The sequence below is a fragment of the Indicator indicator genome, chromosome 9 (genome assembly GCF_027791375.1).
Source record: "Indicator indicator isolate 239-I01 chromosome 9, UM_Iind_1.1, whole genome shotgun sequence".
In the NCBI taxonomy this organism is placed as follows: domain Eukaryota; kingdom Metazoa; phylum Chordata; class Aves; order Piciformes; family Indicatoridae; genus Indicator; species Indicator indicator.
This window is the reverse complement of record NC_072018.1, coordinates 26,238,527-26,526,884: the sequence shown is the minus strand read 5'-3', so window position 1 is coordinate 26,526,884 and position 288,358 is coordinate 26,238,527. Positions and strand designations below refer to the sequence as shown.

The following is a 288,358-nucleotide window of genomic DNA, read 5'->3' as shown; positions in this document are numbered from 1 at the left end:
ATACTAAAGACTATAAATAGCAAACAATGCTAGACTCTCACATTCAGTTCTGTCACAGCTTTAGGAACCTGCAACTAATTGCAAACGATCAAGTTTCTGCCTCTGCCCCTCTCAAAATGACAGCCGTTGTTGATTTCCTTGCTGGAGCATCAAAATCCTGCAAAGCACAACTACAGAGATCTGTGAAGTCTTTCATAAAGACAGCAAACTTCAGGCAACTGATTTATCACATCGTTTCCACATCTAGGCCTGCATTTCTCTCACTTGCAGTGCTGCGCTATGACCTCACTTCTCTGTAATTTTGCAAGACCAGAGCATGACATTTCCCTCACTATGAGCAAGAAATCTGAGAGGTTCATCTGTGTGCCTGGGAACCGCTGAAAAAGGGTAAGAGAACTAACAGTAAACCAAAAGATGACTTTGGAAGGGATCAGTTTGTTTGAACTAGAAAATTTTCTGAACATCAGGAAAATTTAGAGAAAATACTACAGAAATCATATGTGCCTGCTAAAAGAAGTACAGCTTCAAGAGCTGAGCAGCTCAGATATTTTAATTTCTTTTTTTTTATAAAAGTCTTCTCATTTACTTAAAGTGAAGTAATTATTCCTATAGCTTGTCTTTCAGGGACCAGAGAGAAAATTCTTTGCCAACATATCTCTATCATCTGCAGTACTGAATATTCAAAGGAGGTATCCTTCACACATCTGCCTTTCTAGCAGACTTAAGTGCCTTTCTCAATTTATAGAAGCTCCAAGAAACTGTCAGTAGTTTCCTACAAATTCCCTGTATTTTAGTCCACCCTGAGGCACTTTGTAGCTCTCTTTCTGGATGACAGTCCTCTTCCTCAGAAACGTGCCTGCCAGTTTATAGCAGTGTTGATGGTTCACTTTTCCCCCTGTTTCTTCTATATTTTGCCCGTATTTCCCAACTTAGTGTGTCCAGTCAGGAAGGCACAGTTTCCTGCTTCCTCCATATGGCTTTCTCTGGCCCTGCTCAGAGTAGTCAATACAGGAAAACCAACAGCATTCCTCCCTGTAGTGTGAAATATGCAGTATAGGGTATCTCTAGTGATACAGTTTTAATTGCATCAGTTTTATTTAAGTCTGGGGTGTGTGTGTGTGTCTCTGTGTGTGTGTGTGTTCAGATTCTATTTGGTTGTTTTCCACTGTAATTTGCACAGTCACCTGTGAAATCAAATTATGGGGTTCAACCATTCACTGCAGTTTGCCAAAGGCAGGAGAGAGTCACAAAGCCAAAAGTCTTGTATAAAGTGTCAATAATGATAACTAGGAAGGACAGCTTCTGTCAAAGGACATTCTGTGTCACAATACATCATTCAGAACATGCATGGTCATCCTGCAGGAACAGAGTTGTAGCATCAGTATGGTGCAAAACAACCAAGCAGATTCTGACTTCATGTGGGCCACACTTAATTAAAACTTATGCAATCAAAACTCTATCACTGCAGGTACCTTAAACATTAGGACACTGATATCATTGACTCTCCCTCAGATTTCTTGACTCCCCATCTCAATCCTTCTGAATAATTCTTGTCCATCCTTTTTTAGGTTGTAAATCATCTGTGGCATTGAGTGCACCCTCAGCAAGTTTGCTGACACCAAGCTGTGTGGTGCAGCAGACACGCTGGAGGGAAGGGATCCATCCAGAGGGACCTTGACAGGCTGGAGAAGTGGGCACAAGACAATCTCATGAGGTTCAACAAGACCAAGTGCAAGGTCCTGCATCGGGGTCGAGGCAATCCCAAGCACAAATAAAGGCTGGGCAGTGACTGGCTGGAAAGCAGCCCTGAGGAGAGGGACTTGGGGGCGCTGGTGCACAAGAAGCTCAACAGGAGCTGTCAATGTGCACTTGCAGCCCAGAAAGCCAACCAGATCCTGGGCTGCATCAAGAGAAGTGTGGTCAGCAGGTCAAGGCATTCAGGCTGGAAGTGAGGAAGAAGTTCTTCACCATGAGAGTGGTGAGAGCCTGGAACGGGTTGTCCAGGGAGGTGGTTGAGGCCCCATCCCTGGAGGTGCTTAAGGCCAGGCTGGATGAGGCTCTGGCCAGTCTGATCTAGTGTGAGGTGTCCCTGCCCATGGCAGGGGGATTGGAACTAGATGATGCTTGTGGTCCCTTCCAACCCCGACTGATTCTATGATTCTATCTCAATTTCACGTCTGCTGGAAGCTTGGATATGGTCATCAAGCCCACATATGCCTCATCAAAACCACATTTTTACAGCATCTCAAATTTGTAAGCTTTCCCCGAGCTGAAAAATGCCTAAAAAGATTTTTCTTTTTTTCCTGGAGTATTGACTATTCTGTAACTTGAGGGAGATGCACTAGAAGAAAAATGAGACTCAATGAAGAATCTCAAAAGGTAAGGAAACAGGAAAATGTGGAAGTTGAGGCATTTCTGTAATCATTGGATATGTTCATTTCAGGTAGACTATTGTGTGAGCCAGCTTTTCTGTTAGCTACCTTTGTAAGAACTGCCTTTTAAACAAGATAAATGGTGCTCAATAAACACAACAGCCTCGTCTAAGCCTTCTCGAAATTTATCTCTAAGAACCTTATTCTTTTTCAGTTAAGGGCAGATATCTATTACTTCCTAACTGAAATTTATTTTGTCAATAAATTTCTACCACCAGTTTTTAATTGACACTGAATATATAATATTCTCAAGTTGGCAGTCCTCATCAGTGGGGAATATGTCATACAGACTAAACCAAATTTAAATGACATAATGCTTTTCATTTAATTTCAATTATTATTAAGTGTTGCTTAGTTAATCCACCTGCTATATTCTTTCTAAACTGTATTCAATTAATTCACTCAGAAATAGCTGTATGAAGTGTTCTAAGATGACAAATCAGAAAAGAAATCTTGTCCTATGCTTGCAAGTCCCAAACTGTCAAAGCATGTAAGGCAAGTATTTAATCATTAGCTGTAAATGGATCCTATATTCCTGCTACCATATGTTTGGGTAGAATTAATAGACACTTAACAAATTGTCCTCTCTAACCTTTGCAACAAATAAATTTTGTTAAGGAATCTTATTTTTTCCCAAGGAAATAGTCTATAAGTACTCTAGGATTGAATTGCTCCGTCCCCAGTGTTTAAATTTCTTGTAAGTATAACTTGGATGCAGAGAAAATTTAAAACAAAAAAAGAAAGTCTTATTTTTAATCCCTCTAACAAAGAGATGTATTTTAGCAGATCCCATAATCAATGGGGCATTAATATCCCCTGCCAACATTAAAAACAGGCCCATTAAATTCACAATGGTCCAGCAGCAGAACACATTTAGTACCATCAAGTAGTATCCTGCTGAAGATTATTCTCACATAGTGAATTCTTCACTCCCCTGAAAGGATGTAAATCCAATGTACAGTGTAATGCATTCACTTAATGAAAGCAAATTTTTCCACCAATGCTGTCATTCTCTTCATTTTCCAGATCTGAGCTAGAGGTCATGCAGGTGGTTTGAGCTACTCTCAATTTTCATTCCATGGATTAAAAAAAAAAAAACAACAAAACAACAAAAAATAAACAAACATAAAACAAAACAAAAATAATAACAAATGAAACATGCATTATGATTGCAAAATTATTCCCTGGTAATGGTCTCAGTATGAATCCTATTCCACCTGTTTATTTGGATCTAACTCTATCAGTTCTATAGGATGAAAATTCACATTCCTACATATAAATGTCAATTTGTAATCAGCTTCTTGGTATTTTATTTCACTGCTTAGTAACACTCAGTATTTTTTAGGCTACTTACATTTTAACTAGATAATCAATCCATGCTATCACTCTGTTCTATTAGAATGACATATTTTTAAATTCCCCTAGGACAGAAACTTTTCATTACTCCACAGTGATTATTGAATGCTACCAGAGTATGCTAATAGACTAAAACTAATTCACAAAGAATGTGGGTTAGTTTCTGCCCCAGGCCATGCAAGTCAGGTTTGCAGCATGATTTTTTAAAGATCTCCAGTATCAAAAAAGGACCATCCCAATCTGTTGTTCAGAAAATGCAAATTTCCAAGACATGGGCCAGCACTTTATTACCTTTCTGGTCTTTGTGTAATACTGATGACTGGGGATTTGCCCTAACATTCATATTCATTGTTGGATCTCCTGCAGTGCTCAGTCATGGTGGAGATAGAATAAGTATGTACTGTGGGAAACTGGACAGAAATACTGACACCTCTGTAGGCAGAAATTTAAAAACTTTGGAAGCTGCTGCAACAATCAGGTCATAAGCTTGAAAGGTAGCAGGAAACTATTTAAATGTATTCCCCAGCATAAAATGATCACTGCTATGACACACCTGAGTATATGACGCATTATGGATAAAAATACTTGTATCAGTAGCAGGTGAGAAAACACAGAACACTGCTATATACATGATTTAAAAAAAAAAAAAGTCAGGAGAAACTTAGTTTTTCAAAGCTGAAAGAGAGAGATTACTCAAATACTAAGTTCACTATATAAACTAAACATTTATTATGACATTATTAATTTTTAGTTACTAATTGTGATGGTAATTTCCAAATGATATAAAAAGTATGACTCTGTTATGAAGTACTGGGGTAATATAGAGCCACTGTCTGTCTCAGATCTTTTCTGGTCCAAGACTCTGGAAAACAAAGTACAAAGGAGTGAAATAGCAGAAAATCAACATAATAGTAGAAACAGTACTTCTGAGTTTTAAAATATTGATCTTTGATGTGGTGTTGATAAACTCAGGTATCCTGACGTCTAAATGGTTTTAGGGGAAACAAGCTAATGTTCATTTATTATAAATAAATACTTTTTATTATAAATAAATAATTTTTTCTTATAAACAAATAAGATAGCATTCATCTTTGAACACTGAAGTCTAAAAGACATAATACTGCATATTAAACCAGCTAGTCAGTAGCCAAAGACCATGTCTGGATGGCCTTTCAGTAATTCCAAGGATGGAAACTCTACCAACTCCCTGGGCAACCTGTGTTGATGCTGAGTCACCAGCTTTGTGAAATCATTTTCCAGACAGAATCTCCCATTTTTCAGTTTCTCCCCATTGCCTCTGGTCTTGTCACTAAGCACCACTGAGAAAAACCTGCCTCAGAAAGGCAGGATATTCTTAAAGCTGAAATAATGCAAATAGCCTCCAGTGAAACGTGCTTAAAACCAAATCTTTCTAGCCAGAACAGAGCTTTTCACAAATGCTTCATATATGTATCATCTGAAAAGAAAATCTGTACCATGCCAGTGGTGCTGAAGGCTGTACCAAAGTAGAGCTGGAGGAGGAGCCTTTCTTCTATTAGCTATAGAATGGAGTGGCTATTATCAAGAGTCATGAAGATTTTGGTCTTTGTTAAATGAGCACGAAATTTATGTAAAGTGAACAAGAACATAAAAGGATTTTTTTTGTTATTACAGAATAAAATACAACACTACAGTTGTGACAGTATAGTTATATATTCACCAAGATGACTCATTCTAATATTGAAGACATTTATTTTAGTACCTAAAATGTTTTTCAGTTTGTATGCCTGTGCAGCTCTAACTTAGATTATTCATTACTTGTTATTGTAACTTCTGAGAACCTTGCTGTTAAATATGCCAGAAGAATTGCAACATGATGTTCTGAACACCTGCACTCATGACATGGCCAAAACCCTATTTTGTTCTCAGGGACCAAGAGCAAAACAGTCTCTTGATCATACCTCACAGTCTTGAGAAGTGGATACAACAGAATTATTTTTAAATGCAAAGCCACTGAAATAGTACAGGTAGGATTAAAAAATATTTTTTTGAAAAGCTAACATTTCTCACCACTCAGGAAAAAAAAATTAGTTAACAAATTACAGAGCACTAAAATAGTATTCATTATGAATTGTGGTTAAATATGTTTTGATGACAAAATAAGTGTGACTGTTTGTTGCTTACACAGCCTATATCCACTAATTTCACAGACTTTCAGACAGCAAGTGTGATGTTACAGATAAATATGATTCATAACAACTTTTTTTCTAATGAAGCCCTAATTCTGTTGTTAGTCAAGAGAATAAATTATACACCCTAAATAGCATTGTCCAGACTTTTTAATCATGCAAGCGTCTTCTTTTTTTCTGCTGTATATCATTGAATCTGTTAACTTTTTAGGCTTGAATGCCTTGGTAATGGTAAATGCAAACTGCATTCACATTAAGAAACCCAGGGGATAATAAATCTGCTAAAGACTGCAACACATCCTATATGAAAACTCAGTATTCACACTTACTGTGTAAGTGTCAATATGATACAACAGAAAATCACACTACGCTGAATTTTTAGAATCATAGTATCATAGAATTATTTAGGTGGGAGAAGACCCTTAAGATCATCAAGTCCAACCATCAGTCTAGCACTGTCAAATCCCCTACTAGATTGTGTCCCTCGGAACCATGTCTGCATGTCTTTTAATTACCACCAGGGATGATGACTGAACCACTTCCCTTCGCAGCCTGTTCCAATGCTTGACAAATCCTTCCGTGAAGAAATATTTTCTAATATCCAATCTAAACCTCCTCTGGTGCAACTTGAGGCCATTTCCTCTCATCCAATCACTTGTTGCGTGGGAGAGGAGACTGACACCCACCTCCATACAACCTCCTTTCAAGTAGTTTTAGAGACCAAGAAGGTCACCCCTCAGCCTTCCTTTCTTCAGGCTAAGCAACCTCAGTCCTCTCAGTCAGTTCTCATATGAATCATAGAATCATAGAATCAAGAAGGCTGGAAGAGACCTCAAAGATCATCAAGTCCAACCTGTCAACCTAAACCTCATGACTATCTAAACCATGGCACCAAGTGCCACGTCCAATCCCCTCTTGAACACCTCCAGGGATGGTGACTCCACCACCTCCCTGGGCAGCACATTCCAATGGCCAACCACTCTCTCTGTGAAGAACTTTCTCCTCACCTCCAGCCTAAACCTCCCCTGGCACAGCTTGAGACTGTGTCCTCTTGTTCTGGTGCTGGTTGCCTGGGAGAAGAGACCAACCCCCTCCTGGCTACAACCTCCCTTCAGGTAGTTGTAGACAGCAATGAGGTCTCCCCTGAGCCTCCTCTTCTCCAGGCTAAACAGTCCCAGCTCCCTCAGCCTCTCCTCACAGGGCTTGTGCTCAAGGCCTCTCACCAGCCTCGTTGCCCTTCTCTGGACATGCTCCAGCAATTCAACATCTTTCCTAAACTGAGGGGCCCGGAACTGGACACAGTACCCAAGGTGTGGCCTAACCAGTGCTGTGTACAGGGGTACAACGACCTCCCTGCTCCTGCTGGCCACACTATTCCTGATGCAGGCCAGGATGCCATTGGCTCTCTTGGCCACCTGGACACACTGCTGGCTCATGTTCAGGTGGCTGTCAACCAGTATCACAATTGCTCTTTATGTCCTTCACTAGCTTTGTTGCTCTTCTTTGGACATGCTCCAGCACCTTGATCTCTTTTTTGTGAGGAGCCCAAAAGTGAATACCGTATTCAAATTGCAGTCTCATCAGTGTTAAGTACATGGGGACAATCACTTCCCTAGTCCTGCTGGCTGCAGTATTTCTGATACAAGACAGGAAGCTCTTGGCTTTCTTGTCCATATGGATATACTGTTGCCTCAGATTAAACCAGCTGTTGACCAAGACCCCCAGGTCCTCTTCCATTGGGCAGTTTTTCCAACCACTCTTTCCCAATGTCTGTGGTGTTGCATGGGGTTGTTGTGACACAAGTGCAGGATATGGAACTTGGCCATGTTGAACCTCATACAACTGGCATTAGCCCATTGATCCAGCCTATTCAGGTCTCTCTGCACTCTTCCTACCCTCAACCAGATCAGCACTCCCACCCAGCTTGATGTCATCTACAAAATTCCTACATGAGCATCCTCAGGCTCTTCCATGGTTTCTAACACATCAGTAACCCTCGTGTCTTTGTTGCTGGATGGATCTCCATCCCCTGCCTCCACTGAGACTGCAGACTGAAGGACCTTGCTAGCACACTATTCCACAATCATTGGTGTGCCACACCTGGGTTTATCTCCAGCAAGCTTTGTTTTATCTCTTTTCCTCTTCAAACCTAATATAAAGCTCTTTATATGAGCCATGATAACTCCAGTATGAAGATTATTTTCCCTCTTTGAGATGGATATATCCTATTGCCAGCAGGTCTAGTGTCATGTAAACCAACCTATGATCAAAAGCCCAAAATTCTGCAGGTGTCGCCAAGCTTGGTGCCAGGTGCTGATCTGCTTGTTCTTCCTATTTCTTCTCTCATCATTCCCTGGAACTGGAAGGATACAGGAGAACACTACCTGTATTCTTGATCACTTAACCAATATTCCCAAGACCTTAAAATATGTCTTGGACTTCTTCTTGCAATTTCATTGCTGCCCATCTGAAAAATCAGTAATAGATAATAATCTGAGAATCATATCAGGGTTGGAAGCTTCCTCTTCACATGTTTAACTCTAGTGGGAGAAAAAGAAAGGAGACTCCAAACCCCATTTTTAACACCTTTCACATCTCTTCTCTGAATTCTGTTATGCTAAAACCTGAAGATATCACAGGAAAATGCTCTTGCAAACAAACTTTAATGCATTAAAATGGGTACTGAAAAAAAAAAAAAAAACAACAACAACCAAGTCAGTGTCCAAGCAGAAGAGCACTAGCTGCTCTATGATAACTTTATGCAGGGACAACAGAATATTGTACCTACAATCTTCCAAAAAAAGTCTTTGGGTTTTATATGTAAATGATCATTTTACTGTCAATTTTCTTATAGATAGGAACTGTATGAATAAACTACTTTTCATTTCTAACAGGTCATAAGTGGAAATCCATACAGAGGAACAAAGGCAATAATTAGAGAGAGTTCAAATTTGCTGGCTTGTTTAGAAGCTTAGTATGTGTTAGTAATAACTACCATAGCAAGACAGCACAAATCCATCAAAATACAACACTTCCAACTGAGCCAGCCACAGAGAAATGGGACTCTTGCAGACATTCATCTCTTCAAAGTCCTTAATGGTATATGTAGAAGATATCATTCAGTGCCAAATAATTTTCACATATACTGGAATCAAAGGAAGCTGAACTCATTATCTTTGCATATTAAAATGTACGTTAAAACATCAATTAGGTAATACAGTGCCAAAAATAGGTAGCTAAGATATCTTTAAAAATATAAGCTCTGTGTGATTTCAAAAACTTAACCCCACATCTAATTAGCTGGATGTAATCAAAGTTCAGATTCAAATCTCATTGCTTCTTCCTTTTTTTTTTCTTTTAGCAACAGTAAAATAACTGCTTCAGAATTTATCATCATTAAGAATTGCTACTGACTGTCAAAGGAGGTAACAATATGTAATTCCCAGGAAAGAGTTATGCTTTCCACATCTTGGCTCTCTGAAGAGTCAGATCTGGGTTGTATAAATAATTAGGAACACAGACACGATAGAATCATAACAAAGCATAGGAGCATTTGTTTCCTAGCGATTGATGAGTGGAGGTATACTACAGAGTACTACTTTGCCAGGATGAATCACCTTTTCTTTCATAAGCATTTATTTTTTTCTAATCTATTGTGATATTAAAATGTAATATCATTCATCTGAATAGCCCCATTTGAAATAAGGGGCATGTAATCTATCCTGGAAATAAACAAGCTAAATTTAGGTTGAAAGACCAGGGAGATATGAACACAGATAATGGGAAAGTGTGTTCTGCTCAGCTGACAATTTTTTTTCTAATTCTGTTTTTTTATTGCTATCAACAACAAAAATAAAATTAAAGGGCCTTCTTTGCTTCACTACTAAGTTTTGTTAAATAGGGCTTAAGGCTATTTCTGAAATTTTGCTAAAAATCCAGTATGTGTCATCCTGAAAAACAGTTTTGACATCTTTAAAGAAAGAGTAGTTGGATGTTTAAATGATCTGCTCAATCATAGTGTTGAAGCTGTACCAATAAAAGTACAGAAATGTAAAAGTAACAGGAAATGGATTTAATAACTCTCTTGTTAAATTGTATGACCCATGTTATTCAGCTCAGAATACATGCTTTCAAAAGTGCACAAAATTAAAGTTAGAAACAAGGACATCTGAATTTTGTTATATTCTGGATAATGCAGAAAGTTTATGCTCTTCACAGCAGCTAAGAAAAATAAAACTTAAGAAATATTCTTGACCAAAAAAGAGTCATTCTTTGAGGTTCCACTTTGCTTGCCAGAAATAAAATATTTAAAACTCAGAGACTGAAGTAGCAACTGTCTGTTGTAACTGGCTGTCGTAAATACATACAAATACAATACTAAGCAGAGCCATATGTGCTGATTCAAAACAACAGTACTTAGAAGTACTTTAAATTCCACAAAGCCTCACTTTCACTCTTGAACATTCCCATAGAAAGAGAGAAAATGCAAAACATACCCCATCAAAGCTTCATTAGGGTCCATATACAAAAATAACCACCAAGATATTTCTAAATACTTAGAAATCAAGAAATTATTGTGCAACTCAAATGACACAAGTCTGGTTGAATATATTCTATAAATAATCAGACTATATTCTAAACTATCTGATTTAAGCATCTAAAATATAAATTCCTCATCTGAGCAAAATGTGTTCAGTGGAGGTTGTCTTCCTAAGGCACAGACTGAAAGTCAGCATGCAGCAAACGTAGAGGAGAACATGCCTGGGGCAATTTCTTGTGTACTTGTGTACAACGATTTCCACTACTCTGGCCTGAACTGAAAGACCATGAGAAAACACCTGATGTATTCAGAAACCTGGATGCATTCTGGTGTAACAGTGAGAGCCTTCATGCTAGCTTTAGGGTATTGAAATTTTCTAAATTAATAATCTAGCACTAGCAGGAGGAAAATAAAAAGAGGAAAATAAAAGAAAGGAAAAAGGAGAAAAAACCCAAACCAAACAAAACAAAAAAGCCCCAGATCACCAGAATAAAAACCTCTTCTCAAGAAATACAAGGCTAAATGATTTTTTTTTGCTAGACCTTAGTATAATCAGGGACAAAGGAAGAAAAAGTCACTTGTGTATTTACATAAAGGTTCTGTACAGTGTAACAGAGCTCCCAGTTTTCACCTAGGCAATCCAGTGACTCACAGCCATGCTGGCTGAAGCAAAAGATCGAATCCAAAGCTGTAAGGGTTAAACATTAAGGTTGACCCAACCATGCCTAAAGATGAGTAAAGGGACTTGATCAGCACTCTGTCTCAAAGGCTTCTGAAACAATCAAACACTCATGCGTGGGGACTGCTGTGCTTCTGACAAGCATGGGATGAGAATGCATCCCTGTACCTAGAGAAAAAGAGACAGGGAAAGAAAGAGCTGGTATCTCTTGATAATCCTGTGTTTGGTGAGATTTACAAGTGAATGACTTCCTGAAAACTCCTTCTTTGAACCAAAAGCATCCAACTACCTACCATCTCCCACTCAGCCTGGGATTAACAGCAATCTGTTATTCAGTGTCAGCATTGCCCCAGATTTGGGGGTTTATTACATTTAAGAGCCCTTTTTTTGTTTAACAGCCCCAGATATAAACCTAAAAATACTTCATAAGAATTTAACGCAATTTTTTTCCAGATAAATACAAGTTCTGCACATAGCAAAGGAGGAGTAAGGGGAAAAAAAAGAAAAGAAGAAAGGGAGAAAAGCACACAGATCCAAACCCAACACTAGAGACCTCGACTCTGCTCACTACAAAATTTAAGGACAGGTATAAGAGACCTCACTTTATTCATACAAATGAAGTGCTTCCCCTGCCATCTGCACTCCCTCGCACTCTTCCTTTTGCTTTTCCTAATGCTCTTAGTGACTTCTATCTTTAGTCGGTGATCCTTGTTGTAAATTTCTTAAACTGACACTGAATAATCTTCCATATCTTGAGAGGTGTCTTTGTCAGTGAAATGACTGTGACATATTTCCTGTTTAATGAAATTCAGAGTTTCTAAATGAAGAAGGACTGACTAAAGATATGATACTTTGTTCACAGTAGAAATCCTGTTATACCAGCAGCTATTTTTAGGATCCCTTATAACCAAATATGTATGACAGTAAATCCCCTTAGAGATGGAACATCTCTCCTGTGACGGAAGGCTGAAAGTGTTTGGGTTATTCAGACTAGAGAAAAGAAGGCTCCAGGGAGACCTTATTGTGGCCTTTCAATACTTAAATAGGGCTTATAAGAAAGATGGGTGCAAACTTTTTAGCTAAGTCTATTGCAATAGGGCAAGTGATACTCATTTTAAACTAAAAGAAGACATATTTAGGCTACATAGAAGGAAGAAAGGTTTTACAATGAGGGTGGTGAAACACTGGCATAGATTGCCCAGGGAGGTAGTAGCTGCCTCATCCTTGGAAACACTAGAGGCCAAGTTGGATGGGGTCCTGAGCAACCTAATCTAGTTGAAGATGTCCCTGATATTTGCAGGAAGGGTTGGTCTAGATGAACTTCCAAGGTCCCTTCCAACCCAAACTACTTTATGATTTTATGGTTCCTGAGTCTGTATTTTATTTTCTGTCAAATAAGATTCAGAATCCATTACAACTGTTTTTGTGTGTGTGAGTGTTTGGCAGGTAATATAGACTTCAGAGATCCTGAGTGCATTGGCACTAATGCATTCAACTAATTTCCCCAAATCAGTTTAATTCTTTGCATATGAGACTCTTAGTCACTTGTAAAAGCCCTACACGTAACAGCCTAGCTTCAGTTACCGTACAGTGTTTTAAAAGCCAGTTTTAGGGGAGAGTGTATTTCTGTGTAGAGCACCTTTGAAATACTCTGAAATTTTGGGAGCTGAATGAAAGTAGGAAAAATCTTCTGTGCTTGCACCCATGGCAGGGTTTGGTAGTAGAGGCTTCAGGGTGCCCTGTGTGGGACAAGACCATGAACTGGCAGGTACCTGCCATAGTCAGTTGCAGACAGCTCTGAAATGGAGGAAAACTGCCCAACACCCATATGGAGGCATATGGATAGGGACATTATGGGAGGCAGAGCTAGAGTTGTGCTCTTGGAAAAAGGGGCTTCGAGAAACAGCAAGGACACCCTCAGAGACTATACATGGGTGACATACACTAGGACAGGGACATTTCTGAGAGCCTGTGGGCTGTGGGTGACACATGGCAAGGCAGGGACACTCTTGAACTATAGCTGCCATGGGTGACCTGTGCCAGGGCAGGGGCACTATCCAGAGTGTCTTTGGAAAAAGATTGTGGAAAAGCATTGACATTGTAGCATAACAACAACTAATATCAATATAAGCGAGAGTGTCTCTTTCACATCCATTTGGTTATTCTCATGGTAAAGATTTCTCAGACATCATCAGGCTTTCAAACATCTTCTGGGTATTAAACTTGCCACACACAAAAGAAAGAATCTCATGCCCCTGAAGAAATGATACAGTTCAATCCAATTTACTCCCTCTGGTAGGTGTCATCAACATCTATACTAGTAAACTAGATAAAGTCCAATTTTCAGGCACTGAGGCCATCTGACATGAGTGATTACATATCTGTTATTAAAATCTCACAGCTTCCAAGAAGGTGTTGGCAATGAACCTTCACCCAGCCTGACTTCAGAACCACAACAAGATTTGATTGACAAAACCCAGGAGTAAGTCATTTTAGCCATTTAAGAAAGCAGATGATCAAGTTCCAAGAACCTTTGATCATGGCATCATTTGTATGTATCAGTATAGTGACAGCCCTTGAGCTTCTCCCCCAGTCACCATTGTGCTTTTGAGATGGAAGAAGGGTTACTGCATAAAGCACCACAGGAAGTGTAAACATTTGGACAACATGAGGCAAAGACAAAGGAATTTTATCCTTCTGTAAGACCTGTGCAATCCTTCTTTTTTTTTCTCTTGGAATGTCTTCTGGGATAATTTCTGCTCCACATTTCATTCAGTGACTGAACATGCAATTGATAAGCTTGATAGCTAAAATTCTCTTATCTGGCAAAAAATAAACAGACCTGAAAAAAGAAATATTACAAGATGAATATTCCTGAAGAAAGCAGAAAAATCTGTGAAGTAAAATTAAGGTCCAAATTCCTGTTAGAAGTTTTAAAGTCATCTTTGCTGAGTTGACAAGTTTAGGTAATTTACTTTTCCATAATATGTAATTAATATTAATTCTGAGTAGTATTAATTCTGAGTTCTTCAGTTAAATGTAAAATAAAGTATTTTAAATGGATTAAATTTGGGGAAAGTGAGTGGAACATTCTAGCCTAAGTATCTAATTCATTTTACACCTGTGCATTTATAGATATATTGGCAAAATGAGGCTAATATAACTGTGGAATATGATCAGATCATATTGTGTTGAAGTATGATTTGTAGGTGAAACAACTTGGGATTAGAAATGATAATAGGAATTCATGGAGGTGTCATATTCATCACAGGCTTAAAACGGCTGGTATTAGAATATTGCAGATTTCTGATATGCAGTGTATCTAATTTCCAAGAATCCTCTCAATTGCATACCAACTTCTTTATCTCACCACTTAAAAGCTCTTCTTTTGATTATACAAGAAGGCATTTTCAATTTATTCAGAATGTCATTTTATTTATCTTTGCCTGACTTTTGTGAGAAAGCATAATATAGTTCCAAATTATTTGCTGAAAAGTGTATGACTCTCCACTGCCTGTGAGTTTGGAGGAAAGAGGGAAGACAGGTTAATAGCTGTGTCTTTCTGTCTAAGAGACATCTTTCATTATAGAAAAGGAGGTAGAAATTGTTTACTTATGCACGGCCTTTGAGAAACCTAATTTCAAGGCAGGGACGAAACAAGAAAGCAAATGAACTTTTAAGATTTCGAGTAATTGACTCGAAATGTGAAAGAATCAATATTGTGACAAGAGTTTTTATACAAAAGCTATTTAAAGAATGTGTGAAGGAGACAAAAGGGTTATAAACAACACAGAAAACAATATTTAACAACATAACTCAGATTTATCTAAACTGGTTGTTATCCCTTTTAAGTGATCATCTAGGACAGAAAGACACTTGCAAGAGTCATTTCATTCAACATACATTAAGTACCTATGTTAGAATTATAAATTTGATGTGTGTCTATCTCTTCACAGTGCTAAATGGAGACCAGAGACAGTGTGTCAGGTGTATTTGGTCAATTCTGTTATCTAAAACACACTAAGATTGGTGAGATGATTACCCAAAACCTTGGCAATCAAGTGAAAATGTGCAATATTCTCAACATCAGCTGTTAAGGATGAATGAGAACTCAAATATAGGGGATAAGGAATGTTTTCAACTATTTAATTATTTTATTTAGAAATTTACACTCAAGGTCAAGTATGCTTTTGTTCTGACACTGCTGCTATATACTGAAAATTGTTTCTAAAGAAGTGTATCACTTTATACCAAAGAACACAATGATTTCCATATCAGGCATGTAGCAGTTAACAACCAAGTCTTTTATATCTTAATCACTATCCCTTTATATGAGATACAATGTCTGAAAGCTAAAGGATTTAGTAGGTCTAACAGACCGCTATAAAGAGAGGATTCAGCAACTCAAATTTACTGTTTTTTATTCTGTTCATATAGGAGGCTAGAAAAAAGTTTTCTATCACATACTTTATTCCATCTATAAATGGAATAAGTAAGCAAATTTGTGAGTGCATGCTTTGTCAGTCCAAACACAACAACAAAAAGTAATAAATTTCAATACCTGTTTCAGTTTTAGCTACATATTTGTGCTGTACTAGGACATTCCCAAAAGTTTTACCAATACACTTCTAAATTTTATTTCAGAAGTATAGAAAGGAGAAAACACAGGGAAAGAAGTTCTCCAGAGCTTATATCTGAAGTCTGCTGGTCTTACCTTCTGGAACTGTTTAACTTGTAACCACTGGGACTGCTGAATAGCAAACAGAGGCTAGAACTCCTAGCTAGTCACTCACTAGGTACTTCACAGCAGGTAATAATCTGTGATACAGCTTCATTTTAATAGAAAGAAAACACACTCAGTATTCATAGAATAAATCAGTTTCTTGAAGGTCATCCTCTCATAGCTGTCCCAGCTGCACAAATCAAAATTAAATTGTGAGTTTAATAGTGTGTTACATAGACACAGTATTTTTTGTCTTTAAAAAAAAAAATCCTCAAACCTCAAAGCCGTATTTTGTTCAGATCATGTACAAAGGCCTCCTTCTTTGGCATGCAGAATTTCCTTGGAGGGCTAACAGATCATTTTGTAGGTGCAGCCACCGCTCCCCACAATGTAACCATTTCCATTATGCAATCTTGTAGATCACATTTTTAAACAATAATTCTGGTCAGAATTTAGATTTACATCCATATAGATGTGTCAGCAACTCCTTCCAGTTTTGTGTCATTATTACACTTGCTGAAGGTACACTATGTGCCTCAATCCAGGTTGTCGATGTAGATGTTGAACAAGACTGGACCCAGGACTCTTCCCTCGGCAACACTCGCTACAGGCCTCTATGTAGAACCCGCATGGATGATCACAATCCTCTGAGCTCTGACATTTAGCCAGTTCTCAATCCACCTCACTGTCCATTCATATAACCCACCCTTTCTAAACTTCCCTATAAGGATGTTGGGGGAGACAGAGTCAAAAGCCTTTTTGAGGTTGAGATAGACATCATCCACTGCTCTCCTTTCACCTACCCAGCTAGTCCCACCATCATATCAGATTAGTCAAGCATTATTTTCCCTTCATGAATCTGTGCTGACTACTCCTGACAATCTTCTTTTCCTGTGCATACTTAGAGGTGACCTCCAGAATGAGCACTTCCATCCATTTCTGGGGATGGCAGCGAGGCTGACTGGCCTCCTGAGTCCTTCTTATCCTTTTTGAAGACTGAAGTCACATTGGCTTTCCTCCAGCCCTCAGCACCTCTCTGTTCTCCATGACTTTTCAAAAATTATAGAGGATGGCTTAGGAAGAACATCAGCCAGATTCTTAAGTACTCATGTGTGCATCCCATCAGAGCCTATGGGTTTCTGGGTGTCCAACATGACTAGATGATCTCTAACCCTGTCCTCTTTGACTAAGGTAGAGTCTTCCTTCTCTGTCTGTCTTTCACAGTAAAGCCCTGTTACAATGTTTTAAAATTGTAAACATATTGCAATTGAGTATAGTTTTCATTTAAATTCACCCTAGCCTATAGTTTACCCTTTATTCTACAGGTACAACCACTAAAATATTCATATCCCAAGTTTAGCCTCAAGAATGTGCACGAGAAATGTGCACCAAGCTCACATATCATAACTTGAGACTGCTGGTGTGGTTCAACTTCTTAAATGGCTTCAGGCCAAAGAAATTTCCAGCCAAATCTTGAAAAGTTAGGCCACCTGCTTTTCAGCAATGGCTTGTGAATCTACTATCATTCTTGAGATCATTTTGTCACTTTCTTTTATGTCTGTGGGAAATGTTAGTTGTTGGATGTTACCCCAATCTCACTTTGAGCAAACTGTTTAACTCAGCTGACCTTTCTGAGAGGCAGTAGAGCAGGGAAAGACTGGGAATACTTGTAAAGATCTTTTCTTCTTGCTGCAGTGCTCTGTTTTTCTTGCATCTCTACTGAGCTGAGGGGGGGAGGGGAATGAAAGTCTGTTGTTCATTCTGCAGCTATGGAAGAGGTTTGAAAACTGTAAAGTTAATTTTCTGATCACCAATTTAGTTCTGCTAACATTGTAATTTAACTGTCAAATTAAACAGTGGAGAAGCAAGAAGGGTGATTTCTGTACAATGAAAACTTTCTTAGGAAAAGAATATCTCCTGTCACACATACTTTTTTTTTATAATAAAAAATAATATTTTGCAGTTTAGAGAATAATATTTTGCAGTTTAGAGTGCAAAAGTCATAGGGAATAATGAATTATACACAAGACTATAAAAATTAAGACCTAGGAGGGACTGCAGGAGATAATGTACCCTGGTTATCTGCATCAAAGCAGGATTGTATATAGGAAGAATTTCCAGTGAAAGTACTACATATTCTCCTTGATCTGCTGTAATGTTTCACTGCCTGTGTAATGAGAAAGCTTTTCACATTATTCAGACCAGATCTTCTCTGAGGCAAACTAAATGTCTTTCATTAATTTCCCAGATTAAGCAATAAAAGTTCTTCACTACTTCTACATGCAGTCATATGTTCTAAAACTTCTTGTCATTTTTGCCTTTGTAGTCTTTTCAGTCATTTCACTTTGCAAATGCACTTTGCATATCACATGATATGTGAAAATGGATATGTGACTTATGCTGAGACGCTTGAAAAACAATTTTCATGGATGCTAATTCGACCAGATTGATAATGAGAAAGATTGAGAGGTGAACTATTATTCTTGACATCATTTTGAGATCTTGCAATTGATAGCTAAGGTCGAAAGTTGGGTTTGATTATGGTTTTTAGCTTAAATCTTTGTTAAGGAGGTTAGGGGGAAAAAATTATTATCTAATCGAGCTAGTACTTGTTCAAAACTATTATTTCAATAAGTGGATCAAATGTTAAAAGCACAAAAGTATGATGGGGGGAAAGAGAATGGTGGTGCTATATTCATTTTTTTTCTTTTTCTTTTTTAATCAACCAGTTGTTGACATCTAATAAGAAAGCATGGGAAACACTCAAATTTCTCTGACATCTCCCAAATTTCTTCTATACCAGATTAAAAATGAGGTGCATGTAACTCAAAGTACAAATTAGATCATGCAAGTCTGAGACCTGTGCATGGTCAGTGGAGGGAGTTAGGTGTCTCTGAAAACTCCTGAAGGCCTAGGGCTCTCTGATAACATTTTTTGGGGAATAAACAAATTACCATGCCTGGATATTGACAGAAGAACATCCCAGATTCACTCCATATGTGGGCACCAGACTATGTCTGGATCAATCCTTCACAATAATCATTTCCTTCCACCTAAGATTCAAAATATTGAATGTTCATTTGGGTTTTGCTCCTCACTCCCCTTTTGACTGCAGTATTTACATGTGCTTTGGCAGGGGGGTTGGACTAGATGATCTCTCGATGTGCCTTCCAGCCTCTAACGTTCTGTGATTCTGTGTGTTCAGACATCCTATTCATCATTAGCTACCAAAGACGACACTTTGCAATAAACCCTCCTGGACTCTGCTCTGTCATGGGTGGAACTTGGAAATCACAAAGATATGTTAGCTCTTTCTCTCTTTGCAGGTGCCTTGAGAACAGGTCATCTGAACCACTTGAGTTTACGTACCTGAAAGTTCAATTTTGGCCACCTGAGTTTTCCCATACAAGTCTCATTTTAATGATTTTGGAATTCTAGTGCAGGTCATGATTGTAATAATGCATTTTTTTCAGATTAGATAGTCCAGAATAAACAAAGTCAGATGTTGACCTAGGTTTGGGGGGTTTTGTGGGTTGGTTTGTTTGTTTCTTTGTTTTTTGTTGGTTGGGGTTTTTGTGTATGCATTTTGTTTACTTTGTTTTCTGAATTCACAAGAAATGGTAAATAGTTTTCAATAGCTTCTTACTGCTTCAGGCAGTATGTGCAAAACCAGTGGTAGGAAAGAAAAGAGAGGTTCTCTGGGGCACATAAGTACAGTCTCTAGAAAGAGACAGAGCCTGAGAACAAAAAAATGTTATCAGCATCTATTTATTTCACTTTGAACTCGGTGATTATCCTTCTCCCAAAGGCCTTGTTTTATGACTTTCTCCACAAATCCTGGACAGAATTTTAAAAAATAAGAATATATTCATCTGTTTCAAACTATGGAGAAAAATTACATTTGCTCAAGAGTGTGTGCCTGCATGCACATGTATAATGTCTTAGTAACTGGCATTATACCCTGATTCTGTTTTAATTTTATCCTAGAAGCAGGATGATGTTGAATAGACATCCAAATAAGCATTCAAATACTTGCAAACATTCAGCCTGTATAAATGCCTTGCTGGAGAAAGACAAACACATATTTTTAAAACAAAATAGTGCAGAAAAACTCTTCTCTCCAGGTGCATAAATAGCTCAGTGTTTGAGGAAGCTGGAGGGCATACCTCCAATTCCCTTACTTCTGTGATCCAAGCTGCAAATGTAAATCTCATAGGAGATTAGTCAGAGAAAGGCTGTCTGTTCCTCTATCTTCCTCCTTTTCCTCGGGTTTCATGCTGCTGCTGAGAGGTACAGATCCATGAAGAAAGTTTCAAGGGAACTGGCTAGTTCCACAGAAAGCTTCATGGTTTTTTGATAAATCACCAAAGTCTTTCCATCAAAAAGAAGGTCTTAACCAAGACTCTAGAGAGGGCACTACAAGCCTTTCTTTCATTATGTCATTTCACACATATTAAAAACTTCTGTGCTCCTGTAAGTGCAGTCAGGTCTCAGAAATTTGTTTGGTGTTTTAGGGGTTTTTTTTTGGGGGGGGGGGGGGTTGTTGTCTTTTGTTTTATTCTTTGGGTTTTTTGGGGCATGATTTTTGTTTGGTGGATTTGGTTTTTTATATGGTTTTGTTGTTTGTTTGGGTTGGGGTTTTTTTTTGGGGGGGGGAGAGGCATGATATTTTTGTTGTTTAAACACCATCAGTCCCAGTACTGACTCTTGAGAAACTCCAGTTGCCATTTCTCTCTACCTGGGCACTGAGCTGTTAACCACAACTTTTTGAGTGAGGTCGTCCAGCGAGTTTCTTATCCATTGAGTCGTCTATCTGTCAAATCCATGACTCTCTAAGGATGTCATGTGGGACAGTGTCAAATGCTTTGCCCAAGTCCAGGCAGATGACATCAGCTGCTCTTCACTTATCTGTCAGCTCTGCAACCCCATATGTTCCCCATCATAGAAGGCCACCAAATTTGTAAGGAATGATTTACCCTTAATGAAGCCATGCTGGCTGCCACCAATCACTTCCTTATTTGCCATGTGCCTTAGCATAGCCTCCAGGAGAATCCACTCCTTGATCTTGCTGAAAAGAGGTCAGAGTGATATCTATATTTTCCCAGGTCTGCCTTTTTTCCCTATTTAAAAATGGGGGTTGTGTTCCATCTTTTCTAGTCAGTGGGATCATCATGAGACTGCCACGACTTCTCAAATATGATGGACAGTGGCTTAGCCATTTTGTCTGCAGGTTCCCTCAGGCTCTGTAGAAACATCTTTTCAGGTACCATGGACTTGTACAACTTTAGGTCCCTTAGATAGTCCCTAACCTTATATTCTACAGTGGGTGGTTCTTCATTCTCCCAGTCCCTGTCCTTGCCTTCTGTGACTTGGGCAGTGTGACTGGAGCACTTCCTGGTAAAGATTGAAACAAAAACATTGTCAAGTATCTCAGCCTTCTCCACACTCCAGGTAACCAGCTCTCCTGTTTACTTCTGGAGAGGGCTCACATTCTCCCTAGTCTTCCTTTTATCACTGATGCACATATAGAAGCTTTTCTTGTTGTCCTTGATGTCCCTGGTCGGATTTAATTCTATGGTGGCTTTGACTTTCCTAATCTGATGTGTGGCTGCTTGGAGAATTCCTGTATATTCCTATCAGGCTACTAGTCCTTGCTTTCACCCTCTTTAGGGTTAATTTTTAGTGTTAGAGTTTGTCCAGCAGCTCTTCGTTGATACATGCTGGCCTTCTGGCATCTTTGTCTGACTTCTGTTTTGGGATGCTTCACTCAACTTGGATGAGGTGATCCTTGAATATTAACCAGCTTTCCTGAACCCATCTTCCCTCCAGGTACTCTATGAAGCAGATCCCTGAAGGGGTCAAAGTCTGCTCTCCTGAAATCCAGGATGGTGATTTTATTGCATTAAGGATCCTGATCTGCATGATTTCACTGAAGTCAGGGATGAACTTGAGCTTCATATTCTTCACCAGTACCTTCTTGTTGATGAGAACAAGATCCAGCATATCACTTCTTGTTGGCTTCTCTGTCACTTGAAGGAGGAAGTTATCATTAACTTGTCCCTCTAAGAGATACCAGGATGGTTGAAATCCTCATTAGGAACAGGGCTTGTGAATGTGAGGCTGTTCCTATCTGTCTACAGATTATCTCATCCACTTAGTCAGATCTTCTTCAACAGTTAAGCTCTTTTCTTCATTCCTAAGATTTTAGAGACCGCTGTTAAAAGGATAGAACTGTGCATGATGTAAAGCTTGCCAATCAGATATGGTGATAAACATTAAAGTGATAAACATTAAACTGATCCCAGTTAGCTGAAAATCATTTTTCATCTAGAAACAAAATGCTTTATAAAATTATTTTTTATTAAATCAAAACATGACTAAATTATTTTTTTAATAATCTATGACAATTTTCAATTAGATTGGAAGTGACAGTAAGCTAATAGATTGATTGGTAATGATTTGAACCAACAGTGTGAAATTTTAGCTAAGTGTTAAAAAAAGATCCTCTTGTTCAACAACTAAACATTTCTTGGTTTAAGAAAATTAATTGAACTGTCATGTGTAAATAAAGGGAAATTGAGTTTCCTATGTCATTTAGTGTTATGAATAGTTAGACATAAAACAGGGAATTAAAATTTAATTTATGGAAGTATTAATGAAAAGTTTGGACTGTGCAACTGACAATCTGCAGAATCTCTACTAGTGTCTATAAACTTATTAAGAATACTCTCTTAGCATAAAACTCCTTCAGCTTCAAGGCTATAGTTTCATGTGACAGGATGTTTTAAGACCAAAGGCAAAGTCAATGTTATGAGCTTTTTTCCATCACATTGAAAACAAAGACCAAAGGTTTGGCAGTTAAAAAACAAATTTGGGTTTGCCTTTTTTAAAATATTTTTTAAAGTTCTCCAGGAATGATAAAATTGCATGCATTTAAACATAAGATAAACTAGTAATATTTTGTTCAAATCACATAAACTAAACCTCCTTCTATGATGCTTAAACTATTCCTTTACTACTGGCTCCAGGATTTTTTTTTGATACAAGATTACCAACAGGTAATAGCATACGATAATAGTGCAACAGGCTGAGGACCTGTTATCATTTATGTAATTGATACATTTCTATGTGGATCCTTCTGGAAGTCCAAGATGAGGGAATTAGTGGAGTTATGCTTTTCCTTTCCCAGAAAAATAAACACAGCCAAAAAAAAAAAAAAAAAGAAAATACAGCCAACCCAGGCATGGGTTCTTGGAGAAGCTGATGTAGATTTTATTTGCTTGAATTTATTTTTTTTTAACTTGACTGTGTATGATAAGAAGTTGCTGTAAGTAAGGCAAGACTTTATTCATTATAATCTTCTGTATTTGTATTTTACTACAGATATTGATACAATGTTAAAGAAGGAGACTAAACACTCTATCTTTTATTCGGTTGGGTTTGTGTGGGAGAAGCCTGGCAGTGGAATATTTCAGTAAAGCTACACTACTCGAGAGAGTAATAAAATATGTTACAATCTTCCTACCATTTGACTGTGTAGACTAATTTTCTGAGGATGAGCTACAGGTAGAGAGGCTTGCTAACACTACGGCTGTCAAAGCTTTTCTTTCACTCTCTCTCCTTTTTTTTTTTTGTTTTTTGTTTTTTTGTTTACAAAACCTGTGGGAGTTTGTGTAAATGCAGCCATAAGATGGCAAAAAGGGCTTTTTATTAGAATTACAGCATTTAAAGAACTCTGCAGAGAGCTGACTGTGGCTTCACTCCTGTTGAAATTTGAGAAAAATGTGCACTGTGTTACTCAACTGGTACTATGTTATATTAAGCTGCCTCAAAATTTCACCAGGTCACTGAGGGATGGCCTGATACAATATAAAATGAGGATATTCTACAACTTCATCCACAGAGAAGCAGGGTGTTATAGGAGTAAGGAAAGCAAGTCTTAAGCACTGCAAAAATGCTCTACCATGCTTTCTGACTCACATTGGATTTTTCCAGTGTATGTCACAAGCCAGTTATACTCCCTATTTAACAGAAAGGGGGAAACTATGGTAAGGAATGGCACCTGTGACACCTATTCCATAGTCCCCTCTGGATGGATGGTGAGAGGATGTGTGCACCCAGCAAGCAAACAGCAGTATTTCTTCGGAATACACTCACAGACAGCAGGGAACTGGTAAACAATCACCTCTTGAATTAGAGGCAGACACTCCATTTCTAATTGCCTCTGATGGATTTTTCTTTTTCAGCATTCCTTTGGGCGTTAAAAAGTGTTTAAAAGGCTAGGCACTTTGAAAAACGTAAATAATTTAGATCTTTTGAAAGACTACTTTCTTTTTAACATGGATAATGCTTTGGCTTGCAACTCCTTTTAAATCTCCAGGAGGAAAATTCTCTAATGTATTCTTTCTTCTTAATTAATTCAAAAGTTTTTCAGTGTCTTTGATAAGTGTTTTTTATTTTTGCCTATTCCCTAGGGATTTTACTCCAAAAGAAACACCTTCCAGTTGAAGAAAGGGGAGAGGGAAATCAAAAAAGAAGAAAAATCATTTAAAAAAAAAAATCTTTTGGGCTTATTCATGAGTAGCTTTCATCAAACATAACAGGGAGTTATCCTCCCCATCCCAAAATCTCTGCATGAACTTTCACCATGAAAATCATATTCATTGTCATCAGTCAAACACATCACAGAGCACAGCAAAAATATGCAGATATTTTAGCTAGGGCAAAGAAATCAACCTAAGGCAGTCAGACTTCATTAACATATTGTTCACTCAAATGCACAACCAAAGACTGAACTAATAACTTATATTTTCTTCTCCTCAGGCTCACTCTGTTGCCAGATGGAATAAGAAATATTAAAGAATACTGGATACCCGATGCCAGCTTTCACTGTGCCACAAAAAGGCAATTGTGATAAAATAAGCTTTCTATTGTTAAAAGAGATATTCCAAATAGGCACCTTTATTTTTTTAACTTGGTACAACATTTCTGTATCCATGCATGTTGGAACTGTGCCACATATGTGTAGAGATTCCCTGTAATTTATTCAGGTTCATTAAGTTTAAGAGGAAAGGGATCAAATATTTTAAATCTTGATAAACAGCCTAAATAGTAGTGAATTGATGTGTGCTAGGAAGGATCTATTTTCCTAAGGTACACTGGTGTTTCAAATATCTCTGAAATTACAGAATGGGATGGAAAGAACAAGGACAAACAGGCTAATAAAAATCAGGCAAAACGGTACTAGATTAAATTTATTTTTCTGCCTTAGCCCTCAGATATTTTTACCATTGCAGAGCAAGTACATGAGCCTTAATGGTCAGCGAATTAAATGGCAGTTTAAATCCTGTGTCTGTGAGTGTGCATGTGATCACATCAATGATTTCTCTGCATAGCAGTGACTCATCTAATCTGCTTGAAATGCAACTGTGAGAACTGGCCCAGCATTGTGCTTCTTAGCCTTAGCACTATTTATCTTCATTCCTTGTACATAAGAGGGATTCTCTGGACTGCTCTCAAGGACTGAGTCCTTGTGGCTAATGAGGATTTCCCCCATATCTCTGAATGAAAGCCATAAATTTTTTCTTCATATTTTTCCCATAACATCTCTCCAAAAAACCCAGTCAAGATAACCATCTTCAATTGAAACATAAATAAAACCACGAGCTTTTTCTGAGGTTAAAAATAACTTCTTGCTAATGAAAGACTCCCTACTAGAATTTATCTGAGACATACAAATTAAATTTACATCTCAAGCATATTGTTTAAATGCAGGTGCTAGATTTTACCCCCCAGAAAGGACCAAGTGAGATGCCCTAAGCTACATAGTGAGTGGCAAAATTAAGAGCTGAGCCAAACAAATGAGACTTGGAGTAACAGTTGAATGTTGAATTCTTTTCTATAGCCTTTCTGTAAAGAAAGACAAACAGAGGCAAACCATCCTGCTTCTCAGAGATGCTAGTTGAATGCTGTATTCTTTTCTGTACCCTTTCTGTAAAGAAAGACAAACACAGGCAAATCATCCTGCTTCTCACAGATGCTAACCAACAGTACTGTTTGTCAGCTTCATGGGAAATGACTCTTGCAGAGAGACAAAAAAAAAAAAAAAGTTGATTTTTTACCTTCACAACAAAAAGGGAAAGCTTTTAATGCTATTAGCCAATTTCATTTCACAGCAGGTTTTAAGACACACCAAAAATGTGAAAAATGGATTTCCTGTGTAAAAATGGAAGTTTCCACTTCAACAAAAGAATAATTAAAGTATTCTCCACACTAATTTAAATTTAAAACAGAGATTTCAAAAAACTAGACAATTTGGCCTTTTCAGACTACTTCAGTACTAAAATATGTCTAGATTCATTTGCTCAACATGGTTTCTCTAATCCTTTAAATCCCATATTATAGTTGCATTACGCTGGAAATGTGGTCAAAATCCACCTCCTTGATTTATTTTCGTTTAACATTATTCAAGAGAGTAAAATATTTGATGTATGCTGTTAAAGAAAGAAACATCTCTCAAAAGATAATCATGTAAGAATTTCTACTAAATCTACTCTTAGACATCATTAGAAGTATAACACAAATTTTGGTAACAATTTTTACTCTTTAGGAAATTATACCTTGCTCTGTAAGAAATTATGCTCTATACTCTTTAAGAAATTATATCTGAAAATAAACATGACACATAATGTAGAATCAGAAGCATTATCTTTTCTCCTTTGTTTTTAAACACCTGGGGTGTTTTTTTTTTTTGGGGGGGGGGGGGTGGGGTTGGGTTTTTTCATTTGTTTGATTGTTTTGGGGTGGGTTTTTTTGGAGTTGTTGTTTTTTTTTTTTCTTTTTTGGTTGGTTGGTTGGTTGGTTGGTTTGGGGTTTTTTTGGGTTTTTTTTCTGATTTCAGTCTGAGTTAACTGCCTTGTAGAAGAAAGTAATAAGAACTCTCAGGTGTCTTAGCTATTAAATCTTAGCTAATCTGAATCCCAAGGAAGAAAGAAGAGAAAACGGTTCAGTGTGATGCATCTGCCATGGTCATAAGCATAGAATTACATACAGTATTGAAACAACTGCAAGTCATTTTGCTGTACATGTCTTGCCTTGTGATATTTCTCAAGGGCACATATGTTACTCCTCCATATAATGCTCACATGAAGGCTTCTAATCGAAAGTCCTGTGTTGCCATGATACATGTGGGAAGTGTAGTTCTGCAGTAAGGATGCCCTAGCTTGAATGCCAGAAGACTTCAGTAATTTGCTCACACAGACTTGGTCTGTGTTCTTCAATTCACCACAGAGCTATTTTCCTCCAGCTATGTCTCAGCATCCCAGTCTTGCTTTCAGGTGCAGCTGACGTCAACTGAGATTCCTCTCATCTATGTGAGGAATCCAAAACTAAAATTAGTACACTCAAAAGAAAAATCAAGTCCAAAGTAGCTGGGTTTTGAGTATCTTCAAGGAGACTCCACTCTCTCTGGGCAGCCTGGGGTTAGATTGCCCTAACAGTAAAAAAATCTTACTTGCCTTCTTGTATTACCTGCCTCTGAAATGAGTCACTTAAAGTCACTTTTTAGGCTCTTTAAGCAGAAGGATCTTAACAAAATTCACTTAGATTTTTTTGCCTAGGTGTTCAATGTCTAAAGCTGAATGAACCTACTGAAAATATTCATCTGTCATGGCCCATTTTTCTGAGTATTATAGACAAAAATGGCATCTTTCAGGGCTGATAACTTCATGGAGAGGTGCATAAGGAGTAAGCACAGCATTTTGGACCTTATTTCAATATCTACATGTGAACTGCATGCAGTGTTGTAACATTAAACATGCTCAAGGCTAGATTCAGCTGTGCTGTGGGCCACAGACAGTCTACATTACTGTGTACATCATGTCCATCACTTACATTTTTAATGCAAAGTGGGACAGCCTCAGCTCAGTTGTTTATTATGGTATGAAAGCAATGTTTCCAATATCTGCTGTGCATGGGTCTCTTCTCCCATGAGAACAAAATAGATGCACAATGTTTTCATTCAGTTTGTTTCTTGTTTGGTTCTGGGTTGGTTCTGGGTTTGGAGTTTTTTGGTTGTTTTTTTTTTTTTGTTTGTTTTTTGTTGTTGTTGTTGTGGTGGTGGTTTTTTTGTTGGTTTGTTTGGTTTTTTGTGGGTTTTTTTTTGGGGTGGGTGGGTGAGTTGGTTTGGGTTTTAGGTTTTTTGTGCCATCTGTGTAGATATTTCTGTATTAAGGTATTAGAAATTATAAGGTCAAATAAACATGCCACAAGCTGAAAGCAGTAAGTAGCAAGCTTTGAGGCTCTCCTCAGTTCCTGGGGGATTTAATTCTTTAATTCAGGTCTGAAGTCCCCTCAATGCAGTTCCCCACCTCCATTTCCCTTCACTCTTACTCAGTGGCATAGTGCCCAAAGGCAGTTACATAGTTAGAAGACTTTTCCACTGTTGTTAGTGTCCATGAGGCACCAGCCATTTTCTGACACAAGAAGCAAAATAACTGTTTAATCAGAGCCAAAGAGCCTTAGAGAACTATGTAGCTTTTTTGTATATGCAGTGGTGTAAACATAGAATCCCCCTTAGAGTTATTAGAATGGGCATGGTGTTTCTGCTCTGGACATTATTAGAGACGCTGTGAGCACAAGCAATTAATGTGATCCAGTTATAAAACACAGTGAACCTATTTCATTACTGTTGAGACCTCTGTTGAATGCTCTCTTAATTTTGCTATACAATGGTCAGTATTAAGAAGCCAATATGGGCTAAAATTTATTATGGAGAAATATTTGACTATAATACTGTTGTTCCCTGTGTTGAACACACCTCCAATTCAAGCAATGATTATTCATGTGCTAAACCTGAAAGCACATGATTAAACCAATAAAATTCCAGGCATTATTGAGGTTATTAATGTCAGGAGACTGGTTTTTTTTGCTAGACTGGCAGGGTCTTAAGTAATGGGAGGCTATCTCATGGAAACGCATATTCTGTGGGTATGTTTATTGGCAATTTTCTTATTTAACTGTTACTTGACATGGTGCTGTAACTTTTACCACAAACACTGTAGCAATTCATTACATTGGACATTACACACAAACAAAAGCAAAAAAAGATGCAAATTTAGTAAAACGTTTATTCATTTTCATTGCATAAAAAGAAACACAGCCAGCAGATCAAGGGAGGTAACTCTCCCTTTCTTCTGCTTCCAGTTTGAGGTTCCCAGTAAAAAAAAAAAAAAAAAAAAAACAAACAAACAAACAAAAAAAAAAAACCACAAAGACATGGATCTATTGGAGGCTGTCCAGAGGAGTGCCACAAAAAAAGATCGAAGAGATGGAATGTATTTCCTATGAGGAGAGTCTGAGAGATTGACATTGTTCATTTGTTCATCCAGGAAGGTTCTGGAGAGACCTTATTGGTCCTTTCAATATGTGAAGGAGGTTAACAAGAAAGATGGAGAGACATACTTTTCACCAGGATTTGTGCTGACAGGAAAAAAAGGGCAGTAGTTTTAAACTGAAAGAGGGCAGGCTTAGATTAGACTTAAGGAAGCAATCTTTTTACCATGAGGGTGGTGAGGCACTGGAACAGAGTGCTTAGAGAAGTTATGGGTATCCCATCATTGGAAATGTGATCTATGATTATGATGATTTAGATTTGCCCCTTCAGAAATACAAGGATTCATCGCCTTTTTGAAATTGCTGAGGTTCATTGCTCATTTTTTAAGGTTAACTTTCCCATTTTGGTTAAAAGGGTGTAGGAGATCAATTGTATTGAGAGCAAAAGATATATACAGCCAGTACTGGAGGAATCAAGAAAGATAATTTTTTGCTAACTGATAAAGGACAGCAGCATATACAATCTGTCCCACACCTGGGCATGTGCACACTCTAGACCACTCAGCAGCAGGGTCAAGCCTCAACTGCAAATTCATCAGTCTTTCATCACCTACCTTTCAAAATTATTTTCACAAAGCAAAACTAACAAAAAATTAACCATCTAACTAATCAATGTCTTTTGTACTGCTTTTCTGTAGACATATGTAACAGTAAATAAGATATAGTAGAACAATTGGGTATCATACAGTTCCAGCCTCTCCAACTTACTAGTTAAAAGCAGAGGAAAACAACTGTATTTAATGCCAGCACAACTGAGCTACTTTAGATAGAGAGGAATCCCCTCCAAACTCAAGGACTTTGCAGCAGAAAGCCTAAATTCCATTAAAGAGCTTCATTAAAGCACTAAAAAAGGGAAATAAAAAACTGAGGCTGCTAAATGAAAGGAAGCAGTCCATTTCCATAGTACTTAATCTTCCATGATTCTCTCCCCCTTATTAGGGAAAGAAAATAAAAATCACTCTTCTAGGGCTTGAAAAGAACCCAAATGAAATTTAAATAATACAATGAGGTTAAGTAGTAACAAGTCTGGATAGCTGACAGATCAATACCTTGGGGTAGGTAATTCATTGTCCTATACATGGAATTATTCTAGAAACATTTTTCACCCCCTTGTCATGTACTGCCTTTTTTTCCTTTATTTTCAGAAACTCTCCATGTAAGAAGACTTTATGTAAGTACTCAAAGGCTTGAAGCACTCCAATTAAAACAGAGAGAGTGTGTGTAGAACAAATGAAAAGTTTTCTAAGTAATTTTATCCCCAAATTGCTTGGTTTGGCCCAAGTTCTTGGCCATTTATTTTCATCCTGAAAGCATCTCATCTTCAATGCTAGTGGCAAAATTGTTACAAAGAGGGATTTGCTTAGTGTGCCTAATGTTGAGAGCACCTAATGTTCTGAAAAATGAATTTGGAAAACTTCCCAAATTGCACATCTGCCCCTAAACCTACAAATAATGGACTGAGTAGGAAAAGGGAGGATTAAATGAATACTTGCTCTCTTCTGTCTTTCCTCACCTAATCCTGTGTGGTACTTGTGGGTGACCTTTACCTTAAAAAACCCCTGACAGGAATCTGGCCACAGGCTTTCAAAAGCAAAACACTGCTCTAATATGTAGATGTATGGATGTGATACTGCAAATCAGCTGCTTATATGAGCACCATATGTCAGTGATTGCAAAGAAGGTGCCACTGGAAGAATACTAACACCATGATAAATTATCAACACAAGGAGGTGTTTTTTTTTTTTTTGCTGCTGCTCTTTTCTTTCTTTTGTGTTAGTGCTTCTTGTCTTGATAATGTAGAAACTTCTTCGTGAAACACTAAACATTCATTAAATTAAATAAAAGTGGATCACAGAATCACAGCATTTACAGGTGAACAGGATCCTCAGATCATCACCTCCTGTTCCTGCTTTATGAGGCTGTTTCACAGAATGCATTTTCTTGACCTTCATCTACTTAGCAGTATAATCCAAGAAGTTAAGTCTCAGCTATTTGCCTTTGGGAGCAATCCCAAAGCATAGTATACTTCACTGTCAGAAAACGTTTTCCTGATAATCAATCCAAACGTTCCAGGTTTTATATTTCTCAGTAGACATCAGGTGAGATTACTTATTTAATCTTTTGTGTTTAAATCTCAGCAAAACCAAATAAATAGTGAATTTAAAACAGATCTCTAGAGGACAAACATATCCAATACTCATTCTAGCTCTACCTAATTATCAAAGCTATAGAAACTATAGCTGGTTACCCCTCACTTCCAATTGTGAATCAATGTTTCCCCTTGTTGGCCTCCTTTGCTATCACTGCTTACAAGCAGTGAGGGTGAAAGACTGCATTCTCGATGTCTGCCTCAAGCAGGTATTTACTAATTTATTTTACATTTCAGTTAGAACAATTAGACTGAGGAATGAAGGAGGATTACTAGTTTTTGAACCTCACCTCCCCAGTTCACCTCTTATGAGAACTGGGGAAATGAAAATTTGTGAGTAGATTGAACCTGCTGTCCAAATTATTTAACTACCAAAAACTGCTCAAATTTTGGATCAAAAGAAAACTTCCTCGGAAATTTCAGGGCATCTGCTTTACAAAGAACAGTATTCATCAAAGTTGTTACCCTCCTCCAGCTATGCACTACCACTTTAGATAGTTACTGTTATGCTGGAAAAGGCAATGTTAAGTAATCAATTTCACACAGAAGCAGCCAGGTAAGTACAAACAGACAGCATGGCAAATTTGGAGAGTTCAAGCAGTCCTTCATCCAACAGATGCAAGGGGCCAGTCACTTCTAGCCAGTAAGCAATGCCCTAGGGCAAAAACCTGTTCAGCTATTATATTTAGATCTAGATGACTGACTTTGACCTTGAAATCTTCATGCTCTGTAGATGCTTCCTGAAGATTAGGCACTATTGTTCCATGCATTACGCAGTTCATAGTATCATGCCCTGAACCAGGCTTTCACTGTAACTATAGGAGCAATATTTGTAGGAACAGAATACCAAGCAGGATCAAAACCTTGGACTTCAGCAGGGCCAACTTTGCCCTTTTCAAGCAATTGCTAGGGGAAATCTCATGTGACAGGGTACTAGAAGGTAAAGGGGCCCAAGAAAGTTGGTTAGTATTCAGACCACTTCTTCCAAGCTCAAGATCAGAGCATTACAGTGAGTGGGAAATTGAGAAAGGGAGCTGGGAGACATGGATGTTTAAATAGGGAACTGCTGAAAAAAACTTGAGTTGAAGAAGAGAGTCTACAGATCATGGCAGGAGGGGCTGGCCACTTGGGAGGAGTATAAAACTGTTGTCAGAGGATGTAAGGAGACAACTAGGAAAGCTAAGGCCTCCTTGGAATTCAACCTTACAAGGGAGGTCAAGGACAACAGAAAGGGCTTCCTCAAATATATTGCACAAAAAACTAACACTAGAGGCAATGCCGACCCACTGCTGAATGAGGATACAAAGAAGGCAGATTTATTAAGGCCTTCTTTGCCTCCATCTATACTGCTGGAAAATGCCCTCAGGACACCCAGGCCCCTGAGGTCACAGAGGAAGTCATGACAAAGGAGGAGGTTTCCTTGGCTGATGAGGAGTGGGTTAAGAACAGGTAAGTAATTTGGTCATCCATAAATCCATGGGTCCTGATGGGATGCACCTGTGGGTGCTGAGGAAGCTGATGGATGCGTTCTAGTGTGATCTACTCTATGTGATCCTGCTCTGGCAGGGGAATTGGACTAAATGATCTCTAGAAGACCCCTCCAACCCCTAACATTCTGTGATTCTGTGACTGGTATGACAGTACATGACTTGAAAGGTTGAGACACAATGCATTGTAGGGGAGTACAGGCACAGGATGATAAAATGGGTTTATGAAGACCCTATAGCCATAAACAATTTCCCCATGATCAGTTAAGGAAATGCAGAGGGCAAAAGTGGTTTAGAAGTAATAGGCAGTGTCTAGGATGTGTAAAATACACAGTAGGCAGTAAACTTGGATGTGACATGAACTTTTATTAGAGCAGGGAGGAATAAAATTAGTTGGTTGAGATCTGCTAGAAAGATGAGTAAGTAGGAGAGAAGATAGAAACCCAAGGCAAGCATATGTAGAACAGGTAGATTTTGTGTGAATGGAGTCAGAAAGGACTGTACTTGCTAGAAATATTTCCCACTGAAATCTGCAAAGGAAATTAAGATATCTAGGTTGTTTTATGCAGCTTAGCATAACCTTATGCTGTCTTCCATTTACTGTGCTAAAGTAGTAGTGGTAAGAGAGTCTTTGATGTCATATATGAAAAAAAAGTTGATTTTTATTTCTACCCTGGACATAGGTGAATTCACAATTAAAAAAAAAAAAAAAAAAAGCCACATCATAGTATGATCAGAGAGCCTGGTTCCTAAGTGGATGTTGGTATTACCCTCTCTTATTCTTAAAATCAAAAAGTGATTCAAATATTCAACCAAATCTAAGAATATGCTCACATCTTTAAATATCTTCAGCATTTATAATTGTAGCAGTCGTGTTCTTCTCCTAGGCTACATGTTATGGTGTTTCCAGGTGAAGACAAGACAAGACTCTTATTGTGAAAGGCAAAAGCATTTATTGCCTAAGCAACTAAGCAAAGCACTAAGCACAAGCAAAAGCATAAGCAAAGCAGGAACTTAAGCATAAACCAAAGCCTACTACTCTGTTACATAGTCAACTTATATCATAGTCAACAGAGCTGTCACATCCCAATTGGCTACCCTGACATGGGTCCAAGCAAAGCATACAATAGCTTAATACTGATAAACAAGCTTCTCAACATATCCAGTCAACTTCTGCCTAGTCTTTCTCTTCAGTTACAAGATGTTTACGTTCTTTCCAACTCAAAACATAGCCTTCTCAAAAGTTGTTCAAAGATTTGCTATCTTCCTACAAGTATTAGTGCATCAAAAAGGAAAGAAAAAATTTTAAAAAGATGAAAAAAAGCTTAAAATATTTAAGTAAAATAACAAACACTTGTAGCTTGCAAAAATTCTCCCTGAACAGTTGATAGAGTGAAAGTGTTATTCTGCTTACCTAATCTGTCCAGTGCAAGTCAAGTAGCAGATGGATGCATTTTCATTTGCACATGCCAAAATGGGCGCCCTAGTATTGCTGAGCTTCATTCCTGGAAAAACAGTTAAATATTTCACCCAAACATAAAGTTCAACTGCCACTGTCATTACGTGTCATCTTGTTTTACTTGGAAGGTAAGTACAGCAAAAGTACCCCGTGCACTGAAGGAAGGGTTAAATGGATTTTGGATGCTTGTATCATCTCAGTTAAACTGTGTGCAATAACTGGCAGTCTCTAGCCTCTAGCCTATACCCATTCCTTTTTGAAAGTAAGAAATATTTTTGTTATCTGATATAAATTCTGATTTTTTTATAAGAGGAATCTCTATCCACAGCTCCAATGCTTTAAATGTTAACTGACAACAATTATTGGATGGGAGTAGTACATTTTCCTTTTGGCAAAAAATATGAATAAAGTACATAGAACAAAAATACATAGAACAGAATCATTTTTAAGCTAAGCACTAAGCAGACTTCATTTCTGAAATATTTCACTGCAAGCAAACCCAGTGGCAGAAAAAAAAATCAAGGTAAGATGAATAAATAAAGATGTTTTTCTCTTACCTTCTAATTTTCTCTCAGGCCAATTTGCTCTTAAGGGATATTTGATGAGGCTGTTCTTAGCAAAATCTATCATACCTGAAGGACAAAAGCAGAGCCAGATGTTTGCCCATAGACTTTCCAAATACTTGCAATTAGTTTAAAGCTTAAGTTTGTTCTAGTAGTTTGACTGTGCCTAACACTGAATTCTTCCTCTTATGTAACATCCCCAAAACTGTTCAATTTTCCTGTTTAAAGAAGAGGAAATGTTGACTTCTCTCAGATAATATATTAAAGGAGAATTCAGTTTAGATTTGCTAAACATAATGTTATCACAAGTGACTGGTATGCCCACTTGTACTTATAAAACAAAACAATTATAATAATTACAATAACTGCAGCTGCTTTGAATTCAGAGATATACATTAGCTAATGTGAGACAGAAGCTGTTATAGCTAACTACTCAGATGGTGATTATTGTGCACACAGTAGTTTTTACACATTGTAATCCAGAATTTTAAATAAACATTTTTTCATGTGGGACTTAAGGACTTAGGAATGTAAGTGATATCTGAAATGAGAAGCTTCTCCTTAAATGGAATCAATTGATCTATCTGTCTATCTAGATTTACACACACACAAATACGAATTTAAAAAGTGTTTCATGGTTGTGGATGTATTAGGATGTGAAATATTTTTAAAGCATTTCCCAGGAATCAGGCACTTTCACACAGCAAACTAAGATATGAGCCAAAACAGGATTGGAGCCATAACCAGAGTGCTTTATAGTGAACTACCCTGTTGTATGTTAGATGAATGCCTGTGGTGATATACATAAGAACATGCTCAAATGAGCCTTACACATATGACACCTGTGCATGAAGTCTAAGAGTTAAAAAATTAAGGCAGCATTTGCAGTGAGTTTTCACATAAGCCATTTGTGAACCAGAGGTAGTTCGTCAGCTACAGTCTCACCTTCTCTTAAATACATTATGAGTCTTATTTATATTTAGAAAGTTTATCTGTAAGTTTCCTCATAAATATTACAATGGAATGATTTTTAAGGCCAAGTTTAAAGGAAGTGACCATGGAAAAATGAACATTTGTGGTTAAAATTCAGGATATTGCACAGCCAATCCATACAAAGTAGTGTCCATGTGGTTGGCAGAGGATATCATCCTGCAGAGCATACTGTGATGGTAAAAAAGAAGCTAATCCATGGAGTTTGTCTCATCTCCTAGAGGGTCATCAGGGAAACCTCTCTACAGATTCCTTGAGACATCCTGAAGTTCTGTCCACGTTTTCTCCTTACACATCTGTAGTTATCAATAATACTCTTACCTTCAGCACCTTTCTCAACAGTCCTTCCCACTCATATTTACATAGTGTTGGAAATACAATTCTTTAGCTACTAAAATAATGCAAACATTATAATCTAAATAAACAAATATAAATATAAATAACTCATCCTCAAAACCCAGAATAAATAAGCAGAAGAAAAATATAGAAAGTATAATTTCTACCACTGAAGTACCAGGTCCTGTCTTACAGTAGTTGCAATAAAAGTGTCTGATGGCTCAGCTCTTTTGTAAAACTGTTGTTGCTGTTATTTGAATTTACCAAAATAGCTCCTCCACTGAAAAACTTTGTCAGTATTATCTATACCTTTTCATAAAGGTCTACATGAAAACATTATTTAAATTTATACGTTTGGTTCACTTTCTTCCTTCCCCTCAAAGCATCATTTTGATGCATTTAATTAATTCTTTTTACAAATCCTAAAGTGTTCCATAAAGAAGCATAAATATTCCCATTTAAATATAAACTACTTTTTCTAAAACTTTGAAGAAGTTTGTCTAACTGGAACACTTTTTTTTATAGATTTGTTCACCCTCTGCCTTTTCTTCACTTCTTTTTCATGATTTATTGGCATGCTCAGAGGTACTGTTCTCATTCTTGCACACTTCCAATCTCAAACATGCCAATGGCACTTAATCACTTGTTAATAGGCTTGTCTCCTAAAGTAACTGGTACTCAGTCCAACAGTGAAGCTATCACTCTGTCCCATCAATAGCAGACTTCCAATCAAACAGAAATAGTACAGAGTTGAGTTAATCACTATCTCTTATAATCAGCACTTTTCTCTACCAGAGCCCTTTTGTTTGACAGGAATTTCAAATATGTTGTACACCTGGTATCAAGACAAATTGTCTTAAGAAAGAGCTCTTGATTTTCTGTTGAGCCCATCACTGGCTCTTATTTATTTATCTTCAGAAACACTTATTCATTTGGATACCTGCTGTAAAAGCTTCACTGCACTTACATATTGTAACAAACATACATTCATGTAAACACTTACCGTGTTGTCTTGACATTATAATGAATTTACCCCTAATCCAGTACAAAGACAAGCAAGTCTCCAAGCCAGCTGTATGAATGTAGAAGAGCAAATTCTTTTTGCTGCTATAGTATCCCTCATATCTCCCTACAACCCAGATTCTCTCCCTTGGATAGGGAAATGTCTACTTCTAACAGCTGAGATATGGGACCATACAGATAGGTCCTCCACAGCTGATATGCAGACCCATGCAGAGGAAGACAGACCTCTCATATTACTGGAGTTGACCAGCTAATTCATCTGCTGCTTTGTCTCTGTCTGTCTTTCCAGGACACTACTACCAATGAATTGGCATATGATGGTGGTGTGTGTCCTAGGAACTTCTGCCACATGGGTGTGGTGCATTGGATTTCATCTGGATTTGAGGGTAACTGCTTGTCATTCTGATCATTATAAATCAGCTCCAGCGCAGCTAATTCCCTCAGGTACTGGATACCTCTTTTCATGGTGGTCCACTTCCCTGGGGGATGGGTAGCATCTTCCTTGAAGGGGTACCTTCACACTTGACAGAAGCCACCTCCAGAGGCTGAGGACTCTTGCGTGTTTTTCAACCACCTTGCATTGGAGCACACACGTGATAATGTGCTCACCTGGATGACAGTCAAAATACTTTCACATGTCTCACAGCTTGCTCAAGGATAGGGATCAGGTGATAACCCCTGGCTTTTCCTCCTGTACTCCGGATGGCCTTAGTTCATTTTCATCCCTCATGTCTCGAACTGATTTTCTCATGTACTCCTTTTTCTGTGTAGGGGTGACCCATACCAGCACAGGCTGGTTCTCTGGTGCAGCTGTAGCATCTGCTGCCACAGTTTTGGTACCCACAGTGCCTGCCAGTCTATGTTGAAATCCTGCAATATCTTCTTCCTGGAGTTTTCCCCTCTCCAGGCAGAACAACAGTCTTTCTTCACAGGGGAGGTGTTCCAAGTTAAGGCACTATTAGTCAGTAACAGTCAGTAATAGATGAGTTTGGGTGACATAACATCTATGCAATACTTGGAAAAAAAATTATTTGTAATAACCATAATGTTTCTTGTTCAGCAGCCAACACACCCAGAGCATTTTATGTTCAATTATGATGAAATAATGCACAAAAATTGGCCAATTGTTTGAAATATTGCTAGATTTACAATTGAAGTTAATTCATTAAAGATTTCTTCTAATAAGTTTATTTCTAAGCCATAGCTCTGTGATTAGCTTACAATTATTAATAGAAAATGTATTAGGACCAAATGTGTTTCTTAATTAATTTTTTTTAAATTCACATTTCCACTCTATGAAAATATTTATGTCCAATTTCCACTTCTGGAACCAATCCTGCTGTGAATTTGCAGCCTTCTGAAACATTTGGCAGCTCAGAAACCTAGCTATGAAATTTAGCTCATCATTACATTTTTCTCTTTTCCAATTTTACACTTAATTATAGACCATTAAATCAGCTCCCAGTAAATGTATAAGATTGTCAGTCTTATGCAGAGCAGTTTGTTATTTACCATCCTTGACAGAATGTTGGAACACTCGGAATGAATTCGTTTGTGCATTTATTTATCATACTGCTTAATGTAGAAAATGTAGAAATCCCTAAAATAACTTTACAGTCACAATGTTTGGCAGTAACACTTAATCCAAATTTCCCTGGTCACCCATATTTGATGCAGGATTTCTTCAGTCCCATACAAAACATTTCCTCCCCCTTGCTTTCTTTACCTCTTTACCCTCCATATTTTAAATCTAAATAGACTCATTTTAGTAAGATTCTTCTTTTCAGAAATCTGTCAGATCACTGAGCTTGGTGGCTACGGTTCACTGCAAGAACTGTGACCCTTCCTGTGGTTTTAGTCAAGATGAAAACAAAAAAATGGATGAGAAACAGAACCAAGTTCCATTTGTTGTGCCTATTAAAATACAGGCAAGAGACTTTAATATTGCTGTTCTCTCTAATGTTCTAATAATTCACAGGCAAACATTTTACACATGCACCTCTCTTCTAAACTTCATTATAACCCAGAGGCAACACAGAGCCTTAACCTGGCAAGCATAGCGGGAGCATACTAAATCACAAAGCCAGCACTGAATCCATCAAGAAACACAGCACCTTGCCATTACCATTTAGAAACAATATAGAGAAATGTCTATTTTTGTGGGTAATCCGTTCATCAGCGTGCGGGAATTCAAACCTATGTCTCCTGTATCCCAGGGGAATATGAGTCTATACCAGTGAGCCAGAGAGTACTCTGAACAGAAGTGCCTTTCCTCATACTATTTAAATGGTGCCAGGATGCCAATAATGCATGAACCATAACACCAGTACAGTCTTTTTAATTTAGTCATTATGTTATTCAACAACAGACCAGGGCAATACATTTGGACTTTTAGGCTTTGGAAATGAAACATGTATTGGATAAAAGAGAGAAATAATTGCTAAGGGACACAGGTTCTACAATAATGACTTCTGTTCGTTTTATTTCTTTATAAGAAAGACAAACTTACCCTATTGCAGTACCTCAGTCAAAATATATTTATCTTTACAGGAATACATTGGCAAGATCAAAGATTAGGACCCAAGTTCAAGAATGTTTCTAAATACATGTTTAATGTTGAGCAGAGCAGTACCCCTGAAGATTATAATGGTTAAAGTTCATGCATACTAACACATGCATGTGTTAGTATAAAGTGTGACCAACACAATATATATTTCTGTTCCTCTGGGAATCATATTATCTGATTTTAAAAAAAAAAGCAAAGCAAATCTTTATTTTATCTTATTGGCAATATTCCTCATTGTTAAAGAAAATTACTAGGCTAAGAATTCCTTTGTGTAATGAATTGTTTTCAGGACTGAAAGAATGTTTTGGGGAAATCTAGTCAAATAATAACAGTTAGAGGAGGGGATAACAAGGTTCTGTGTCAGCACCAATGCCACATTTCATACTTGACTGAAAACTGTAACTTCTGTCTGTCTTTCCTCTCAGATTTTAAATACTGATGGAATGCTGAACAATGATAAAGTTGGGTGCTTGTCGTTCTTTGAGGAAGAGCTTTTGCACATAAAACGATGGACTAATTTTAAGAGAAACAACAATTATTGAACCTTCACACAATTGATATCTTAGATTGTCTATAGATTTCCTTTATCTTCCTTAAGATGAGTAGATAACATCTAACCTTACTTCACAAATACTGGGTGAAATAAAAATAATTTTCTTTAACATGTTTTATTTTACTAGGCAAAAAGCTATGTCTCCTCCCTCATCTTCCCCTTTTCATCACCTTCCCACAAAAGAAGACATTTAAATATTGACAAGTATTTCTAATGTAAGAACAACTGGTCTGCAAAGTATAGAATAAAACATAGTATAGAAATAAAGTATAGAATAAAGCATTTAGTGAGTCATATAGTGTTTGGAGAGAAGAAAGTATTTAGTGAAACAAAAATCATAATTATTCCTAAATCTTTCAACCCAAGGGAGCATCTTTTTACAGAGGAACTGGTTAGCTATCAGCATATCATGCTATTTCAAAGCATTTTAAAGTTCAGTGATACATGCACTAGCTTTCTAACTGACCTAGTATAACCTGTGCTATTAAATAAATATTTCTTCTACATTACTTCTACTCAGTTTCTTGGTTTCTCCCAATGTTCTGCTTTCACAGAGGTCTCATGAAAAATCAGGTTTACAGGTGCCTGTGTCCTGAAGTGCAATGTTAAACTATTCTTACTACTTTTTCCTAATACATCAGACCAATACTATGACCCCAGGGAAGCTGCAGAGTAACATTCAATCCACGTGAGCAGTTGCTTGTGATGTGAGTTCCAGTAGCTAAACAATTTCATGATATATGTGGAAAAGAAGCAAAGCACAAAACCAAAATCTTGCAGTCAGAAAAACTCCAAACAAAACAAACCTGAAAACTCTGGAAAGAAAAAAAAAAAATAGGATGTGAAACAAAACTAGAAACCCTTTTCTGAACCAGTCTGATGGCACATGCAACTAGGAAGACTTAATGCCTCAAGAAGAAGTCTCTCTTAAAAGAAAAATTCTCCAGTTTCTGCCTAGTGTGACACAACTGTACATTGTGTTTTAGCTCAGAATTGAGGTTTTTCAAGGTAGTCTCCAAATTGTCCCAAATTATTTTTCAGGCAGTCTTCAGTCTTCTCAAATGAAAGCACAAGTGGAAGGTAGCACTTCAGGAATGTTGACTCTTCTCCTGTACCTCTGGTTTCCTTTCAGATGTTTCCAACTGTTTCTACCAAAGTATTTTGAACACAGTATTTATACCTCCTCTAGTACTGTAATTTGCAGTTTCTATACGTTCCTAATGGAAGCAGTTGATATATTTTACCATTTCAATATTTTTAAATTTTATATTTATTTTAATTTTAGTGCTATAGTAATCAGAGGCAGTTCCTGATGATCCCAGAGGGTATATCTTCACAATGGGCAAATTTGCCTGACTAATATAATGGGTTTCTCACAAAGTAGTTTTGGTGTGATCATCTATGGCATTTTTACAGACAACTTTGTGAGATATAGTTATGGCTTATGGACTGGAAAGTGGGCAGTCAGTGCATGTCATAGAATTCATATTCATAGAATGGAGTGGTTTGGAAGGGACCTCAAAGATCATGTAAGTTCCAACACCTTCCACTAGCCCAGGTTACTCAAGGCCTCATCTAAACTGGCCTTGAACACCTCCAGGGAGGGGGCATCCACACCATCCCAGGGCAACCTGTTCCAGTGTCTCACTACCCTGACTGTGAAGTACATGCATGTCAGCCCCTGAGCAAGACTACTCAACTGTTACCCAGCCTGGACTCCAGCTGCTAGTGCAGAGGGGTGACTGCATTTGTTTTTCAGTGTGCTGGGACATGCCATTCTTTCCTGGTGCCTTCAGTACAACCTCTCAAACTAGCAGGTGCAGACCAGCCTGCCCTGGAAGCAGGCTCTTACACTTTTCCAAAGCAACAAAATAATAAAACTGTAAAAACTCTGGTTTGCATCTTCTTAATCATCTTCTGCCACTCCTCCCTGGCTGTTCTCACTCAAAAGAAGCCTTTTCTTGTGTCAGATAAATTGGTTACTGTGTTGTCTTTTACTATTTATCCATTGGAAAGGGGACTATATTCTATGCCTCTGTGCTTGTAAACAAAAACATATACCCTCTCTTAATTGCTTCTCTCATGAAAGCTTGTGCATCACAGTACAATATAGTAAAGCAGGAGGCCATCCAGAAAATTCTGTTCTCCGGTTAAGAAACTGTTCTGTGACCTTACTAGCATCATTCCTTGCTTCTGCCTGCTTACTACAGCCTACTAAAGTTGAAAAAGTTCGTTTTGAGAGATATTTTTAGACTAACAAATCTGCCCTTTTTTTTTGCAAGCACACATATATGATGTCACAGAAATTGGAATTAGAAGTAAACACATTGTCTGCAATAACTTGCTCTTAGGAAAGATCTCCCAGAGGATTCAAGTCATGATTCCTTCATGGGCTAATCTTGCTGCTTTTATTATATACATAGCTTAACAGTCCTCATCACTATCCCCATCCTACTTTTTTGTTCAGACAGCTGACAGTCTTTCAAGATATTACACTGTTGCTGCCTGTCAAATGAATAAAAAATACAGTGACTTACTGTGATAACATCATCTTCGCATTCCAGATTTTTGTAAATGGTGAGAACTGAAGCTTTCCAAATATTGAAAGCTTAAAGGTGTAAGTGATGCATTCATTTTCTTAAAAAAACAAAACAACATTCTATTGTCTGTTTCAGATTGCTACCATCAGAACAATCAGAAACATTGTTAAGAGTGAGAATTTTTTTTGGACAAAGTTACCAAGGACTAAGTGTATATTCTGAAATTTCTGCCATTTTCTAAGACAGACTGAGATCAGGAAATGAGAAAGCTGAGATCTAAGCTAAGTTTGGTGCTTTCTTCAGTTTGATTAAGTTTCTACTGCCAGCAAAAATATTACTGGCAGCCAAAAAAAAAAAAAAAAAAGATAGTTTCCTTTAAACTGTGTGGACCAAATATAGATCAAACGTCTCTAATAAATTGAAAATTAAATGATTGATCCATTAAATACATTTGCCTTATGAGCAGAGTCTTGAACTAATTCTGAATTGGCATTTATAGAAATATATTAGTAAATTGATTTGCTTGAGAAGAAATCAGGAAGACAGGGTGTGAGGATAATATTATAACTATACATAAAATAATTCCTGGCAGCATCTAATGTGAAGAAAGGACAGAATTAGGAGGAACGGGGTTATCTAATTCATCCCCAGCATCTAAGTTCAAGATGATTGTATTTCAGATAAAATACAGGTCAATGAAAATGCAGGCAGGAAAAGGGTTTCTGGTCTGAAGCTCTTGGAAGAAACTTTACCCTAAAAAGCAGATGTGAAGGAGTACACCACTAAAGTCTGAATATCTGTCTGAAGAGGAAGTTGACTAGGTAGTTATTGCTGATTACATGGCTTGCAAAAATAAAGCAGCCTGGGAAAAAAAATAAAATACTTTAAAAGCCTGTACTTGAGAACTGGAAACCCAGCACATTGTGTGATGATAGGACATCAGCCACCAGTTCATGACTGGAATGAAGCCTGGAAAAAAACAATCACAAAGGCATCTTAGGGCAAAAAGCAGCAAGATTTGGGATTCATCTTCATCCTCAGCAAGCTGTCTGCTCAGTCTGCCACTTTTTGTGGAACTCATTCTGAAACAGAAATTTTCATCCCATCTGTTCTTCAGGAAACCAACCAGTTTCATCCAGGTGTGCATTAAAGCTCAGAGAGAAGCAACCTAAACATTAGCCACAGCAGTGCCTAAGTAAGATGTCAGAGTTTCACTGATGAAACTGTTGTGACAGCAGCACAGCCCAAAACTGTGAGTAGCAGACTATCACACAGAAAATACTCACTGTCGACCTTCTGGCTGAATCCTGAGTTAGACAAATGTCAAACCTCACAATACAGTTCTTCAGAAGAGAGGGGCAGATAAAGACATTTCAAGATTAGAAAACATCAGCATATAAACTGTTATACAGAGATTGGAGGTCGTAGTGAGAAAGACATATTCTGCCCTCTATTTGGTACTGGTGATGTCAGATCTGGAGTATTGTGTCCATTTATGGGCTCCCCAGTACAGGAGAGAAATGACATGGAACAACTCCAGTGAAGGGCTGTTGAGGTGATTAAGTGTCTAAAGCATCTCTTCTATGAGATTCCCAGCTGACAAAGCTGGGCCTGTTCAGACTAAAAAAGGGAAAGCTCAGGAGGACTTCAACAGTATATGAAATGCAAGGAAGATGAAGCATGTCTCTTTATAATGGTGCCCAGAAACTGGATCAATGTCAGTGGGCACAACCTGTGAAAAACCGAAGGATTCATCTGAGCATCAAGAAACACTTTTTTACTATGAGAGTGACGCATCACTGGCACAGGTTGTCCATGGAGGTGGTAGATTGTACCTCCTTGGATATATTCAAAAGCTGTCTGAGCACTGTCCTGCCCTGCTAGAGCAAGGAGGTTGGGCAAGACTAACTCCAGAAGTCCTTTCCAACATCAACCATTCTGTGCTTCAGTGATTTTCTCTCTTTTGTGGTTTGTACATTAAAGAGCTCATGGCTGTCTGGAGGTCTGAGCTGTGACCTCAGTTATATCTGCAGCAGTAAATAAAATGTCTAATGATCTGTGTGTTCATCCTGGGACTAAGCCATGCAGTTTAGTTCATTCTATACAGCTCAATTTCCTTCTTCCTAAAATAAAGTTTCTTCATCCATACTATGCTTTAGGAGCAGTCCCTGATTTATATTAACTCAAAAAAAAAAAACAACAGTCATTGCTTGGGTGAACTGGAATCAGCAAACCCCAGAAAGGTGCCAAGGAGCGCACTGATGATTAAACATTGGCAATCTCAAGCTAATGTTGGGACAACATCTTAGCATTGGTCAGGCTGATGGTATAGATGTAGCTTTTATATTTATAACAAAAGAAAGGAATACAGAAAGTACAGGTTTAATTCCAATATATTAATATTTAGTATTGATGTCCTTAACAACAGCATTTTAGTCTCTAAAGCTTTTAATGATACCCTATGTTTGGTGCCTAACCAATATTCCCATTTATTATGCAAGATTTCTGGCTTTCCACTCTGGCTTTGGTGTGAAAGGCCTCCAATACAATCAGGGAATACTGGAAAAGTACATATGGGTTTAGCAACTATATTCATCAGATTTGCATCTCTAAATGCACACAAGGCAGGAAATCTCTTGAGGTTTAAAGTAATTTATAGATTTTACAGTAATTTATTTATTTTTTTTAAATTAAGGATTTAAAAGATATCTGTTGTGATTTTAAGGCCCACTGTTAAAACATGAAAACAATATTAATAAAAGTATAACTATCTTTGCTTTAATTCTTTGTGCATTTATACCATCAAAGGATGAATAATTTGTTATCTAGGAAGATGCTTTTTATATATTTCAATAAACCTGCCTGAAAGTACATTTATGAGCACGATAAAATAAATTGTGCCTCACTGATTAAAAGGAAATACACATGATAATTATGTATGAGCAATATCAGAAACACAAGGCAAAGAACAAAGACAGAAAGCTCTGTTAGTTTAAGGCAGAGATTTGTAATTCTCACATTTGCCAAAGTAAATTAGTATGCTCGACTTTATATTTTAATCTGTAAATGTTTTACAATTCTTTGCTTCCTTCTGGCTGCAATGGTATGAAGTTTAAAGATCCACACTCTTACAATATTAGTCATGGCTCTGACAAATCTAGTCTCTTGTTTCTCAGTGTCAAGCAATGGTATAAGTGCTTCAAATACTCAACACATGGGTACTTATAACATCTAAAAATGTAATCTTATATGTACATTTCTTGTTTTCTAATGCAAACGATGTAGGATACAAAATTAGAATTCAAAAATATTTTGATGACACTTTCCATTTAGATAGTCTCTTAGAAAGACTCAATCTTTGGAGTGCCTCTGCTTTTTAGGAACTAATGCATGAGAGTGTTTCTCTGACATTAGTAAATTGTCCTTCAAGAAAATAATCATGCTAATCATAGAATCATAGAATCAGTCAGGGTTGGAAGGGACCACAAGGATCATCTAGTTCCAACCCCCCTGCCATGGGCAGGGACACCTCACACTAGATCAGGCTGGCCAGAGCCTCATCCAACCTGGCCTTAAACACCTCCAGGGATGGGGCCTCAACCACCTCCCTGGAAAAGCCACTGTGAATTCAGCTATAGAGTAGGTATCATTTCGTTATGAATTCTTTTGTTGCATCTTCATTAATTTAAATTTACGTTTTGCAACTTAAGTATGGTTTAGATTTTGTGTGAACAGGGATTTGTTTTGGAAATATATAGGATAGCTACAAATTGTTCTTTATAACTTCTTCCTCTACCTTCAGTTGTTTCAGTATGAATATTGACTTCGAAAGGAATATAAAATTTTATCCTATTTGTACAGTCTACATGTCTTTGAAAATAAGGCTCCATAGTCCAAGGTATAGATCACTGGAGTGGAAAGGTTCTCATCCTAACCTTGTCTTGACAGTTTGTGAAATCTGTATAGGATTCCCTGCAGCTTATTTTCTGCAGGTATGAAAGGACGAAAAATAACACCTATTATTTTCTTGAGTGCTTTGAGGATTTAGAAATGTGAAATGGAATGGTAGACTGTGACATGCACAAAAAATATTCTTGATATGTCTGTAATCTCTGCAGACACAATATGAAGTTACTTGTTAGAAAGAACTATCAACAGAACAGAAACATCTTACATTGTATGCAAATACCATAACACTTCATTCTGGTAAATATTGAAGCCATTTAAATATCAAAGTTATCCTTAAATTAGGACTCTTCCACTAACCAGATGGTTTGAAGTTTAGTCATTAGTTGAAATAAAAAAAAAAAAAAAGAAAAACCAAAACATTTTCTTTCTAGATTCTAGCTTGCTGTGATACTTTCTTTCAGGCATAGACTTTCTGTATACACTCCAGACAACTGCAGGGTGGTAGACATTGTAAGTCACCTCATTCATCTTACTGTGTTCATTACATAGATAATTATCTCAAACCCTCATGTTAAACTCCAGATGTCTTATTTTCTAAAATATAGGAAATGTAGTATGCCTGGAAGACACACACTCCAGTTTGGACTTTGTGTAGTTCAAACAGTCCTGATTCTTCTAAGCTATGGCACTGAACACTTATACAGATGATCTTTCCATAAGTTGTCAAAGTGGGAGATGATTTTTCTCCAAATTTTGAGAATTCTCAAGAAAACTCCATCCAACACTCACCTCTTCTTTTCAATGTCATATCTCTCTCACTAGATTAGTTCATTCACTGAAAATTCTTCACAACATAACTGCCTCAGGAAGAATCCATGCTTCACCTGAAGTCAGCAAGCACTGGGCAATGATGGGTGTAAGGACAAAAGCAGCTCTGATTAATCACCAGCTCCTCCATCTGCCCTCTTCCATGTTGAGAAGATAAGCCATCAGAAATGTCATCTCTCATTTTGTAGTGTAACCAGTCCATGCTCACTGCTTAGGAGAAAACAGTTCTGAGGCAAGACTGTAAGAGGCTGCAGGAGTTAGTGGAGTTGCTGGAAAGAGAGCTGCAGAGGAGGTGTACATAGGCAATGACTGGAGCAAAGTGTCCATCCTCTCCAAACCTGGAACAGACATGTTACAGAAGAAATTTGGATGGGAGAGAAGAAAAAAACCTAGTACAAAGAGATAGTGGAAGCCAGACCATGATATTTGTTAAAGGAGTGTACTGCCAGTGTCAGCTTTGCTAGAGCTCAGGCCCTGGTCAGTTCTACAAGGTAACAGGGAGCAGTAGGTGTCACTACATAGGAGGCTGAATGTAAACACAAGACTGCATGGACAAGGTGATAACATCCTTAAGAGCTAGTACTCTTTTTTTTTTTTTTTTTAATTATATTTTGGTTTTGAAATAAATAAAACCATAAAAGAAAGTATTGGTTTCATATTAATTCAAATGGTTTATGAATAGGTTTTCTAGTACTTCTTGTCCAAATTTTCTTAGGTACTGAGATGACACTTGCAAGATGTAAAACTTCCTCTCTGTCATACAATCTAAACTTCTCCTCCTCCTCCTTCTGGCTTGTTGTAGGAAGACATAGGCTCCTGATTATAACATCATATAGGCAGCTATATGACAAAAATTGCAACCACTAGTAATGATACTATTTTTAATGAAATTGTAAAACATTCAAGTGTATGTGGAATTAACTTTAATTAAATCTTGTCATAAGAATAAATTTTCAAAGTACAAATCCCACAGCATGCAGGACAATGCAGTTGTTCTTTTCTAAACAAAGGCAATTCATGTCAAATTAATTTCCACTTAAAGAGATTAGTGACTCTTCCTGCCCTACCTCGTTATATTTTCCAAGCCAATCTTAGGGAAAAAAAGGGAGGAAAAAAGAAAAAAAAAGAGAAAAAAAAAAAGAGAATGAGAGTAACTAAATACTCTCATAAAAATTAATGATTATAAAGCTGAACAAAACTCCCATTGTGCTAAAAGAAGGATATAATATCAGGAGATTAATGGGACATGAACTGAACACTTTCTCTCTGGAATCTGTTTCAGAGCTAGATTATTTCAAAAGCAACTAAAAAAAAAACTTTATTAAAAAATGTTTGATTACTTACATGAGTTTGGCAGAGGTCTAATTATAATCCCTAATGGACTTGCAATCCATGTAGAAAACATGTGTGAAAAATCAGGTGGAATTCTGTCTCTTCCCCAAAAGCACACCTCAAAACTTTCTAAACTTGTGCTTTTAAAACAGATCCTCTTTATCCTTCAGTAGTTCATTCAGTTTCATTCTTTTACATAGTTACAGGTGACATATGTGTTAAATCCAAAGCTAGACTGTTCATTAGACAAATATTTTCTACATATATCTCATATATTTAGATAAAATGTCCCAAATTTACATCTTTATTCTGTTCTTTTATACTGCACAAAAGATGGAAAAAGAATCAAGCCCCAGACCTACACAGCCTTGAAGGCAAAGAAATGTAAGATAAATATGGTGAAAACCTACTGCATCCCAGGTGTGCTATGCAGGTTTCTTGTCTGGAAACAGGGTAAATAAGCAAAGAAGCAGGAAAGAGAAATGTGTTTCACTTCAGGGAACACCTACACAAGAAGTCACAGAGAAGTCTACAACACCTGTCAAAGTTAAGCCATAAATCCCTTGTACATTAGTATGTCCCCAGTATGCTTTTACTGTACCTGGTTTCTTTTTTGTTTATGAGTATATTCTTGCATACATACCTAAAACTGTTGTTATTGAAAATGAATTGGTTTGGTAGTCAAGTGAGTAAAAGTCACTTTGTATTAGCCTGCATAACCTCAGCTCTTTCCTTTTGCATTTCTCTTCTTTTCATTGAGTATAGGCAAGCATTTTGTGGTGAAAACCCCTCATAAGTGTATATTTAGAGTCAGTATAACACTATACACACACAGAGCTTCTGACTTGAAACTTGGAAAAAGCAAGTTAGATGTGTTAATTGTCTAATTTTTAAATATTTCACAACTTGCAGGTCTTCAATCTATGTGTGGCAAACAGGTAATTAGCCTAAAGAAAGAGCATGATTCTCACTCCAGATATAATCAGCAGACCTGTTGCAGTTTAAAGGACTTCCTGCTACAATGAAGAACATCATTCTCATACAACCTCCAGAAGAGAAGCTGGAGCTCTATATGAAGTTCAGGAACAGATTCAAGTAGGCAAACCAGCCTGCCTGGTTTTCACATTATCACCTCCAAACCCAGCCTCATGCCACCTGTTCTGAGAAGTCTCATTTTTTGATTCTATGGCTTTTGAAGTTGTGTATTTCAGTCCTATAAATGTTCTCTTTCTTTACTGTTGTTTTGTTACTGCCAAACATTTCCTAGGAAATGAATTTGAGAATGGAAACACCAATTTCTAAAGATACACCATTAAAAGCAAAGCAATTAAAATATGTACAACGAAAGGTATAGAATAACACTTGAGAGCTTTCGCCCTTAAAAGTGTCAAAAGTTCAAATAATCACTTAACAGATAAAAAGTTCTAGAGAGCACCCAAAATATATATAGGAAAAATAAATAAAACTGCACAGAAGCATACTGTAAATTGTTAAATAAAAAGTAAATAGAGGTAAGTATTAAATGTCCTTGTTTCTGCTCTAAACAGATTACACTTCAAAACACAGTTCAATTTCATTATGATAATCAAGTTGTCTGCCTTCCTAAATGCCTGTGGTGAGGTTTTAAGCAGTTGTATCTTCCACATCTTGCTAAAAAATAAGTATAAATTAAAAAAAAATCTGCTGCCCAACTACAAAAGTTTTATGGACACATAAAAGATATGTAAAGGCAATAGAAAAGAAACAGGACTGAAAGTGTTCATCCATAGATGAGTCAACATCTGAGCTGCTCTAAAAAAAACCAAAAAACTAAACAGCCATGTTCTTGTAACATATATTTAATTTAAAGAGTCAGAAAAACAGTCTGTTATTCACAGACTCAGTTGAAATAGGTAACAGCAGCATTCTGTACTGGAGGAAAGGTCTGCAGCCGTGCTGAGGATCAATACAAAAGTTTAATAAGGATACCTCTGTGTGAGCAGCTGAACATACGTGAAACGTCTTACAAAGTGTGAGATAGATAGATCCTTCTTATCCCATCAAAAGTGTGCCATGTATAATTTATTTTATTAGTTCTGAGCTGTATTTCTACAATAGTGCATTCTTTGTATTTCATTGTATTTATATTGAGCAGTAAAAACTTTCTAAAGTCAAAAAATGTTAAGTAGCAGAAACGTTTATTTTTTCTGAAGATAATTCTAACTCATAGGTTATTTCCAGCCTACAAGGAGCTGAAAAATAAAAGCTGCATTGAGGAAGATAGCAGGATATAAGCAATGACCCTGGAATTTAAAGTGAAGGAACAGACTGGTAACAAGTCAACCATCTGCTACCTTGCATGCAAGAAGTGAGCATTTTCAAAACCCAGCTTGTTATTCAGCTAATGTAAATCATTGGCTTGGATTAAGAAACATATTCCAATTAGGAATTATCACATGGGATTTTACAACCACTCTGTAATTTATATATTTTTTTCCAATATTATCAAAACAACTGATTAAAAAAAAATCAAACATTTTTGAAGAAAGAGCATACAGCTATTTCTATTTTGCCTTATCTATAAGCAATACGGAGAGAAAATTGGCCAGTGCCAAGAGTTGTGTTCAGCCAGTAATGAAGTCATGCAATTCACACATACTCAGCAAATAAAGTCACTCTTCTCACAGAGAACACAACCCCCCAAATTCACAGATTTTAGTAAAAGTAATGCAAAACTAGACCTCGAAAAAGTCTTGTAAGATGACAGCTCTCAGATGTTTTCTCTTATTAAAAATATTCACTGGCAGAGAATCAACAGTGTTCCCAGGAGATTTATTCAAGTCTACATTATGCTTGCAGTTCAAATATTTTTCTTGCTGCAACTCAGACAGCTACTTCTCTTCTTATCTGCCTGGAACCTGTAAGAAAGGTCATCTCTTTTTCTTTGTGACAAAATTGTCTAACTCTGGACAGTAATCATGTCCCTATTAAATATCTCTTCAATCAAATAAGCACTTACAGTCTCGATTATTTTTATGTTATGTTTTCTCAACCGCCTACTGTTGGTCCATATCTTTCTTGAAGTTAATTCTGTGCCCAGAGAGACTATAGCATTCCTGTGAAAGACTTTCCAGTACCAGGCAGTGTAATCATATCACTTTACAGATCCATATCTGCAGTCACTTGTTACCACTAAATTACAATATCTTGTGTGGCCTTGAAGAGCTTTGGACATTTGCAATGAAAATAATACATCTTAAGACCTACTGAATTCTAATCTTTCCTCCAAAACAATTTAATTCCCTTCTGGTTTCAGGTAGTCTGAAAGAGCAATAATTCAAGTCATTAATAGAAGGTTTTAAAAGAAAATACCAAGATGTCTTGCACTTCCATTTGGAAAAAAAATTAATGAAAACTACTCTCTTCATATATTTTTACAACCACTTTTGCACCCACTCTGTCGTACTTTTCTCAAGAACATATCTCAATAGCTATAAGAAAGATGGGTGAAGCAGTGCTAAAACCCTTTCTGAGCTTAAGATATATATCAACAATTTATTTTGGTAACCTTCCAGAATTCCTAAGGAAACTGAAGTCTCTAGTTTGTAATCTGCATCTCCTTTTCACTTTCCTACCTATTTAAAGATGCACACTCTACTTGCCTGTTTTTAGCCTACTGGTGTTTCATATATCTTTCAGAAATTATCAGTAAGAACTTTTCTGAAATTGTCTTAGTGCTTTACAAACCCTAAGGTAAAAGAGTTCTCCAAGATCCTCATCATTTTGTTACACACGGTATAAGAAAATTTTAAGAAAAAAAAATTTTTGCCACAACCCATGGAATGCATCTGATCTGTATCAGTACATTTCAGGACAGGTGGGCTTTGTTTCTGCTTTTTGGCAGTTCGGTGCTGATCATAACACAATGTCAGGACCACAATGGCTCTTGCATAGCTCTCCATTTGCAATTTGGGCTACTCAAAAAATATAAATGGAAGACAGGAAAAGGTCAGGAAAAAATAATTTTACATGAAACATCACATTAATAAACTTGTATCACATTCTATGTCAAACCTGATTAGAAGATTGAATAAGCACATTTTAAACAATGTTGTTTAATTTTCAACATTTTATTTTCTGTTCAGGTGAATCACAGTCTTTGCTCTATAAAACAAATAGTTCCATGATCGTGTACACAGGAGTTGATGAAGCCATCATCTGGATTCATGCTTGTTGTTGACTGATGAAGTGATTGTATCTTTTCTAAAAACTGGTAATACTGAAAAGGGCTCTCTCACATGTGAATTCTCTGCTACCCACCATCAAAGAAGTCCACACTGTAGCCTTTCTGGTGGATAAGATTCTTCAGCATTTTTCTTTCCTCCGGTACAAACTTTCACATTATATTTATGACTTCACGAATTCTTTTCCTGCTAAAAGTCTAAACCAGATCATCTTGGTCTCAATAACTAAAAAGGGAATTCAGAGAGAGTGAATCCTGCAATAAAGCATCTTAAGTCATGTACAATAATCCCACCTTTAGAATATGCTACAAAGGACAAGGAAAGTTCAGTATTTTCTGAATCATCCTTCATTTTTCTCCCTTAATCATCAAACGTCTTCCTGACATAAAACTGGAAAACAGATAAAAAGTAAAAATATCACATCCTAAGAAAGATTTTTTTTTTTTTTTGCTTGTCTTAGCTTTCACCTTTAATGTCAGAAAACACAGAGAGAGAACAGACATGGACACCTGAGGACTTGTCAGCTCAAAGTCTTCAAACGAAATTTGATCATTTCCTTCTGTGAGTTAATAACATGGACTGTGGCAAATACCAGGAACAAAGTTTTGCAGAGTGGTAACCTTGGAGTAACACAGTGGTGAGTTAGCACAGCAAGACAAGACATTCAGCAGATTTTCTTAGTGAGTGCAACATTCAGAAATGCAAGATAAAGGGTTAGAAAATCAGCCATCAGCTCACAAACATTTCCAAGTTATCATGTGTGGAATGAAAACTCAGATTTGTGCTAATGGGAAATAGGACCTCCACTTGATTATTCCAGAAAAAAAAAATCAACAGAAAAGTCTACACATAATCAAAATAGAAAACTCACATTGAATCTACTTTTTTTTCTGGATTAAAAAAAAAATAATAAAATTAAGTACTAAACCACAGAATTTGTGTTGCCTACAAGATTAATCAAAAGTATTTGATTGAATTATACCTGCTTATCAAAACATCACAATTTAAAAAAATATTCTTTTTAACTGAATAATAAAACATTCTTTTTATGTTTAAGGACACGATTCTTGGCTTTTACGTGGTAAGAATTTGTCTTCAATAAACTGTTCTTTTGCAGCAAATTGGAATGTGATATTTACAGCAGTCTCTACAGTACAGTACTTCCTCTAACGTCTGAAAATCTTTTTTTCTGAAATACATTGCTTTAAGAGTGGGAGAAGCTAGTTCACATTTAGCATGGAGTAAGAACATACATCCCAAGGCAATCCCAAGCATAAATCCAGGCTGGGCAGTGACTGGCTAGAAAGCAGACCTGAAGAGAGGGACTTGGGGGTGCTGGTGGACGAGAAGCTCAACAGGAGCTGTCAATGTGCACTTGCAGCCCAAAAGCCAACCAGATCCTGGGCTGCATCAAGAGAAGTGTGGCCAGCAGGTCAAGGGAGGTGATTCTCCCCCTCTACTCAGCTCTGGTGAGACCCCACCTGGAGTACTGTGTCCAGTTCTGGAGCCCCTATTACAAGAGGGATCTGGACATGCTGGAACGTGTCCAGAGAAGGGCCACCAGGATGATCAGAGGGCTGGAGCACCTCTCCTATAAGGAGAGACTGAAAGAGTTGGGGCTGTTCAGTCTGGAGAAGAGAAGGCTCCAAGGTGACCTTATTGTGGCTTTCCAGTATCTGAAGGGGGCCTAAGAGAAAGCTGGGGAGGGACTTTTTAGGCTATCAGGTAGTGATAGGACTGGGGGGAATGGAATAAAGCTGGAAGTGGGGAGATTCAGACTGGATGTGAGGAAGAAGTTCTTCACCTTGAGAGTGGTGAGAGCCTGGAATGGGTTGTCCAGGGAGGTGGTTGGGGCCCCATCCCTGGAGGTGTTTAAGGCCAGGCTGGATGAGGCTCTGGCTAACCGGTTCTAGTGTGAGGTGTCCCTGCCCATGGCAGGGGGGTTGGAACTACACGATCCTTGTGGTCCCTTCCAACCCTGACTGATTCCACGATTCTATGATTTTGTGATTCTATGCACACAAGAAAAAAATGATAGGGACACAGATTGTGAATGGGAATTGCCTCTCAGCTGTGCAAACTGCTAACGACCATGCATTGTCTGGGACACTTCTGTTTGACACTGGTAAAATGTACAAGGGACCATGATAATGGTTTACCAGTATGGTCACACAGGAGTACTCAAGGTCTGTCCCTGTATTCAGTCTACTGCTACAGAGCCAGGTGGACACCAGTGGGGAGTTAATGCACACTAGCTGGATAAACTGATTGTATAGTTCACCTTAGCCTTTCCTGTTTTCTCTTTTAAACAAGCCTTAGCTGGGGAATGAGGACCAAAATCTGTTTTACAGGAGAGAAGTAACACTGGTGAATTTTCTGACAGGGATTCTATAATAAGATTTGCTAATGACACAGAACAAAATCTGAGTGTTATATTCAAAACTGACAAAGCTTGAAATCAAAACCTTGCTGTGACAGGTCTTTGCTCTGGCTAGGTCTGAAGGTTTTAACAATTCACTCATTTAAAGTGGCTGTAGTAATATCTAAGTTCTAAGATAGTAGGCATGTAAAAACAAACATTAAAATCAGGTAGTCTGATTGTTTCTTTCTTTCATTTTTAATCATGTTTTACTGTAAATATTGATTCCAACATGTTGTATTTTATATTGATATCATGCCTGGCATACAGGAGAAAGCCTAAATGTTGTCACCTAAATGATATGTGATACAAACATCTGCCTAGTTGGTTACTCTTAAAATGTGATTGTTCAAATCCATGTTTATGCACAAACACAGAGACACGGGACTGATACTTCTCTATCACTTACATCTTAATTTTATCACAATATCAACAGAAATTGTAAAAATTCACTAACATCCCAAATGAGATGTGTTTATTCTTTAGCTTAATTATAATACAGAGAAAGATTTGATTTTTTTTTCCTCAAAAGGAAATTTAGAAACAAAAACATTCATAACAGCTAATTAGTGTTTATTTCACTGATTTCCATCTCCTTGTTCAGGCACACATACAATACCCTATCACAGGCACCCTCTGCATCAGCCACTGCAGGACAGGCTTTCAATCACATAGACAGCTAGGCAACAATGCTAGATTTTTTTATTTTATTTTTTTTCTCCGAAGTTAACCTTAAAAACATACATAGCGCTCCTGTTCCCTGAGAGTATGATGAAAGCAGTCACACTGAATTGCAATGTACCTCTTAGCTGAAGTCACTCTGAAGTAGACTGATTGGCATAGACAACTGTTAAACAGTGTTGGAATTTTTTTTTTCCTGGACACTGGTTGGTAAAAGCTGGTTTATTTTTTTTTAAATGGTTTGGGGGAATGGCTATTTTCTTTTATTTATAAAATATAAGGGGGAAATAAATTATGCTGAAAAAAATAACACTACTAAACTTTTAATGTATTTATTTCTTACACTGAATAAATATACTTTTTAATTACATGGGATCTTAAAATGGAAAGGAAATATTTGGGGTGAGTTGAGTGTGGTCATCCATATCAGCCACATCTATTGCAGGAAATAAAAGGGTAAGGGAACAAACTCAAGCACTGGCATACAGTTGTCCTTATTAGAATCATAGAATCATAGAATCAGTCAGAGTTGGAAGGGATCACAAGGATCATCTAGTTCCAACCCCCCTGCCATGGGCAGGGACACCTCACACTGGATCAGGCTGGCCAGAGCCTCATCCAGCCTGGCCTTAAACACCTGCAGGGATGGGGCCTCAACCACCTCCCTGGGCAACCCATTCCAGGCTCTCACCACTCTCATGGGGAAGAACTTCTTCCTCACGTCCAGCCTGAATTTCCCCACTTCCAGCTTTGTTCCATTCCCCCTAGTCCTATCACTACCTGATAGCCTAAAAAGTTCCTCCCCAGCTTTCTTGTAGCCCCCTTCAGATACTGGAAGGCCACAATAAGGTCACCTTGGAGCCTTCTCTTCTCCAGACTGAACAGCCCCAACTCTTTCAGTCTGTCCTCATAGGAGAGGTGCTCCAGTCCTCTGACCATCCTGGTGGCCCTTCTCTGGACACGTTCCAGCATGTCCATATCCCTCTTGTAATAGGGGCTCCAGAAGTGGATGCAGTACTCCAGGTGGACTCTCACCAGAGCTGAGTAGAGAGGGAGAATCACCTCCCTTGACCTGCTGGCCACACTTCTCTTGATGCAGCCCAGGATCTGGTTGGCTTTCTGGGCTGCAAGTGCACATTGACAGATCCTGTTGAGCTTCTCATCCACCAGCACCCCCAAGTCCCTCTCCTCAGGGCTGCTCTCCAGCCAGTCACTGCCCAGCCTGGATTTGTGCTTGGGATTGCCTCGACCCCGATGCAGGACCTTGCACTTTGTCTTGTTGAACCTCATGAGGTTGGCTTGTGCCCAGCTCTCCAGCCTGTCAAGGTGCCTCTGGATGGCATCCCTTCCCTCCAGTGTGTCTGTTGATTGAGATTTAGCAAGCTCCATGTCCCAGTACTACTGCAGACTTTCCCTCAGTGCCTAGGTACAGACTGGGGGGCAGCTGAGCCCCAACAGACACTTTTTACGCATTCATCCACTTTTAGGGGTATAGGAGAATCCAGCTCTAGGGATATAATCTGTGTCACACCAGTCAGCTTCAGAGCAGAGAACAGCCCCTGTATGATTTCATCAGTTTGTCTATAGCTGTTAATTTACAGAGGAAACACATGAGAAAACAATGAGCAACAGTGGCATTCCTCCACTTCAAAAGAAAAGACTTAAGAGAGGCAAGCAAACAAACCTAGTACTTAAGAGATCCTAGACTTAAAAGAATCATCTTTGGGGAAGTCAGGACCATTTTGCTATGCATTTTGTAGGTTAGACCACAGCACACAACTAAAGTTTTCCTTTTAGATTGTCACATTCCACATGCACTTTGTCTTTTTGTTTACTTCACATTCAGGGAAATAGCTATGAAACTGTATTTAATCTTAGATCAGTCGAGTGTTACCTTGAAAGTTTCTTTTGGATTCAGTCTGACACATTAAAAAAAATCAAATGTTCAGACCACTGCAGAGAGCATGGAGAGGTTGAAGCATCTTTTTTCTGAGCAACTGAACTCTCAGAGGTACAAAGGCCATTTGCTGTATTCTATGAAGATAACGTGACATTACTGTAGCAGTAATAGGGTAAAACACGTAAAAAAAAAAAAAAAAAAAGTGAAATAAGAGCTCCACAACCCATGAAGGAGGCATTAAAGCAATGTTCATAATTGCAAGGTAAGATTGGCATCTGAAGGAGAAAGTGTGACTGAACACTGGAGTCCTACACGACACCTGTGCGGGCAGGATCAGCCCCCGGGCCCTGGCAGGCACCGGGCCCAAGGAGTTGTCCTGCTGCCACCTTCAGATGAGCAGATGGCATGACAAACTCTGCAACTACTGTCAGAGAGCTCTGCAAAAATTTACTGATGTGAATAACCCCAGGATTTTCAAGGCAGAAGAAAAGTATGGGTGATAAAGAGCAGAAGCGTGAAGAACCAGGTGAATCTGGAGATTTATTTTCAGATACGCAGACTTTTATGTCAAGGTCCCCAGCTCAAATCCAGCCAATAATAAGTTGTTGGTCTACAGAGGCTTTTGTAGACATTTATGAGAGGTGAGGCTTCCCCAGTTTCAAATGGTGAAATACCTAATATTGATATTCTCAAAGTGAAAAACACGTTGCCATCTTCAATCCCCTGGGCATTAAGGATGACTTCATGAAGCAGATGTTTGTATAGAAATTTTGCAGAGGAGACTTTTTTACACAGGTGACACCAGAGATCTCATATGCTTGATTCACCTTAGAAACAAACAAAAGATTACAAAAACTTAACTAAATAAAGCCCATCCTGAATAACAGTGACTTGGAAAGCTGAGCACAGGCAGTTTAAATTCTGATAGCAAGGCTTCATGTTGGAAGACCACAAGGAAATAGGAGATACACAAATGTGGTGGTGTGTGCACCGTTGGATAAAGATGAGAATGACACAGCCTTAAGCTGCACATGAAATTTGTCCTGGACTGAAGAAGAACTCTTTTATTAATTTGCAGAGTGAAGTGTTTCATAATGTTTGTGATTTTCTTGCAAATATTTTAGACTTCATCTGCAGGGCTAGGTTAAACTTTATGGGTGGATGAAGTATGTGCAACTGTAATGAAATCCATGTACACTAAGCTAGAAGGATGCAGTAAAACACAGAAGAAAATCTTCTTTAATCTTTAGACCAAAGACTATTCTGGATATTTTTTTTTAAGTTTACTTTGTTTAGTTTTTTGTATACAGTAATAAAAGATATAGCTCTCTCCTTAAGAAACTTAACTCTATTGTTTAACAACAAGATACTATTTGGGTAAAAATTATAAATATAAATACTTGGGGGGGGAATTGTTGTAATTATAGGTATATAATGTAGTTTATTTATAATTTAAACCAAGACCTTTTTATTTAATTACTAGTGAAGAATACAGATAAATAATTCTTAGATGGAAATTTTACAAAATATGGCCATGGAACCATTGCTTAAAGGCAGACCCAAAAAATAGAGCTCAAATAATTCAATGTTTTTGTTAATTCTAGTGAGTATGGTTTCCATTATGTTTAAGTGAAACATTACCTGATTATCCAAGTTTAATTAACTGCTGAATCTACTGGTGGCAAAAAAAACCAAAGCAAAGAAATTTAAGAATACCAGAGAGAGATGAAGCTGCTTCTCTACCTTTTTTTCTCAAAGTGAGAGAATTTTTAGAGATTGTTTTCTAAGTATTCTCTTGCCACTTCATGCAACAAACAAACAAACAAAAAATATCCATTTCTTTCAGCTTTGTTCATAGTGAGCAAACATTTGGCTAAGAAGTCACTTATCCTCCAATAAGAAATTTACTAGGTTTTTGCTATAATTAATGAGCATAATAGCTTATAAACAAATTCACATTGAAAAATACATAGTTTGTCAACAACTTAGGCAGTTATATTAAATTTGTCAATTTTTAACTTTTATGTGGCAAAACAATTAATGATGGCTATGATCTATAACAAAGTTTAAAAAATATTTAGATAGAGAATCAAGGCTATGGAATTTAATCTGGAAAATTATACCAATATTGTTTTCTTTTTCTTATTTTTTTCTTTAAAGTTGGAATTGTCCTATTCTAAAGCCAAATCTATCTTTAGTTCTCTTTGTTTCACAATTTACTTGCATTCCACTTTCCATTTCTGTTACTGAGAGATAAAATGTGAAATTGAGTTTATGGAAAATACTTGGGTCTCAAATCAGAGTATGAAACATTTTGTCATCTGTATGTTTATATAGGATTATCATAAAACTCATTTTGTAACTCTGTTTCTGGATTTTTTCTCTATCTTGGCATCCCTATCTGACTGCAAAATACAAATTATCATGAACCAAGTCTGCCTTTTATTTATCTTGCAAGCTGCACAGAGATGCTTGGCTGTACAAACTTCAGGTATTTCCTTACATGTGATGCTACAGATATAGTGAAAAGCACAACAGAGTGGCAAGGAAGAAAGCAAAATGGTATCATATTATGCCTTCACTAGAAGATTTACTTAGCACTGCAGCAGGAGAAGGGAGTCACATATCCCATTTTAATCAAAATATTTGGATTATAATATGCTATGTTGCATGAAGATTTGTATTTCGCAGATTTGGCAGAATGACAATTTCAGAGTCACACATTTCAAGTATGTCAGTGCTACACTCTTTGTATTTCTATTTTAAAGTGCTTCCATTTGTTATAGACCACACTACAAAAAGTAACATCTGCTTATGAAATCAAGTATACACCTATTTTATGATTCTATGTGACAAGAACAAACCACTTATTTTTCTCCACTGGACCCTTCTGTCATTGTAACCCAGCTCACTTTCTTGTTTTCCTCACATTCTCCCACCTTGACCTTTCAGTTTTCAAGTTCAGGTACTCTCTGGCTAGTTAGTCATGCACTTCTCCACTTTTTACCTCCTCATTTGTTTATAAATCTGCACTTTCTTTAACAAGGTTTCTCCATCACTTACCTCATGTTGGTGCCCTTTCTTCAGAAGAGAAGGTACAGAACCAGATTTAATTCAGATTTAATTCAGCTAAAGAGGCAAAAAAGGTGACAAAAAACATCAACATAGTGGAAATCAAGAAACAGCTTTTGACAAACAGTCAAAATATTTTTTTAGAAAAGACCATTGTCCATGTGTGTCCTAATGTTTAGAAGTTCCACCACCTATTTCTTTCAGTGTAGTCTTTAACAGTCCATCGTATTATTCAGTTTTCCCAGAGGATGGTGTGTGACAAGAGATGTGATTTACCAACTAAATGCCATGCTCTGAGTCCCATTGCCTGACACAGTTCCTTCTAGGGTGTCTGGTCACCACAAGACCTGTTTTTCAAGGCCCAAGGTAGTGTTCCAAGAGGTGGAATGGAGCATTGGATATTTTTCCATCCAACCCAATGGAGAAGAAACACACAAACACTAAAAAGCCCAAACCAAGTTAAATGCAACCCCTTTCACCAAAATATGCAGTTAATTTTACAAAGGCCTAGTTTCACTGAATCACAGGGTTTGGAAAGGACCTTGAAAGACCATTTAGTCCAACCCCCTTGCCAGAGCAGGATCACCTAGAGTAGATCACACAGGAATGCATCCAGGCAGGTTTTGAATATCTCCAGAGAAGGAGAGTCATGTTTCATAGCACATATAAAACAAGTCAACAATAATGTGAATAATTTATGTTCTCTGAACTGTAGCTGTACTAGCTGGTGCATTTAATTGCTGAAGACAACCTGTGGAGCATGGTACAATTAATTGTTTTATTTGCTTACTTGAAAGTGCAAGAGAGGTGTTCAATTGCAAACCAGCAAAGACCTTATTTCCCAAAGAGTTTTGGTCTTATTCATGTAAAGTTTCACTTGTAGAAATCTATATTCAAACATTCCGTGAGAGAAGATAGCAAAACAAAGTATGCTAATATTGAAAAGTCACTGCAGGGATTGGATTATCAGAGACTGCTTATTGAGGTATCTTTTGTGATTATGGTTTGTACTGACAGTTTTAAAGTAGAGGATGCAGATGATTGAAATGAGCTAATTCAATTTATAAATGCAGACTGCAGAAAAGAAATAGCTTATTTCAGGTCCAAAATGTATTTTACTCTGCCTTAATTAGGAGAAAGAAGAAAATATGGGGAAAATAGCATCCAATTTACTGAAAAAAAGTAAAATTAGTAGTTTATAACATCAGTCTTTAAACTAAGAAATAAACAATTTCTCTGAAATTGGACTCAGTAAGGTCTGCTCATTTTTATCTGCTTGAAACTTGTTTTTTTCCAACAGATTTTTCTGAGCAGCAGGAATGGAAGGCTAAATTAAAGGCATTGTACATGACATTGGTGAGAATTACTTCTTTGCAGTTTAATATTGATCTTCTGGGCAAATAATAATCCTCATAGCAAAAACCAGTCTGGTGCATTATTTCTCAGCAAGTATCAAAAGTCTTGCAGAGAAGAAAAATATTAGATCCTCTTAAACACTAGTAAATGACATTCTTTATGGGATGATTGCCTGCTTCACTGACACAAGAGTCTTTGAAAAGCAAGAGCATGAGCATTCTGAGATAACAAATCAAGATGTACATGCAGAATATGCAATATTCCTCTGTGATGGGAAGAAAGACATATTTCACAAATACTCACTTGTGAAATACACCCAGTTGTTTCCACAAGTGTTGTAATAGAGTCAATCTCCATCAATATATCTGTGACCAGAAGAAGAAGATCTAAGTACACTAATAGATATAAAAATTCTGGCTAGAAACAGTGAATTACATCCAAGAAGCGTTATTAAGTTAGATGATATCATTCTTTGAATTTTACTATAGTCCCTATAGAGGAACACTATTAAACTGGACCTAGTTCCTTGATGTATCATGGCAGTGAGAATTGCAATCTGCTTGATCCAAATTCTTTGACAACTGGTGTTTTAGTAGCAGACATTTTATATTTCAGTGAAATAAAATAACAAATATAAAAAGGCAACTCTTCGCTGACTTTGTAAAGAAAAAGAAATACTAAACAGAGACTTGTTCCACTAGGAAGGAAGAAATGTTTTGGGTTTGGAAACCATTCCTTTACTTCTCTGTTGTCTTAATTTACTCCTAGATATGTTCAGCCAAGGTGTATTTATTTTTAGTTCTTTTAATTAGGCTGGTTTGCCTTAAGAGTCTATAGCAAAAGTGTCTTTAAAAAGTGCAGAACTAAGGAAACCTTTGATTGCTAAACAGAAAATTTTGTAAGCATCTTCCATTTGAAGTTTTTGTTTCCCAGGATTTTTTTTTTTTTCTGGCAGATTCCATGTTTAGTTAGCATCTCTTAAAGCTTCTCAAGAGCAAGAAGGAAGGCAATCTAACCAGTTTGTTAGCATAAGATGAAAACTGAGTTTATGCATTGAGGAAAAAAAAAAAAACAAGCATGTGTATCTCAGAGTTTATAGACTAAAACTTAGCCAACATAATCTATTGAAAGAAAGATGTCTATATACACAAGAAATGGATGGAGAGAAGCTGTGCTTGGTGTGCAAATTGAGTTGCTGTGCTGTCAGTGTTGCCTTTTTGTAATTAATTTACATTGTGTTCTTCTAGTCTTTATATATAAAGCAAATGTCACAGAGCTGAGAACCAATTGAGTTGGTGTACTTTGTCTACGAAGAAACTTGCTGTCTCAATGTTCTTTTTGAAGGAGCTCTTGCCACCCTGATGCAGAAGCTAATGCTTCTTAGACTGCTTTAGGAGCTGGGTAAGATCATGCCTCCAGCCCAGGAGTGTGAGAGCTATTTACCAACCCCATGCAGCGCTACAGGCTGGGGACAGAGTGGCTGGAGAGCCAGGCAGAAAGGGACCTGGGGGTACTGGTTGACAGTAGGCTGAACATGAGCCAGCAGTGTGCCCAGGTGGCCAAGAGAGCCAATGGCATCCTGGCCTATATCAGGAATAGTGTGGCCAGCAGGAGCAGGGAAGTCATTCTGCCCCTGAACTCAGCACTGGTTAGGCCACACTTTGAGTACTGTGTCCAGTTCTGGGCCCCTCAATTCAAGAGAGATGTTGAGTTGCTTGAACACGTCCAGAGAAGGGCAACAAAGCTGGTGAGGGGCCTGGAGCACAAGCGCTACGAGGAGCAGCTGAGGGAGCTGGGACTGTTTAGCCTGGAGAAGAGGAGGCTCAGGGGAGACCTTATTGCCATCTACAACTGCCTGAAGGGAGGTTGTAGACAGGTGGGGTTTGGTCTCTTCTCCCAGGCAACCAGTGACAGAAGGAAAGGACACAGTCTCAAGATGCACCAGGGGAGGTTTAGTCTACATGTTAGGAAAAGATTCTTCACAGAAAGAGAGATTGGCCATTGGAATGGGCTGCCCAGGGAGGTAGTGGAGTCACTGTCCCTAGAAGTATTTAAAATTAGACTAGATGAGGCACTTAGTGCCATGGTTTAGTTGATTAGATGGTTTTGGGTGATAGGTTGGACTTTTCCAACCTAGTTAATTCTGTGATTCTGTGATTCCCATTCTTCAGCCTGGTGTAGGTGGTACGTAGTATTAAACAACAAAATAAATTCCCTAAAATAAAAAGATCTACAAACTGAAATTAAGTCTTTGAAGAAGATGAAGAAATGGCAAAGACCCTGAATTACCATAGTCAGGCATTGCTATTTCAGACCATTCTGCCTGGAACCTAAGGCCCTTTCTCTAGCAAGCAGAGTCACCTTTGCTGGTTTGGTTCACTTTGCCATGACACTGCCGGAAGTGAGGAGCAGCTAAGCTGATGTTCACAAGAAAAGATTAATAAATGTGAAAAAAAAACAGATTCTCAAAATATTCAGGTCATACTGAAAACCATGCTTTATGCTACTACTACCAATGGCTTTTAAACCTTTGAAGTAGTGTTAACAAGATGGAATTTGGTGGTGAGAAGCAACTGGAAGCCTATGGCCAAAGAAAGGATAAAACATAATTGTGCTGTAACATTTCTAAGTTGTCTCCAGCAGGTTGGGGTGGGATTTTTTGGTTGGTTGGTTTGGTTTGATTTTTATTGTTGTTGTTTTTCCCCAGTGAATATAATTTTTAGTTCAAAGCAATGGCCAAGATGAGTATCCTGCATGTGTGCACATCATTGACAAAGGAAATAGCTTGCTCCTGAAGTGCAAAACCTTTCCAACCACACAGAAGCTAAGATAGTAAAATAATTTTTTTTAAGTAAAATGACAAGCAATGACCAAAGCTACTAAATAATTACCATAAGCAGATGAAAGCCATGAAAATAAGAAAGCATTCCAATTTTCCTGGCTTGTCACAGGAGAAATAACAATCTTGTAATACAGAATATGCTAAACTGAAAACCATACTCCCTGCCTGCCATTATTATCAAGAAATGCAAGGTGTGTAGCATTCTCCAGCAGCCAGAGGTTATTAGAAGCCCTTCAAATTATATAAAACCCTCTAGAATTCACCCCTTCTCCCCCTGCCTTAAAGAAAATGAATACAATGAATTCCAGGGCAAAAGGTAAGGCAGCTCCTCTTCCTCCAGAGACACTGAAGAGGTACCAGAGTGAATGGAGCAGAAGGAAGTTAATTTTACACATTCTGGAAATTCATATTCTGGTATACATTCTTATACATTTAAAAAAATGCACCTGGGTGTGCTCTACAACATGCTGAAAACAGGACCAAAATCTGCCAACAGGAATATCTGAATGAAGCAAGAGTGTGGCACATAAAGCCCTGAGAAGCAGGTATGCAGACCTGAGACGTTTTGCAGAAAGTTACACTCTTGGCTTGGAAAAGATCAGCAGGGAGTGAAGCTTGCTGGGGTTCCACTGTGCCTTTCTCAAAGTATGGGGCTCTGTGCTCACAGTTTCCAAAATTCAGTTCTTCACACCCAAATGATGGTGACAGAAGAACAGATTCAAGTACCTGGGCAAGTTCTGCAGCTAAAAAAACTAAATAGAAAGCTAAAAGAAACTAAATAGAAATGAGCATTGCAATGTATAACTGAGACAAGAATAGCCACTACTCTGTCATCATATTGATTCCTTCAGAATGAAATCTTTAATGATATGGGTGTGTAAGTTATGATACTAATAGTAATAGCAATAGTAGTAATGAAAAAGAAGCTTAAAAAAAACAAACAAAAAAACCCCCCAACCAACCAAATAAAAAAACCCACCACAGACATAAACCCCAAGAATAGACAAGTGATGCACAATGTAATTGCTCACCAACTGCTGACTGATACCTAGCCAGTCCCTGAAGAGTGACCAGCTCCCTACAATCAACACCCCCTTGTTTACATACTCAGCATGATGTTCCATGCTATGGAATATTCCTTTGGCTAGCTTGGGTAAGCTCTTCTGGGTCGTGTTCCCTCCCAGCTTCTTCTGCACCTCTTCACTGCCAGACCATGGGAAACTGGAATGACCTTGACTAGGAAAGGCACCACTTAGCAACAACTAAAACGTGTTGTCAGCTTTATTCTCATACCAAATTCAAAACACAGTACTGTACAAGCTACTAGGAAGAAAATTAACCTTATTCTAGCTGAAAGCAGGACATCTCAAAAATGGGCTTTCCAGAAATTTGCAGATTAGGAATTACTGATAGCAAACTATGTGCAAACACATTTGCTACAGTATTTAATATATGGGGGGTTTGAGTCTATCCTAAGCAAAAGTCTAAATATCAAACATAAATGATTATATACAAAACCCCTTAGGTTTTACAACCCCTCTCATTCACACTACTTTAATGAATTTTACAGTTTCACTTTACCAAATAACTTGCTAGAGCCAAGACCTGGAAATTGATTTGGTGAAGTCTAAATAATGCCTACCCAGATATGCTATCACACATTCGATATATGGGATATTGTTTATTATTGATCCACAAAATTGAATATAGTTGTTTTACTAGAGAGGCAATATTATTGTTATTAATTACACAGAACACAGAAGTGTTTGACAAGCCAAGAGGAGGAGGACAGAAGCTGCTTTTCCTTTCAAACTCTCGTTGTCTATGATGCTGCATTTTAAACACCAGCTTCTCCATAATTTTTCTAATATTATCAAATATAATTTCTTTAGGATGGAAAGACTTTGCTTGAATCCAAATAAAATCATAATAGTCACACTAACTGGCTTTACTGGAGTGTTTTCCATGCAGAAAAAGGAAATTTAGGTTTATTCTCAGAAAAATCATACACATTTGGTTAGGTACATATGGAATGGATAATACAATTTCCTTCCAGTCACAAAAAAAGATTCTAAAAGCAGAATCCTCAACTTTTTCTTTCTTTTTTTTTTTTTTTTCTTTAATGCTTCTAAGCATTCTAAGATTTTTTTAAAAGCACAAAACTAGTTTGGAAGCTACAATGAAGATGTTTTTCACCTCAGAAATGAACAAATTGCACTTGCAAGTAACAAAGACCCATCACAAAACTAACTGAGTTTTAAAACTTAATTAAACTTATTAAATAAATAAATAAAACTTATTAGAGTTTAAAACACAGACCCAAAAGGTCAGTCATCTATTCCAGTAGATGCATTCTTACTTTGAGGATTTAGAAACATGGAAAAGATCCCTTTGACCCTTCTCTTTGTTGTCCTTCATTGGACTATCTCCAGTATCCCCTTATGTTTCTTGTACTGTGTAGTCCAGAAGGGCTTCAGATGTGGCTTCATCAGTGATGAGTAGATGGAAAGGGTAATTTCCCTCATTTAAATTCCCTCACTTTATTGTCAGTACACCTCTTAATGGAGCCTGGTATATAACATGCTTTCTTTGCTACAAAGATATCACTGCTGGCTCACATTCAACCAAGACCAGGATCCCCAAGTCCTTTTCTGAAAAATTGCTTTTCAGATGGTCAACCTCCACACTGGTTGTTCACCACAGCACACTGCACTGCAGTGTCCTGCCAGTATGTTAATTAACTCTTTTCTGAGAAAATAATCTTTTAGTATGACCTTCTAATTGGAATTTAACGTCAGGTTGTGATACCCAAATATTGCTCTTCACATAAAGATTTATATATGCAAGCTAGGATTATGGTTCAGTTCAAGATTAAGATATCTGTTTAGATGCCAGCACACAGGTGTACACAACAGCACTAGAAAGTTGATTCAGTAATTATCACAGTTATTGAGATGTATAAGTCAGGTTAACAAAAAAAAAAAAAAAAGAAAGAAAGAAAGAAAGAAAGAAAAAGAAAAAATTGAGGCAATATGTTAAAATACTTTTTTCTGGAAAGACGCATGCAGCACTGGATTTACCTGAAGAATCCTTCACATCACAGACTTATAACTTCTTTTAAAGACACCATTCAAAGTGTTCAGTGCAAAAACATTTTTCATAGCCTAGAAAGTGGCAGGTATTGATTATATCACATGACTCTGACAGCCAGAGTACTGTCAGCACTTCACTGTTGGATGAAGGTCAAGAAGAAGATCTGTTTTGTGAATCAAACTCTTCATTTCAATTGCTGTTCTTAGTATTGCCTGAGGAAAACTGGAAACACTTCACCTAGCAAAAACTTGGACATTTTATGTGACAAAACGTATTATTAGAAACATGAAAAAGAATTCTAAATATATTTCATGTTTGTTATATTCATGGGGGATATATATATATTCTAATTATGTAGAAGAAAACATTGCTGCCTTGCTTGACTTTACTGCATGCAATCAACTCCCTAGCCCTGGAAACAGGAACTTCCAGTCAGATGAATCCTTGTTCAGTTTATTTATGGAAGAGTGAGTTTGTCTAACACTTACTTTGTCTCCTTTCATGCTGCTGTTTTAAGACACTTGTGGCTGTCCCACATAATTGCTGGCTGTCAGAATTAGTGCCCTTAAGGGAAGATGAACAATTCCAATTTTACAAGCATCTTTGGCTGAAGCACTAGATCAGGGCTCTGTTTGGTGTTGTGTTTTTTTTTTTCAGAATCAAGACTTTTAATTTTAAATCATTCACATAACCATTGGCTTAGCTCCAGGATTTTTCCTTTTTCCACCTTCTTTGGTTTGTGAGACAATAGATCACCAAGAGGATCCTCTTTTGCAAGATCCCTAAAGTCATGTAATTAGCTCCAGCACAGGGTTTGATGTTTTTTTCAGGCTACAGATGGCAACTTGAGCTTACAAAGGTCCCTTGCACAATTTCATTTTAACTAATCTTAGGAGAAATGTTCAATACAACAGTAAACCAGATTCTTACTGCATATTTTTCCGCTGGGTTCTCTTATAGGGAATAGACTTTGTCTTCTTGTTTTTTCTAAGAGAATCTTTACTATATCTGTGCCTGGTCTACCTTATAGAATGAGCAGGGATGATTTTTAGGTAGACTCAGCAATAGTTTGCTATGGTGTCAGAGGTTTGGCTTTTTAAATTAATATTATGTATGTGCTGTGTGTTGAAAATATGGACAGTGTAAAATTTGCTATCTCATTTTCCATTTGTGGTAAAGCAATGATGACATTTTATTGAAGAGCAATGTGGCAATTTAATTGCTTAGTGGCAATTAAATCCATTTAAGGCCTAGATCAAGTGACTGGATCTTATAACACTTTAAATGGACCTATTTCCATCCTGAATGTGTTGAGCATGTTTTCCCACCCTGCTCCTTCTGTCTTCAATCACCAGTCAAGCACACTGGGTGCTATCATGAGTAAATATAGGAAAAGTTGTACATATGCAGTGCGCATCTCTAATTGTATTTTTCTCTCCTGCAAAAGAATCCTTCAGACAGATTTCCCTTCTCTATCCTGCCTATCTTAAATTATTTCTTTATGGTGCAGACATCATCAGATGATGTATTTGTGCATAATGCCCAATATAGTGGACCTTAAGGCTCTGCTGGGCCACCCCCCCACTCCCTCCACTGCAGCCAGAGTAAGCAACAGTAACAAGTCACTGAAAGCCTGTTTGATGTGATAGCACTAAAGAGGAGCTTTTGGGAAGCACAGCCTCATCTACATGTAGCTTATACTTTATTTTAAAAGAAGAATTTTAATTCTCTTAAACAGTTCTCAACTGTAAATTTAAACTGCTGACAGCAAAAGTAATTGCTACATGTAATGTAGATGAGACCCAACTGTAAAGTTCAACTCCATTTCCCAGCTCCATTTTCCACAATGTAAGCATTCCTGCAGGTCTATACTTGGTTGCACAGATGGTCTCTCAAAAAAAAAAAAACAAAAAACAAAAAAAAAAAACACAAGAAAAAATACTCCTTATTACACCTTTCTGGTGCCAAGACACACAGAAGGTACATATGCCACTACATAAAGGTAAGATGGAAGTAAGATTGTTTTTCAGGTAATAAAATGATCTTTTATTTCATCTTCACTTCCACAAAAATATCTGTTACCCTGACTTTCACTAAGTGTTCAGTGGACAATAAAAATGAACTTTCTTTCCAGAAGTATCAGCACTTCTACTTTTTTTTTTTTTAACTAAACATGTGTCTCACAAACGCTCTTGACTTCCTTAGCAACCTGTCCAAATTTATGTAAATCACAGCCACAGGGATCTCATGAGAAACCTAGCTGCAAGCTCTGTATTCAGAGGAATCAATACAGGTTATTCCCCTACATGGGATATAGACCTGTGCTTGGGGACAGGTGGGCTCTGGTCTCAGATACTAAAAGCTCTGGTTTTAAAAGCACTGCTGTCAAGACAACATATACTTTTATAAATCTAATCCTCATCCAAGGCTGAAATCAAGGTAACTTATCTCTTGCTTAATGCAGCACTCCTATCTATTGAGACACATGAGTAGTCCTAGTAAGCCTGAAGAGGTTTCATGAATGTGAACAATCTTGTGTTATACTCAAGACAGGAGAGAGGTTTAAGAGATAGCTTTCTGTTCTCCCATAGCTAAGTCATGGAAAACTCATTTATCCATCTTGGACATGCAGCTCTCCTCTTCATTAGTATTTCCTATTTGCACACTTGCTGGAAGTCTTCGAAAGTGCTTACCATCAAAGTGGCACAAAGCCAAACTATTTGTTGTGCTGATGTGCCAGGCAGATCAAAGAGAAAATCTGGAGTGTCACTTCAAGGTGGCAGATACCTATGGCCAGCAGAAGTTGCTGCTTCCTTACCCCAAGCTGTGCACATGTCCATAGTAGACTCTCAGCGTGCTACTCAGCATTTTCTTCCAATTTCACTAAACAAATAAAACCAATTAACTTTTAGCTGATTTTGTTCTTCTCACATCTTACCTAGGATTCTACAACTACTCCTCTATGCTCAGCGAGCCCCTGGGGGTTTCTTTTTTATTTTCTTCTAGTTTGGTTTGCCACTTTTGTCAGGGCATGTCCATGATGAGACCCATCAGCATGTTGGCTGTGGGATGTCTCCATCTTGTGTGTGCATTGCATATAGGGCATCCTCCCCTTGGCAGATAAGTCTGGTGCTCTGTGCACACAGCAGGTGGCACTTATGGCACCACAATATTTTTTTTTAAAGTAGCCACAGAAATGTTTGTAGTACAGGTGAGTTCAGAGTGCAGGCATAGGCATGGCTGCTTCAGATAACCACAAAAATCCTGAAAGATGCCAGTGGCCTTTTATAGCTGCTTTAATCTCTAACAATGTGAGGACCAAATTCCTTCTTGTCATAATTTTCTATGCTTCCACTCACACATATTTTTACAATAAAATCTGTAGAAGTATCCTCATCTAAAGCAGTAGCATACTATTTCAGAGCCTTCTTTGACAGCTCAAAACTTATTTCTCTCATTTGCAGCAGAAGACCTAAATGCTGCATGCACCACTGATGAGATCCCTTCTTACTTAACAATAAACATTCAACAGTAAGAAACCAAACGTGTCTTCCATGCCTCACAAATTCTAAATAATCCTCCCTGGAAGAGGTACCACAGCAGCAACACCAACAGCAGGCTGGTACTGCAGACAGCAAATGGGGAGAAGGTGGAGTTTATGGACAGTTGATCCATATGGTGAATAAATGATGACTCAAAAAGAAGTCAGTTGGATCCATCCAGTCAGAATAGCACACAGCTCTTACTTTCTATTCAAAATGGAGTTTTCAGTTTCCTCAGGTCCATGATCACTCCTGTTTGGGCAACAGCCACCCATCATGAGTTGCAGAGCACCACACAATCTCCAAGCCATGTTGTGCTCATATTCTCAGCCTTGGCTTCATCTGTCCAACCTGACTGATGTGTTCAGTCTTCAGGAAAAACTACACACTACAACCACTGAGACTCTCACCTTGTCAGTGGATGTCTCCCACTTGAGATCGTCGACAGGCTCGCAGAAGACATTGCAGTAGTCTCAGCACCCCAAGAAAGCTGACTTGTGCTTGTGCATCACCAATTACATTGTAAGTGTGTATGTGTGTAAAACACAGAATAAAGATTTCCAGTCAATCAAATGTCTCAGTTGCATACCCAAGACCTGGAAAACTCCTACTTTGCCCATATTATGTAGATGGTATTCAGGTTTTCTTTCTTTAAATGTCTCTCTACAAAAACGTTCATAGGATATCTTTAGTAAGACTTGTTCATAACAGAATGATGTTCAGAACACTGCTGGGTTACACAGATACAAGGAGTCTCTTGAAGGCACTGTGACTACTTGTGGCTGAAGGTTGAGACTCCATTACTCTGTGTTTGAGGTACTGAATTTTTCTACAAGCCACCAGGCAACCTGAGATGAGAATCAAGTTTGGGTTGGAGATCCCAGATTGGCTTGTGGGTTATTAGAAAACAGTAAGATTTTTTTCCCTATCTGCTTAGTGAAAATGTCTGAGTTGGAAACTGGAGAGACATTTGCCCTTGCACACCTTTATAGCATCTGTAAAGACTGAGTGATACTGAAGCTGTCAACACCATGCATATTTCAGCCAGTTCCAGCCTTTGATTTCAGCATTTGCAGGAATACAGAAACACACATTGCTATAAATAGCAACTAATAACACATTGAATGTTTGAAATACCAGAGCTTATCTCTGCAGAAGTCAATGGAAGTAAAAGGTGTTTGGTTTTTTTTTTTTTTCAACTAGAAGCCCAAGGCATGATGAATACAAAATTAAATGCAAGGGCAATATTAGAGAACAAATTTTAATGATTTTATCTAACACCCCCCCCCCCCAAAAAAAAAAAAAAAACAAACAAACCCAGCCAAACTCTTCACTGTATAAAAGAATCTCACTAAAAAGATGAACAGAAAAATCATGCATTCAAAATCGTATAATCATTACAGCTTGTGGAGAGAAGTAAATTGGAAAATACCAGCAACTTTATTAGGACTTACCTTCACATTAAGAGTGATGAAATTGATTCTTCAGTCTCCCTTATTTTTTGGAGTTTTTTTTAGAGTACATAGAATATAATTTCTTCACGTAACCTGCAAATTAAATTGGTCTGTTTTACATTATATAAGAAAAAAAAATCTATAAATTTGTAAATATATCCAAAAATAGAAGACTGGACTTCTGTTGTACCTGGAACAATTTTGTGAAGCTGAGTAGAAGACAAATTCTAAACAAAACAAAGAGTCAAAATTGTACTATAGTTGTTTGTGTCATTGATGATATTACATTAGAATAATTCCTAGATTCACAGAATGGTTTGTGTTGGAAGGGACCTTAAAGATCATTTACTTCCAATCCCTCTGCCATGGGCATGGACACCTTTCACTAAACCAGGTTGTTCAACACCTCCTCCAACCTGGCTTTGAACACCTCTAGGAAGGGAGCATCCACAGCCTCCCTGGGCAATCAGTTCCAGTGTCTCACCACCCTCACTGTAAGGAATTTCTTCCTATTATCTAGTCTAAATCTACCCTTCTCAAGCTTCAGTCCATCCCCTTTTGTCCTATCATTTCAAGCCCTTACAATTCATATAATTTAATTCTTACAATTTATTATTCACACAAATAATTTTGAAATTAAGCCTATATTTCTTTTTAAACATTTTCAAAAGATTATTCAAAGGATTCATCAAAACAACTCTTTTCAATGACAAGTTTTTATTTCAATGTAACAGTATTTCATGCTAAGGTAAAAACATGGTTCAGCTAGCTAGCTTTATCTGGCATACATCTAGATTTCAATAAACTTCTACTAGGCCATCTCTAAAAATTCCCATTTTCCCAGACAATTCCTCTCTGTTGCTTTCTCTTATAATTTGTTTCTTCAAAGTCTGACACCAGGGTTATTTTTTTCCTTTTTATTTGAGAGACAAAAATGTTCCCCTTTTAGCTAAAAATCTACTTTTCATATTATTGGTGCTTCAGTTTGTGTGTGTATTTGTATCTTTGCTTAGCCACATAATTTTATATATATAAAATGGATATTTATAGTTTTCATAGTGCCAGAATTTATTTGTTTTTTGTTTTGTGGGAATAAAACCAAATATTAAGCTACTCCCTTTACAACAGCACGACTTCTATCAACAGTAGTACAACAGGTGTTACTCCACTAGATTTTAATCACTAGAAACTAGGTAGGACCCAAGTAAAAGAAGATTGATTTTCTCCTTGAATCCCCACTGATCATTTCTCTTCATTAGACATTCAGATTCTACTGTCACAAGGGGCATTAAATTAAGACAGATTCACAGACAGAAATATCACTATATTATTTCAATACAATCTCTGCTCAGGATCCCATTTCAAAGCAATAAGGACTTTACTTTCAGGGACATGATAGAGGTATTTTTGTGAAGGTACTTAAGAGGTTTGACAGCACAGCTTCTACTTGTCTTCAAAAAAAAAAAAAATAAAGAATAAATTATTTTGCAGGTTTCCTGAAAGACAAAGAACAAAAAAATGGAGAAATTTGACTGTGCTTAGATCATAAGAAATAATTGGATTGCGTATGAGCTACCATCTTAAGCATATAATTGCAAAGATAACAAGAAAGCACAACTAATGAGAAGAGATTACCAAGTAGTCATAACTGACTTATGTTCTCATCCCAGGCAGAGGGACTGGACTTGCAACCAGACAATCAGTTTCAAAGTAATTAAGCTGCAAGGTTGCCCTTCCAAACCCACAGCGTTTTTACTAGCATCCAGCAAATTGCTAATAAGAATCAGGAATGAAACAGCTGGGGGCTGCAGAATCACGTTGTCATGGAAACCACTGCAGGTGCATGGTCCAAGGAATAATAAACCCCAGATTTTTAGAGTTTATTAAAAAGAAAAAAAAAAAGGAAAGAAAAGAAAAGAAGACAGAGTGGAATAAGTAACGCAAACCAAGGGCATTGCAAATGCTTTTGAAAGGAGGACAGAACAGGATCGTTAAATGTGATCTGTCAGAAAGAACATTGCAGTGTACAAAGGGATTGAGCTGTATGATATCTCAGTGTATGCCAGAAAAGGGAAGTAGAGGGAGGGAAGGAAGGAAGGAAGGAAGGAAGGAAGGAAGGAAGGAAGGAAGGAAGGAAGGAAGGAAGGAAGGAAGGAAGGAAGGAAGGAAGGAAGGAAGGAAGGAAGGAAGGAAGGAAGGAAGGAAAAGGAAGGAAAAGGAAGGAAAAGGAAGGAAAAGGAAGGAAAAGGAAGGAAAAGGAAGGAAAAGGAAGGAAAAGGAAGGAAAAGGAAGGAAAAGGAAGGAAAAGGAAGGAAGGAAGGAAAAGGAAGGAAGGAAGGAAGGAAAAGGAAGGAAGGAAGGAGCATTGAAACAGAAATAAAATATATCACAGGTCACTGCATTCAGAAGAAACAATTCAGAAATTGATGTGGAAATCAGGACCTCTTGGATTGCCTATCATAGTTCTAGTTGTCTTGTGCCAAAAATTGTTTGAACATGTCTCCCACTCATATGACACATGGAGCAGCCTTTCTCAGCATAAGAGCTCATTCACTTATGTACCACACAGTATTAGTCTGATGGATTGGATTTTCAAAGGTATTTAGAATTCTGAAACTATAGCTGGTGGATTTACTCAGCTCCTGAATAGGATGGGCACTTAATTCATATTCACATCCATGGTACTGAGGTGCTTGATGCTCACCCTGCTTGTTTGAGGAGCACTGGTATATAAATTTTTCCTGTGGTCAAGTACAGGGGATGTGTAGCTCTGAAATTAACTGAATGAATCAAGATTTTAATTGGTTTCTCTCTCTCAAGTGACTTTTTAGGATGTCAGGTAGTGATAGGACTAAGGGGAATAGAATAAAGCTGGAAGTGGGTAGATTCAGATTGGATGTTAGCAAGAAGTTTTACACCATGAGGGTGGTGAGACACTGGAACAGGTTGCCCAAGGAGGTGGTAGAAGCCTCATCCCTGGAAGTTTTTAAGTCCAGGCTGGATGTGGCTCTGAGCAACCTGATCTAGTATGAGGTGTCCCGGTCCATGGCAGGAGGGTTGGAATTTGAGGTCCCTTCCAACCCTAACAATTCTATGATTCTATAACTCTATAGGACACATTAGTGATGGCATTAAGACTGCAGCTATCTATGCAGCTTCCTACTTGTAGAGTTTATGAGCAAAAGAAAGAATGCTGTCCATAGATGTTGTAGAGTAATCTCAGTCCAGGCTCACAACGTTCACAAAGGAGAAGGAGAAGCCTTAGAAGGTCATGTGGTTGCAATCCCGTACACTCTCATGGCTTCTCCACATGATGACCACATACTGCCCTGCAATGCATTTCCCTTCAGCCTTCACAGATCAAGGAGAGGTAGGTTATAAAGGTAGAAGACTCATTTATCAAAAACACTAGTGACATTTGCGATACTAGAAACCCTGATAGTGACTTTCCTGACTGTGGGAAAAGAAATTTTATTATCCACCTTACGAGGAAATCCAGGAAGAAGATAATGTGCCCATAATCTAGAGAATGGTAAGAGAGAGATTCTGGAGGCAAAATGCAAATTACTACATGAGGTACTAAAACCCAGGAACTCCATGACAGTCTCTTCTGATTTTACCTCTTAGTGGAAAAGCAGATAGAAGATGAAATCATAGATGAATATATAAATCTGAAAATTTAGATGAATTCGTAAAACCTCTGTACCTTCAAACAAAGGTAAGAACAAAGGATTGTAAAACTCAACCAGGAAAATACTTTGGCCAAACTTGAACAAAGAGAGTACCCTTTAAAGAGCAGCTGAAAACTTTATAAATGGAGATTGCTTAAATATACTATCCTGAAGGCTGAAAAGATTTCCAGCCCTTCCTCAAACAGAAACTGAGACTAGATGACTGACAGGGCTGAAGCATAGGGAATCTGCGAGAAATAAGATGCTGTTTTGAGTGATGTCTAAATGAGGAATTAGAAAAAAACCTCTGGGGAAAAAGAAAAGGGGGCAAAAAGAGGTGAAGAAAGTGCTTTTTATGGAATAAAAACAATTAGTAACTACATTTTCAAAGAAGTAGAAAGCCTGACAAGAGTGTCTCTAGGGCTACTAGACACTCACAGTGTAAAAGAAGCTCTCAGGAAAGACACAGCCGTAAAAAGAAATGCTAAACAAGCTCCTTGCAACTATGCTATTCACGAAAAGAAATCAGAGAGGAGACAGAGGTTTGAAAGAATAAGAGAGCAGTAAGGCTAGTGTGCTTATCACACAAATTGCACAGCTAAAACTTTTGAAAACAATGTAATTAATAAACATACAGATAAAGATCAAATATTGGGAGTATCGGGAAAGATTCCAGTAGCTGAATAAATGCCAGAATTTCACTTACGCTATTAGATTGAAATATACTCAAAGGACAGTATGATTTCTTCATATGTAAATATTTACACATTATATGTCTAGTGTTACGTGCCATGAAAATCCCATGAAGAGAGGTCATGCCCCTCAAATTTGTTAAAGTCTTTTGCAAGAGTCAAAATGGTCACAGAGAATTGGTTAAAGAAAAAAAAAAAGGGAAAACAAGGAAAAAAAAATAAGAAAAAATATATAAGAAAGGACATGACTAAGTGGTCAGTTATCTCTATGTAGGGGATTATCTTTGTGACCTAGGAAGTTATGGTAGGATCTTTATGGTGCCCTGAATGATCCACAAAGGCTTATTGTAACACAGTTGCATTTTCAGAGTACCAAAATCCTGAATGTGAAATGCCACCGGAAAATCTTGCAGTGCTGAGCAACTGGTGATACAGTGGGAACCAAAACTGAGTTCTGAGAAATATGAATCAATGTATCCATTCATGGGTGCCTCATTTAACCTGGCCTTGAACACCTTGCAGGGAAAGGGGCATCTACAACGTCCCTGGGCAACCTGTTCCAGTGTCTCAGCACTCTCACTGTAAAGAATTTCTTCCTACTATCTAGTCTAAATCTACCCTCCTCAAGCTTCAGTCCATTCCATCTTGTCTTACCACTACAAGCCCTTGTAAAAAGTCCCTTCATGGCTTTCTTTGCAGGCTACCTTCAGGTGCTGGAAGTCTGCTATAAGGTGTCCCCAGATCCTTCTTTTTCTAGACTTCACAGCCCCATCTCTTGCAGCATGCCCTCATAGAGATGCTCCAGCCCTCTAATCATCTTCATGGCCCCCCTCTGTAGTTTGATGTTCTTGTTATGCTGGGGGCACCAAAACTGGTTGGGACCCTCCAGGTGGGGTCTCACAAGAGCAGACTAGAGGGGGGAGAATCACCTCGCTCATCCTGCTGGTCAGCCTTCTTTTGATGCAGCCTGGGATGTGGTTGACTCTCTGGGCTGTAAGCACACATTGCCAGCTCATGTTGAGTTTATTGTCAACAGACACCCCTAGGTACTTCTCCTGGAGACTGCTCTAGAGCCACTCCTCTCCCAGCCTATATTTGTGCTTGGAATTGTACCAAACCAGATGCAGGAGCTTGCACTTGGCCTTGTTGAGCTTCATGAGGCTGTCTTGGGCCCACCTCTCAAGCCTGTCCAAGTCCCTCTGGATGGCACCCATTCTCTCCAGTATGTCAAGAAATGATAATAATCCACGTGCAGAGTTGTGGATTTCTATGCATCGTAAAGGCAAAAGGAAGATTGGTGTGGTAGTGAAGAGGAAAGAAAAAACAAGTGAATGACATAATAGGTAATTAATTTTATATGACATAAAACCCACCAACAAATGTAGCATTCGCTGGCAAAGGAAAGTAAATAACAGATGATGAGAAGAAATAAAATATTCAGTGCCTTTTTGCTCCAGTTTTACTATGGAAAATTGTGTGAATAGATACTCCACATAATTAACAATTGTAACTGGCAACAATGGAAGACCTTTAAAGATAAGTGAGATACAATTAAGGTAGATAAGCCTCATGAAAATGTACATTATATATTTCAGAAACAAGCCAAAGTAACTTCCAAATCATTAGTGTTTATCTTCAAGAACTGAAGGAATTTAAGGGATATTGGAGAATAAAATGTATCTAAACAAAAAGATGTAAAACTATGTCGATCACCAGGGAGTGGAAAAAATATGAAACAATTATTTTGTAGGCTTGTAGATGATACTAACATGACAAGAAATATAGAAACAGATTGCCTAAATTACTTGGTGTCACACTAATCAAATTTATTTCCTTGACAGGGCTATCAGACTCCAGGGAAGAAGTTTATCATATGCATCTTGCCTTTAGTATAGCTTCTGTCATTTGACATTTGCATAGGAAAATCAAGGCTGAATCGTTAAGGTGAAGTTCATGTTAAATGCCTGCACAACCACAACCACTTGAAAATAACTAAAAACAATATGTTCATAGAATAGTTATTAGCAGTTACTTTTAGCCTGGACAAGTGTGATGTGAAATGAAACATCTGTCATAGGTTTCAAATTATATTCTGAATTTCCAGTAGTGCGATGGTTGATAGAGCAGAAACAATTTGTGGATGCTGCAAATGCCTTAAAAATTCTCAAGGACATGGCTAAAGTCTCTTAGCAAAGAAATGCCATGAAATTTAACCAAGAAGATGGCACATGTGAGAAAGAAGAATTAAAAGTATAAATGCAAAAAGATGAGGATAACTTTACACAACACCACTGCAGAAATGTAGCTGCACCTACAGTAAACCATAACCAAAACTTGTTGAAAACATGAGTACAGAACAAAGGGAATTCTGGACTGAGGACAGAAGAGTGCTGCATGAAAGTTGTGAAAATTCTCTATTCCATTCTGTAAAGTATTGAAAAAATCATAACTATGGTACCACATTTCAAATAAAATTGGAGAAATTAAGGAGAAAGCAAAGGAGGGAAGGAAAAAGAATTTACCAAAAAAAAAAAAAAAAAGAGAAAAAGAAACATTTGTTTAAAATAGAGAATTATTTATTTTAAGCCTTTCAAAATACGAAAGGTTATAATAACAAAGAAGGTAACTTTGACATATTCTCTAAGATGCTAGCAGTTAATTCCAAAAAGTGATATATTTTTATTACACCTTTAGGAAAAGTAAACAAAACAAAGATTTTCAAGACGATAACGGTTACATGCTAGGACTAATTATCTGTGGAGTGTATCCAGAACTAATTTAGTTCTAATTTGGCCTCTATTATTGTCAAATCACTGCTTGAAATAGAGTGGCAGGGTAAATATCCAATAATGTGAAGCCTATTTTCTGTCTGTTGTCACTAGGCTGACTTTCTCAGTGCTGAGGATGTTTAACTTCATTTCATTTTGGGTAATGACTGGGATGAAAAAGGACTGATCTCTGCTGGGAATTCAGTTGTGCTGTGTAGTTGCAGTTGCTTATTTACTAGTGACTGAGAGTGATATTTTTAAAATAGGGAACTTTAAAGGCAAGAGTTGGGTAATTGCTAAATGCATCAGACTTTCAGTTCTTTCCATATTAACTCTGAAGATAGCAGAGCAGCAGAATGGTAGCAGACACACTTCCTCTGGAATTAAAAAGGGCATTGTTTTTCCAAGATTTTGCATTCTGGATAACAGACTTCCTTATCTCAACTAAGCACCTTGAATTGTTATGGCAAATAAGATAATGAAATATCCATGAAAACATGAATATGAATTTAGAGAAAATAATATCTCAAAAGTTCAGGTGTGGATATGAGGAAAAGGCTCAAACAGCAGAAACAGATGTATGTTAGAGTTCAGCATATTAGAGTTTAGGATGCATAAGATAATGTGATACTCTGACAAAACTTAGACTGAACTAGAAGTTTTAAAAGATTACTTAATATCTTTTTTAAAAAGGGAAATGTTTTTTTCTCACATTTTGCAAAAATAAGCAAGGCTTTGCACTGGAAACATGGTGATTCTTTCTAGAATGATGATGATGATGATGATGATGATGATGATGATGGATGAGTGGGAAGGTAGGCTTATTAATAGGATTACAGAACCAGAAATGTACACATCTGGACTAGGGCAAAAGACCAGGGAACTTCCTGCTCACATGACAAGGGGCTTCAGATTCTGCATTGCAAAACTGTGATAGGACACAGTGGACTTTTATATTCAGTGTCAATGATTAGTTAAGAAATCTCTTCCATGTAAATTTATTATCTGTTAGGGATATTATTATCTGTTAGGGATAAACCATTGATGCCTACAAAATGAGAATTGGTTAAAAAGCAAACAAACAAACAAACAAACTCAGTCATGTCTACTTTGGCTTCCACAGGTTACAGAACTTTATAACATTTTATAACAGGGCACAAGGTGAGACCAGATGCATTTTTGGGACAACAGACAGGTTAGTACTTGTCTACTTGTAATGGTGTGGCACTAAGCTTGAAATGACATTAACTAATAAGCCACATCAGTAGCCCAAAGGAAAAATCTAAACCTAATATATGGGCTGGTCCTCTATCCAACACCCAGCTGAAAAATTTTGGGGAAAAAGGACTTCATGGCAGTCAACATATTCCTCTGTAAACCCTATGGATCCCCATTACAATGGGAGCTCTAGACTTTGCCTCTTTCCTAAACATACTCTTGAACATCTTCTTACCTAAGGGCCCTGCTGAGCCTCAGCCATGAATTCTTGGGCAGTCAAAATGAAAAAAAACTCCAGGAATAACCCTGTCTGCTGCCTGCCTGTACCCTGGGCAGTTGCTCCCAGCTTCCCTCCAGCTGCAGCTGCAGGCTCGAGGTGAGAGAGAAGTGGGGCATTTCAGTGCTGCACCCCTGGGCTGCGCACTTTGGGACCTGAGTCTCTTTTTCCAGCTGAGGCTCAGATCTCTGCCTAGGACCATTCAGATTTGTGCCTTCAGACTTACACAAACCACCAGATCTGGGTGACAAAGATCTAGAGGCACTAGAAAATGAGAACACAACCAAAACCTTATCTGGTTCAGTCCATTTTAGAGCTACATATTTTTTTTGCTAGACTGTTGGATTAAATCACTCCTAGCAGAATGTTTCAAAAAAGTGATTACTAAGAATGTAATAATAAATTTACATTTTCAGTTTTGATCCAGTGACTTTGGCTCTTTTCAGACTGCTTAATTTTTGGTAATGTCAGAAGCTGTGCCTGTGTAGCATTGGTGTTACAGGAGTAGAAACCACTGTTAAAAATTCTTCAGGCCAATAAGGAAAAATCTTGGCATACTGCAAGGCAACAAGCAAACACAAAGTCCACCTTCTTCTGCCACACAGTTCAATTTTTATAGTTCACCATGCAAACCAGTAACTGCAAAGAACAGATAAGGGAAATTTCATCCTGTAAGGTCAACATCTCAAAGTTACAAATGTATTAAGCAATACAAACTGATCTGCAGCTCTTAGGAGCTGGAAAAGCTGCCAAATCCAAGAACCAAAAGCTAACACTCTTGACATTAAATGTCCCCAAAATGTTTTTTTCCACAGCAATGATAAATACTAGTCTTTAATAGAGGGGAGAGCTCTAAGGCCTAAGGTTAAGCCAATCTCATCAGTAAAGTGGGGCTTTGAGATGTTGGCTGTCAAACACCACCTCCAACTCAGAGCTGTGTGATGTTTCTCAGTAATCTTCCACAGCAGCTCTGTAAACACTGGAGGCTGTGTTATTCAAACTTATCCTAGGGATGCCAGGAATTCTCCTGCACTTTTTCCTACAATTATGATACTGTTTTGCCTATGGACATTCCTCTGGTTAAACCTTTGTTTTGAAATTTGGTGGAGCATGGAGGGTTTTTTAGGATTACAAAATCCAGCTTGCTTATTTGTGTTCACCTTCAGATTTATTCCTTGATTATTGAACTGTGATTAAACCCAGAAGCTGCAACAATAAGCTGCAATAAGTAACATAGTAATGAAAGGAGAAAGGAAGAACATTTACCCCATGCTGACAGAAGCCTCTCCCTGAAGCATAGAAGAGCATTAAATCCTTGTTAAAGATCTCAAATGCCACAAAAGCCATGACAAACAAATAGGAAAGGTGCAGAATATTGCCAGTGTCTTCAGTCACAGCAATAATAGGGCATTTAATATAGAGAGGTGATCCTGCTCCCTGTTTTGTTGATAATCCTGAGGACCTTGAGCCTTTTCCAATAGGTATTGGATACATTGAGATCAGTAAGCACCTGAGCAAACAGAACACTTCAGAAGATGCTCTCTGCACTTCGAGTCTGAAGTTTAACTTACTGAACTGCAGCTAATTGTACTTTGCTGTGTATTTAAGTCTTTCAGTTTCCAGAGGCATTACTTTACAAGAAAGACTAAGACATTGGCATAAGCACCATTTGTACTTCTCTGACTTTGGAGCTTACAGGATGGAAAAAAAAAAACAATTTAAGTCAATAACTCACCATATTTAAGGCAGGATCTTGCAATAGGGAGAAGTTATCCAAAATATCAACTATTTTTAGAGATTTCATGCAAGTGAAAAGTATTTTATTGGCATTTCATGAAATTAGGTATAAATCTGTTAGAAAGCTCCTGTAGTTAGTGAAGTACTAAGTGCAAAAGTTATTTTTCCTTTACCCTTTCTTTCCTGAATACTGCCAATTTCACACATAAATATGAACATGGAATGATAAGAAAAAGAAGACACTATTTCTGGCTTTACTGTGACTTCTGCAAACTAATTTTATGAGTCAAAACAAAGTCTTTTTCTCTCTTTTCACTCCTAAAATATTGCTTGACTTAGTAAAATCTGCAGAAATACCCTATCTTCCACATCCCCTCCTGAAAATCACTGAAAAAAAAAAAGTTCTGAAAAATTTCCTGTTCTTTCCTAAATAAAGATGCTCTTAGAGCTGTCACTGATATTCCTTCATTTTCTTTGAGAGTCATATTGCCCAAATCCAGAGTATAGACAGAGCACTGACATATCACCAGAGGCTGTGCCTCTTTCCTAGCCTGTAGTAGTTTTCCCTGCTAATTGGCACATAATACCAAACTTTTGTTTGAGCTATGAATCTTTAGATCAAGATTGTGAAAGAAACAAACTCATTTTTGTGAGCAAAATGAAAAAGACATCTTCAACTTCATGTAGTTCATATTGGTAAGGCAAAGCAATTATTGAACAGAATCTAGGCAAAGGTGATGCTATCACTGCATCCTCATTACTTATTTTCTCCAAGCACATCATCTTTAACACATAATGGGAATATTGTGTTGCATACAAGTGCAGTACTACAGTAGAAGTCTCTACTTGGGCCTCCAAGGTCTATCATCATAATAAATACTGCTCTCTAAAAGCAAAATGATATGAAGGAATCAACAGCTAATTAAAAAAACCCAGAGTTCTAATTACAACTGGTGGCTTGTAATCTCCCCTCTAATCATTTATCTTTGCTCATTGCTCATCTCTACAAGCAAGATATACACTTTCATTATACTATTTTTATTCCTCTCCAGGGTAGGAACCTCAAATTCCTGAATTGTACATGTGAAATAAAATATTTCAGAAAATTGACAATTAGTCTGAGCTGTTTAGTGTGGTCATGTCAGTTGTTTTCCCATCGTTATGAAAGGGAGAAAATGAAATCCGACAACACTTTAATATTTACCTAGGAGTTTCTTTATTCTGGAGATCTATAAGGTATTGAAGAGATAGAGGTTATATCTGAATATGAATCTAAGAACATAAAACTTAAGCCTTTGAATATCTTGAATCTTGAACCATCTTTGACTGGACCTTAGCTCATATGGGAAGCCATATTTAATAATCACTTTAGTTTTTCATCCATTTACATCCAGCAATTTTGAACAGTTTGTGAAAGTGCTGAAGACGGAAAATACCACATCTGAGGTCAAAACTTGCCTGACAGCTGCAGCATTTATAGCTCTGAAGTCCAAAATGGCCTAGGCTAGCCTTTACTTTACTTTTCCCTGCATTGTCTTTACCAGAAACAACATGTACAGCAGCACTATGATAAACATCCATTAAGTGGATGGAAAAGGTCACAGAAGAAACACTTCCAGGGCTGGAGCTTGAATTGCCCTACTACTCTTATTTTGAGATTATATAGGATACTGCCTATGTTATTTTTCAGGTACATACTATTGAAAATTGTGTTCAGATACTGTTGGGTCTTTTTTACCTCCATAGCCCAAACCAGCACAGATGGTACTACCCGATTAATTAAAATCACCCCCCGTTTTCATTTGCAGTTTGTGTTCTGTATTGTTCTCCTGTTTAAACTAAACTCCTTCTGGTTGTTTGTTTTCAAGCACTAATTTTTATTTTTAAACAGCATACATCTGCTTTGCTCCTTAGAATAAATATTTTACATGAACATCATGCAGACAAAGATTCTCACAGAAAAACTTCATTCGTGCAGTTTTCTGTATCTGGGTTGCAAAGGACATAGTAAGTCAGATCCCTGCATGAAGCTCGTTTCCCTATTACCATGTCCTGCAAACAAGGGAATCCTGGGAGGGGAGTCTAAGAGGACATTCAGTGACAGGGTGTCAGCCCAGATTGGCAGAAGATGCCAATTTCAGAGAAAGAGGAATATGTGTTTCATAGACAATTCAGTTCTAAAGGTTATTATATTTTTTTATGTTAAATTTCATATACACTGACTCCATCATTCAGTCTTCTTTCCTTGAGAGGCTGCCACTAACTAATATTTTCCCTCCTTTTCCTTATAAATAGTGAACCAAGTCTAGTATTGTACTAGACTTGAGAAAAGGCACAACTGCTGTCAGGAAATGTTTTAGCATTTCAGAAGAATGAACCTCAGTTTCATACTCAGATTTGACAGTGGTAGGTGTGTTGACTAGTCACCAAATCAGGTATTTCAGCTGCTACAGTTATCTTTAAAAACAACCCCATATCAATTGATTATACATTGTACTACAATTGCGTGGCAAGTTTTTGATAGCAGACAGGATACAGAGGTGGCTTCTGTGAGAAGCTGTTAGAATCTATGTCTGATAGAGCCAATGCCAACTGACTCCAAGACAGATCCACTGATGGCCAAGGTCAAGCCCATCAGCAATAGTGGTAGCATATCTGTGATAACATATTTAAGAAGGAGGGTTCACATTGAAGAAGTTTGTGCAGAACTGTCTACCATGGCAGGGACCTCACATTGGAGCAGGGGAGTAGTATGAGGAGTCCTCCCCCTGTGGAGGAAGGAGCAGCAGAAACAACATCTGATTAAATGACTACAACCTCTGTTCCCCAACCCACTATGACACTGGCAGAGAAAACTGGGAGTAAAGTTGAGCCTGAGAGGAAAGGATTGGTGGAGGGAAGGTGTTTTAAGATTTAGTTTTTATTTACTCTGATTTGACTGGTAATAAATTGAATTAATTTTTCCCAAGTTGAGCCTACTTCGCTTGTGATGGTAAGCAGTGAATGATATCTCTCTTCCCTTATCTCAACCCACGAGCCTTTTGTTATATTTTCTCTCCCCTGTCCAGCTGAGGAGGGCACTTGGCATCTACCCAGAGTCTACGCACTACACACATAAAAAATTTCCACTGACTGTTGTGTAACTGGTATTGATAAGTGATACAGCAGGCTGGGCTGTGGACATGACATGGCTGTGCAACAAGCTGTTGAGGTCTCTGCCATCCATTCCCAGTCAGCTTCAGAAAGCACAGTATCTATCTTTGGGTAGAAATATGGACGAGGCTATGAATGAGCTGGATATGACCGCAGACTTTATCTTGTTTGCACAGCTTAGCATACCCTATGAAGGTTCAGTCAACATGACAAAATACCTCACTTTGTTCAAACAGCATAGTTATTACCATGAGCTCCAAGCCATTTCCCAGTCCTAAAGCTAGTGAACAAAGCTGTCAGATGAAATTTTGTCACTGTGTTACCTACTGAAAATGCTGGTTGTACTTACAAATCAGCTCTCCTAAGCACTAAGGAAAGATAAGGCTCTGCCCTTGTGGGGCTGCAGTCTTCCTGCTCTACAGTGGGATGCTCCTTTACCCTGGAAACTCAGTACTCCATCTCCTGCTAGTCCAACGGATCATCATTGAGGACACACGAAAATTTAAGGCACTGGTCTCTTGTGGAGACCAGAACCATGTCAGCAGATGATAATAACTAAGCTAAAATGAAGACCTTGTTTCTGGCCATCTGTGGGAAAATAACATTAGACTGGTGAGGAGGATTGTAGACACACTCAAGTGATTTGCAGTCAAGGTGTTGAAAAACACACATGTCATACTGGCTGCCTTCTTTAGGCTTGTGTGTTGGACAAGTAGAACAGCTGCGCTGAGGTAGCATAGGCTTGTATTAGAGGCATCTTACTGAACATGCTTGAGGTTTCTCCCTGCTGTGAGAAAGCTGTGTGGCAATACTACACCTGTGTGAGTCCCTGATGTACAAGTGAGAACAGCATGTTCTGTGATCCTCTAGCATGAACTGATGTCCACAGTGCCCAAGTCCACAACTTGCATGCCTCTGCCCAGGTACTGCTTCGGGAATCCTCTGGTTGTCGAGGTAACAGAAATAAATTTATTCCTTGCATTTTATCCATGGTTGTGTGGTTGTTCCTGCAATCTGCCTGTGCTGGCTCACACACCATTCATAGGACCTTTATCTACTCCTTTGCTTTCATACCCATGCCTCATCTTCAGAAAAAAAATGAGCTGTTTTCAAGTGCAAGTAGTTGTTAAAGAGACTCAAGTTTACAGTTTTCTGTGTCTGCAAAAGGGAACCAATAGGAAAGGGGTCAAAGAATGCTGATGAAGGCAAATTTTTGAGTAAGAACAAGTGGTGGTTGATTAACTATTGAAAATCTTCTTGAAATGTACTGTCTCTGTGCTGAGATGGTAAATGAATTTCAATCTGTAATTATGATGTATACAAGAAAAACTATAAAAACCATAGGAAGCCATGTTATCTCAGATGACTGCTACCAATGTGGAAAGAGAGCTGAGGGTCAACCCAAATCCTACACAACCACTACATCAAGCACTCAGCATCAGTTAAATAATCAAACCAAAAAATGTTTTTATGCCACTAAACAAACTTTTGGTGTGTTTGTAGTATTTGATATAAGGCATGGCTCTGCTCCTCCCTTCCATGTCTCAAAACAAAAAATTATACCAAGATAAAGAGGACAGCCAAAGGTTATACAGAAATAGTTAAGTAGACTAAGACTCGACAGGTTGGAAAAGAAACAACTAAATATATTAGAAGTCCATAAAAACAGAGAGGGTGGACAGTGATTTAGATTTTTATGCCTTTTTTTGTTGTTGTTTTTTTTTTTTTCTGATATAAAGAGTAGGGACATAATTTGAAACAAGTAAGAGATGAAAACATGTAAATAATGGACATGGCTATAACAATAGACAAGTTTACGACAATTTGGGCATATAGATCCAACCCTGGAAGTGAGACAAGTCTCAGGGCTTTACTGAAAATATGTACTCTCTTTTAAAAAGACTAGAATTTAGGAACCTAGAAAATTTTAAGTAGGAAATGTGGCAGACCTGGTGTGCAATACTACAATAATAAATCCACTTTGAAGGTAGAACACTTCTAGCTTTGTGTTCATTCCCATTCTTCAGAAGCTCTCAGTCTATCATCAATCAGTTACTTGCTGTGTGTTTTGTAGTGAAATATAACACTAGAAAAATTCTTGCCTTGGCCTCCTTTTTCATTTGCTTCAATTGCTGTGGCTGTTTCATTGTTGCCATGCCCTTGATTTGCTCTCCAGCTAGAGCCTTCTTGCTCAGTACTCACATGGTGACAGATGAATGCAGGTAAAATCTTCAGTTCATATGTGGTCTGTTGTCATCCTATGCTTCTGCACAAGCAACACACTGGGAGAAGAGCTGGCTGGGTGGCAACCAACTATCATTCTGGGGAGCAAATGGCCCAAGGGTTAACCCAGCATGCCCAGCTTTTTGTTGAAGAGAGGCACAGTTACTGTCTGGTACTGCTTTGTCATATCTGGCCTTGCACAGAATACTGGTCTAGTTTGCTGGGGTTTGAAGGGAAAGCATAGGTAAGGAAAACAACCAAGAAATATCATTGTATTTTTGCAAGTATAGGAATTCTTACCTTTATGATGAAAGTACCCATATTCTATGGCCATCCTCTCAAAGAGTCCTTTCACAGTGCGGAATATCAAAACCAATACAGCAGAGAAAGAACCATTATGCAAAGAAAATATCTAAATCATATGTAGCCACTTCACTTACTGAATTGCACAGCTTTGTTTATAAATACAAAAGTGTCTGCTCTGCATCTGTTGCAAAGAGGACTGTCTCCACTTCAGATTTCCAGCAGAGAAAGTAATTGTGAGTTATGATCTTTCTTCCCTAATCTCTGGTTCTACTTATCCAAAGGAAAGGTGATACATTTCGGTGCTTTGCTGCCTTTACCAGGGAGCAAAAAGCTCCTCAAAGATGTAAACGCTATCAGTGTTTGTCAGGAAAAAGAGGATTAATTGCCCTATGAAGCATTGCTCCTGGAGCCACAATTAAACTCTATTCACCTGCTTTTAGAAGCCCAAACACCTTCAGAACATGGACTTGTTTTGGGTTAAAAAATGCTGGTTCATGCTGTATTCTGAGCAGATTCCAAGTGTAAATCAAACCAAATGAAAAAAACAAACAAACAAACAAACAGAACTATTCAATGTCTTAAGTATTATTTATAAAACCAAGGTGAGTTTCTTAATATTTAAAACCAAACCAAACTAAACCTCAGTAAACCAACCAACAAAAAACCCCAACCCAACCCAAAAGCAACCAACCAAAAAATAAACTAAATCCCAAACCCATACCAAATTCCAAACTGACACAATAGGCATTTGATAGCATATCTTGGTCAATCCCAGAGCCTCAGATGCTATTCTACCAAACAGAAGATACTAAAAGGCTGGCACTGGAATACAGACTTCCTTGCTATATGCCTCTTTTTTTAACTGGTTATTGGGGTTTTTTCCCCTTAAATTTTATTTGCAACATACACTGGAGTAGGCTGATTGTTTTGGCTGTATATACTTAAACAGTTTCTTACACATGAAAGTTTTGAATACAGAATAAATCAGGAGTAGTCCTGGCTGGAAGGAAAACATTTATCATGGATTTGTAATGCCAGCAAATCAGAAAATGGACAGAAGATCAATAACACTCATTAGAGCTTTATCTCCAATAGTTCAGCTCTGAGGTGACACTAAACACAAACGAGAAAAACTAGACTGAACTTACTAACTTGGGAACAAAACGTGCACACAGACCAGAATGCTTCTTTCCTCTGCAATTCCAGTATAGCCTGATATACTTGTCTGGGGCTCATGGGACTGCTAACAGAAGAGAATTAAGGCAATATAGCTGAATGATATAAATTTGAATCTGATGTGTATGTCAGATACGTGGATGAGATGATTTTCCCTAAAACATTGAAGGACAGCTAGGATGAGCAAGTACAAAAGAATAAATTATTAATTTGAAGAATTACAGCATTATTTTAAAATCTTGTTAAGAATCTCACATAAGGTGGGAAAGTAAGGCTAACATCTGACCAATTTTCATGGTCAGTAAAAACTGATGTAACAAAGCAGATCTCAAATCAAAGGTGATGCTAAGTTAGTTTTGGTTCCATCAATGTCATCACCCATTTCTAAATCCTGAAGTCTAGGAAAGAACTCAGTGATACAAATTTCTAAATGAAATAGCCACTTCAAACTTTTAATCCACTCTTCCTTCTTCATGATTTAGACTGACATTCAGGAAAAAGGAGGATTTTAGAAACTACTATCTCAGTAATAGCCAGCTTGCTACTATATAGCATGATGAAGAAGCTGGCTATCCCCAATAGCAGAAAGCTCAGATATGAGTGTTATTATTGAAGCAAATGCACCTGAAATGGATCCCTCTTTTGCCAGGTTTTGACTGAATATTATCAGTATTAATGGAATCCTTCAGGCGCATCTGTACCGTAGGTGTGGTACAGCCAGCTAAATCACCTATGAACTGCAATTGCTTTTGCACTTTTCTTCTGGGGCTTGCTTGTTCTGAGGAGAAAAGGCTATGAGAATCCAACACCCACAAGAAGGTTATCAAGATGACAGAATCAGGATTTTCACAGTGTTCATGCTGGGGAGACAACTGCCAGAACCTGAAATGAGACAGGTTGCAGGGTGCAGGGACCATGAGATGGTGGAGTTCAGGACTTTTTGCAGTAGGAACAGCACACCAAGCAGGATCACAACACTAGACTTCAGCAGGGCCAACTCTGGCCTTTTCAAGAAATTGTTTTAGCTTGTAGAAGAGGAGACTGAGGAAGGACCTCATTCATATTTATAAGTATGTGAAGGACAAGTGTCAGGAGCAGAGAGCCAGGCTCTTCTCAGTGACATCCAATGATAGGACAAGGAGCAAAGGGTGCAAGCTGCAGCATAAGAGGTTCCACACAAACATAAGAAAAAACTTTTTGACTGTGAGGGTGACAGAGCAATGGAATAGGCTGCCCAGAGGGGTTGTAGAGTCTCCTCTGGAGACATTCAGAACCCACCTGGATGTGTTCCTGTGTGACCTACTCTACGTGATCATGGCCTAGGAGAGAAGGCTGGACTAGATGATCTTTTGAGGTCCCTTCCAACCCCTAACATTATGTGACTCAAACACAAGGAGAAACATCAAAATCTTTTCAACACCAGAACAGACAAGCAGATTGGGACACCCATCATTGAATCAAAATGAATAGAATCTTGAGCAGCCTGCTCCAACAGTAAAGTAACACTGCCTTCACAAAGAGGTTGGACAACATTACTTCTAGAGATTCAGCAAAAATATAAGGAAAACACTGTGAAAGTGCATTCAAAAATGGTGTCAATAAGTATTTGTGATTTGAGATTGGGCTTTCCAAATTCTTGAGAAAAATACCTCAAAGTCTAGACCTGTCTGCAGGCACAGAAAAGTTTAGCTTGTCATGAACAAACACCACTAAGGAGAGACAGGGATTTTGGAAAAAGAGGCATAAGAAAGAAAATACTTTCCTGTGTAAAAGCAGGAAAGGCTACAATAAATGTAAAATATTGTATTTATTGCAAACAAGAGCTGTGGCAATCACATTACACAATACCAAATGTTAAGGTTTTGAAATGCTCAGAAATTACTCTTCGTTGTGATTTTTCCTTTGCTCCATATATCTTTTATATTTTTACATTAGTTTTACATTATGACAAGAGTAAATTACTTACAGAAATTAAGACAAACTGTATATAACTTGCCAGCTTACTAATGTTTCATTTATACGTCACAAATTGTAATCATTTAACACTTTGATCTGATCTGAAAAGGATTATCAGATTCAGTGCTCTGCTAGTCATATAACAGAATTATACTGTCTGTACCAATAAACTTTTAAAGGATTAGAAGTACAAGGGAATTCACTTAAGTGTGCTATATTTTCATCAAAACACAGAGAATAACTAACTGTTACTTCACTAGAACAACAGTTTCTCCCTTTTGAGTAAGATCTCCAGCAAAAAGGCAGACAAATGCATTCATCTGCCATTTTTAGATCCAGTGCTGAATAGCCTGGAGGGCAGTAGTAAAAGTCCTGAGTGAAGGATGAGTCCCTCGATGAGACATCAAGAGGGATCCAGCCTCTGCATTGAACCCTGCTTCCTTAAGCTGTTTTGCTATTTCCTCTACATCCCAGCCTCCTTCTCCCTGGTTAGCCAGTAAGTGGTCAATAAGGCGAGGATAGAAGGCAGTAGATACGCACTGCACCACCAACTTGGCGTTGAGGAGTAAGGAAAGTATTTCGGCATCACAACTGAGATCATCAACCTAGAAAGACAAATACAAAGTAATTAAAAATTAATTACCACATACATCCACCAACCGGAACATGTCATGACTGTTCTAAGAGCACAGTGTGACCTTGAAAGCGAGATGAGTGTTCCACATGGATTAACAACAGTGATATACATTTTGTATATGTCAGAGTATGTAAAAGTAAGTGTTAACAGCCTCTGCCACATTAGTAGAAGCACCTGACTTCCACAAAGTTAAGGAATTAAGAATGCTTAACAACTTGGGTAGACTCACATGAACCCTTTTATACACTTTTCAAAGGTTTTCAACTCCAGTGCAGAACAGACGCATCATTTACCTCTGTATCAAGAATGACATCCTGAGGAAGGTCCAAGCAGGGTATATTACATTTCATAGAATCATAGAATCAACAAGGTTGGAACAGACATCAAGTCCACCCTATCACCCAGCACCTCATGACTTGTTGCCCTTCTCTGGACACGTTCAAGTGTCTCAATATCCTTCTTAAATTGAGGAGCTCAGAACTGGACACAGTACTCAAGGTGTGGCCTAACCAGAGCTGAGTACAGGGGCAGAATGACTTCCCTGATCCTGCTGGACCACTTTATATTTTTGATCACTTTATATTAATACAATGCATTATATTCCATGTCTTAATATGATAGGCAATAGTCACAGACTCAACCAGATTTTCCAGAGTTTCAGAAGTCAGTAAGGGTGACATTTTCAGAAGAATACAACTTACATTTTAAAAGATTTGGAGCACAGACCTGCTACCTTTGTAAGACAACCTGGATTCCTCTGAAAAATTCAGTTATTTAATATATAAGAGCAATTATTCTCTTGAAAATCCTGTCTATAGCTTTACAAATAACACTACAGAATATTTAAAATTATTTAAATTTGAAATGCATTGTTGCTTTAATTAGCTTAGTTGACTTACGATTTGAAGAAATGCAATAATATAAATTTAACAAGAAAAAAAAAATAAAAGGAACCAAAGGAGGAGTGCTATCCATTGTTACTTGGAAGAAATACAAAAGAACAAACGCTTCCCTAGTCCTGCTGGCCACACTGTTTCTAACACAAGCCAGGATGTTTTTGGCCATCTTGGGCACCTGGGCACGCTGCTGGCTCATGGTAACAGGGCCTCCAACCAGCACCCTCAGGTCCTCTTCTGCCAGGCTGCTTTTCCAGACACACTTCTTCAAGCCTGTGGCGTTGCATGAGGTTGTTGTGAATCGGATGCAAGACTTAGTGCTTCGCCCCATTGAATCTCATTACCATTAGCTTCAGCCCATCAATCCAGTGTGTCCAGATCCCTCTGTACAGCCTTCCCCCCCCCTCCCCTCAAACAGATCAACACTCCTGTCCAACTGGCATCATCTATAAACCATCAGTGCACTCCATCCCCTCATCCAGAGCATTGATAAAGGTATTAAACAAGGCTGGCCCCAGTACTAAGCCCAAGGGAACACACCACTTGTGACCAGCCACCAACTGGATTTAATTCCATTCAGCACCACTCTTCAGGGCTGGCCATCCAGCCGGTTTTTTACCCAGCGAAGCGTATGCTCATCCAAGCCATGAACAGCCTGTTACTTCAGAAGAATATTATGGGAGATAGCGTCAGAGGCTTTACTAAAGTCTACTTAGACAGCATCTACTGCTTTTTCCTCATCTGCTAAGTGGGTCATCTTGTTGCAGAAGGAGATCAAGTTAGTCAAGCAGGACCTGCTCTTCATGAACTCTTTCTGACTGGGCCTGATCACCTTGTTGTCCTGTATGCGTTGCATGATTGGCTCTTCCTTGGCTCCAAGGTCAGACTGACAGGTCAGTAGTTCCTCTGATCCTCCTTCCAGCTCCTGTTGTAGATAGGTATCACATTTTCTAAATCCTGAATCAACTGGGACCTCCCCAGTCATCTGACTGCTGATAGATGATGGGAAGTGGCTTGGTGAGCACTTCTGCCATCTCTCTCAGTATCCTTGGGTGGATCCCATCCAGTCCCATAGATTTGTGGTGCACCAGATCACTGATCATTTTCTCTTGGATAATGAGGGCTTCACTCTGCTCCCCATCCCTGTCTTCCAGCTCTTTATTGTATCTAAATAGTTTTAGACTAATGAATATAAGTTTTGCTTCTGTGAAAGAGCTGAAAAGATAGCACAATGATGGAAGGTATGTATGTAAGTAACAGAAATAGAGTAATTGCTCTCTTTTGGAAAAGATGCACTGTACATAACAAAATAAAAAAGGAAAAAGACAAAACATGAACTATTGTAGCGTGAACAGCTGTTATACCTCTTTTTATAGGACTTTCCATTAATAGTACATGATAATTATTTTCAATTTACTATTTTAACTTCCTTGGGAACTTTGGAAGCTTTCCAGAAATACAGAATACCTTTATCATGATATTTGTTGTTTCACTCTCTCTTCACTCTTTGGTGCACAAAGAAACTACTCTCTCTTTCTCCAGTGTTAGAAGAATGCTACTTCTTCCATTATTTCATTTAGGTATTTGTGGTTTACCTTCCACTGAAATCTTAAACTTGTTTTCTTCCACTCTTGAACATTTTCACACTTATAAATTATAAAGCTAATGCAACAGTTCATAGCAATTCTTCAAGTACAGTTTACAAAGTCATTCTAAGAACCACAGGGATATCCAATCTTTAAAGTCATTAATTATCAAATAATTCATCTAAATTGTCATATGTTAATTCCTGACATATTTTCCTGTTGAGGATAGGTTCATAATTAAATGTCTGGTCTTGGCATCTTGCAGCTTACCACGCAGCATACTAAGCCATTATCCCAACAGCTCTCACCTTTTTTGAAATGGAAGACTAGAGGAATATTCTGTCCTGTCTCTGAGTGCCCTATTCTTGACCTCTATGTAGGATACAACATTACACAGGGCTTCAATGTCTGATTTTATGAACATAAAACGCAAGCAGCAATTACAGTAGTGAGATCAGCAGATGGGAACTTTGATTTAAATTAGTTTTTTTAGGCTGTTCTTCAGTTAACAAAAAAATCTTACAGATTATTGGGATTTCACATGCCAAAACCCTACAAATTGGGAGAGAGAGAGAAGTCTGTTCATTCTGGAAGCCTTAAATGGGAGCAGCTTTACTTTTTCATATCCATCTCTCCTTCAGCAGGGTCTGACAGAGCAGATTTAGTGTAGTGCCCACACACAACACACAAAGAAGTAAAGGAGATAATTATGCTAAGGAGAGGAACTCTTGACTTTTTTCCTTGACTTAGGTATTTGTTTAGGTATTGGCTGAAATCTACTTCCAAGATGTAGGCATTCAAGTGGTATCTCTGACGACTGGCTCACTCCTTTATACTATGATGACCAGTATCTTTACCTGCTAGAGACATATATTTACCTACAAAGTGGGACAGTAAAGACACAGAATTGCAACACTCATTTCCCACTGAAGCAGTGCTACAGCACTCTGTTGCAAGCTGGGCTTTTGCATTTTATCAAACTGCTCTTTAATGCAGAATTTATAAACAGATCTGCATCTATGTGGCATATTCTTCAATCCCCACACATCTACACATGGAAAACCAGATCTCAACAAGGTTCTCCTCAACAGGTACAGGTGAGAACCTACTTGCACTGTCCTCAGGAATCCTGAACTCTTTATGCACATCTTCATCAGGACAGGAAGAAGCCTTACTGAAGAACACTAAGTGCTCCTCTCAGAGAGGGTGGCAGATTCAAGCTGTCCCCCTAATGCCCTTGGTAACTGATCCAAACACAAAGCAGCTGTAGAACCTGTATTCACACCTACACAGACTGGTGTATTTCTGAATCAGAAATTTGTGAACTCAGAGCTGGCAGTGCATTAATTAATAAGGGTTAAGCATGCATGCCTAGGGCTTTGCCATTAGTACACTACTGTCAAGAACTGCAAATGGGCTCAGGATTGAGGCACTGTGCTCTACCAAGGTAGCAGGACCCCTAGGCAAGCAGAGACAGGGAACCTGCAAGTTTTAAAACAGCTTGTGCATGACACAGGTAGGTGAAGATCGACTTTGCTACAGGTGGCACCTCTTCTGATGTACTCAGAAAAGGAACCTGAGGCATCTAGAAGGCTTTATTAAGATATCACTGAGGCTTCCAAAAATTCATGTGAACATGAACAAGGGAATTTTGTCAAGCTGCTCTCCAAGAGCTGTAATTACACTGATACAGCATAACTGAAGGGAAAAAAAAAAGGAGGAAAGAAAGGAAAAAATCTATTTTAGATGAGTAAGAGCAGGTCAGGGGTGGAATCATTTGCCTAACAAAGGGGCAAGTCAGGGTCTAGGCAATTTCCTGACAGCATTGTTTGTGCTGGTGTCTAGAGGTTCAGGTATTAGCAATAGGCAATATTTCATCCATAACTTATGCACTGTAAAATCTATGTGCTCTGAAATATGGATACTAATAGAAAGATAAGAGCTGCTGATGACATAACAGCAGAAAAGAGCTGAACCTGCTGTTTCCAAGGGTCTTAGCTCTCCACTACTATTGGAGACAAAAATGCTTTTCATTTTATTCTTTCTTGGAGTGTATAGTTATAGGGTAAAAAAGGGGAAAAGGAAAAAGAGATCTAAAAAAACCCTAGAAAAAGTAACTAGAGAAAGATCTTTTACTATAATCATTGTTACCTTAAATGCAAACAATTTAACAAGATTTTTTTTAAAAGGGTAAACGGCATCAAGTAAGTAGCCAGAAATGGCATAAGACACTGAAGAACACTGGAAATTCCATTATTTCACACATTCTTTATGCTTTTTTTATTACTATATTTTTAGTAGATCATGCTTCATACTATACTATGCACGTGGAGCTAAGTTATTATTTCAGACTTGGACATTTTCTAGTTCTGGTTTTTATTAACGCCTCAATTGAAGAAGTATTTGCACTGATTATATTAACTTTTGTCTGTTAGCTACTTTAAAGGTATAAATACCAACAGGTAAAAGAATATTTAGTCGCTCTGTCAGAACCATAAAAATCAGCCTTAAACTCTGAAAGGTAACACAGTGAACAACATAGACAACACTGAAATCCTCCTTGAAAACAATCTGACTCTTACAGGCAAACTCTGAACCCTACTGGCAGTACTGAGCTCATTTAAGTAAACCAATTTTTCAAATCATTCACACCACACAAAACAGGGAAGGAATAGTTATTTTTGTTATCCAAAACAAGAGAAGTGGTATTTTGTGAAAAGACACAATAAAAAGAGAGGTCTGCAATTTCAAAAAAGCTTACACAAAATCTTGCTTGTTTTATTACAGGCAAAAGCTATATAATTCCTAGTATCAGCACTTCAGCATCATCCTTAACTGTAAACATCCATAAAGCTGTCAGCAACATACAACAAATGGCTAACTAATACATTGTATCAGCAAGCAAGTGCTGTATTTTGTTCACAGCCATGTTTGTGAGCTGTGTTAGCACTGTGTCAAGGAATCGATATCTCTGACTTCCCTTTGCCAGATGTTTTTTCTCCTTTTCCTGTTTAATGTAAGCAGAAATGGGCCTCCTATGAAAAATTCATTAAGAATTCTACAAAAAGCCATAAGCAGTGTTTTTAAAAAGCAAAAAGGGTGCATACAAAATTACACTGAATAAACAACATTGACACAGCTAAGCAATGCATGCTCTTCTGGTACCACAGCAATTAATGTAATCATAGGAGATGCATATAAAACAATGAGTAAGAGAGACTTTTCTAAACAACATAAGAACAGCTTTTAAATATAGCACGACACTCTTCTGTACTAGTGGCTTTTCTAACACTGGCAGTGGAATGTCATATTCAAGGTACTGGCTGAGCCTGATATAATTAAACCAATAGTTAAATTTTCATTGACTTTTGATGAAACAGCAGAGCAAAGCTAAATGCTTTGAAAATTCTAGGTTAACCTGCACTCTTACAGAATTATGTGCTCAAATCAAGACTGAATTTAGAAGGAAAATTTAGAAATGGCTTATCAAGCTGCCTTCTGCCTAAGAAGGCCAAAGCCAGTATTATTTTAAGCATGCACAGGTGTACAAAATGCTTTATATTTGCAAGAAGACAACAGGATTCCTGGTCCTAAAACTCGAATATAATGTAATCAACCTAGAGTGTAGAAAATTGAAAGTCATAGCACACTGGAAAGAAAAGGCCAGTTAAGAGAGCAATACAATTAGTAACCATTCAGAAAGTGGAACTGCACAGCATTATGCTTTAAAAACAGCTATACAAAATGTATTCAGACAAATTCCTGCTGGCAAGCTTCAGAGCTAGTCACTTACACAGCATCTTCCATCTGTTAACAAAAAAGTCAATTTTAAAAGGTTAACAAGAACATATAGATGGGCAAGTGCATGCATACATCAGACCCCTGCTTACTTTTCAATGAGATCATCTGTTTAGAAAATTTACAAAAATGCCTTGCTTTGCACACACAAAGCCTAAAACTGCAGATGTTAAAACAAAAATCTGTCAACACTACAGATAATCTAATGCTTGTTTTGTGGCTAATATTCATAAAATTATGCTTTATGGAAAATTCAGAAAATTGTGGCATATTTGTATAAAGAAAAGGGAATAGGAACATACTCATAAAAACCTGTGTTTCTTTGCTTAGAATGCCAAACTCAACTGGGAAATACTCCAGATTTATACTGGATCCTAAGTATGGTACTGGAATTTTGATACAAGCAGATGTGTATTACATACACTGCCACCTGCCATCATACCATTTTAAATGTTCATTGAGAATAAGTAAAAAAAAAAAAGGTGCTTCATCCATTTTGGTAACTAAGTCCTTTTGAAGAAGAATCAGCAACATCTGAGATGGAGCCTCTGCCTCCATACCTATTGCTTCTCTGACTGGTTTTCACTGATGTGTTCTGAAAAGGAGATAAAACATTTCCCAAACTATCCAATGGACACAAAAAAAGAGAAAGCTTCTGGAATACAATATGCAGCATAAGGAGGAAATACATGAGCAAGAATAAGTAAGGAGGAGAGATTTAAGGGAAAATCCTTAAGGGATTCTTTTCTGTAAGGGAAGGGTAGGATGCAGAGTATCTTTCCTAAGGAATAGAAGATGAAATGAAAGTAGGGAATATGACTGCTTGTTGCAGCCAAGGAATCTGAAAAAAACGTGGTAATTAATATAATGACAGCAGAGGGCCTGCTCTAGAAGGCTTCTGAAGAAACAGGGGAATGATTGCCTCCTTCGTGTGTCTCAGAGAAGAGTTGTAACATCAATCTGAATTCCTACAAATCACATTTTTAAAGCTTTTGTGTTTGGGGGGTGCTTATTTTAAAAAGATATACACAGTTCCACTTCTGTTTCCATATAGTTACATTTGTAAGTGACATATGGGAAATTTACCATCAATTATTATTTTATATTGTAATACATACTCAAGAACTCCCCAAAACATGGTGCAGAATTTGGAAATATTACAGATGATGTTTTTCCACCTAAATATTAAAATTCTGAAAATATTCAATGCAGTTAATTCAGTGAGATGAGAAAGCCATTCCCTTTCAAATGAAGACAACATCTCCCTTCTTTTTTGTGTCAGAGTGCTAGACTGTAGACCATACCTAACACAAAATTCAAGAAAGTCAGATTGTGCATGCATGAATTCAGTTAAGAGCTTGAAGAAGTTTTAAACCTAGCTCACTTTGCAGGAATAATTAAAAAAAAAAGATAGAAGATAAAATAATACTTTTGTCTAGGAGACTAGCTTTCACCATTTTCAGGTGTTCTTTCTTAACTGAAAAATGAATACACAGGAAAAAACAAAGTGAAATAACTTTATATAAGAATTGAAAAATATACAGTAATGTTTTTTTCAGTACTTGTTCAATGACAAAAAAAAAGGAGACAGCATTTAGAAGCTGTTTTTTTCTCCAGAAAATATGCTGCAGTATCAAATAAATCTTGTTTATAATTTTATGAAAGCCTCCAAACACACCATCTTGCACTTTAACCTTTCTACAACAAAACCAGTCATGTAACAGCTCTCCACATGTATATAGACTGCCAAGTTTGTCAGAAACAAGCTCACTCATCTAATGTACTAATATCTCTTAAAAAAACCCAAAGTGCTACAGTGTGAAAACAGAGATACTAATCTACTTATTTAACAGGATAGTGTTAAACAGGAATGTGTGTTCCACCACATTGACTTAAAATAGTGTACTTGGTAATTTAAAGTACTCTAAATTTTAATCACCTCAGGTATATATGAAAAATCTTACTAGCTCCATGTTACTGCTCACTGCGGACACAATAGCTGTGGACAACCTTAAAAATAACGGTCTCAATAGTCTCTGCTTACTATTTGAAGATTTTAAAAAGCCAATGTATTACCTCAAACTCTAAAAGTTGGTTAAATCAACTGCTCATACCTTAGCAACAGCTGTTATCTTCTCCAATGCCACAGCGTGAAGATCCTGATCTTTGCTTTCTACAAGCAGTTTCAGAGATGGCAGCAGGAGGGACTGGTTAAGCAGCAGCAAACATAGTTCTTTTATACACTGAAAATAAAAGGAAACTCATTGGGTGAGATCTCTGAGAAACTAAAATTTATGAAAATTCTATGTCAAATGCAAAATGAAAATCAAACTTCCACAACAAATGAGCTCCTTGTGGGAAATAATTCTTTGGAAACTTGAAAAGACAAACTGTTAAGAAATGTGGAATACAGTTATGAGTGCAATGTTTGTTGCATTAAGACAAGTACTGAATCACCATTAGAACCTGGAGTTTTACTGAAAGAATAACAGCAATCACAGCTTTCTGTGGGACTAATATATTTGTGCTTACTGAAATACTGCAAATCACAGGAAAAAAATTAACAGACATATCTGATATTTCTGCAACTCAAATATGCAATCATAAAAGTAGAACAAAATAAAGAAATAACAGTACATGAGTTCAAGATAAAGTTCTGTTACAGAATCTTTCAAGATTTTATATATTTTTTTTTAATACAAGATTAAAGTTTATCAAATTAACTTTCCTTCATTCATCTGTCTAATTTTATAATATAGCACAAATTTTGCATCATAAATCTTCTGCAAGAAGAAACTGGCCAGAGAAATATCTTTTTAAAAAAACCCCAAATGATGACACCCCTGACAAACCTACTGTGCATTTCCAAATCTTTACCTTGGCCATTAGTTAAAACAAACAAAACACCCTGCATGTAACTTGTGAGGTGTTTTGGTTTTTTTCTCCCTCAGCATTGCAGTGACTTATTCATTTATACACCAAAAAGTATTTCAACTATGTTATAAAACAAATTATTAACTTCCCTTTCCCCTTCTGTCATTTGCAAGCATTTGGGTCGTTTGTCACAACCACTTCCCAATAAGATCCATCAGATATTTCCCATATTCCAGAATAACTTACACTAGGTGCTCTGGATATTGTATGATAGTCACCTTGAGAATGGTGTACAACTTTTAAAGGTGCTCTCTGTTTCACTCCAGTTGTCGATGAAGCTCATAAGCTAAGTATTAAGCTGGGATGATTCAAGTAATAAATCTTTCTACATCTTTTGCAGTTCAATGACAAGTGTAACAATTTGATGATCAAGATGCAGCCACATTTTTTGCAGCATGGTTTTAGTAGTTCTGAACTTATAAGACTAAAAATTATTTGGAGATGAAAAGATGTTAAATGCTCCAACTGCAAGGTACTTCAGAGATACCTGGCCTTGCTTGGCACAGGGAGAAATCTGGCTGCGAATTCTCAGTCTTTTCTCATTTTATATCTTCAAGAAACACTGCATAGAAGGATATATTCTATCACTCTGAGTCACTGAGGTGAGGCTTCGTCTCTTACCCAAACTTGTAACTTTAAACACGTATTGTGCACTGCTATTGATTGTTGATGTTTGCAGTGAAAGATATGATACAAAATCTCTGACACCAATGAGGCATATAAAACAGAATTTCATAGGAGTCTGTTTCAGGTCCAATATTATTCAGTATTTTCATGGATGACCTGAAGGGCTAAATAATGAGGACAATCACTACTGTGTCCAGAGAGGCTGAAAGCAGACCCAAGGGCAGCATTTAGCTTTACAATTATCTGAACAAAATGATTAGAGGTAACTATGAATAAAGAAAAACATTCAAACTCACAGAATCTTTCAGAATGGTTTGGGTTGGAGAGGACCTTAAAAATCAGTAAGTTCCAACCCCAATCCCTCTGCTTTGGTCAGGGACACCTTCCACTAGATCATTGCTCAAACACCATTCAACCCAACCCTGAACACTTCCAGAGCATCTGGAAGTGGAACTTCTATGGACAGCCTGTTCCAGTGCCTCACCAACCTCAAGGTAACAACCTTTTCCTTACACCTAATCTAGATCTATCAGATGAAAACCATTACCCCTCAACCTATCACGATATAACCTTGTAAAAAGTCCCTACCCATGTTTCCTTTAGGCCCCTTTTAGGTACCACTGTAAGGTCTCTCCAGTAAAACTACTTTATGCTTCATCAGAACCAGAATATCTTCATACTGTACCTGCATATTCACACCCACACAGAGGACTCTTCCAGCATCCTGTACTGGGTAAGAGGAAGGCACCTTCCAACCAATATCCAGCTATCTTCAAACAGGGACTTGTTATGGAGCTCAAGAAAAGTTTGCTTAATTAAAGTAAGTAAAAAAAATTCAACCCATTCTTGATCAGAACTCTTGGTGAACTAACTGCTGTGTGACAGTAACCTTCAGTAGAATTTGTCTTCTTGGATCACCAAGGTGAGGGAGAAAATTCTCCTCTAATAAACTTTGACTCCTATGCATGAATAAGATCAGGAGTTAACAAGCTGTGACGTGCCATTCAATACCTTGTGAAGAACAGCTACATGTAACTACACCAGTCAGTGTAGTCACAGGGTGACCTGCCCTCCATCAGTAAATGCTGGTGAGGTTTATAACTTAATAAATATATTTACTATTACTGTTTGCTGACATCTTCTGGGATCACATTTTACATAAATTTTGACCATAAATCAAATCAATCTCTTGGATTATTAAAAAAAAAAAACATGCACTCAGCTGTCTGTACTTTAAGCAGAATGTGTTGGTTCTATTATGCTTCTAGTCTTCCCATCATCTGTTTTCTGTAACAGACTGTGATTGTGTAAAGACGATTATAAGAAATTAATCAGTCTACTAAAAATATGCACGACTACTCTGAACTTCTGTGACTTTTATTAAACATTTCCCCAATCTGTTTTCATTAATAATGCTTCAACGATTTTATACTTAAGAGACATTTGCACTTAAGTATGTATATACAGTTAAGGAAGACAGAACATCATCATTATTATTATAATAAAGGAATTACTCGTATTATTTGTTTGGGATTTTTTTTCGGTCTTCAACACATATGTCAAGGATTTTTATGCATTTATCAGTGAGAAACTTACTGATTATTTAATTAACAGTATGTGCCACACTGACTTCAATGACAATACACTATTAAAGCCTTTCTACAAATAGATCAAAGAATGTTTTATACTTGAACAGACTGCTAAAGTTCAACTAACCCAACTAGGCTCCAACCACAGTGAATCCAAATCTCCCAGGACATGATCTAGTCAACTCCTGAACATCTCCCAGAACAGAGACTTCATATCTCTTCTAGGCATCCACCTATTACAATGTTTCACCACTATAAAGGTGAAAAAAGTTTCCTGGTAGGTAGGAAGAGTTTATGGTGTAACTTGTCTCTGTTGCCTCGTGCCTATCACTGAGCATCTCTAAGAAGAGGCTGGCTCCATTTCTTCCACGTTATTCCTCATCTGTATATTTAAAGACAGCAGTATGATCTCCCTCAGCCATCTCTTCTTAAAACAGGACAACCCCACTTCTCTCAGCCTCTCTGCATTCATAGTGCTACAGTCCTCTAATCATCTTGTTAGCTACTCTCTATTGGACTTGATCCAGTACGGCAACACCTTCTTGTGGTTGGGACCCAAAACAGGACTCATGATACCCAAAATTAAAACAACTTACCTCAACAGGGAGTTTGTGCTTTGTCTCATACAAAGAACGGCAGATTTTCAAAATTTCATTTCCTGTGCTCTCCTTTTCCTCAGGTGGGCATCTCTGTAGCATAACAATTCCCAGTTTCACCCAGGGATTATCCTCTGTACATGACCTGCCCAGAAAAAACAGAGGTTTTCTCTGTAGGTGTGAATTAAAGCACAAATCTCATAATATTGGGAGGAAATTTTTTTGAGATATTTTTACTATCCTGATGCCATCATTCTTTCAATGCAACAAGGAAGCATTTTGGACTTATAACATGCAGTTACAGTCCCTGAGGAACAAGGAACCATATAAAGTCTGACAAAACTGAAACAGCTTTTCCTGACTTTATAGGATATAATTTCCCAAGCAGAATGGCATTGAGGGAAAGGTGACAGGAATCCACCATTCCTAATTTTGGTTGCTTTGATCACATTCTAACAGCATCTCTCTCTCAAGTATTTGTCTTTTGCTTCTGAATGGAGAAAATATTTCCAAGATTCACATTCTAATTTTCAGGTCCAAAAAGCACAAACACAAAATACTCTTTTTTTATAGCCCACTCAAAACGAACATGCATCTGTACTTGTCTGTTAGCTGATATGGACACTGATACATTTGCTTTACATATTTGAAATATTCTTTTCCTTCCACACAGAACTTCTTGCCACGTCATTATTACACAGTCAGACTTAAACAGATGGCAGACAATAGATACAAGCAAATTTTACTATGCATGATGGCAAAGGCAATGTTTATTATAAAGTTTTGTTGCTGGAACATTTATTGGCCTACAGCCACCATTTGCTAGGTCACAATGATGCTTGGCTAATTCTGTTAGGGATAGGAGTATTTGCTAGGTCTGGATATACTGACTGAAAAGGGTAGCAGACTGGAGCTTTAAAATGATAGCATGAAGTGTAACACAGCAACACACCCACACTGCCACTTTCCATATGAGAATTAAGTTAGTGCATTTCAGTTCCCATCTACAATGGACTAAAATCATGAGCGACCATAGCTTAGATCATGATTATATTAAAGACAGAGTAACACAACCACCATGTTCATCTGTGCATAAACTTAGGAACACACAAGAGGTGGTTTTAAAATCATCCCATCAATCTCTTTGGCCATTAATCAGCATCCCTAAGACATGGATAACTTTTCATTTTAGCTTGAAGAAAATAAAAAAAAAGAAAAAGATCAAATCTGTCAGGTTGGTCTTGCAATTTACTGTAAATGAAGATACTCGTCCAGTACACGTGGCAAAATGCAGCAAAGTGCTGTCAAAATGCTGCTTTTCAAAGATATTATTTAGCAGCAATTGTTAAAAGAAATACATTAATATCACTGTACACTGAGTCTGTTAAGAGAATCTGTTGGACTGACACATACCAAAGAATAGGTCTACAGCTGTGGAGAGGACAAATACAAGTTTTTAATATTTCCAATATAGAATCTCTCTCCTGTTCACCTCCCACTTTCAAAAGTACAAAATGCAAACAAATAAAACTAGCTCCATTTGAAGCTGACATTATATCCTAATGTAAAAACCAGACAGAGATGCTAAGAGTGGGTAACTTTGAATACAAAATGAAGAGAAGCCATTATCTCTACTCCTTCTGACAGCTTAATTGAGCCTTTCTATCAGTCACAGTCACTGAGCACAGACGCCAGAAGCCTGTCTGGGAACAGCAGAGTTCCTCCTCTCCTTCCAAACCTGATGGGTTGAACCCAAAGATGTCAGCTTATTCAACAAGCAGAACATGATGCACTTAATCTGTGAACTCCCAGGAAGGTTAGGAAAAGAAAAAAAAGCCCTGTGACTCCATCTTTGCCAGTGGTTAAATTGATAGGACCTGCTATGTGATTCATCACTTGCTCAGAGGCATAGAGTCATCCTGAATTTTGGTTTTTACTGCTGCTACCTCCACAATGCATTAAGAAAAAAATATGTAAGGCCTTCCCTTAGAAAAAGAAAACGAAAATGCCACTACAAAACAGAAGTTAAAAATAGCCAGAAGGATGGAAGGCCATCAAGGCTTGCTATATGCCAGTTTATATAAGTATCAGATATGTATTTTACACATAAAAATCTCAGCACAATTCCTTATAATTATTTCTAACACTTACATGATCTGTTAAACAAATACCTGTATCTCTGTGGCCTCTAAATAAAAAATATTTGTTTACTAAAGATCTGATACCTATAGGTAGAATTCAGTTTTCTTCCCAAATGAAATTTACCTTAGTTCAACTATGGTTAGGAAAATAAAGAGGTAATTATTTACAACAAACAAACAAACTTACTATGAATGCATTATTTTTTCCCCAGAATCAAAAGAGGAACTTTTTTAATTGAATTTAAAAAAAAAAAAGTTAATTAAGACTACTGAGTCCCTAAAATCTGGTCATTTTGAGCTCTAAAACACTTTCTCAATACTGAAAATTTAAAAATGCCTTTTGAATGTATGCAGCAAGTTCTAAAGGACTGCAGAACTTCAGATACTGTCAATATTTTTTTTAAAGACATCTTTTTAAAATGCTTACATTGACACCTGAGTATGAGACATCTAGACAGAAAAGCATGCATACATAACAAGGGTGCAAAAATAAAAATTTTAAAAGTACTGTTAGCTGGAAAATTAAAATTCTAAGTATACAGATGACTCAGGCTTAAATTCCCCAGTTCCTGCACATATCATTATGTTGGCAGGAAACCACCAGTTATCAACAACAGCCCTTTTGTGAAGCGGAGGGAAAAAAATAAGTAAAAATTAAACAAAAATCTTGGTACACCTGGCTAAACAATTGGTTTAACTGCTCCCTATGTTCCTCTTTGCTGAAGAATTTAATACAACTTGCACTGAAATCTGATTTCTGAAAACCTCACTAAGAAAATTGCTCCTCAGTCCAACTCAGCAATCAAGGCAGGTTTTTCAGAAGTACAATCTCAGGGACACAGAAAGAAAACCTAGTCTAGCAAGCATAACTGAATGCTGTTAACATGGACATAGGCAACAGAGGCAGAAGAGGGAAGAATAAGCAATGCAAGAAGACCCTAGAGAAGAACACACTTGCAACATCCTGCCCGAGGATCCAGAGATGGTGTACAATAGTGACTGTCAATGACAATGGGGAGACAGAACAGGTTTAGATAAAGAAGATAAAAAGCCACAAAGATTTTTCTGATTGTTGCTGGACCTTCTACAGAGGCACAGCCTTTGTCTCCTGGTTGGCATGAATAATTCAAGGATTCACAAAGCAAAAGTTCATATTAATAAACTTCGAAGTAATTGAAAAGAAATGCAAACTATTCCCTGCACACAACAGTAAGAAGTAGTTTAAAAAAGAATAAGAAATGAATCTATCCACTTTACAGGAGTTTTTAAAATGAATCCTGTCTCATATCTGTGAATACTAAACCCAGATGTACCCAACTCTTGATTTTAAACCAATCCTACTTGAGGTAGTGGCATTGAGGGTGGAATGAGGACAGAACTTCATTTCAGTAGCACTATTAAAGACAGATGTTTGGAGTTCACTGAAATTAATTTTATTGACAGCACACCAATTATAAACAACAAAGTTCACTTTGTGAACATTTCTCTACACCAAATACATTATTTCTGGAGACAAAGAATACACATTTTTGAATAAAATGTGCAACAACATAACTTAGATCTCAATTTAGGTTAAATCCTTAGCACAAGTAAGCAAACTTTGTCTCTTAGACTTTTTACAAAACAGAAGAGCAAAGCACCCCCAAAAATACCCCAGAGTGAATAAAACTAAGTAGAGGAAAAGGTAATTTACAGAAAGAATTCATGAATATGATCATGATGGCTACTATTAAAATAACACCTCTGTGTTTTGAAAGCACTAGAAATTAGCTAGACAGAAGGACATTCAAGCCAAGAAAAACCATAGGGAGTGAAAAATTACTCACTTTGATATATTTTTCTATTGGGACATTTTTCTTTCTTAGTAGGGAAGGGGAAAACTGAACCATTGTTCACTGACTTATTAATTAAATAAATGTTAAAAAGAAGTAAAAATATAATATCCCAAATGAAAAAAAGAGGAGACAGAAAGAGAATTACATCTCTGTCACCATGACTTTTGTGTCATAAAATAAGCCAATATAAAATCTTATACACTATAAGTGCTCATCAGTTATAGAACAGCTAAAGTTTCTACCTTTACATGTGTTCAAAAAGTCACAGACAAAACCCAAAGTATTGGTAAAAAATAATGTAGTCAAGATGTTACAAATTAACCATTTGGATAAACACCCATTCTTATAGATGCAATGTTGAAGTTCTTAAAAAATTATTTTAAATTCTTGGGCTAGGATGTATCTGCCACAGCAGATATTCTTTACTTTGGAATACTTTATTTAGAGACAGAAATAACAGGTTGTGGATCTAGACAAGAGCAACACCTTTTCTTGTACCATTACCCTCACGGACCTCCTGCAGACTGCCTGCCAGTCATCTGAACATAAAGTTTCAAAGGTTTTTCTGAAAAGTGTAACTCTGAATAGAAAAAAAAAAAAAAACATCAGAACTTTCTATTCCTTTTTATGGATTTTGAACATACTGCCAAATATTAGAGCAAAATACTTTGTAAAGGGAAAACAGTTTTTTACAAGAAATTGAGATTGATTCAATTCTGCTTTAAATAAACCATTTATTTTTCCCATTATGACCCTTTCCAAAGGCCATACTCCTCTTAGCCATCTTTGAACTATTGATTGAAAACTGTATGATATTATCAAGCAAGAACGCTTACAACTCCTTTGTTACCTCCATGTTTGAAGAAATGCTTACCTGTTGTTCATGCTCATCGGTGGCCAGGCCTGAAGGAGTAAAACCAAGTGCTGAAACTCAGAGGGACTGTGACTAGTATCTAGAAGTGCCATGAAGAGATCATATCGTTTTTCTTCATTTTCAATATCTGTTATTTCTACCTAAAACCAACAACACAAAACAAGCAACAACAAAAAAAAAAGGATTTTTTTTTCAGAAATCGATGATTTGAAAGCAATTAATGAACTGTCTATGAAGGATGTCATCACTTAAAAAAAATGCAAAACCACAGTGAAAATAATTTCCCTTTTCACAAACCCCTTATTTTCAATTGCATGCAAACAAAGCAGGAGAGAACACAAAAATGGGGAATGACTTAGGTGTATGTTCCTAAAACAACACAGCCCTACAAAGTATATTCATTGATCAGTTCAATCAGCTTATCTATGTTTGAAAAACAACCAAAAATCTCTAGTTTTCCTTTTATCAGTCTGTAGATGTACATACACACACGGATGCATTTATACAGAATGGGTATGTCTTGTGCTTCCCCAAGATATATTACACTCAATCACTCATGAAAATGCAACCATTTTATCCAAATTCACAGTATGTAATCTTTCCTCCCATGGGAAAGATTCCTGAAAGATGATTCTAAATTAATTTACACAGTGAAGAACATTTGCTGACAAGTACTGTAATAGTTCTCTATACAGATGCTTGAGCCTAAGAAAAGCAAAACCCCACATCCCATCACACAGCCCCCAGACAACTCTACCTCAGGAAAAAATGTTTAAAACCTGCAGCTTCAATTAGGACTTGAATGCACTTCAGGTGATGTCAAGATCTTTTACAGATAATTACTTCTTGCAGTTTGCATGATATAAAAGTACAAGGTAAAAAGTTTGACTATTGAAGGAAGGTTGCTATAAATGAGAACCAACTTAGTATTAAATCAGAAGCAGCTTCCATTTAGAAGCTTGGTCATCACACTAGGAGGACTTTCACAAACAGAATAGCTATTCACTACCTGACATACACAGGTTCTTGGAATTTAAAAATAATTTACTACAATAAAAAGGTAGTTTCCTCTGCATTACTAACACATTCTAACACTGAACTTTTCTTCCAAAGTTCATAAAGTTCCATGATATCAAACACTTCAGTTCCACCTGTTAACTTTTCTGTTTTGGCCCAAGTAGTTCTAAGACATCAAACATGGACAAAGTTTTCCTTAGTTCTACAGCTACTCTAAAAGATAAAAGATCATATTCCCATCCTTTCAAAGTGAGTCTCATACATCAAGGGGAAATTTTTCAAAAGAGGTTAAAAAACAAAGATTACTGCTGCATTTATTGAGCTGCCTACATGTTTTGTGACTTTAAAATATTTACTGTTGAAAAACTGTCAGGATGCATCTGAAAGCAGTGTACATTGAACATTTTAGATCGTGGAAGAACATTTCTGACATCTGTCCATTCAAAATATTTTTCATTACTGCTGAACAACTATAGATAGAATTTAGGGACACTGCATGTGGACCAAATAGCAGACAGTGATCCACTTCTTATATCCCTAAAGTCCATCTTTACCTGTTAATACAAATGATTATAATCTTCAATATTTAAATCATAAAACTGAAAAGACAGGCATGAAAAACAGGAAAGGGTAAAAGGGACATAATACCTGCTGACTTCTACAGATCAAAAATACTTCACAATTTAGCAAATTATGTACTATCTAGACAAGAGAAGCTCTCATACTGACTCATCTGTCCCCAAATTCCTTTTTCAGACAATTAGCTCTTTAAACATTTAAACTGAGTAAGTAGCACTCTGGATGGCCCACTGAGTATATTTTAGGGTATTTGTACAAACAGCATATTGCTTCAAAACACAGACTCAATGTTCAGATCTCCCTAATGATAGCTGTAAAAAATGGCATGAAATGGCAATACAGATAGTATTATTTTCTATTAATAGACAAGAAAAACTGTCACAGAAATCAAGCCATTAGTACCAGAAAGAAGGTAACAGCAGACCAGACATCGTATTCAACATGAACTGAATTCCAATAATTCTGCCTAAGACTGCATCTTTATTTTATGAGGTTACTTAATCTAACATTATAATGTTGTGGTTTGGACAGCTAGATCCTTGCAACACAATTGCTCGTAACAAAACACATATTAATACAATCCAAGTAAATCAGAAGAATTAGCTTTCTATACTCAAACATGGTGTGTATTGCTGTAATATTTCTTTCTATAATGGCCTTCTTTCAAGTCACCTACATTTCCCACTAAGAATAAAAATAAACTGAACTTTCTACAGTGTCCATTATTTATAGTTTTTAAGAAAACTATTGAAAATTCACTTTATATGTGGCATTTGCAATGTATGTCACTTCCATTTACTGTGAGACAGGTGAGATTTGAAAGTAGCAATAGTGTATAAGTATGCATACTTTTAGTAGTGCATGTGGTGATCTAAAATTGTAGTGCTAAGGACAGAGGAAGTGGAAGGTTAATGAAAGACCAACAAATTGGAAATAACTGTGTACTTAAGGGCAGATGGTAAGTATGATTTAAAAAAAAAAAATGACTAGTCTTAGTCTACCTGGAATGCTCCACCCCTCCATCATTTAAGCCCTAGCTTTCTTCCTTTCCTCAATGCATCTTATGCTTCTGCTACATCTATCGGTCATTCCTATACTGCACATACAGCTGAGTTGAAAGCATGTTTTAGGTGTTATTTCATTCCTGTGACAACCTGGTTGTTAAAATGACTTTTAAATTTATTTATTTATTTATTTATTTATTTATTTATTTAAAGGAAAGCTGAAATTCAGCTACAAAACCCATGCTTTAACACTGAGAACACCTCTCTATGTGATAATAGTCACACTGTCAACTGAATCAGGAATATTTTTCACAGGTATTCCTGAACTGAAATCATCAAATACACACCAATTCTGCAAAGACTGTGTCCACGCTTCACAACAGACATTGATAAGTAGTCCCACTGGTTTCAGTAAGATTGCACAGTCTACAACTGTACCTTTACAAATCAACATGACTGAAATCTATGCATTATTTGCCCACTAGCAGCACTAGAAAAATCCTAACAAGCAGAAGACTATACGCCAAAATCAAAGGCCACAATAAAGCACTTAAAACTTTTCAAGGCGTTCTTATTCTTATAAAATGGAACAGTCCATTTTAAGATAAATGTCAGTAGAGATATTACTTGCTATGAAGTAAATCAAGACACTTGCCTTACAGAGTTGCTATACTGCTTTATAGTTTGAATGACAAGATACCTTACCCTGTCTTTAATCCTTTCCTTATAATTCTCCAAAAATAGAAGTTACAATCAAAGCATGGGAATAAAGTGATAGCTCCTTGCTATTCATGGCAATGGTTTTAAACAAAAACATCCCTCTAAACTACTTAAAGGCTATGCAAAGGTAACCTGCCATGAACTGCTCAGAGACCTGATAGCACGAGTGCTTGTAAAGAATCTGTCACTAAACAGAATGAGGCCTGAAGCCAAGTTGTAAGGAGTACAGCTGAACATCAGATGATCCCAAATAAATCTGAAGAAAAAGGGAAAAAAAAAAAAAAAGGAATGCTAGAACTTTTAAGAGATTTTCTCAACTCTGTCATTATTTTCCCCAGTTTCAAGCCTTTTCATTGACAGTAGAATACAGCTGCCTTTATGTCTTTCTTGAAAATAAAATGTTGCACATTTACCACAATTGTGAAAGCCATTTAATTGTAGAAATTATAGTTGTGATGATTTGTATTTCCTTTGATAACTCAAGTAAACCCAAACCTTATGTTGAACTGTTAAAATACACTGAGGGTCCACATATGTTTAAAATCAGGAATGTGCAAACGTGCATATGCTAATGTTCCTTTAAAAAAAAATTTATAACAATAATAAAGCAAAATACAGGCTACACAAACAGCACCGAGTGTTTCTTTAAATTGCATTAGATCTCACTAGCTGTATGAACCAGTGTAAATTCCTCTTAATTGCATGTTCTCTTCCTGAGCACTTTGCGTTTACACCTTCTCCTGTTACGAGGTAGCAGCAGTTAGGATAGCCCCTTCTCTTACACAGGCAGGCATGGACTGCTTTAACTTGCAAATCTTAGAAAAACTAAACCACTTGATTAAAAATTTATTGGTGGACTCCAGTTATTTATCCAACAATTGGCCAAAATAGCTCAATTCTAACATAATTTTGATAGTAGGAAGTTACATAAGACAAGCTTTTTAAAAATTGTTTTATACACAAAATGTGAAATATATGACATGGGTGATTTTACTGCTCAAACACAAATATAAAGAGGAATCTGGCAGTAGGTTGAGATACTTACAATCACTCCAACTGTACATTTGCACACATAAACATACCTTTCATCTGACTTCAGTCGTTCTGAACAAACTCGGAAGGCATCTTTACATCCAATGTCGAAATAAAAACTACATACACTTACAATCCCTCCTTACAAGCACAAACTATTCTACCTGATAAATCTTTCAAAGTTTTATATAGTTCTCTTGCCCAAAATGTTAAAAGCACTCAATATGATTTATCCACTTTCAATGTACAAAGCTTTGACTCATCATCTTGTTCCATAGAGTCATTACTGCTTTAAAGGATAAGATACTCATCATGTGACACACACGGAGGAGTCTAAACATGGAAAGTTCCCTCAAAAGTTTGTTCTGTAGCTTTCAGAAACCTAGTATTTATACAAACTATAAGATGATGCACTTGAAGGATGACAAAGTTAAATAAAACCATGGGCATCAACACATGACTTTAAAGAACATCTTTGGCAGTCTACAGGATCCATTGTTTAGTTTGGTATTTTATAATTCACTATTTCACTCTTAAAATCTAAGTTAGTTTAAAATCAGTATTTAGAGCAACAGTGGAATGATGCTATATCTAATTTGTGTCCCTGAAGCACAGATATAAACTATACAACGTTCTCCTGATCGTAAAGGACAGAGACATCTGATACAAGCCGTAACTACTTCATTGCTAAAGCTATATAATTTGAGAATCTGGTGCTGGCTGATAATCTAGAGAGAGTTGTGTTTAAAAAATGGAAGTTTCAATAAAAACATTCAGCCAATCCAAACCTCTCCTTCCCCTGAGTTAAAATACAAACTATTTACAAACAGGAATGGTGAGCAGGAAAATGAATGCAGACAGATTTTCACCTCCCTCTGCCCAATGAAACCTGTTCTGAAAATTACATTTCTACTCCCTGAGTATGTCAGAATCATGATTGTCATCAACAAATTTTGTTCACTACTAATGTTCTAAGGAAGTAATTGATAAGGGTGTTTGTAACAAAAAAATTGAGATGTAGAAATCAGAAAAGTATTTTCCTTCATTATATATGCTTCATTATATATGCTTGGTTATTGACAAAAGCTTCTTCTGTGCTTAAAACTAACTCCCTATATTAAAGGAAGAGATATCTGTAGTTTCCAAGAGATGCAACCAAAAACCTCCTGATTTCCATAATTATAAAATTCATTTTAATACATCCACCAAACTGCAAATATAAATATTCCAAAATATGTTCATGTTCATCACTGAAGCATAAATTTGAATTAATATGGCATCGAAAACAGAAACACTAAGCAGGTGTTTGAATAGTCCCCTACTGCTATGATACATTTGCAATTTGTCAGGACTCCCGTGTAAGATGCACTACATTTTCGTTTATCTTCCTCCCCAACCCAAGCTCTAGTGGCAAGGAATTAATCTATGCTGCATTTTAAAATAATAGGCGTGGGGATTGAAAGATTTTATTCAGATTTGAGACATGGAATGTTGATGCTAAAACTTTCTTCCACTCATTAGAACAATGACTGAAAGGACTGGTAACAATTTGACAGGATTTCTGTAATTGCCATCTTATTATGCTGTTCACCGCACAAAAATACAACGGTCTTGCCTTAAAGGGTTTACAATCTAATTAGGTAAATCAGCAAAGAAAATATTGCCCTTTCTACATGAACAGGCCAGACAGAGTTGGTCACTGAAGATCCTCCCATTTTGTAGGTCAGCCTTTAGTCCATTGTTTCCTATTCTGTTGGCATCTCCTCAAACATAAATTACTGGAACTTACTTCAAGCACAAGATACACACAATATAAGCTTATGAAACAAAGCAAAACCACAATCACGTGTTGAAACACTTACTCAAGACCTTCACATCCTAGAGAAACATTTTTAGATGCAAAATCACAAGCATGGTACTCCCCCATGCAGTACCAGCATCCCACAACTGCTGAACCAGGGTGTTGAAAAAAGAAAATCTTTTAAAAATTGTGATTGAGAGGAAAGTTCTCGAAGACACAACAATTTCAGGCTGGGGAGAATAGTAACAGTCTTGGAAGAACAAACCAACATGATATTTAGCCTTCCTGTCTAACCAGCATAAAGGCAAGAGCACCTATGAAATACAGGAAATCAGGAGTAACCCGAGAGCAGAGCTTGGGCATGAATGATTTGTGATATTTGGTTAAAGGCAGTTTAGGAGACCTGAGACATAGACACACAGAAAAGGTTAAAAACTAGTGGGGGATAAAGTGTTTTGAAAAAGATACACTGAAAGTCAGAAATTCTGACAAGGTAGGAAAGTGGGGAACAATTGCTTTTTCTCCTCACTCTTTTTCCTCACTACACTTACAGTCTCATTCTTCAAAGTTTAACAGATTTCAGTACTGGAGGAGGCTATTATCGATAATCTGCGTATCTTTAGACTCAATTTTATGCCATAATTCTGCAGTAAAAGTGCAATATTGCTTCCCAATGTACCAATTTTTTTGACTTAAACAGGTTTAAAATGTAAACAAATAAGCAAGTTAAATATTTTTCTGGTAAATTAGTCCCACCTATCACTCAAAGGTAATTTTACCAAGACTACATCTACTAAACCTTGCCATGGTAACTCTTGCTGTCTACCACCAATTCCTATTCCTAATTAAAGCCAGAGCTAAAGACAATATTAGAGTAAATTTTACATGAATTTTTCTTTTTCCTATTCTTCCTTTCATGTCTTCTGTTTTGGCCACTGCTCGACACAAAATATTAGGCTGGCTTGGACCTTGCTGAATCAGCACTGACATTTTTATATGTCTTTTAAAAAATTCAAATTTGCATTATGAAAACACACTGGGCACCTAAGATTTTGTTATGTGCAGTTTCCAAATGGAATCAAAGGAACATAGGGACTCAAGTAAGCTTATCATTTTCCATGTGAAATCTGTACTCTTCACAAAGCAGCTGAATAGGAGTCAATAAGGTCAAAAGAAAATTGCATCCCAAAGATGTATTTTACAGACTTCATCTCAAACTCAATACCTCCTTAAAGTTCTTTCCTCCGTATTTATAGAAATCTTGAAGTTTGAGCAATCTGCTACAGTACCTTTCAGTCTGTGTCCTAGCACAAAGAACACATTTCTACAGCACTAGGTTTTATATATTTTAAGCATTCACAATGTTTTAGAATTAAATTAAAAATATTTCATAGGAAAAGTAATACTGGGAAATGACTGCTATGAGGTACTGACATAACTGGCTTCGTTACTCAGCATTCAGACTTACTATTGCACTTCCTATTTTTGGAGAGTCCTTTTTTTGAAAAGCTGATAAGAACTTTTGAGAAAACCCATGGAAAGCTGTCATTCAGATTATAAAAGCGTCAGTTTACTTGCACCACCACTGGAAAATAAAAGTGCAATTTGAAGAGTACATATGCACAACTGAATTGTAAAACTGGCAAGTTTAAAAGATTTCCGGTGCACTGAATTCCATTAAAAAAAGCAGTAATAATAATTGTACATGGATATATGTTGTTTAAGAAGCCTGTATTTCCTTTTGCATAGATGAGTTTTACCTTCTCAGAAATGTATTCCAAATATACTCCCCTCCTGGCAGAGGAACCTGTCAGTTTTAAATGAGACCTTTTCATCTTCCTTTCTAAATCTGCCTGAGTTCACATGTGGATAATCCACTTGAAATCCATTTTGGATCTTGGTAAATAGAGACTTCCACAGTAGTAAGTTACAGCAGACAGAAGACATGTTTTGAAAAACTGTTACACTGGGTTCTCAAATATGTATAATGATGAAATTTAGTTCTATTTTATGAAAAAGCACTGCAGGGAAAACATGATCTGCTTTGTAGTCTGGACCAGCACTGCAAATTCAATTCCCTTGCTTGAAGTAAGCATTTTTGAAGCCATGCTTATGACATTTTCCCTGTTAATAAAAAGCAAAAGCTTTATTTAGGAATAGTCACTTAAAAAAAATAAAACCACAAAAAATCAAATAAAAATATCCACTACATTCAAAGTAATGTGATTCCATTACTAGGGCAAATATAACCCCAGACAGTGATGCAGAGGCCTACCTCACATCTCCTTTCCACTTGGATTTAAGACCAACAAGGAGCCCAGAGTTCATAATGGAGCATATTCCAAGTCCCAAGCTCAAAAAAAGCACGGGCTACTATGACCCAGACTTTGGAAAAATGCTGCCTGAGAGATCAGAAGGAATGGCGTTCTATCAAATCAACACTCTCAGAGTAAACAGCAAGAAATTAAAACTGAAGTTTTGCATTACAAACTTGGTATTCACAACTTGTACCTTCTGACCCGAAGCAGGCTTTCTTGCACTTTCCACTTCTGAAAGCCTGCTGTACACAGACACTGAAGGGATGTACACAATTTCACAGGTCAAGTACTGCTCTCAGACTGGAGTGAGTGAACAAGATAAGGATTTGAATTCAAAACTAAATCAACCAGAAGTCTGCTGGTGATGAATTAGACAAAGACTCTGTCACATGTTCAGTTGCCTGTCTTGTACACATATCCAAGAACTTCTTTCCTCTAAACTGATTTGTGTATTGTTTAATTCCTTATCTGCTTGATATGCTGATGACTAAGAAATGGATATAGATTCAGTAAACATAGATGTGTTGCCTAATGCATAAAAATGCATTACTCATGTAGAAAATAAAATTCATTAATTTGTATTCTGCAGGAGACTATGTCCTAATCTGCAAATGCATTTCAGCACAGAGAAAAACCTCTAAAGGCTGTAGATAGATATTGATAAAGAGCTAAGGGTAAATATATAGATCTTTCAAATGCATGAATTTTTCTAGCTAGCTAAAACTGAAAGAGACAGAATTATCATAAATATAATTTAAAATTTACATTGACTAGTTGTCAGTTAATAGGAAAAAATGGATCTATGTAAATCATAGCTAAGACTCAACATCTGTGCAACATAAGGGACTTAAAAATACGTAAGTAATTCTACTTGTGAGCACCAGCTACTAATCGCTCTTTCATCTTTCATAATCTATGCATAATATAGGTTCTTTACATTCAGAACAGAAAAGGATATTAAAGATGAAAGCCTGGAAATGATGAGATCTTAATCCTTAAACATTAACATGTTAAATTAGCATCAGTCATTTCCCCCTCATTCCTTGTGTAAGTGTCAAAAATCGATCTTTCCAAAATGTCATCTCATGGATAGTCTAAACTGACGACGTAAAAGATGCATTTAAAAAAAAAAAAAACAACAACCCACAATAAACTAAGATACCATATTTTTAGAACAGGTTGTTTATGTTGACTCCAATTTAAGTAGTACTTCAGTATTACAATTTTCTTTTGAAAAGATAAAAGAGGGGCAGAAAAGGAACCAAGAAAAACCCAAACCCAACAACAAGAAAAGACTCTCCTGTATTGTTTATCCATGTTTATGACCCAGACCAGAAGCACTTAAACTGCTAAGCAGATGGGTGCCATAGAATTTTTCAAGCTGTCAATATTGAAATAAATGAAGAAGGCAGGGCAGTATCATGCAACCATCATATTAAATGGCATTACGTAAGTACTACTACTGGTGGTTTTCTTCTTGATATGATCTAGTGAAAATCCTAGTAGTTAAAACCATCATTGCTGAGTCCATGTATAAGAACAGCAACTATATGGATAAACTCCTCACTCTCTCAACTATTCAGAAATTACTATGGAAGAATTATTTAAAAATAACTGGCAGAGGCTCCTCAGATGATACATACAGTTTACAGACCTCTAAATAAAAAGTGTCACATAACAAGAGGTTTGATGGAATAAGATTATTTGAAAAAAAGCATGGCATCAACTGAACATCAGATCTGTTAATACAACATACTCAGATAAACTATTAACAAAATAATGTTTAAATAAAACATTTTACATGCATGAGCATGGACTACAAAGTTTCAGTATACTTTGCACTCAATCTGTATAGTTACCAATGCCAAGAATTTAGCATGAGACACACAAGTTTGAATCACTTTTTATCTACCAATTTCTTTGCAACGTAACAATAGAACTCTGAATACATCACTAATAACCTCTTAATTTTTCTGAAACTGAGAAAAAAGCAGAACATGAAACGTTTAAACTATTTACAGCTTACATCTTCATGACAAAAGACCTACTACAGAAAGTGAATTATCCACCATCAAACCACTCCAGAACACACTTTTCCTCTGAAGCAACTGCTGGTAGCCCCAGAATATCGTAGTACCCAGGGCTCCCATTCAAAACTGTCATGTTCACTCAAGCTATACTGCTTTTCTCTTCACTTTGTCTTATCCATTTTGCTTGTGCAGTTAATGGAAAAGATTTCATTTGCATCTTAAAGTATTTAATTAATCATGCACACTACCATTTTATTTCCCAGAAAAAATACATTTCACATATTCTCATATGGATAAATTGCTTCTTCAAGGAACGGAAATTAGTGTTTTAGAATATTAATTAAAACTTAAATTAAATTTCTTAAACTTAATTTTTATGCATTACCAGTAGAGAAACAATGTCTCTAGAATTATAAACAACATCATAACAAATTTACTCAAAGTTGATAGGACCATAAATCTTTCTTCTAATTAAGCATTTTTCACAAATTAAAAATGGCTAAGGATTAAATGGATGCAGCTCCATCAACTGTATTTCCAAATCCTGATGTTTAAAACTCTGAGACAAGCAGAGGCAATGGGGAAAAGTTCAAAATCACTGGGCACTCACTCACTTCTATTCAGACCTTTCCTAATGAAATCCTATGAAGAAACATGATGCAAACAGATACGTTTCATTTACTGAAGAAGAGGAACAAAAGAGTAATGGAGGCTTGACAGCCATAACCAAGTTCTCATAAAGACATTATGTTACTGTAGACATAACTAAGGTTGCTGAGAGCTTAAACTTGCATATAGAATCATAGACTGGTAGAGATTGGAAAGGAAAAGAGGGAGTTCAACTCCCCTGCCAAAACAGGATCACCTAGGGCAGGCTAGACAGGAATGTGTTGAGGTGGGTTTTGACAGTCTCTAGACTCCACAACCTCTCTGGGCAGCCTGCTCCAGTGCTCTGTTTGTCTCACACTAAAGTTTTTCCTCATGTTGATATCAAGCTTCTTGTGCTACAGTTTGTGTCCACTGCCCCTTGTCCTCTCACAAGACATGGCTTAAAAAAGAGACTGGTTGCTTCTTATTGATACTCACCCTTCAGATATCTGTAAATATTAATAAGATCTGGGGAGCCCAGGGGTGTACACAATACTCCAGATGTGGTCTCACTAGGGCAGAGTAGAGGTGGAGGAAAACCTCCCTCAACCTACTGGATACACTTTTTTCAAGGCACCCCAGGATACCATTGGCCTTCTTGGCCACAGTGGCACACTGACATCCCATGGATAACATTGTCCACCAAGACTCTAAGGTCCTTCTCCATGGAGCTGCTTTGCAGCAGGTCAATCCCCAATCTGTACTGATGTATGCAGTTATTCTTCCTCAGGTACAGGACTCTCCATTTTGCCTTGGTGAACTTCATTAGGTTTCCCAGCTCTCTAGTCTGTACAGGCCACACTGGATGGCAGCACAGCCTTCCAGTGTATTAGCCACCCCTGGCAGTTTTTTATCACCAGCAAACTTGCTAAGGGTACACTCTATCCCTGTATACAGGTCACTGATGAAAGATGTTGAACAAGACTGAATCTGGTACTGATCCTGGGGGAATACCACTAGCTACAGGTCTCCAACTGGACATTGTGCTGTTGGTCATGACCCTCTGAGCTCTGTTGTTCAGCTAGTGCTCAAATCATAAATTGCGTACATGAAGGAAGTGAACATATGGGTGGAATGTACACAACCCAAAAAGAAATTAATCTGGCAATTTCTCAAAGCTAAACTTTAGGGGGAAAAAACCCAACAGATAAAATAACAAAGGTACATAAAGTTAACAATCTTCCAATTTTCAAAAATGCATAGCCCTCAGCAGATCTGTATGCCACAAAATCACAAAAAAAAAAAAAAAAACCCTCATAACAATACGAGCGGGAAGGATAAATGAAATTACCTTCCCTAAATGACAAAGCTATTTGCATTTAAGTGGCATGCAAATAGTAATTACGTTTTGTATTTGCATAATAACTAAATAATAACTAAATAATCCATTTACAACAAGATGTGTTCTATTAGAAGATTCATAATTATTAACTGAAACTAACTCTCAGCTTAAATACAGAAGCTTTGTTAGTGTCACGGAATCTTCTTGGGGCAAAACCTCAACTCTGATTACCATAACTTACACCTTGCCATTGAACTGAATCAATCTGTACACACACATAAGCCATTAGTTGATACTTTATATATGTTAGTCAGTGTTGTGAGTCACCACAGACTGTATTTTTTTTTATATTATATGAAAACAAATCAATTTCTCATCTTAGATGGACAGAGCCAAAGTTTGATACATTCTAAACTATCTTTTTCTCCTCCCTCCCAACTTTTTTTTTCCCTATATATAAAAGTCAGTATTTTGACCCATATTTCTCACGCACCAGTTAACTAGAAAATTACAGAACCTGAAGAGCTCAGATAAAATTCATCAAGGGGATTAAAACAAGGCATGCCTCCTCCCTCCAGTAGTATGAGACACTGCTGGCATGTGAATTAAAGACTCTCAAGTCTTTGAAAAATGAGGATCCCTGTTTTTTTAATTTTGTTAACTAATTGTTAGAGAACTGGAAATTGCTGGGTTTCTGACTGTGTAACAGGTAGCTCCTTCCATAAAGTACATTTTTAATTTTGTAAGAGCTGGCCTGTTTCCCAGCAGCACATTGATTTGTGGGACTACTACTTAGAGCCCCTAGAGCATAATTAAATATTAAGCCCCTCCTTGATGTATGCAAAATCTGACTAAGAGGATTAGTAGACACACTGAAAGTGATTTTCACGTATTTTCTGGTAATTGAACACTGCAATATCATTAAACTTATCTTTACTCAATAGAAATCAATTCATCCTTTACAATATCTGCTGTCCCTTTTTGCACCAAGGAACGGAAAATGCAAAGAAGAATCTCCTAAAAACATAGACAAAATGTCAAGTGAGTAAGGCTAAAATAATCTGGAATTAAGATAATTCATCAGCAAAAGAGTAGAGCACTGAAGTGATCAGCAGCTCTGTGTTATGAACAGATGGACTGCTACTTATATTCAGTACAAACTTTGTTCCTTACAGAAAACAGGTATATTTTGCTGCTTGAAACTAGGAGTATTATAAAAATCCACCAGTTCAGGAAACTGAAATTGATAACTGTCTATATGGGTAAAAACTAAACACACTGGAAGACTGGACCAAAAAGAATTGCTTGAGATTTAACTGCTATGCTGCACCTGGGACAACATAGGTGGGGACAGCCAGGATGGGGACCAGCTCTGCTGAAAGGGCCTTGCAAGTCCTGGTGGGCAGTCGGCTACAAATGAGTTAGCAGCATATGCAACATATGGAATTAATTCCAGGAATATCACGAGACAAAGGTAAATGGATGTGAGCTTCACATTGCAAAGTTATATACATTTTGATTTACCAGTTTCTTGGAGAAAATAAAAGTGATCTCATCTTACACATTTCTCAAAAAAGTGTACTAAGTCTCAAAAAGTTTCTGTCAAATATAGGTTCTTTTTCTGTCTTCTACAGACATGTCTGAAAACTATAATCTACCTGAAACATTTTTTTTTCTTAAAAACACACTCTAGCTGAATCTTTCAGACAAGAAATGCTTTTGGATTGGAAAGTGGGTCACAGGCAACACAAATATTGACAAAGGATTGAACTGAAGATGAATGCAATCAAAGACAACTGAAGAACAGTTGAGGAGTTAAGTGCTAGTACTACTGTGAAAGCGAGAGAAAAAGTAATTTCTAAAGAAAGAAATAGATAAGTATTTTCCTTTTCTTTTAAGATTTTTATTAGGATTATCCCCCTGGATGATCTTAGCATAGTGAGTCAAACCTGAGATACTGCTTTTTTCTTTAAATATGAATATGAAATGTTTTCTGCATACTTTTTCTAAGGAACTATTATAAATATTCTATTTTAGTTCCATAAGGTCTTGGCAGAGGGGGAAGCATTTAGAAAATGGATGACAAGTAACTCTGCTTCTGAACAATTCTACATGCATCAAATGATATTCATACAATTTCAAAATAGCACAAGCTTCAAAACCAAGAATGCTTCTTCCTGTTAAATGTTCAGTATATCTTCATTGTACTTAGAAATGCAGAACCTTTTAAAATATGTGTGTTGGTATTAAGCATTTCACCACGACAAGTCATGAAATAAAACAGTTAAAATATTAAGGAATGACCATCAAGAACTTTTTTTGTATATGGACTTTTTAATATTCTCCTTGACAAAGTCTAGCATTTTTACTTGTGAATATTCCCTAGATAATCCTCATTAGTCTTAGATCACAGTCTCTATTTTTTAGAAATGTAATTTGGGCTTTTTGTCCTTTAATTCAGTGGGAAAGTTAATCCGGTTTAGACTTGAAAACTGGAACTGTGTCTTTCTTAGAAACAAATAAATAGCTAAGAGTAATTCCTTTTGCCAATGATACTACCTTATTTTTTTCCTGATTGAAAAACACTTAGGCAGTTAAAAGTATGAACCATTTATAAGCAACTACTGTCTTTCGGTTGTTAGGTGCTACCTCTTAAGGGGCAATAGCAGACTAACTACAGTGGAAAGCACTCCCTAGCAATCAAATCTTTCCATTTGAGAATGTACTTAACATTCCAAGTACAAATTCATGGAATAATACTTAAAAGACCCCAGATTAAAAAAAAAAAAAAAAGAAACAGTGGCCAGTAATGCTCATTCCAATTTTGCTTGTAATGTCACACCAAATAGAAGATAAATAGGGAAGATAAAATTTGCAGAAAAAAAAAAATCATCAGAAAAGAATACATAAAAACTTCAAAGGCAATGCCTGACATGGCAAAAAGTCACCAGGTGTTTAATCAGGTTCAGTATTATGTAGTCATGATCCCAAATAAAAGCTGAGGAGTATGCTACCTTTACATAACTTTGTCTTTCAAAGAATTATAATGAAACCTGATTCCAAAGCATGGTAGGATTAGTTCCTATAACAACCATATATTGCAAACAATCATTTAATCTTTGCATAAAAAACATCTTATGCCATCATTTTTAGACATCAATACCAGTACCTTTTTTTCAGGCCAGCAAGCTCTGAGAACAGCTTGCGTTCTGAAGTACACAAGCAGCTTGTTATCCTCATCACTGAGATGAAAAGCTTGTTCAAGAATTTGCAATACTCTGATGCGAGGCTTCACTGCTACAGAGTCATCACCACAGAAAGGTCTCAACCACTCCAGAAGGTCGTCTGAAGAAACTACTTTCTCCCTGTAATTAAATAATACTGTGTTAAACAGTCTTTGGTAATGCTAATGAAAGTACTGTAAGTATTTTTTAAGCTGTTAACAAGTACATTCTACACATAACAAATAGGTGTCACTGGTAATGGCAGATGTCTAAAGCTAAATAGTGAAAGAACATTTTTTAAACTTCAAATAACCAAATAACACTATAGAAATCCATCTATACAGTCATACATTCTCCCACATACTGCCTTGACTGCCGTTTGCATCCCAATGGTGCTGAATTTCAGCACCTGAAAATCAAAGCCCTTTTATGGTATCTGGTCCTGACTCATGCCTGTACTTCCACACAATCTGCCTATGGAAAAATAGCTTGAATGCTTGTATTTAAGTATAACATATTTTTAAGTGATGCATATGCACATTGCCCTTTATGCTTTATTTTCTTGTAATTCCTTTCTTTACACCCCTCATAAAAACATTAGTTTCTCCTTATTGTAACTCTAGATTTTTTTCTGTACCATCTCTAGCCAGTTTGATTATTCTATGTTCTAGTATGATAATGATTGTAGAATGTCCACAATCCCTAGAAAGAAAAAAAAAAAAAAGAGAGATGCTAAACAAAGCTAAGTTTTGGGGGTTTTCTGACTTGAGTAATTCAGAAAACCCTTAATTAAATAATTTGATTCAAGAAGTGTATTATACTGAAAACATTTGAACTGCATTACAGATTATCACGAATTTACAAACCAGCAGGCAGTTGCAGACAGAATAATCTCTGATGTCCCTTAAAGGTTTAAAACTAGCATGCAACAAATCTGTAAATGCTATTCTGCTATCTTATGGTAATACCTTAAACCAAAGTAGTTGTGGTTTTTTTTTTCTCTTAAAAGAAAACGTTAAGAAAGTGGTTCCAGTTGGAGTGTGATTTATAACCAACGTTCTTTTATTTGTCTTAACAAGACAGATGGGAAAGTAGTATCAGACAGAAAACACCAATTTAACCTGTTTTGAAGCTGTGAAATAATAAACACTGACATCTTAGGTTTTCACATTATAAGGATTTAAATTTTACTTATGCTTTATATTGTGTGAATGACGCTGTTAGCACAGAACTTCAGCAAAATTAGATATGCCTCTGTTGAACAGGTGGCATTCAAACTGTAAATTAGAAGTTTCAAAACTAAGAGGACCTGCTGGAATATTTCACAAATTTTGTAGAGCTCACACTTGATATAAATATCTGTTTTCCTGAGGGAAAGATTTATATTATGTAAATAGAATAGCTGAGGTTCAAGGTGATAAATAAGGAGCATTCAATGAATGTAAACAGTATCTTGTAATCACAATTACTTTTACTCCAGCTTGTTTCAGCATTGATGAAGTATACAAATAACAGACTCCAGGAAGTGCATCTCAGAAAAAATCATACTGAATCTCCTGTTCTGCCTTATTTGTGATATTCTGAGGTTTACTGGAGATTTTGACATCAATTTAGTCTGCTTCAGTATGTAGTATTTAAGTAATTTAACATCAGTGGAAAAGCCTTCACACAGTGTTACTGGTTTTGTGTGAGTACCAAAGAATACAGGGGTTTATTGTTATTATAAATTATAAATGGCTTCTTAGTTTATACATCTGGAAAGAAAACAGATTTTTGTTTTTCTTCATTTACTAGAAATGCAATGGAAAATGTCAGACAGACATACAGACCTGAAATAAGGATGTCACCAAAAGAAGAGAAAAAAATACAGTGAAGCATCATACTTCATGTGAATTTTTCTGCACTGTATCAATATGGACACATTTAGACATCTAAATTCAGATATCTGAAAGTGAGTCATTACTATTTTTAATTTATCTACTAAACTAACAGAAGAACAGTGAAGTATTCCTGGAAGATATACAATCTGCAGTAGTCAGAAGAAAAAATATTTTCTCAAATCACCATAATACAGTTAGCTAAATTTTATCCAGTGACTTGCTTTCTTCTGAATGATGAAGTAAAGGCTTCTGTCAGGGCTTAGATTTTGAACCTGACAAATAACAGTCCATTCCAGAATGAAAGTCTTAGAAAATGAAGTGCAAATCCATTCTATCTAAACATGAAGTAAAATTATCCACATTCAGTATCACACTTTTTTTTTGGGGGGGGTGGGGTGGTGGTGAGAAGTCTCTTTCAAAGTCTTAACCAAACAATCTATACAAGAAATTCTTACCCTTTCTCAACACTTGCATGCACTGCAGAAACAATGCCTTCTAGGATTCCAAGTGGATCTTGCACTGATGTAGATGAGGCATCATTTCCACTGTTAAGGGAACAACTAGAATTACCATTAAAATGGTCCTTAATATCATATCTAATTCTATCCGCCTGTAGGATTTAAATGAATTTTTCTATAATTATAGCAATTTTCACTTTCCCCTCTTAGCTTAACTTGTTCTTTTATTTTCATGTCTAAGTAATAAGAAACGAGTGGAAAAGAGAAACACTAAAACACTTAAATGAAACTTGAACTAAAAAGAATAGTTAAAATTTAGCCCTTCTAACATTTCACAGATAAGATCAGCAAAGGCAAAGACCTCATCAATATCAACTAAACAGACTGAAAGTGACACATAAATGTCACCATCTTTCCATGTATCATTTTGCAGTATCACTATTGTTTTAAACCAACTTGACTATAACCTGAGTCAGCAGAATCTGGTGATTCTGGTGACTCTGCAGATTTCTTCCCTCTACCCCAACCTCTGAGCTTCACTTTCAGTTGGATCAACCCGATTCACGATTACAGAACCAACAAAAGTTAGAAGTAGGGAATATGAACAGTATGTGGAAAAGAGGAGGATCAAACCACCCATGAAAAGGTAGCCACTATGCATAAGTAGGAATAAAATGTGAATCATGATGCCTACCAGATTGTTCCAATTACAATACAGTTTTTCAACTGTTGGAATAAAGCTTCACCCAATTCATGAAAGTGACATTTTCTGCTAAGATTTTCAGATAAACAAACTTAAAATGTGACTTGATGCTGAAAGAGGGAGGGATTTTGTACTGGTACTCCACTGCAGCACACAACATCTTTTCATGAAAACCACGGCAGAGGAAATGATGCCTAGATGAACTGGAAAAACAACTGTTTTGCCTGTCTTAAGAGTTTGTCAGTCCTGCACTAAAGAAACAGAAAGAAAGGTAAATACTTCCAAAGATAACTTACTAAAGATGACTTAAAACCCCAGTGTATTTTCTCTACAGCTCATCAGCACATCAAAGCTTTTCTGCTACTAAAAATGGTAGCCTCTCTCTATACAATCTCTAAATGAGGATGAATACATCTGGAGCACACTGACTGCTCTGTCTAAAGTCAAAATACACTGTACTGTTGATACTAATGTATAAAAATAACTACAGTATTCCACAAAGGTTTTGTCAAGAGTTATGAGAGCGTTGATAATTTTGTCATTTATTACTTCAGTAAGATAAATATATTGCTTGAATGATTATACTATATGCTATAAAGACCTTGATTTTTATAACCTTTAATATCTTCCTGCATTCAGAACTTTCAGCTCTTCTGTTTTTATCTTAATAGGTGACTAGCACATCAGTGAGCAACAGTGGATTTCAAACCAACATGACTCCATTCAGAACCACGCAAGATAACTTGTTTCATGATGAAACCTTAACATTTTCATTTTATATTGCTATGCTGCACTCAAAAATACAAAGTATGAGTAGAATGCTTGTAACACCAGCCTTTTTCTCAAAAAAGTTACATATAACTATCATAGAAATGCCATTCTTAGCAACATTACTATCATAGAGAAGCTAAATTTATTTTAAAAGATTGCATTTAAATTACACCTATACTGCAGAAATATGGAAATGGTAAAAAAAACAACAGTATTAAAAGAAGCATTTTAAGCAAGCATAAATGGTTTCAAATTTGTTTTACAATAAATAGTTTTTTTAAAAAAAGAAAACAAAATTCAGATAAGTTCCCAGAGCAAAGACTGATATAAGCCACTTCATTAATGTTCTGTTTACAGGCCACATTTAAATTATTCTGCATTGTTATGCTTTTTATGTTGTCTCAATTTAGTTTCTAATAAAAAGACATTAAAAAAGGGCATTATCACAGCATATCTAAAGAAAACTGGAATACTTTAAAAGCTTGCATACTAAGAATAGAATGATGATTGAAATACAAAAGAATAGGACATACAGAAATGTAGATCCTATAGCTCTACTTACCCTAAATTATCTTTAGCATACATAAGGAATTTCCATATCAGAGGAGACTGAGCAGTATTTTTTTGGGGGGTACTCTCAAGTTTGGAGATTGGCTTTGAACAGTCCTAGTACTTCGCTCTTCAAAACCCCTTCATCTCTCTAACTAGAAATGAAAGCCATTAGCTCCTATCACAATCACGCTTTAAGCACTTAAAAAACTCACTCGAGTCAAAAGAAAAACGTACACAAGAGTTGATGGGCATTTCTGAAAAGAGAAAACCACTGTTTCAGACCATACATCTGTGTAGCCAGTTCTCAGGTGAAATAGATGCATTTCCAGAACACTTCAAGTTTGTCACACAAAAGACATACTACTCTACTAACCAGAAGAAAGCAGAAAAAAAGGTGAATCTAAGCAGTAAATTACATTTATCTAGAATGTGAAAGTACTTAAAAAAGAAATATAGAAAGATTGAAAGCTAGTATTCTTAAGTTTAATCATGCCTTTACTGCATAATTTTTAGTGAAAACTAAAAAGTTCATGAGGCAAATAATCATGTCAAGTTTCCACTGATTACTGCCTCATTCTTAACAATTAATGATTAAAAATAAACAACTACTAACAGAAACAAATATAATTAGTGAAGGATTAGTCTTTGACACAGATTATATGCTGTTTTAAGCAACAGGACAGAATTCCGTGATCACCTCCCAACTCTTAGGTATGAGACTGGTGTAATTACACTGAGAAAGGCTTGACTTCAGTTTTAGAAAATGTGATGCATATTTAATCAAGCTCCTCAAACATAATGAAATAAAAAGAATAGTTGCAAGGAGAATAAATTAACTTAATCTAAGTCTTTTAACCTAATTATGGCATTCATAGAAAATATTTTATATAGTCTTACTTCTCCAGCCTTATTTTCCACTTTCTGTTGTATTTCCTCTAATTGTTGGAAAAATAAGAAAATAATATATTGTTGGTGTGACCATTCAAAGCTGGGGGGAAAGGTCAATGCCAAACCATGTTTTCCATCAGAAATACCATGAAGTTATAATAGCCAAGTTACAAAATAAGTCTTTCTGATCCTTGTTCAAGTGAGACGAGAGAGAAGAAATCTGTTTGTTTAGTCCTTCTGAGCTAGCTACTCAGTCTAATAAAGCTAGTTTTACCTTCTTCAGGAAACACCGGCCATTAAAAAAGAACCTCAGACTTGTACTAAACCTTTCCTGCTCATTGCCTGGTGACTATCTCAAAAATTTCATTAAATGCTACATCCATCTGAACACCCAAGATAAGAAATTTAGGAGCTGCAAATAAATGAGGCCATAATGCCTTCAACAGACAAACTGTCTTCCCTGACCAATCAACCATGAACATCCCTATAGTCATCAATCATGGAAAATATCCAGCATATTATGTGAGTGATCTGAGGCAATGGATTAAACTGAATCATAGACAACACCAATAGGACTACCATCGTTACCAAAATTTTCTGTTTTGCTTTGTTTGGTTGGTTTGTTTTTTTGGGGGTTTGGGTGTGGGTTTTTTTGTCAGAAGTTCTTGACTTCTACTGAAGTGAAACCACTTCACATTTACAGTAGCTGTATCTGTAGGAAAACAAGCAAATTCAAGAATTTCTACTCTGAAATGTGTATCCCAGAACTAGAGAGTAAAGGGAGATAAAAGTAGTTAAAAAACTGGATAATGCTGCTCTTAAAATTACAATATAGGCAAATAAAATTCCAAATAAAATTACAATATAGGCAAATAAAATTTTTACTAAACAGAACATACTGTTGTTTCTGAGAAGCTGTCAAGAGCTTTTGAGCCTGTCATACTGTACACTGTTGAAAAAGGAACTTAATTTATTTTTCATAAAAGTAATGATTTCTAGAAGGTTCTTCTGCAATGGTCAGTAAAGATATTAATAACAGAAGATATTTTACTGTGTTTGAAGTCAGGGTGCAGTTATGAAACTGAACGAAAGCATGCATATTTTGAATCACAGACGTAGTGGATTGATGGTTAACTTTCAGACAAATCACTCACACCACCATAATTTTTCACATCCATACATGACCGATTACAATATCTTAGTGACATGTTCTGCCACCATAGATAGAGAAAATCCAAGCTCCATGTTATAACCTCACAACTGCTACTTTGAGGGTTAATTGTCAAAGAAGGTATTTTCAGCATGATGTCTTTCAAAATTATTGTATAAAATAACCACACTAAAATCTATCAAAGCTTCAATAAATAAATTCCAAATGTTTTCCCTTCAAATGTTGCATTTATTCCATAGTAATCTATCATGCCAGCTATACAGGCAACACTACTACTTTAATTGTAGTTTTTACCCATTAACTCAGATCTGCATGTCTTGCATAAATTGTTGTTAATGTGTTTTAATTTGTGTTATGTCCTAGCTTGAAAGCTAGCATCTGAGTGCAGGATAGAGATGCGTCCAGTTTTATTCACAGCAACAACATTAATACCAGCAGGTTTGAGATGCCAAGCAACAACCTTTCTTTTAATTGCTTGCTGTATTTAGAGTGATGCTAGTTTATAATATTATCCTTGTAGTGAGTATCATAATAGGGAGGATATTATTTCAAGTACTTTCTATTTCATTATATGCTAGATCTTCAATTCATGCTCTTTATCACTGCAGTAGAGAAACCGTCTACATCTATTTGTTTATCCCGAATGATACGATCTTCCCTTTCTCCAAAAGAAGATGAAAATAGAAGGTATTATGTCATCTCACACATCAAATGAGTTTATTTGAAGTCTCCAACTAGTTGTCTCATCTTTGCCACTACAGTTTTCTCTAGTGTAGGGACCGACGTTCCCTTCTTTACTGGAAAGTGCTGCACAGGAATTATTGGTCACGGTCTCTGCCCAAGAACTTTAAATCAAATTGCAGACATTCCAACCTTGCAGTGCATATGAAGAACAAATAATTCAGTTCACAGGGAAATGCTGATAAGAAGCAGAGTAGAAAGGAGAATTTTAATAGGTTACTCACATTCTGTATGTTAAAGAGGCTCATTATATTTGAAATAACTGGACTTTGAGTTTTATATCTAAATGCATCATACTGTTATATTCCAGTCAGAAACAGCAGGACAGTGATTACCTAAAGCCAAATTATTCTCCATCAAACCAGACAAGAGAGACAATATTACTTATGTTGCTGCACTAAAGCAGTACCATCACTGAGGATGTTATGAATGCTCTTAAAGTGAGTGAGAGCTAAATCAATTTTCAGCCAAAAAGGACTGCAGACACTGTGACAGGCTGTCCTTTTCATCTGTGGCACTTCAGTCTGCAGTAATATACACATACATGCTGAATAAAAGGTAGAGCCATAGATTATTTTCCATGCTAGACTTACTTCTCTGTTTTTCGTATGTACATTCAGATCATCCTGCCCACATAATTTTTCTGCATGCAGAAAACTGAGATGAATTCTCAAAGTTTCATCCATCTAAACTGGTCTTAGAAATTGTAAGCAGTGTTAATCAGCCACCTAACAATGGAATATTCTTAAACACTTTTTGCCCCTATCTCTTTGGAAAAGAAATAGTTCAGAAGAGAGTTTTGGATGAATATTTAGGTAAGAAATATCTACTTATTTTCTAACATTCCTCCACCTCCTCCCCCTGGAAAACAATAAAAAAAAAAAAATGGGGGTGGGTGGGGGTGAAAGGGGATAAATATTCAGTACATCCAAATATTCAGTACAATCAGAATATTCAGTACATCAAAACCCACCCAGGATGAGGGAACAGGTAGTACTACTCAACAATATTAAATTCAGGAGAGCTTCCTCAAAATGAACCTGACTGCAGAAAAAAAAAAAAAAAAGAGCTAAGGAATACTTTTATGCTGTTGTGAACAAGACATAACATCATAGAGGGATTAAGACCAACTCATTGATATTTTGTCATAAATAATGGTGGCGGGTGTGTGTGTAATCACAATGTAATGGTGGTGTGTGTGTGTAATCACATTGAGATCTCTTCACCTTGGAAACACAAATACTGACAGGGGTGTAGATGTAAAATACTAGAACTTCATTCTCTCCTTGTTGTCCAGAGAATTTCACATTTGAGCTCTAGTCCAGCAGTAATGGGGACTGAGTGTGCACTTCGGTTAAATTCTTCTGACAGAGAACATCAAGACAGACATGTGGATTCCATTCCACTATGGCATCAATGGGAACAATGCTCATTCCTTAGTAGGAAAGAGGACAGGTTGCTTTTATCAGGCTACAAAGGTTTGTGAACTTTCACATATCCCAAACCTTGCTCCTGAACAAAAGCACATTTGCAGACTTCTTCAACCCTAACAAATAATTTTCAGAGTAAACTTCAGTTTCACTGTGGCAGGAAAAAGCCTGAACCTTCGAGGACATGCTGGAGCCTCACGTTACATGCCAAAGAAACTTTATAATCACTGTGGATGCAAAAGATGATCAAATCTGTTACTGAATCTTAATAGAGGGTGCTACAAATGGCAAGCTGAGCTAGAACAAAATCAAGAAAAAACACCTTATTTCACTGACAGGCTTTTCAACGAGTGTGCTTAGATGTCCCTGTGCTGTGTCCACATCCTCACTACATCTGTAAACATGTTCATAAGCAGGTAAATCCAAGACCCTTATGGGCTATAAGGTATAAAGTACAGAGGCTGCAGCTAGACAGACAGGCAGGACTGGAAGGTTGGACTCTTCTCACTTGTCCAAGACGTGACTGGTACTGAAGAAACACATCATGACTACAGTAGTTTTAAGTTGTTACTCACAAGTGTTACAATTGTAATTTGGAAGCACAACTAGAAAGAATACTATCAACTGCATTTAATTTTCCTTTATATTATCCAGGTCTTGCCTAGAACTTGACAGAATTATTCAGGAATAATATAAACTGAGTGGCAGTTAATTTGTATTTTCTGTTTTCCTAGTCTACTTCTCCATCATTTTAAAATAAGAGCTCGCTCAATTTGGTGGGGTTGCATGAACAGGTTGGTTATTTGGTCTGTGTCATGTCATGAAAATGCTGAGGTTTGGGACTATGAATCCCAGAAGAAGACAGAGACAATGCCTTGCTTCTAGTACAACTTTGGATCACTCATAGCATGGTGACACCAAAAATGCTGGAAGAGTTGAGTAAAACAATCATAAACCTGTTTCTCTCCAAGAGGTTAACAGGTTAGGGAGTTTTAAGGGTATCACTATTGCTTTTAAGTACTGTAGGAAACATAAAGCACTCCTACTTGCTGTTTCATTTTAATATAGGGTGTTAAAACTGTAAATGGAAGAAGAGCAAAAACTTCAAGTGTTTATGAGAACAAACAAGGAAAGTGTATAGCCTATATCTTAGTGACAAATAAAAACATTTTTTGAAACCTTACCAATAAAAAACAAACCGACTCAGAAAACAGCTCCAAGAAATATCCTAGCAAGTTATTCCAAAGACAGAAATTGTACTTCTTCCTGTAATCTAGCTGTTATGGCAAGAGCCATGGCTAAGCCTCTACTGCCTACCTGCTGAGGTACCAGCTATTTCTAACAAGCATGCCTTTTTACTCTGCTTAAAATAATTATGTGAACTTGTAAATCTATCAAAAATTCACAAGTGCACACATACATAACAGAACATTACTGTAAAGCCAACGTTCTTAACTGAAAAGCGCCCTCCAGTGAATAGGATGAGTTCTGTGGCTTGCTTTGTTCAGAATGCCCAAGCTTCCCAAACTCAGAAAAACATAACTGTTTTATCTGAATATGAATTATAGGTAAACAGGAGCATAAACCATCCAGGATCTCATTTCCTGTTATTGCCCCATTTTCTGCAAAATCCAGACATGCAAAGCAAACAAGTACTCACCACCAAATAAACCAACCAACAAAATAAAACCCAGCCCAACCAATAAAAAACAAACAAACAAACAAACAAAAGCCCACAATGGTAAACCCAAACCCAGAAGAGAGAATTTTGGACTTAATTGTGGCCACTTACTTACCTTAAGATACATACAACTTTTTTAATAGCACATTGGACAATGTCCTTGGGAGAAAGACCTAGATCACCAACTGCCACTTCTAACAATTGTTTTATCATGTCCAGGGGTTGACCATCTATACACATAGCTACTGCTTGGTCATGGATTTTTGATTTTTCTGATCTTGACAAGTCATACAAATAGCCATACTTCTGTAGTGTATCCTGTGAACAGATATTTTTTTAACATGAATCATTCTACTCTATTTACAGGACTGTGTAGTTTAGACTCTTTCTTTATACCAGTATTTAACACATACTACAAAAAAGAAAAGATTGATGGAAGTCAACCAAAACAAAAGTACAAAACATTAATAAAATATGATAAAAGATTCATCACCATCACTACTAGTCACGTTAAGACTGAAAACAAGCATCTGATCAGCAATCATTACCTGTTCATTGTTTTTCAAGTAAGTGATAAAACTATGAGTGAGTGTCTCCAGATGAGCAAAAGATTGTTGCAAGTGATTCAGAGTTTTTTCATATGCAACAGATAGAGTTTCATCATCTTCCATGTCATTATCAGAAGGTTTTTTTCTTGATTTCTCAGAAAGATGTTTGACTGCCTTAATAGCCTTCTTAGTCACTTCTATTCTGGCTTCAACTGACAGCTGAAAAAGAATATTTGATATTTAATCACTTATCATCTGTACACTACTGTTTATAGCAGCACATAGAAGTCAGGTAGTCCCACTGCTCTACAGCACAGCACAAAACTAAATTAAGTGCTTTGTGAGAAATAACTTTATTTCTTAATATTGTTTTTATTTTTAAAGGATCAGTATTCTATTACTTTCTTTTGTGGCCCGTTCTTCTATTGATATTGAATCTGGATATGAAACTTCTTTCTCCTAATGACATTTATGATTTTTGTGGACTGACACCTTGTCATCTTTGGGTTTTAATTCTACATTGAGAGATATCTGGGGACTGTTTTGCAAGATTAAATGAAAAGCCAAAAAGCTGAAAATTGACTCCAAGTTAGTTTTGACTGTTTATAATGTATCCCCAGGATCATGATCATATGCAAAAAAGCCCAAGTGGTGTTTTTTGTTTGTTTGTGGGGTTTTTTTGTTTGCTGTTGTTTTGTTTGGGTGTTGGTTTGGTTTTTTTGTTTGCTGCTTTTTGTTTGGGTTTTGGTTTGGTTTTCCCAGTTTTGTTGGGTTTTTGTTTGGGGTTTTTGTTTTTGGTTGGTTGTTTGTTTTGGTTGCTTTTTTTACAACTTTTACATCAATCTATTTAAAGCACAAGTTATGCAAAAAGCAAGTTACTATTTTGGAAGGCCTGTACAACTTGGTGTATCTAGCCATTAAACTGAAACAAGGAAACCTGGGAATTTTTTTACCCTTTATACTTCATACATACAATGAACCTTTCCCCTATCCCTATATCCACCATGAAAGGGTCATTCCAGTGCATTAGAATGGTATTCAGGACTTCATAATGAAACTAGACATGCAACAAGTAGACATGGCACTTTAGAACATGGTTTTATGTGGTCATGGTGGTGCTAGGTAGATGGTTGAACTTGATGTTCTTAGAGGTCTCTTCCACCTGAAACAAATCTAGGATTCATGATTATTTTAAGAGCTAAAACCCTTCCAATATTAACAGGGTAAACACAAAGGGTATTTTATCATTCAGGTCCAAACTCAATTACTTTTGTTGTGAATGGAACTGAGTTAAGTATGATTTGTTACTTTAAACAAGGTCTCAATATCAGGTTTTACTATAAGTAAGGAAAAGGTGACACTCTTCATATCGTGTTGAAATTTCATATCCATTTTGTAAACATGACAAAAGATGAAAACAGCTACGAATTTTCTCTCCTACTGTACAATCTAATGTTCAAAAGGCAATAAAGAGAAACACAGAAGGCAAACAATTTAAGTAGTCCATCTAACTGCTAGAGAACAGTGTGACTACACTTCCAGTCTATGTCATAATGCCACAAGCACATACAGAATAAAGCACTTAAAAACAACAACAAACCAAAACAACCCAAACAAAAGCCTCCAGGTTCTTCCCAAGATTATTTTAATCTTGCATTCATAGTTACATCCCATAGTCCACAGGCTGCTCTGAAGAAATTTATCTCCATCCCTGCTAGACCCAGAAGAGTTCATCTGGATATCAGTGTAAAAGTTCTAATGCACATAGGATCAGTTAAAAGACAAGATGTTATTCATCAAGTTTCCTACTACACAGTGTTGAAGCAGATTCAACTAAAGTAACTATATTAATGGAAAGGCACAAGAAAATATCTAAAATTGTTCTGATATTAGAAAAAGAGGTACAGCCAATACCCACGAAGAAAACAAGGTCAGACAAGATGAACTGACTGAACTGGAGCACAGTGATAAAAAGTAATAAAAAGAAGCCAAACAATTCAAAAGGTAACATCTGAATGCAGCCATGCTATGCAAGAATACTATTAATGTATTTCTTGTACATCTTCAGCCAGTGTCATGCCATGTCTTTTTTCTCAGCTTTTATTACAATGCTAAGAGGTCCATCAGCCAGACAAAACACTTTGAGTTGTTTCTTTTTGAATTGAGATTAAAACAATTATTTAAAATTGTGTTTAAAGTCATTAAAATTGAAAAGCTGATGAGGCAGGTTATCATCCTGTTGTAACAGGTTCCCATTCCACGCCCATTTGATGTGGACATCATGTTCCCACTTAAGCAAAAATATCATTGAAAAGGCTTTACTGACTCAGAAGAAATAAGCATCAATCTTTCAATTAAGAACATTAAGTTGCAAGTAAAATTCTTGCTTTGCATCAGAAGTTGGGAAAGAAGTTAAAAAGGATGGAAAAGTAACCAAAAAAATGCCATCGTTCATAATCTGAATGTGGCTCAGCCTATGGAAGGCTGCAAAGAAGAGCCCACTTAAAGAAAATTTCAACTTTTTTTATAGATTACTTAACTAATGACACCACTGTTTCATAATCTTATTTTACTGTAGTTTTTTCTCCCTGATCAAAATATTGGGTCTATTCCCATTTGTAGTGTGTGTGCAATAATAAAAACACAGCAATTAAAAAAGTAATTGTTTTCAGATGTAGGTTTGGTTACTTGATTTTGCTGATAGCTTTTTTTTTTTTTCTAGAATACTGTCAATTTACAAACACCAAAGCAATGACCTATGAGCTCTGAATGAGACTGTGCTCTGAAGACAAAGCCAACTAGCACAATGAGCAAAACTCTGGCAAAAAAAGGAGTAAAAAAATTCCCCAGATGACCCAAAATGCTTCACAGAGATCACACAAAGGGAAATAAGCCAGAAATCATCAAGATATGAAAGTCGATATGGTAATTACTATAATTAACAATATATTATTAAGTCAATGTTATTTAAAATGAAATGAAAGTCAGAAAAATTTGAACAGATATTCAGAATCAAAAGCATTCTGAGAAGCCTCACAAAAGCAGGAACCCTCTCAGTGCTTGCAGCAATGAGCTTCTGTGGTCAAAGGATCGATAATCCAGTCCTTTAATAAGTGAAAAGAGTACTAACAGAGTAAATGACTTCACTTGTTTCATTTACTACAAACAACTTTGTTTTTCTTCCCAAAGAAGCCAATTCACCTCTCAGCATGTCTAAGAAATCAACTTACACTTTCCCACTTTAAACTTCCTCTCAAAATCCACTTTAAAGAACTCCTAAATTTTCTGTGAGAAAAATTAGCTGTCTGAATGACAGTACAGACTATTTTGTAATAATGTCCATGAATTTCTGCAGTCCTTTAAATATATGAAATGTCAGCACTCCTGCAAAATATAGAAATATGCAGCATCTGTTATGGAAATCTGATATAGTAAAAGTACTTGGCCACAGAACTGAGCTAGGAAGAAAGTGCTGCTTGGTCACCAACCACAATAACCCTGCCATCAGCATTTCTTTTCTACTCATCTTAAGAGAGTAGAGAAACCATATTAGAATCCTAAGCAGAAAATAAAAAGGAACATAAACTATGAGTTTCAAAACAGATAGACAGTGGAGGATATCCATTCTCTTCCTGCACCATTCATCTGTTATAAGTGATAAATCATCTTGAAATGCCCAAGATATATCAACAGCAAGAATTTCCAGTAGTCACTAGTGACAATCATATGTGAATACAGTATTTCCTCCTCATTAGACAAAAGTCATCTCCTGGCTACCTCAGTCCAAGGGCAGGTCTGATGACTGAGATCTCTGGATGCACGTCAGTCTTTCCTGATAAACATGAAACCCTCAGAACGACTATGTGATTAAAAAAAAATCCAAACAAGACAGCAGAGTTCTGAAAAGGGTTTACTAGATCACTGATGGATTCCAAGGATTTCAATGAATAGTATTCAATGAATAGTAAATCTTTATTCCACCAAATTCTGATATAAATACAAGTAGCTGTACACTAATATTGTGGGAACACTAAATCAGTATCCAAATAACAAACTGAAATTCTCCTCACTGAATGGAGTCAATAAATATCTCTTGAAAGTGAGCACAATCCAGAAGAGAGAAGCTGAAGACACACACCCACAACAAGAAAACCGAACCAACCACCCATAACAAAACACCTCCTCTTTATCATCTTTTCATTTCAGATGAAACTACTGAAGACATCTCAAGATCTTCTAATAAGGGAATATCTAAGAATTCTCATCTTTTTTTTTTTTGTGTGTGCTTTGCAGCAAAGATGAGTAAGAGAGCAAATGTAAAACTTTATGTTAGGAACATGCTACTGGACAAAAAGAAACTGCAGATCTGGAAATGTATGTAACAGACACAAAAGCACGTACTTGCAGTAACATGCTTGCAGCTAGATGAAGATTACGACAGATCTTACAATTTGTATTATTAAAGGCCTAAAAATTATATGCATTAGCCTATAACACTTCTCTGTGGAGCATCCCATTCAGAATGCTAAAAGCTGGTACTAAACACAAGCTTATGGCACAATGAGTTTTAAGGTGAACACATTTCTTCAAATGTATTTGCTTACCTTTGTGACAGCTTTTGAAGAAAAGGTAATTTCATCAATAAAAGTGACAATATCATCTGGATCAAGTCTATCAAAGTACTTTGAACACATATCATAAGCATGCAGCCACTCATCCATGGTTTCTGGTATTTTTTTAATGAGATGGTGATCGCCATTCCAAAAAAGTTTTTGTAACCAGACAGCATAAATAGAGCTTGGTGACAGCATGCTACCATCTCTTTTAGGAATTTTGGGAGCCAGTTTGGAGATAGATAAAATATTTTGACTTGTGAGAACAGGCTGCAGTATTTCCAGGGGGTTTTCATTTTCATCTGTTAGCTTTTTGTAATTAAGACCTATTAAGATAAGGAGAAAAAGGCAAACAACATAAAAGTTATCAATAGTCAAATCTCCTTAAATGCTACATTTATGTGTAAAAAAAAAAAAAAAAGACAGTACTAAACCGGTATCTGCAGAACTAGAAAAGCCCTACTTCATCTCCTTTCACAATCATACATATTGACAGACTGATGAGGAAGGCAAGTTTGTATACAGGGTAATGGGATTTTATGATGTCCTGATGTGTGTGAAATCTTTACATCCCTGAAATATTTTAACATTATGTATCAATACAAACTAAAAAAAACCAAACCAAAACAAAAAAAAACCTACCCCAAAACACAAAAAACCACCCCACAGAGTCTCTAAAAAGGAAGAAAAAAATATATATATTGTGCTACTATTTTAATATATAGCCTAGAAAAACCTTATCCACCTCAAGACATCAGTCTTCATTAATTTAAAAAAAGCATATTCTTATAAGAATTGGAACTTACTACCTACCTCAGCAAAAATGCACCACCCACAAGTAAGCTAAGTAAGGTCAACTACAGACAGGACATGTAAATTCATTTACATCAATACCCATATAATACAAGAGTCCTATTACTACTTTGATTCCTACAGGAAGAAATCTCTTGCAAAGTATTCTAGCAGTCACAAAATACTTCCAGCAAGTATGCTGCTTTATTGTTTATGTTTATAAACCGTATTTTTAATTCCTATTCATAATTTCTATTCCAACTTTGATTGCCACATAATCAAAGGAAAAGAATAGTAGGGACTGGAAGGGGCCTCTGGAGATCACCTACTCCAATTCCCCAGCTAATACAGTTATGTCTAGATCAGTTTGCATGGGAACACCTTCAGGAGGATTTTGAAAATCTCCAGAGAAGGAGACTCCACAATTTCTCTGAGCAGCCTCTTCAAGTGCTCCATCACCCTCACATTAAAGAAGTTTCTCCTTAATTTCAAATGAAACTTCCTGTGTTTTACTTTATATTCACTGCCCCACGTCCTATCACTAGCCACCACCGAGAAAAGCCCAGCCCCATCCTTATGACCTCCACCCTTTAGATATTTATGTTCAATTATAAGATCCCCTTCTCAACCTTCTCCAGGCTAAACAGACACATGTGTCTCAGCCTCTCCTCATAAGAGAGATGCTCCAGTCCCCAATTCACCCTCATAGCCCTCTGTTGGACTCTTTCCAGTAGCTCTCTGTTGTTCTTGAACTGGGGAACCCAGAATTGGACACACTACTCCAAGTGCAGCGTCACCAGGGCAAAGCAGAGGGGAAGGGAACCTCCTTCAGCTTGGTGGCCACCCTCCTCTTAGGGCACCCCAGAATACCATTGGCCACCTTGGCCATGAAGGCACGTTGTTTGTTGTCCACCAGCACTCCCAGGTCGTTCTCCACAAAGCACTCAGTGCATTCCATCTTTTTCCTAATGCACTTAGGATCTCTACAAACACTTTGATGATGTCCCTTGCCTACGATCTATAAACTATGCTGAACATCAAGAATTTTAACTAAGGGTGTAATACAATAGGTTTAATTTTTTTTCCCCATACAAAGTGAATAATTCATGTCTGAAGTCTGGCTGAAGAACTTTTTTTAACAACAACATTTACAAATCTAAATGCAAAAAAACCCTAACCTTACAGACTTCAATCTTTGAGAAGCATCAATAAGAACTGAAGGGAACCCCTCCTCCTCAAAAAAAAGAAATCTTGCCTATTATCTTCAATTTCTCCAAAGTCTGCAAAGTCAATCCAATATACATGAGGTTCCAATACCTAACAATTGACAACTTCCCCACAGGAGGTATTAGTGTGTAATTTTCATTCTGAAACTGGACTTGGGAGTTATTTAACTGAAATTCAAGACATTGCTAATACTTGGCTAACAAGCAAATTAAAACTAGTATTGAAAATTTCACAGTGCCTTTCAGCAGCTCACTAAAGCATTGTCTGCTAATGGAGACAACATGGTAGCTCTTAAAAGACAAAAGGCAACATGAAGGATAAAACACAAAATAAAATTACCTTTTTATAAAAAACAATGTTTAAAGTTCCCAACGTATTATATAATTTAGATTTTTGAAAGGTAAACACTCCTAAGTTCTTTGAGAACATTCATGTTAAACTTGCAGTGTTAAAAAAAACTATGCTTTAGGTGATTTGTATTATATCTTAAAACATTCACTATGAACCACTGCCAATAACTGCAATTTGCATCACCAATGGAAATCTGTTTTAAAATATTTTTTGCTTGCTATGCTAAACTAAGTCTCCAGCAACAGGAAATGAAGTAACTCCTACAAGATATAATTAATCTAATGTATTCATGTGATAGGCTCATTGAAAACTAACAAAATAACCTGGAGACTATAACTGGGTAAGTATAATCATGTCAACATTCACATTCAGAGTAATAAATACAACTATGAAGTGAACAAACAGGAACTCTCCTACCTGGTGCAACTGCTTTGAATTTTTTCAGGAGTCGGATGTGAGTTTCAGGTTTAATAGCATGCTTCACCATTTCTGAGCAACCACAGTTTTCAAGGAGCGTAAAATAATAAAGCAGTCGCTGGTGATCTTTGCCTTCAATACTTGGGTAAACGTATTTAACCATGTGTTCATGCAAGCTTTCAGGATTGGTTTTCAAAGTCTCAAACAGACCAAGACTTTTTGCTCTTTCTTCTATTTCCAGTGTCGATAACCTGCATGTAGAAATAATTGTAGCTTTAAAAGCCTGGATGTGCCATGAAAGACTCTTCAGCTGCATGCTTTGTGGACAGGGCAGAATTCTCCTTTGTCCAAGGTTCAACTTTGTAACACATTTTTAAAGAGTAAGTGCTCATTCATGAGTATTTAGATAGTTGTTATTCTCTGTAAACAAAAGCTAAAGATCTCTTGTATTTCCTGATCTTGTTATCTGTTGGCTTGGACATGCAGATTAAGGGTCGTGAATACTGAAAAGCAGCATGTCATCTCTCTAAGTGTAGCTATATCTAAAAATAGACATATGTCCAGAGTGTATCTACAGGAAGCCTTTTATAAAATAAAATACAACAAATAAACAAAGAACGAACTTGTGGCTGAATGATATTAGGAAATCTTACTGTCCACTTTTAAGTTCTCCCAATGTGTTACATTCTGTTTTCTGTAGTTGATGAGCACCTGTGCATATTTGAGATAAATAACCACTGAAAGTTGTCTCTTGCCCACTTGTTAATCTATTTGACACTAATATTCATGCTCAGCATATTTCATTTGACACTTTTGTTGAGTTGCTTCTCAAACTGTCATCCAAGAAAGCTTATGAAAATATCATCAAGTCTTGGTTTGACCTCAGCCAGTCTCACTGCTTCAGGACATTCTTTTCCTGACCCTTTTGAAAAGAATACAGTAGCTCTTTCACAGCATGAATTCAGACATCTCTGGCTGACTACATAAAAGATAGCTGAATGCCATCATTCCTTTCTTCCTCAGCTGGAAAAAAATGGGTGCATATCCAGGAAGTTTCATCTTAAGTTTAGTCAATTATCAACAGAAACTTTTACCTAAAATGTAAGGAAAGAAGTAACCTACAGATGACTACCACCTTGACTCTCCCCACAGTCCAATCATACTAATACTCTGTGTTAAGCAGCACATTTCATTCGGAAATGTCATGTCTTCTAACTCTTATTTGATTTTCTTCCACCTTTAAAACTGATTAACAACATAAATATTTTTCAGAGTATAAATGTCACATATAAGTTACTTTTTTTTTACATCTAGAACTCACTCAAGTTAGGTTGCTAACCCTGTAAGTTTTATTTTAATTCTCTAAATTCTTGCTAAGTGTTCTACCATATTAATGGAAATAAGTACACTATTATTGGAAATAATCGCTCAGTCTTAATATCAGACAAAAGAGACACTTGGACCTGATGTATCCACATTCAAAGTTCAAACAAAAGGCTAGATGGACATTAAATTATATCAGCAGGATCTACAGAGGTTTGTCATGTGCTTTTGAGGTGGAGCTGGTGGTGGGTAAGAAGGGTTCAAATGCTGTTCAGAAAGATCCTGGAATAATAGTTTCCTTGACTGGCAAACAAAATTTCCTGTTGCTGAAGTAAAAAAATCCATTTCGTAGAGTTTCAGTACTGATTATGTGATCAGGTACTTCAAAAGAAACAATTAAATTTCCATTTAATTTTTTAAAATATAGTTAGAAACAATTTTCATCATACTCAACTTCATAACATGTCAAATGAACATCACATTTTTCTGTTATCAAACAATCAAAGAAATAGTTAATAGAGACTACGTCAGCCCTTCTTTTGGTCTTCTCCCTACGGGATGTGGCTTATAGAAATACCAAATATTCCGTTAAAGAGATTAAGTCAGAATAAACTTCTTTTCAGAATGAATGCACAATGAGGCATGCATTATTAATGCCATAATCCCAAGACTAAAATATACTGTAATGGCCATATGCTGTCAATCAACTTTAAAATGAGATTATGATACAACAAAAGTATGCACAGCAGCATATTATGCTATTATACATCAATTTGCAAGACTTTTTTGAATTTCATTAGGGAAAAGGTTGTTACTTTGTACCCCAGTGATTTCAGAATTCTATGAATACTAACTCATGGAGGACAACAACAAAGGAAATTATAGAAGTCTGTTGCAAAATACCTTTGGTAATATTCTAGTCTCAGGGAAGTCAGCTGGCTCTTTCACATTCACCCTAGTGCTGCCATGTTTTGTATCTCACTTCCTATTTTGTTTAAAGCACTAAATAATTCAGCAGCATCAAAATTTATTTGGTATGACTTCTGTTTTCTGGGGGAAGAAAACAAAATCAGAGAATCTCAGAATGTGTTTTCATCTTCTCAGATCTTGCACCAACATCTATGAGGCTTTATTTTTTATGCCTCATGTTTTATAAAATGTTTTAATGCTTTTTAATCAATAGTTAACGTTAAGAGAGGTACAAATACTGCTGCAAGCTAAAGCTGCTTTCACAATTTAAAACTTAAAACAAATGACTAATTTGATCATGTCTGCTGTATTACACAGGGGACTTGGCATCACTGTTATCTGCATGCACAAACCAGGCAAGTAATTTAATCTTTCAGCAAACGGGTTTGTCCATCTTTCAGTTGGCAAAATGTACTTGTCTGACTGACAAGATGTCAAAGTTCTTTAAAAAAAAAAAAAGAAGAAAAAAAAGAAAACAAAATAAGAAAAGGCCCTGGAACCAGCCTGGGAATAGAAACAAAAATTATCCCTCCCCCACAAAAGCCCCCCACCAATGCCAGGTTTGGTTTACCATGAACTAGGTTACCATGAACTTGTAGGCTAGAAGAGGTTCAAAAAATATTGTTAAAAGAGTGCTCCTATCAAAAACTGAAATTGAGATGAACAAACTAATAACGTGAATGGGAAGCTCCAGTATATCTATTTACTTTCTCTATTATGTAGAGGAGAGATCAAACAATCAAGCTTCAGGACATATTTCAAGGGACTGTAAAAATAACTACAAAGTAAGTTCTTATCAGCAGGGAACACAACGCATGTAAAGCTGTGAAAACCTAGACACTAAAACAAAAGTCCTGGAAAACATAGAAGAATAGTAAGACACACAAGGACTTTTATCCTTACTTGCAACACCTATTTTCATGGCTGGCTACAGAAGAGCCACATGGAAAAAAAACCCCGAAATTCCCAAACTATCATAACACAAGAAATACGAAAACACAAACCAAACTCTACCCCTGATATACTTCAATTTGTCATGGGTTAGCCCATGTTTCTGTGTAATAGAATCGTAGGTGTATTTGCAGGGGAGATGACTTACCCACTGTCAGTGAATAAAAATTCCAGATGGGTCATATAAACTTCCCAAAATGGAACACTGTATCGTTGAGCTAAAGAAATAGCGATCTTGTAGACATTTTCTTCAAGTGTTCTTATAGAGGAGAAACAGAAAAGAAAACAAATAAATGTTACACTAAGCCCCTAGAGACATAACATGAAAACCAACATTTACATTAGAACCGTAATGATTTCTTTTAAAAAAAGTTTCATAAACCAAGAAACTAGAATCAGGGATAAATAGAGATACACAAAGTTTGTCTTCTTGCAGTTGCTTATACTCAGTTCTCCATTTTGGAAAGAAAATAATAGAGGAAAAAAAATAAAAAATGAACTTTAAAAAAAAAAAAAGATAAAACTTCATATTCCAAAGACAGGCACCTAATTTCACACACACTTTTGTTCCCAATGACAGTCCTGCTTAACCTTTCATTTCAATTACAAAGTGACAAAGGACGTAATGTGTTACAGTCAGCATTTATTTGATTTCATTGCAACACCCACAGTGTTTTAGCACAACTGGTACATAGGTCCTCAAAGCTTTTCCTGGAAGTTCACAGACAGAAATACTCCTAGTATTTGCAGACGCTTTTCAACCCAGCAAGCAACGATGTACGTAAAACGGAATGATGATTTTTTTTTTTTTTTAAATATGCAGTAAGAGTCATCTAATCCTTTCGAGGCAGTTCTATTCTGTTTTTCAACATCAAGAAGTACCAGGGCAATACCAGATTGTAAATTCCAGATTAGCAGCCACAGGTTGTGCAGGTTGTCACTCAGTACATGAAAGCAGATACGATTTTACCCAGGAATATGTGCTTTTGCCAAATCACAGCACATGTACACTTATATTCCTTTGCATTCCTCAGAAACCATTTGATGTACCGTCAAGAAGAGGATTACTAGTTAAAGTGAAGGTGAAGTTTGACACAGGAAGTGCACAAGACTGTCTAAGTAGAAAACAACAGGATATTCAGGAAAAGGTACACTGAAGGTTATGTTAATGGAAGTAATATTCTGCAGGCTTATCCTCCTAATCCTCAACATTGATCTCAATACTTTCATTAACTGAAAAAACACCAAACACACCCCTCCCCCCACCCAAACCCAAACCAACAACCCCCCCAATATATTACTTTCCCTGTGTTATCAATTAATATACAGAATACTTTGTGTGACGAAAAAGATGATCTTTACGAATGATCAATAAATTTCTGCTTCAAAAGTAAATACTGCAACAACTTCTGAAATTAACTGAGCAATTCTAAAATCAATAATGGAGCTACTGGAATCAAGTGAACAGCCACAAAGATGATGAGGGGGTTGCAGCATCTCTCTTATGAGGAAAGGCTGACAGAGCTGAGACTCTTGAGCCCAAAGAAAAGAAGGCTCAAGGTGAAATTTTCACTGTATATATTTGAAAGGAGGGTGCAGAGGGAACAGGGCTAGGAACTTTTCAGTGATGCCCAGTGACAGGACCAGAGACAATGGGCACAAACTGAAACACAGGACAGGTGACCTGAACACCATTAAATACTTTCACACTATGAGGGTGACTGGTATAGGTTGCCCAGAAAGACTATGGAGCCTCCATCTTTGGAGATATTCAAAAGGTGCCTAGACACGATCCTCCATAACTGGCTTTAGATGGCCCAGCTTGAGCAGAGGAATTGGGTAAGATGATTTCCAGAGTTCCCTTCCAACCTCAACCATTCTGTGACACCATGATTCAGTGAAAGATGATAATGTGAATGCTTTAGTCACATAATAACTCTGTCAATCACACAAACCAAGAGTGGTTCTGAGAGAGTGAGATCCATTGCCCCCAGCACTTTCAAACTTTACTAAAATTCTTTCTGCCTTAAGAGTGTATACAGATGCAAAGTAAGGCAACATTGGTCTAAGGAAGTGATAGCGTAGAAATGAAGAACAGTACCATGCTATTAATTTTCAAGACAACACTGACAAGGCAGGAACAAGTAGCTGGTACAGAATGAAAAGCTGCAAAACTGGCAATTACCTTGTAAAGGACCTTTTAACTTCTCTTTTATACACTCCTCATGCCCAGCGCTAACTGCCTGTCTCTGAGACTAAGGACTCCCAGGGAAATTCCCACTGAAGGCTCTGGTGCAGGCACAATTTGCATATACTTCCTGTGTGTTGTTCACCAAGACTAGTGTAAAAACAAAGCCAGAAGCAGTTATGTGGATGGCTCTTCGCCACTCTGCCTGTGGACTGGAACACACTTCTGACAAAAAATGTGCCTGTGGAAGATTCAAAGTATGCCTTTGCAGTAGTGTTTAGTTTGGATTTTGCCATCTTCAAGCTCATACGAATAAACATTTGGCAGCTCAGAACAGGGATTTGTTTGTTTTTGTGGGTTTTGTCGTTGTTGGTTGGTTGGGGGTTTTTTGGAGTTTTTTGTTGTTGTTATTTTTAAATCTTTTTCTCTGAAACCTCTGTTCTATCACATGCATGCGTTTGCTCACAATCAGTGTCTTCAACATCTTCTGTTGATACCAATCAGCTACAAAGCATTAGAAGCACCTCTGGATTCAATCATAATAAGGCAACATGAGATCCACTTTGTCAGTTGCTCATTCTCACAAAATGCTTTTCAAAAAATATCCAACTTGGAGAAGAGAAATGAAGATTTAAGCCAAGAAATTTTAGTTACTTCTCATGTTTGAAGCAGGAAAATGAGATGGAGGGCTAAGGTTGTTTAAGTTCTGCAGCAGCAATGCATCAGGGAGAAACGGCTGTTCCTACATTGGCAATAGAGCAGAGCAGTACAGCAGCAGCATAGACAACAGTTCAGAAGTTAATGTCGCTAATAAGAGCTCAAATACATTTGAAGCAGGTTCATACAGGACCTTCTGGATTAGTCTTCTGGAAAGGGACACAGCTCATATGTTCCAAAATTATTCTGACAACTCAGTAACCAACAGGCTAAATTATTAAATCTACATTGCCAGATAATTGCACCATTTTTCTAAAACTCTAATTATTTCAGATTGGTAACATAAGACAAGGAAGAAAATTGTCTGTCTTGATCTAGTTTCCCTAATTCCTTTCCTGATACATTCCGGCTCTATTTTGCCCAAAACTTCTTGAGAACTAACCTTAATTAAGCCTGTGAGGCACCCATTTTTAAAAATATAGGATAGATAATGTAAAATAAGCCTTGATGACACAAGACTGATGACATAGGTTGGATATGGAAGGTAAAATTGATAACTATTTATTATGTATGCAAATTGCTCATTCCAGTATAAAGCTGTTTTGTAAATAAGATGTCATCACTTCCAGGTGTTGCTCCTGTGAACAGCACTTCATAACAGATTTTAAACATGAGGCACTTAATGATAATTCAAAAATAAGAAAAAAAAAGCTACACAATTACATTGAATTTGCACATTGTTTTCATTAGAAAATGCAAATTAAGAGTCAACTGAGAAAATAAAAGCAAGGAAGCTGCAAGCTGAACAAGTTATTAATTGGATCTTTGTGACTGCCTAATATAGAATTTCCACTCTCATCTACATGCTGTGAAGCCTTATTTTTACTAACCCTTTCAAACTGGGTTTCTACTTACTGTAAGGATTTTTTTCTTCATATTTACTTTAATTTTACCAAAGACAGTATCTAAAGGACTCTTGAATGAGAATGCAAAAAGAACATTCATCCAAAATATATATCTGTAATAACAGAAGGATTTTGGTATTGGAAGTTACTGTAGATAATCATTAGGATGTAACATTCACATAGTGACCTACTACTAATATATGTGCTCAATGAATAGTATATACAAACAGGTAACTCCAATGGAAACATTAAAGGATGCTTACAAGCTACTTTTATGAATGCAATGCCAACATCTATACAGGCATATTTTATAGATTCAGTGCAGCAGCTTAGAGTTCAAAACCTGAGAATATACTACTATTCTTATTCAGCATTTCATATCCGTGTCTTTTTTTTTCCACTAACAAATTTCTATTGGAATTATAGTTAAGAAGTAGCAACATAGGTAGAAGATTGTAAATATATAATATGCTCCTCAGAAGTTTAATGTACAGAGCAGTTTAAACTTAGGTTAAAAATGTTATCAGCTGTTCAACTGTGATTGCTTTCAAAACAGAGTGTTCAATTACATTAATTATTTGTTCACAGCCTTAAGTACCTTCTTGCAGATGTTAATTAAAGGTAGTTTTAAAATGAAAAGACAGTACTATCCCTTATCTTTCTTTTTCTGTTTTCTGTTCTGGATAACTGAAAGGTGAGACAAAAGCATTTTAAATATCAGAACAATTGCAGTGAAGGCTACAGTTCTTCCAAATGACTACAAGGGAAAAGATATATTGTAATATGCAATGGCTTTAACTGAATTATTAAAAATAAATACAGCTTATGAAACTTTCCCCCCCCCCTACTATAGTTTACTGCAGTCTTTGATGCTTGGGTATATCCTAAAAGATTGCTAGAGCAGGTTTATTACAGGAGATGAAGAGGAGAACAAACCTCCAACTATGCTCTGATTTCATTCATTCCTGATTAGCTTTAATATTAGCAGCTAATAAAAAAAGTGGAGTAGAAAAGACCCAAACTGTAGCAGTTTGGTGCAAATATCCACAGTAACTGGCAACTTACCCTTTCTAAAGGTCAGCACTACTTTCAATTTACTTCCTTAATTTAAAGCTCAAAGTAATTCCATCTTAAAATAAAGCAAATAAACACAGCAGACATGACTTACTCTGCAAGTCCTAGTATTGTTTCTCTTTTGTATTGTCCATCTGCTGTAAACCTCTGTACATCCACTCCTTTGCCAAGTCCTTGCAGAATCTGAGCTTGAGTGAAATCCAGTAGTCGTTCATTATAGTAATGCAGCTGATTTATCAAAGTTGTGATTTCTTCAGGCCAGTCTGTGCAGTCATATTGAGAAACATGTTCTGTGACCATCTGAATCAACTCTTTTGGATCAGCCTGTGAAAATAATTTTGGACAACATTTTGGAAAAAGGCCTGTGAATTTCTACCACGCACACACAAAATTGTAATTGAATCTTTTCTTCATTTCTTCATCTCTTTCAATTTCAGAAGAGTTTTATGTAGAAGAGAATTCAGAATTTTCTGTAAGGGCTATTTATCATGATGTTAAAATTTATCCTGATGTTAAAATGTAGATTATTCCATATGCTACAAAAATTCAGACAAACTTACCTATCCAAATTAATAGTAATAAGTTCTTCACTATGACTGAATTTATTTGTTTTTAAACTTCTCACTTTTATTAATATTCAAATAGGCAAGTAATTGGTAAAACACTTAAACGAATCAAAGAAATCTTACCAGTTTCTCCTCAACTGCAAACACTATGAATTCCTGGTTTAGAGTAAACTATCTCAAACATACAAATGGAAGCAGGGGGAGGGGAGTTGTTACTACACTTTTCATACACTTCTATTATACAGAATTGATAAAAGGAATAGCTTACCTTTTTACGTGTTGAGCGCTGATACATTCAAACAACAGGAAATGTTGAAAAATCTGCAAATTATAAGAGGCACTGCCTACACCCTGAAGTCTTCATAGAATCCTAGAATTGTTTTGGTTGGAAAAGACCTTTAAGATGATTAAGTCCAACCATTATCTAAGTCTACCAAGTCTGGTGCTAAACCATGCTTCCTCAGCAACACATCTCTGTGTCCTCATCCCCTCCCTGGAGACACCATTCCAGTGTTTGAGAACCCCTACAGTGAAGAAGTTACTTCCAGTATCTAATCTGAATCTATCCCAGTGCAACTTGAGGCCATTTCCTCTCATCACTTGTTATAAGGGAGAAGACACCACCACCACCTTGATACAAGGTGAGGGAAGGCTGAGGTCTGCCCTCAGCCTCCTTTTCTCCAGACTAAACAACCTTAGTTCTCTCAGCTGCCCCTCATAAAACCTGTTCTCCAGACCCTTCAGTACTTTCACTGCCCTTCTCTGGACCTGCTCTAGCGCCTCAATGTCTGAAATGTGTGGCCTCACCAGTGTTGAGTAAAGGCTGACAAAACTTTCAAGTCCTGTTTGTCACACTCCCTGATCCATTTGAATCTACCTCTGTGAGATACATAGTCAGCACACACAATAATTTGATTTCTCTCTTCCCTGAGGAACAAGGCCACCAGCAGCACAGTGTCATATGAAAGCAGGGTGAATTCTGTATAGTGCCCACTGAGGAAGAGTCAAAAGAGCCATGAAAAAAATACCTGGAGATGCCAACTGTAATTTAAATATTTTCTAAAACAAACAGCTGAAGTAACTGCTGTGATCCCAAAAATGTTGAGTGTACCGGACAAACATACTTTGTTTTTATTACAGAAGGTTCTGTTAAATTAGAAGCTAAATTTATGAGCATTATCTATAGTACACAGCAGGGTAATACATGCACCAAATGTTTGAACTTTGAGACATGCTTGACTTGCTCTTCATTCTAAATTTATTTTCTTCTTTTCTTTCTTTTTTTTTCCCATTTTTTGTCTTTTCAAGTCTTAGCTGACAGGCTACTCACCAAGTCAGAAGAAATGCCACAGGCCATCCTTTTTCCTCTCCACATGACATTTTTCTGAAGCCCTTTAAACATTGCAAACTCATTGATTTTATAAACAACATCAGTAGTTCTTTCAAGGTTGCTTAGGAGATTGGTAACAGAATAATAAAACTTCAGAAAAAATATAGGCAAGCAGAGCAGTGCCTCTATAAGACAATTTTATCAGCTGGAAACCAATTCAAAGCTTATTATGTACCCTGGTACCTCATTTCAGGTGATACACTTGAAAACAGAGCATGGAGACAGGGAAAGTCAGAGCAAGATGAGGAAACCTGTTAACATAATTGCTTAAATTCTCTGTACAGTCCACTGAGAAAGGCAGGTCCTACCAACAACCTAGAAGGGTAAATTTGCTCTCTTTTGCAAGGCTTCCCCTCCCTCCATTAAGAAGACTATAACCCAGTATCAGTGCTCTTCTTTCAGTGCACAGCCCACCAGATTCTTCATAGAGTACAGAAAGATGACCTGGCCAGGGACATCAAAGGCATTCTACATGTATTTCAATGATAATAGAAAGACTACAGAGGAGGTGGACCCTTTCTAGAAGGAAACAGGGGACCTGGACACACAGAATAATTAAAAGGCTGAGGTACTAAACTTTGCTTCAGTCTTAACTATTAAGAACTAAAAAAACTGCCCACTCTAAGCGAAGATCAGGATCAAGACCACCTAAAGAATGTGAAGGTGCACAAGTCCATGAGACCTGGTAAGATCCATCTGCAGGTCCTGAGGGAACTGGCAGATGAAGTTGCCAAGATGCAATTTGAAAAGTCAATCTGATGAAGCTGCCACTAACTGGAAAAGGTAAAATAATCCTCATCTTCAAAAGGAGTAAAAGGAAGATCCTGGGAACTACAAGCAGTCAGTCTCCCCTCTGAGCCCGACCACACCATGGAGCAAATTCTCCCGGAACCTCTGCTAAGGCATAAGAGAAACAAAGACAGAAACAGTGGCAGCCAGCATGGCTTCACCACGGGCAAATCACACCTGACAAATATGGCAGCCTTATAGGATGGGGTAACAGCACTGACTGACAACAGAAGAGCAACTGATGTCATCTACCTGGACTTATGCAAAGAATTTGACACTGTCCTCCATGACATCCTGGTCCCTAAATTGTAAAGACATAGATTTCATGGGTGGACCAACTGGGGAATAAGGAATTGTCTTGATGATCACACTCTAAGAGTGATGGTCAATGCCTCAATGTCTAAGTGGAGACAAGTGACAAGTGGTGTTCCAAAAGGTTCAGTACCAGTGATCTTTAACATCTGTGTCAGTAACATGGGTAGTGGAATTAAGTGCATCCTCAGCACTAGATGGAACTAGATGATCTCTAAGGTGCCTTCCAACCCAGATCATTCTATGATTCTATGAATTTTGAACAGAATTTCAAATATGCCAGAACTCTTCCTCAAGAAATGGCTTCTGAAGATTAAAAGATAGAATTTTTAATAAGTTTCTCAAAAAATGCACGATTTTTATACCCAAGGCAGAAGTAAACTTACATATGCAAAACAAGAACATAAAATAATATCAATTAGTGAGACAGGTCGATTAAAGTAATCTTATATTTGGTCCACTGTTGCCTTCAATGCATTAGGCAATCATCACCTTTAAATGGGGAATTCATTTAAAAAAAACAAAACTGCCACTTCCAATCATAACATTCTGATCAAGCTGTCACTCTCTCAAATGACATCTATCACTAGTGCCAACCTTTAATCCCTATTTATTACATTCCCTAAAAATAGCTGTGTGCTGCCTCCTTATACGTCAAAGGAACACCTTAAGGTAGTCTACTCAGCTTAACCATTTTCCTGCTAATGTTTTTGCGAAATAATGCCTACAAAGATGAAGTAAGTATACAGTTCCACCAGAGGTGCTGTCTATCAAACTGCTCAGTACTGTTCCAAAGTTTTTCTTATCTGAATCATTCTTGTATCTTGTTTCACTACCAGGTTATGTCACAAATAAAATTAAAAATATGGATTAAGGATCACTGTGAGAGAAAGTAGTACCACAAAAATAATAACAATGATAAACTGTTAAAAATAATAACAATGTTGTTACAAGGAGGGAAAGAGAAGGAATTGGAAGATAATGTGATACATGTGTTGTTTAAAGTATTGGTATGCTCCTTGGACACATGAATGAGGAAAAAGACAAAAGTCAGACTGATGTTTGTCACCAAAGTAACTAATTCCCACTACTAGGTTCTTTTCTGGGTTTTGAACTTCTGAACTATGTTATAAAAGGGAAGGCTCTGAAAAATATAATAAAAATTACTTAAAGGATTTAAGAAACATACCTAATAGTAATACACAAGTAATGTCTTTGGAAGTAATGTCTTAGGGCCTATTGAGAATAATAATAGAATCATAGCCTGTATGAATACCCATGTATATGTATCCATCCATGCATATGTGAATAATAATAGAATCATAGCCTGTATGAATACCCATGTATATGTATCCATCCATGCATATGTGAGGCTTAAAGTGCATCAATTTAGGAGATAAAAGTGTAAGAACTGATTGATAGGTGGCAAATTAAAATATAAAAATTCAGATTAAAGAAAATACGAAAGTTGTTTTTTTTCTGTTTCAGGAAGTTGCCACGGACTATGTTGAACTCTTTGCTACCAAAAAATCTTTCAATCAAGTGTTGCTTTATCACTTACAAGACCTATGCTCCAAACTATTGGAGCGTGTCAAATCAAAAATTAGCTTAGAGGAATCCCACAGCCCGCTTCATGCAAAAGCCTATAATGATAGTTGATGTAAAACCACTGTTTGTTTGTTTTTTAAATCTATGAAAAACAAATTTTCCCAAGTTGCAGTTGCTTGCAAAACTCATTTACTGGAATGACACACAGTTTTCCTTCTCTCAGATTTGTCATCCTTCTATACATTTAAATGTTTATGTTTTTTTTATTTTCTTTTTAAATAACAGTGCTGCTTGCTAAGTAATTATTAGGCATTCAGTACAAGCTCAATGAAAAAAATACATAAAGAGCTGCAGCATTTGGTATCAGGCTGTGCAGAAATTGTATTTCATCTTTATAAGTATTCATTCTTAACATCTTCACATTTTTAAAAATACATTTTTTTTAAGAGATGAGCACAAGTATTTATACATCCATTACTTAGTTCAATGAGACACCATATTTGTTCCGGCAAACACTAATACAGAAAGATCATTATAGTGCTATTGCCAGTATTTGAAAAAGTCTTTCAAGTTTTTAATTGAAAAGACCTTAATAACTAGCTAGTAACAGTAGCTGGCAACAAAGAAAAACAACAAAATCAGTAAAGGCTGACCCTTACTGCAGCACTCATAAGATTTACAAATTGTATGACCTTATTAAAATTGTAACACACACTTTAAAAAAAATATCTCTAAATCGTTTTGAACACAAATGAACTTTGACAGGTAAGAACAGTAAGAAGTCATATTCAACTTGTTCTCTTTCTAATGTTATCTGTCAAAAAACTCCACCAAAACGCCTCAAACTATTATTACACTAATTATCTCTGTTGCTTTTTCAGAGTCTCTCAGAAAGTTAGAAATTATGCCTTGCTATGCAACTCTTTGTTTTGCCAGATAAATCTCCAGTGCTTCTAGGCAGACATTTGAATATAGCTTTCCTTTCCAGATTATTCAGGAAGTATCAACACAGCAGCAAACACAGGGTAAATTTCCAGAGAAGCCACAAGCACTGACCAGAATGCATTACACTCTTAACTCATGAGTCTCCCTAGCTTTGCCAAGGGAAATCCCTTGTGAGCTGCCCACCAAAGCATTTTACTCATCTACTGGACTAGCACTATGTTTTCTGCTGTAACACTGCTGTCTTGATAACAGTGAAATGATTTTGCTTGGGAATTAAGAAAAATTAAGAGAGAAAAGAAAAAAGCATCTGTCACTTCATGTTACTATACATATTTCATTCAGCACAGATCAGGATAAGTTACTGTCAATATTGCACCACCAGCAATTACCAGTAAGCCTCAAGTGGCGATCAGGGTGCACCTGACTAGATGTTTTAAAGTAGCATTTCTTTTTGACCATCCTTTGGGATTCACAGTGGTGAAGCCCTCGAATCTATATGCCACTGTGATATTTTGAGATTTTGATCTTGGAATTCTTTACCCTGATGCCTAAAATATTTTTTTTTTTTTTGGCACATTGCTGCTTCTGAGTCAATTTTTCTCTTGTTCCTCTCCTGCTCAGGAAGTGGCAGCAATTTTAGAGCCATGGTAAGAGAGATAAATGATACAGAGCTCTCCTGCAAAAATGTCATTGAAATAATATTAGGTCATTTTAAGGTTATTTAGCTGCTTCTTTTAAGAATTTTTCCAACTGTACTAAAAAGGAATATTAACCTTGTTTTTATGTAACTGATCTTCAGACTGTAATACAGAAATGACTAAGAAAACTGATGGGAAAATCTACTCACATCATCAAGGATTTGCTCATAATCATCTCAAATACGTAACTGTTGTTGTAGACCTTTCTAGACTGAAGTTGAAAAGCATTTCCATCACCTTTTGAACTCTAATCTTTTGGTAGTCACCAGAAGCTGCAACTGTAGTGAGCCACAAGAATCCAAAAGGCAAGGCAGAGGACATGTTGCGCTCAGATTTTTGTAACACCAGATTTGTTTTAAATCATTTTCAGGGATCCTAGGAGGAGAGCATGCTACAGAGGAAGATACATACTTAATGGCTAGCAAAAGTAGATGACAGCACAGTAGCAAAACAAGAGACATCAGGGTGTAAATTTCCTGTTGCAGGAACAGTTCACTTTGATCCCTATCCAGCCTCTAGTGTTTGCCTATCTCAAGCACTTCTGTGGGAACCAAACCACACTTCTGGAAAGCACTTACATTTCAGGGAGAACTCTTCCTAATCCTTGCAGCAACTGCCACAATCCATGTAGCAAGAGATTCAATGTACTATAAATTTGATGAAGGGGGAGGCAAGAAAAAAGAATGAAGAGAAGTACACATAGGCAATACTTTTCCTCACATACCAAAGCAGGAAAAAAAATATTTACAGGAGAGGAATAGGACACTACAGAAGTAAAATCTATCCCTCCATAGGACAGTTTCTCATTAATTAAATCAATGACACTTGTCCTCAACTGCATCTGTGGTCATGCTGTGAGTCAAGAGTACCTTAACTTAGACACAGCACCATTATGAATTTGGGATGGCCTACTTTCAGATCGCATCTATCTCATGTGCTCAAAGCAAAAAATAAAGTGTGTGGCTGAGATGGAAGACCAGAACGTCTTAGACATATCTTTACTGTCACATCATTCAAGTGCAAGGATGCCTCAACACTTTGTCCTTCCACTGCTGCAGCTACATATAGATGGGTGACAACAGTGATTTGTTCAGGATAAGCTTTCACAACCATTTTTTAAATGGATACAGGAATCAGCAAATCCCATCACTCACCAGTGAAACCACACCAAGACAACATATAAAAGGTATTTTAGTAGATACCCTTATAAGCTATAAGATGCATCAGAATAAAGTTGCACAAATTAGCCACAACAAAAGGAGTCAAAATGAGCTAATAATCTGCCATTATTAACCCTATAGGTAGATCTTATACATTCAGATAACATTAAAACAATTTCCTATTTCAGATTTATAATCTTCAATAATTCACTAGAAGTTTTTGTAACATACTCTAATGTCTTAGGTATATTTAATTACAATTATTTTAAAGCCTGTTCATACTCTTGCCTGTTTAGAAGTTTACAGCTAGTACTAACTTTAAATGATTATTTGAATTCCAAGGAAATCAGCATAAAGCAAATATGTACAAATTCTTGACAAAAAAACCCCACCCAAAACCAAAAGAGTTGGTGAAGAGAAGCACAAAAACACAGGAAAATACCTGCAATTTCAGTGAAATTGTAACTAATTAGGCTTATTTCCAAAGTCCTGCTTTCTTCCATTATTAGACAAGAAGGACATACAATAACAATTCACATTGCGAATATATGATCATAAATAACAAATCTGTTTTGTTGCTTTATGAAGAGAAATACACTGTGAATAAAAACTCTACAAAAGCCTGGAAGATTATAATATTTCGAAACTAAGGCCTACAAAGAACAAACTACCTCTTATGTTGGGGCGGTGTTTTGGAGTTTGTTTCTTTTTCATTTCTTTTGGGTTTGTTTGGGTTTTGCCTTTTTGAGTTTTTTTAAATAGTAGGAATGTTGTATGTTTTTAAAGATCAGTGCTGAGACATAATATTTGAGAACTGAAACACTGGAAATAGGAAAGCAGCATATGTCACTACCACTTCAAGACCATTATGTTAGAAAGTAAGTGAATCTTACAATGATAAAATGTTGCCCAAAATGCCGGTGTGATTAAAGATGTGACCTAAGTGGAATCCCAGGGATATTTTCTGCCAACAAAGCCACTAGAAGAGATTCAATTGGAAAGGAGTGAGAGTTTAGCTATTAGCTTTGAATTAGGAATGAGATGTTGCTAGCACACAACCTTAAAATAATATTACCTGCTGTTCTCATTTCTGCTTCAGAAATTAGACAAAAAATGTTATTAGAATTGGGCTAAGCAGTGTACAGCATCTATTCTACAAAACCATTCTGTATTTGAAAAGGTACCATAATCACTACCTACAATTAGCAGCATACTCAAAACTGGGGTGAAAATGCAGTTAATAAATTTTATTTCAGCTATACATTTTGTTTTAAGGTCAAACAGTCACCCACAAAATTAAATCATATAGTCATCCAGGATGTCTGCAAGTATTTATAGACTACTGAATGTTAATATATTCATGTTAGTGTAGAAATTGCCTTGAATTTTGACTGAAGATATTTTTAGGTAGATTCCTAAAAGATGAAACTTGGTTATAAAAGTGACACTCAATCTTTTAATAGCCAGCAGCAGATGAAACAATGACAACAAAGTGACTTTAAGCCTAAATAAAACCACCAAGTGTAAGTCAAATCAACATAGCTACCAATACAGAAGTCAGCACTGCCGCAGCAAAAAAAAATTTGAAAAAACCTGCTATTAAGTAATAAAACAAAAATAATTTGAGAAGTTGTCCATGAGTTGAACAATCTGCTCTAGTACTCTGTTTTAAATACTTTTCTGCTTTGTTTTTAATCAGCTAATCTAGCATGAATGAGAAAATTATTCATCCCTAGAGAAAATATTTCCATATCTTGTGTTCTATTAACACACTGTCTCTTATGGAGTAAGATATTGACAAGTCAGGTTTAGGCAGAAAAATCTCAATTTCACCTGACAGCTATTTTAATGATACCAACATACGATAAGTAAAAGGTTAAAATGTCAACTGAAAGAATGCCTCTGAAAAAAGACAATTACTACATAGCTTTGAGTGAAGTGCCTACCAAATTAATTTCCCATTTGCAGTCATCACTGCTGTCAGTAAATAATGTTGCAGTTTAGGTAATTACCCTAACCTTCTATTTATCTCCGTTTTCACTTTTAGAATAGGTCTTTAAGCTTGAGCTATATTGCAGCACCTGAGCCATATACAGACTTTGGGACAAGCATACACGCCTACTGTAAAACTTCATTAGAATATGATACAGTTTAAGTATAAGGCTGTATCCTTTAAATTTGCACAGTTACTGGACTGGATACATGCAAATATTTCTATACCTTTCTAATTTAAACCTTGAAAACTAAATATTTCATGAGCTATAATTTTCTCTTCCACTTACTAGTTTCCTCTTCCCTGACAGTTATTAAAATACCAGAAGTTAATATTTTTTATCCCAATCCTGTAACACTGATAGCATTTTCAATTAGAAGTATGAATTTTTCAGTGACCACCTCTTATTGTGATGTACATTTTCATGAATACCTTTTCAGGCTAAATTTATAGAGGCCAACCTAGCATTTACCCTCAACTCTCCAAAACTAATTAAAAAAAACAAACAAGCAAACAAACAAACAACAACCAAAAAAGAAAAAAACCCAAACAAAACAAAAAACCCAAACAAAAACTCCACTCTCAATAGCCAAACCACCAAAAAGATGGAGGAGACAGCTCTCTCACACAATGAGATTTAAGCATTGTCTGAAAAATTACCTATACTGTCAACTCAGAGAAAAAGGAAAAAAAAATTGCTAAATTATTTGTCTTCTAAGATGAACAGACAATTTCTGTCAGGCTTCTTGCAAAATTAATTACGTCCACTGACTGGAGAAAACAGTTAGAGAAGCACAGAGAAGGAAAGCAAGAGACAGTAACGCCAATGGACTAGGGAAAGACTGCTTCAAAATGCCTTTGCACTGTTTCCCAGAGAGGAAAGAAACCCTTTCAAGAAGGAAAGCATTAGTACTTAACCCAACTACCTCCCTTGCATGAAAAGCTACAAACACATCTCCAGAGGAGCACAAGCAAGCTAGACCTGAAATCCTTGCTGAAATGAAAGGCTGGTTTGAAGATCTTCCTTTCCAAAACAGTGTTTCTGAACAGCTGGCTCAAGAAAACACTGCTTTCAGAAGTAGGATTTAACAGAACAGCTTATATAACTGTTGAGAAACAAAAATATTCAACACAGTAACCATCTTTTTTTTTAAGTAACATTTATCTTTGAGAAATAAAAAAAAACCCAAACAAACCCAACTATTTAACAACATCTCTTTTCTGAGTGATTCAAATGTTATTTGGTCCTAGCTTTGTAGTGTTGTGTGCTTAACAAAGAAATAGGAGGATCTGTGATACACTGGCTTATCTGTATCAAACACACCCCAATCAGAGGAACACAGTTGTCACAAACTGACTGCAATGTCAGAAATTGCTAGATTACTATTTCAGGGATGATACTGGAAGGTGTTCAAAAATGTCCAAAATGACTCCTAGTTCAGGAGAGATTATTTGTGCTTTAAAACTTCTAACATAGTAGTGTTCAGTGAGCTCTCAATTTTTGTTAGCTTTGATATTTATCCATTTTTTTGAAAACATGTTCATTGAGGCATTACTGAGGAGTAAGCAAATCAATGAGCAAAACTCATAAAATGTGATAGGTCAAAGAGTTAATGAAAAGGGCTAAAAAATACCTGGAAAGTGTCTTACGAAGAACAGCAAAGCCGATAGCAAAAAGTTCTGAAAAGTCACTCAAAATTAGGAAGCCAGTTAGAGAAGTGTGAGGATCACTTGGTGAAAAGGTGTGAAAGGGGCACTCACAGAGAACTCCACAAACTGGTAAGATCTTTGTGTAGTCCTCACTACTGAAGGATGTAGAGGAGAAAACTTGGAAGAGCTGCTTAAGTTAAAAAAAATATCCAGGAAGCATCATGCCAATTGGCCAAGTTATGTGCTTGTACACCACCATGACCAGATGGAATTCACCCCTCAGTTCTCAAGGAACACAAACATGAAATTATGTTATGGGCAAGCTAAGGTGCATCAACAAACATTATAAAAAAAGAGAAAAAAAATCCACCATGAATGAGTGCAAGTTGCATTGTGATATAAATAGAGACAGAAAACAAAACCAAAACTGCGGTGGGGGGATGGATGGATGTACACAGGGACACCTGCTTTGTAGTCCATGAATATGTGAGGTGAAAACAGACCTAATTCTGCTTCTTACAGAGAGACTGATAGAGGCTTCCCTAAGCAGCAAGTAAAAGAAATTCAAAGCAGGTTAAGTGCACAGAGCACAAGTTCATTGTAAAAATGCATCCTTTCACATAGTGACTCAAAAGCCAGGCTACTAATTTGTGAAACTGAACTCCCAGCTTCTTTTTCAACTGTAGGCTGCATCAAAAGCATCACTAAGGGGAATCTCTGAGGTTGCTGTTTCAGTATAATGCCAGTTGTAATGCATGAAAGGACAGGAATTAAATTGAATTTTCTTTAGTTAAAATAACAGGTAATAGAATAAAAAAAAACACTACTAACTTTCTGCTATCAGCAATTTTCGTCGTGTGCTACTAATTACAAAGTTACCATTCTTCTCTGCAACTTTGCCAGGATTTGTTAAAACTGCTGCTTGATGCTCTAAGAAAATGCTTGCTTCCCAACTAAGGTCAGTAAAATACTCCTCTCCAAACCCACAGAAACATCTCAGCATGAGATTAGCATGGGGAACATAATATTAATTAACCTTAGAGTAATTAAACTTTTTCAATCCTTTCCAGAGCAAACAATCCTCCAGGTATATTTATTCTGGTCACTTATCAGATCATCAGGGCAGGAAAAATGAGAAGATAAGCTGTGAAGTGCAAAAATTATCCAGAAGTATGGCTTTTCTTCTCATTCATTAAGACTGAAAAGTAGGGAGTGGTGAATCATAGTGGCAGTGGGGAGCCTTGATGCTGTTGCAGAAAAGGTGCAGCAGCAGACAAAACACTGGGCTGTTGCCACCGTGTAACCACAAAAATAAAGCACATCATCACAGGGGCTGCTATGAAGAAAGCTAACCTCATCCCTGTGATGACCAGTACAGATGTGAACAAACAGAAATACAGCTTCTCAAAGAGCAATGACTCTCCTCTAATCAATGCTTTCCACAGCCAGTCCATTTCTGGAAATTTTGTTCTTGTATCTGACATTATTCTTACAGACCCTTACCTGTGGTTTTATTAGGTTGTAGACTTCCTTTAACATCTTCCTCAAGATAAGAAACTCATATAGCTTGGATGCTCTGAACTGTTACAACAACTCAAATTCAAAATTGTCTTGGGTACAAAACTAAAGCAGTATTGCTTACAAAACTAAAGCAATACCTCACACACAAATTCCTTTGTTTCTCCTAAAAGCAAAATAATAACTTCTTCAGAAAGAGAAATTATCACATTGATTTCCTTTTGGGCATCAACAGTACAATAAAAAAAAAAAATGAGAATTTCTGGCAATTTATGATTCTGTTTTCATGTGCAGATATTAGCTATCAGTATTTCATGTCATGGTAACAAAAAAAAAAAAAAAAAAAAAAAAAAGAAAGAGTAAATTATGCCAGAAGTACTCCTGTACTAGTTTTAAAGATTTATATAATGTCAAAGTAAACACAGGAAATTTAGACTGCATGCTTCTATACAACTTCTCAGAAATTCATCTAGAGTTTTCAGACAAGATGCTTGATTCAATGGACTGCTGAAACCACCTCTACTGTAACTGAAGCTGCTAAACAGAAATGTATGATCTTAAATATTCACCTTGTAAGCATATGGCTGAAGTGCTAGATTTACATCTTTACAGAATACATAAAGGTTTAGAACAGGAGGAAAAAACGATCGGTTAGCCAAAGACCGTATCAGTAGGAGATAAACTACATGGTGCTATTAATAAAACTTTGCTTATTAAACTGCAGTTAGAGTAGAAATAGTTCCATCTTTAACATCTCTGTCCTGATTCTTACGATTTACTTTTTCAAAAAGTTTCATAGCTTTTGCTATAAGATTGTTTAAAAGACTAAAATAAATTATAAAAACTCTCACCCAAAAAAACCTTTCTTTCATCAAAAATGTCTTGCAGCAGGTGGACTTTGGTTTAAAGAATGCTATTGAACAAACACAAATCAGTTCCTCACCACCAACATATTTTGCAAGCCTCAAGAATTTCAGTTGCAGGTAACGTTTTCCTTTATCTTCCAAACAGAAGACAGCAGAATGCAAGTGTCAGTAGGAGCATGAAAGGCTGCCTAACTACAGGACTGGGTATATACAAATACAGGCTTTCTTCTGTAAATCAGAAGTCATTCTGAACATGGGAAAACATCTCCTCCCATGTCACAGTGATGATTTGGTGGCCTTTGTTTCCAGAAAACCTGTAACCACAAGTGTTCTTTTAGCTGTAATCCAGAGCTTGGCTTAAACCCAAACAGTTCAGAGAGCTTCTGTACAGCAGAAAAGCATTGGTGTAAATTCAGAAAGACAAAGGAGAGTTTGTACTTCAAGTATCTTAGTATGAATGGCAATTGGTGCCTTATTAAACTTCATGTCACTTCTTTGATCTAGTTAGGAGTTTACCATCTTAACTGCTTTCATCACAGGCAATGTGTAAGAAGCAAAGCTGGGCCATTTCAAAAAGAAACACTTGCCAAAGGAAATCAACAAATTCATCAACAAATAAGGAGAAATTTTCAACACACCACATGTAAACTGAAATAAAAAACCAACGTACCTCAAGGAAGGCTATGGGAACTTTTTGAATAGCACCAATCTTGTTCAAATGGACACTTGACTCTTCCTAGGAAGTACTGTATTGTATCAGCACCAGATGACAGAATAGGCTATGCTAATTATTCCTCAGTGTTTATAAGATACTTTGAAGACTAACAGTGCTATTACCTATTAATGACATTTGATAATTGCGCTTCCAAAACTCTTCCACAAACTATGGAGTACTTGTCTGTTTACAGCACTGTAGAAGAATAATTACACATAATTTAACAGGCTGCTCACAGTATAGGTCAGATCAGCTCCTTACCAGGCTTAACTCATGTACTGGCTTTTTAGAATAGCTTTAATGCTGCACATTAATGAATATGGTTTTAAAAAGAAAAAGTACTAACCCTGTAGAGAGGGTGGCATTTGTCCTTGAAACATGGTGCCAAACGAGCATAGATCTGCAGGCTATAGTAATAACTTGCCAGCTGGAGAGATAATGCAGAATGTAATTGCTTTTCAAAGCATTTATTGGCATCTACCACCTAGGAGAAAGAGAGCATTAATTTAGATGAAAGAATTAGCAAGCATACGACATGAGGTGCATAAAGTTTATATAAAGCTACTTGCTGTGATTTAGAAATAGCTCTATGTTTTTCCGGAATCAGTAACCTACACACACAGATAATTCTGTGTTATGATGTTTTTATTCTCCTTGCACAAGTACCTAACCAAAATTATTTTACAAATAAAGTTTTGCTGCTTATATACCAGGAAATTATTATCCATATTGCAGAGCTACATTAGAACCATCAGTCAAGTGGCCCAACACTACTTTAAGTAAGAAATTTTGTCTTTTCACCAGTGCCATGCTCACAAGCCAGTCCAATAGCAATTGTTCAGTATTTCTTTTAAATACACCAGCCCAACCTATAAAAATTTGCATTTACATGAATTCAAAGATGTAGATTTTTAAATCCTATGGAAATTTCATTTTCATACAGAATTTTGAAATGCTATGAATAATCTTTCCTGGCAAAAAAACACACAAAAAAAATATCACTATCAACATACCTGCGGCAGTGCAAGTAGATAGGCAAGAGACAAGGCCATATCATTTGGTAAAGCATCACTTGCCAATTGTAGCAGAACTGCAACAAATAGGAAGTGAAAAGAAAGCTTTGATTCCTGTCCCCTCTATAGCCTTGACAGTTAGGAAATGAAATGTTTTCAGTGTAATCACAATTTATTAGACACTAGCTGGAAGCAACTCTATACATACTTAATTAGAAACTTATCAGTGCAATCCAGAAACAGATAATACGCAATTAAGCTGCAGCACAGCTTTACCTTGACTTCCAGGCAAAGCGTTTGATGCATTAACCAAGCAAGAATGAGACTGTGAAGTAACAGATGCTAAACGAAGCCAATAAAATATCACCTGTACTGATTTACAAGTAAATCTTTTGCTTGTAAAATCAAGGCAATAATGTAATGTTGTAGATGTTCAAAGATACGAACCAGATGAATGGTACAAAACGTCTTCTCTTCAAGCCTGAGCTCTAACTCTCTCACCAATTAACACAACAAACTATATTAAAGAACTCTATCTCAATAAAGAAAAAAAAAAGCTGCAAGTATTACAGGAATTTTAAGTAACAGTGAAACACAAAAACCAGGTCCTGTCACATACTGTCAACAGAAGTATCAGCACAACACAGCCAACATTATTTTATCAAAGAATAACTATTTTGATTACAAATAGATGTACTTCTGGCATAACTGACAAAAATTACACACTTTTCCTACACTATAGATACTGCACTTAATTTTTTGTTTAAAAATACCCTACATTTTACAGCAAAGAAATAGAAGAAGAAACAATGTGAGCACCCAAGATTTGTAAATTAGAAACAGGTTCTCTCCTTCATGCAGTTATCTCCTTCTGTATTAAAGTCAAGCATCACTGTGGTTGCTATGGAAGTGTTAAGAAACAATCATAGATCAACAATTCTTGTGATATATTTAACATTCTGCTTTGGGGGTAGAGAATATAAATTATCAGTTCCAGGGACAGCTTCAAAAATCTTATGATACCTGGACCAGAAATTGAATAAGGAATATAAAGTATACAAGCAAAATAATATTGTGACTTCTTTTCTTTCAGAGATATTATTATTACTACTACTACTAACTACTACTACTACTAGAAGTAGAAGCTATCTTCTAGTAACTTGGATATTTATTTTAAGGAAGTCTCAAATATTTATATTCCCACATTACACAAACTACTCTTGAGTGTACGCTGGCAAGAAACAATTACTTTACGCACACAGGCCCGTAGTGAATACTTTGTTCCAAATAATGCTTTGTTTACAAAAGGCTTAAATGACCAATTACAATTTTCAGATTATCATTATTTGGTCATGAGCCTGAAGTGCATTTACATGTTGGCCCTCAGCCAGTTACAACCCCCAAATTTCTATGTGGCAAGTCACCAGAGAGATTGTCTACATGGCAATACATCACAGCTACTGGAAATACTAGCCTGTCCAACAGCACCTATGCTCTATGCTTCAAGTAGTTTATCCTACTAGTTTCTTGCTGCTGACAGCTTGTTTCCACTGTATTCAAAATAATCTGGATGCTGTCCAAGAAAAGATAATAAGATTCTGGATATATATAATATTAAAAACTTGATTAATTATATTTTTGAATGATATCTCCTGCTCTGAGCATAAGCAAAGTTACTTTACATACTCTTACAACCATCATCAGCTAAACAGAAAAAAAGGGGGGAAGAAGAATTTGGGCTCTGCCCTCTTCTCTTTTTCTGGAAAATTGATTGCAAAGCCTTGGGAATACATAATAAATTGTAGGTTCTCTTACAACTGAACATCCCCAGCACGGTAACTACCACACTAGCAAAAATTTTTCTTTGCCCTTTAGATAACCATCATGACAAAACACATAGCACCAATACACGGCCAGAAAACACGATTTACTTCATACTCTTGCATGAAGTTCAACATACAGGCATCCCAGTTGCCAGTATGTACTTGAAAAAGGCTTGCCTCTACTCTAATCCCTTCTGAGAAAAAAACATCCTCTGCCATGACTCAATACATTTTCTGTATGTTTCTGTGCAGATGTGTTCACGTTTCAAAGTACTGATTAAAACGTTCTTTTGCATTAAGAAAGCATGAAAGGGACAAAAATGTGACTTCAACCCCATTTACACAAGCCATTGCTGACCTTTTCTGATTCACAGTGTTATTATATTACAACTGTATGGTTTTTCTGCAGAAATACCATGTATTTCAAAACTACTGGATTATATACTTGTAAAACAAATATGCTGGGTTTAGTAAATATTTGAAATGAAACTTTTCTCATGTTGTGAGTGATTTAATATACTCATTTTTCATGGTAGAACTTACCACAGAGTTAAATATAAACACAGATCTCTTCCTTCAAAATATTAACAGCATGTAAATATTTAAACAGTTCATTTCTTAAACCAGCAGGAAACAGACAAAAGGAAAGATGAACAATTGCAGGTGGTTTTGTTTGGCTTAGTGGTTTTTTTAAAAAAGTGAAACTGCTTCAGTTAAATTATTAAGGTAAAATCAACAAAATTTAGAAATTTCAGATAATTACAACAAGTTCTGGTGATTAGAGAACTTTCAGTTTAGCATTAATTAGCAAATAAAATACTGTAATGACCCTGAAGTACTGAAAGTTGTACACAATGGCACAGAATCTGAACAAGTGGTTAGGCATACATCATTACCTGTAGGTTGCAAATTTCTATTTAAATATCTGTACATGGTAGTATTCAGGAAACCTTCAACAATTCTTCCCACCACAGTATCTGTGTATTTGTCAACCCCCAAATATCCTGCTTATTTGAAGTCAGATTTCTACTTTTTACTGAGCAACTCCTTTTAAAATTACCACTTCTCTTGACAGTTCTGCAGGTGCTTCTATCAAGACTACTTACCAATGCGCTGAACTGGATCACAACTCATACAAAATATCTACTGCATTTATGGATACTCAAACCCATCCATAGATTCATACAGGAGTGAATACACACATACCCATACCTTCTGTAGTTGGTAGCAGGTCTTTTCCTTCGTTCTTTGTTTCTGTCAGTTTCTCTGTTCTCAGCAATACTTCTGCAAAGCTTTCCAAAGAATTGTTCTGGTATGTGCCATAGCTGATTTCAGACTAGAAGTAAAATAAGGTAATTGACACATGTGCACTACGCCCTGCAGTTATATTTAGCTCACTTGCATCAGATGCAATGTTGGTTCCCACATTTGCTTTCCTTTCTGTTTAACTGTTTTTTTCCCCATTATTTCTTACTAAAATTTCAAGTCACACAAATAACCCAAAATCCTTACTTTGATTTAATTTTAAAATATTAACAGAAAGTTAACATTTCAGAATTCTGTAACTGAAACTTACTTCTCCAACATATGGATCAGCAATCAGAGACTCATAAAAGGGATGACAGCCTTGTTTTTCCACAGTGGCATTTTCTCCAGGCCCATTTTTTAACACATCATCATCTTGGCCCTGAAGAGAAAGTATAGTTGAACCTATTTGTAAAAAATCCCATTAAAAAAAAAAAATTCTGTAACTGATGCTCAGAGCAGAACTAACTGTGAATGAAAACATCACTGAATTCAAAGGGGAGCAAATTAGGAGCTATATTACATAAATCAATGCTGAACGAGGTCCAGCATTCTTAAAAAAAAAGAGTAGTATCAGAAAGATTAGTATCATAAACATTATAGAAACGTCACTGGAATAGAGAAGGGAGAAAAGAGAAACAGAAGAGGACGAGCTTTGAATAGAAGAGGACAGCATTTAGTGTGGGCCTCACTCTGCCTTCTCCCCCAAAGTTCCGAAGCTCTGTCAAATTTCAATCGTGCCTTCTCACACTATGCTAAGAAAGTACGAAAAACCATATTACAAAACAGGAAAAGGAAACAGCTTCTTTCAACAATTTCATGATGTCTCTAATTGATTTATTGATTTAAGATGTTCAATTAAGAGGTATCTGCAAAGGAGGACAGCTTTTATACTAACGTATCAGTGAATGTGTAAACACCTGGAAACACACCAGGAATTCCTTACATGCAGTGGTCGAAGATAAGTTAAGGATCTCTTCCACCACTGTCCATCGCTGACAGCATGCAGCATGGCTTTTGTAGTCATAGTTGTATTAGACAATACCTTCATCGTTTTTGATGTCGTCCAGTACAACAAATCAGCAGACTGGCTAGAGGAGACACTGCTTTCGTCCTGTGAGCACATCCAACACACAAGGGCAAGATTCATGCTTTAATTAGCCTAATGACCTAAAGCCAACTGCATTAGAGTTCAGGAACATCCTGTTAATAATATATTTTAGTAATCATTAACTTAAGCAGCAGCTGTGGTGAAAGCCAACAAATGCCAAGTTAAAAGTGGTTTAGGAGTTTCAACCTAACGAGCCTAGCTGTGATCAGCAGAACGTTTTGCCCCTTACTCAGTTACAATCTCATTGCTACAGATACCAGGTTTTAATTTCAAAGTTTGTATTGGTAATACTTTACAGAGTTGTTGAATGCTTCTGTTTAAATAATGATATATCACTAAAAATTATTAGACTGAACACTCTAAAAATTTATCCTCAATAATTCAAGAAAGCTGACAATAGAGACAATCTTTTATTCATACAGAGATAACATTAATTAAGTTGAGGAAAATGGTGAAGAGATGCAAACATTCACCTTTAAGCCAACTGATGAAGTATCACCAAGATTTGAAATTCTGCAGTTGGCACTTACAAGGTACTAAATATAGCAAACCAAAAAGATGGAAGGAAAAAAAAAATCCAAGACCTCAACTTATTCTCAATCCCAAACAGCTTCTGAAATAATGCGTGTATACATCTACACATTATCCTGCAAATCATCTTCAGTCCATCTCAACAAATTCACATGTAAGTAATTTCTTAAAAGCAGGAAACATGTTCCAAACTGGAGCTCTTCCTCATGTAAAGCATTTAAATAATATCCAGAACATCTGTGTTAGTTAATCTGTGTTATTCCAGTCCTGAAAGGTTTGTGTTAATTACACGCTTTACAAAGCTTACACATTAGATGTCAATATATATTTAGGATGCTAATGCAAACACACTGTCTTCAGCAATAGAAAAATATAAATATTTGCCATGATGTAGTAAACCTCCACAGCTTTTCTTCAAGCAACATTTAAGAAAATCTTTCCTATGATTCAAAGATGTCCTCCTCTAGAAATTACGTCTATCTGCCAGAGTTCGTGCTCACGGAAATTGGAAACTGTAAGTTTTTTTGTGCTGATGTGCACAATTAAGATGTACAATGTACAGTAATTAAGTTTTCATATTTACCTATACAAAAGATGGTTTTATTTAGAACAGACATAATGTATGTTTTAAGTACTATATAGATTTAACGAATCAGAGCTAATTTACAAAACATCTCTAACATTTCAGATGTCTGTAACAAAATAAGGGTTATACAGGCACTGTTTCCTCCTGTCATTGAAAGAAATGAAAGATATAAGTTCCTGTTAAATCAAGATGAGGAAGAACAAAAAGAAAAAATATTAAATATGTAGATCTCATTTCAGAGTGTCACACTCTGAAATAAGACATATATATACACACACACATAAATATGTATATATAAACTATACACCAAATATGAATGAGTGGTGTGGCATTTTAAGCTATATGGTGTTAAATAAACCAAAATCAAATACCAGTGTGTTCCATCTATAACTGTCATTATGACAACATTAAGGTAGATGCAACTCAGATATCTTTTCTGAAAATGCCAGACTATGAGACCTTTACTACCTTTTTGCTTCCTTTAGGGCCACCAGGATGATCAGAGGGCTGGAGCACCTCTCCTATGAGAAGAGACTTGAGAGAGTTGGGGCTGTTCAGTCTGGAGAAAAGAAGGCTCCAAGGTGACCTTATTGTGGCCTTCCAGTATCTGAAGGGGGCCTACAAGAAAGCTGGGGAGGGACTTTTTAGGATATCAGGTAGTGACAGGACTAGGGGGAATGGAATAAAGCTGCAAGTGGGGAGGTTCAGACTGGACGTGAGGAAGAAGTTCTTCATCATGAGAGTGGTGAGAGCCTGGAATGGGTTGTCCAGGGAGGTGGTTGAGGCCCCATCCCTGGAGGTGTTTAAAGCCAGGCTGGATGAGGCTCTGGACAGCCTGATGTAGTGTGAGGTGTCCCTGCCCATGGCAGGGGGGTTGGAACTAGATGATCCTTGTGGTCCCTTGGGATCGGAACTAGATGATCCTTGTGGTCCCTTCCAATCCTGACTGTTTCTGTGATTCCTTTCTCTGTTCTTTCCTTTATTCTTGCTCCTTTCCTGCCCTGAAATCTGCTTATCATCTTGAGAAAGATATAACTAAATAGAAAACAGGGGAAAGAATCAATGAAACTTAGAATTTTCCACTCTGGATAGGATAAAATAGAAATTCCTTTTGTAAACAGGTAATTATATCTTTAAAGAGAATGTTCTTGTAATTGTACATGCACAGAATTCAATTTATTAAAGTAATAAATATGACAAATAGAGAAATAATAGCCATTTTTTCATGCTGCCCTGTATCTATTTCCCAACAAAACATTCGATGTTCCTTCTAATCTTACACATAAAATAATTTTGCATGCAATATACAAAAGTTTTACCATGGCAATAAACCATGAACTTCATGATGTACAGAATAAAGGGGAAAAATAGATTTAACTCTAAATATTTTGAAATTAAGCATGTAGCTCAGCTGTATTTTCAAATGTTTTGCTCTGCAGGTGAGACATGAAAAAAATCAAACCAACATTAATGCATATTATGATGTTAACTTCTGTTGGACTTTCCTCTTCTGTGTCTGGGTTGTTTTTGTTTTTTTTTTCCTATGGTGATAAGACTGCATCAGAAGAAGCAATGAAAAATCAGAGCAGACCAAGTGTAAATACGTAAGCAAACCCTTGAACTTAAAACAATCTAAGAACAGAAATTAATGTCTTTCATATTGTAATAGGAAGATGCTGCTAAAATCTCAAATTCAGCTCTTCAGCAAATCACTACTTCTTTAAAAACTTTTTAAAGCTTACCTCTGTATCCTTATTGATCAGTCCTGAGCTATTTACATTCTCATTTCCGTCTGAAGGAAGAAATCGGTAATTCACAGCCTGATAAAGCATCTATAAACACACAGAAAAAAACAAAAATTTCTTACCAATCAAAAAATCTAATCAAATGCAAGAATTATGAAAGATTGTCAATTGATGGTTTGGTTTATATAGTGTCAAAAGCTTGTTTGACTTCAAATACTTATTCTAGGTATAGGCACATAAGGGGAGGAAATAAGGTTTTATTTCAGTTCTGCAAAGATTGCAACAGTGTTTAAACTCATAATTGTACCCACCTCTCTGATATTTGAGTGCTTTCATGATTTTAAAAAAAAAGAACAATGAATAGCTTGCAGGAGCTAGACTTAATTTCAAGCCCTTTGAAGCATTTTATTGTGATGTTATCCTATAAATGAAGCAGCACAATCTGCCTTATGTTGCCTGTATTTCTCATGCATATTACCATATAAATAATATTGTAAGAGAAAGGCCATGCACTTGTAGTTGCCTTAGACTGTGTAAGTACTGTAGCCATTGATCCCTTCTACCCCATTCTTCAGATAGAGTGGAAGGTAAGATGGTCTTATTACACAAAGATAAATTTATGAACATTGTGAACTTAGACAATTATGAACCCTTAAACAAGTGACAGTGCACAGGCCAAGCCACAATTACACTGAACAGGAATTTAACATTTTGACAACCTAAATCACTGAGCTGCAGTTTCAAATACAATTTCTCAAAAGGTTTTCTGTGTCATCTTGCCATAACTTGTATTTAAATGCTACAATTATGTGCTCTCACGTATAGTGTATGATCAGCTGAACACCTGAGACATGATTCCACTAAGAAGTCAGTCATTGCACAGTCAGTAAAGATGACTCCAAGTCTGTGGTAGCTTTTAAAGCCATTACATAGTAGAAATCAGTGAGAAAAGAATGTCATTGCATATTGGGTAGAGATCATAAAAATGCAAGGATGTACACTTAATAGACATCTATGTGAGCACTAAATGAAGCTGAATTAAAAAGTATAAACACCTGGAAATCACTGGAAAAAGTTAATTACATTTGCAAAAAAATATACTTAAATCAGGGAATAAATGAACAAGTTAAAAGTACTAGAGAGAGAATAAAAGTGCACTTGGAGTTGAGAAGCCAATTCATCATATAAAAATGCTTATTAAAAGACTTAAATTTGTTAAAACACAATGAAAGCAGAAAACCGGGATGGAACTTAAGGGAACAAACTTAAAAATAAGCCCGTGACCCTTTTACTTTGGTAATCACTGAATTTGCATGAAAAGTTTCAGAAACACCTACCTGGGTTTGCAGTGAACTGCTCACTCCTAACAATGCCTCTATAGCACTTGGGGGACAGTGTGTCAGAGCAAAAGCCATGAGTTCCTGACGCGCACCCAAGTCATGGTAGCCTTCTGATTGCCCAAGCTGACTGCATACTTCCCAGCTTTTAGAATAACCTACAAGAGAATACAAAACATACTTCTGAGGTTGCCAAGCCTCACAAGTGATAGCAGGATGCTGCAGGATTCTTACTGGACAAGATAAAGGAAGACATGTGGCATTCTTGCTGACATTTAAGATCCCCTGAGAAAGGAGCCATAAATAGTCCCTATTTATGTGGCTGGGAAAAAAAAAAAATCAACCAATTGATCACAGAATGTATCCAGTTGGAAGACACCTCAAAGGTCATCCAGTGCTGAAGGGTCAACATTAAACCATGTCCCTAAGTGCCAGGTCCACATGCTGCTTAAACACCCCCAGGAATAGCAACTCCACCACTGCCCCAGGCAGACCATTTGAATGTTTGATAACCCTTTCAGGGAAGAAACATTTCCCAATACCCAGCCTAAACCTCCCCTGGCACAGCTTGTAATCATTTCCTCTAGTCCTGTTGCTTGTCATCCGGCAGAACAGCCTGGCCCCTTCCTCGCTTAAACCTCTCTTCAGGTAGTTATGGTTCCCAGAGGTAAACAGAAAAGCTCCCTAAGGCTACATGTCTGTAAGTTTGGTAACTATCTCATTAGATAAGAGTATTTTCTGTATAAATCTCCATTCTGAAGATGTCATTTGATATTCACAAATGAAATGTAACTGATTTTTTAATTAAATGGACCAGTCTGAACTGCCATACATCAGAGTAAGCTCAGAGTCAAAAAATCAAGATTTCCGCCACCATCACGCCACACAACCCTCTTTTATTCACTTCACCTGCAGCCATGAGCTCCTGACAATGCATGCTAGCTGCTTTGTAGTCCTGGAAACTGAGAGCTTGTTCCACTAAGAGGATTAAAACTTGACCTTTTCTCTCCATCTGATCATCTCCTGTAAGAAAAATTCAACATTTTTATTAATTGGAATTAATGGTTGTCTTAACCTTGGTACTTTATTACATAAGAAATCTGTATGTTGCAACACAAAAAGCTCATCTTGAAATTGAAGCAGAAATAAAACTATCTGCTTTATCCTGAAAGAAACAATAAAATCAGTTATATACTTTAAAAAAAACACTGGCATCATTGCTGGCTAAAAAACCTGCACAGAATGTATGCCTAGATTAAAAAAATTTTGAGAATTTGAGAACAGTATTTACGTGATGGCCAAGACACAGATCAAAACTGATATTTAGTGACATATAAATCAAAATCTTGACATTGAAAACATAAGAAAAAATCTGTGAACTGTAGTGGAAGATGTGTTTTGAAATTTTTAATTGTTTTCTTACAGTATACAAATCCCCAGTTTAAACTCCCACTTCATAAAGCCAAATAACTCACAGAGATGTGGATGACATAGCCATTTAAAAGTCCATACCCCCATATATGGAGCGAGCAGAACTGAAACTGTATTTTCACACCATGCACATATCTTGATCACCAGGCCTTCTGGACAATGTACCTTCCCCCGTTTATGAGTCAAAAGTAACACTTCAGATACTGATGAATTCTTATTAATAAAGTCTCATCAAGAATCTTGGTAGAAAAATGTCTTGAGCTTACTTTTAATACATGAGCATTCACAGATAAAAATCTAATCAGCCATCTTATCTCCTTTTCAAAGCCAGTAATAGTCCATACAAATAATACTTATATCTGTCACCCTTTACCAGCCACTGTGGTTTTTTGGGGTATTTTGGGTTTTTTTTTTCAATGAAGAGTAAACAGAAGAACATGAAAGTTATTTACTTTACTGGCATCAATTAGTCCCATCTTGTGCTCAACATAATCTATCTATGCACTGTATAAGAAGATGACTAAACATACACAAGAAGAATGGTCTTCTCATTTTAATTCAGGAAAGAAAGCTGGCAAGAAGCTAGCAAAAATGGCTGGGTTTTTTTCAAAGCAAGCTTCTTGGGCATGTTTCTCCCCTGTTATTAAACGCAATTTTATGCAGTCACTGCTGCTACAGTCATTTGAAAAGGGCACTGGTTTATGAAACTGTATTAGAACAACTTGTGAAATGCAAATAATTCAGAAGGTTAAACAGAATCGGTTCCAAAAACCAGTTAAAGAGTACATGTACCTAAATTGCATAGCTGTTATTTTTAACTCCAGTTTGCAGATCCATCATCTCAGGCAAAGCAAATTTCTTTTTAAAGCTTTCTCAAAAGAAAAGATGTAGCAGCTGTACTAGAATGACATTCAGGGAAGTGAAGTTATCCTAATTACTGAACTCAATCAAGACTCCCCTAATCTCAGCACGTTGTGACTAACTCAGCTGGGAGAACAGGTTGGCTTCCCATCATTTTATCTTTTGGCCTCTTGCTCTATACACTGCCAACACCATGTTGCAAATTAATCACATTCAAGGCTCCTCTGTTGCAAAATGTTGCCCCCTGGAACCTGGGAACTCCTCATGCAGGCAAAAGCAATAATAGATGACAAAGGGGTTCTAAACATAAACTGCCATTTCTATAAGCAAGAGATCAGTATCTGCCACTCATCTTCTGATGCCCACTTCACCCTGACAGTTTTATGACTTACAAAGACTTAACCAAGTAACAGACACAAATAAAAAGCAAGAGAAATAATCAAGTTATTGTCCCTTAGATTTCAGACAGACAAAATAACGGCTATTTTTTACTACTTAGAAATCAGTAGTATTGAAGGGAAGAGAGGAAGAACACTTCAGATCAAGAAACTGTGCTTGATCAGTTCTATGCTGAAAAGTCCCTGATTCCAAATGTCTTAGCTAATTAGTTTTGATGTAGTAAGATACTGCTCCATGTGTTTTACAAAAGCACACGTATAAAATACAAGGATCATTTTCCTTCCAGTCTGTGGCTGTATTTGCTCATCTTACCTTCACTGTTCACTCATTTAAACTTCTATTCTCTTGATACATGCTGTTATGCCACGAAACTGTTAGCTCCAACATGAATAGTGAATCCCCTGCAATGCACAGCCCGAGCCCTTTCTCATGGAGCTTTCATTGCTTCGACAGTGCAGTCACTTAAAATACTACCTGCTGCTGTTCAGAGGAATGGTCTTGTTCTTCCAACATGAAAAACTTTACGGCTTCAGCTATGTGATGCCTCATTTGAAGTTCTTTTTAATAACAAAGACTTGTGAAAGTTTTGAATTCTAAATGGTTACCCTTGTCATTTTGACAGACATCCAAGATTTGAAACCAAGAAAGTTTCAATGAGAAGAACTATTAAAATGGTGACCTTACTTTATTACACAGTAATTCTGCATTAAGCCTTAACATTGGTCTGTCATACAGTCTCAAACAAATCAAGTTCAGAAATTTCAAAGAGTATCTTAGGTTTTGTTTCTCTTTTATTATCTGTGAAAGTTTGTGTTCACCTCCTTCAGACGTTTGTCATCTTATTTCACACAGAACATGCATTTATATTCTAAGAGTTATCCCACCCAGCAAGTCTCCAAAGTTCTTTCCATATCTTTTTGTTATGACCCTTACCTTTAAGATAGAAGTTGATACAAGAAGATATGGCATCAGGGGCCACAAGAATGATCAGAGGGCTGGAGCACCTCTCCTATGGGAAGAGACTGAGAGAGTTGGGGCTGTTTGGTCTGGACAAAAGAAGGCTCCAAGGTGACCTTATTGTGGCCTTCCAGTATCTTACAGGAGCCTACAAGAAAGCTGGGGAGGGACTTTTTAGGATATCAGGTAGTGACAGGACTAGGGGGAATGGAATAAAGCTGCAAGTGCAGAGATTCAGACTGGATGTAAGTAAGAAGTTCTTCACCATGAGAGTGGTGAGAGCCTGGAATGGGTTGCCTAGGGAGGTAGTTGAGGCCTCATCCCTGGAGGTATTTAACACCAGGCTGGATGAGGCTCTGGCCAGCCTGATCTAGTGTGAAGTGTCCTTGCCCATGGAAGGGGGTCGGTACTAGATGATCCTTGTGGTCCCTTCCAACCCTGACTGATTCTATGATATGCAAAAAACGTTGTAGCGGGGTGCGTATCAGTCCGTCTTCCCAAAAGACAAGTGATAGGATGAGTCGACCCAGGGGAAGTTTAGATTAGATATTAGGAAACATCTCTTCATCAAAGGGATTATCAAGCATTGGTATTGACTGCCCAGGAAAGCCGACTGAGCAACCAACCCTGTAAGTATTGAAAAGACATGCAGAGGTGACACTTAGTGACATAGTTTAGTGGTAGATTTGGTAGTGTTACATTATGAGCGGAAAACTATAGAAGCTCAGAAATGACTATTTATGTATGTTTTTCTTGAGAAATAAAGGATGTTCTAGTTCTTTTTTGAATTCAGTTTGGGTCATATAACAATCTTATCGAAACACTCTGGGTAAGGTGCACACTATTTGTGAGTGGATTAAACAAGATTATCTTGTGTGAAGCAATGTCATAAAAAATTAAAAGTCAAACGGTATCAAAATTGTTATGTATACTCCAGAAATTACACATGACATACATTTAGGAGATCAGAAACCATTTCTGTTGTTATTATCTCAAGTGTTAAGCAAGAAAATCAATGTTGAGGAAGGTGGATTTCAGAAATAAGCTTTGATTTGGGAATGTAAGCAAACTTGAGTTACTTGAATTAGCTTGTGGATATTAAAATGGACTACATTACCACAGAAAGTTGGGAGAAAAAGAGAATAATGACCAGGAAACATTTCTGGAGATCTTGAGTCAAGAAACAAAGATCAATCTCATTAGAACTTGCTGATACACAATAAGAGTAGAGAAGATGCTCTTTAAAAAATGCTTATGTATCAGAAATTAACTGGTTTTGCTCCTCTATTTTGTAAGCAAGTAATTGCATACAGTGAATTCTTTCCACCCCTTCTTCACAGAGAGTGATATTAGGCAAGGATTGTGACATGTAGAACAGTTCCAGCTCCCTGAGCAGGTGCAGATTTTCTGGCTGTCACGCTGAGCACATTCTCCCTCACTCATTTTGCCCATCTGTGAAATTAAGATAACACTTGTGTGCTTACTCTACAGAGGTAGTGATGTGAGGTTTAAGTAGTATTTACTGTCATTAATCAAAGACTTTAAAGCAATTAAGAAGCCAGCTGATATATCATTACCTAAGCAATATTTTATCTTTGATAAGTATGACTATAAATTCTATTACTCACTTTCAGTGCTGCTTCCTAAACAAGCTGTATTCAGAGAACATATCTCCAGAAGCTCCTTGAGGCTAACCATGTGCATTCTACTCTTGTATGCACTGCAAAGGCATTCTTTCAGAATTGAAATTAAAATATATATGCTTATAGTATTTGATAGGCTATATATTACATATAGTACTATACAGCATATAATATGCACTCTATTATATACTCGTTGTGTAAAATGTGTATAGGCATGGATAGATGTAGCAAGCAGGTCTTTCACAGTCAACAATCATATGGGGTGGAGTAGCAGGGGGAGCAAAAGAGAGAGAAATGCTGAAACTAATTCCTCCAGTTATCAGATAAAACACAAGAAAGCACTTTGCTGGTGAATACACATGGTGGATTGGGAATGGAAAGGACTGCAAATTTGAGCATGCATAACCAATACTAGCAAGTATGCTCCAGAAGACAAAAATCAGAACTTCTTTCACAGCAAAGGTGGCTCATAAATCAGGATAATTGTGTAAGTGGTGAAAACCAATTAGGGATGAAAACCAATTCTTTCTTCCAGCAGTGCTTTAATCTAATTTTTCATTAAGAAAGTCCATAAAGCTCAATCCCAAAATTCTTCTTCACTATCCAGACTCATCCCAATATATCTCTGGAAGAACACTCCCTTTCATCATAAGCAGCTAAAAATCAAGTTACCTTTTCCCAGTAGTTCTAAACCTGTGCACAAAGACTAGCTGGGCTAAACCTGGAAATTCTCTTTTTCTAACATTCAGTTTAAAATAAAATATATTCATTCATTCATGAATCTTAAAATCTATATGCATGAGATGCCCTTTTGCTACAAACTAATTTGTGAAATAATATTAGTGTTTGTTATCATTGTCATGGCTACTAAGTGCTAAAATAACTTAATCATATTAATAACTAACTGACTCAGGAACTTAAACTACAAAAGATACAGAAATGCCATTGCTAGATGTCTTTCTTGCATTATCATTTTTTAGACCTACTATTGAATTTTATGAGACTCCCCATTTACAAGCTATAATTACTGCTATGCCAGCGTTCCATTTATACTCCATTTTTAAAGCTATTATTAATCTAGCTATTAAAATCACATGCAGCTTTAAATTCAGTGTAAGGTTACCTATTCCACCATTCACTGGAAGTATCTATAACAGTATTTGAGGATTAGAGAGTAAAGCTTTACAGACTTTCTTTAATCTGTTGGAAAAGTATTTCATTAGCATGTGTAAATTAAGATAGCAGTAACAAACATGTTTCCTTTTGCATGCTTTGGGATACTCTTCTGGATACTCATCAACAGGATGGAATATCAGGAAAAATGTGCAGTAGTAGTAGCATGATGTTTATAGCTTTCAAGCTTTATAGCTTTCAGTGCTTAAAATGAAAGAAACGTTTTCTATAGCCCATCTCCTACAACAAATGAGTTTAGATAAAATTTACAACTATAGCAGTCTCATACTGAATCTGTCGTGCTTACAAATGAGCATCTTGTACAGAAAACATTTCTGTATATTCTGTATATTTCTGTATAAGTAATACAACTAGTCATCCCTTAGTGAGAGTGAACTAGTTTTTAATCATGCAAGCTTAGCATTACTGATTTTCAAAAGGAGCAAAACACATACAAAAAACAAAAACACCACCACATTCACCACCACAGAAAGCCACTACTGGAAACGTTTGCTTGGTATTTTTAACTTTCAAATAAATATTCTTCTATAATCAAAAGATAACTTTTTAAGTGATTGAGTTATTTGTTTACTTAGTATAAGAGACAAGGGAAAAAAGTGTCAAAGTAATGTACTCCTTACAAAGAGTCACTCCTGAAATATACTTTTACTATTGAAAGTCCATACTTACCACAGGAACAACCATTAATGTTATTCCTGAGGTTAAACCATGGTCAGTGTACCCAACACTCTTATTAGAGTAAATACGTAATTTGCAGCATAAGTAGTAGGTTTTAAGCCATTTAACTGCTTAAAAATTAGCTAACTCATGCGTTCAAAATCTGGTCTTCTCCTGCCCAGTAATGCAAGGAAAAGAAAATCAGGAGGCCATTTCATCACCTGGCTTTAAATATCTCTTTTAAAACTCTTTCAAGTAGTGTCTCAATAGGCACCACTGTGTTCGTAACAGTAGCACACAGACATTACCAAATCAACAAGCTCTATATAGATTCCTTAAAGTTTTCTAACAAATATAAATTGTTTCTCATCTTTCAGTTTCCAGAGATCTGAACCACAAGTTTGTTCCCTGTCCAAAGGTACATACCTGGACACTGTAGATGCTACAACTAGGATGACACTACTGGACAAAACATTTTGTGTTTTTAAGCTTCATATAATCAATACGGATTTTGCTTTTCCTTCCCTCATACAGTGAAAACAATTCAGATTCAAAAATAAGGTAAAATTCAGCAGCATTACCCTAAACCTCACAGAAAATTAAGAAGTAAATTTGACAGATTTTTAACTTGATGTAGGAGGAAGCAGAGGAGAGAGGGAAAAGAGCTCTACAGCAATTTTGTCTTATCAACTACTGAAAAGATATTTTTACCCAGAAGTCTTGCAAACAATTAAAAGAGATTCTATAACTGACACTCTATTTTTTTCTACAGAACAAGAGATTATAAAAATGTTCATTTGTAAAACGAACAAATATGCTGCCTGGATCCAGCTACCTAACATGGTACCATCTCTTCTGCCATTTTTCATTTTCATTAAGTAGCAGCACTGCTTAACAGAACACTGAGCTTAGAATCATAACAATGCTTCCAATTATTTGTTTCCTTAACACCTAGTCATCTCAGAAGGTCAACCACCTAACTTCTTCACCTCTGTTCATCACCTCATCCAACTGCCAACACTAGGCTTCCTGAAAACATAAGAACAAATTCTTATATGATTTAACAAATGCAAAGAGAATGAATTAGCCAGGTATGCATCAGTGGCAAAGCCTGAACACACTGATTTTATATACCTACATTACAGCTTAAAAATACAGCAGTATTGTATCTGTGATTGCATTGATGAAGTGTTTGTTTTGGGTTTTTTATTGAAACCTAAAATCCTTAGGATTCCATCCCTGACGATGTTCAGCCCCTTAAATGAATACTCAAGTTAATGCATTATTTTCATGCACAAAGGAGATACATGAAGCACTGACAAAATCTATGCGTTACAGGTGAATTTTTTCCCCTCTAAAATGGGGCTATTATTAAATCAAACTACCTTATATGCAGAGACAATAGTTTTACTGGAATTTTAGCGCTGCCAACTAACTGTAACATGCTCAGCCACAACTCCAGTCTGAAATGAGCTTTTAATGCAAAATCCAGATTAGACAAGGATGGTTTTGCTTTAGGAAGCAGTGGAACATCAGAGCAGCTGACAATATTAGCTCCTTTACAGCTAAAATTTTTCATTCATGTGAAGTATTTCATTCCTCCCCAATGACTGCTCTTCCAGATGATTTTTAACCGATATCGTTGAACATGCATTCTAATCGATAACTCAAATGTCCTAAAGCATAACACAAGTGCATGCTGCACTGCAATTCGGTGTCTTATCAACACATCTTACCTGCAACCCTTAGCAAATTTGCGAGCCCCAGGAGCTTAGCAGACTGTTTGTAGTTTGTTGACATCTGAGCAAGGCATTCCTTGATGAGACTAAGTCGATCCGAACATAAACGCACTGTTGAAAGCAGAACTGTTGTTAAAGACTGTACAAGTGAACCCTACTGCTGCATTTCTGGTTAAACAATGTAGTCACAGAAAGAGTGCTAGGGAGTGTAAGAATGCAAACACAATCGAAAAACCGGCTGAAAGTTACTTGCCTGTACATCCTCAACTATACCTGCAAACAGAAAGTTGAAATAACACTACAGTATGTCCAGCCTCAATCACTAACAAGTGAGGCTGGGAACAGCAGAAGGGGAAGACTGACTTGACTAAAAATTTGCTTCAGGTTTTCAAATTAAATGTTTTTAAATTTATATGACTAACCACATGCATTTACACTATTTTTTTTAATTTCATTTTTGCAACATTCTCAGAAAGACTACTAAAACAGAAATCAACTTTTATTCAGGACGTTGTAAATAATTAGTATTTCATACTATACTTTATTTTAGGGTGAACAGGATACATCACACAAACTGAAAGAGCTGTCAGAGGCAGAATCTTCAGGTTGTTTTAATTAACATGAATATTTTCCTGAGCAAGTGGAGAGAGAGCCTGTAAATCACCAGGTTGTGTCAATCATATCTTATATGAGAAGCTTATAATTAGTACTGTTTCAAAAAAATATTTCACCAAGAATTAAACAATTACCTTAACTCTATAATTTAATATCATTCAGTGCTCTTTTTACCTAGTTAGTGCATGGTTAACTTCATTTTGCTGCTTTAAAAAGGTAACATTTTCATACCATGCAAATTCTCAGAGCACAGTGGAACAGCACGCAGATCTTCCACTTAACACTTAGGAAGACATTAATGTCTTGCATGAGGGATAAACTCTGCATTAGCATATTGGTCTCAAAACATATGAAAATAGGTCTCTCAACAAGAGCAAAGAAGCACTTGCATAATGAAAACTCTATTAATAAAGTTTTGGAAATCAAATCAGACTATAATGAATTAAGAATGAAGGAGCAGGAAAAGGTCAGAGTTTTAGTTTTGCTTTCAATATGCTATACATATCAGTATATAGCAGTAAAATATTTTAATTCACTGGTTGTATAACCAAGATTTTTTTTAAGTAAGCTGAAAGTCATCTGAAATAATAAGTCAGCTGAAAGTCATCGGAAATAAGAGCATGGGTCAAACACTTTAATTAAAGATTGATTTTTTTTTCTTCACTTTTTTTTTTGTTAGTAAGGTATCTCCAAACCAGATGTTATCAAAATACAGCATAACAGTAGTTCACAACCTTAACTGCTGAGTTTGCTAAAAATACAAGTGGAGAGGAAGCTCTAAAGATAACTAAACATAAATGTGATAAAAAAGTCCATTGTTAATTCTTACTGTGGGAATAAGTGACCCTTAATATTATTTCAATGACATTTTATCAAAGTAACTGACCATTTAAAGGCTTTCATTAAAACTTTAAAACATAATTTTAATCTTCTTAATTTGATTTACATGAAAGATACTGCAAAAAGGATAAGGCGGAATCATTAATGAAATTACAGGCATGATTTCACACATTCTAATTAATCTAGATCAGTTTTATTACACATATATTAATACAATATTATGTGCATGTAATATTAATGCAATATTATGTGCACATAATATTAATGCAATATTATGTTGCCATTCTTTTTAAATGATGTCCATATCAAACAAATTACATATAGTCAAGAGTGAAACATTGCCAACGTCTAGAAATCAGATATTCTCAGTCCAAAAATATGAAGATAGCTGAGTATAACTCAGCATCAGCTCACTTTGAAGTAATACTTGGGGAAAAAAAGAGGAAAGAACCCACCAAAGTAAAGTAACAACAGCTACTAAGAACATTTGCTTCATCTTCCACAGACCCACAAATGCTTTCCATAAATCCCAGTACTTCTCTGCACAATTGCCAGAAGTAAAACACTACCATCACTTCATTTCATTGGTACTTAGTGCTCTTATCAACCACTTGTTGTAGTGTCTTTAATACCAGGGTTCACGCTCTTATCAACTACTTGTTGTAGTGTCTTTAATACCAGGGTTCACGCAGTTTAACAAAGCTGCCCACATACCATACATTCTAGCCTCACTGAAAGCCAAGAACGGTAGCTAGAAGAGAGAGGGGAGAAATACAGACACTCTGGTCATTGAAAAAGGAGGGGGAGGAGATGCTCCAGGCACTGGAACAGAGATTCTCCTGCAGCCCTTGGTGAAGATCACGGTGAGGTAGATTGTCCCCCTGCAGCCCATGGAGGTTAACAGTGGATCAGGTATCCACATGCAGCCCATGGAGGACCCTATGCTGGAGCAGGTAGATACACAAAGGAGGCTGTGACACCACTGGAAGCTTATGCAGGACCAGGACCTCATGCTAGAGCAAGTTTGCTGATAGGACTTCTGACTCCATGGGGGACTCAAAATGGAACAGTTTGCAAAGAAGATGGACGAGTGTGAGGAATTCCACTCCTGATGAGGAAGGAGCAGCAGAGAGTCCCATTCTCATCCCCCTGTGCCACTGAGGGAGGAGAATAGAGTTAAAGGAAATAAGGAGTTAAGTTGAGCCTAGTAATAAGAGAGGAGTGGGAGATGCTTTTTTACAGATTTAGTTTTCTCATTATCCTGCTCTGATTTGATAATTTTCATAGAATTGTTTCAGTCAGAAAAGACCTCAAAGACCATTGGTCCAACTGCTGACCTCAAACCAACCATGACCATTAAACCATGTCTCAAAGTGCTAAGTCAAGACGGTTTTGTCCATGATGGTAATTGCTAAGGGATCTCTCCCTGTCCTTATCTCAACCCACAAGCCTTTTGTTGTATTTTGTCTCCCCTGTCCAGCTGAGGAACAGAGTGATAATGCAGCTTTGGTAGGCACTTGGAATCCAGCTAGGGTCAACTCATCAAATAAAGGAATGAATTTTGTTAGTTCAGCACAATTTATAAGCAATAAAACATACTGTCATATATTCAGTTTTCTGCTATTGTTCATAACCATCTTTCCAACATCTGTCCAGCAACTTTTCATACCATTGGAATCAGAGCTCCAAAACAGATTTAAAGTTTTAGTCATCAGAAGAAATACTTCTCTTGTCATTAGGTTTTATATACTTCAAAATTAGTCCAGCAGAGACCTGAAAACTGCCTACACAGAACCTGCTCATCAGCACATGACCAAGTACAGATTATTTTGCAAATATGAGCTAAAACTACTTCTGATGAAGTCATCATGATTATCAAAAAGTCCTCCTAAAAAAGGTCCCAAAATGTAGATTCCATATGCAGAAATCTTTCTTATCTCACAGCAACTGATTTTTTTAATTTTTTTTTTTAATAATTTTTTGACACATCTGTAAACTGTTCGGAGGCAGGGAAGGGGCAATTTCTTTTACTCATGCAACATTCTAGCAATAGTAAAGTACTCCTCATGTATATTTGTGCCTGTGACTGAAGTAATCATTTGAAGAACAAAAATATGCAATACCTTGTAATGGTAGTATTTTCACGCCAAACTCTTCAAGGTAGCCAAGGGCACGAATGAGATCTAACTCCTCCTGAACAGCACTTGGACAGTCTACAATAAGCTGTAGACAGCACCTAAATAGGAAGGAAGCAATTTTTTCTAAAATTGTTGAGTAAACTAAAAATCAGATTTCTAGGAAAGTTAATCTGTTTTAATGAAGATGTATTCTTGGGACTGCCACAATCCTCTTCACCTAATTGTGATCACAGGACCTAAACTCTCTTGAATTTAGATCTGCAATGAATTTAACAAAAGAGACCAAAGACACAGGCACTTAAATAAGTAATTATTTAATGAAATATTTCTCATATCATTATTGCATTATGGAGTTATATAATTTTCATCTGGACATTAAGCTGTTGACCACTAATCTCTGGATCCAACCATCCAACCAATTACAAAATCACAGGATGGTGGGTTGGAAGGGACTTCTGGAGATCATCTAGTCCAACCCCCCTGCTGATGCACCTAGAGTGTTCATAAAGTAGCAATGAAAATCAATAAATTCTCTTTTGAATAAAAAGGTACCAATACATATAGCATTATATAATTAATACTGTGAAACTGTCTTTAAACTTTGACCTAAGGCTTTTTTCCACTGAAAAAAACGCAAACAACAAAACTGTACAAAAACAAAGACAAAAAGGCATCATCCTCATCATGTATCTCTGTGTGTGTCCATTTAGGATGGGAGAGAGGAACCAGATGTGAGTGATTCGGATGAACAAATAAAATTATTTTATCAGTCATTTTCTAGCTGAACTATGGAGAATGCAACTATTACTCAAGACAAACTGTAGAATTATCCTTCTATTAATCCCTAAACAGAAATTAAATGATTTGTCAATCCATAAAACTTTAAAGTTACAAATTAAGACTTTTTCCTTAATAAAATATTGTAAAACTATAATTAATTACAAACAGTTTGACTACATTACTAAAGACCCAGTAACGTGTACACAGATACCATTAAGGGTCAACATAAATTTGTATCATGATGGTAAGAAAATAATTGAATTATTATTTTGTGATTCATTGGTAAGTATGCCGATGCCTAAGTGAAAATACATTTTGGCATCAGCACACTTACAAACACACTCATAAACACACTTTGTCCTCTGTAGCTGAGACATAAGTATTTTTGTTTGGCAATACAATTGTGTTCTGGATTTTATTGTTTGGTTTGTAGTTTGTTTTGTTTTTCAGGGGTCTTGAGGGGAGTTTGTGTTTGAGGTTTTTTCATATTTTTTGTTTGTTTTCTTGGTTTGTGGGGGATTTTTGTTTGTTTGGGATATTTATTCTTATTGTTGTTGTTTTGATTTGGTTTGGTTTTTTAAGTGCCTTAAGGAAAAAGGGAAATTAATTTAGATTAACACATAACAATATCAATGAAACAGCAAATTCTTACAATAAAAGGGAAAGGCTGGAAATATTAACACATCCCTCTGTTTTCAACATTTACAGCAAGCCAAGGCATCAACCTTCTACACAGGTAATATTATTTTACCTATTTGCATCTAAACTGTAAAAGAAAATTCTTTCTTATATAAATCTACATGAGAATGAGCACCTGCACTGCAATCTCCAAGGCTGCTCCATGCCTGAATTTCTTTCTGAAGAATTATTTGTCTTATTTCTTGATGTAACAAAAAGAGGCAGAGAGACTCAAATGATCTCTCAGAATAGGGAAAGTAAGAGAAATATCAGCAAAATTCTGTTTTCTATAGTGGCAATAAGCGAGGGCCACAGTTGTGCCATAAGGCGGAAAAAGTTTGTATGACACACAAAAAAGCTTCCTATCCACAGAGAAAGACTTGTATTTTTCTTCTTCCACCTGAATTCTGTAACAGATTAACCAGTGGTGCCAGTGATGTACACACACACACAGGAGAAAATAAAATTACAAAAAATACAAATAACAAACAAACAAATCTCACATAACAGTCCCCCCAAAACCAAACCAAACCAAACCAAACCAAACCAAACCAAAAAAAACCCTTACAAAACTGAAAGATACTGTTTCAAATTACTTTGTAATTTACATAAAGAGAAATAAACCTACAAAAGATTAATCTCTTCTTATTGGGAAAATTAAATTCAAGTTTCCTTTAAAAGAGCAGTATTTATTTTGATATATAATAACCATAAATATACCTGGCCAAATCCATGCAGCTATCAGTCAAACTTGTTGAAGAATTGAAATATTCTCTGCCAGCAGCCAAAACCAGATCAATACTTTTTGCATAGCTGACTCGGTACTGTGACTTCCCTTTTGATGAACTTGGTAGATCCACTGACCAAACACTGCAATGCATCATTTGCCCAGCCAAGTGGATATTGTCTATGCTGCTTGAGCATAAAAGACTTTCTGTGAATATCTAAAAGGAAGAACAGTAGTTTAATAACCTGCAGCAGCAACTTCAAATAAGCTTATCTACATTGTACAAACCAAGCCCTTCCATTAAAAGGTTATCTTTCAGTCAAAAAGAATATATTCAGTCCAAGCAGAAAGTCTAACTTCTACCAAGTAATTTCCACAATTTACATAAAGCTGAAATTAACTGGCGGCTAGTTATTTTGACTTCCTGTAGGAAAAATTAAAAAACCCAAACTTATTAGCAGCCTTTTTACAGTGTGACTTAGAGATCAAAAATTATTTATACCTACATTCTAAGGAGTTAGTAGGACGTAAGAATCTAAAAAGGCAGTTCAGTATTAAGACCTTAAAAACTATAACAGCAGATGAAATTTTCTAACTGTGAAGAAACTAAGAATATTTAGAACTAAGCATGTAAGTTGCTTTAAAAGTATCAATTAACACTTATCTTCAAATAATGCATACTAACATAATGCTGCATCTGCCACAAACCATCTAATTTAGTTTCAGGTCAAAGTTTTGCCTACTTTGAGACATTCAGTCCCAATTCCTCACAAAAATAAATTCTTGGGGTTTTTGTTGTTTTTTTGAGGGGTTGGTGGTGTGGGGTTTTTTGTTTGTTTGTTGAGAGGTTTTTTTAATATTTTAAGTATTGTCCTAATGAAGAACTACATATGAATTTAATAATTTCAGAAAATGTTGCGGCTGCAGTAATATGGCCTTCATTGAAGGTTGTAAATTTCACAACAAATTAAATATAAATCAACAAATCTTAGAATACGACAGTACTACATTTGAAAGCAATTTCATTATTTCTAGATAATTTTAGCTTTGTTGTGGTGATTGTGGGTTTTTAATCATAGGATACAGATTTAAAATAATAACAATAATAATCACAGAAGCACAGAATGTTAGGGGTTGGAAGGGATCTCCAGAGGTCATCAAGTCCAATCCCCCTGCCAAAGCTGGGTCGCCTAGGGCAGGCTGCACAGGAACTCATCCAGGTGGGTTCTGAAAGTCTCCAGAGAAGGAGACTCCACAAACTGTGTAGCCTGTTCCGGTGCACCATTACCCATAAAGAAGTGTCTCCTTGTGTTGAGATGGAACCTTCTACGTTCCAGCTTGTACACATTATTTCTTGTCCTGTCACTGGGCATTACCAAAAGGAGACTGTCTCCTTCATCTTGACACCCATCCCCCAGGTATTTGTAGACATTGATACGGCTATAAATACCCTTTGAGCCTTCTCTTCTCAAGACTAAATAGCCCCAGTTCTCTCAGTCTTTCTTCACAGGAGAGAACATATAAAAAACAGATTGAAGCAAATGCTAATGTTTCCACTATGCTTTGGTACTGTAATTTCTTTTAATACACTTACAAAAATTTCCAAATACAATAAATCTTAGCCTATCACAAAACCTCACACACTAAATACCTCTGTGGTTCTCTTTGAGCAAGTTTGAGCTGTACAACTACATGTATGGATATATACTTCTGTATAGGTTAAAAAGGTTTGTTTTTTCCCCTTTTTTTATTTCATTTGCTTTCAATTCTTCTCCCAAGAGCTAACCAGACTGGTAGCCCTATGCAATTTTATTTGCAGACTAGTAAAACTCACTTAAATTTTTAAAAGATGTAACTACTTGAACACTGATTATAGTGGACACAGAACTGTTTCTGTAATAAATTGCAGTACACTGAAGTGAAAATGTAGATAAGAATACATGCATAATCAGATTCTGCATCAGTCTTTCGCAAATACTCATAACAGGTTTGAGGTTTAGGCACACACAGGTTTTTTTTTAGAGTTTTCATCTCATCTTCAAGCAGTAGAAAAGTCTTGGATGAAGATAAATTTTAGGTAAAAGACTGTTTATTTTCATTAGTTTTAAGTGTTTATTACTAAAGACATTTGTACACAGATCTATGAAGTCTTAAGAGGTTGACACAATTTTTAAAAAGATATACAGGACATTTATTAAAAGGACTTTTGATGTAACAAATTAACACATGACGTTTCTGTTTTGAATGAAAATACATAAAAGAGCTAGTAGACAACCAGCGCAATGCATGAAAATGTATTCATATTTGTGAGCCACAATTTAAGATGAGAATTTATAGAAAGAGAATTTATAGCTTGCTTGGAACAGAAATCAGTAAGAAAACACAAAACTCACCTCATAGCAAGTATCAGCATGTAAACATGTGTATACTTTCTGCTGCATGTCTAAAATATCCTGGAGTAATTCCTTCCACTGTGTTTCACTCACTGATGGTTCCCTACAAACATTTTTGAAATTAAATATTTTGTTCCTCAACAAATTTCAAGAAAATCAGCACATAAAACTACAGTTCCAGAACCAAAAATACAAGTTATCTCAAATGTTATTTCCAACTTTTTTGACCTTTAAGACAGAATGTTTTTAATATTAACATTAAAACAGTTTTTTGTGGGATAAAACTGATGACAAAACTGTAAGAACAAAAGTGGTTTTTTTCTCTTTGTTTTCTGTGGGATAAAACATGGATCTAAGCAATCTTTATTAAGACCTCCAAGCAGATTTTGGTAACTTCCAATAGTACATGAGAAAGTTAGAATTGCCATCTCCTTGTTGATCCAAAACAAGAGTCTTGAGTAAAAACAAGACTCTAACATCAGCTGAGGATCACTACAGTGCTGATCCTTGTAGACAATCTCAAAGGACTAATTAATTACATGCAGTTAATAGAACAGTCCTTCAAACTTACTTTGTTCCTTAAGTTGGAATGGTATTCAGATTCTTGACCCTCAGGGTCCATGGATCTGTGTTTATCCACCAAAGCTTCCTATACAATTTGTTGTGCTCTATTAAAACGTTTACTAGGAAAAGCACTACAAAGGTTTTTTGATGTTATATTGAACCTTTCAGATTGGGGAAAGCAAAAGAAGGAAAAAAAAAAACCCTTTTTTTTTTTTAAAGCCACACAAGCTAGTCTAGCTAATAGTGATTTTCTCATGTGGCATTAGCTTTCACTTTGGCAAAGCAAAGGGTGTCAACCAAAAGTGAACAAAAATCAACATTTTTCCTACAGAGGCATTGACTTGCTTGATCTTTCTAAAGAAAAGTTTCAAGAAGCCTTGAAAAGCTTTCAGCATGTCCAAGCTAAATACTACTTTAGCATCATCAATAAACCATTGTGCAGGAGAGAAACAAAAACAAACAAACAAACCCGCACACACACACACAAAAAAACCAACCAACCCAAACCACAAACAACCAATTTTGATGGCTGTTTTTTGACAGGGTTTGAGATCTTTATCTGCTTATGCCAAGAGGCATGTCATAATTCATATACAGTTGGAAGATGAGTTAAATGAATTACTTTCTAAAATAGAAAAACTAAAAAATACACTGGAAATATAAGAGGTAGAATCAATATGTAACAATCAATAAATTACACTATTGAAAGAGCTCCTAAGAAAATACACCCCAAAACCAGAAAGTGTTATTTTACAAGCCCTACACTGTCAATAAAATTAAATAGGACTAAAAAGATCTGATTTACAGTGTGCTACATTTTTAGTGTTCATCATCTTGCAGCACTTTGTAATTGGCTTGTTTGCTTGAACACAAACATATTGAGGCAGGTTTGAAGCAAAACAAAAAGTTTTCTGAATGTGGAAAATGAAGCCAAAACACTAACCATGTTAATCATGAGTTTAACAAATGTGGTTTATTTACATTGTGTTCAGTTTGAATACTACAGTTCCCTACTGGAACTGAACAGGCAAGTACACTCTCTCACTGTAAGTACTGTTATTTTACTGTCCTTTCACCCTTATCTCCCATTCCCATGTGAATACTAACTTGCGACCCATGTGCCTCGTCAGCCTGATCATCAGCTTTCGTGCCTCCTCTGCATTGTCCTTAGTGTCTTTCACAAAGGAAACAGGTTTCTGAAGTCCATGTTTCTCCAACAGCTCTGACACACTGCAAATGAATAGTCAACATTTTTGAATCCTGCAGTTGTACAAGTACTCTCAGCAGTCGTAAAGAGCTCTCAGAAAATACACCACAAATGCAAAGTTTCCACAAAGCCTCTAACAGTATGGCTTAGATAGAATAGCATTTACCAAAAAAAAAAAAAAAAGATACTGCTAAATGAATGCCTATCACCAGTAATCTGATGACACACATTCACAGCTTTTAGTCTTTGATCACTCAAAGCATTGTAGACTATCAGGATCATAACAAATTCCCCAGGTAACCTTCTTGTCCTCCCCCAAAAAAGAAAAAGTAATAAAAGCAAAAACTCCACCTTTATTCCAAGGAAAATATCTGTGTAGTTTTGTAATATTCAAATAGCTCACACCATTTAAAATTTCTAAGTTCTAAATACAAATAAATTAGAGATTATGTTGTTGACAGCACTAAAACTGAGATAAATACTCTTGCTGCTTTCTTGTCATTCAGAAAGTCCTTGGCTACGCCTAGTGACTTCTGTAATACTGTATTATTTATTTTAGCAAAATTAAATACCTAAGAATTCGTTCCAGTTCATCTACTTCATCATGAAGAGTGTTTGTTTTACCTGTTTCAGGCCTGCAAATATATTGTACAATTAGTGTTAAATACATACATCTTCCAATCTCTTCTTGCAATTCATATAACAGATACAAAGACAAGCACTTTGAAACATTGCTTGATGAAAATCACATATACACTTGTTTGAAACCATTACAACTGTTGGCTTTTTTTGCTGGAAGGGTAGCTAACCATTTTTTTTTAAAGATTAAATTCACAACTATACTTAACATATCTAAAATATTTACAAATCACTAGCTGAAAATGTTTACCCGTATCCTCTTTGTGGAAGGCATTCCAAAATATCATAACACAGCGCAAGCTGATCATCTCGTTCGCAACTATAGATACATTCCAATGCAATAATCATAAGCTGGTCTTGCTCAGGAATAATTTTTTGCTGACACTAACAAGAAAAGAAAGCACATTATTTTTGATTTTCTCTTCTGACTTCAAGTTAAGTTTCTTCTGAATACGAAAAGTTGTGAACTTGAATTAAATTAATTCTCTTCAGTTGTAATCAGAATACTTCACTAAGTTAGAAAGAGATACCTGTTGAAGTTACAACCTGAAACATAATTCAGCTGGCTTCCTACGATGCAGGTGCTTGAAAGAATAGGCTCCTTATACCCTTTTTGAATTTGAGAGGTGTGAGGGAGAAAGGCAGAGGAAATAAACTGCAAATGCTGCAAACATTTATATAATATGTACAACAGTATCAATATATCTAAACCAGCTGTGGTTTTCTTTCTGTCCATATACTTACAACATTCAACAGTATGCAAAAATGTACTTATGCACCCTGGAACACTATTTGGACTGTAGAGGCAGTATGAAACCCTGACATGTAAAATAACTTCAACTCTTGCTCGTGGAATTCCTGGCTCCATCCTAAATGGCCCGTTTTATTCTTAACATTCGTTGTGCAACGGGAGGGGGAGAGAGTTTGGTATAGGGTGTGTGGTGAAATGACTTAAAATCTAATGCCAATAAAATTCCTTAGGAAACAAAAAAATATCAGTAAGATCATGAAACTTTCATATGTATTTTTCAAAAGGAAATATGCAGGGAACTTACTTTAAACACATCACCAGAAAATTACTTAAAAGAAGAATCTACAATAATTTTTGTTCTATTAGGTCAAGATTATAATTACAAACTACTGTTTGACAACTTCATCCAGGACAGTTTAGCTGAACCATAACTTAAGCTACAACACTTTTTAATTCATGTTTTCTAAAACATAACAAGTCCTGAATTCAAGAAAGTTAAGATCAGAGACAACCTGATTTAGAAGATGAATTAACCCTGTTTATTAACCTCTTCAGGGCAGGAATTTCCAAAGAAACTAGTAGAATCATCAAGGCTCTATACTTACAGCAGGCTTTGAATTCTGAAATATCTTCAATGGTAGAGTCAGGTCCTCCTTTGCTAATGCTACTAAATATTCTTTAAAAAGTGAATTTGCACGACCAGGGGACTGATTTTCACAGCGGTGGAGAAAAGGAATCACCCACTGATAAACATTCTTCACATATTTTTCATCAGAGGACTGAAAAGCACGAGTGACAGGGAAATAAAGGCCAAATTCAGTTTCATGTTCAAAACAAACCAGAAAACAAAAACTAAAACAGAACATATTTTGATAAATATAACTTCACCTATCACAAACTATAACTACATCCTGACATTTATCACTGTTGCAACAGATGAATACATCACAAAGCACTGAAACAATCCATCATCTTTGTGCTATCCAACAGCTTGGGGGAACCAAGCAGTACAGGGAGTAAAGGCTATTACATAAGGAGAACTTAGCTGTATTCCTCCTGCAATTTCAGTGTAAATGCAAGGCTGGCTTGCTTTGATATTGGAGTAGCACTACTTTCAGTATGCAAGAATGCAAGATAAAAAAACAAATGATGAGTGGTTACATAAATACTAGCAAAATTTTGAAAATCTGAGGAGCTTCAAGGGCGTGAGTATTCTCCTCTGGTGTTTATGCATGCTTTGATTGAATTTCAGAGCCCTGTTCAATCTCCAGGTATTTTTCAATCTTTCCAAGGTTTTTTTTCTGTTCTGAAATGCAATGTGCAGGTTGAACACAAAGAAGGAAAATATGCAATGTTGTTGTATCTCCAGCACCATCAGCAGCTACACTGAAGATCTTCACAACATTAAAAAGCCTCGATTTATTAAGATTTAGTCCTGTGCCTAAGACAAAGAAACAAGTCTTTTGGAAAAGTGAGACATTTTATTTTTTTAAAAAAACAAATAAAGAAAAAACAACCCTGCCACAACAAAAAAGGAACAATACAAACATTGAATTTTTGTATATTATAAGATGAAGGTTCATTAGAAAAAAATCAGCCTTTAACAGTGTCTTTATATACATAGCATCTAGGTAACATGAATTACTGGAAATAAAGGTATACTTACTAATTTATTAAAAATACTTACATTCTTCATCAACAGCCTCAGCTTTTCAATGTCCTTCATCTCTACAAGTTCCTTCAAAGTTAAGGTTCGATCACCATCAGTTTCATAAACTACTGTCTCAAGAGTGATCAGGTTGTCACAAAGCACCTGCAGACCAGGTATATTCCTCTCCATGCCAAGACGAACAAGGGACAGAGCACAGTCCACCTAAAAACCAGGAACAAAACCCTGCTGTACAACTGTTTGAAAAAAGAATAGCTTCAAGTGCCATACCCATGAGTACTGTTCATATATCTATTTTCTTTCCTATTCCTTAAGCAATTCCAAGTTCCTAGAAGTTTTTGTGGCATGTATGTTACTAAATGGACTGCTCTTTTTTGATTTGCAAGGACCAAATACAATGCTTAAATATTAATGGATATGCTATTATAGGTCTTTGACTCAGATGCATCTTAGTGGTCCATGTAATGCTATTCCTTCTGGAGATCACACAGAGATACATCACCTCATCTCACCACACAGAATATGAAGGATTGCTTTTAAACTAAGATAATCAGTTAACTGAAGTTATGCACACTTCTGCATGTAACATGACTTTTCTAGCTGACTATAAATCAATAACTGCATTTTACTTCACAGAAGATAACAATATTTTTTCCTGGTGACTCAAAATGCCTTCATATAAAAGATTCTGTTTCAAATTCAAAGAAACCAATACTGGCTGTATGTTTTCAGTAAGGTAGGAATAAGTCTGGAAGAGTAGAACAAAATTCCATTTATTTATTAGCCATTTAATTGATTCTTGCAAGCTGCTTACTTGAAAGGCTGTTTAAGGTCACAGGGAACTATGATTAAAGAGCCTTGGAGGACTACAAACTTGAAGCATAAAAGAACTCATCCATCAGAACTAACTCATAGTGATATACTTCCAGTCAGCCTCTTTTTAAGGCAACTAAATCAGCCTGAGAAGCAATAAAATACTGGAGCATGTCAGTGATGAACTCCCTTCTTACTTGCAATGCTTATCTTTATCACAGAGTTTAATACATTTTTAAAATAAGAAGAAAATAAGCAAAAATAAGCTGCATGGTAGTCCCACAGGTACCACAACAAACCTGCCAGGAAGCAATCATGACAGCACTACATATTGGCATATGACAGTGACATGTGACTGCCATATCTTGATATATATGACAGAGTATCATGTGGCAGATAATAAAACATGTTTCCTGACACCCTGCACACAACATTCCCTCCCTTAGTTACAAACAGAAAATATCATGGTAACCATTTTTTGTGGACTACAAAAATGCTGCTCTCTGCTATGGTGAGCCAAGTGAAAGGCCTTCCCAATCATTCCTATATTCATTCCATATCGTTCAAAAGTCAGAATGAAGACTAAGACACAGTGTACATTAACGAGGGAAAAGTGTCATTAGTATGTATTAAGACTGTTGAAGAAGGCTGATCAATGAGTCAGTCAACATCATTTCCCCACTGCTATTCTCACCTGCATTGCGTATTTTTCAATTTCTTGTGCTCTGCTCAAATACCAGTCAGTAACGAGATCCACTGAAAGGTCAGTAGTCCTGTACTTCAGTAACTCAGGCTGTGTTTCATACAGAAATTCACCTTCATCTGGTAAAGTTGGCTCAACAACCAGCCTTTAAGGAAGGAAGTGGGAGGAAAAAAAAAAAAGGTAAGTATATGTTTAAGTATATATTTGTTTCTAGTTTTCATATCAGACTTCTTCCCAAATGTCAACCACAGTAAGTGTTCATTTTTGGCAGCAAAGGAACTAGTCAGAAATTCCAAACATGAGACAGATCATGATGGAAAGAATCCTCTACAGTAAAGACACAGTAAATCCAACCTCTGCTTTCCATCTGTTCCTCACCCAGTGAAAGGCAGCTTTGTGATCCATTAATGGTGCTATCATAATGTTATGGCTGACATGTAGCAGGGCAGAGAGAAAGATGATTAAGTCAGTATTTCCAACAGTAACCTCCCCTTTGCTTACATGCATTTACAGAAGTTACTCATCACAATCCCACTGAACATAAATACTGTAACATGAAAGAGTGCTTACTCAGACTGACTAAAAAAAGCTGAAAACACAAGTTAGTGTGCACAAAATAAGAAATGAGTCTTCCTGGGTATTTCCCATATTTTAAGAATTAATAAGTACATTTTTTTATCTGAAATGTATATAAATTAAAACTTTTTTGCTTTTTCAATATACTTACCTGCACTCTGCTTTTTCACACCAGTCTTCTTCACGATGTTTCTGCTCATTCCAAGGAAGAATCTTCAGTGTCCCCTGCTTGTAACTGGCATAACAGAAAAGGGAAGCTTTACACAGTGTTTTTTGTTTCTTGGGTTTTATTTAATTGTGAATACAATGCATATGCAGATATTTCTGTGAATTCATAAGCATGTCATTTAATTACAGTATTGAATCTTTAAGATTTTTTCACTTCTTAATGCAGCTTTACAAGACTGATTCTGCCTGCATGTTATTATCTGTACAAGCACATAGTCTACCTATATCATTAAAAATCCATAGAAAGAAATTAATAGATTTACTTACTGACCACACTTAAAAAAATCCACAAAAAAAAACCACACACAAAAAAAGGAAAAAAACACTACTGCTTCACAGTAACTATTCTGACTTTATATGCTGACACAGAAAACTGAAATGAGTAAAAACCTATGATCCTAATACCTTTAAAAAACAAAACAAAACAAATCTATTGTTCCTCAAATGTTAGCAGAAATCCTTATACTGAAATGAAACGAGATATTCCCTGCTGATCTTCTCAATTAATTTTAATGTTGTTTTCTGACTACAACCTTCCACAGTTAAACATTCTCCAAACACTGAGGTTGAAACAATCAAAAAAAAAAAAAAAGGTTGAAGATGCAGATTAAGAACACCATTACTTCAGCAGTGTAAAACCTGAGAAAACCATGTCAAGCTATGGAGAACAAAAAACTAAGGGGGAAGAAGAAAAACAGATCGTTTCTGGCATTTGTAGAAATAAGAAACAAACCACGTACAAACTGAAACCATTCAAGTTTCAGCATACTGGAACAATAAGCTATTTTAAATCTCATTAATTTTTCCCTGACCCTGATCAAACCCAGCAACAGCAATACTGCTTGGACAGAAAATCCCTATTTATAAATTCACAACTGACATAATCTTCTCATCCATTGCACAGCAGCACCATAACTCAGTATCTTAAGAAGAAACCCAATTCCAACACACAAATCAATTTCCTAAGATCTAAGAGTCAAAACAACAAACTAAAAATCAGTAACTATCTCACTGAGCAACAGCTACACACATTTAACAAAGGTAGGCATGTCCATATTGACAATCCTGCCCTCCATACCCACACATTTCTCCAAGATCAGACATTCTTTCTTTCCCTTCTCTAAGAACTAACTGTAATCCTAACCCTCCAAATCAAATATGCCAGCAATAAATTAACAGAGACATATTTGCAGTCTATAACAGTCAAAAAGAAATGAAAGGAAAAGATGGGAAACTGTTTCAGCTACACTGTCATCTGTGTTCAATTCCAGTTCAGTTAGACAAAACCCCACAATTATCTTTATAGTTAGGTACCATGTAGTAACATCACCCAAAAAAAATAAAGAAAACTCCTAATTAACATTTATAGTAAGCAACAGGAATAAAGTCACTTTCTCATTTGAGATAGATTCATCATCAGCCCACGCCTATTTGGGATTGCAGGGAGCTGTTTGCTTGCTTAAGTCTATAATAGTGTAATTTATCAATTCATGTTAAATATTAATTAAATTTGGTTTCATAAACTACATTAATACAGTCATATTTCAAACATCATACATGGGAATGTTATTATGGAAGGTTCAGTTTATGAAAGAGTTCTCTATATCAGCTGAAATGTCAACTACCAGAAAAGTCAAAGCATGATTAACATTCCCTTCAAATTATACAATCAAATATGTCTTTATGTTACAATCAATAATACTCTCCTTTTCTATGTTCTATTAAGCCTAAAAAGAAAACTGGACAAAGTTTTATAGCTCAAGACAATTTATTTTCATAGAAAAACTTCTCCATTCACTTCCCAGTAGGCTTAAGAAGACATTCTAGGGAGACTGGTTGATGGTTTTGTTTAGTTTGGGGAGGGTGTTTGCTTTAACATTAACACACCTTCTTACTTGGTTGGGGGGAAAGAAGACAATGAGCTTTTACAGAGCAGAGGACAGACAAGGGTTTTATTCTAGAAGCTGTTTCAAATCATGTTCACAAAACTGTAGCAGAACTACGAGAGAATAGCAGTAAGAGGAGATTTTCAGGTAACAAGTCCAATTTTACATTACACATAGGCTGATTTTTTTTCCCCCAATATTAATGACACATACCAATACCTTAAATCCTGTTCTGCCTCTAGTTATTGTAATGCTAGGATTTTGTTGTTTTACTGTATTAAATAAATATATATTTCAGACAAAGTATAGGTCTGTAAGACTTGACTACATCAAATCTTTTTAACAATTTTTTATCAATAGAGATCAAGGGTATAAAGAGATTCAGTTGCTCTTAGAAGTGGAAGTTAGTAAAGGAGCCTGAGGACTTGGATACTTCCAGAAGCTGAAGAATCACTAAGTCAAGCTGAGAGGAGCTCTCAAACCACATCTTGCCCTTCACTTAGTCTCCTTCCCACAGCTCCACTACTAACAAACAGTACTGCAAAACAAATTCAGCCCCTCCCTATTAGTCTCTTTCTCACTCACCTCTTATTAAGCCAACTTATTGGTTGAGTCACCATCCCTGGAGGTATTTAAAAGATGTGTAGATGTGTCACTAGAGACATGGTTTAGAAAACTGCAGCAGATACCACTTACTGTATTGACTCCAAAAGCAAATTCCTGTTCCAAATAGCCATTTGTGGATTGTTCACAATTCTCTCAAGTAACAGCGTCTTACCTGAGTAAGTCTTCCCCTATCATCTCAATGCCACAGGAGAAACTTCTCAGAAAGTTGCCAATTTTCTTATCTGACCTGAATATTGGGATAAATTTTATGTTTCTTCCCTCCAACTATTCTTAACATAATTGAGCCACCTTCCTGACCGTGATAAACAATTATTAGAGACTAAACAGTTTTATTTTTAGGTGAGTAGGAGTTATCTGTCCAGACTAAAATCAAAAGTACTAGAAAAAAATCCTTCTTTCACAGACTGATACAATCACCTATCTGGTCCTTCTCTCCAACTCATTTCAAAAAACAATCTGTATTTTCCTCTCCCCATCTAAACTAGACATTTTCTTTTTCCTTATTCCTGCAATACAAAACACACTTAGTTTTGCCTTTAAATTCCAACAGCTTCCATTATTTTTTTTAATAAACTTTAAAACAGAATCCTTTCAAATTAACACAAGTCATAGACTAAATACTGACTGAACTGAAACTAAATTCCTCACACTGGCTTATAGGTTCAGCTGAAGGTGAAAGTTTATTACTTAAAAAAAATGCTTGCTGAGAAAGAACTCACTCAGTTTGAGTTTCCAGACTTTGCTCTTTTGACAATTGCTTTACTTCTCCCTTTCCCATCACCTCCAAAATCCATCAAGTGAGGAAACAAAGTGCAACTCAGCCTCTCTCTGCCTACCTTATTCAACAGGGTACAACAGAAGTTGAAAGCTACAGAGATAAGCAATGTGAATGACCAAATTAAAAAGTCTGTGTGGTCATCCCTTCTATAAATGGCAGGGCAAAATGAAGAATCCTAGGAACAAAACAAACAAAAAGGAAACAACAGCAAAAAAACCCAAACCACCAATATGCCCAAATTGACTACAGTTGTTAGTTTTCCTGTTTCACTTAAATAGGAAATGACATGTCACTGTTTTTTACTTCCTACAACACTGTAAACACTGATAAGACTAGCAGGGCCTCATTTTAGATTAACAGCAGCAAATGCTGTTTGACACCATACGTAGCTAAGCTGTTATGTAGCTAATTGTATGATGTAGAAGATAAAACACTTTGTATTTGGGTTCAAAAATACAAGAACTCTTGGAATAGTGTCATGAAAGTCTACTATGTCTAGAGAACATCTAGTTCACAAATATTTGAACCACATATTATACATACTAGAGAAACTTCAGGTAAATATTGCAGCGTGCATGCCTGTACCTATTTTTTTCTCTTCACAAGTGCTGTTGGCCATTTCGCTTTGGGTCAAATCTACCAAGACCAATCTCATGTTTCAGCACAAGATCGTGCAGGCATGAAACCTAGAGCCATCCAGACACATCAGTTCAAGAAGTACTGTAAGCATACTTCAAATGTTTTCCATAAAATCTCATTAACAGACTTTGCCACAAAATACTAAAGATTAGAAGACTCTTCAGTTCCTAGGAAAGAATCTCCATGTAGAGTATTCTTGACTAGAAAACATCTACTCCAACTTTTTTTCCCTTCTCAAAGCAGAAGTTAGGAGTTACATATTTTAAGTCAGGTGTATGGGTAAGCCATGGAAAATTCTTTTAGAAGTATTTTTCACTCTGGCTCGATTGGCCATTTTTAAAGTATTCAGGTTCACCAAAGGAATAATGTGAGAGACAATTTTATATTTGTAATGCAAGCACCAAGAGTCAAGCCACACTCAATAACTATCTTCTCTAAAAAACAAACAGCAAAACCCACACCACTCAGAGCTATTACCTTCCTTCACCTCCTCAATGATGCTAAGAAAAAAAAAAATCACCCCAAACAACCAAAACAACATGTAACTCCCTCCTGATCTTCACATGACTGTATGCAACTGTCCTTATTTTCTCTTGTCATTCTGAAGAGTTTAGAAAAAGTCTATTGGAATTCAGTTGTAAGGACTGCAATAAAACCATCTGAGCAGTATCAAAGTATGGAAGATCCTTGTACCTCAGTTCTTTGTAAAAGCAAAGAAATCATTCAAGGGCTGTATTTACCTCAGCATTATCACAAGATCGTGTTCTTAACTGTCATGTCCTAGCATAGTTGTTTCCCCCCCCTGCTCCACCTCCTCAAATTTCCATTATCAGTAACTCCAGTGACTCATGCAGAAACAAAAAAGCAACAAAACCTTGCAAAAAGTAGCTGTAAAAAGAAAAGCAAGTTGGTTGTGAAAAATTTGAGGCATGAAAAAACCACTGCAGTCTGCAAACTCATAAACATGAATGCAGATGCGATGGAGAAGATGGATACAGACATGGATGCATGTATGCAATGAGGTAGGAATCCCATTTTTCTACCATGTTTTTGTTTACACCATGCTAGATTGATGGTTGGACTCAATTATCTTAGAGGTCTTTTCCAAATGAAATAATACTATGATTCTGTGTGTGCAGCAAATCCATCTGTACTGGTGCACATCAGAATCACAACATATGCCCTGCACATAATATCTAAGCCTAACTGGTTGGAAGTGGTGAATTTAGCTTCCAGAGGCAGCTGGCCCTACATGCAACACAGAGTCTATGCTACTGCATCCAGAATTCACCAGTCTCTCTGCTTATGCAACGTAACTTAATAGTTTTGTTCTAGAAACTGAAATGCCACAGAGGTCAGAGAGGTGCAGGTTAAGTCTGCACTATTATGCAGCAGACACTCACACAAAATTCCAGCTATAGGGACAGATCATTGTAGTCACTACAGTAAGTGGCCTTCTTTTCCAATTAAAATAAACCCTCAGCTGTGCCATACCATAACTTTACACAAGTATTAGTGTGGTAGGGTGTTTCTTTTTTTCCCGAGCCCCTGCTTCTCCCCCCTTGTATCATCTTTTCAACAGTAGAATAAATATGATTGGAGCCCAGTAAATTGACAGATTAGGGAGGTATTCGACTCTGTTTCTCCAAAAAGAGCTGACTTTTCCTGTATTGCTCTTTTCACTCCATTGTTTATATTGGCTTGGCAATTCTTCCTGTTCTTCTCTTTGACAAAAGAAGTCCATGCTATTGTAGTTTCTGTATCCTACTAAACTGCATTTATTCAAACCTGCAGTTTATTTTTCTCTCCAAGGACAGGCTTTCAAAAGAGGAAGGTCTAATTCAGTTTTAAGGTCACAGTCCAATTCCTTCTATTATTAATGGCAGCTATCTGGGTAGTTGTGTTTTGGGTTTTTTTCTTCAAGCATTTCATGCAGCAGGTCTGTCTCCAAGACTCATCTACCTGAGGATTACACATATTTTTCCAATCTTTTCTTTTTTAATTTTGTGCTCATAGAATTCAGACTCCAAGGCAAAAGACAATTCACCCCAACACATTTATGAAACAATATCTTTTTGATAAAAGATGTTCAATTTTAAGAGTAGGTTTGGGATTTTTTTTCTCCTGAGATATTTTGGGAGGAGATGAATCTTTGCTTTTTCTTTTTTTTTTTTTAAATCATGTCTCATTGTATCAAGAAATAGTGTTATAAACATTAATTCTGCATTTGTAAGTTTATGTGTTACATACTAGCACAATCCTGAACATAGCACATTTAAGTGTTGTTCTGTTAGAGGTGAGAAAACTATATATGGAAGATACTGAAGTGCAAAAAAATAAGGTAACATTTCCATCAAACAGTTTTGCTACCTACTCAAAAGATTTCTGAAGAATGTACTCGATACCAATTTTATTTATTAAAATTATCTCAAATTTGTGTTTCGTGATAAGAGGAATACCCTGAACCCTTAAGTATTCTGTTCCCTCTGCTGACACTGGTACACTTAGAAGAATTTATGATTTCTGTATTTTACTGTAGGTACACTGTAAATTATTTCAGACTTCACATTCAAATTACCACTTCCATAATCCCACTATATAGAGATATGGAGGGATTAAAAGTAGGCTACTGCAGTGCCACAGGCAATAATTAAAAACACAGTTCAGAAGAAATCGTTACCGAAAAGCAAAGTTTACTGTTTATGAACCGCTCTCTTTAATTGTGCAGTATTTATCTATTAACAGATAAGAGAGTCAATTGCTTGGAAATTTTCAGATTTTAAAAGCTTCACTAAGTTTTTAGAAGATATTTCTACTCCCACCCCAGTTCATCAGGCAAATGGAATTCATCCAAAACTCTCCAGTAAAATTTCACTTCAAGCCATGACTGAAAACCAGTATTTGAGAAAGTCAAGGAGTAAAAAAAGTAGAAACATAAAAAAGTCAGTATCTTAGAGGAAAGACTTTTACTGCCAGTGTAATGTGCAATATAGCAGACTTATGGCTGGGAAGGGCACCATACATTTGAATTTCTCAACTTCTGAGACTTTAAAATGTGAGCAATGCAACACTCAGATGTAATAAAAAGGATAAGAAAATGCAAAGAAAAGGAAGAAGACTCTGATTATGTATTTAAAATAGCAATAATGTATTCTTTTTTCCCTGAAATGACCTTTAAAAACCAGAGGGCAACAGTCTTAAATATAGACTAAGAACTCTAGCTATTAAAACAAGATTAGAAGGAGCTATCATCTCCTCTGAATACCTAAACTTTTACTATCTTCAATCTAGTTGTCCTAACAGGTAAGTCGGTACATCTGATGGATCTTTGAGAAGGAGCATGAATCCCAATGATGAAGAGGCAGCAGAGATTCAAGACTCATCATTATACAAGAAGCTAAGAAACAATATGAAAAGAAGTAATAAAATACCACAATCACAATTCTGCAAAAAACACACCCCTGACTAATGTCAGCTTATCACAATACCAGTTTGAAGCCAACAGACATACGGAGCCAACAATACCAACAATACACCTTAGTATTTCAGATTCCTTCTCAGCTCTGAGAGTTGTTGAGCTTATATAACTCACAGTGCTTTTTAAGAGTCTCATGAATACATAAATCCTCTGCTCAGACATTACAAACCTCCTCCTGAACAGTTCTGAGAGTGGCCCCTACAGATGACAAGCTACAAAACATGTGCCAAGAGAAAGAGATGCCTACAACTTGAGACTTTTTACAAGAAGCTACAGGGGTTGGGGAGAGTATTTATTTCCTAACAACCTGGCCCAGAAGTCAGAAAAAAAAAAAAGGAAAGTCTAATTCTCCCCCCCACCTCATTTGTTACGCCAACTCTCCCTTGATAAGAATTAAAGTTTTTGTGACACTGACCTGTAAATGCCATGTGCCATAGCAAGAAAAACAACCGTTTATGCCTATAGAATCCACTATCAAAACAACCCTTTCTTTCACTATGTACTTAGAATTTACTATCTGCAGCTGAACTGGAGGCTTCAGTCAAAAAGAAACGGCAATGCAGCCTTTACTCAAACATTTCTTATAGGTAATAAAATTGTTCAGATACAGCACTATGTGCATTCAAGTTGGTGGTGTACAGCAACCATTTCAATGTTTTTGCCTTGGCAATGCCTAGAGGTACCTATGTGTATTGCCTCACCTGTTCCATGCACAAACAAGGCAGCACTTGCTACGCAATCTCAAGTTTTTCCTCAGTCAGATTCCCCTAGAGAAGGGAACTTCAAGAACAGAGAGCAATGTGGTGAATTTCCATAAGGATAAGAGTCAGAGAGCTCCAAATGGGAACCAACCCTATTATTGATTGAAGTGCAGATACACAGACACAATATGGTCAATTCCCAGTAGTACTTTATCCTAAATACAAAGGGCCATACATGAAGATCTAGAAGACAAACTACAGTATTTTTCCCCTCCACCAAAATCTTTTCTGCCTCCTTAGCTGCACACTGCTCATCAGGAGTGCTGCTCAGCCTCCTCAGATAAGGCATCAACCTGGCATTCTTCAAGAAAGGCCACCAGGGCAGGTTGCACTTTTAGCATGGGCATTATCATGCAGTTGGTCCATGTTACTAGCCTCATCACATGCACCATAGCAACCAGTTAGCCTGCTGGTTGGCCTTGAATTGTTAGAAAAATAATGAGCTAAAAGAAATCACAAAAGAGATCTCTCCTTTTTGCAACTGTAAATGGAAAATTCTTCTGATATCCAGCATACATCCTATTTCATAACTGCAGCACTATGGAATTTGAAATGCGAAACCAGATTTAAGCTGTTTCCTAATTCAGAATCCTTCATCATTTGTCTGGAGCCAAAATTCAGGAGGACAGATTGAATCGTTTTCACCCTTACCCCACGACCACTGTAATTAGAAGCTGCGTAAGCTGCAGTGACTAAATCATAATGCTGCAGACATTTCTGCTATAAATTAAAACACTGGGGTATATAGTTTGGCTATGGCCTTCCTTTTGTTCAGAAGTTTATTAATTGCAGTCAGTACTTGAATTTAATATTATATGGGAATGAAATAGTTTTTTAAGTTGCATCATAGCCTTGTTTAATCAGCTAATTTAAAGCAAATTACATCTCTATAATGTGTTCTACAGAGAACTAACTAGCACAGTCATTTAAATCAGATTTCATAACAACTACATATCTACAGAATACTAGTAATTCTAGTCACACAAATAACCCATTCTGTAGTTGTCCAAAGACAACCATTTCGAAAGACATACAGTATTATCTGTTCCTCAACATGAAAAAGCATGAACCTGCACTGCAAAGTTCTGTCTGCCATGGGAATAAAGATTCAAACTATATACATTCACTTTCCAATAGCAGACAAAACTAAGTACTTAACTCATAACTCCATCCTTTTACTACCAGATCAGTAGTTAAACGTTCTTTATTAACTGTCGTTTTCCCTCTAAGCACGTAAGTCAGTTTCTTAAACCACAAACCAACCAGAACAACAAAATGAAAATCACAACAAAGAACAAACAAAACTTCAGAACGGGAAACTGTTTGTGAACACCAAAAAAATGTCACAACCACAGCTAAGAAGATCCTTCTTCCCTCCTTCTTACATTATAAATACGATCCAAACAAAAGTGAACAATCAGAACTTCAAAACTTTTTTCACAATTGAAGCATTTGAAAGAAAAAGTCTAAAAGCACAAAAAATATTTTCAATTTATACACAGAATGTTACATTGTTCAGAAAAACTCTCATGTGAAAGTTTATATGAAATTGACAGTAAGCTAACATTTTATGCTGAAATGAAAGAATAGGGAAGTCTGGGTTTAAAGGTTTTCATAATTTTATCTTTGCAAGCTGCATATGAATCAGTAAGAAGAACAGTAATTTTGAAGTTACTGACTGCTTAAATGCTAAATTAAACTTCAAAACAAATCCAGGAAAACATTATTGCTTCCAGGGAGCTAAATACTGTATCACTGATTTCCTAACGTTGACTGCTATTATAAATCAGTTACAGATTTGTACTTATATCTACAAAAATCTGGGTAGTTTCAGGTCAGAAAAGGACATGCTTCCTTGTATGTGTAATGGAGACAAGAACATTTAAGTTTCCTACTTTCCTGATAGTAACCAAGAGACCAAAAAGTAAAGAAAAAAATGAAGACTGATCAAGTATATGAAAAAAAAAACTGCTCTCTGATTCCTGGTAATAACTAATAATGAATCACTATATACGGAAACTTTTTAGCCTAAAAAAAACAATATATGTTTTTTAGTTAATAACCACTGATGCAACCTTACCAAGCTTCAGGCAACAAGAAAGCATATTCATGGGGTGAAGTAGTCTCTGGAAAATTAGAGAGAATTGCTTGTCTGTGTGGAAGTAAAGCTGATCCATGGAAAGTGAACAAAATTTCCAGGGCTCTGACATTGCTTTCCTAAAAAAGCAAAGCATTAAGTTGCAGAGCTAGACTAATATAGACTGAGAATGAGCAAGAAATATAAACTTACATCATGCAACAAGCATTTAATTTAAAAATGTTCTTACAATCAAATACTCCCTCCACCTCTTAAATTCCCATTTCAATGAAGTTCAAAAGAAAGGGGAAGGAAAGAAATGCATTTCAGTGCAAATAGCAATACCAAATGAAAATTACATTCTAACAAAATAAACATTAATACCCGGGCATAAGTTCTTGCTGAAAGTACAATATTCTGACTTCTGAACTTCTTGAAGAATTCACCATCATAATGCTGTTCAGCTGCAAGAGGCCCTCCAAGAATTTCCTTAAAATTTGGAAGAAAAGAAAAGAAAAAAGAAAAAACAGAAAAAAGCCACTTATAGAACATTGGTTTTCAAGTCTGATTTACAAAAGCCAATCTTACATGTTCCTTTATCTTTGGATGAGTAAGTGTGAGATATATATGGAAAGGCATGCTCTTGTTTTTTATTTCAGTAAAAAAAAAAAGAAACCAAACAGATGCATTTTCAATTGATATTCTAAGACAACTCTCTGCATTATCTTAATTAGAGTTTAGAAAACATAAGTTACAAAGAGATGTGGTAAAAGTCATTATATGACTATTGCCAGCTGCAAAGTTAAAATTAAAAAAAAAATATAGTTTCACTTTCCAAAACCTTTCACTCTGGGAAGCTTATAGAAGAAAGGTTCATTACTTTACATAAACAGATCTTGCTAAAGAGACTGGCAGAGTAAAATACTAGGAATCCTGTACCAACTCTGCATCCCATATTGTCGCATAACTGAATTCCACGCAGTCACAGTATGCACAAAGGAGGTTTCTGCCCAGCTGTACCTCTCAACACTAGAAGGTGGCCATTTGCAATAGTAAAGCAGGAAAAACAGAGTAACTTAAACAGAAATCAACACATTTTTCCAAACTAAGAGACTATACTGTCTCAAAAAGAGTATAAACACTAACACTACAATAAATAACAACAACAAAAAAAGGTATGATGATGTGACAAAAATGTTTAAGGAATACCTATGCATTAAGAACGCAAAAGAACTGTTGCCAGTAATCAAGTTTTCTCACCTCATAGGTTTCAAGGCGATCAAGGTAACTTAATAGCTTCAACCTGCTACGGCAGAGCTCCTTTTGTTCCAGTGTCAGCCTTTGTTCAAAACAGGATTTTTTATGTTTACAATTGGTATTGTACATCATGTGAAGAAAACAGCTGCACATTTGAATTACTTTGTTCACTTGAATATACCAAGAAATTAAGTAAACCAAGAACTCTGACATGGTGTAATGCCAATTAAAGTTTAAACTACTTTCCTATTAGTAATAAACACACATTAATTATCTTCTTGCAACTGTGTACTTATAACAAACCTGTAACTATGAAAAGGGAAAAAAAAAAAAACAGTAACCAAAAAAAGCCCTACCACCAAACAACAACCCACCCAAAAACCACAGCCTAATGCTTCATTTACTTTGAGAAGTTTACTGATAATAGAAGTTCTCGACGCTTCTTGGCTTCTTTTTCCTTTCTGGTATCCATTTCTTCATTTGGTGACAAAAACTCTTCATAGGGAATTTCAATGTCCACCTCCCCTGGTAAGATAAATCTGAAAGACAAAACCACCAATATAATCAATGTTGATTAAAAAAACAAAACAAAACAAAAATGCAAACAAAGATACGATGAACTAAGTTTTGAACAAACACACTTAACACAGCTTTCCATTTATGTCTTAACTAAAGAATCTAAACTTGTACAGAAAAAGATAATACTGAGACTTGCTATTATATAAACCAGCAGATATTCACCAGAGGACAAAAAGAAACATCTTGTTTCAACCCCCTCCCTAAAACAAGCAAACAAAAAAAACCTAAACCACCAACCACATAGCTATGATGATAGCACTGGGACTGGCTGCAGCTCCACAGCATAGAATGGTAACACATTACTGCACAAATTAAAAACAGCCTCTTGTATTTCTACCACCAGGAACTGAATACTGAAGAGACTTGTCTCTGCATGTATTTGCTCACTGACCACTTATTTTGCTTTTTCCCCCCATTTGAACAACAGAAGATCATTACAACAATTAAGACATAAAACAAAATACAATTACAGGGACAGTTGCAGCTTCGAGAAGCAGCAACAGAAACAATCATAGAGAAATAGTGACATCAGAAGTTTTGTATGGTGAAGAAAATGAAGGGAATCCAGAGAACTGAGAATATGCAGTAAATAATACGAACTGAGATTTTACCTATTATAAAAGTAAAATTAGAGTAGGCATCTTTTAGGCAGCTTTAGAATAATTTAACGCCAAACATAACCTTCCTTTAAGTCTTGGAAAAGCATCTTCACATTTTTGTTAGCAATTGATTAAAAAAAACCCCACCAAATTATTAGAAAAGACTTAAGAATCATAGAATCAGTCAGGGTTGGAAGGGACCACAAGGATCATCTAGTTCCAACACCCCTACCATGGGCAGGGACACCTCACACTACACCAGGCTGGCCAGAGCCTCATCCAGCCTGGCCTTAAACACCTCCAGGGATGGGGCCTCAACCACCTCCCTGGACAACCCATTCCAGGCTCTCACCACTCCCATGGTGAAGAACTTCTTCCTCATGTCCAGCCTGAATCTCCCCACTTCCAGCTTTGTTTCATTCCCCTAGTCCTATCACTACCTGATATTCTAAAAAATCCTCTTTAAAAAGAAAGCAAACAAACAGAAAAACTTCTTCCCAAACCTGCCACCATCTTCTCCTTTTCCTATGGCCACAAGAGCCTCCAAGTCTGTGCCTTTCAAGCCATACTGAAGCAGCTTCTTAGCAGCATCCACATTCTCTGGAACTCTTTCCAAGCACTCATGAAGAACCCATGAACGTTTCTTAATTTTGCTCTGTCCAAGACACAGTATTACATCAATCCAACGCAATGAAACCACAGATATAAACTTCTAATGTGTTTCTTTCACTTAGGAAAACATAGAATTAATCTGACAACTGACAAGGTGAACCAAAAGAGGCAAGAAAGCAAAAAATCCCAACCTAAAACATAATTAGAATATACAGTGTAGAAAAAGAAAAAGAAATGCCAAATGTTATAGAACTTTTAGAACAATGGAAACAGAATTTATTATTTGTATTCCCTAATGAGGGTCACTCATCCTTATACTAAACAAAATGTGACAGTTTGGTGCTACAATAAAAAGTTTTTATAAGCCAAGTATAGTCCATGATAGCACTGAAGTCATTTTCATTACCAACATCTTCACATGCCAGCAGGATTGTGTGACAGAAAAAAACCCACACACGGTCACAAAATATTATTGCCCTTATCTGCTGATCTTCATCTGAGATTCCATAACACAAAGAACGGCTACTTGTAAAAAAATCTTATTTGATATTCAATTAATACCTGACTTGGAAAAAAAAAAAAAACAGCAACAAAAACTTAGATGGTATTTCTTGTGATATTAGAGGACTTTACCCTATAACACCACTAGGTCGTGCAGCTTTGACAACACTTGTCTGCTGAGTTTGAAGTCTTTCTTCAAGCCAAAAACCTCCAAGCTTGATTCTACTGAAAAACTCCAGTTACAGGTAGCAGAGCTTACTGCAAATTTTATTATTCAAATTTTGCTATGTAACTACCAAGGAAGCAGAGCTTACTGCAAATTTTGCTATTCAAATTTTGCTACGTAACTCCCAACATCATCTTCCCATTTAATTTTTTAAAATATTTGGAAGTTATTTAAATGCTTCATATTTCAAAATTATTATTATTCATTTGCTAGACAGCAATCTATGGCTGTGTGGTGGGGAGAGGTTACACCAGAGAAAGCAAGCTGTTTTTCAGAGAAATTAGAAGATATTGAAAAGAAAAATTTTCATTAACTTCCAAGGTCTCCAAATCAGGCCTTCAGTTAACTTAAAAAGATCACTTTCTTCCAGATGACACAAGTGGAATTTGCAGGACAGTTCTCCAAATTGCCACCAATTTCTGTTGCACAAACTAGAACACAACTGAGAATTCAATTTCTGTAAAGCTAATGCAGCCACACTGATAAGAAAGCCTAAGAGCCACAAAAAACAAACCCACCAAGTAGTCTTGAATTGAAGCGACATTAACAGCTGACTTCCTCCACTGCCTTTGGTACACAAGATCGGAATCAAGGCCATAGGCTTGAGCCAAAGACAAAGCTTCCCCATATTCTTCATTATCAATCTAAAAAAGCAAACACACAAAAAATAAAAGTCCTCTGGTATCCATACTAAACTATCAATTATAAATTATGTGTGTTGAAACATGCAGAGGGCTAATTACTATGGGTATGCTTAAGCAGATAGAAAAGAGAATGTCTCAAGATATAGATGAGTAAGATTGGATCTGATGGACACCTGTAGAAAATTAGAGATTTTTCGTCAAGAAAAACGAACAAGTTATTTAGCTAACCAGTATGACATTAGCATTCCGTGGAAATGCTGATAGTTATAGTGTGGACTAGTTTCCTATCACAACAATTGAAATGTCCTAGACAAAGTACTGCCTAGATTAGACTTAAAAACGAAGAAGTCTCTGTTCAGTAAGAACAAGTCACAGGCCACATTTGTACGTATGACAGAAAAAAAAAATACACAGGTAAGCTACATTCACATCAGAGTAGAAGTTAACCCTGGCTGACAGCAAGCAAAACTAATTTCATGCAAATCTTTCAATATTTGTAAACACTCACATGAGCGAACTTCCAAGTCTGGCCAATCTAATGATGCACAGTGTCTCCCACAAACATCATCTCATTTTAATTATTATATTGTTAGCTTTAAACAACACTCCCTTTGATTAGGTAACACAGTACACTGTCAGCTAAGAGACCCTTAAAAATGTATGCTTAAATCCTTCTGTTAATATAGCAAGAATTAAAAAAAATGAAAAGGTTCTTCCTAAATAAAATTGATTAAGAGAGGTATGACCTTCCTTCTATACTTACTTTTCTCTGGTACAGTTCCTCTGGAGTTGTGGATCTCAAACTGATCAGGCGGAAATTCTTTGTAATAGTACGTGGACGTTTCCGTGGAGGAGCAAATCGTTCCATTTCTGTCACAAAGTACAGGCCTTGCTTTATGTAGCTGAAGTACCTGTCCTTAGCAGAAGTTTCCTGATCTGAATCAGAGTCATCTTCTCCCTCATCTTCATCACCATGCCTGCTCTCCAAGCGTAATCTTTTTGGAACAAGTTTTATCTCACACTGCACAGAAAATACAAATATGAAGCATCCACCTAGTACACCTCAACTAGTTTGATGAGAATTGAGTACATCTCCACTCACAGCACTTCAAATTTCAGACATCTTTCCTCCTCTCGTCCTTTAATCACTTTATTTCTCAACCTAATATGATCCACAAACCATGACTACCTCCTACATCTGAGGCTTCATTCCCTACTTATTGAAGCAAGAGTGAGGGCTTCTTAATAGGAACCTGCTATTATACTCAATGTCCTTCATCAACCCAAACAGGACAGAGCTATGGAGACATCTTCATATGCTGTTATATAGCTAAGAGTTGAAAACACTGCAGTGAACTATTCATAAGGTTTTCTGTTTAATGCAAATGTCATCTCAGACAACATCCTTAATCTGCAATATGCCAGTCACTTGCTGTATCTTATTGCCAGGACAATAAACCTTTCCAAAAACACACATGCAACCCTTGCTAAATATTGAGATATTCTGATATTTTGTTTATGATGTTTATGACCAATTTCAACATAAGCCTTCAGAAAAAGCAATTTGCTTATTTTCAAAGAAAATGCTTGGGTAATTTTATTATGCTCTACTCTGTCCTGGAAACCTACTAAAGATGACCAAAAAAATCTCTCTTACATGGCTTCATCTTAATTTAAATCAGTTTTTCATTTCTTTTAAATGTAATCCCTCACTAGAAGGCATCTGTTTCAAAATGGGAGAAAGATGCTGGAAGCATTCTCAAAATCCACTAACACACAAAGCAGTAAAATCTGTTGACACAAACTGCTTTTTGCAGCAAGATTCCTCTCATTCAGATTCAGCCTTCCAGGAGTTTTGCTTCTATTGTCCACAATGTATTTGACAATGAAGTTTTTACTAAGACAGTTAAGTTGCAGCAAATTCAGAATTTCCCTGTAACACCTACATAGAAATAAGGAAACAATTATTACTAAGAGAAAACCAGCTTTTTTTTTTTTCCTAAACCACACACACAACACCCTTAGGATTAAATGTAAAAAAGCAAACTCTCTACTGTACTCCAAAAAGGTATCTGCTTGTGCGCATTCCTCACCTCCAGACTTAGAAATCCTCCATCATGAGCTGATGTGACCTGAGGAGAACTCTCAAACCATTCACATGTCTTTCCCAGCAAATTTGTTAAAGTCTTGACTGATGACACAGTCAATGCACCAGAGCAGCGAGCCAGGATGACAGAATTATCTGCCCACCAATTTACATCTATCAATGAGTAGTAGGATTCCTTATCTAAAACAAATGAACAAGTAAATAACAATGCAACATTATTACAAATCAAGATAGCTTTAAACACCAGACAGATAAGAAATTATTTGAATTATTATAAGTCTTCATCTAATTTAACAAACATTTCTTACATCTATATATACATATGCCATTGAGTTTTGTATTTTAGAACAAGCATATTTTATTAAATCAGTTTCATATTATTTGGAGAGAGAATTCACAATAAACTGATTTATTTGCACAAAATATGACAAGTTTTAGATAGTTGATATCTGCTTTAAATATTTCCAGGGAGTGATAATTATGAACAAGTTTCTTGAAAAAGCCTAAAAGATGAGGTTGTTAAGAAGATCAAACAAACAAAACAAAGAATTACCACACATAAGAATGAAAGCTGTGCCATTTCTAAGACTGTCTTGATTATGGAAAATGGATGTTGGGACAAAACATTCTCCATCAAGTTAGCTCAATTTTTTATCTACAGTCTTACTTCCCACCTCTCTGACAAACAATTTTCGGTTTGTTTTGATTTGTTTCTTTTTCCAAACAGCACTAAGAAACAGCTCAGTTGGATGCCAACCACTGAAGAAGTAAATTCGACCCTTGTAATCCCTCAGCTTTATTCTTAATATGACATACATGGAATGGAATACCTTACTGGTCAGGTTTGGGTCACCTGTCTTTGCTCCTCACTGAAGATGTGACTTTTTTTTTTTTTTTAACTTACTTACTGACAAACCTTTCACTTATAGCACTACATTGTGGTAGACAAGATTTAGCAGTAACCTTCATTTCTACAGGAGTAAGTACAAGCAAGAGCTTTCTGCACACAAATCTGTGGTAGTAACTATAAACGTCCAGTGTTATCACTTCTAGAAGCAGACATTCTGCAAAAACATGCTGTTAGCTTCAGAAAGTGCAGTCACTTAGAAGAGACTTAGTTGAAAAGTAAAACGCTGAACAGAACTGAATCTGTTCTAGCTCAAAAACCAATTACAATTTTGCAATGATTCTGAGATTTAACGAAGCCATTTCAGGTCTTTGTATGTTTGTGTAATACTTTTAGCTACATGAGGATATGAAATAATGATCTAACTGTACCACATACCTTTTATTTTCTTTCTCTTTTCACTAGAGAGCTTCCAGTCTGGGTTGATCTCATCATAACCTGGCTAAAAAAGTCAAAAGGAGAGTTCATATGCAAGTAAATCTTTGTAACACAATCTGTTTACTTTACTGCTGACACGCTCATTTTTCAATGAAAATTCAAACTTCTCCTGAACATAAAATATACAGCTTTTTTCCAGAGAGTCATAGAAAAATAGATTTCTGGATTCCTAAAACAACATGTTAGAAAACAAAAGTGCTAGTAATCATAAAGATTTCTGAAATAAAGGCTCTACAGCCATCTGAAGCATACAAAGTGTTTTTTCATATCCATACATAGAACTGCAAGTATATAAACCAAGAATCTCCAGAACAATCCTCCTCTTTACTCTGTGTAGTGTTCCTGAGCAGCAGCCTAGGACACTGCTTTAAGTGGCAATTCCTAACTTAAGCTCCCCTACTTAGTTTTGCAAACAGATCCTGTAGAATGCATGTACCTTACTAGCAAGAATTTGATTAACAAACTATTCTGGAGCATTATCTGGAAGAAGGTGAGGTAAATTTTGAAGGAGAAATAGATGAACAGATTAGACACTCAGCAGAATTTAGTTTTAACCATTCAGAGTTTTTAAAATGCCTTTTAGTCCACCTTTACCAGTGTTACCCACTTAGCACCAAAATATCTCATGAAAAATTCTCTGCAAAACAAACCAAGTCTTTTTCTTAATTTTTCAATTTTAAGGCTCATGGCCAAAACATGAAAGATTACTGTAAAATTAAATACAGGGCTTTTGAAAAATGACTGGAAAGGTGAGTTGATTGTAGCTAAAGACCAGTTATCTGAACTACCTTCATCTCCTAGGAAAGCAAATGTCTAGAGAATGACATAATATGCCATAACTTTCTAAACATCTGCACTCTTCTTACTTGATCAATTTGGTCCCATTCTCCTTGTTGTCTGAGAGATGGAATAGACCAGATTGTCAGTTTTCCTGAGAAATGAATAGCTGCCAGAAGACCTCCATCAGGAGAAAGATTCATCTTGAAAACTCCATCCTGCCAAATATTGTCAGAATAAGAACAGTGAAAGAAAAACACACACAACCACACATCGAGGAATATTTAAACCAAAAAAAGCCAAAAAAATCCACCAAACTGTTTCTATTTGAGGAAAAAAAATCACAATCTTCTACACTGAAAATTTAACATTTTACACTAAAAAAACCCACTATGCTGGAAGTTGGAATAAAGGTAAAATATCAATCATGTCATGGAAGAGTAAAAATAATCTGCATAAAGAACCAACACTACCATAGCATGAACAAATCTTTGGAAACGTGACTTTCTGCACCACATTTTTGTACAGTAAATGGAAAAGCTCAAATGGAAAAAGGAAGTTTACAGTATGTGGAAAAAGGGACTGGCCACTTTGGAGGAATATAGGAGCGCTGCCAACGTACATAGGGACACAATGGGGAAGGCCAAGGCTCACTTAGAAATAAATCTGCAAAAGGACGCAAAAGATAAAAAGGGCTTCAAATACAGCAGCAAGAAACGGAAGACAGGAAAATGTGGGGCCACTCCTGAATGAGCTGGGTGCCCTACTGAGAGAGAGAACACAGAGAAGGTAGAGTTACTGAATGTCTTCTTTGATTCAGTCTTTACTGCTACAACCAGCTGTCTGGAATCCCAGGCCATGGAGATAAGAGAGAAAGCCTAAAGGAAAACTCTCCCTTGGCTGGTGCAACACAAGTCCTGTGTTTCCAGAAAGATCATTAGGTTCTCAGAGAGTCTAGTCTTCACCGTAAGACAGTAGAATGCTGATTCCCCAGAATTACATTGTTCATAAAATCCCATTTTGTTAGTCAGTTCACTTTTTAAAAATTCTTAATGATGATTCATCCTACAGTAATGTTAGACTGTCCAAGCTTGCAGTGAATGAATTTTTAAGCCAGTGTCTCCCCTCTTTGAAAATACCCCAATGTAAATGATGTAGAGAAAAGTTACTAGCAGCCCATACAGTTAAGAAGTTTTAATAGTGTTTCTATAGCACATTCATGTAGGTATCATGGAAGGATAATAATATTCTTTCAGGGTATGCTTGCTTGCTTGGGCTTTTTTTTAAGTTCTTATTTTGTGTCTTAGACTGTTTTAAGTTCTATCTATGCCACAAAAACAATGACAAATTATCTGCTCACTGTTGTACACTGGTTTCCAACTATTGAGAATACTACTTAAATCTAAGCTCAAAATGCATTTTTAAATTAAAAGAAGAGCATTATTAAGGTGTTTTTTAAACCAATTAAGAATTAGTAAAAAAAAAACATCCTAAGTATTCTCCGATTATTTTCTTAAGCAGCTATAGTACTGCAATCTCTACTGTCGTCTGCCAAGAAATTATACATGCCTACTAATGGAAACTCTCTCTCTCCAATCAATTTGCATGTGCAGAGGAGAAAGAACAAGACTGTTAAAGTACTTACAGATGTATAGCCAAAATACATAACCCATTAAAATAAACAATCAGTGGTATACATCATAAATCTTAAAAAGGGTTAAACGTTTACTTGCAGTCAGTAGCAATTCTCTTGCTGTTAAATTCAAATCCTGGGCAGCCATTAACACATTCAAATTTACCACCTAAGCATTGTTATCTATAGAGATTACTTGGTCCTTTGGCAAAGCAGACAATGCTGCCTCAGTAAACAGCAAGTCAGCTTAAGGAAACTTCAGAACAAGATACTGAAAACCTTAGCAGGTTGGCACTTCACATTCATTGTAAGTGTCATTTAAGTTAACAACACTAAGAATTAAATGCAGGTTAGCTAGTTCTAATGTACAAGCCTTCCAGCTGCCCTGCCTATCATACCTTAACACTGTTGCCAATTTCCAACTAAGAATATAAACTATACCTCATATATCTAAAAAGTAATCTCTGAAGTCAGACTGAAATATTTATGGGTGAATAACAAGATCTGCTTTTGTTTACGAATTTAGTACTGGCAAGTGCAATGAAGATGAAGTTTAGTACAGCTCACTCAGTACTAGCCTTCCAGTAAAAAAAAAAAAAAAAAAAATTGCTTCAGCCTTCTCTTTTATATTTTCAGTGAAGGAAATAAAATTTCTCCCCATTCCACCCTTGAGAGAGATTCGGAAAGATTCATTTTCCCCTTCCAATCAAGCATGCAATTTCTTCTAACTAGTCTCCTAAACATCCCAAAGATCTATTAAGGTTACTTCCAAAGTCCATATAACTTTAGATCAGCCATTTTTCCTCTCAGGAGGACACAGTGAGAGTGATAAACAGATTCTTTACTGATTTTTTCCTTGCAAAATAAAAGAAGGGCATACAAATTTTCTTACAAGGAAGGCAAGAGGGATAAAACAAGGAGTGAAACGAAGGCTACACACAACTAGTAGACAAGAGACAGTTAAAGGTGGTGCAGAACTGCATAGGTAGCTCCAAAGACTTGTAGAAGCACTATGTACAAAGTCTTCGAAATACAGAAAGCACACATCTACATCTCAGCTTGACACTCACAATTTAACACTCATTCAGCTGAGAGAATACAAAACTCATACTGAAGGCTCTTAAGAACAAGTCGTTTTTCATCAGCAGGTTCATAGGTTCGCATGAGTCCTGGTAGTACAAGTTTGATCCATAATAGACCTCTGAAGCTACTTAGCAAAATGTTTCCGTGGTATCTCATAACAGAGTGTAAAAATCAAGTCTTTGTGAGCACCTTATTTGAATCCAACCATTCTTTTCTACCTCACATTGTACAAAAATTTGGGGCTTCAAGGTTGGAGGATTCGGTGAGTTTGGTTGGTTGGTTGGTTGGGGTGGGGTAGGTTTGTTTTTTGGTTGTCTTGTGGGAGATAAAAAAAGTAAGTAGTTTGTTTTAAACTCTACTAAATGGAAACTATTCCATTTAGTGACAAAAGCTACTTTTGATAGATCTTATATAAATATTAATTCTTGTAAAAAGAATTATATAAATGTTAATTTTTAAGTTGCATAAGTTAAAAACTACTGTCAGTCTCTCAGGCAGTCATTAATGGACAATCATGTTAGCAAAATACACGTCTGAGGTAGATCTTAATACCTGTTCTGCTCCCCGTCTGTTGTAAAGTCTTAAATTCATAATCCTTAGTAATCCTCTTCTCTGTGCCTGTAAGAGAAACACATCACACAATGAAAGACAACCTGATACGCTCCAAAAACTAAGTCATATCTAACGTATTAAAACAATTCTTCTTTAAATTTTCATAAGACTTCCTACTTTAAAATAGTGCAAGGACAGTAACACATAATTTGTATAACTTTGCCCATTAGCATCCTGGTTCTGCTGAGACAGAATCATAGGCCAACAACAGGCTGCATAGCAGTCAGCCAGGGCAGCTGAACCGAGTAGGCTCACAGATGTATTCCATATCACGAACCTTGCACTCAGCATAAAGGGGGAAGCTTGCCAAGGAGAGGGAAGCCTATTGACTGAGTCTCCTGACTCTGTTCCTCTTCATTTTCCCTTTACTAGAGGACTGCCTTCCTGTTTATTGCGACTGCTGTGCCTTTCCTGGGATAACTATAACTTTATATTACCATTGGTATCAGTTCAACTTTTTCATTAAATCTGATTTTATTTCAACACACAGGTCTTCTCTCTGTTCCCTAAATTCCCCTTCCCTGCTGGACAGGCATCACTAGACAGAGCAACTGCTATAGTTCAGCCCCAGGTAACTGTCTGTGCCTAGCCTATAAGTATGTGCTATGCCACAAAAAAGTAGCACATATTTACAATGAAATTAACAGTCTGTATGTGATACTAAGCAATACCTATATAAGCATAAATAATAGAATTCATGCTAGTATACTTTAAGTTGATTTCAGGATATTCACACTGTAGCTGTTAACAAATCAAACACTTCTAGAAGCAAAAGACAAACTACAACTTTTCTTTCAGGTGTGCTTCCTTTTGTTAGGAAGTAATAAAAAGACAAAAATAACTGGAATTTTTTCTAACAAAATATGAATAATGTATCCTAGTAATCAACTAAGGAGTCTGAATTTTTCCATGCTAGATTTTTTTTTTGTTGTGCTTTCTTATTTTTTTGTTTAGTTTTTTTCCTGTTAGTTTTAAAAAGTAAATAAATAAATAAATAAAGCCCCACAACACACACATGCGATAATCTACAACTTAGAAGTCCAAATCTTACTACAGAAAAAGTGAAAAACAGACAGATGCTAGGAAGGAAGAACCTATTAGGAGTTCACATCATGGCTTACAAAATACCAGAATACTGCATTAAATTCTTCTTTCAAAAAGTGATTCATATTGAACTTCCAGTTAGATAATTTTGCCAGGAACAATAGCCACCCAGTAAAATAAGGAAACACACTTACTGTTCTAATATCATCTTCATAACTAGTGACCTGTTTATAATAGGGAGAGCCTGACAGAACTCTCCAAGCAGATATCCCACAGCCAGCTGCTTTAGATACTCCATCTTCATCTGTTTCACAGCCTCCTACAAGAAGTAGTCTAAAAATACATAAAGGCATATTATGGTTTCATATACTGCCACATAAGAAAAATAAAGAAGCCCAAACATTTAAGTCAGCAAAATAGCGGTTTGCTTGCAGTAACAAAAGCCTACCAAATAGCCTCAATTACCTTTGTCTGTGAAAAAACACACTGAAGTTTAAAGAGACCTAAAAATTACCTGAGTAACATTTGTTATTCAAGAAATTTATTCCTACCCATTCTCACTTCTGGCTTTCCAAATAAGACATAATTTCCAACATTTAAAAACAAATATGTCTGGTCATAAATTTTAATTTCTCCTCTATCCTCAAAGAATTATAGCAATTACAGCTTAAGCCATAACTGCTGTAAATTCTGGTCATTCTGTCCAAGCATTAGATATTCATTTATTCCGTTGTGGCACAACAGCTACTTCTCTCTTATCAAGGGAGCAAATACATCAAGGTTTTTCTTTTTCTTTTTTTCTCTTTCCTAAAGCAGCTCTATCAATTATAAATGTGCATGCAATAATTTTGTTACACACAGTTGATGACATTTTAAAAACCTTGAGGAAACTCTTACAATTACTTCTGATTACCTCTGAACTGTATCAAAGTATTTTCTCTTGAAGCTCTTTCTCCCTATTAACAACTACTTTTACATTTAACTGATGATTGCCTTGACAAAAACATTGACGACAGAAGTCTAAGTTTCTTTGGAAGCTTCATTGTAGTGAACAACCCATCAAAAATCAATGTATCTCCTGAAAGGAAGAAACTGGAGCCAAAAGTTCATCCCAGAGAACACGCCTTCATAAATTTTCCAAGTCTGCATTACTCTTGAAAGACTCTACCACCTAGTGGCTGATGCTCATATAGCTCTCAGATGTGATCTGAGCATATTTTGAACACATTTCCTGCAAAAGCCAAATGAAAGAAAAAACAGACCTCTATCAGAGGTCAGTAAAGCTTACTTAACATCCTCAGGTCTCATGCTACTCACAAAGATAGAGCAAGATGACTTATACCGTGGATGCTTACAGTCTGTTAAGATTCTTAAAGGTTTCACGTATTTTGTGGTGTCAAGAGTTGACTAACACAACAAAAACAGAAGTAGCTTTTAAAACTTTCCTAAAAAGACAGCAACAGCAGACTCTCCCTCTGCAGGACAGTGGGTGAATTACCATTGCATCGTTGGTGGGATCAGAAAGTAAAACATGGCACAACTGAAAATAAATACACCTCCCTTAAGGAGATGCTGCTTAACTTAACACTGAAGATCAGTAAGCAAGAATTTCATTAAACCACTCCAACATAACTGTCAATTCCTAATAACCAAGAGACAGCAAGCACAACCTTCTGGAAGATTAATTTGTCTATAGTCTTGTCCATCTATAGGCAGGTAAATTCTTCCATAAGCTCCAGCTTCCATTGTAACATGATGCTGAATTAAAAATTTCTACAGCAGCAGTGAGTAGAACTCAATTACAAGTGACCACGCTGTGCAGAGGTGACTAAGAGACAAACAGTAGCACAAAGACCAAGGGAAGAATTGTCAATAATAGCGACAGTGGTGGCACCAAAACTGCCTGAATTGAGCTCTCAAAAACTCCATCAAGATAAATCTTTTCAAAGAAATTTTGGAAAAGCTGTCACATCCAGTGCAACATATTTATAATTCAGAAGTAACTTTTAAGATAAATGAAACTCAGTGACAGCTAGAATGAAGACATCCTGTCAGTTTAGACACACACAAAATACACAACCTCAAGACAAAAAGCCATCTCCCAGGACTCCAGAGAACTCAATCATGGCAGCATATACTTAAAATTTTAAAAAGCTTTTCAGGGAGCAAAATGCAACAGCAGGGGCAGAAGCTATTAAGATGAATAGCACAAGTGGCATCAAAAGAAAATGAAAGGCACTCCTGAGAGCTCAGCAAAGATCTGCTCTTGTTTACCAATTATTTTTTCAGAACTAGACAGGAGATGACTCCAAAATAACAAGTTGACAGGTAGACTGGGAACAGTAACAGGAGAAGCTTTTTCATATTAACTTTTTTTTTTTTAAGTTTGAAGAAGAAGATATCATGCTAATAATTTTAGTCCCAGTAATGTGAAATACTACTTTTCCTGGACAAATACTAGGGTTCTTAAATCACACCACATCAGCTGTAGGGCTTCTTTCCTAGATACAATGGCACATGACTTCTTGTTACTTATTCACTAAATAGGAACACTTTTATTCCCCCTCCTTATCCAACACACATCAGCGTTTAATTTGCCCCTTTTGTTCATCATTTCCATGCTATTGGCAAGTAGCAAACGGAACACTTACCTATGTCCTGGATGATAAATGACAGTAGTTATTCCATGGGCATAATGGCTGCTAAAGCTGAAACTATGACTTTCTTGAAAGCTTTGATTTGTTCCAACACTAAGTACAGGTGGGGGGAGGGGGTGAAGGAAAGGAAAGGAAAAAAAAAAAACCAAACACATTATTTCAGATGTATTTTCTTTGAAGAGTGGAAAGGTAGAAAGAATTCATTTGACATTCACTTGTTCTCAAAACAAGTCAAAATGTATACTTACCTTACAAGATAACTTCTCAATTCTCCACGATAGTTAACAACAAGCAGTTCAGCTGACCACTGGGCACTTGCTTTGTATTCTAGAAAGATTAATCCAGCAATAGCATAGCTCAGATCTCCTGGAATATTTGCTGTCTTCACCCAAAAATGCATGAAAGACATTCAGAGTAAAAAGAGATTTTAACAAAAGAAAAGAAAAACAAAAGGTGTCTTCATAACTGCAAGATCTAGGAATTTAAAAATTCACTACATATAAAAATGTATTTTAAAAAAATCATGGTTTGCATTAGTAACAAAATACAGTTGCTTTTATTTTGAAGAAATCTCATTAACTATGCAGGCTACAAAGACAATATGCTGAGGAAATGCACTTGAGCTGCCTTCCCAAATTAGTTTATTACAACCTTTGAATATGAAAATGATTAAATATATTGTGTGGAGTGAACCAACAGCAATTACTTCTTCTCATACCAAATAAAATATAAAAATACGCTCATATTGGTCTACGAGCAATACATCCTGACTTGTAAATGACTCTGCATAAACTGCAGATTTGTAATCTACTACTGAAGATTGTAATTATTTGTACACATACTCATTAAGTGATTTTATACTTTCACAATCTGATGTACTTGCAGATCTACCACAATTCTAGGAAAAAGATAAAGATGAAGGTTTTGACTAAGTGCATTAGCACAAAGGATATGTTTTGCAAGTGCTACATACTACTTAACTATAATACATCCATCACATGATGAACACTTCATAGTACATTCACCCATGGTATAAAGGCTTGCAGTATGAATACCAAAGTAAGCCATGATTACAAAAATGCCAGAGGGCAAATTACCCTTTTCCTTACCAGAAGTTCTGCTATATTCATATTGAATTTAAGAGGGCACTTACCGGTGCAATGACTAAAAGCTCACTACCCATCAGGTCAAAGACTCTCACTGTTCCACTGCTTTCAGCATAAGCAAGTAACGTACAATCATGACTCCATGCCACTCGCCTCCACTGAGGGTTAGGATCCTTTGGCACTACAAAAAAAGAAGACATTTATCTTAAAATGAAGTGTAATCCCTTAAACAGGATAAAAAGTCAACTGGGTCAAAAAAATGCAGGGTGTCTACCACTATTAGAAACTTATTCTGGTGTAGGAAAAACAAAGGGGGAAAAGAAAGAAAAAAAAACCCTACACCATACACAAAAAATACCACCTCTCCAACACCTGCTAGGTCTCACAAACTCATTTATTTTATTTTAACTATCATTTTATTTCTGATTCAGGTTTTATATGTTAATCATCATGGAAAGAAGAGAGGGAGGGAGGGTAAAGAGCTAGTCATGAAGCAAAATTATTAAGAGATTCTTCCCAATACTTTTAAGCAGTTAACCCATTAAGGTAAACTGACACCACCACTTAGCAGTGCACAAATAATAAACAATGATGGCACTGAGTAAGGATGAAGAGGTGTCATAATTGTATACCTTGACATTTTCCAACTATAGATCCAAAGTCATCTTTTGCAGACCTGCAGAAAAAGACTCACATGGATTTAAAAAGAAAAAAGTAAAAAACAACACACTATTCAGTTTTACACAATCAATTGAACACTATAAAAATACTTGAAGGGCACAATTCAAAGGCCTGCATGTATTTAACTGCTTGTTCAAAAAGGCAGATAGTAGCCTTCACTGTCAGGCAGCTACACTAATTAACAACAGTATTTTAGAAGCCATTCTGACAATGCATAAATACTAATAGCCTTCATTTAGTAGTAATGCTGTTCAAAACAGCTTCATTTCAGAACTTCAGCATGTACCTTTAGGGAAAAAAAAAAACAACACACCTAGTCAGTATCCTGTAGCTTTAAATTTTAGAAACACTGTAAGAATATAGTTAATACAGCTGAAACACAAGATTTATTTTATAGTCTATAAGCTGACATTTGTGGTGTTCACACAACTTCTGATCGAACAATTTTCATATACTCGCTTCTTTTACATATAAATAGAAGGTTTGACCTTCCAGCAAATGGATTTTTTTTTGTGAAGCAAATAAACACACTCAATCAAGGAACATTCTACAGTTAAACATGTTCTTGAACTGGCAAAGGAGAACTTCTTGTTAGAGAGCAGAAGTAAAAGGGTCTTTACAACAATCCACAATACTTCTAAAATAAGGTGAAGTATTATACATGCCAGCTACTCTACAGAGTATCAGAAAACTTTCTCTTTGTCCCATTTATTAGTAGAGAATATCTAGGAAGAACAGAAAGTCCATGTCTGTCTTGTGCTGAGGAGCTGGACACAGCACTGCAGTTAGGGTCTCACCAGAGTGGAGTAGAGGAACTGAATCACCTTCCTTGATCTGCTGGCTACACTTCTTGTCATGCAGACCAAGATATACATACTACTTTAATTGTGGAGGGGTTTTAGTGGGGTGTCATTTTGGGTTTTTTTTTCAGTGTTTGTTTGGTATGTTTGTTTGTTTTTTAAAAAGGGGGAATGTCTAAGAAGAAATAGAAGGCTTCTGCTTTCTAATTGAAAATATATTAAGACTTTTTCTTAATTATAACATTAAAAAAATTAAATAAAAAATCTTTAAAAATACAATTAGCAAAACATTATAAACACATTCTCAAAACTCTACAACCATGGCCATAAAGCAATAAATAATGTTACCTGATTTCTACACATTGGTCTTGAACAACTGCTAACAATTTACCATTGCTGAAAGAAAAATACAGGTGTGAAACTTCATTTAAAGTCCATCTGGGTGCTTTTCAATTTTTACCAAGAAAAGGAAAAACAGAAATCAGTGCTATAATAAGATTCCTCTGCAGGGGATGTCAGAATCAGATGCTGCTTATGGATAGCTTCAAAACTGCAGTACCTGAAACTATGCATTGCATTACCTGGAACAAACTACTACCACGCTTCAGTAAGTTACATTTTCTCCTTAGGCGCAGGTCTCATGACTTTATATTTAACATACCACGTTGCAACTGGCATGCTGTGCACCAAAAGAGGTCATCACTTCCTTCAAAGAATCACCATCTCTCAACAGTCAGAGAGCTCTTGCTGCACCACTATATATGCAATAACAAACTAAAAACATTCCATACTACCTTCGTATCATTGAACCATTTTTCTGTACATATTTATGCTTATTTTTAAACCCAGTGATCTCACTGATGTTGCTAAAATTACTACAGAACAGCTGGTTGTAACCTTGGAACTCTCACTTCTGTATACATACAATAGGAAGCAAGTCTTGAGGGTATGCATTCGTTTTCCACAAATTTCAAAATAAACTATTTTATATTGCATATCCTGACAATTTATAGGTCTTTAAGTGATCAAATTCTAGACTTGAGTTTGATAATGTTTGCACTGAAATTCACTTTGCCTCAAAAGCCAGAGGACATTCAGATGTGAGTGAAAGATGCATTAAACGAAGGGAAGCAAACTGGAAGCCCATAGGTAGCAGACTGACCTTTCTTTCTCTGGGCTACCTTATGAAAGCCTCCAGTACTACTCCTGACTTTAGCACAATATTAACTCAGCAATGTTACCAACACAGACAGTAGGGAGGTGGGTGGAGAGCATTCCCTACTTCCAAAAACAGAAAAGCATGTAAGCTCGTTACCTTGCAAGTACTAGGTGCCAGCTGATCTGCTTACTAACTAGACGAACCAGTCCACTGGGCAGAGAAAACTTTGCAGGGCTGAAATAACAAAAACATGAAGCTAAACCACAACATATACCTAAGAAAAGCAGTACCTAAGATATACATGCCAGGAGAATTAGCTTTAAGGTAACCATCAATCACCTGAGAAGTTTTATCAACTAAACATGAATAAACACTGCACCCTGCCAATGATGAAGGCTAAAAATATTCTTGTTTGTATTAAGAGAATAAAACTCACATTGAGAGAACTGATTATTTAGTCATCACTCTACATTCTGATCAGCAGCCACAAGGTATCTAGTCTGAATTCAATGTTCTCCTTGCTTGTAGTAGCCTTTTAAACTAGAGGACTCTCAAGCTTCCTCTCAAACACTTTTACTAACTTTTTCTTTTCTTTTTTTTTTAAGATACAAATCAGACTTTAAATATGGCTACCTGGGGAAAGGGAAGAGAAAGAAGTTAATTCTGTCTGCAACTGAACCTTTACAATTAGACCTATATAATGTACGGAGCCTACAAATACCACTCCCAAAAAAAACCCAAAAACCAAAAACCCATAAACAAACAAAAAAACCCCAAAACAACAAAACCAAAAACCAAACAACTAAAACCAAGTGAGCACAAATAAAAAATGTACAACACCAGCAACAGGGAAAACAGCACTGCCTTCTGAATTCACAAGAAGCCACATTAATATCCCTTTGCATTTATGTCAAAAATCAACAGAACACCCCTAAAAAGGGAGAACTGATATCTTCAAACCCACCAAGTGCATCAACAGGGCAGTAAAACCACATAGCTAAAATCCTCTGGAAACACTATATTCACCTCAGTATGTTTCTGGGACCATTTAAGTACCTTTTGAATTGGAGGTTAATCATATAAATGGTATGACTGTTGCTCAACTAGCTTTTTGTAGATAGTTTTAATTGTCAAGGAAAAAAAATAAAATTAATTCTTAACTATTACTCCTAAAGGAAGCAAATCCTGCAATGCTGTCATACCTGTTACTGAGGCTTGAGGGAAATAAAAAACAGCTTCACTTGCTGTATCTCCACTGAGAGTGAGGAAGACAAATACGTGTTTTGAGAAAGTTGATGTTCCAACTGCAAGTCTAGTTAGGCTTCTGATACAAATGAAGTCAAACCAGTACACACCAGTTCTCATCTAAATTATTTCAGATAGGCAACTCAAGGGATAACAACTCAAATTTATGAAAATAGAATATTTTCAGCATTGCTTGGACAATATTCTAAAAAGGTGTTACATTTCACTCTCATTAAAAATAAGTTTTCATCAAATCAAAAAGCTATAAAACAAATTTTACCAAATAAAAAGATTAAGCACTTCAAGCTTACCTGTACCAGATGTACCGAAGCAAAAACAATGCAGGACCTAAAATGGAAAGAGAGGCACGAAATTACATCTCTAGTGGTTTTAAGATACTCTCCAGCTTACTGTACATAGAATCTCAGAAATTTTCATGAAAGGAAAGGTATTAAGGGAAAAACCCTCTATCCTTGGCCAATATCAAAAGGATCACTACACATTTCTAGAAATTCTAAGAGAAATTCCTACTGGATGAAAATGCAATTCAGTTGCCGCAGAAATTAAATGTTGAATGGCAACGTCATATACTCAGAATGTAAAACTTCCTTATAGAAACATATTATAGAAACGTCTACCTAGCAGACAGCCCAATGCAAAAGCTAGTAAAGAAAAAAATACTTGAACAAAATTTCTGCAATACAGAACAGTGCTTCAAAACGTCTTAGATCCATGGTTTATTAGTTTGTCCCAATAACCTAAGAGACAAGAAAGGTCACAACGATGAGATAAAAATTACACAGCAATATTGATAATGAGACAACATCTCCTGGAAACACATGCTGCACTCCATTTCTATTATACTAGCCAGTCTAAAGTACATCCTTCTTATAAGTCATGAACGTAAGGACAAGTCATATTTACCTGTAACTGCTTTAGTGATGATAAATGATGCACCATGTTTTCTGTTGCCTCTTGGCTGAAAATACAACAATAACGGTCAAATATTATGTTATACATAAACAACATAAATGTAACACACATATATATTCATTGATTAAATTAAAGTTGCCTGCTAGCCTACATGTTATTTATTTTCTGTTATTTACAATTTTGCATCATAATTTAACTGCATGAAGTAAAACAGGCTATGAAGCAAATATTTTAAGTGCCAAGATGAAATAAACAAAATGTACTGCAGATTCTGTATTGATTTTATATTGTCTTGATCTTTGGTTAGCAACAGAACACGCTGATGCCTGATTGTCTCCTGTAGGGCAGTATAAATCATTCTTTCTACACTAAATGAACGTCAGATTGATCTGTATTGTCCAGAAATCACAACAATTGGTGTTGAACCCATTATGCTGTTCAATGTATAACTACAAAGATTCATAACACTGTTCATGAAAGTTCCAGAAACACTAAGAACAAAGAACTTCTGAAGAAAAAAAATCTTTTTTATGTCAGTTTGTACTAGACACTACAAACTCCTCTACTCCATGACACCTTTTATAGCCTTTCCAGTATCACTGTACCTAAGGTGGAGAAAACTAAGTTCACTATATAAATGAAACCACTCTCCAAACACAGTAATATGTCATGGGTTGAGTTGAATCCACTAATGATATTCAATACCATGATGCTGTCATGCTAGCTTCAAAATTAAAGTGCTGGCTAGAGCAAAGTATCACGGGGCTTGAAGTTCAGATTATAACATGAGAGGCTTCCTGTTCAGTTGCTGCTTCCAGTTTCAAGGTTTTGGGGGTGTTGGTCTTTTCCACTGGGCTGGCTGCTCTGTTCTTGGGTGGGGGGAACCATTTTATTGCTGGTTTCTACTGCTGCTTCTACATTTTGCTGCATTTTTTCTGCAAACAAGCTAAGATAATTGTGCATTGTGTCATTTGGAGTAAAACTCTTTAGCACCAAAAAACCTCTGGGTTGAGGTACTTTCCGTCCCATCTGTGCTGGGGGAAAAGGGCTTGTGAGAGCGGACTGCATTAACCCAGGACAACGAGAAATACAAAACTACATAGCATGTATATTCTTAGCTACAAGAAAAGGTTAAACTATTTGCCAGTGAGAAAGCAGGAAAGAGGGATTAAACTGAGAAGACGTGAGATTATCAGTAAGGGAGACATCTATCATCTGTGAAATAAACAGGCATGCTTGTAATTTTCTTAGCATGACAAACAGCATTAGAGTAGGTAATGAATTAATTTCCTCTTCCCTTCAGTATAGAATACATAAAGCAGATGGTTGTTAACTGAAATATTCAGACCTCTCACTCTGAGTTATAGAGCAGCAAGCATTGAAAGATTTCCTAGAGAGGTTAACAAAAGAACTTGTTAAAATTTCTGGATTAAGAGAAATTTGAAGTAAAAATATTTCCAAAACCTGCCCATGCCTCTTAAGAATATTCAAAAAAATCCTAAGTGTCCACTCCTCAGCCTAAACTAAAGCTCCTATTCTACAAATCTTAAACTCTTTACAAAGCTGACTTACTCTTATATTCTAAAGACCTGAATTTTACTTTTTGTTACCAAATCTTATATATTCTTTTATTTAATTCATTCCTATTTGGGAAAACTTCAAATTCTCCTTTGCTACAGCATTCCAGAAATAAAACTTAAGTAACTTCACTGACAAGACGCCTACTTAGTTTTGGATTTTGTTGCACACTCAGCAAGCTTACAGAGAGCAAGGATGGGAGAGAAATCTCAAAAAATTAGATGGCAGTGGAAAAAAAAAACATAGTATCAATTTATACATTCGATACATTTCAGAAGATAGACGGTACTTATCTACTGGAAAAAAGGAAAAGTTCAGGCTACCTGCATTTCCACAAATGATTACACAAGTCCTTCCTTGGAAGTTCCTCTACAACCACTGCCTCATTTCACTGATCAGCTTCTCAGTAATTCCTTTCATACTTACTATATATTTTGGGGTTCCCAAACAGTGCATTATATACAATCATCTCCCTACATTGAATGCAGATTGCCCAATTTCCACACCACTCTCTTCTCTGGCACTACAAGTTCTTTGCATATGTTCTTCACAAATACCTGTTAGTTCCTCCCCAGCATCCAAATGAAAAATTATTCTTGGGAAAATCAATATAGGTGAACGAGAATACTAACAAGAACTGAAATTAACTTGAGGTTCCACTCTAAGAAACCTACACAGTTTTATCAGTATCTTGAATTTAACATGACTTTACATAGGATTCATCTTCCAATGACCATAATTACAGTTTTAAGGGCTCAGCACTCTGCAATTAAAAATGAAATAACAGAAAATAAATCAATGTCCATAGAGACCTGTGAAAGCTTGGCTTATGGCCTTGCTTTGTATTCTAGGTCACTACAGAGGAAGGCATTTAATCTAACATCCCAGGGCAGCATTAAACTTCCTTTCCCTTCCTGCTGTCCCTCCCCTCACTCATTCCAAACCAGCCAGTTCTACAAGAAGGCAAGGAGAGTTTTGTGACTTTTTCTGAAAAGTGTAAATAAATCAGGATTAAAAGAGACAGATGTTCCAAGCAGAAGTCACAATCACCTAAATAATATCCCTGTCAAGGCACCTTTAAGCAAAAACTGGATCATGCTGACAAAATAACGCTTGCCTCTGTACGTCAGTGTAAAAACAATTTCCCACTACAACTGTAAGAAGAATATCAGAAGTATCCTTGGCTACTGGCAATCTTCAAGAAGGATGTAAATCCAAACTACATAGCACAATATTTTCAAGCCTTCATGATTCTGCCATTCAAAATGGGAATTATCTTGAAACTGAAGTAAATAGCAAGTTGTAAATACTGTTTGCTGAAGTTGACAAGCAGAATGATACTAAGAAATTCTAACAGGGCAGATGGAGACCTTCAGGCTATGGTCCCACAATTAACTTCAAATCGGCGTACCCAGACTGCCAGTACAGCAAGGTAACACACTTTACTCAGCTTTGACTGACCCATAGATGACCTTCCGAGGTCCTTTCCAACCTGGACCATGCTATGATTCTATGAATACTAATGGCAACAGAAGAGAAGGAATACTTGTCAGAAATGTACCCCCTTAATGCAGTTGTAGAACCACAGCCTCATGCCACCACATCTTAGTCCTCCTCCTAGTTTGCAGACATGTAAATTGCTTTCACGTTACTTGAAAAAGACTATTTACCATCTCTCAAAATAAAAACAACTGCAATTGTCTGTTCACCTATATGAAGACTCTAAAAAGCTTGTAACTGATAACAGTGAAATTGTATTTTCCAAACACATACCTGTTGCTGCAGTTAAGTAGTTACAGATCAAAAGAAACAAACAAACAAGTCTTACTGAAAAACAAGAAGTCTGCAGAAAAGAAGGCTCTGAAGTGACCTTATTGTGGCCTTCCAGTATCTGAAGGTGGCCTACAAGAAAGCTGGGGAGGGACTTTTTAGGATATCAGGTAGTGACAGGACTAGGGAGAATGGAATAAAGCTGGAAGTGGGGAGATTCAGACTGGACATGAGGAAGAAGTTCTTCACCATGAGAGTGGTGAGAGCCTGGAATGGGTTGTCCAGGGAGGTGGTTGAGGCCCCATCCCTGGAGGTGTTTAAGGCCAGGCTGGATGAGGCTCTGGGCAGCCTGATCTAGTGTGAGGTGTCCCTGCCCATGGCAGGGGGGTTGGAACTAGATGATCCTTGTGGTCCCTTCCAACCCTGACTGAATCTATGAATCTAAGATTTTATAAAAATATTTAGTAATTATGAATAGGTACATTCTACCTGTGACGTTTTAAATCTTCTATGTTCAGATGTTCTCATTAAGTATAAAACTTTAGACGATTTGAAAACCGCTTTTAGTGATAGACGTGCTAACAACTGCAGTGAATTCGAAGTATGAAGAATTCAAGAATGAAGTAAAACTACACTGCCTGCATTCTCTATATTGAAATCAGACATGAGTATACACAGAGGCAGCTACCTCAGCACGTTGCAGGGTAAAAGATGAAAAAGCAAATATTATCAGCTTTTCCATCAAGCCATGAAGAAAAATAAACAGAAACAAACATAAAGTTGTAACACATAAGCAAGGCGTTCTGATCTTTTCAGCTTTGGCATCCATTTGTGTGCCTTGTACACACAAAGCAATACACTTCTTCCTTCCAGCCCACTCCTGAAAACACAGATGCAGCCATTGTGATATTCAAATCTAGAAGAGAATCCTTTTCCTTACTCAAGGTTAAGTTCAACAAAGATCTTGTTTTCAGCAAGACAGCTTCCACTGCTCTCAGTATGGAAATGACACAGGGACTTCACCACAGCTTCCCTCGAATCAGCTTAACAGTAAAACCTGGCATACGTTGTTCACATGTAAGGAGCAAGAAAGACTTGAAGGCATTCCCAAGCGGCACAAACCGAGGTGACAACTTGAGAATTAAGTGACACAACCCCATGACAGCTGCAGGATGACCGCAAGGGTTACTTCTGTGCTTGCCCCTGCTGCCTTCCGCCGCTGCGCGCAGCAGGAACGAAGCGGGCAGCCTAAAGATCCTCAATAGAGACAAAAGCCTGTCCCCACGTCTCTGGGGGCCGGCGGCGTCCCCTGGCACGGGCAGCCCAGCCTCCGGAGCAGCAGGGCACATCACCTGCCTACGTGGCCAGTCCCCTCCCCCGCACTCCAGCCATTCCGTGGCGACACACACCTGCACCTCCGTCTCCGGAGGCCACTCGGTGTTGACTAGAAGATCGTACAAGATATTTTCTTCCCCATCCTCCTCCTCCTCGCCGGCACCGGCCATCTCCTTCTCTGTCAGCACTACTTCGCCTCGCTCCCCGCCGGCAGCGGCCATACTGCTCCGGTCCCCGCCCACCCAGCACCGCAGCGCAGACGGTGCCCGGCGGAGACCAAACCAGTCGCAACCCACGGGTCCAGTTTTGGCACCGGCCAGGCGTTTCTGGCGCGCCGCGCCGCGCTCCCGGTCCCTGCGCCGTCGTGGAGCTTCGGAGCTCAAAGCTGTAGCAAGGGAATGAGGCCGAGGAACCCTCACTGTCTTCAGCGGTACATCTGAAGGGCGGCAGCTGCAGCGTCAGGGACTTTAACCTTCCCGCTGAGCCGTGAAGAGTGGCATGCACTTTTAGGGCAAGAAACGAGAAGGCAGCTACTGAATGTAACATATGTTGCACGCTTAGTGAGAGCATATACTAAATGAGCCTTGAGATCCACAAGTCGTCTGCTGCCACAAGCATCCAAAGAGCTTTTTATCCAGCACCCAACATTGCTCCGGAAGCAAGTTGTCACTATCTCGGGGCCACCTGTCTAGCATGTCTGTCCTATTAACACGGCTTTCTGAACAAGACTGCACAGGGAAGTACACGCAGTTGCAGCCTGGTGTTGGCTGTCCAGAAAGCTAACACTGGGACAATTTAGAGTAAGGAACACCTAATATAGCAAGGCATGAATGTGTTAATTAAACACTTACTGAAAAGGAAAGCCAAACAAAAGGAAAAAAGCAAACGTTACATATTTCTCACAAATTATTCTTCAGACTTTAATGATGCTACATAGAAATTAAAAATATTTCAACAAATGTTGAATTACAAACGTTTGTACCCATGTAGTACAGCTCTCTCATGCAGAAAAAAAAATGACCCTGCTCAGAAACTATTATGAAAGAGCTAAGGTTTCAGACTCTTTCCTGTAAAGCATATTTACAAAGCATTTGAAAAGTTGAAAGAAAATTACCTCACACCTTGCCACTTCTGCTCCTGTATTCTAATTTTAGCCTGTAGTAGTATCTTAGCCCTGTGGACTACTGTGCAACCCAGAACTAGGTTAAAGTAAAAATTAAGTTCTAAAAGTAGGGATTCGGGTCAACATGAAAGCTGTGCTGTGAAACACTTCAGGAAGAAATGGGGAAAAATTATTTCTGAGTGTCTAAATAACATTTATTCAGCTACGTTTGGTAATGCAGTTTGTAAAGCAATTACAAATTGTACAATGTTCATTAATTTCAAAGAATTGTGGGAGATTTATAATAATTTACACTGTAAGTTCCATGCCAACAAGCAGCACGATATATTTGTATCTAGATCTAGATTACAAACATATTTTCTCAGACTCATGGTTAAATCTGTTGATTATTCATATCTGTGTCTTTATAAATAATTAGATCTGTTATTTATCCAAAAGCAAGCAAAATAATGATTGACAGGTATAATAATAGTGGAACAAAGGAAGCACATTGATTGAAAATATTCCCAAAGGAATTACTAATATATGATAAGTCATTATGATGCAAACAGCCTGGTACTAAAGATATAAAATAGCTACTGCATTTTGTTCTGCACACCACCTCTTTTCTACACCATGTCAGTGGGCTCAGTGTGTTTACAAAAATGTCTTGCAATAAACCTCTGTCAAAATCACTACTCAAAGTGCAACACTGTAATCAAGAAATCTGCATTGTCAGAGATGCTGTCCTTTATTCAGTCTTTGAACCGTATGTGTCTTTGTCAGAGGACTGGCTTAGAAAAGATTGAAGTTGTGTTTTGTGATGGAAACCAGTAACATAATGTTTTATAATGTTGTTTTCCTTACACTGTGGCTTCCACTTAGCAGACAAATGCATTTGCAATCTAGTTTTAAACTTCACTAGAAGTTATCCTAGGAAAAGATTGTGCAGATTTGGGGAAACTTCTTTAAAAACTGGAAAAGGATGCATCCCCTTTAACATGTGTCTAAAAAAATTAACTGGTGTGTTAACTGTTTGTGAAGGTACTTTTGCCCATATAAAATCCTTTCTGCCAAACATATTTATTGTAGAAAACTATGCAAATGTGAATTACATCAGCGAAATGAAAAGTGTGCAACTGTAGACTCCCATTGTAGACACACACTTCGTGTTCGAAACATAGGTTATGAGGCCCAGCACCATAGATACACTCTAACTTCGAATTGTGGTGGGGAAAAAAAAAAAACATGCCATGATTTCAGAAATATGGTGCAATTCTGAGCATGTGCTCAGAGTGTACCCTAAAAATCTGCAATACAGAGCAAAAATAATTTCTCCTTGCTGTGTTAGCTGTAGGGTCACGTCTGTGCACGAACGGTGCATAGAGGGGCGGGACCGGAACGCGCGGCGCGGTGCCTTTAGCTTTCCACCGGCATCAAAAAGGGACGGACGGGTTCAGCGTCTTCTGCTTCCCAGCCGGTGTCAAATTCCTGCGGGCGGGCTCGGTGCTTGCGCACTGTGGATCGTGGTGTGAGGAGGCGTTGGTGGTGTCAAGATGGCGGCGTTTTCTGGTACGTGGTGTTGGGGTGGGTGGGGGTGTCGGCTCTGTTGCCGGCAGCAAACTACGGGGGGAGTCTAACGCCTCTGGACTTGCTGGCGCCTTGCGGGTGTGTCGATTCCTGGTCTCGCTGCGGCAAGCGGGGCTCATTAGCGGCGTGCGCGGCTCTTTGGGCCTATCCTCGGTGCGGGCTCCACGCAGTCTGTCACTACCACGTAGCGGGTTTAAGGTCGAGAAGCCTATAGGGTTGTAGCTCTTTCCGCCTTCTCGATCTGCTGCAGGCCTTCAGAAGTAGTTATCAAAGTGGATTTCCTGATTTTGTTGCATATGTGGTATGCCTGTGTCCGATAAATGGCGTTACTTAGAAGTCAGACTCATTTCTCGAGCTGACTGGTTTCTATGAAAGGAGATTCGTCCTAAATTCTTTGTGTATGGCAGTGCTGTAGCTCTGGTCTGTGATACTGTTTGTAATCTCAGAACTAATAGAGGAAGCATGGCAGTTTGTACCCCTATGCACATGTGCACGCATATGTGACAAGCATTAGGGTACTATAAAGTTTTAGTGTGTATAAGGTTTTTAATTCGTTTCTTGAGACTGAATTGTTTGCACTAAATCATGAGGGAAAATGCTGAAGCTTCTTCCATACATCCAGAGACGCATTTAGATGCCAGACAGAAGGATTCATTTGGTTGTAATTGAGGAAAATACCATAGTGCAACCAATAGCGATTATTATTGCTATGCAAAAAGCTTTTTGTTTATGTGGATTCTATAGTTTTGAAGAAGACCAAACTAACACTTGAAAACATTAAAGCATTGTGAACTCTTGTTGCAAATAAAATCTGCTTCTTACAGCATTTATATTATAGGAAAAGCAACAGTAATTTCTGGCTGTCAACCCAACTCTTTGTGCATACATATGTGTGATATATGTGAAACTCATCATGTGACAGAGTAAAGGCTAGCGTGTAAAAGCTCCTTTTAGAAAGGTGAAAACTGTTTGCATCTCAACTGTTAAAGAGAGTTAGGATGTTTGTGACTAACAAAGTCTTCCTTCTTGCTTGTATGGGCAGTTTACTAAACGTGGGAAGATAAGAACTTTATCCTTGAAATGGTATTGGGTACCAAGTGTTTTTGCTTTGCTGCTGTGCCAGCACCTGCTCCGATGCCTAGTGTATGCATGACTTAACTCTGCTCTAAGTGGGGACATCTGTCGAACTCATATATGTGGAAGGGAAAATGTTTCTTATTTATCACTTATTCCATAGAGAAAGACTGTGTGCGCCATTCCCAAAAAGAATGGATTTTTATTTTTGTCTGTAGTTGGAAGCGTTGACACTTGGAAATCTTTTGTACTGTGTTGAGGTAAATAACAGTGTTTGTTCCTTTTGTCTTGTCTTACAGAAATGGGTGTTATGCCTGAGATAGCTCAAGCAGTGGAGGAAATGGACTGGCTGTAAGTAGGAATTAGTGTGAGACTGGCAAAATCTAATTTGCCTTTCAGTGATACATGGCATGCTTCGTAAAATACCTCTGCTTTCACACTAAAACAAAGCAGATGCACGTTTCCTTTAATTGTCAATGCATATCATGCGTTTTTAGTGTGAGTGACTGAAAACACAAATTACGACTATAGTATTAATATTTAAACTTGGACATGCAAAGCATGACTGACTATACTTTGTTACCATTGTGTTTGATAGAAGCTTCTACATCTGTGCTTCTGGTTTGTTTGTGTATTGTGGGATTACTGAACAAATAATATCACATAATTGATGGTACTTTAGTAAATGTTTTCTAGACTGGCCTGAATGTACATTCTTCAGAGTCGATGTACATTCCTCTTATGTGTCAATCTATTACGAAAGTTACTTTTCCTGGGTGTAGTTACTCATTTGGCTGAAATATGTGACTTAAGAGTTTGGTTTGAGTTGTCATTCATAATGTTATCAGTATGAACAGTCTTACTGTATGTGGTTCTATTTTTATATGCATGGTATTAGCTGTGATTGTTCTGAAAATGCTGGTTACATTTGGTTACCTTTACTTTCTTTTTCAATTTTGGGTAGGAATCTGCTAAATGAGTGTTCTGTAAGTGGCTTTAAAAATGAAACCTGCTTGATGAGAGAACATATAATTAATCTGTATGTTTTACAGCTTAGCATAGCAATGTGAGGTGCAGCCAGCTTGTCAGGGTACAGCTGAATCTGCTACACGCTTCCTCTCAAAGTACATCTCCCTTTCCAAAGTCTCTGTGTAAATGGAATATCTTTCACTTCTTAGCTGCAAGCCAAGAAGAACAGCATTTACTTGCTATTTCCCGTCTTGCAGATGACTGGTTTCTGTGAGTTCCTGTATATGCAAAAATTGGTTTTTTTTCTACTGATAACATAGATTTCTGTTAATGTGTTCTTTCCTGTAGTCTTCCTACAGATATCCAAGCAGAATCCATCCCACTGATCCTGGGAGGTGGTGATGTACTTATGGTATGTAAGCAGGATTGCCTTGTTCCTAGAAAGCATATGTTTTTTAATTGTTGCCTGCACAGTCAATTCCTTTCTTTCCAGAAGCTTTCTGTAGTTAGGTCTCCTATTCATCCTCAATAGAAAATACATTCTTTAGCTAAAAACCTCTTTGAGTTTCTGGTGTGTTTCCAGCTGTTCTTATAGATGGAATTCTTTTTAGGCTTTATTTTCTGACTACTTGACAGGCACTGCCATATGAATGAGAGCTCTCTGACTTCATTTACTGTCCTTTTTTGTCGTAAATACGTGACATGCCACGGAACATGACTGATACTGACTACTCAAATGCTTCTGCATTGATAACCTTGAAGGTACCAGATTACTGGGCCTTGCTGATCATGTCTTTTGCAGATCTTTTGTGTTCTTGATTCATAAACCAAAGTAGTACTTCCTTTAATCTTCTGTAATGCCTCCAGAAAACAGACATGTATAGATATTTTTTCTGGTGGGACTATGGGTCTATTGTAAATATTCTATGGTTTTCAATCTAATTTGCATGAAGCAATGACATTCTAAGTATTATGCAGAAGTAAAAGTAAACTTTGTAGGTTAGAATAAAACTGTAAAATTGTCTTTATAGGTTAAGTTGCAATTCTGGTTAAACTCTTAAATTTTTCTTCTGATAGGCTGCTGAAACAGGGAGTGGAAAAACTGGTGTAAGTAACGTAAATTTAAATTACTAGAAAGTAGAAATCTTTAAGTGATGAGAGGTGGTTTGTGTGTGTTGATATGTATGTGTGTATACTTAGTAACAATTACATGATTCCAGGTTTGTTTTTAACTAGTATTAGTATTTACAAATATGTGTAGACATGTTTTGAAGTGTTCCTGACCATGGCTATTGCATCTGAAAACTAGGCTGACTACATCTAGACACATCTGTATAAATTGCGAAATGAAAATAACTTCCCATTCTAGGCTTTTAGCATTCCAGTTATCCAGATTGTTTATGAAACACTGAAAGATCAGATGGAAGGAAAGAAAGGGAAAGCAACTATTAAAACTGGTGGGGCAGGTAAGTTTGTTTTGTTTCATTTTTTGTTTTTCTAATACGTCATACTACAAGTTTGTACATTGTTAATTCATGTCAATTCCGTTACCTCCCAAAGTAAAGTTAACCTAATTTGCCATTAAATACTGTTTTTTCCTTAATTTAGGATAGCATAAATAAAATATTATCATCCTAGGTTTTATAGAACACTGTTGGAGTCATGGATTATTATTTATTGGGTTATTGCCTGCATTATTTTAATAACACTCATTATCATCAGCTTAAGGCTTGCTGATCCATACCATACTCTTCAGTGCTCATCTTAGCTCTTCAGTAGTGACTTTTTAAACAATACACTGAAGAATATCTTTATGTAAACTTGGAACAGAAATAGCAAACATATTTCAAGTGTGTTGCTTTCACTGTAGTTTTGGGTATTTTCAAGGTGAATTTGACTGTGATGTAGAAGTGTAGCTTATTTTGTAAATGTCTTTCTTGTTTTCAGTTGTATTTTTAAGTAGTCTCTGCTCTCCTAAATGGAATAATCTAAACTTCCATCAAAGAGCTTTGCATTATGAATCTGTGTCCCTCCTTCAAGTTGTAGACCTTCATTTTGCCCTTGTGTGAATACCATTGAAACTATTATAACTGTCTCCCCAGAAAATTAAACCAAACATCGTAGAGGCAATGTGAAGTTCTAACCTGAGTTTTCTAGGCTTGTTTGCTTTAATGATTTTTCTGTTCCTGTATTTTAAACTTAGTACTCAATAAATGGCAAATGAACCCATATGACAGAGGATCAGCTTTTGGTGAGTTATGCAAATGTTTGCTTGGTGAAAAAAGTATGCATGAAAATTTCCTATAAAAGCAATTAGGCAATGTCTTTAACTGAAGCTGTCTTTGTAATTTTCAGCAATTGGATCAGACGGTTTGTGTTGTCAGAGCAGGGAGGTAAAAGAATGGCATGGATGCAGAGCAACTAGAGGTGTGACTAAAGGTAGGCATAGAATTATGTGGGTTTTGAGACCACTAAAATGCCTTTTTTCACTTAATGTATCTGTTTGCATTTAAAACTTATTTCCATCCAAGCAAATGTGCCGTTACTCAGTTTACTGCTAGCTGAAGACTTTGGAATGATAGATACCTCTGTTTTGCTCTCCTTGTGTGGTAAATTTGCCTTTTCCCTAACTGGCGATTGAGTTGGAGTAGACAGAATCATAACCAGTAGTCACTATATTTTATTAAGCTGTTTTTAATAAGAATTAGCTACTCACACTACTTCCAGTTTTTGCCTTACATGGAAAAATTTCATGGCTACATGTTTGGAGCAACAGTTGAGAGGCCAGCCTCGTTCTTTTGCTCAGTAACAGCCATACTCCAATGGTTCTAGATGGGTGTTCAGAAAGTCCCTCAGTTTCATTTCATTAGATGTGCAGATAATACTGTAGGCTGTCTGCATAACAGTCAGTTAGATGTGGTTCAAGTTACACAACCAATTAATGCTACTGCATGCTGGTAGTCTTGAACTGACTTGGCAGACCCCTAGTGTTCTGAATTGATCGATTCTTCTGCATCCAGTAGAAATACTGGTCTCTCTAGCTTACCACTTCTTTGGAGCCTTTCACACACTATCCCTCAGCATGTATTTTTTTTTTCTCATAATCTATTTCTTCGTTACATACATAGGTATCTACAGAACCATTTCACACTAACCCCACAGAGGGTTTTATGACACCTTCAGCAGGGATGGAAATGTTAGATTTGCGTGGTCTTGGAAGTAGCCAAACTGAATGACTTTGATGAAAGTGAAATTAAGATGTTAAATTTTAGATACTGTCTTTCTCTTTGAAAGGAAAATACTACTATGAAGTTTCCTGTCATGACCAAGGCTTGTGCAGAGTTGGTTGGTCAACTATGCAGGCTTCATTAGATTTGGGTGAGTGTCCTTCCAAAGAAGAATCCTATAGACAGTTTTCATATTCACATGGAATGGTTGAGTTCTGTTCAGTCTTGCAGAGAATGGGTGCCTTTGGAGGGGTAGCAATAGCAATATAGGGGAGTTTAAAACTGTGTCCAAATGTTGTTCTTGTAAAAGGAAATCAGCTTAGGTGGTGGCAGTGCTTGTTAATCTTGTATTTTTTTTATATATTAGTTTTTTAATGAAGCTAATGGGAGACTAGTAAAATGAGCTAACACACACAAAAATTCCAGTGTAGCATATATCAAAGCTGGAAGTCTTAGCTCTGTAAGGTTTTGTTATGGTTGAGGGTTTTTTTTGTTTGGTTTTGGGTTTGTTGTTGTTTTGTTTTGTTTTTTTTTACACAGTAGTGTTCGAGGTTTCAGTTGCCTATGCAAAGAGTGGGGAAAAAGTAAGCTGTCAAACAAAAATATTAAAACATGTACACTGTTTTGTCTTCAGGCACTGATAAATTTGGCTTTGGCTTCGGTGGCACTGGTAAGAAATCTCACAACAAGCAGTTTGACAGCTATGGTGAGGTAAGTTTGTAATGATAACTGGCAGCAATATGATTAAAAGTTTTGCATGTTGATTCTGTCTTTTGTAGTAGTGCTTACTTTTAAGGTAAGATCACTGGGCAGAAGTACTGTGAAACATTAAAACATTTTTTGGATCAAAACATGTTAACAAGTTTTAACAAAAGCAATTATCAGTTTGAGGCTTGTGATTGTGGCTCAACTGCAAATAATATTGACTCTAATTTAGAAGATAAGCCTTTTCTGTGTATTACAGGTTAGAGATTCACTGATCTCTTGGATTTGTTTCTTGACTATTTAAGTCTTAGAACAACACTAGCCGATCTGTTTATGTTGGCGAATGCCTCAGTGAGGGCACTGTATCCTGTCTGCTAGTAGTTAATTTTCTCTAATGTCAAAACACGTACTTAAATGCTAATAAGATTTTGACAGTCGCTGTTGAGTTTGCCTTTAGAACTGTTCACCTTAATGTACACCCCTAAAAATGTCTACTGGGAATATCTCTGGTGGGTTTTGTGAGCATAATTTATTAAAAGATGAAGAAACTTATGCCTTTTTGTAGTATTAATTAGTTGTTAGTGCCATAAACTTGCGAATTTTGTGGCTGTTGTAATGTAGCTTTCTTATAGTAGTGACTTCTGAGCTGTAAAATTAGAAACACTTTATAATATACAGTTTTTTATTGAATACCTTTACAGTGAACAGACTTGAAGTTATTTAAATGAAGTACTTGAGTGTACGTAACATGCATATATTCTGCAAGAATGAAGCCTGTTTGAGTAGTGAAAATATGTTTCTGTCACCATGTTTGGTGCTCTGAGCTTAGATTTAGATTGGCTAATAAAAGCAAGATAAATGCACTTTTCCATAATGCAGAATACTTCCAGGTAAATGACTTAAGTTTATCATTGGCAATGTGTTTGGTTTTAAAATAAATTTAAAGCAGCAATAAATGTTTAAATATCTAAGATAAATTGGGCAGTTTACTGAGGACATGAAATCAAATAAAAGTATGTACGTCATATACAGCAGTATCATTGAAATGAATGATCTTGCTTCTCTGAAAAACTAGAATTTAGTAGGGACAAATGGGAAAACTAAAAGCTGATAGGTTATAAGGATACAATTATGAGCATATAAAACACAGATTATAAGAATAAGATTATAAGTTTTCTTAATACAATGAACACTGAAGTCCCTTTGCTTTTCAAACTTTTTTGTTATAGGAATTCACTATGCATGATACAATTGGGTGTTACCTGGACATAGATAAAGGACAAGTAAAGTTTTCCAAAAATGGTAAGTTTTAGTCCCTTTCTTACTGGGAGTTTGAGATGCTTGCCTTGTGGGTGGGGCAGGGATAGGAATGCACATACTCTGGAGTGTGACTGAATTTACCCTGCTTTCAGGGAAGGACCTTGGCCTTGCGTTTGAAATCCCACCACACATAAAGAACCAAGCGCTTTTTGCAGCTTGTGTGCTGAAGGTAACTTAGGAATGTCACAGATGTGTAAGATGATGAAATTCAGTCTTGGTCTGGTAACTGACTGCTTACATACAGTATTTGTAGAGCTGCCTACAATTACTGTAGTTATACACTATTTTTTCCTTTGGTCTTCTAGTATTTCACTACTGAAGTGGTCACCACGCAGCGTTAACTTTGACAAGTATTGTTCCAGTTAAATATCAAATGTTTAAGTACTTAAATTTGTATAGAAAGATAGATTAGCATGGACAAGTAATTCTTGCTACCAGCAATATCTTGCCTGTGTTAAATTTTGATTCATCGGATAAAAGTAAATAACTTGAAAGTGTCCAAATTCCTGTTCCATTTATTTTCAACTCAACCAGTATAGTAATGCAGTCTGGAGTTAGTCTCTCTGGGATAATCTCTTGCCAACTAAAGGTGTTATTAAAACATTTTGGCAGACATGTACAAATTAAAAAATGTGGGGTTTGGTTTTTGGGGGTTTTTTTATTGTCTTTTGTCATTGCAACAAAAGTTAAAAAAAATGTTTCCGTATATCTGTAGATCTGGGAATTATTTTGATGTAGAAGAAAATTTTTAAGAGCTAGAAAGTCACACAAAACACCTGGCAGGTGTTAGACAATTTGGGGAATGGAAAATGAGAAGATAAACCATCTTCCCCTCCTCTTCCTCTGGCTGTTTCTCATGAGGAAATTAGAGAATTTTGGTTTTCATTTTGTGTTTTACTGATACCTTCAATCTGTCTGTATGACCTAACTGTTGAAATCTAGAATGCTGAATTGAAATTCAATTTCGGTGAAGAAGATTTCAAGTTTCCACCAAAAGATGGCTATATTGGTCTTTGCAAGGCTCCTGATGGTAGTGTTGTAAAATCACAACACTCAGGTATGTCAGATTTTTAAGCTTCCCTTGGTTCCTTGTTTGTATATTAACTTCTCTTTTTTTACCAAACATCTTTTGATCACTTTAATTGCTTCATTGCTGTTGTTTTCAATCTTCTTGGTAGCAATATTAGTGCTTTTTTGAAACTATTCCAAATTTTCTTCATTTAAGCCACTAATAGTCTAACATTTTGAATTCAGAAATGCATCAGATAAAAGGAAGTTAAGCTAAGTTACTCAGCAGTGTTACCTTAAAGTGTGTGTGTTAAGCTCTGCAGTAACATCAGTTGTGCTGCATAGTCAGTATCATAGAATTCATTAGGCTAGAAGGGACCCTTGAAGGTCATCTTGTCCAACAACCCTGCAGTAAGCAAGGACATAAACTAGATCAGGTTTCTCAGATCCCTGTCAAGTTTGACTGTTTCCTAGCATATACCCAATATCATGGCAAAATTCACTTGTATTCCCTGAATTTGTAGCTATTCATAATTGAGTGAGCAATAACATCACCCTTTAATGGAGCACTTGGCTTCGTGAGGTTTTAGATTAGAAAATCAAGCTTGTTTCCTGTAAAAAAAATCCAGGAAAAGAATTTAATTTCTTGATGACTTTTCTTTTTATATTACTTAGGAAGTGCACAAGTAGTTCAAACACAGAACCTTCCAAATGCTCCAAAAGCATTGATTGTGGAACCATCAAGAGAGCTAGCAGAACAAACTTTGAACAATGTGAAGCAGTTCAAAAAATACGTCGATAATCCCAAATTAAGGTAACAGTGCATCTGTTATAATTCTGTTTATGGTATTGTCATTGGATGTGACATGGGGAATGGGGAGGTGTTTCACTTCAGCTTAGTGGACCCTCATCTGCAGTGCTACTGAAAATAGCCAAGTAATACCTGCTACTAAGTAACATGACTTTTCAGCTACAGTCGGATCAGTTAGGGGTTTTTTATGTATTTTCTCTATGGGCTACATTTCTGGTATGACAGGTCTAATAAGTTTTTTTTTGGTTCAGATTATCAAACATGTATGATACCTAGTGGTTTTAATCAAGGAAAGCACATCTGCTTACTGCCTTTCCTTTCTGAGCATCTTTCTATGCCTCTCATCTACTCCTGCCCTCACATTGTTTTCCATCTCCAACAAGTAGTTACATGCATGGTCTGCTCTGTTTATATTAGTGTGCTCAGGGGACAAATGTTCTGGTGATTAGCATGGGGATGCAATTCTGAAAAGTGAATAATCTACAAGCTACTTTGGTCAAGAGTTACTTTCCCTTTCCACTGTGCTTATAAAAATTAAATATTTCCATATTCTAAACTGCAATCAATTCACAAGAGTGCTTTTGTCAGAATTGCAAAGACAGCAACGGAGAGAGACAAGCTATGATATAAGTTCATTTAGTTTATTGTTATTTGTATATCTAGCTTTCAAGGACACAGAAAACTATTAAACTGAGTTACATTTGAGAGTTTTAAGGAACAGATTAATCTTTTAAATTAAATTGGTTAAACACATTAACACTTCAATACAACAGTGTTAATCACATAGAAATACAATTGGGTAACAAAGCTTTCCCATCTGAAATTAAAATGTAATATATTACATATGAAGAGCCAAGTTTTAAAATTAATGTCTTTCTGTTATTTTATTCTTAAAATTACCGTTCAGAGCTCTTGTCAGCTACTAAAAATAAAAATCCTTTTTTGACCATATGTTTAGTATATCTTCTGAATATAATAAATTAGTAAACATAAAAGTATGTTGATGTTAATTTTAGGGAACTGCTGATTATTGGTGGGGTTGCTGCAAGAGACCAACTCTCTGTACTGGAACAAGGAGTAAGTTGTATTTTTGTTTGTGATTTAATAGTTTGGATTCCTATTAGTTAACAATGTTGCTAGAGAATAATAATGTTTCTACTTTTTAACTTCTCTAAACCTGATCATGAAAGGCTGTACAGTTTCTGCCAAGTTCATGTTGCACTGGGCCAGCATTTGTTCCTTTACTTCCAAGACAGTTGACAGTACAAACACTTACAGTCCTTTGTCAGATTCTGTTGAAGCCTGAGTACTTCTGAAAATTGCAAAACAGAGATGTAATTACTGCCGTTTCTCCTTGGTTTACAAGGTTGATACAGTTTTCCTGTTAAGTTCTGCTTCACATTTATATGAATACAGCTGGCCTTCAGCTTTCAAGGTCAACCTACACCACAAATCAGTCCTACATAGAAGGAAGTGATACATCTTCAGCAGCATGGGATGTACGATCAATTCAGTCATGCTGTAGGGACAGCACAGTAGTATTTTTAAGGCTCACTTTTGAAAGTAAGACCACATCACTACTGATAAGTTTTCCAGTCATTTTAGGTGGCAAAATACAAATTTTCTCCTAAACAGGTTTGAACTTGCTAGACTTCCATGTGCGTGCCACTGATGAACCTTACCATCTGGCAAAACCTTGTTATTTCTATAGTTGATAGACTTGATATGTGTACTTCCACAGTGAGAGAAGCTGAACTTATTTTTATCCCCATATGAAAACAGATCTGTGTGACTTTATTTAACAAAGTTAAAGAGCTTGTGGGGCAGGAGAGGGAGCAGGGCAGAACATGTCCCAAAATAAGGGAAAGCTTCTTGCCAAAGACAGATTCTGTTAATGAAATGACTGTAGAACCAAAATGCAGGTTGCTCAGAGAGGTTGTGAAAATCCCTCTCTTTGAAGGTACTAAAGATTTTATTGGACAAGTGTTTAAAGCAACTCCAGGCCAAATTACTCTAGAATTCTGTGGAGTGATAATTAATAGAATATAGGGCATTATATGGAAAATTGTCTCAATCTTCAAACAAGACTAAGCTGTTAATGTCTCTAATTAGTTATGGGACCAATTCATGCTCTTGCTTATTTCATAGGTAGATATTGTTGTTGGAACTCCTGGAAGACTGGATGATTTGGTTTCAACAGGAAAGCTGAATTTATCTCAAGTTAGATTCCTGGTTCTGGATGAAGCTGTACGTACAAAACTTAAGCTCTATTCTGAAGTTCAGTATGACATTTCCTGAAAGAGTCAGCATTTGGTTCATCAGTAGAACAATATAGCTACCTATAGGCTATTCCAAGTTAATCTTGTTTGTAACCAAAGTAAAGTATTTTTCCCTTTCTAGTCTCTATAATAAAGCTGTTTGGTTGGTTGGGGTTTTTTTAATCATAGAGAAGTGTATTCTAGGCTTTATTCATAAGGTAGTGAAGTCTGTCCCTGTCTTTGTACAGGGAACTTGAAAGGACAAAAATGGGATTAGCTTTTTTTGATTACCCAGCAGGTCTTGAGGCCAATGAGTGTTGTAACCAATATACTGGGAAATTAGTGCCTCCCTCTCTGATCTGTTACAGTACAACTGAATAAACAAAGGTGAAATGCATCAGGGTATTAGCTAGCAGAAGCTGCTGAGACAGATGTTCAATTTCTTGTGAAGCACAGCAACTGTATTTGTAAATACTCCAAATTTTTACTTTTTTTTTTATATCTCGTTATTAGTAATATCCCAGCCTGGCATTGATTTGAACAGCTAATTAAAAGAGAGAACTTCTGAGACTACAAATCATTGCTTATTTAACTCAAATGTATAGACTACAAAATGGCAGAGAACTGCAGGTTTGTTTTTATTTCCATATAGGATGGCCTTCTCCTCCAAGGTTATTCAGATTTCATAAACAGGATCCACAGTCAAATTCCTCAGATAACTTCAGATGGAAAGAGACTTCAGGTATAAAATTTGTTTGTTGTTCAGGGATTTTTTTTTTTTGGTGGTGATTTTGACCTGCTTTTCATTTGTTTGGGGGTTTTTGAATGGTGTGCACTGTTTTCAATTGACTATTACATGGCCTGGAGCCTGCTTCTTGTAAGTAGGATTTATCACTTGTCCGAAGTTAACACTTGTTCATTTGGTTTGGCAGTTTCCTGAGAGTTTGTGTTTTTAGGCTTTTAGATCTTGGGGCACAGTGTTTAATAATATTTCATTTTACATATAAACATACCTGAAAAATTAGTGACTGCATGCGTTATGATTTCCAGTGCTCCAACAATCTTGATTCATCAGCTCTCAGTAATTCTACTTAAATTCCTCTTAAATGATTGGGGGTTTGTGAGAGAATAATTAAGTAACTTTGTGTCTTGACTCTTGTCAGCTGTCTGGTTCCTGTGATGAAGAAAGCCAGTCAAGGACTTACTTTATTCTATTGTGCTACATTGTGCTATTCAACTGCATAACATTTTTTCAGTTATATTCCTGACATTTTTTGCTTGGAGAATCTGATGTTCAGTGGTATCCATATGTTTTTCTTTTCCTTCTCAGGTGATTGTGTGCTCTGCAACACTACATTCTTTCGATGTGAAGAAACTGTCTGAAAAGATCATGCATTTTCCCACCTGGGTTGATTTGAAAGGAGAAGATTCTGTCCCTGAAACTGTACATCATGTAGTTGTGCCTGTAAATCCAAAGGCTGACAAGCTCTGGGAAAGGCTTGGCAAGAATCATATCAGAGTAAGTGGTCTATAGGTGAAAGTTATTTGCCTGTATTTACTTATTTAACTTTCAGAATTGGGGCCTAATGTTGTAGGATTTTTTCCAGTTTAATATATCTGAAGTGGTTTCTTCCATAGTGGGTCAGCATCATGATATTGGAGATATTGCAACACTGTTTCTGACCATCTCAGTTTTGCGAACTTGATTGAGGAAGATATTGATAGAGTAACATTCTGATTTGTACTAGAGAACGATGGCACTGCATTACATTTTCAGCCATTTCATTGCTTATGGGCTGTGGCCTAACTGTAGTTGGTACCTCTCTTTTCTGATCAGGTAGAGGTAAACCTTCCAACAGAGATCATTCTGTAAAGTAGTTATGTCTCATGTAGGTTAGAGACAAGCAGTTTTTAGAGGAATGGATTTAATCTCTGTCTATATATGAGGCTTTAGGTGAAATTCTACTTCAGTCTGTAAGCTATTCTTGTGAGAAGGTAGTGTTTGTTGAAGTCTAGTTTTGAGTTCTGAATAACCTGGGACTGTATTTTGTTCTCAGTAGGTCTTATACAGTTACACTTGATAGGTTTTTCTTAACCCTTCAGTATCCCTGGAACCTCCTTTTGTTAGGTCTTTTGGAGCCTTTTCTCTTAAGTTTTAGCATGAATGTATTTCTCTTAGGTTTTATCTTTATGCTTCAGCCTAGCATAGGGAAAAGGATAAGGAATAAATGTTTTTATGATGTATCCATATTTATAGTATATTGTTTTCAGGTTTGGTAGTTTGGGTTGGTTTTTTTTTTTTGGTTGGTTTTTATTCACTTCTTTGTTCCACAGTGGTTTCTTTCTAGTGTCTACATAAATAATTTTATTGTCCTTTTTTTATGAACAGTTTTGGTGTGCTTACACTTCCAAGATTTTTCTTTAGCTAAAAGTATATTAGCTTGTTTTGGTGGGAGAACAGAATTCTAATGTTAAACTTTATTTAATTTCTTTTTAAGTTAGTGGAGTTAAGTATTTCTTCTGTAAAGTATGGACTAATGACTTGGATGGCTTGTTTTTTTGGTTGGTTTTTTCTTTGCCTAGACGGATGAAGTCCATGCAAAGGACAATACACGACCTGGCGCTAACACTCCAGGTAATCAGCAGCACTAGTTAAGTAATAATTTGTGAAATAAGCCTGTGTAAATGTTGTAAAGTAAAGTTAAATCATAGTAAACATCAGTTTTGAGTCAAATTCCTCCAAATTTATATTTCTGCATTTTTTCAGCTGTGAAAATAAATGTTTCTGTAACTGGGGAGGGGCGAGGGGTGCAAAAAAGACTTGAATATATTTAGTAGGTATGTAAATAGCAAGTGTGTGTTGGTGTATGTCAGTAACCAGAAACTCCTGAAGAGTTTTATTCGTTCTGTATTGCTACCTTGGAGCAGGGGAGTATGAGTGCAATAAGAAAAAAATTAAGGTCTATCTCAAGTGTGATTTTAATAAAATTTTAACTGTTTACTGAAAGAGAGAACTTTGAATCTATGCTGTTCAAAGCCTCTTCGAATTTTTAAATAACCTGAGCAAAATAACTTCTTTACATTTACTTAGAAATGTGGTCTGAAGCAACTAAAATTCTAAAAGGAGAATACACTGTTCGTGCAATCAAGGAACACAAGATGGACCAAGCCATTATTTTCTGCAGGACAAAACTAGATTGTGATAACATGGAGCAGTACTTCATCCAACAGGGAGGAGGTAGTATTTTTCACAAAAAAACTTATTCTGCTCGCTTTCTTATTTATTTCAAAGCTAAAATTGCATGGTAAAGATCACCAATACTCAGATACCGCACAAGTTAAACAGTGCTTAATTTTTTTTTTTATGCTGACTGGGAGTAAAGGTCAGGATTAGTATCAGGAACGTCCTTGACAGAAAGAGACAATGAACTGCTCTGTAGCTATTCCATATCTGAAACGACTGGAAATAATTAATCAAATTTGAAGCAATTTGAAGTGGTGCCTCTGCTGAAAGGTATATAACAAAAAGTGATAGTTGGTAGGGGCAGGTGATACGGTATTAACGCAGGCATACAAAAGTGCAAAAGTAAGGAGGTATGGAAGGAGAAATGTGAGAGAAAACGCAAGGGGATGTTTGAGGAGAAAGGCAGAGACATGTTCAGAGGAACAAGGGAAATTTAGATTAGGAAGGAGTGAGGAGACAGACCTCCTCTGGTGAGGAGGGAGGAATGGGATTTGTTTAATTGTTGGCTTTAGCTTTCCCCAATGCCTGTATCAGTCATTAGAAGTTCATATTAAGTGGTAATAATTTAAATCTCCCTGAGTCCAGAGTTTTGCCCACGAGTTCTACATGGTGTTGTCATAGCTTATATATGATGTTATTAATGCATAGTAACTCTTTCAGGTCCTGATAGAAAGGGACATCAGTTCTCATGTGTCTGTCTACATGGTGACAGAAAACCTCAAGAAAGAAAGCAAAACCTGGAAAGATTTAAGGTGATGCAGCAGATTATTGAAAGCTTTTCCCTCACTTTCTGGTATCTGAAATAATATATTAAATTGTGCTACTAATTCTTTATTTAAATTAAATTGCATGCAAATGCTCTTTGATCCACTTTCTAAAATTCTGAGGTATGATTTCCATGGTTGAGAAACTATACTGTCTGCCAATCAGAGTGTTGTATTGTGGTGGGCTGAAATTCCCATAACACCACCAGACTAGCTCAGTTCAGAAGCAAATGAAGTTGTATTTATAAAGCAAAACCTACAGTCTACAAGGGAATGCAATGAATATGTACAAATGTACAGTATTTACAAATATGTACAATTAACAGAAACAGCACAAAACCCTCCTGGCCAAAGCCAGGAAAGCTGCCCCCCCCGCCTCCCCCTTCCATGCCTTCCCCAGACCCCCCTGGCAGAGGAAGAAAGACAGGAAGCAGAGAGGTAGTTAAAACTTAGCTCTTCAAGGTCAGCATGCAGGTGTATGTTATCTCCGAAAAGCAAAGTGCAGAAGAGAAACACAGACTGCCCAGCAGAGAAAACACCAGACAGACTAACAGACAAAGAGACTTTGTTTTTAGTACTGACTCTTAAACATTTCTCTCTCTCCAATGGAAGTATTTAGAATAATCATTATTTTGCTCTCTTACACCCAATTCTGATTTATTTACATTTTTTTTACTTTTCTGCTGGAACTCTGTGAAAAGACATTAAAAGCATAGCGTTAAAACCATCACACAGAGCTTGTGAGTTTTCATTGAGAGGGTAGGTGAGCTTACTCTGTAATACATTAAGTTGGGTTTTTTAAGTCCTTGGTTCTTGAATACTTATTTAAATACTAGACAGTTTGGTTTTGATTAAGCCATTCTTTGACTTATGCTTCCCTTTTGCTGTTGGAGAAAGAAATAAAAATGTAAATTGAGTAAGTTATTCATGCCCAAAAAGCACTGTTGCGCTGCAGAAGAGCTTTGTTTGAACTGTTCCTAAATGTACAGAGACACTTCAAGGTGAAGGAAAAGCAAAGGGCTACTGTTTCTTTGACTGGGATTTTATTTAGTTTATCTAGGACAACACTTTTTTACAACTATGTTTTCACAGAGAGGAGATGTCCGTTTCCTGATCTGCACAGATGTTGCTGCTAGAGGAATTGACATTCATGGTGTTCCGTATGGTAAGACATAACTTTTAAATTAAGCTATTGAATTACTTGCAACCAGCATATTTGTGGTCCTGTCAGCTAGTTAAAACACATTTATGATTTATGGCTTCATTTTTAGAAGAAGTCATACATGTTAAAGGCTTGAACAAGGCAGCTTTTAATTTGGTTGTTCACCATACCTTCTTAAATGCCTTGATTTTTTTTTTTTTTTTTTTTCACTCTCATCAAAGACTAATCATGGATAAAGGAGTTATATAGTGGAAGCCTTAAGTGTAGATATTGCAGCGAGTATCTCTTAGTTAAGGCTGAGAGAGCTGTGTCTGTTTAACCTGGAGAAGCATTCCATTGTAGACTCTAGTTTTTGCTTTGTAAATACAGCTTCATTTGCTTCCGAACTGAGCTAGTCTGATGGGTGATCTCATTAATGCTTACAAAGAGCGTTATCTAAAGAGCCAGTGTTAGGAGGATGGAGCCAGACTTTTCTCAGTGTTGTCCAGTGATAAGACAAGGGGCAGTGGACACAAACTGGAACACAGGAGGTTCCATGTAAATATAAGGAAAAAAATCTTTATTTTGAGGGTGGCAGAGCATTGAGACAAACTGCCTAGAGAGGTTGTGGAGTCTCTCTGGAGGCATTCAAAACCCGCCTGGACATGTTCTTGGGTGACTGAGATGCTCCTGCCCTAGTAGGAGGGTTTGGACTAGGTGATTGTCAGAAGTCCCTTCAAACCCCTATCATTTTATAATTCTATGTATGACTTCTATAACTGCTGTAAGAGAAGGTTATGTGTATAGGCTAAGGAGAGGGACTGCAGCAGTCAAAATCATTTTAGGTATCTGGTCTGTGATCTCCTTAGCTCATAGATTTTACAAAGAAAATCTTGTATTCTATTTGGACTTTGTGTATCTTTCAGTTATTAACGTCACACTCCCTGATGAAAAACAGAACTATGTTCATCGAATTGGGAGAGTAGGCAGAGCTGAGAGGTATGTATGTGTTCAGAGTAGTCATCATGTACTCTTATTTTGTTGTTATTTGAAAAGCTGGCAGTAGTAACTGAAACATTTTCTCTGTCTCTTCTCCCTTAATATTTCAGGATGGGTTTGGCAATCTCCCTTGTGGCGAAAGAGAAAGAAAAGGTAATTTATACTCCAAAGCAAAATTGAACAGATGTTATTTACTGAAATTCTATCCACAGCTGATATCTGCCCTGTGTTTGAAAACTGCTCGTTTGTTATTGCTTAATTGATAAGGAATTTAGATAGCATGAAAAAGAATTCAGATATCTATAATTAATCAAAACCATTTCACAAAGTCTAAAAGTCATTTTCCTTTATTTCTAGGTTTGGTATCATGTATGCAGTAGTCGGGGAAAAGGGTGTTACAATACTAGACTGAAGGAAGAAGGAGGTTGTACCATATGGTACAATGAGATGCAGGTAAATGTTTTGTTTAACCAGAATGTTCTACTTTCTCTGAAAGACTGGAATATGGTCCTTATTTTAGCTGTGTAGTTAAAGGAAAAAACTAGTTTTGAGATATTTGACCTTTGGCTCTTTTCAAAGAAGAAACTAGAAAACTTTACAAGTTACACTTTCAATAAGTTATTTCTTCAATTATAAAACCTCGTTTAAATATTCCCAGCCAATTTTGTTGGAGTTGTATTTTCAGCTTCTCTGCAGTCTTCCTAATAAAATGTTGCTAAGAGTTGCAGGATTTTAGTTACACCTTTTGGTTTAGATGGCTTACTGCAAAACTGCAAGAAACTTCAAAACTGTTGTTCCGCTGACCTGGCAATAGTGTGTCAAGTAAATATGCGGTCATTGAGGGTTGTGTGCCAAGTGTGGGTGCTTGTTAATTTCACAATGCTTCCCTTTCTCCATTAAAAAAGGTTGAATGGTTTTACCATCATCTGTGGTAAAATAATCTTGGACTGTGAGCTCTTTATTAAAGTAGCCTCACTCACATAAGTAGGGCAGTATGTAAAATAAAGGTTTCTAGGTAGGACAAAAAAGCACTGGTAATGGAAATGAAGTTGTTATATTCGTTTATGCAAAAAAATGTATTAGTCTGTGGTGTCTGTGACCAAACTGTTTTCTGTGTACAGTTCCTGTTGAAACTACTTGAATACGATTGCTCAGTCTTGGATCACAAGAGTACTTTAATATTTACTTATTCTATTTTATTTTAAGTTGCTGGGGGAGATTGAAGAACACTTAAACTGCACTATTGCTCAAGTTGAACCAGACATAAAAGTACCAGTAGATGATTTTGATGGGAAAGTAACATATGGGCAGAAAAGAACTCTGGGTGGTAAGCAATTAACTACTTCTGAGTTACCTTGCTATGCAATGTTCAGTTTCTTGGTTGTCTGCTATGTATCTACAACATGATAGATCTAAAAAGCATTCTAGTTCTTTGCTGGCATCTGCACATACAAATGACCAAAGTGTGTGTGTATCTGTGTTTTGGTTTGGTTTATTCGTGCTTTTTTTAAACAAGTTAACAAAGTTACTTGAATGACTGTGGCTGAGCATTATTAGTTCTGCTAAAAAATAGATTTGAACACATCATTTAGATTGGGTCTCTTTTGACAGGTGGACTGTATAAAGGCCATGTGGATATTTTGGCACCTACAGTACAAGAGTTGGCTGCCCTTGAAAAGGAGGCTCAGACATCTTTCTTGCATCTTGGCTATCTTCCTAACCAGCTGTTCAGAACATTCTGATTGTGCCACACTTGAGACAAGGCTTGAGTTAATAAATGCCCTACCGTGCAAATACAAAAAGTTCATGCTGTCTGAGTAGCTGTAGTTAGAAAAGGATTAAAATATGCTTCTTTTATGATGAACAGCATGTTCAGCATTAACTCTGTGTTAGCTGTTGTCTTGATAAAATAAAACCCATCAAAGATGAAACTGTTTCACTCTACTTTTCCCTTACCTTGAGGATTACTTTACAAAATCATTCTTTGCATAGCTTTTTTTGTTGAAAATACAAGTATAGTTAAGCAAACTTGGAGAAAGTTTTTTTTTTCTTTGCAGAATGTTAAAATAACTCAAATAGTTATGTACTGTGTGTTGTGGTTTGTTTTTTTGTTTTTTTTTTTTAGCGCTGAGCTTTTTAAAGATGTGTCCATATTCAGACAGCTGCTTAAGATATTAAAGAAGGGGAAAAAATCCTGAAAATAAATAAAAAAAAAAATATATATTTGAAGGTTGGTTATCCTAAAACCCTAAATATAGACTGTTAACTGTGTTTTGATTCTGGTGTTTTTGTTTGTTTGGGGTTTTTTTCAGTGATTTTGCCTGCAAAACATCACCTCATAATCCAAAACAAAATATTTGGGCTCTCTGCTGAAAACAATGAAAATCAGATTAAGGTTGAGCAAAGAAACAATTTTTGTGTGTGTGTGTGTGTAGTGTTACCTGGAGAGGGCAAATTCAAATTCCTAGCTATTATAACAAAATAGATAGGTTTCTCGTTAAATTAAACAAATTTAAGTATTAAATTTACTGTGACCATGTGGTGTTATCTAATCCCAAACTGGTTATCGTGTAATCTTTCCTTTAATAACTTTCATATACTTGAAAACAAGAGGGTGAAAAGGAGGATATACAAGGTACTTTTTTAGGACATAGGAAGGAAAGTTCTGCCATTCATTGTATTGGTCTTATCAAACAAGTAATGAAATCTCTTGACTATGTACAAATCCAATTTAGTTTATTACATTGCCTAAAATAATTTTTAGATACAGGAGAAAACAAATCATGCATGCTTTCAAATCAAAGCTGAGTAAAACCAGCTTCATCTATCTTAAAGTGAACATTTAGGTTTAATCTGGGATCACTTTTAAATCAGGGGAAATGATGGGTGTGGAATTAAAATCTTGCCAGCATTGATTTTTTTTTTGTGAAGAGTGTAATGTTTATTCTAAATCTGCTATTCAGTATTCAGACTTCAGACAAACTATAACTATTTCACAAGGCTTTATTCGGTCCTAAAAATTAAAGTTGCTGTAATCGTGCCAATACTTGTTCAAAATTGGTATTTCCTTGGTCTTACTAAAGCAGCCCAATATACACTTGTTTTGTTTTATGTGCCTTCAAACACAGTGGCATGATGGATGTACAGGGAGGAAGGAGTTTCTGGTTGAAAGTCGACTGAGATGTCAAGAACTTGGCTGTATTTTGGTTTTGTCACATTGACGCAGTTCTGGTTTGGCATCAATTTAAAATTCATTAATAGTATGAGATAAAAGCTGAATTTTATCAGCACTTAATAATTAACAAGTTCAAAAGTTAACAGTGCTAAACAAGATCATCTCTACTTTTAATGAGTAGTCTCTAGGAAAAGTATTTAGATAAATTGGCACAAACTGCCTGCAACTGTTTTGAGGGATCTGGTCTGAGATTTTTTTTTTTATAATGCTTGCAATTACTGCTACCTTAAAACACTACAAAGATGAACTTTTTGGAAGAAGTCATTAGACATTTCATTAGAAGGCAAGCAATGGTATTAAGAATATAGAAAACATAGAAAGCAAAATATAATTATACCAATTTAAGTTCAGACGTTTGTCCCTAGCTGTTCACTATCTTTTATTTCAGCATACACATCCTTTACACCTAGTAACATTTAAGTGACAGGCCATATGTATCTAGGTAGGGATGATTTAAATTAAAAGCTTTAACTACCTTTCTTCAACCAAGTACAGACTTGCTTTCACATCCACAACTAAGATACAAAGATGTTTTCACATTGGAAGTCAACATGCGTAGGAACAAAATTTCTTAGAATCAGATAATGCACATCTCGAAGTTGGGAATATTCCAAATTATATATTAAAAAAAAAAATTAGTACCTAATTGTGCATCTTTATAGATAAATGTAGGTATACATGTAAGTTTTTCTGCATGTGTACGCTACATGCATATGACTGGGGGATGGATGTTCCAATGTGTTTTTTGCTACTTTTTGTTAGCTGACTAATCACTGCCAGCCTCTTGGTGGTGCTGGTATTCTGTGTACGGCATGAGTGGCTGTTAGTACACGAGCCTACTGCTTCCGGCAGGGTCAATTACATTCTCACTATTATTTTTCTCCTTAGAAACAAACAAATTTCTGAACAAAAAAGAACTTAAAAGTTGTATAGGGCTGTGGAGCACAAACTTGCAGTGAAAGGCCATTGCTTCACTGGCTGGTTTCTTGCTGCAGCTGGAATAAACATGCAGTTTAAGCTGTTAGGATGGTTAACCCACTAACGTCTGTTTTCAGTGGCTTGTTCCTGGTCTGGACACCACACTAATTCTTGCTACTGTTACATGTCAAAATTGTGTTTATTTTTCTTCTCAGTCTTGTTTTCTAAGGATGGCTAGAAAACAGTACAAAATAGGGGCTTTCATAAGTGCCACCCAGCAGCATTTTTTGCAGTGGCTGTAGAGTTCTCTAAGCAAATCTCATGTAGGCATGCCCTTCAGTTTTTCTGATCAAAAGAGGAAAATTTGGGAAATTCAAGTTTAAACTAAATAAATTCTAATTTTAAGCTTTATTTCCAAGTTATATTTTAATAATAGTCATAAAGTTGGGGTAGGAAGAGATTTTTTTTGGTTGGCTTCTTGAGTTTACCCCTTGCTTATTGGAGCACCCTTGTTCAATAGCTTTGTATTTTCAGCTAATTTGTTCTAGTACAATGTCTTGAGAGCATTCACGTTCTTACTGGATGATTAACTGTTCAGTTTAGTATTTATAACTACTGGTAGTAATCTTTCTTTGTTTTCCTTTACACTGCTATAAAGGTTCCTTTTATGGAAGGGAAAAGGATACAGATGGTGTTTGCCACTCAACATCCAAACTGCTGAGCTCAGGGCCCCTTTTAGTGTACTCCAAAGGCAGGAGTTCAGTGGTGTCTTGCGTTTTAAGTGTGGTTCTGTTTTGCTACTGTGAAAGCAGACAAAATTGCTGCTGGCAACACAAACTTGTACTCCAATCTTCTCAATGTTTATGGAATCACACATACAAATAAATGCGCCTGGTTTGTTTGAAGAGGTAATTGGCCTGTGGTCACTACCATATGTGAATATCTGTATAATACAGTAAGCTGGGCCCCTACTTAAGCCAGTTAGCAAAATAATTGCATCTCAACTAGATTAGTTAATGTAAGAAAGGGGATAATGGAGTGATGAGTTCAAAGGGTGGACTTGTATGAAAGAATGTATACCCTTCTGCCCCTTGCACCTCTGCCTGTAGATAGGGAAAAGCGTAAAAGCTAAGGACACTTAAACTCGTTAAAACTGCTGTTACACTAATGATGTTAGACAAAATAAAGATATGCAGGGGCAGAGGGAGAGGACAACCTGTGGCTTCAGTGAAGAAGCAATAATACTTTTTTGACAAGGTTTTTGAAAACAAAGTTGCTACGTTGCAGAGTTGATACTCCATTCTGTGGGTGATAAGTGAGCTCTTAATTGCTTAAGATGTTCTTTAAAAAAACACTTTGCATCTTGCTGCACTTTATCTGTACTTCCAGGTTTCTTACAAATGTGGATGAACCCACAGAGAAACTGACGTAGAAGGGTTGCACTATTCTGCTGAATGTCAATGATGACTGGCAAAACCCTTCATCATTTCTTTGCAGCAGTGATGTGTTAAGGGCTGTTTCATGATACTCAGCATGTGAATGAAACAGTCTTTCATAATAGTTGTTACTACTGGAGAACATAAAAGGTACATTCATGAAGCATAGCCTATGTCTGCTGAGCACTGCTGTGTACTGGAGTTCCTAAGCAGTATAGCACAGTATTTCTCCTGTGCTGAAGGGATTTGCCTGATTTAATATTTGGCAGAAAAATCAAAAGGCCCAACAGGTAACTGATCTATGTAGAGCAGCTTGCTGGAATTCAGATGATTCTAGTTAACATTGACCTAATACCACTGTGGGTGACAGGAAAGACATGTCTTCCTCCTTGTAGATACTATGTCATACCTGTTGATACTGTACAAAAAAAAAAAAATTGCAGTAGCATGGATCATCTAAACAGCATCAGGAGCTTGTGTTTAGACAACATCCTATACGTATAACAAATTTTTATCTAAAAATTTTAGCATGTATGGAAATGCCTTAGTATTCATATTTTATAAACCATGTTACCCCTGTGTTCTCACTTTGATTTCGGAACTGAAATGTTGCAGGACTGTCCAGTGGTGCCTTCTGTGTGTTGATTGTTGCAATGCACAAAGCTCTGTGGGCGATTTGGATCATATCAATTAAAGCTATCCTTCTACAGACCTATTTTTGAGAACCAGCATCCTTTTAACCAGAGCTGTCGTTGGAATTCACTTGACTTATTGCATCACTTACAAAGAATAACATGAAGGGTAACAAAACTAAACTGAAATTATATCCATACTGCTTTTGTTGGAATTTGTGACTGTCTAGTATAATATCAATATTATGTATTGCTATCTGTATAATGCGGTAATAGGCTTGGGAGTTCAATATTTTTTTTAAAAAATAATTCAATTGCTCTTCACTCCCTTATATCAAGAGTTTGAGTGGTGCTTTTCCTGAAATATTTAAAGCAAAATGAGTTTTACAAGAAGAAACTCTATTAGTCTGAAAGCACTGATCTTTGGTGGTATTTCTAATGTCCTGAAACAACGAGAACAGAATTTAATTTCTGTGAAAACATTTGTAAAATAATCTGAAGTTTTCTGTCAGCAGCCCAAATACTGGTTAGGAGTTCTGCCAACAGCCATTGTTGCCAGGTGGTGCTTTCCCACTAGGGATTTCATTTAGTACAAATTTCTGAAACACAGTAATTCTTAGTATATGGTAAATACACCTAATTTTTCTGTATTTCTTACTAAGCTTTAACTTTTCTTGTATGTGTCACAGACAACTTTTCCTGATGGCTTAAAAATAAGCTACGTAGCTAAAGAAGGAAAAAAGTTTGTTGTTAATCTCTCCCCATTAAACTTGTCTTTTTTGCAGTGTAATGCCTATGGTATCACAGGCTTCCTCCATGTGTTTTAGTTACCTCATTTAATCGCGTAGGCAACTTATGTAAACGCTATGCTCCAGGATGCGGTCTCCTTAATAAAGCAGGAAATCCCTGGGAAAGTGTCCAAATAAACATTGCGCAGGCTACCAAAACAATCAGAAACACGGGTTTGTGTATGAAATGTTTTCATCAAGCCTATATAATACCCCCTTAAAAGGTGTCTTTAAAAAAAAGAAAAAAAAAGGGAGATATCCAATAACTTGTCAGACCATGTGTGCAACCATTTGCCTCTCCTGTTACGCTCCTGATGAAAAGTGAGTTAACTTTTACTCCTATATCAACAGAATTCTTTGCATGGTGGCGTTCAGTTTACAGCTCTTGAAAATCAGCCAGGGATTGGGAAGAAAATGTATCAGAGTAAGATGGGAAAGAAACGTAAGCTTCCTAAAATTAAAGGAGGAATGCAAATCAAATCTTGACCGAGACCTAAATTGCCAGTTTGAAAGTGATCTTCTAAAGTGTTTCCATAAGTGACATTATTTGAGGTAATTAAGTTTGTGATGCCCAAATATGCTGTGGTTTTAAGGTTATGAGCCTCAGAGCTCATATGTGATAATCTTGGCTATGCAAATTGATATGCAACAAATACAAGTTTTCTTTACTCTCTTTCATACTTCTATTGTCTAGAGCAAATTAAAATAATGTGGTTTGATGTGCCATGATGAAAAATCCTCTCACTGAAGCATCTGTCTCAGCATGATGTCAGTCTCTGCAGCTCATTCACATATCCCAACCTCAGCTATGTTCTGTTTCAGATTAGGTTTGTACTGAACAACAGAGTGTAACAAAAGTAAGCAGGAGGAAATTCCACTCCTAAATGAGGCCATTCCATTTCTTTTGTTGTTGTTTAATAAGAAGCTTAACAAATTGCCAACTCAGGTAGAACTTGTGCGTTGTTATTCTCTTTCCTTTTATATAGAGATGTTGCATTACGCAAAGTATTACATCCAAAAGCCATGATTTCTCAGGCAATATTTACCAAACTCAAGTCTCTAAGTCATTTATTTGAATAAGAAATCCCCAACTCCACTAGACCATTTCCTGCATTAAACTAATTAACCTTCACAGAGAAAATATATCTTGCAGAGGTGGTTATATTTCCTAGGAGAGCAGCCACAGGACTCCCAACAAGTGTTTGATGTGGAGAAAAAGTTGTTAAGAAAGATGAGTTAATTTCCAAACGTGCTGCTAGTAGAAGAAATAATTTCCAGCGTTACATACGCTCGTGGCTTCTGTCTACTACACAGTAAGATGCTTTTTGTTGTATCGGCAGCAAGGGCTCATGTTTTGTTTGCCAAACAGAACTTAAAAGGTTTTATTCAGCAAAGTTTTTTGTAGCAAAAGGTTTGATTCATATATCATGTATTCAGTATTAGAAATTGGCATTAGTTTTAATAATCTATTCCTTTACTAAGAACAAAAATGGAGGGGAGTGGGAAGGACAATGATGGGCAAGAGTAACCCAGTTAAGCTTAGTCTGATGAATGATGTGGAATAGCTTTTATCTGGAGTGCTGTTGACAGTGTGCATGGTATATGTAAGCACTCCCTTTTCCTCTAATGTCAGCCTGATTAGCTACCCTATTTCAGCTTTCACTTCGGGTAATAGGTCATATTGTTGGTACGTCTACACATGCCAGCTGCTGTGCCCATTCCTGTAGTGGGCAGGATGTGTGCAAGGGCAGAGGAAAATACCTGGCAATCAAGGCAGTGGGGATGGGGCAGGGCAGCATTTCACTGAGAAAGCTTGCAAAAATGAGGCCTAGTAAAGAGATGAAATTAAGAGTGGTAACAGGCTACTGTGAATTGTTCTGGATTGGATGGAGGCAGAAAAAAATGGGGGATCGCATGACACTGTTTGCCTTGTTCTTCCAAAATTTTTGTGTTGCCACTGTGCTAGAATGAGAGCTTTCCTGAAATGAAGTGGTGCATTCTGATACCTGTCAAGGATGGCTCATTTTCCTTGCTGCCTCTCCAAGGAGTGAATTATATGAGCTCTCAGGCTCAAAAACATTCTTTTAAAGGAACAAGCAGTGATATTGGGGTACGCAAGTTGTGAACTTTTAACAAAAAAGGAATTAATCTAAGATGATCCTGAATTTCTCTGAGTAGCCACTCTATCCACCACAATATGCAGTGGAAGTTTTGGTTTTCGGGTTGTTTTTTTTTGTGAGACAAAGTTCTGTTGTGTCAGAAGGAGAAAGGTGTTTTTCTTCCTGTGCCAAATAAATTGTCCTGTAATTATACTGGTTTCTTTGAGGAAACCAAGGAATGGGTCATGAAACATTTTCATGGAGTACTTCATGTAATGAATGAGAGAGTTACAGACAAATGAACGTGTGTTGCTGAGCAAACACACTGAAATCTGAATTTTTTTGGAAGTGAGTATGAACAGATTTCATGCCCTGAGAGGTAATTTACAAAGGATGGCAAAGATGTGTAGTTATTTCTAAATTTACGAGTATAATTGAAGTCCTCTACTCAGTTATCGGTAACAACACTACTTGTGCACACTGACAAGAACTTATGGAAATACCTAAACTGCAAGTTAATTGTCTGGTTGTGTGTGGAGTTGCAGCCTATGGAGGTTGCACTGTATTTAGAGGACTCACTGCCACAAAGCTAAGGACTAGCATATGGACTGCGTCTCTTTTATTGCAAAGGTCAGATTTGCATATTTTGCATGTTGTAAAGGTTTAGAAAAAGGTTGCGAGGTTGATCTACTTATTTATGGTTTTATTTTCTTCTCTAACTTTTGTGTCCATGTGCATAAGTTTAGGTGTAAATACATGAGTGGTAAGAGAAGTTGATTTGAAATGTTTTTACACTCCGTTTTTTTGTTTAAACCTTTCACTTTTTTACCAACACCAGTCATCCACTTAAAAACCATTTTTCTGCTGTTACTTTCTTCTTTGTCCAGGTGTCATGAAAGAAGTAAACGTGTAAGAACCAAGGAAAAGAATATTTTCAAGCTCAAAGTCTAAATAAAGTTTTCAGGATGAACTGTGATTCATAACATACTTTTAGCCCCAAACTAAAATGCATTAGAGTTCAAGTGCTGAAGCAGAGATCAAAAACAAGAAATTGCAGGTAACTGCATTCAGAACCTGGTTGTTTTGGCTCATCTTCTTGATGGTATTACCATTCTAGTAAATATTATCTCTAACACAGTTTTCCACTTTCCTTAGTCTCTGGTTCAAAAGATCCAGCTGAGAGCAGAGTGAGCAAATGGTGTTTTATGGTGTATCCAGACTAGCAGATGAGGACAAGAATTTATACTGGATGGGTCCTAACCAGATCCATCATGCTTCATGCCAAGTGAAAATCTCCCAAACAGGTGGGGTGAAATTGAAGGAATGCTGATTTTTAATAACTGAGTGCACATTGCTATGTCCTTAAAGAAGAGTGGGAGGATGTAGCTTGTGTGTGTTGCCACTAAGACTCCCAGATAGATTACATGCTTGACTGCCACCATGTGTTAGCTAGGAATGACATTGCAGCCTGTCTGCGAGAGGGACCCTTACAAAGGATGATAGCTACCATTCTTCTTCAGGCACCATTTTCTGCTGTTGTACTGGATTTGACCCTTTAATTATACCCATATATATTTGCAACCAGATATGAATGTGGGCAAAATTCTAAATTATCATATTACTGTGCACTTATCTTCATTCCTAGAGTAAACAAAAGAGGATAAGAGAGTAGAGAAACTGGAAGCTGGTCACTGCATATCCAAGAATCACAAATAAATATTTCTCCTTTCTCTGTTTAAATTGCCTGAAGACACTCTTACAGAATAGCTGATAGGGATTTTCTTAAATGCTGTGTTTGACATCAAATGTAGTTATCATGCTTTCTCTTCAACAAGTGTCATCATCACCAGTGATAGCTTTTCGCTGTAGTTGTTAGAGCATTAGCCAAGGTATAGGAGAATGAGAAACCACAACCTTCCTCCTGCACAGAAGGCTTTATATCCTTATATGTCCCAAGAGACTACACCATTTAATCAGCCTTAGGGTAGTTTTGAGAATGTGTTCACCTCCTGGCATAATTGTGCAGAACAGACTTCAAGATTCATTGACCTGAGGAAAAGGCCAGAAAGGAAAGGAAGGCCTCTGTAAACAGTAAGTTATTCAGAGTTATTTTTTCAGTTTTAGCTTATTTCCAGTCTAACCTTTACAGCTTAAGTTAAATCTGGACTGAAAAGACACCTATTCAATTTTGTTTCTTAAATAAGTACCTAAAGAATATGGTATGGTCACATCTTTGCTTTCTTTGCCATAAATTATTTAACTGAGCTCTCAAATGCCTTAAAAAGGAGCAAGTTTTCTAATCCTCACATGATTCTTGTGGCTTCTTTGTGTCTGAATAACAGCACTTAGCAGTACTCCAAATTCAGCAGCACAATTCCCAAGCACAAAGTGCGACCTTCCTTTCTATTAGATCATACTCCTTCTGAACCCAATGACACTGTTTGCCCTTGGAAGCAGAGAATCACGTTGGAAACTTGAGCTCAGGTTCACTGATGCTTCTCTCAGTCATTCTCTCTTCTTGCTCTTTTGTTTTTTAATTCCAGAGACCGTTTGAATTTGTAACATAAAATTAGTGATTATTCTCAGACATACTAAAATATACGTGGCCGTATTTAGGATTCAAATCCTTGCATATAGTTAGGTTATGAGGTGGCTTGTGCCACTTTGTCATTCTCTTCATTAGTTACTAATGGTATTTTAAAAGAAAGGTGTTTGGTTTTTTGTTTGGTTTTGGTTGGTTGGGTTTTTTGTTTGGTTGGTTGGTTTTGGTTTGGTTTGTTTTATGGGGGTGGGTTGGTTGGTTTGTTTTCTTTCGGGGTTTTGATGCAAATAACTTGTGAAGATCCTCAAGCTCCCCTATGTTCTTACTGCTGCCTGGACATCTACAGTTCTGTTTAGAGACCTGGCAGTCATATAATTTTACTGATGTGTGTTATGCTGTATTTGTGTTACCACAGTTTCTTCATTAGTAAATAAATAAATTAGGGAGTGCCAAATCAGTACTGTGAAGCAGTTTAAATATATGGATTTTCCATTATTCTCTTTTTAATTAAAATTGTAATTTCATCATAAAAGATACCAATTTAGCTTCACACAACCCTGTGTTGATTGGCGTTAGTTATATTGCCCTCCTTTAATTTATTAATCAAGGCCTCTATCAGTCAGATATTTTATTATTCAAGGATTATGACAGCTTTTATAGAAGGTAGCATCAGATCCTTGTGGTTTCTTATTGAAATAAATAATAATCACTGCCAATTTTTTCTGTCTTGTCATAGTTACATCAACTAGTATCACATAGTTCCTATGTCAGTTTTCTCCATATATTTTCCCCAAATTAGTGATACTTGTCTACTAGCAAATTTTATGTGATTTCATTAGTTTATTGACTAAAAATGTGATGAGCAGTTTGCTGCTTTGAAACCAAACATTTGATTTCTAATGACAATGTGAAATGCTAAATGCAATCCTTTTGTTAAGAAGGTATCCCTGTACTGTAAAGGACAGAGACACAGTGCTCACATGGGGAGTCACTGATGCAACTCTAGTTATTCTGTTCCAAAACCATATACTGCTAATATTTCAAAAATTCCCACTGATAGCAGTCATATTGTTATATGATTCTGACTTTGATCTTTAACTTTGTTTTATAATTGTATCAACCACTTGGCTTGATCAGATTCCTCCTCTTGCCTCCAAACAGAGACCCATTAAGCTGGTATATTTCAAAAGTTCAGCTGCTCAGCCTGCATTCCCTTTCTCATTAAACTGAATTGTAATAGCCATGTTTTCATGGCTTATAGTTGACTATTTAATGTGCTCTTTGATTACTGATGTACTTTATGCCGCAGGAATTCACATATTGTGGTCAGTGTTTTTGAATGGCTTAAACTGTAACCCTCAATTTTGTTTTCTACACTGGCTAGGAAAAAAAAAGTCAGGGAAATGGGAAGTAAATTCTCACTAACAGAATGATTGGTGTTTCCTGAACTGGGAAGTAATGATACCAATTAACAATATATTTCTTTTCCTTTTTTTCCCACTTTAAAGTATCCAAATGCACAAACAAGAGTCATGCCAGGTTAACCAATTGGCTGTTAATGAAACCTCCATGTGAAGATCCTCCCTAATCTGCTCAACCCTCCAGAGATCAAACAGAGAGTTAACAGAGCAGAGCAGGTTATATGTGATGGATGTGTGTATATAAATCACTTCCTCAAAGCTGAATTGTTCCAATTCACTCAGTGGCAACAAACTGCAAAGGTTCTCACAGACATGTAACGGTCCCTCCTCATCCTCCTCCTCCTCTTTGGTATGGATTATTGCCTGAGAGTTAGAAAACTCCTGGGAATCTAGGTAATGTAGTAACACAGAGTAGAAAGCAGAAAGTGAGGTAGGGAATAAAGGCAAGTGTGTAAAAGAAATAGTCATTTCTTTTTTTCTTCTGATAAGCATTTTGTTGGCCCTGAGGGGGCATACACTTGCTTTAACTTTTGATGTTGTGCAGACAGCTTTGCTTAGATGGTCTTAAAGAAGGTAACATTACAAGAGATACAATGGCAAAAGAATAAGTCATAAGTCTTTAGGGAAAGACTTGTAAAATTATGGAATAAAATTCAGTTTTGAATCACAAGCTCCAAAAGGGCACTTCTGACAACTGCTACCCACAATCCGTATCTTTTCTGGCTTGCTTTTGTTATCCTGATAAAGTAAATTTTTGGAATCTGATGACATGAAGAACAGTTGTCTTTGTACTTATTAATGTCTTTCCTGTGCCTGTATTCTCAGATATTTTTTTAGGAAGTAATGTTAGAGCTCCTACAGAAGAAAAGTTCACTGCATACAGATTTTGCTGAGACCAAAATAAACTCATTTAGTTTGATAAAGAAATTCTACTTTTCATCATTATCTCACCGGTTTCAGCAAAATCTATTAACGTAACTAAGGGCTGAATTACATTTGAGGGAAATTTTAAATGCACAAATACAATGAAACGTTTTTATATATTCTTTGTTTCCCATTTAAAATTATTCTTCATGCTTGTTGCTTGTCTTTCTCTCTCCTTTACCATACCCTATTACACACATTTTCTTCCTTTTCCTAATACTCTAATATTTTTAGCTTTTTCAGTGGTCAAGAGAAGGGCTCCTGACAGAAACCAATCTGCTTATCATTCCTTATTGAAGCATCAGTATTGATGAATAGTTGTCCCTTAGCAGTTTCCTCTGAATACATGCTAATAGGAAAGGAAGGCTGAGTTGGCCATGAGTATAAATGTATGAAGAGCTAGGTGTTGAAAGGGGGGAAAAATAAAGGTGGATGGCTCAGACTCTTACCCTTGTTTTGTATTTTAAATTTATTATTTATACTGAAGACAATGAAGCTGAATATGCATATTGTAAGACTATGGTCATAGATCCAAAGATCCAGATCCATAGTTACAGATATTTGTGGATGAGATTAATGGAGACTTGGCTAACAGAAGTCGTTAAAAATGGGGGGGAGGCAGGGGGAATCCTAACCAGGTCATTTCCAGGATAAAAGAAATACCTTCAAACCATTAAACTTCAGGTCATTCTGGTCTACCATACTGATGGGGATTCAATTAATTTCACTTCACTTTAGATAATTACAACTGAGTCACCTTTAATTCCTGCCTGCAGCATGATTTATCTCACTCTACAGTTGATGTCTTTGGATTAAAATGAATCACATCTCTTTTCAGTGTTTATGAAGGACATGATTAATTGAAATACTGATATCTTCATATGGATGTCTGCATAAGTCTACATGATAGACCTCTGAAGATATCTGTACTGACATATACACCTATATATTTGGTCAGGTAAATTCTGCCCAAAGCAGTATATTCAGCAGCCTCACCTTTTTCTCTAAACTCACCTACCTGTAAATTTCTAAAGACATTCAAAGTATAAGGTTTCAGTTTCAGAGTAACATGTACCAGGAGACAAACTGAGAGCTCAGTCAGATATCATTTGTAACAGCTGAGTGTAGCAGATTTAAAAAAAAAAAAAAAAAAAAAAAGCCCCAGTCCTGTTTTTATGATGGACATACTGACAAATCCTGTGTTATAATAAATGTAGGGTTGAGTACAATAAATTACAGTTGAAAGACAACTGATGTCACTTCTCTCTCTACAGTGTAGAAAGCACAAGTGTGCCTCTGTATGAGAAAAGAACTGATATGGCTCAGTTTGAGTGGATAAATCCAAGTCTTTAATCAAATTCCTAGTTAGTCTTAATGCTCACTTTTTCTCCTAACTTTGAAGATTTCATTCTGGAGGTTCAGCCAAGTTAGTTCAGAGAGCTATGTCCTTCTCACACTTGATCAGCTGGGTCATCTGTATCTAGGGGAAAGGGTGGTAGTGGGGGGAAGTCAAACAACAGTGCAAAATAATTACTTTTTCTCTTTTTATATAGAAAAAAGGATTTTTGTTGAAATGGCTAAGTCTTCAAAAGGCCATTTTGCAAAGCAGAAATACACTTAAAAGCATATAATCTTTAGCTGGAGGCCATACTAAGTGTGTTTCTGATTATGCTGGTGACCCTCACCCTAAAATCCCTTTGTAGAAATGCCTTTATTCTAGACAACATACTGACTAGCAAATGATCTAACAGATTTCACAGCACATAAATTAAGACCTAATAAATTATTTTGAATCCAGGCTCCCTAATTACAGAATCAGTGAAGCATTCCATTTACAATTGCAATTACCTGAACAATTAATAAATATAACTAAAATGAGGCATCACAGAAAAATATTTTGTACCTATTTCCTATGGAAAGACAAGCTAAAATTTTAAGCACTGCCTAAAACTAGTGAGTACTGGCTAAAAATCTGTTATTCATGGTTGGTCTAGATACCAGAGTAGGAACATTTCATTATGTTAGCTTAGCTGACTGTAAATGCTCAGAAATTAACCTCTGTTACTGATTATTTTTTATACTTAGAAATGTTCAATCCTATTGTTTTCTACAGTGGGGTAGTGTACTCACTTGAGCAGACAACTTTTTTTAAATAGATATCATATATATTAAATAAATAATTCTGGTGAGTTTCTTGGGATTTATACATGTGAGAAGAACAACTGGGAAACTGGAATTTATAAATATGGAAAAAACAGTTGTGAAGTTAGGAAATGTACTTCGTTTATGGCAGTGGCTGTATGTGGGTGGCTCCAAAGTGTGTCAGTGGAAAGGATATATTATCTCCTTTTTCATATAAATCTAATAGTGGGTGTGTATATCACCTATAAAATCTAGAGCAGCTTGCCCTTTGCCTGTGGGAGTGTTTCTGGAATACTCTCTTTTTGCCTGTTTTTTTTGCCCCATACCCAATAGCAATGATCAAACAGCCAAAAAAAAAAAATCAGCTGCTGATATCAATTTATTTCAGATATTGGGATATCTGAAATGAAAAAAATGAAGACAGCTATCAACAAATGGCAAAGATATCTATATTGCATGTAACTATAAGGTGCATCTATCCCAGTACTTTGTCTTAAGTACTGTTAGTGAAGAATAATAGCACTGCTGGCCCAGAAATCTGTCTTCATTATTTCTTAGGATTTGACTGCATCCACTGCAGTGGGTCTTTGTTTCTGCATGCTATCAGAACAAAATACATGAAGATACTGAAGTGTAGAACAGACCTTGTAGGAAAGGTCCCTGCTGCTCACCTGTGACCCTCAGCAGCAGAAGGTTGGTCATTGGAGAAAGAACTTGAATGCTGCCATCCTGTTAATGACCATGCCAAAAACAAAACAAAAAAGAGGGAAAATAGAAAGTAGAAACAAGAATATAACTGCTGTTGTTTTTTGGCTGCCACATGTAGGTGTTTTCTAAGTCAGGTGATGCATTAATTTGAGATGATGACACCTCAGAAACTGTGGGGCTAGTTCTGCTTTTGAAAGGTATCACAAGGGCTTATTTCAGAGTTCATAGGAGCTTTCAAGACTTCTGTCACTTCTGTTCAAATAACAGATTCAAGCTCTGAACCATTGAAATCCTCATCTGATGTCTTTGAATTATTCCTTAGGAAAAAGATTTTTCAATTCTATGAATTTTTATTGGCTGAAGGGAAAACTCACCTCTTTCCAGAGACTGGCTTAAATCTGAGGTAACATGTTGGGACTGTGAGTCAATCATGAGCTTGTTGCAGAGTTTCAGAGTGTAGTTAAGGAACTGGGACTACTGAGTAAGGTTCTAGTTTCCTTTGCAATTACTGTATGTAGGGCTAAAGGAGCTCTTGCCATTATTCATTCCCACATTCTTTGGATTTTCTGAGATCATGGATCAGGGTAGAAGCGTGATAAAATAATCTATTCAGCTGACTCAAATAGTGAAAATGAATTTTAAATTGGTGGTGATCTAGCAGAGTGATCTTCCATATCTCAAATACAATGTTCTCATTCGTGCAAAGTCTGTATGTTTTGGTAAGCAGAGATTGTTCCATAAAAAACCTGAAATAACAAATTGTCTTTGTACCATAAACAGCATATTAAACATTGCACTTTCATCCTTGATGTGGTACCTAACTATGTTAAGCCTTCTTGCTGTGTGCCAATCATATCTGAAATATTCCACAGGCATACAAGAAATCTCATGTTGCTCAAACTACTGGCCACCATGACTTCATATTCTGCTTCTGACATTAGCAATAGGACACTAAATATCAGCTGTGTTCACCCATCTTCTCTTCTTCACGTTACTAGATTCCCTTCTTCCCATTTTCCTTTTGTAACAGTAAGTGGTATGTTTTTCTTACTGGTGAATTCCACTGAATTAACATCACTGCAATAGCAAATCGACACAGAGTCAAATTCTGTGATCCTTACTGAGTCAAAGCTTCGTCCAGGAGCGGATGGAAGTTTAGCTTCAGTAATAACAGAGAATCATTCTGAAGTTTGTCCCTTTGTAATTTGTGGCTTTTCACATATTGCTGTAATATACATTCATTTTCCGGTTTTGCTCTTAGCCTACGCTGGAAGCTGTTTATGTATTTTATGGAATGCCAAGAAAACACTCACAAATCATCTATTAGCAATTGGGTTACACAGTTTTCTAAAGTTGGTTAGATTTTCTTGCCAACTATATATTCTAATTCTTTCAACCCAGCTTGCTAGGAGGAAAAAAAAATAATCAAACTGCTATACATGCGTTTTCATTTTAATTGCTGGCATTTTATAAGGAATGCACACAGATCCTAATTTGCACAAAGAACTTACTGTGTGTTCATTTGCAATTGAAAATTCCATGTCTTGGTGGAAATTATCTTTGCAGTAATGCCTCATGTCATAAAACTGCAGCATATTATTTATTATGCTGTCTTAATCTTATTATATGCAGTTGTTGAACTCAGTTTAAGCAGACTGAAACAGCAAGAGAAGCATTCCTGCTGTAAGTCAAAGAGAATCATGGCTGTTGGGCAGGGATAATTCATTGCTTGTTCAAGTCTTAAGTGCAAAATGGACACTCTTCTGAGCTGCACCTGAGGAAAGGGAATGGAACCTTCCTTTTGATTGAATGCAAAAAGACTTTCTTCAATAAACTACTATCAGTAGGAACAGCAGCTATTCAGCACCCCTGAAAATGGATTCTTCCAAATCTCTAGGTATGAATGTGGTGTGGAGGCACTAAAGATTACTTGCCAAATCTGGTGGTTTAGGCTTTTGGGAGCACTTTGTACTGAGTGGGTACTTCCATCAATAGATAGCCACAAAAGGTAGAGTTGCAACAGAAGCCTCTCACTTGAGAGTCTAATTGTTGTTTTAATTGATGATCATCTGTAAAAAAGTAACAAAGATGCAATTACTTTCTTTCTTGTTTTTAGAAACTATGCTGAGTAGTAGACATTTTAGTGGCTTGTTTGTACCAATTAAAAGCTTACAGCTTATTTCTGCTACAGCACCTACTCATTTCCTTCTAGGAACCTACTTCAGTTTTCAACAAATACTCAGGCTATAAAATAGGAGAAAATCAAAATCCACCTCAAGACTCTTCTGCGTGAATTATAAGGCAGTCTGGTGCACTGCTTGAGTAAGAAAATGGAACAGTAAACCTAAAAGCCAAACTTCTGCATTCAGCTCCTATGAATTGTCTGTGTGGTGGAATCTTGAATTTTGTGTCTCAGTTTTATTCCAGGAGCCTGTGCTATGAAACAAATGCTGTCTCTGAACCCAAAGCATTTGTAAGGAAGATGAGGGGAACTATTTATAAGCATGTTCAATCAAGCACACAGACTAACGTGTAAAATGGGGAGCTGTATTTGTTTTGAAAAACTAACAGCTAAATCTGCTTGGCTGATGTGGCTCTGAGCAACCTGATCTAGGTGTCCCTGCCCATGGCAGGAGCGTTGGAACTGGATGATCTTTGAGGTCCCTTCCAACCCTGACAGTTCTGTGGTTCTTGTGTAACAATGTAACTGGTAATGTCTGACCTTTAAGAATCTACATGTCCAATGGGAAAATTGTGTGTCCTTAGACTGCCTGTGCCTCTAACAATACGTGACTGATGGAGTGTGTTTCCTTGTTTTAAAACTGCGTTCACAGACTGCTGCGTAGCCCCCATCTCTACAGGCTGAGGACCTGCTGCCAGGACCTAGGCAAAGAAAGGAATTTGCTCAACCTACTTGGGTTTCCCAAAGTCCTGTCCTTACAGGTATTAAGCTTGTTGCTAACTAGTTTGCCTCATAGATATCCCATGAAGGACAATAGCCTTTGCCTTTGAGACTGAAAAGAAGTGGTGAATGATCAGCCTAAGCATATCCCTCCAAAACCCCCACAGTCATGCCACACCTGATGTATTGCTACTTGCTCCAGGAGTACAGTTTGCCACCTGACTCAGACATCCTATTTCAAAGTTCAGTAAACAGGAGGAGGTAGATAAGTTTGAACATCCAGCACATCAGACAGGACAGAGTTCTGTGAAATAGCTGCTCTGCTGGCAATGGAATTATTCACAGCTTACAGCATCCAAGAAATGTAAAAAAGAGGGATGCCTGTGAAGTTTGGTGTTTCATCTAGTTCTTAGATGCCATGACTTAGATGTCTTTGAAGGATAAATTAAAGAAAGAAAGAAAGAAAAACAAACAAACAAACAAAACCCCACAAACAAATCTTATAATAAGGCATCTCTTAGAGTGCAAGCAGCTATTTTACATATAAATTTCAGGGTACAGCCACAGGAATTGGAGCTGCCTGCCTTTCACAAAAGATCTTAGTGGCCACAGCTTGCTGAGGATCTGAGATGACTGACTTTTACATCTCTGGGACTAAAGAGTATGAGCATGTGATTAGGTTACTTTGTGGAAGGAAGAAAGTTTGAGGGTTCCAGGCACTCCCTCAATATTTCTGTTTTTATCCAATATTTACTTACTGTGGAATATATAAACAGTTAAGATACCATACAAGTTCCTATGTGATTAAGTGGTTATGTAGGCATTCTGTGGACCACTTGTCTAAACTGCTGGTTTGAGTTTTCATACTTTGTGCTTGAAAGAGTAGTGTACATCTGGCTCCAACTTGCTGTCCATAACAACAAGACCTTCATGGCACTTCTGTATGGGATGTTTAACTCATGGAGATACTACCTGTGATTTTAGGCATGGTTGCAATAATCTGCAAATGACCCCTAAACCAAATGCACTAATGTTATGTCCGTTTTCACTCTGCTGTCTGTCTCAGTAGGGCTTTCGTGGGCTGTTAGTCCTGTCTAAAGGCAGCAGGGCTGCTTCTGCTGCTTGTTTCCATGACTTAGGTAAGCAGAGAATTCTGCTGTATCACCTTGCTGTAGGCCTGTGGGAGACCTTCCCTTGAGAGAGAAGATTTATTTCTCTTACCTCTCAGACTTTCATAAGACTTCATGAAAAAACAGTCTATCATTTAACACTCCAAGCAAGATTCATGAGACCTTTACAAGTTCATGATACAGAAGATTACCTTTGGGGTACCCCTATTGGCTTTTTTTTTATATAGTCTACTGAGACACATTTCCAGCAAGCAATTAACCTCTTTCTAATGTTTGGGTGAATCACACCTTATTTTATTGCTTGAGTAGCTCACGTGCAAATGTCTGCATTTGGCCAGAGGGTTCCCACCCTTTTGTGCCTAGCTGAAGTGACAACTTCAAATAATTGCTGAGCAAATGACTGCTATCATCCTATGCACATTTGGAGGAAGAGATGGTAAACAGAAGGGGTTGTGTGTTCTTTTCTCTCCATCAGTAGTCTCACATGCTAAATGTATGCTCAGGATCAGTCGAAACCCATAAAGACTGTGCTGCCCTCCCAGCCAGGTTCATGAAATTACATTTGCAGCTATTATGTCGTATGAAAAAAAAATACAGACTGCTCCCTGATTACCCTTCACAGCTCTGGCTTATTTTGTAATCCAATTCCAGAAGTTTTTGTTGTGTGCATCAAGAAGCTGTGATGGTTACAAAGGTGGCAAAATCTGTCAAAAAGGAAAATTAACAGGAAAATCAAAGAGCAGCTTTCCAAGAGGCCTTCTCCAAATGCCTCCAAAGTTTTTTTCTGAATGTATTGCTCTGTTCTGAAATATTGAAATAACTTTAAAACACAAAGAAATATCTTGTCCAATGCCAGGTGATGTCCGTAGTGCTCCTGGTGTACTCAAATGTGTGGAATATTTAAATGGTTCTGGAATGGCATTAGTTAAAACATTCATCTGGTTTCTCTGTTTGCTGACGTCTTTTTGAGTGCAGTGCAATATAGATGTTGTCAGTTGATACAGAAAGCGGTATCAGCAGCTGGATAGGAGTTCATTACAAATAATGGCACTGTTTAAAAGAATAAGCCTTATAATCTACATAGATGCTTTTCTGCTTTGGTATATTTTATTGCTAAACCAAACAATTTCCCCTCAACATTTGTTAAACAATAGATTACTCTTAATGTAAAATTACCACAAGGCAACTATTTATCTATTGCCACTCTTTAAAATCACATAACTGATGGTTACAGCTGCAGCTCTATGTTGACCTTTTTCTTTTCTCCAAACAAAACCATAGTAATTACATAATTTGAAGCACTTTCTTTAAATTGCAGCTTGTTACCTATCTTCTGCAATGACATGTTTTTAAATTTGAATAATGCAGTGCTTTCAAATCTGATACTCTCCACTCTGCTAGCACTAGGGCTCTGTGCTAGATGTCAGTGGCATTCCATGTAGGCACAGGTATCTCCACTAATGAACTTGAAGCAGATGAGGGTCATCGTTAATGTTTGACTGTGTATTTACAGAGGGTGGTTTGATGGGGAGTATGGGCAAAAGTAATAGATCTCCCACCTCGCTTCCTTAGCTATAAACACTGCTTGAGAACAAAGTGGCTTGTGTTTGGGTATGCACTTAGATGGATTTCAGTCAAGTTAATGACCAAATATCACTGAATTTCCACAGGCACAAGAAGTTAAAAACTTTTTTCCCCTTTATTTCCTGAATAATACTTTCTTTGAATCTGATGCAAAACAAATTGCATCACAAACATGTCATTCACTGTCAGCAGGAAAGAAGTACCTTTCACAAGCTGTTAAATTAGAGGGCAAATTTGTGTGATTTCTGCAGGAGAGAAGGTAGACACTGAGCAACCACCCCAATGAGGAGACACCTGAGTGTAAAATTACCACACTGCCATCTCAAATATGTAGTCACATTAGCTAGTTTTAAAGGGCAGGGAACTAAGCAGGGAGTAAAGGGACTTTGGCTGACTATAGATCAATGCCACCTCTGTTACAAATCCGTGAAACCATTATGAGAAGCTTTAAAAAGTATTGCTGGATATTCCACTGCCACATCCTGCAGAAGGGCAATTATATAGCAAAGCAATTGTCAGTTTAGTATTACTTCTGTAAAACACAGTTCTCCTTAGCTTTGGTGTCTTTTATTATCTGTCTTATAATGTTTTTGTTATAAAGTTGATGCAAAAATACTGAAGCTAGAGCTACTGGCAGTACTCTACTAAAGATTTGGGATGTTTTCCTATTATTGCTTCTGAAATGAGACATTTTTTATGCTGGCTAAGATCAAATTTTCTATGGATTACATGGCTGGACAACAAGGTGATAAATAGGCTTGAATCCCACCTACATTTTGCATTTCATCATGCATACTAGCAGCCAAGTTGGGTGATGGAGAACTGTGTTGGGGCAGACAGTGGCACAGGCAGTTCACAAATAAATGCTGTTACTTTCACATGGTGGTGGCCAGCACTGAGCTGAGGGTGAGGGGGGAGAACATGACTGTGTGTGTGTGTTCATGAGGTTGGAAGGGCCATCGTGTTTCACAGATTCCCAACAACAAATTCTGACAAGTGAAAAATGTTTGATTTTAAAAAGTCACACAGCTTGCCTTTTTTAAACACTTTCAGTATTTATTTAACCTAGTAAATAGGTTTATTAGCAAGGTTCCATTCTTTGTAGTTTAGGTAATGGATTTACCATATGTTTATGCTTTAAGGACTTGTGTAAGACTGCTAACACCTATTTCTCCACCTCCTGTCTCAGGGGTTAAGACCTTGGTATGCTGCCAGTTTACTGCTGTGGTCCTTTCCCCTTGTATAATCACAGTCATTCCCAGAGTGAAGGAAATTCCCTGAGCTTTTGCTCTAACTAGCCAGCATGTTTCACTACAAAAAGGCACTTCTTTAGAAGAAAAAAAGTAATAAAACTTTCACATTATTAACTTTTTCCCTTTTAAAAGAGGCTGAAAAATGCCATTGTACCACATTAAAGACTTTTACATAAGAGTCACCATTGGCTAATGAGCGTTGTTGTAGAATCTACCACATGCAACTGCCTTCAAGTGCTGCTTTTAACTTAACCTTGATGTAGTGCCAGGAATGTGCAAAGGATATACTTTGATGGTGGAGGCAGTCTACTTCCCTGCCCCCCCCTCCTTTTCCATATTGATACACTTCAAAATATCTCTAAGATTTAAATTTTACTGTTTAACAGAGCAACAACTTCATATCCCATAGTGGAGGAATGAGTAACTCTCTATCCTGTAAAAATAAGCGAGTAGATTAGTTAGTTATAACAGAAATGACAAATTGCTGACACTTTTTACTTATGCAGTGACTTTTTCCTGCAGATACAACACACTTAGTAAGCATCATTACAACTTCCTTGTGAAGAAGGTATCATAATCTCTGCTTTATCATGAACAAAACCAGTTTGGTGATTTTGCAGAAGATGACACAGTATGTCAGTACCAGAAACAAGACCAGAAGAATTTTTACTTCCAGTTCCATCTTTCATTATGAGTTACTTCCTCTCATCATTGGAGTGAATTATTGTGGCAGTAGTGCTACTGGCATGCATTTAAATTTTGTGTTATGGTCAGATGTGTTCTTCAGAGAAACACATATTTATATATATTAATATTTATAGAACAGATAATATTCTAAAGATATTTTGGGGACACTTATCTCACATTACTCTTTCTTGAATAAAATTGCTACAATGTTGAAAATTAATTCTTAAGTTTCCATTACTTTATTTTTGTCCTTTGTTTCCTTAATTGCATGCTAAAACATGTATTAGAGCTGTAGTCTAAATGTTTAATCTTTTATCATTTAAGAATTTTGTGAATGAAAAGAGTGTCTGAAATTGTTGAAACAAGACAAGAAAGGTCCTTCACAAAGGGTATATTCATGGATGAAATGGTTGGTAGGACATGGGGGAGTGAAGAGCAAGGGGCCAACAATAAGGTTTGCTATATGCATCCCAAAAGTCAAGGAAAAAAAATTCTCTTGACATTAATAAAAAGCCTGGAATATCTTCATGAAACAATTCAGAACCTGGTGGAATTAGTAACTGAAACTGCTTTTATTTTCTGCCATGCTTCCTGCATCTGCTGTACATGCCAGGCGGTTTACTGTTTTCTTTAGTTTTGAAATAAAATCTTAACAGGAGCAAAATTGTAACCATGTTGTAGCTTCTGAAAATGCCACCTGAAGTGTACAAAAGTAATAAAAAATATGTGAGAAGCTATGGGATTTGTCCAGAACATTTAATCAGGATCTTCTCTGAGAGTATCACAGAATCTCAGAATGTCAGGGGCTGGAAGGGACCTTGAGAGATCATCTAGTCCAACCCCATTGCCAAACCAGGATCAGCTATACCAGGTCACACAGGAACTCAGCCAGGTGTGTCTTGAGTATCTCCAGAGAGGGATATGAATTTTCATGTTAACAGGACAGGATGACTGATAAAATTTCTAAAACTGGGTATGAGCTTCCTTCTTCAAGTAAAGACTGAATTAAATTTTGCAAAAGTAAAGGTGGTTAAAAATGAGGTTTTCTCCCATTCCATCCTTCTCAAAATCAGGAAGAAAAGTATTTTCCACATGCCAGCTTCGAACATAGTAGGAGGAGAACTGGTGCTCAATGTTGCAAATTAGCAGGTGGCACGAGTGAAATAACACACTTGAATTCAATTAAAATGAAAAATAAAATGGCATTTGTCTCTATCTCTTTTTTTTTTTTTTGTCATTATTATTGCATGTTAACAAGTCCCTGTTGTTGTCTCAAGCTTTTGTAAATCCTGTTCTCTTTCCCTTTTTAGAATAACCTTCTAAAGGAGAAAATTGCATTTTTAAAAAGTAAATTTAATTCCTTCTTTAAAATATTGCAAGTGATTATGAGCAATTTTGATCACTTCACAATATGGAGGACTGACTAGAACTGCTTGAGATAGGTTAAGAGTTTTTTGGTTGTTTTTTTTTTTTAAATCTGTGTAGCTTTAATTTCTTAATTTGAAAGTAAATATTATTTCATGTTTTAAAAGTATTTATGGAATGCTTTGTGAAAAATTGAAGGTATGCCTTTTTAATGGAAATCATGTCATTAAGGTTTCATTCCTTGGTCAATCAAATGTTTAGGATCCTTGTAAAAACAATAACATTATTTTTAAATGGCGCATACTTAAGAAAAAGGGTCAGTTTTTGCAAAACCACTATGGCTTGCTTTATATTTTGAAAGAAAACCCCATCAGCTTCAACACATCAAAAATCTCAACTATGTGGTAACTTGAAACTTAAAATGGGGATTTTCTGATCAATGGATAATTGTATTAGATGTAAAGTGAAAGTTAAGAGGACGGTAGTGGCATGAGAAATGCTTACAGATTGAAGGGGAGGACTGGAGGGCTAATGGTAAAAAGCAAGAAGCCTGAGACTCAGACACTGAAAATGTGTAAAATGAACAGTTTCCCTGACAAATTTGTCTTTGCCCTGGATCAACCTTCTTATAAACACCTGGACAGTTTGGATAATTACAGAAGACTTATACAGAAACCAAAGAGCTTCACATTATTAGAAGCAGAAACCCTTAAAAGACAGATATAGATAAATAGGTCAGAGAACACAGCACTGACATTTCCTGAAAATTTTCTTTTTTGTGTATGAGATGTGATTTTTGATGAGGGTTTGAATAAGAATCCCTGTGATCTTGGCCTGTGTTGCAATGCAGTCTATTTACACAGGCAGAATTGTTTTATTTTCTCTGTTAGTCTCCACAAGTATAAAGTATAGCATTTTTCCTTGCATCATGTATAGTAATTAACTATTCAAGCACTAATATGTGTTAGAGATTAGTCAAACACAATTTGTTTTGTTAATGCCTTTATGGAGGAGGTATCAGATATTTCCATATACTCATATTATCTTTCTGAGACAACGTTTCATATTATCCAATTTATGATATATTAAAAAAAATACTTTCTTACTGGCTGAGGAATTCTGGGATTTCCCAGAATCCTGTGATTTTAGTAGCCTTCAGTTAAGTAACAGACTTTTTGATCTTGCTTTGCAATCAGAAACACTGGCAGTCCTGCTTTGGAAGGAACAAAGGCATACAAGTGAGTGCTGTTCTTCCCATCAAGGGAACAGAAACCTCTACCGAAGTGCAACCACACAGTTTGTTTGAGCAGCATGCACATAAGAATAAGTGGTTGGACATGCACGAGGAGAATCCTACACAGTTGTTCAGGCAATTACTATTTCTGTGAGAGAAAAAAACAAACAAACAAACAAACAAGAAGTATTTATTTGCTATCTAACAGCTTATGTGAGTATTATCCTCCAGTCTTCCAGGCTTGTGAATCCATGGGTTAAGAGCACTTTAGCAAGCTGTAGATCCTCCAGTGTTTTGGCTTACTGGTATTTGTAGGAGTGGCCATAACTCCATCACCTGCTGCAGCTCTCAGTTTATCATTAAGGCCCTGAAGCTATGTCCTGAACTTATTGAAGCTGAAGTTAGTTGAGGAATTAACATGTAGTAAATAATTTACCTGAAAAGCATGTTGGTGCAAAATGGATGGAAACTCTGGAGACTAGTAAATAATTAATAACATCAATTCTTTTTTTTTTTTTTTTAGCAAACATTCTCCTTGTATAAGGATTATCAGTCCAAACAGATGGGGAAAAGTAAGAAGGAACTTGGATATGAACTTTTTTTCTATATTTCAACTTCCAAAGCTAGTTGAGTATTTCACTAAATCTATTTTCTTTTATCTGTAAATTTCTTACTTATGAACTTCTCCATCCATAATTCTCTTAAAATAAGACTTTAATAATGACACTTTGCTTGTGTAATCCTGAACAGACTATCTCACCTTTTCACTGTACTGTAGAGTACTTTCAGAGTGCACTGAATGGTAACTGGAACTGTAAATGGGAAAGTGAAAAACTGGAAATTAGCTGAAGCCTCTGATATGCAGCACAAATATCATGAGCAGTGTAGGGCAAAACTGAAAAGAACTGGTTAGAAGGAACAGCAGAGCAGTCTGCTAAGGGCCATGTCCAGATGGCATCTGAATATCTCCAAGAATCAAGACTTCATAAGCTCTCTCAGTAGTCTGTTGCAGTGTTTGCCCATTCGTATTTAAACACAAACAACACAGTTTGTGCCTATTGTTGCTTGTCCTTTCACTGAGCACTACCCAGAAGGGTCTGGCTCCCTCTTACTTCCTGCATCAGGTCTATGTTCACCTCAATGGGATCCCTCCCGAAGCCTTCTCTTCTCCAGGCTCAGCAGTTCCAGTTCTCTCAGTGGCTGTTCATTGGACTGTCTCAATTACATCCACATCTTTCTGGGAAGCTCTGAATTGGACCCAGCATTTCAGGTATGTCTCACATGTGGAAAAGGTGAGAAGGATCACTACCATCAGTCAGCTGGCAATGTTCTTCCTCATGCAGACCAGGATGCTTTTGGTCTTCTTTGCTGTAAGGGCACATTTTTGGGTTATGTTCATCTTACTGTCCAACAGGACTGCGAGGTCCTTCTCTGCAAACCTGCTTTCCATCTAGTCATCACCCACCTTGGTGAATATGATTTTTTTTCCCCTGGGTGGAGAACTCGGCATTCCCCTTTGTTGCATTTTATGATATTCCTTTCTGCCCTTTCCTCCAGCCTCCTCCAGAGGTACATGGTTAGTCAGCCACTTGTCCCAGTTCTCTGTCATGTGCAAACTCTGTCCCATCATCCAGGTCCTTAATATTAAATGATACTGACTCCAGTATTGAACCCTGGGGCACACCACTAGTTGTTGGCTTCCAGCTCAACATTGTGCCACTGGTCACAACTTTATACAGTATTGGAAGCAGGCACTGTAAATATCAAACTCAAAAGAAAGAATCTTTGTGTAATGGGCATGGAATGAAAAACTGAGAAAGATAATCTTAAAATACCAGCTATCCTCTCTGCAATTGCAGTCTGATGCTGAAATATTTTGACAGCATGCTGAAAATGTGTTCACGATCTATATGCAATCACAGAAATCTTTGGACTTAATAGGTGTGCTTACTGCATTAGGTGAGAATAAATCCCAGAATACTTAAATAAGCAATGAACTATAAAGGAAGTTGTGACTGGGGAAAGAGAGGACAGAAGAGCTGTCTTTGATCCATAGTTCACAGAAGGGGACAGTGTACCTGGAAATACAAGGAATCAAAGAATGAAAAAGGATAAAAGCAGGTGGAAGGGAGCATGACTATTAAGAATGCAATTGCAGGGGTTTGAGTGAGAAAATGATACAATACTAATTGCCCAGTATTTTTCTACAAATAAGTTTGTAACCAGTAATGATTGCCTTTAGACAAAAATGGCAACTGTATGCTGACTTGCAGTGGATTATTCACTGTTGCTGTGTAGTACAGTCTGAATGACCAGATGTAGTCACAGAATCACAGAATATATTTGACTGGAAGATATCTTGAAGATCATCCAGTCCAGCTTTGACCCAGTACTGAAGGGTCAAAATTAAACCATGTCCCTAAGTGCCAGGTCCACATGTTGCTTAAACACCTCCAGGAATGGTGACTCCACTGCTGCCCTGGGCAGATTATTCCAACGTTTGTAACCCTTCCAGTGAAGAAATATTTTCTAACATGCAGCCTAAACCTCCCCTGGTGCACCTTGTAGCCATTTCCTCTAGTCCTGTTGCTTGTCATCAAAGAGAAGTGGTTGGCCCCCTCCTTGCTTCAGCCTCCCTTCAGGTAGTTATAGAGAGGCATGAGGTCTCCCATCAGCCTTCTCTTCTCTAGACTGAACATCCTCAGCTCCCTCAGATGCTTCTTTTAGGTCATGTGCTCCAGGCCATTCATGAACCTCATTGTCCTTCTCCAGTAACACTGCAGCACCTCCATATCCTTCCTATAGCAAGGGGCCCAGAACTGAACACAATACTTGAGGTGTGGCCTCACATGTGCTGACTGCATAGGGATGATCACCTCCCTGTTCCTGCTGGCAACAGGTGGAGGATGCCATTGGCTTTCTTGGCCACCTGGGCACACTGCTGAACTGTGTTCAGTCAAATATCAACCAATACCCCCAAGTCTCTCTCCGAGTCACAGCTTTCCAACCACACATCCCCAGGTCTGTAACTTACCATGGGGTTGTTGTGATCCAAGTGCAGGACTTGGCACTTGGCCTTGTTGAACTTCATACAATTAGCCTTGGCCCATCAGTCTAACCTGTGCAGATCCCACTGTAAAGCTTCTCTAAGCATAAACATGCACACTGCTTTTTAACAAGAAGTTCCTTTGTCTCACCACTTGGTTGCAGTTATATCTCTAGGATTAGTTTATCTAGAAAGAAATATAGGAAAATCACTTTCACAATGAATGTCTGGTGTCATTCAAAACCAATTCTCATTCATCTCTGTATAGAGAATCCCAGTAGAGGTGGAGTGAATACTGTGTAGAAAAGGGCTCATGACCTCAGTGTCTTTAGCAATTTTTGGCAATTACATACTCTATCAAGTGCCACCTCTGTCCAGAGGTGATGCCATCATCTTTCCAGTCATTCAGATATACTGTACATATTCTCACTGGGTTTTGCCTCCTCTAGTCTTGACAGTTTTTTTGTGTTGGTACAAGGATCATTGGCTGCTGGCAGAAGTCATCAGGTCTCAGAAGAAATGAGCTTCAGCCTATGCTCTCAAAACTGGAACAGAGCAGAAAGGCAAGGCAGGACTTGTTGTTCACAGTGTCTTTTAGCACTAAGGAGAAACTATTGAATGCTGGTGAGCACCCCTTTGAGCCCACATTAAAAACTGTATTAATGCAGTGTCTGTGATGTCAGAATGACTTCAGTAATTTAAATCCTTGCACTCTGTATCTTGTTATAAATCTTTTTAAAATTCCATTTAATCCCACGTTTACCTTCTGCTTTAGCTTTTTTCCTTTTGTTGTCATTCTGTGGATTAATCCTCACACAGTTTTCTTGTGTGCACAAGTTCCTCAGATTTTCTATTAATCACAAGGATAACTTGTTTACACAGGGTTTTCCAATTCACTTTTATACCATGTCAGCAGACTTGAGTTTTGGTCTCTTGGCTCTTGCCAGCAGAATGAGAATGTAATTATCAGATGAAATGTAAGGTGTAATGATTTTGTATCTCTTTAGTTTTAGGGCCACCAAGGAGGATGAAAAAGATTCCATACACCTTTTCAGTTAGCCAGACTGCTCAAATGTGATTTTACAGATAATGACAATAATAGCTCACATAGCACATTTTGTATCCATGATTAAGAACTAAGTAAAGCAGTTTGAACTATTACACAATGCCAAATGCTCTCCTCAACCCACAGTTTCTCCTTTCTTAATATAAGCTCTTCAGGTTCTTGCAGTAACTGTGACTAGGGAAGGACTGATTCAGCAGGGATTGCTTGCTTACATGCTGAAGATAAATCATCCAGAGAAATTATATCCTCATGAGTTTTGTTGTTAGTGGAATCTCAGACTGTGCAACTGTTGTCAGCAATGTTACCTTGGGGTTTGGGTCTCACTCCACACTTCACTGGAAAGTGATGTTCAGTATAAGGTGTTAAACCCATCTCCAGCCTTTCCCCATAGCTCTCCCTTGCACAGAACATTTTGTGTTCTATGTTGTGTGACTTTTGTCTTCGTACTTTAGCTTATGAT

The 288,358-nt window shown here is 36.7% G+C and overlaps 2 protein-coding genes across 3 annotated transcripts; one reads left to right on the top strand and one right to left on the bottom strand.

Moving 5' to 3' along the window:
• Positions 1 to 93,113: 93,113 nt before the first annotated feature.
• Positions 93,114 to 236,795, bottom strand: NBAS (NBAS subunit of NRZ tethering complex). Of its 2 annotated transcripts, none has more exons than XM_054383463.1 (52): positions 236,649 to 236,795; positions 231,883 to 231,937; positions 231,267 to 231,306; positions 229,870 to 229,950; positions 228,903 to 228,950; positions 227,706 to 227,749; positions 227,121 to 227,254; positions 226,216 to 226,349; positions 225,962 to 226,060; positions 223,505 to 223,643; positions 222,207 to 222,272; positions 219,028 to 219,156; positions 218,102 to 218,165; positions 216,803 to 216,996; positions 215,473 to 215,730; positions 214,584 to 214,709; positions 213,230 to 213,381; positions 211,953 to 212,087; positions 211,552 to 211,630; positions 210,676 to 210,780; positions 210,295 to 210,431; positions 199,969 to 200,052; positions 199,233 to 199,386; positions 197,744 to 197,929; positions 196,662 to 196,835; positions 195,556 to 195,689; positions 195,239 to 195,301; positions 194,567 to 194,689; positions 192,896 to 192,998; positions 190,496 to 190,719; positions 188,303 to 188,415; positions 184,722 to 184,835; positions 176,753 to 176,866; positions 175,844 to 176,001; positions 174,504 to 174,593; positions 171,480 to 171,647; positions 170,805 to 170,915; positions 170,441 to 170,564; positions 167,406 to 167,482; positions 166,739 to 166,876; positions 152,337 to 152,566; positions 147,567 to 147,677; positions 144,176 to 144,426; positions 141,380 to 141,714; positions 136,776 to 136,994; positions 136,343 to 136,545; positions 128,288 to 128,377; positions 125,898 to 126,093; positions 110,298 to 110,437; positions 105,448 to 105,592; positions 101,816 to 101,944; positions 93,114 to 93,389 (listed from the first exon to the last, which is right to left on the bottom strand). In XM_054383463.1, exons 1-52 carry the CDS (start codon positions 236,793 to 236,795, stop codon positions 93,114 to 93,116), a joined length of 7,143 nt encoding a protein of 2,380 aa, XP_054239438.1. The 2 variants fall into 2 exon arrangements, with proteins under 2 accessions (XP_054239438.1, XP_054239439.1); XM_054383464.1 differs by having other exon boundaries at positions 229,870 to 229,947; positions 231,270 to 231,306.
• A 2,427-nt stretch (positions 236,796 to 239,222) lies between these two features.
• DDX1 (DEAD-box helicase 1) lies at positions 239,223 to 258,770 on the top strand. The gene is made up of 26 exons (XM_054383882.1): positions 239,223 to 239,248; positions 240,640 to 240,691; positions 241,658 to 241,721; positions 242,387 to 242,416; positions 242,679 to 242,775; positions 243,513 to 243,560; positions 243,665 to 243,748; positions 244,604 to 244,687; positions 245,171 to 245,247; positions 246,471 to 246,543; positions 246,654 to 246,730; positions 247,504 to 247,618; positions 248,245 to 248,383; positions 249,397 to 249,457; positions 250,529 to 250,627; positions 251,291 to 251,380; positions 251,969 to 252,157; positions 253,222 to 253,273; positions 253,730 to 253,876; positions 254,543 to 254,634; positions 255,739 to 255,811; positions 256,714 to 256,786; positions 256,897 to 256,939; positions 257,144 to 257,239; positions 257,993 to 258,113; positions 258,398 to 258,770. The coding sequence occupies exons 1-26, from the start codon at positions 239,233 to 239,235 to the stop codon at positions 258,526 to 258,528; spliced, it is 2,223 nt and encodes a 740-aa protein (XP_054239857.1). The 5' UTR covers positions 239,223 to 239,232; the 3' UTR covers positions 258,529 to 258,770.
• The last annotated feature ends 29,588 nt before the right edge of the window (positions 258,771 to 288,358 follow it).

Coding starts and splice junctions, on each gene's coding strand:
- NBAS (XM_054383463.1), bottom strand. CDS start 236,795: ATGGCCGCTGCCGGCGGGGAGCGAGGCGAAGTAGTGCTGACAGAGAAG. Junction 190,720..192,895: donor ATGCTGATACTTGCTATGAG/GTGAGTTTTGTG, acceptor TCTTCCTTTTAG/ATATTCACAGAAAGTCTTTT. Junction 167,483..170,440: donor CCTGCTACCAACTACAGAAG/GTATGGGTATGT, acceptor TATTTGTTGCAG/TTCTGCTACAATTGGCAAGT.
- DDX1 (XM_054383882.1), top strand. Junction 246,731..247,503: donor TTGCAGCTTGTGTGCTGAAG/GTAACTTAGGAA, acceptor GTTGAAATCTAG/AATGCTGAATTGAAATTCAA. Junction 253,274..253,729: donor ACCTGGCGCTAACACTCCAG/GTAATCAGCAGC, acceptor ACATTTACTTAG/AAATGTGGTCTGAAGCAACT.